The 288,358-nt window shown below is 41.0% G+C and overlaps 2 protein-coding genes and 1 pseudogene across 39 annotated transcripts; 1 reads left to right on the top strand and 2 right to left on the bottom strand.

The window, feature by feature from the left end:
• Positions 1 to 5,095: 5,095 nt before the first annotated feature.
• On the bottom strand, positions 5,096 to 60,967 carry XPNPEP1 (X-prolyl aminopeptidase 1). Of its 16 annotated transcripts, XM_067024720.1 has the most exons (23): positions 60,739 to 60,923; positions 60,507 to 60,599; positions 59,887 to 60,008; positions 52,484 to 52,572; positions 47,722 to 47,846; positions 35,815 to 35,878; positions 34,510 to 34,614; positions 30,760 to 30,852; positions 30,363 to 30,506; positions 28,035 to 28,130; positions 25,846 to 25,927; positions 24,070 to 24,280; positions 20,061 to 20,150; positions 19,403 to 19,453; positions 17,619 to 17,677; positions 17,406 to 17,483; positions 15,461 to 15,532; positions 13,656 to 13,716; positions 12,530 to 12,599; positions 11,501 to 11,674; positions 10,809 to 10,885; positions 9,000 to 9,098; positions 5,096 to 5,659 (listed from the first exon to the last, which is right to left on the bottom strand). In XM_067024720.1, the coding sequence occupies exons 1-23, from the start codon at positions 60,742 to 60,744 to the stop codon at positions 5,531 to 5,533; spliced, it is 2,190 nt and encodes a 729-aa protein (XP_066880821.1). In that variant the 5' UTR covers positions 60,745 to 60,923; the 3' UTR covers positions 5,096 to 5,530. The 16 variants fall into 16 exon arrangements, with proteins under 16 accessions (XP_066880821.1, XP_066880825.1, XP_066880822.1 ...); XM_067024724.1 differs by lacking the exon at positions 59,887 to 60,008 and having other exon boundaries at positions 60,739 to 60,967; XM_067024721.1 differs by lacking the exon at positions 60,739 to 60,923 and having other exon boundaries at positions 52,496 to 52,572.
• Positions 60,968 to 141,748: 80,781 nt separating this feature from the next.
• Positions 141,749 to 268,329, top strand: ADD3 (adducin 3). Of its 23 annotated transcripts, none has more exons than XM_067024716.1 (16): positions 142,895 to 143,241; positions 240,970 to 241,193; positions 245,775 to 245,828; positions 251,810 to 251,948; positions 253,728 to 253,879; positions 254,847 to 254,927; positions 255,783 to 255,932; positions 256,421 to 256,564; positions 256,677 to 256,775; positions 257,914 to 258,096; positions 258,658 to 258,915; positions 260,204 to 260,323; positions 260,708 to 260,794; positions 263,608 to 263,731; positions 265,365 to 265,460; positions 266,065 to 268,329. In XM_067024716.1, the coding sequence occupies exons 4-16, from the start codon at positions 251,849 to 251,851 to the stop codon at positions 266,355 to 266,357; spliced, it is 1,887 nt and encodes a 628-aa protein (XP_066880817.1). In that variant the 5' UTR covers positions 142,895 to 143,241; positions 240,970 to 241,193; positions 245,775 to 245,828; positions 251,810 to 251,848; the 3' UTR covers positions 266,358 to 268,329. The 23 variants fall into 23 exon arrangements, with proteins under 23 accessions (XP_058908549.1, XP_058908544.1, XP_066880815.1 ...); XM_067024717.1 differs by lacking the exon at positions 142,895 to 143,241 and adding an exon at positions 144,153 to 144,216; XM_059052561.2 differs by lacking the exons at positions 142,895 to 143,241; positions 245,775 to 245,828 and adding an exon at positions 141,822 to 142,082.
• LOC131750165 (ATP synthase subunit f, mitochondrial pseudogene) lies at positions 160,764 to 160,988 on the bottom strand (annotated as a pseudogene).
• Positions 268,330 to 288,358: the final 20,029 nt, after the last annotated feature.

Genomic DNA, 288,358 nt, shown 5'->3' with positions numbered 1-288,358 from the left:
GCTCAATGAAAGGGCTGGGTGACACTGTCAAAAAAGACAAAGAGAAAGATAATAAATGATCTCACAAGTCAAATCATCAAAACAGTATGAAGTTCACTGAAAAGAGGCCAAATAAAAGCACCTTAAATCTCCTAGAGTGGATTTGGTTTTAAATAATACAGTAAGTTAACACACTAAAGTGAAAGAATATAAATAACTCCACTTCATGTCCGTCTCATGAGAGATTATGTCTTAGGTATTTAATATTAAAGTCACAGTGAACATTGTGTTTTAATTAGTGACTTGCTTCATAAGGCAGTGAGAGCATTTCTGCCCGTTAGCACCAGGTCTGTCTCTTACACATGTCTTCTAATTCTGCCCTTGCACATTGGGCTAGGGGAGTGGAGAACAATGACCTCCCCTTCTCTTTATGCACGTGGATTTGTACACCCGCTGGTACCTCGTTTTGTCATCTTCCTGCCGAAGGACAGCTGGAACATCTACATCTGTGTCTGCAGATGCTATTCCGTGACCCGTGATCATGGCAAATACAATTTCGTCCATAAGAGAATCACCAAGAGTGTCCCCCCAGCTCCCCGAGCCTTCCCACGACATCCAGCTCATGCAAGGAGTGTGTACAGATCTGCAAATGTCAGCTGCCTACATGAGATCAGCATGGCAGCAGAGGTGAGAGTTGGGAGCACAGGAGACGGCAGGGGGGAGCGCTGAGAGGAGATAGCGCCTCTCAGTTAGGAGCGCAAAAGCTGGATCTCGGGCAGGGAGAATCATTCAGAAGCTGAGGCCCGACCTCAGAAGTGGACACAAAGGAGGAACAGGACTGGCAGAGAAAGGATTTGGAATCACCTCAGTATCCAGCTTGACTGAGGATGGGCCTGGTCCTAGATTCTGGGTGAGCTGGCCCTGGAGGTAGTGGCTAAAGGACCTCATTTTTGAACTGAAGGGATGGGGACGGGGCAGAGAAGCCAGGACACCATGACAGTGGCGACAAGGTTAAAGGTATTGTTTAAGATCATGGAACAAAGGAAATCCACTGGCTCACCTGGGTTCGCAACAAAGGATTTTGATCTTACCGGTCCTGAGCTCCAAACCACTAAACTAACAGACTACCTGAGGCTACAGAGTACGAAGCACAACATCTGGCGAGGGCAGAAAAAGATTCTGGTGTCCGAGTGAACATAAACCTCTAGTGATCTCACAGCACAAAGCCTTTGTTTAAATAAGAAACAGCACTGTAGAAGAGAACCCTTATCCATATATTGATACTTCCTGTTGCAGAGGATGGAATCCACATGGAGTTTCACATTCTAACAACTCAGAAATGAGGATGCATCTTACAGTCACAATGTCTCTGTGTGAAAACCTTCTTTGACACCTTCTGGAGAGATCAAGAAAGCACCAGCACCAACATGTCTCCCTTTCAGTAGGTGAATTGTATGGCATGTGAACTGTATCTCAATAAAACTGCCATTGAAAAAACAAAGTTCGGTTGGAAGACATGGGTGTGTACACGCTGAGTTAACGTTTGGGGACACACTCTGCAGTAGCTTTCTCATTCGGGCCTCACAACCAAATGACAGGGAGATGCCACCACTAACTTTACAGAGAGGGAAGTGGGGGCTCAGAGAGGTTGTGTTCTTGCCTGAGGATGCACAGCGAATACATGGTGCATACAGTAGGCAGTCATCACCTCATTCAGCAGTGGTCACCTGGCCTCAAGGCTGCCGGTAGAGGCTACATGCCTGTCCGCAAGGTGCATTACTTTGGTTATGAATGTTTAAAAACTAGAATATGTCACACACACACACACACTCACACACACACACACACACACACGTTTCAGCTCCTCTTTAAAATCATGTTTTAACACTCCTCCTGAGAGCCTTCATCACATGGCCAATCAGCTGTTAGATGGTACCGCCTCTCCCCTCCCCCACCATCATGGGCCAATCCCACCAGCTCTAACCTTGCCCACCTGGCCACTGTTAGGTTTTTTTAACTTAATTATTATTAAATCTAGCACAGATACAAAACACATGAAAGAAAATCGAGGCTTTGATGAACTATGACAAACATGCTTGTAACCACAGCCACTTGTTATTCCATTTCTTCTGCCCTAAAATGTTGCTGTGAAAACTAATGGCAGTCTTATACTTTTTCTACTATCCTGACTACTAAAGGATTTCTTTCTTTAAAATACAGTAATTTTTTCTGATGGTTATTTTGGGGTTCTCAGGTCCATCACACACCCCATTGCTTCCTTTAGTTTCCTCCTGCACAGCTGCTGACAACAGTCATACCCTGGACCAGCTCACACTAAGAGTTTGTGGGGCCCTATATTTGGTATAAACCTCATCCATGAGTTTTAGTTTGCTATCCTGGCTTCTCTGTGTTTTTATGAAGTGATTTGAAGAGATTCAAAAGCTATGGCACTGCGGCCACCACCTTGCCAGATTTTGCATTTTGTTTTCAAATTCTGATCCTATGTATTTCTCACTCTGTGCACTCCCAACTGCTTTCAGGAACCAGCGACCACGGTACGGGCATTAAAATTGCTAAGCACCCCTCCTGCCCTCTCCCAGCCCTCCCGTTACCTGCTTCTGTCTCCCCCTAGGAGCCAACAGTGCTCAAGCTGTTGCTGGAAAGACATCACTTGAAAGGTGTCACAAAGGGCTGCATGTGAGTCTTCATGTCATTGCTGGTATAAATCCCCACCTGCTGGGAAACACCAAGGGCAAACCCTCCTTCTCGGCTTGTGAGTACAAGGATGGCTCCTTTCACAACCGCCCCTCCTATCTGATAAGAAATGATTGCTACTGCTGGGTGGCTAGATGCCGGGCACAGCCCTCAGGCCAGACAAGGGCTGACAGCGAGGATGGTGGGACGGGGCCCCTCTCATCACAGGACAAGCGACACAGATGGATTTCTTACCAGAGGGTGAACAAGCTTCTGGAAGTCAGCCCCTGGGGTAGTCACAGTAGAGGCTCCACATCCGTACCCTTTTTTGAATCCTATCTTGTACATGAAACTTCAAGAGAGGATAAAGGAAGCAAGACAAAGACACAAGAGCAGCTTCCCTGGAATTCCTCCACAAATTTAGCATAATGCTTGCTTTTGCACCCAAACTGGTTTTTTAATCATTTATTTAAAGAAGAGTGATTCTTTTGATCCACATTTGTATCTCCCCGTCATCCCCCTGAGCTTTTGCACATTACAGTCTTATTTTGGTCCTCGGTCTTTCTGGGGCCATCTCACCTAGTTCAGGGCTCTTGGACCTCATGCCAGGACATGCAAGTCCAGGCAGGAAAAAGCTTCAGCACCAGGAAACTTTGCTTCTCAAGCGTGAGCCAATTAAATCAAACTTTGCTCTGAGGCTGCCTTGGGAAGTGACAGGCTTAACAGCCTGGTGAACACACACTGGAGTTGCCGTCACACTTGAGTTAGTCTGTTTAAACTCCAGATCAGCTGCAATTCACGGCTCCCATTTCCTGAGAAAGGGGAAGCTTCGGGATGTCACAGAGAAGACGGTCTGATTCCTCAAGGGGAGGGCTTCTGCCTTTTAGAGAGCTGATGGATAAGAAACACGATTAGTAAGTTCTACCATCTGAGGAGAAATGTCTCTTTTAAGTCCAATCTTAGGGAACATATTAGAAATATGAGCAAGGGTGAACCAAAGGCATTCAAGGACTGATCTTTGGTGGATCAAAATATATGTGATTGTGAGGCACCACTCCTACGTTTTCCTGGCCTTGTTACAAATATAACCTGAGAACTAGCTGTCTCTCTTGCTTCCTCCCACATAGCAAGCTGGAATCAATGATCCCTGAAAGAAGGCAGGAGGGGTGGTGTAAATGTTGACAAGTCCATTTTTAGGTACTCTGTCAATTTAGGCTCACCCTGCCAGTAAAGTTTTCTTTGCTGCTACCCTGGATCTGAATGGTAAATACAGATTAGTTCATTTCATTTGCTGCTCCCCAGGTGGAGAAAGTAATGAGCATTGGACCTTGCCAACCGTGCTTTGGTGAAAGGCCAAAGTATGCTTCTACTTACCTTTCACAGCCGTCCAAGTCAAAGATGTGGTTTGAGATTTAATGAGACTGGTTTTAAAAAGAAGACAGTCATGCAATAGAATAGTCTACAGTCATTAAAAATAATTGGATCTATAGGTACCAATGTGAAAAAAATAACTTGGATATATTGCCAAGTTAAAAAAGGAAATTGCATATGTACAGAATGGCCCAATGTCTGTGCATATGATGTGTATGTGTGCATAAATATTCTTTTATCCATGCACACATACTTTTTCTATATACTACTGAATGCTAAATACAAAGAAATTGGCAAAAATACATAGCAAATAGTGGTTATACCTATGGGGTATGACTTGGGTTCCTAAAGAAGCAGACCCAAAGACAAGGATTTGCATGTAAGTGGTTTAATGGGAGATGGCTCCAGGAAACACTGGTGGGAGAAAGGGAAAGTAAGACGCAGAAGGGAAGGAAGAAAATAAAGGGTGTGTTATTGAACAAGTTCCCACAGTGGGCAAGGGGGACTCAGTCCCACTGAGAAACCCCAGGAGGCAGTGTAGACCACACCTCGGACATCCCAGCCGAGGGAAGAGGAGCCCGTTTTCCCATGCCCAGCCATCGTGGTCTGAGGCCTCAGAGGCATGAGCTCTGCCGGCCCTTCAGGCCGCCCCACATGTGCAAGTCCAGAGGAAGCCTGAGGATAGGGAGTAGCAGGCACCTGCCAAAGACCACTGTCTGTAAGTAGTGAGACAATGAGATGCCTGCACCATCCACTGTAGGGTAGACCATAGTAGACTGCCATTTTCGACATGATTTTTTGTTGTGTTTTTTTTAATATCAATGACATTTTAAAATCAGGAAAGAAGAACTTATAATAAGAATACTCTACAAAATATTAGGTTTTCTAGAGAAAAGACTAAGAGGCTTGAAATTAAGTCAGAAAATATGCAGGGAGGCCAGGGAATCTCTCCTCAAAGGGGTCCTTCCACCTAGAAAACGTGCCCTGGACTTGAGCCCACCCCACACACAGGGTGGATGGTGCCGGAAGAAGAGAGACGGCGGAGATGAAGCACGTTCTGACATTTTATTCACTGGTCATAAATACAGTCTCGTGCGCATGAAGGGGGTCGTGAACACGGGGCTAGCACCTGGGACGTGACTGTCACGGAGCGCTCAGTGCTTCACCATCACTGGCCAGAGGACTCCCTGCAGCGGCTCGGGGCGCGCACCCCCCGACCAAGCTTTTGGCTTTGTGGCGATCCTCCTTCTGGGGCAGCAATGTATTCTTGGCTCATCCTCAACAATTTTTTAAAAATTCATAAAAGATCAAGTGTTTGCAAGAAAATATCAAAGAGGATAAGAAGACTTTCAGTTCTTCTCAGAGTCTAAAAGTAAAACGGGAAGGTAAGGAAGAAGGAGAGAAAGGGAAAAGATGTCAGGGGTGGGCCAGGCTGCTTCCTTTCCCCAGAGCGTTCAAAAAAAAAAAAAACAAAAACAGGGAGGTATTAATGCCGTTTGGAGATGGGCTGCGTCTCTCTGATGAGCCACTCGAGGGCTTCCTGGCGGCCCTGTTTTTGCAGTTCCTTCCCGATCACGTCCCTGCAGGTCAGGTGGTAGTTGTTGAGCCAGTCGCACTGCAAGAGGGAAGGAATACAGATATGGTCTCACCATCACACCTTCACCAAAGGCTGCGCAGCGAGCAGTGAGGGCCCATGTGCTGAGATCACAGGATGAGAGTAAAGGAGCACAAAGCCCTTTCTCCCTGCTCATGGACAAGCGACCTCCTTGTGTTCTACCTCCCTGGAAACAGATGGGACGAGGCCACATGGCTGATGGTGAAAATGCTCCTGGAACCATCTACTGCATGTGGACTGTGAGGGAACCACGAAGCCTGACGGCAAGCCGTGGCTCTAGGCTTCCCTGAATGCAGAGTAACTTGTAATCGGGTGTCCCCCTCAACAGCACCCCTGGAAGCCATGACGAGAGAGTGGGGGCAGGGGTCTCACAGCTCCTGCACCCACCCTGGTTGCCTCAACTGCTGTGAAGACACACCTGAAGCTGTCCTACCAACGTGCTGAGTTTCCTATCCCGTATCCGCCTACAAAGCTGAATAAACTAGGATCAGTCAAGCCGGTGAGGGTCTTGTGAGTGTGGCCGTCTAGATGCGCCTAAAGCCTTTGGAGGTCAAGGCCTGTGCTGCTGCAGGTTGGGGTTGGGAGTAAGCGTGACTTTCAGAGCCTCAAATGAACAGGGCCACCACACCAGGAGATAAAGAAGAGGTAAAAGTATGGAGCCTGATGGGTGGGTGTGTGGGTGTGTGTGGGGGGTGTGTGTGTGGTGTGGAGCCTGATGGGGTGTGTGTGTGTGTATGTGCATGTGTGGGGTGTGCGTGTGTGTGTGTGTGTGTGTGTGTGTCGGGGCGGGGGGTCCTGATGCGCTGAACCTGATGACAAGGGTTCTGCCCATCTCCTCCGGGTGAGGAGTGAGGGACGATGTGGGCTGGAGGGAAGCAAGTTCTGCCAAGAGGACGACAACCCATGCTCTCCACTGCCCCCAAGGGGGCCTGACCACATCACATCAGACAGACGGGGTGGTGTCGCCAATGACTCTGACCCAACTGGTGCTCCTATGCCCACTGAGAAGAGCCTACTAGTCTTTCTGGGAGGTGGGGAAGAGGGGTGGGATATCAAACGCAAGCAAACGGCTGCATGTCAGCAGCAAGGCCAGGCAGGGCTGTAAGGCAGCCTGCCGTCCAAAGCAGCTCAACAGTGTAGACAGGAGCAAGCCTGGGGCCACAGAGACACTCCCAAGACCCTTTTGGTCGGGGCAAGCTGGGGCACCCGCAGGGGGCTGGAGCAACACGTCACAAAGGCCTTGGCAGCCTGCAGCACCCACATTCATGTCCAACCAAAGTCCTCTGCTGCCACCTGGTGACAAATCGATGGGAATGCAGACCTAACCCAGAAACTCCCTAAAGTTTCTACTGAGACTATTTGGGAGACGGTAAAGGGCAATGACTGATACTTTAAAAGCCCAACAGACAGAATCTTGCTGTGGGGTATTACTATGCCTTAAGACAGAATGAAGCCTTAGATTTACTGAGTGGTATATGGGAAATGAACACTTTTGCTTAAAGAGATAATAACTACACTCTGCTTGGAATGTTAAATACTGCCCTCTACTTGTAATTTGTGGAAACTTGCTAATGATTCCAAGGTAAGAAGACATTATCTGTCCTATAAAAACTAATTGGCTAAAAGAATAGTTCAGTGATTGGGGTATATAAGGTACAGTAATGAACACTGGACCAGGCAGAGAGCACTGGTCTTTGTCCAATGTCACGCGGGAGTCACAGGTTAAAAAGACTCTCTCCCTCAAGGAAAAATGGCCTCGCTTAACCTTCCTCGTGCGCTATTTCCCTGGATAAAGTGGAAGGTCACATGGGAGGAGTGTCTCCTGACTGGTACACTTCATGCGGACAGCAAGGCCTATGTGACCTGGAATCACCTGGCAGAAGCCACAGCCTTGGGCTTCCAAGAGGGCACAGTGACTTACTAGTAGAGGGTCCCTTGCTAAGGCCCTGGAAGCTGTGCTCGAGGGCCACAAGAAGAGACTGGTTCCTTGGGCGGAGGGCTGTAAGCAGGGTGGCTGCATGCTCACTTCTGTGCTGTCAGCCCCTCTCACCTAAGCCAGCCCTGTGGGGACCGGAGAAGGGCCCCACGGCCACAGGAGATACTCTTCCCACTGAAAAGACACACCTGCCACTGTGCTGCTGACAGGCTGCTTCCCCTTCTGTATCCATCTGCAGCCCGAATAAACCAGCATCAGCAGGGCTTGTTCGGGTGCTGTGAGCGGGAACATTTGGCTGAATCGAGGCACTGACGGTCAAGATGAGGTGCCCAAGCACAGAGGCGATCGAAGCAGCAAGTGGATGACCCTCCTCTGTCACCCATCTGTGAGCTGCATGAGGCAGAGAGGGAGCTTCTGGCCGGGAGGAGCCCGTTCCACGGGGGCTCCTCAGCCCTCAGAGGTGCTTTCCTCTAGTGCCAACAAGCACAGGGCCCACGCAGGCTCCACTGAGGGTGCGTTTCTGCCTCAAAAGCCCCTGGGATGAGGCCAGTGGCTGCCTCTGGTAACAAAAACTTCTCATTCCTAGAGTGATGCACCACGCTGGTCCTGCCTTTGGCTTCTGCCAGGCATTTGCTTTCTGCTGGACTTCTGACTGCCTGCCTGGCTCTGGAATTTGTGTCCTTCTGGCTTCTGTCTTCCTGACTTGGGCCTGACCACTTCACAGCAGACAGACAGGGTGGTGGTGGTTCCACCCTGTTTGGACCCTTGTCCCTGCTCTGACCTCGATCACCTGCCTGATCCCTCAAGCCTCACTCCAGGTTCCTGGGCCTGCCGCCTCACCTGGCCTCACGAGCCTGGGGACCCGTGCTGGGATTTGCAGGGGTTCCAAGACCTGTCACCCTCGGAGCCTGACAGGTGAGCACTGCTGTGTGTCTGCTCTGTGACGGGTTTCAGAGCCCAGAGCGACCACCTCTCTCCCTGCCTGTGACAAAACTCGGCATGTGGTAATAGCGTTTGCTTCTCAGTTCCTTAACATTTCACGCAACACAAGAAAACAACATGGTGTGTGCAATGGCCCCACCCACCCACAAAAATGCAGGGAAGACACATGCCCATGTTTGCTAAACACGCCTCAGGGCAGCTATGGCTCTGGTCCTCCTGGAAAGCAACAGCACACTATTCATTCCCCCCTGTGAAGCCCCACCATCCCCAGCAGTGAGGAGAGCAGGGCTATATCTACCTCGAGACCCAAAAATACAGGAAGAGCACCTCCTGTCCTCAGGAGACCTAGGATTTTTCAACTCAGCTGGCCTAGGCTCTAACTTAAAAGTGACAGCGAGGGGAGAACGTAGGGCCGCTCTCCACCCCACACGCTTCTGCCCTCCCCCAAGGCTTCCTCGTTACCTCTTTGTCTGTAAGAGAGTCCACATCTATCATTTTGGTCTGTATCGGAACCAACGTTAGAGGGTCAAAGGTCAGGCTTCCCCGGTTACTGAAGTTATACTGTGGGAGAAGGAAGAAAACAGAAGCTTTTTTACTCCTCTTTACCACAATGACCTGCCACGAGGTCACTCCCACCTGACAGGACCATCCCTCAGAGCCGGGTGTAACTAGGAATTGAGACGTGGTTAGCTGGTCACCATTTTTAATAGACACGGGAGACACGATGAACACAGCGGATGCCACTTTCCAAGAGCTGCTCCACTGTGCAAACAACAGCCTGTGCCACCAGGAAAAGCCAAAGAGTGCTGAGGGGCTCCCAGCAGCAGGTCCACAGACTCCTGCCTGCTGTGATGGAGAAGAGGCACAGAGGGTGTCTGGAAGCAGGGGGATCTCTGGTTTTGGTTCTCGAGCCTCTGCTAACGCGTAAGTCCCCCAGCAGGTCCCCCCGCCCCTTTTTTTTTTTTTTTTTGCGGTACGCGGGCCTCTCACTGTTGTGGCCTCTCCCATTACGGAGCACAGGCTCCGGACGCACAGGCGCAGTGGCCATGGCTCACGGGCCCAGCCGCTCTGCGGCATGTGGGATCTTCCTGGACCGGGGCACGAACCCATATCTCAGCAGGTCCCTTTTTTTGACATCAACCATGCAACCTGCCTTGACCAAGCCAGGCCCATCAGATGACAGGTAACAGGTCTGTCCAGTGCACGTGGCATGGAGTGGCCAGGGCACACAGAGCACGCTGGGTCTCTGTTGCTGGCGGGGCCTCTGGGAGTGAGGGGAGAGGCCACTCTCAAGAAGAGTGACATCAGTGTGCAAGCGGAGAGCAGACCCCTGCAGTCAGCGTCCCTGGAGACTTAGGAAGCCACCTCCCTCCAACGGTTCCATTTCCAAAATCACCCATGGAGGAGGAGCAAGCAGGTCTTCTAGGTCAAGCCCAGCACCTAAAGCCCGCAAACTCTTGGTAATGTGACAGGGAGAGGGTGACACACCTGTGGGGCCCTACCCAGGGGTAACTCGGGCCTCCTCAGCTTTACCTGACAAAAATCATCTGGGGCATTTGTTGAAAATAGTTCCCTGGGGCTTCCCTGGCGGCGCAGTGGTTGACAATCTGCCTGCCAGTGCAGGCGACATGGGTTCGAGACCTGGTCTGGGAAGATCCCACATGCCACGGGGCAACTGGGCGCGTGAGCCACAACTACTGAGCCTGCACGTCTGGAGCCTGTGCTCCGCAAAAAGCTAGGCCGCGATAGTGAGAGGCTCGCGCACCACGATGAAGAGTGGCCCCTGCTCACCACAACTAGAGAAAGCCCACACACAGAAACGAAGACCCAACACAGCCAAAAATAAATAAATTTATAAAAATAAAAGAATGTACAGATTCTCTTTTAAAAAAAGAAAATAGTTCCCGGGCCCCAGCCCTGGAGATTCTGCTTCAGTGTCTGGAAGGGGCCTTTCAGCTAGCACCCCTCCCCCACACCAGAGGAGGCTTCACGACACGAAGCTGCCTCCAGTAAACTCGGAGCCCCAACTAACATCAAGCAGGGGGCTGGCTGCCTGGGGCTCCATGAGGTCCAATTCAGGGTCCCAGTTCACTAAGGATTTTCCTTCTGGCTTTGCAGAGGAGAATGAATTCCAGGAGAGACACCACTATCAGGGGAAGGAGGCTCCATTTTGGCCCCAGAATGACATGCTCTTGGTTCCAAGGACAAAAGTCCTCATCCTCCCCCATTAAGGAATAAGGGAATTTTAAAAACAAAAACCTAATTACTCACCTTGGTCTTCACAGGCACCACCAGGACAACATTCTCAATGCGAATTCCGAAAGCCCCGTCTTCATAATACCCTGGCTCTAAAACAAACCAAACCCCAAAATGAGAAGTAGCCCACGATGAAGATAAGCACAGAGAAGCTTGCACTCCTGGGATGACAGCGCTTCCCCGAGAGGAGAAACAGATGAAGCGCCACTCAATGTGGGTGTAAGAGCCCAGAGACGCCTCCTCCCGCGGGGCACTTTTAATAGGCACTTGAGGTCCAGACGGAGAAAGGCTCAGAAGTTCCTGAGAACTGGCTGCAGGGTAGGGAGTACAATAACAGAGGATCCCCCAAATAACTTAGGGGGCATATCCATAAGACACAATGATGCAGGGAGAAAAATACATTCACAAATATGTGGTAATGATATGGGAAAAGACAAGAAGCTAATATAGCAAAATATTAAGTCATGTTTCCTCTCGGTGTCTGGATTACAAATGATTTTCACTTTCTTCTTTATACCGTTCCATAGTCTCACTTCTTCTACAATGAATATCACTTTTATAATCAAAAAAGGTTGTTGTTTTTGTTTAATTCAGGAAGGGGAAATTATTTCCAATTTACTTTATAATAATTAAAATATAAGAAACAACAAAGAGCTTTCAGAAAGGCCAGAGGACCCACGCACACCCTCTAGGTGAGAGACACCTACCATCAGTGACAATCATGCCGGCCTCCAAGGGCTCATCAGAGAATGTTTTATAACTGATGCCACAAGGACCCTCATGAACATTCAGAAAAGACCCAACACCGTGTCCCGTCCCATGCAGGTAATCCAAGCCAGAATCCCATAAAGCTGAGCGGGCAAAGGAGTCAAGAAGGTGGCCTGAAAGACATATTAAGAACCACTTGGTGATTCTGTACAGTACTTTTCAACTTGCAAAGCACTTTGGAGATTACATTTGTTATGTTTGGCTCCAGAAGGTGAAACAGAAACCAGCGGGTAAAAGTTACTGGAGGATTCAGGTTTCAGCCCAACACAAAGAAGAACTTTCTAACAGTCAGAGCTCCTGAGGAGGGCAGCTCCCCCACCAGTCAGAGCTCAGTCTAAAGCTGGAGGATGCCGGTGAGGAATGGTCGCCTGTAGCAGGTAAGGGCTGCAGTAGATGACATGGAGGTTCCCTTCCCAGTGCTGGGACCCTACAGTTTCAGAATTACAAGATGAGATTCTAACCAGACTGCAAGCATGAGGAAAGTGGTGCCCAGGGAGATGAGTGCTAGCCCAGCCTAAGCAGACTCAAGGCCCAGGTCTTGTCAACTCCCTGTGCAATGGCCCACCCACCCATCCTCATGCAAAAAAGTGTATGTCTCAAGTCAGGTTCTCAGTAAAATAAATCCCAGTGAGGGTCCAAGGGCAGACAGGAGGCTGCACCAACTTCCACTGGGGCCCTGAGGCCTTCATGCCCTGCTGCCCTCTCCTGGCAGCCACCCCACATGGGTCACCCGACACCATAATTGGTCAGGAGTGAGGTTCACACCTGACCCTGGGCCCAATCCTAAGCCTGGCTCCCTGGAGTTCCTCTCAGCTCAGTCCATGCAGCACCCCCATTTGCCCAGGATGGGCCATAAGTAGGCTGGGGGCTGCTATGGTGAGGGAAGGACGTGTTCTTCCACCCAAACTTAGACACGTCTGATGCCTGAACAAGAAAAAGCCTGCCGTATGATTGAAGGAATCACCTACCTTTGGTTCCAGTCGGGAAAACAGCTGCACTCACAGCTATGTGGCCCTTGAGGACACATGTGAAGCATTCCTGCCAAAGAAAACCCAGAGGGCATGTTCAGGACTGGCACAGACATTTTAATCCTATAGTTTTCGGGTAGTTTTGAAAACCTTGCCTCTGAAGGTTTTGTAGCAATACCACAGAGAAAATCAGAGGAAAAAGGAAAAAAAATCTGGTGGTGGAAAAAAACCTTGGCCTTGGTACCAATTTTCCAGAAAATCTTGAAATTCAATTTAATAAAAGAGAACTGACTGAGAGATGACCCCACCAGTCTTTCCCTTGTAATGAACATTCTGCCATACTCTCTGCCATCTGAGCCTCAGAAAGACTGGGGAAAAGTACTAAAAAGTACTGATGACACTAGGTAACACTTACTGAGCTATTCCTCTGTGCCAGGCATGATACGTACAGCACTGTACGTTTAATCCCACACTTCCTGTTGGAGGCACTCTTGCCATCCCCACTTCATAGAGAGATGAATGCCAGGTCATGCAGTTCATAAGTGGCAGCATGTGGCCTTGGAGCCAGGCAGTCCTGCTTCAACCTCTGTGCACCTCACCACCATCTATACTCAGGGTTTAGTCTCTACTGCCTGGACAAGAAAAGTGCTATTTGGAAGGGTAGTGGCTTGCCAGTAAGGTGCAGAGTCAGGACTAAACCCCACAATGTTCAATCTGGCCTGGATTGAACACAGTATAAGAAGAGTCACACCAGGGCTTCCCTGGTGGCGCAGTGGTTGGGAGTCCGCCTGCCGATGCAGGGGATGCGGGTTCGTGCCCTGGTCCGGGGGGATCCCACGTGCCGCGGAGCGGCTGGGCCCGTGAGCCATGGCCGCTGGGCCTGCGCATCCAGATCCTGTGCTCCGCAAGGGGAGAGGCCACAACAGTGAGAGGCCCACGTACCACAAAAAAAAAAAAAAAAATTTCTCCATTAATTAATTAAATGGATGTCATGAAGCAGATAAGCCTGATTCCACAGTAATGAGCTATTTTATTGTCCCACATATAATTTTTACTTATGTATACACTCCTTTTCACAAGAGAGAACTGTCAAAGAGCAGAGAGGGCCTCTTGAGTTTTCTCTTACCTTCTCATAGGCCGTAGGGGTTCCAAAATGCATGGTACGAGTCACATCTGTGGTTCCATCCCTTTCCAAAAGGAAGGACAAATTAGTTTTCACTCAGAATAAGCTTTTGCTCAAATATGAGACAGATGAGGATGTGGAGAAATTAGAACCCTCATGCATTGCTGGTAGACATATAAAATAGTAGAGCCACTTTGGAAGACAATTTACAGTTCCTTAAAAGGTGAAACATGGAGTCACCCTAGGACCCAGCAATTCCACTCCTAGGTAAACCCCCCAAGAGAACCGAAAACATACATCCACACAAAAACTTGTACACGAATGTTCATAGCAGCATTACTCATAATACCCAAAACATAGAAACAACCTAAATGTCCATCAACTAATGAGTAAACAAAATGTAGTATACACATACAATGAAATATTATTCAGCAATAAAAAGGAATGAAGTAGTGATACACACTATAACCTGGATGAACCTGGAAGACATTACACTAAGTGACGGAAGTCAGCCACTGAGGCCATATAATTCCATTTATATGAAATGTCCAGAATAGGCAAATCCATACAGACAGAAAGTATACTAGTGGTTCCCTGGGTAGGGGAAAGTGGGAAGTGACTGCTAACAGGAATGGTGTTTCTTTTTTGAGGTGATGAAAATATTCTACAATTGATTGTGGTGACAGTTGTACAACTCCGTGAATAAACTAAAAACCATCAACTGTACATTTCAAATGAGTAAGCTGAATTATATTTCAATGAAATTGTTAAAAGAAAAAAAATGAGACAAAGTGTGAATGCAAGGATGGCCCAGTGTAGTGGGAGTGAACTCAGTCAGGCCCTGACACACACACTCTTGGTCTACAATGTGAGGACTGTCACGGAAGACACCATCCCTGGTATTATGAATGAAAAGGAGGTGGACAAAGTAAATAGGAACCTGTTTCTAGCAAAAGAAGTTCAAACTCTAATTCCTCCTGTCAGGATGGCAAGTGGTTTACTGGACCCTAAAAATACCCAAATGCATCTTTTAGAACACCCTAATCCACCCCTTGACACAGAAAGAGTAACTTCTAGAATCCTGCTAAAATTTAGAAGTGAACCAAAGTTACACCATTACCCAAGAAATCCAAATACACTTAGCTCTAGGCTTTTATTAACTCCAGCCCACACGTCCCATGGCTAGGTTGTGGCTTCCATCTCCACCAGCCAAAGTCCCAGCTTCGGTGGAGAAAGGAGTAGTGAAAGGCCTTGCTTGTGCTCTCTCAGTGCAGACAACACCTATTCCTGCTCCTCCTTGTGGGCTCCCCATCAAGACCCAACCAGATCTTGGTTTCTCTGAGAAACTATTCTAGATGATGACTGCGAAAGCAGCAAGGCATGAAGAAGGAAATTGAGAAATTCAGGGACAACCCTCGTTTCTCATTCATTCATTCAAAATTAAGCCCTCACTTCACAAGGCCCTGGGGCCACTAAAAGTCTGGGGAGCTGCCAGGTGGTGTTATGGGCTGGAGCAGAGGACTTCCCAAAGGTTCTGAAAGCTGACTTTCAGTTATTTATTTAGTGTTTAACAGCTTCCAGCCAAGGACTAAACCTTTCTATCAAACAGTCTTTTGTGGGAACAGGACCACAACTGGGCTATCTCAACAAGGGGTGAAAAGAAGGACAAGACGTGGAAGCAAGTCCATCAGTGGCTGGCACAGAATGAGATGACCAGCTGAGCACTCTGGGCCAGAGCCTGGCTTGTCCACCTACTCAACTGCCTTGATTCAGTGGAGTCGAGCTCTACGCAGCCCCGATTCACTTACTTGTACTGAGCACCCGAGTCAATGAGGTACACCTCATCCAGAGACAAGGTCCTATTCGTCTCAGGGACCGGCCTAAGAAAGTTAATTAAAAATTAATTCTTCCACAAATGTAAATGCTTCCTGAACCTGGGAGGAAGGAATACAAGAGTTCTTTGTACTGTGTGAACAATTTATGTAAGCCTTAAATTATATCAAACTAAAGTTACCCAATAGGTTAATTATTTCAACTAATATTAACCTTCTACTCTTTAAAGACCCAGTCAACCTATCTCCTCAACAGAGAGAGAGCTCAGAAGGAAATAACATATTTCTTTGTATCTTCCTCCATTTGTGACTGGAAGAAAACAAGTGTTCATCAGATAATTGTAAAAGCTACAAAAATAATAATCAGTAGAAGCAACAGGACCAAGCTGGGAAATGGGAAGAGAGCAGCCGCAGTCATTTCGGGGGGCAGGGGGGCGGTCCAGGCCCCTGCCTCAGCCTCCACTTCCCTCCCTCAGGCCCAATCCCACCAGGTGCCTCCCCACCTGCTTCCTAGACCACCAGACAGGCAGAAGGTCAATGTCTCAGTCTGGAGAAAACCTAACAGGATTTTTGCTGGGGAAAGGAATGGACCATGAACATCTTATGCTAGAGCTCTTTTTTCAAATGAACATCAGGTATTTTTTAAAGTGATCTGATTTCTCCATGCCTTTTTCCAGACAATATGCTGCACTGGGAAAAGCTAAAAGGGACACGAGCATTCCAAGTCTCCGCCCTGCAGCCGAGAGAGGTTCTCAGAGAGGTTCTCCTTCACTTCCAGGCAATAAGGGTGAAAGTGGGCACTCGAGCCCAACTGGCAGAAAAGACAACCAGACATGGGCCCAGTTTCAGCACTCTCTCTGTCAACAGGCTTCCACCAGCCACAACAAAGAGACACCTAAGGAGAAGCAAAATTCTCCCCCCTTGGTCTGAAATTATTTATTGTGTTAATTATATGCAAAATTCTAGAGTAGTATCCCACCAGGAAATTCATCACCTGCATTAAATATAAGACAAAACTGAAGCCCTTTTGCTATTTTAACGTTGGAACAGAGGCATTACTGTGAGAGAACTGTACAGTCACATATCTGTGACTGTCTCCCACACAACAGCTTCAAAATTTGTCCCAAGACTAAAAACTCTAAAAGTGATTAACAAGGCGGGGGGCAGGAATTTGTGCCCACGTACAGCACTGCAGCACAGTGAGACAGCCAAGTGTTCCTTCACTACGCACATCACAGGTGGGGAGCAAAGGACTCAAGATGCCCACATGAGGCAGAACCGTGTAAGCCAGGCGAAGCTGAAGCTGGAGCCCCACTTCCCACCACCTCTACAGGCAGGTCTAGCCGTCCTAAATTCATCAGCGCCCCCTCTGTCTCACAGTGCAGGGATGCGTGGCTCTGTGGGTCCGTGGGCTCTTGTAGGTCATGTGGTACAAACCCCCATAGGCTGGGGAGGAAAGAGAGGTTACAGATTATCACTTCAACCGTAGCAGGGAGCTCTACAACCTACTGATAAGCTTTTTTGGTATGGAGGTGATGGAGCTCACAGGACGTTTGGACTAGTGCATCAAGAAGGGTGCCACTGTCAGAAAAGAAAAACACTAAAATACTAAGATTCAGGGATTACGAATACAGATACTGCAGCCTCAAAGGAAAGAGGGACAACCCGTCTGACATCACGAGAACGTCAATGCAAAACCTCTGTGCCTAGGAGTTGGCTCCCAACAGGCAGAGGCTTGGGGATTTAGAGCGAAGAAGAGAAAATAAGACCTCCAAGGTCCTATTTCCCATATAAGAACAATCTCAACAGACACACGGAGGTGGGCGCCAGGGCCTCTGGTAGAATAATGTCTCTCCCCTGCTCAGGCTCCTGTGCAGAAGCAGCAGCAAAGCCGGGCAGCGTGCTCCTCCGCATGCCTTACGCGTAGTGAATGATGGCGCCGTTGGGTCCCGTACTGGAAATTGTTGGGAAGCTCAGGTCCACAAAGTCAGCCTGCTGCCTGGAACAGAAAGACACACAAGAGCAGAGTGGCTTAAAGGTTTTTACTGTGCCAAGAGTCAGGGCCCTCCCAGCTTCATTTAACTTGCCAAGGAAATGAGCACAAGGTTCGTGGGCCCCCACAGTGATCCCTTACCTGCGGAATTCCTCAGCTTTGTCGGCAGCTGAGATCTCCGTCACGCCACCTTTGGGCACCTATAAGGAAGTTGCTTATAAACCACTGGGGTGTGATAGATTCATCCGTCTCCTACATATTATAGGGGGTACATTAAAAGCTTACTTTTTCCTCAATCCCCATGTCCCAGCTGTCCAATCTATAGGACACAGCATATGTCTCATCTTTATAAGGAGGGAATTTCCAAAGGCTCTTACCAAAGCCATCTAAAAGTAGAAGCGTTTCTATACATTTAATTTTTCACTCAACTATTTCCCTCAGTGTTATATCCTGAAAACTCCCAAAACTTAATACACCTAAATTTAAAAATTAAAAAGCATCCCCACCTAGGATATCATCCTAAGAAAGTGATCCTAAATAAATAAAAAAGATAAATGTAAAGATATTATTACAAGGTGTCTGGTAAGTGCAAAAAAACGTTAAAACAATCTAAACATTTGAAAATAGGAGGAATGGGTAAATAAATCAGTCTAGCTACTAAACACAATCTCTATTTGAATCTTTTGTGTGTGTGTGTGTGTGTGTGTGTGTGTGTGTGGTATGCTGGCCTCTCACTGTTGTGGCCCCTCCCATTGCGGAGCACAGGGTCCAGACCTGCAGGCTCAGAGGCCATGGCTCACAGGCCCAGCCGCTCCGCGGCATGTGGGATCTTCCCGGACCGGGTCACGAACCCGTGTCCCCTGAATCGGCAGGCGGACTCTCAACCACTGCGCCACCAGGGAAGCCCTGAATCATTTCTTTTAAAGACCTCAAAGCACATGGAAAATGCTCACACTATGATAAGTAAATAAAATAAACAAAATACAAAATCATAGCTGTACAGTGAGAGACATGTAAAAATGATTTATGTTGAAAAAACAATGTACACAGATGAACAATTGCCAAAGAGGAAAACACTGTTACACCAGTGGGAATCAGTGTGATATTTTCTTCTTCCAATTTAACCTACTTTAAAAGAGTTGTTTATATAATATTTAAAGGGAATATGATATTGTTTAATAAGAGCACAAAGAAATTACCTTCCTGTCAACTGCAAGGAGTGAAAGGGCAAGAAACTAATGCCCAGGAGTCAGTTTAAAATAAAAAGTTTTATGGCTTAAAGTTCAAAATATACACAAAGATCTTTTTTCTCTTAACACAGTCAGCTTGCCTGTAATAGTAAGAGTCATTTTTTCTTATAATGAAACTCCACTTAGTTATAAGACAATTCCTTAACCAGAAAGGATCCATTCTGTTAAGGAATTTCTTTCTTCATCTTTGTTACTACTATCTATAATTAAAGAATTTTTCAGTACACACACACCAGGCTTCCCTGGTGGCGCAGTGGTTGAGAATCTGCCTGCCAATGCAGGGGACACGGGTTTGAGTCCCGGTCTGGGAAGATCCCACATGCCGCGGAGCAACTAGGCCTGTGAGCCCCAACTACTGAGCCTGCGCATCTGGAGCCTGTGCTCCGCAACAAGAGAGGCGGCGACAGTGAGAGGCCCGCGCACCGCGATGAAGAGTGGCCCCCGCTTGCCACAAGTAGAGAAAGCCCTCGCACAGAAACGAAGACCCAACACAGCCAAAAAAAGAAAGAAAGAAATACACACACACCACATTTCCACAAAGAACTATTAAAAGAGAGTACTAAAATTAGATCAAGATCTTAGACCCTGTGGTCAACCAGAGCCACGGTTCAAATCACATGTAGATAATTTTTGAATAATCTATATTCATGTGTTAAACAAAGACTAAGAACCAACCTCTTTCTCCAGCCAGTTAAAGAGTTCACAGAGGGCAACGGCATCTTTAATCTGTGCAAATAACAGAGACATTTTTTAAAGTTAGTACTGAAAATCAGATGGGCAGATTCAAAGCCCAGCCCTAATGTGATACTGAGAGGGCTGCACTTATAGGGCTACAAACCATCAGTAATCAGGGCTTTACATGCAGGCATTTCCTGTGAACAAGTGTGCAGCAATTTCCACTATGGGGGAAAGGGCTCCCCTGCTGCTGAGTAGTTCAGGCACAATCAGGAAGGGGCCCACCTCAGAGCCCACAGGAGCACCCTCAGAGGGGTAATTCCTGTACTACTGGAGCAGGAAAGACAGGCCACTGTCAAAAGCCGTCTCTGGGCCCCAAATCTTTCTAGATCCACTGCTGGCCTTGAAACACAAATCTAGGCCTCTTCAGAGGCTTCACCTTCACCACCTACACTATCATCATCAATCTCCTTTTGTGTTTTATGTTATATTATGTAAAGATCTAACCCATCCAGTATTTTATTTCATTCTCTCATTAACTCTGGAAAGCTCAGAGAAGTTCCCACCTTGTGCCAGGCTCAAGGCCACACAGCAGGTGAGGGAGCTGGGCCTTCTGACCACCATGCATCCCCTCTTCTGCACAGGCTGCTTTACTCACGTGAGCTCTCCTCATGCCTTCTGATTCAGCAGAATTCTTCACAGCTTTGGTGATGCAGATGGGGGTGTAAGGCATACAGCAGCGATGATCCTGGGGCAAAAGGCAGTCATATGGGAAATCGAGTCTGGCTCCACTCACCCAAGACCAAGTCTATCACCTCTCCACCCAGCACAGCACACTTAAGACCAATCATTGGAAGAGCTCCCACTCAGGACCCACCCAGCTGTCCCCTGGGGCCCGAAGACCTGCCCTTTTTGGTTGGTGACTCTGAGCATGGCGAAAGGTGTTTGAGCTCATCCAAAAAGATAAAGAAAAAACATAAAACAAGTTATTTCTCCTCTATCCCCCACCCCGTAGCTTTTTGAGACTGCTGGCTGCCAGCCATCAGAGAGATACTGCTTTTCAAACCTCCAAGGTCATGGTCAGAGTTCACTAACAGATCAAAGCTTGACCAAACAACCCCTTTCTGGTTGCACAAAGGAGGCTTTTTCCCACTGTCTAGGGACGCACATGACAGATGAGGGGGGAGGGGAGGCTCCTGCTCCTTCCTGCCTCCTGCTCAGAGATCAGCTGTTAAAGGTCTGATCTTAAAGGGCCTTAAAGGGCCGGGCAAGAGCCTTCCCAATTTGAAAACAAGTTAGAATCCAGCCCTGTGTTACAGGGAGTGGGGAGGGATTTTGCACCACCTTGCACTTGCACTAGCACAGAGCTTCTCAAAGGGCTTTCCCTCTCTCCAGTCTCCTTGCTCTCTCTCTCTGAGATACCTACCCATCATGAGACAAAGGCAGGCATGATCCCCAAGGAGGTAAAACTCTGAGTAACTATGTCATGCAGTGTGACAGTGACAGGGGTGCAATGGCAGGCCAGGAATAGAGGGCCAGGCCTCGGCTCCTCCCAGGATAGCCCACTGCTTAGTGGAGGAGAGAGGCCCAGGGCAGGACAGTCAAAAAGCTACAACTCCTTAGGCAGGTTTATTCCTAGATATTTTATTCTTTTTGTTGCAATGGTAAATGGGAGTGTTTTCTTAATTTCACTTTCAGATTTTTCATCATTAGTGTATAAGAATGCCAGAGATTTCTGTGCATTAATTTTGTATCCTGCTACTTCACCAAATTCATTGATTAGCTCTAGAAGTTTACTGGTAGCATCTTTAGGATTCTCTATGTATATTATCATGTCATCGACCTGTATGCAGAAAATAATAAGACACTGATGAAAAAAATTAAAGATGATAAAAATAGATGGAGAGATATACCATGTTCTTGGATTGGAAGAATCAACATTGTGAAAATGACTCTACCACCCAAAGCAATCTACAGATTCAATGCAATCCCTATCAAACTACCACTGGCATTTTTCATAGAACTAGAACAAAAAATTTCACAATTTTTATGGAAACACAAAAGACCCCGAATAGCCAAAGCAATCTTGAGAACGAAAAATGGAGCTGGAGGAATTAGGCTCTCTGACTTCAGACTATACTACAAACCTACAGTAATCAAGACAGTATGATACTGGCACAAAAACAGAAATATAGGTCAATGGAACAGGATAGAAAGCCCAGAGATAAACCCACGCACATATGGTCACCTTATCTTTGATAAAGGAGGCAAGAATATACAGTGGAGAAAAGACAGCCTCTTCAATAAGTGGTGCTGGGAAAACTGGACAGGTACATGTAAAAGTATGAAATTAGAACACACCCTAACACCATCCACAAAAATAAACTCAAAATGGATTAAAGACATAAATGTAAGGCCAGACACTATAAAACTCTTAGAGGAAAACATAGGCAGAACACTCTATGACATAAATCACAGCAAGATCATTTTTGACCCACCTCTTAGAGAAATGGAAATAAAAACAAAAATAAACAAATGGGACCTAATGAAACTTAAAAGCTTTTGCACAGCAAAGGAAACCATAAACAAGACCAAAAAACAACCCTCAGAATGGGAGAAAATATTTGCAAATGAAGCAACTGACAAAGGATTCATCTCCAAAATTTACAAGCAGCTCATGCAGCTCAATAACAAAAAAACAACCCAATCCAAAAATGGGCAGAAGACCTAAATAGACATTTCTCCAAAGAAGATATACAGATTGCCAACAAACACATGAAAGAATGCTCAACACCATTAATCATTAGAGAAATGCAAATCAAAACTACAATGAGATATCATCTCACACCGGTCAGAATGACCATCATCAAAAAATCTAGAAACAATAAATGCTAGAAAGGGTGTGGAGAAAAGGGAACCCTCTTGCACTGCTGGTGGGAATGTAAACTGATACAGCCACTATGGAGAACAGTATGGAGGTTCCTTAAAAAACTACAAATAGAACTACCATATGACCCAGCAATCCCACTACTGGGCATATACCCTGAGAAAACCATAATTCAAAAAGAGTCATGTACCAAAATGTTCACTGCAGCTCTATTTACAATAGCCAGGACATGGAAGCAACCTAAGTGTCCATCAACAGATGAATGGATAAAGAAGATGTGGCCCATATATACAATGGAATATTACTCAGCCATAAAAAGAAACGAAATTGAGTTATTTGTAGTGACGTGGATGGACCTAGAGTCTGTCATACAGAGTGAAGTAAGTCAGAAAGAGAAAAACAAATACCGTATGCTAACACATATATATAGAATCTAAGAAAAAAAAAAAAAAAGGTCATGAAGTACCTAGGGGTAAGACGGGAATAAAGACACAGACCTACTAGAGCATGGACTTGAGGATATGGGGAGGGGGAATGGTAAGCTGTTACAAAGTGAGAGAGTGGCATGGACGTATATATATACACTACCAAATATAAAATAGATAGCTAGTGGGAAGCAGCTGCATAGCACAGGGAGATCAGCTAGGTGGTTTGTGACCACCTAGAGGGGTGGGATAGGGAGGGTGGGAGGGAGGGAGACGCAAGAGGGAAGAGATATGGGAACATATGTATATGTATAACTGATTCACTTTGTTATAAAGCAGAAACTAACACACCATTGTAAAGCAATTATGCTCCAATAAAGATGTTAAAAAAAAAAAGGCTACAACTAAGGTGCCTGGAACTCCTGCACCAGGCCTCAGTTAAAATGAGGGGGAAGGTGTCAGCTGCTTAGCACCACCCAGCAGGGGCTCAGTCAAGGGCAGGGCTATCAATATCATTTGACCTTTGACAAATCCCCAACTCCCAAAGCCTCCCTGGGCCTCAGGTCTCCTTAACTATGAAATGTGGTAGGAGAGGTGGGTGTAGAGTAGTGTCTCCCAAACTTCAGATACTCTCATACCACCTGCACAGGTCTTAACCTAGCTGCTACCCTCTGGACCCTTATAAGACTTTTCTTTAGACTATCTTTCAATCAACATAGGTTACTGAACTCAACTCTCTCTTAAGAAAACAATTTTTATAATATATGGTCTCATATGCTAATCATATTTTTTTCTAGTACACACTAAAACACTTTTTTTATAGTTGATATACAATATTATATAGGTGTGAGGTATACAACATAGTGATTCTTAATTTTTAAAGGTTAAATTCCATTCAAAGTTATTATAAAATACCGGCTGTGTTCCTTGTGCTATACACTATATCCTTGTAGCTTATTTATGTTATACATAGTAGTTTGTACCTCTTAATCCCAGATCCCTATCTTGCCCCTCCCCCCTTCCCTCTCCCCATTGGTAACCACTAGTTCATTCTCTGTAACTGTTAAAACGCTTTTAAAACAGAGACATTTAAATAAACCTAAGTACGAATGTGTACCACCTAAAATCATCTCTCATATGTCACGTTTTGGAAAACACAGAACTCAATGAGTTCTAAAAGCCTCACACTCCAGCCCAAAGGGCTCATCCAGGGAGACGACACCTCTGACCCAACAGCCAGTCCTGGAAATCTGCCTGAACCACCTCTGCTTCAAAGACAAGCTGCACGATGCCAGGACTGGAAAGGGCCTGGCAGCTGGAGTGGCAGGTTTAGATGGGTCTCTGGGGCTACCAACCTTGGGGATGGCCTCGCTCACGGCATAGCTGGCCTTGTCGCTGACCCACACCTTCTCCCTCGGGGAGAGGCTGGCGCACAGAGTCTTGAGCTCGCTCAGGATGGACTTGTAGGGAAGCACCTGGATTCTGTATTCAGCTTCCAGGCCCAAGTCAAGCAGCAGGTGCTCCTTCACACTGGGGGCATCTGTGCGGTCGCCATCAATGAAGAGCCTGCAGAGGGGCCAGAGGTGAGGTGACAGAAAAGGCAGGCATAGGAGTGAGAGGACTAGAACACAGACCCACACACAAGCGACAGGCTCTACCTCCCGGCATCCAAACCAAGCAGTTTCTCTTTCCTCCATGCCTTTCCCAAATCCTGCTCCCCAAACTGTGTTCCCTGCCCTGTGTATGCTGTCACCTTCCACCCCATTCCCCAAGCCAGGACCTGGGCACTGTCCTCCTTGATGCTCCTCCTTCCCTCCTACATTGAGATCTTTGAACCTACAGCCTAAACACCCCTCAAACCTCTCTAGCTTTCACTGTAGCCTGGCCCAGTCGCTGCCCAGGTTCAAGTCACTACCGTCTCTCACTTGGATCAGTGCCACAGCCTCTTAACTGGTCTCGCTGCCTCCAGTCTTCCCTATCCACCCTATTTTTGCAGTAATCATAATTCACCCCGTAATTTCACACCAATCGTAACATTCTTTATGATTTACAAGCCTGACCGTGTCGTTCTGTGTGAAAAACTCATTCAGTAGCTCCACAGCATCCTCAGGACAAGAGCCCCAAGCTCCTGAACCTGGCTCACAAGGCCTTCCTTATGGGGGCCCTGCCCACCTGCCGGCTTCCCACTCCAGGTTCCAACCACACTGGACCACTCTGGGTCTTCCACGCACACTGCGCTCTCTCCTGCCCAGAGCCTCTGAAAATGCTGCTTCCCCTGCTTAGATCACCGTTCCTCTTCCTCCTGGCACCCTACTCACCTAGCTAACCCACATGTACCCTTAATCTCTGACTCAATATTACTTTCCCTAAGAGCGTCCTCTGACCAGGTCAGGCCCCTCCAATAACACCTGTACCCACCCCAATGACAAGATAGTGCCCACTATGTGCCCGAATGCCCTGAGGAAACCTCTCATCTCTGCAACTCTAACCCAAGACCCTGTCTGTCTTGTTCACCCCAACACCTAACAGAGACCCTAGCACATAACAGGCAATAAATATGTTGTCTGAATGCAGAAAGCCATCCAACTAAGAAGAGCAATGGCAGGTTGGCCACAAGCAGCAGTTTAAAAGATAAACTGACAAGGCACAGCTCAGGGGGGGTTTCTGTGTCACTTCTGACCTACCAGATGACTGGGTCTATTTGCATCGTGGACCCAGGATTGTATAACAGAGCCTATATTCCCCTTGGCATTGGCTGCTAGGAAACCTGGAATCAAACGTATGGCCTGAACAAGACTTTGCAGCAGGAATTTTGTGAACTAACCTCACTCTCTCCAGTTTTGTTCTGATGTCCTCGACCACCTATTTTTTTTTTTATCTCCTAGTACTACAGAGACTTTCAGAGATTTCAAATAATTTTCAGGATTAAAAGAGAGGCAGGATATAAATAAATATCTATTGTTAAGGAAGACAAGAAGGGGAAGGAAGAGAGGCAGGAAAGGGAAAGGGCAGGAGAAGAGCAGGGTACTAGCGCACGTCAGGCCGAGACGGGCGGGCCCGGGCCAGCAGGGGGCGACGGGGGCTCCGAGGAGCTGTGGGGAAGGACTTTCAGGCGCGGGGCCAACACTCACATGATGGTCTCTAGTCCTATGATCGCATAGGAGAAAAATACTGGATTGTGCTCCACATCTGATCCTCGGAGATTGAACAGCCCTGAAAAAAAATAAGTTCCTGTCACCTGCCTGAGTGAGAGTTTAAGGGGTAGCTTGTAGAGCAAGGCAAGAGCTTCCACTCGCTAGGGAAAGACTGGGCGGCATCTCTCAGAGAAGCCGGGAGCCTCACTTCCTGGTCCCACCTCTGAGCTGCAGTTGCTCACATCCACCAAATGATGGCACCAGAACTGTTTCTTGTGCTACCGCATCACCATCCCGAGAAGGGAATTTAAGAGTTAGTCAGAAAACCCAACAAATGCCCTCCAGACAAGAGTTGAAATGGTCCACCCGGTGGTGACCTGCCAGGCCTAGCAGGCCTGACTGACGTGCTACAGAAAAACGCTCTGGCACTCCCAAATACAGGGGAGGGAGCCAAGCACTCGCTCCCTTCTGAGGGGAACGACCTAGAGTAGAAAAACTGAGACCCACCCATGAGGGAAGCCAGATGAGGCCCTCTGTGCGAGGGTCAGGAGCCCCAGGAAGGCGGGGCTTCCCGGCAGAGGAACAAAAGCGTGAGTCAGCGGGCCACGAAAGAAACCCGAGCCTGCGGCCCGGCCGGGTGGAGGGCCTGCCCTGGCCAGTGTCGGGGGGTCTAGCGAGGTCACTGCGTGTTAGAGAAACTAGAGGGAACAGCAGAGGGCACAGCTCCCGTCCGAGGGCTTCCAGCTGCCTAATGCTTGCTCTCCTGAGGCTGAGAGTGCAGAGAGGACCCTGGTGTAAAAAGCACTGCCTCTATTTTAAAATCATGCCTTCACAAAGTACAGCAATGAGGCAACATGTTCTACCTATTAGACCAGACTAGCACTCTTTTCAAATGACAGCAGCTGGGGCTGGCAAGGGTGTGGCGAGAGGGGTGTATCCATACACCACTGTGCAACCTTTCTGGCAGGTACATGGCAAAATGGTCAAAAGCCCTGACATGCACACACCCTCTAATCCATAACACCACCTCTAAAGCCAACCAGAAGTTGGAAGAAAATTATCAGAAACTAAGACATGGATTGTGATGCACCAAGACTTTGATGGATGTAACAAAATCACGAGAAAATTGGAAATTACTCAAAGGGCATACGTAGGGGAATGGTTAAGTAAATTATGATACAACCATATGATGAGATATTTAATATTCACTTAAAATTATGCTATGTATGCTCAGAGTATCCCGACACACTGGAAAAAATGTAGCTACAAAATTATATATGTGCAGAATGTTAACTGTGATTCTCTGTAAGAAAATTTAGGTGATTTTTTTCTTCTTTCTACTTCCTCTGCACTTTCCAGGTTTTCCGCAATGGAAATGTGTGTCTTTTTATTAATAAAGGAGAGAAATTAGCTTTATATGTTATTTTCTCTGATGTTAAAGTTATTTAGTTAATTAGGGATATAAATCACTGACATTCTTGACAAAGTTTGGAACTGGGGATTAGAGAGCTAGGACTGTGCAGTAAACTTTCCTTCTCTAGTGAGAAAAATAAAAGGATAAGGCACTGCCTTGTCTCAGGTGCCCTGGGTCAAATCCAGTCAGAAAATAGCAGACAGAATAAGAAGATTCCTTCAGGTTCTAGAAGACACTGAACAATTCCATGGGGATACTTTAAGGTCTAAAGATTAAAAACTGCTATTGTACCAAAAGGTTTGTTGAAGAACTTTCAGTTCCTGAGGTTTCTGAAGTAGAAATATTTCTAGAACATCCTCATTGTGAAGAACTTGGGGGTATACAGGAAAAGGATAAAGAAAAAAATATCTCCTATGATCTTACTTCTATACCCATAGAGACACCCGAATGTTGACAGGCACCAAAAGTTTGTTGGAAATGTCCCTCCTCAGAGATGTCACAGTCCTGAGTAGACTGGCCAGAGGGGGACATCGTTACAGATTTAACATCAGCCCCTGGCTGTAAAACAGCTCCAGACCAAGCTACATTCCCCTCCCCGACTCCCTATAATTACTTCTCCATCCTACTCGGCATATCATATACCCCCACTGGTGACAGTCTTTTGCTTATTCCCTGGCCACTCAGAAAGCTGAACTGCATGAACACACAGAATCCCAGAGAACCAATGCAGAGACTGGGTAACACACACCAACAGTGAAACCAGAGCACTCACATGCAATCTCATCCAGGGCAGTGACCACAAACCACACGACGTTCCTCTCGGCCATTTTCAACCGAAGATCTACAACCTTGTCCTTCCAGGAGATGCCTGCAAGAAACAAACGTACTTGCGACTCCAGCCCGGGTCTGGTCCCAGGGACCTGCAGAAGCCAAGTGAAAGAACCCATTCCAAACATTTTTAACCAGCACCATATCCCAGGGAGCATGTTATCTGAGCAGACAGAAGGCCCAGATTCAAGCCCCATATATGAGAAGTGACTCTAAGCTAGTTGACTGTCAAGAGCCCTGACTGCCCCAAAGAAAAAGTAATTCATTTGTTCATCCAACAAATGTCTATGAAGCATCTACACTTCCCAGGCATAGATATCTGCAGATACCATGCTGGTCACTGTGGTTACAGCTCTGAGCTACATGCAGGCCTTGCGCTCATGGGGCTTACAATCTAGAAGGGAAGACAATTAAACCAGCAATTAGTGGGACTTCCCTGGTGGCACAGTGGTTAAGAATCCACCTGCCAATGCAGGGGACATGGGTTCGATCCCTGGTCTGGGAAGATGCCACATGCCTTGGAGCAACTAAGCCCACAAGCCACAACTACTGAGCCCATGTGCCACACCTAATGAAGCCCGCACACCTAGAGCCCATGCTCTGCAATGAGAAGCCACCGCAATGAAAAGCCTGCACACCGCAATGAAGAGTAGCCCCCACTCGCCGCAACTAGAGAAAGCCTGTGCACGGCAACGAAGACCCAACACAGCCAAAAATAAAATAAATAAAATAAATAAATTTTTTTAAAAAAACAAAAAAACCCCAGCAATTAGTTACACTTCTGTACAGGGAGCTTTGAGAACACACTACCCAGCAGAGAGAACTCACCGAGTCTTAGAGGTCAGGGGAATATCACCTACCACTTTACATTCCCAGAGATACGAGACTTGCCTTTCAGTGCTAAGACCGAGGAATTCTCTACAGTCTGACTCAGTGTGACAACCACTTCCAAATCACACTTGCACTGTCAGACACAGCCACGGCCTCCCTGCTCTCCCCAGGATGAAACTGCGGTCCTAGAGGAGCTCATCCCATCACCACCACCCAGCATGAAACAGCACATGTAATGCAGGGCGCAGCCACCTGTGAACACGGCAGGCATCTGTCTTATTCGCCCAGCACCTAGCAGTGTCCTGTACACAGCAGGCACTCATGTGTCTGCTGAACAGAAGTTTTACCAGCCACACCTGCTCTTCCCCCTTCTATAAGCAATAGGTCAGAGCCTCTGCTTCAGTTGAACAAAACTCAAAACACGCTGATGGAAAATGTTTAGCTGACCCTGGGCCACTCACTGGACCCATCCCCCTAATCTGTAATACCCTCAGGTGAGGGTGTCACAAGGAAAGCAAGCTGGGGGCTGTCCCCACAACTAAACGCTGCTTTGAAGACCAGCTCGGGAATGCTGTTTAAAACTTGACTGAGATTCTGAGCTGTAATGCTTTCTTCCCAGGACCCCTCTGGGCAATGTGCCCACATTCCAGACATCCCCCATCCACCTCTCCTCTGCCATTTCTACAGCAAGGCTCCCTCCCCTGCAGCCCCACCTCCCAGGCCTTTCCCTTTGCACTCCTCACTCTTCCACAAATCACACTTTCATCTCCCACAAAATGTTCACAGAACTTGCTCCTCACTCACCACTATCACACAAGCCAAAGAAACCCACCCACACCCCAAAGTTACTAAAGCAGAGGATAGATAGAAGGAGGGGGCCTGGGAAGGTAAACCTACAAATGCTGACAGAAGAAAAGGAAATGGAATCTAGAAACCTCTAGGCTCACTGTAGTCCAGTAAAAATTTATTTAAAAAACAAAACAAAACAAAAGACAATCTGCTAAGGCTGGGGTGTGTATACAACCCAATCAGCTGTTGACACTGATTGTGGATTAATAAATATGTGAGAAGGAAAAAAAATTTAAGGAAAGAAATAAAACTCTCAGGTGACTAAATCAAAAAAAAGAAAAGAAACCTCTAGTCTGTTTCCAATATTAGACACGTTAGAGGGGTAGTTAGCAACTGAATGGTAAAAAAGCCATCTCAGCAGCACCCACAGGTCTGCCCAGAAGAGCTCTGCAAGAATAAACTATGCCAAAGTAGGTGGCAAGTAGGTGGCAACTGTAGAAACAAACTGAACTCCTGCTGCATCAACTGCCCCATGTGCCAGGGCAGGGCAAAATCCTCCAATCAGCTCAAGCTCGACCTGGATTCAGAGGACTTTCGTTTAGGTGAAGGGGCCGATGGTCGGGGGCCTTCTGGGCACAGCCGTGGTTCTGACCTGTGTAATCCAGGCCCAGTGTGATGAGGGGCTTGCACGGACGCTCAGGACGGTCTGTCCAGATCTTGTCCACAAGGTTCTCCTTGACAGGAATGAGGTGGTGGCCAGCACTTCTCAGAACCTTGGCCATCTTCTTCCAGTAATCTGAGGAGAAACACACGTGGTCTAGCTATGAACTGAACACCCTCTACAGGCAGCAGGGCTTTGAGAGCCTGGCACCTTCTGAAAGGCTATCCCATGGCCCTGTGCTAACTCTTCTCCTCACCTTGACCTTTGTTGTGACATCAAATCATGCTGAGCCCCCAAGTGTTCCACAACCCACAAGCAAACAGGGAGGATGGAGAGGCCTCTAGAACTCACTTCCTCACCCAAGATGAAAGGGCCTATGCTTACTCACCTGTAGGAATGATCAATGGGTCCACACCAACTCTGGATCCTTCAGGAAGTACACTCACCAGCCAGTCTTCCTGAGTTGGTGTGTCCTTCAGACCTACAGAGGGAAGAACTGATGAGAAACAATTCCCAGGGGATCCAAGCTCACTGTCCTATCCAGAAGGAGGCAATTCACCAACATCATGATAGCAGGGTCTTTATTAAGCACCTTCTTCAAAGAGAATTGACAGCACTTGGAAAATCTGAACTTCCCTTAATCCTGGAAGGCTATGAAAAGTGTACGATGCTATAAAAGGAAAACATAAAGTAAGATGGTATATAAGGAATGGGTGAGATAGAAGAAAAAAAGAAACAGGATTTTCATTAGACCCCTGGTAAAAGGCATCCCAGGAATCGCTGCAATACAGGTACATGGTGTCATCGTGAAGATCATCTTGTATCAATCAGCCTTTGGTCACTTTACCACTACTGGTGATGAGAGGGTGGGTGGTGATATGGTGAAGGCTGGAGCTGGAAGCCTCCCTTACATCGCACACCAGGTAAGGGGAACACACACCACAGTGCCCTCCCGATCTGGAGGGCAGCATTGCAGAGTGAAGGCCCCCGCCAGACAACCAGGTCTGACTGGCAGCAGAGAAACGTATCCAAAGACTCTAAGAGGGACACACAGGAACGCAACATCGTGTCTTTAACTGGCTCCCTGGGCTTCCCAACTACCAAGAGCAAACAGTCATAGGACACCAAATAAGCTTCAGAAAAGGAACTAACGTTATTTTTATATCCCCGTTTTTCTTTAATTCGACCCAGTATCTTGTATGTTTCGGATGTATACTTTTTTCATGAAATTTTTGCTAAACAATTAACATTTTGGTAAAGTATTAAGAGCGAGAGTTCACATATTCTGAAATAGTACTGTTTTACTATTCTCCCTAGCGAGTACTGACAACCACATAACCACAGAAGGGAAGTTCAAAGGTTTGTAAAGAAATGAGCTCATGGGATTTCCCTGGTGGTCCAGTGGTTAAGAAAACGCCTTGCAATGCAGGAGACACGGGTTCGATCCTTGGTCGGGGAACTAAGATCCCACATGCCTCAACCACCTTGATGCCAACTAAGCCCAAGCACCACAACCACCGAGCCCACACGCCTCAACTAGAGAGCCTGTGTGCCACAAACTACAGAGCCCACACGCTTTGGAGCCCGAGCGCCACAACTAGAGAAGCCCACACACCACAACGAAGAGCCTGCTGCAACTAAGACCCCGCGTGCTGCAACTAAGACCCAATGCAGCCAAAAAAAAAGCAAACAAATAAATAAATATTAAAAAAAGAAATGAGCTCATGAATCTGTTCTAAAAAACTGCCTAGGGCTTCCCTGGTGGCGCAGTGGTTGAGAGTCCGCCTGCCAATGCAGGGGACGTGCCCCGGTTCGGGAAGTTCCCACATGCCACGGAGCAGCTGGGCCCGTGATCCATGGCCACTGAGCCTGCACGTCCGGAGCCTGTGCTCCACAACGGGAGAGGCCACAGCAGTGAGAGGCCCGTGTACCGAAAAAAAAAAAAAAAAAAAAAACTGCCTAGAAGCTGGCACTGAGTTGTTATTTTGCTATTTGATTCTTTCCTATTTTTTCAAACCGCTAAACAAGCCACTTACTAACAAAGTTTCTTTAATTCCCCTAGTATAACTTTCACAGGATGAAGTCATATCATCTCCTAGCAGACAGATGTTTGGCAAAAACCCCAGGGATGAACCACTCCCCAACTACCTCCACCAGAATCTCCCTACACAGGAGAGACAGTAAGGAGGTGGGCTTAGGGCAGAAACTAGAGAGGGGCTTGGAAGGGAGAAGGACTCATCCGCTGGGGCTGTTCTAGAGGACAGGCAGACAGGATTCACCCCTCTGACACTCTGACCCCCAAAGCACTGACTTATCTAACAGCTGGAGTTTAGGGCCCAAAGAGAGATGCCCACACCCCAGAGGCACACTCAATGATCCACTGGGGTACAAGCAAAAAGTATTAGGACTCCCATTTCTAATTTTTCATAAAAAATAACATATTAATCTTTGCTTGTATTTGAAATACAGATGGACTGGGCGCATATACCGTCAACAGAGGCATGTAATCAAAAAGTTTAAAGGGCTAGTGGCCTATCCATTTATAATAGCCCTACAACCCCAAGTGACTCTGTGTGTGTGTGTGTGTGTGTGTCTGTGTGTGTGTGTGTGTGTGTGTGTGTGTGTGTGTGTGAGAGACAGAGAGAGGGAAGAGGGAGAACAACTGGGGCAACAACCACCTGTAGTTTTGATGTTTCTATATTTTTTAAAAAGACTTTTGAGAAACGGAAATTTAAAATAAATCCACTGCCAGGATAAAAACGTTCCTAATTCCTCCCTCCCTAAGACAAACAACACTTATATATGTGGAGTGTGTGAAACACACACACACACAACCTCAGTAAGCTAACTGCTTGGATCTTGGAGTCAACTCAACTCAACTCAGTGTCAACAGCCCTCTGTTCCGTGAACCATGAGTCTGGTAACAACCTGATTTCCTCATTACTTCCAACTACAAACAAGAAATAATGAGGGATTGGGCCTCATCTTCTCTTCCTCACTCAGCCCTGGTAGCCCCTTTTCCCTCCTTCTATTGTCCAAGTTCAAAATTCAGCAGGCAGAGACCTTTGTACAACCACTAAAATCATGTTTCAAAAGACTATTATAGTGGCAGGGAAAAATACAGCACAAAATTAAATGAAAAAACAAGAGCGCACACACACACACACACACACACACACACACACACACACACAATCATTATCCAATAAACACTGAGCTCTATGCTTCCCATATACTATTTCTTTTATCCTCACCATTTTATGTGGTACTTACTATTACTATTCCACCTCACATATGAGGAAACTGAGCACCGAAGGTGAAGCAACTTGCCCAAGAAAGTTCCAGACCCACGCTCTTGCCCTATGGCTGAGCTGCCAGAAGCAAGCCAGGATCCTCAGAGGGAGAGCTTCCTAGCTTAAGTTGCCAATGGCCCCTTACCTTTATCTCACTTTGACTCACGAGGCAGCAAAGAGCAATGGAAAGGCCCCAGTGCATGAATCAAATGCACAGCAAGCTACGTGAGCTGCAGCAAAGCAACTGTCCTCTCTGGCCCTCAGTTTCTCCTCACTAAAATGAGTATCCTGAACCAGGATCTTCCAAAATTGAACGCGTAATGGTATGTGTATATCAGTATGTCATTTTCTTGGTTTTCCTTGTGCCATGAACTTTACTCTGTCCCCTCAAAATTCATACATTGAAGCCCTCCCCCAAATGTAACTATATTTGGAGACAGGGGGTTTAGGAGGTAATGAAGGTTAAATGAAGTCATAAGGTAGAATTCTAATCCAGGAGGACTGGTGGCCTTCTAAGCAGAGGAACAGAGAGAGACAGCCATGTAAGGATACCGTGAGAAGGAGGCTGTCTGCACGCCAGGAAGAGAGCTCTCACCAGAACCTGACCACAACAGCACCCTGATTTCAGACCTCCAGCCACCAGAAATGAAGAAGTACATTTCTGTTGTTTAAGCCACCCAGGCTATGGTACTTTGGTTTGGTAGCCTGAGCAGACTGAGACACCTTGGATTCTAAAAGGGGCCCGTGACCCCATAAAAGGGGTAGGATCCAGAAGCCCTGAGGAGCCCTAGGGTCCCCTGCCAGAGCTGGCCAACTAAAGTTGAGATGGCTGTGCCTCTACGCACCCATCTTCATGAGCGTCCAGTTGCTGTCCATCTGCTTGGCAGCCTGGAGGAAGTAGCGCCCATCAGTCCACATGGCCGCGTGCTCTTCTGTGACGATGGCTGTGCCTACAGCAGGGGAGCAAAGAGATGAGAAAGGTTTCTGACCACCACCTAGAAGCTGCACAAAACGGCAGCAGGCAGGCAAGAACGGTGAGGGGCACCAGATCCCGTGTGGCCTCACCACCGCTCTGGTGGGGCCTCTGGTGGGGCAGCGGGGCCTTTAACTCCAAGAGAACCTCCAGGCAAGAGAAGATGATACCACTGAAAACGAGCTGTGGGCCAAGCTCTGAAAGAAACAGTCCTGAGTCAGCCTGGGTATTGGTCCCTGCACAGAAAGGACCCCACTGGTACAGCATGAGTCAAGGCCAGTAGAAAGAGGTCTGTGGACCTGTGGCCACAAGGGTCTCGTAATTAACAACAAGATAGTGGTGGATCTGCTCAGTGATCACAGCCATCTGCTCCACCAGACACCCTAAAGGAGGTGTTTCACCTTTCCGAAGAGAGACCACCTGGATGCTGCCAGTGTTCACTGTGATGCAGCCGTTGGTCACCAGCCAGGAGTTTATGCCTCCCACCTCTATCTGCCCTCAGTTCCCACAGGCCCAGCAGAACTCAGGGCTTTCAGCAGAGGTGTCAGCCAAAACCAATCCTAAAGTGCCTTTTACATCAACGGAAGCAGTGTGCTAACTGCGAGGAGAGGGGCTCGCACCAAGTCTAGCAGCTTGAAGGATGGGAATCTGAAGGGGGGAACCCATCCTAAAACTCAAGGGCACAACAGCTTTGGGAAAGTTAGGGCAGGGCAACAACGTAGCTCAACATTCATCTTTGTTATTTAAGCTGAAACTGAAAACAGAGAAACCAAAAGTCAAGCGCTTAGACAATTACACAGGACCAACAGGCTAAGGAGGGGGTTTTAAGGATGCTATTAGTGTCCCACTTCTTATTTGGAGTGCTAGTTACACAGGGGTATTCAGGTTAATTGATACGCTTTTCTGTATGTATGTTACAGTTAATAAAAAGTTCAAAACTATTTTTTAAGTAACATTTTTTAAGATTTGAAAAGCAAAGGCATAGAGAAAAGAGACACTAAAATGTAAGCTTAGGAGCTGGGGATGCCGGGACCACATCCCCTCTGCACAGGCTCAATGGGGACGTCTGGTTTGCATTTTCTTTTTGGTTCTATATCACAGGCTGAAACTGGGTCTAGTTATTTTTGAGAGGCAAACAAAAATACCAAAAGAACAAAGAGAGAATTTAGACACTCACCTGCAGAGCCATCAAATCCAGAGACAAAGGCCCGCCGACAGTCACAGGGAGCAATGTACTCACTCTGGAAAACAAAAAGGACAAGGACTTGGACCTTGATCAGTCACATGCCGACTCCTGCTCAGCCCAGCAGGACTGCAAACGCTGGCAAAAGCTGGGCACTTGCCTTCAAGGAACTGCCAATCTAGCTGAAGAGGCAGGCTGAACTTTTTTTTTTTAATTAGTGCACACTACAGAAGACCCTAATTAATTAAGGGCTAAAGGGCTGTTCCCTTTAACTCAATTTTTTCATCTGGAGAACAAAGCAAGTCAAGAGAAACAGATCAAAACTGCTCTTTCCTCACTGAGACCTTACTCAAAAAACAAACCAATAGCCTTCTCCCTTCCTTGCCACTGACATTTAGGCATCTGTTATTTTTCTCAAAAGCCCGAATTTCTGTTTTATGTGCCAATAATTCTCTAACTTAAGTCTCTTTAAAAGATATCAGCTTATTTCTGAACTTCCTGTTTGTATCCCCCATCCAAGGCAGTGTCACCAATCTCTCCCACGCAGATCCTGTCCCTTCCTGTTAGGGAACGAAGGGAAATGCTTCCTCTAACCCAGGAGGCTTCAGCAAAATAAAACATTATGTTCAAATCCAGGTCCTTCCCAGCCGATAATCCCTTGCCTCTGAATGGAATGGGATTAGGGTTAAGAAGGTAAGAGGTTCCCATTCCTGGGGAAAGGGTATGAGGTCACATTGTGTAACTTCTGGCAATAGCCAGTGAGGCACAGAGAGTCAAGTAACTTGTCCAAAGTCACACAGCTAATAAGTAGCAGAGGTAGGATTTGAACCTGGGCAGTTTCAGAGCCTCAACTCTGAAGCCCTATGCCATGCTGCCCCCATAAAACACATCGTATCCCATCCTCAAAATAACTCTCCAGGATAAGACCAATAGCAAATGAGAAAACTGAGTTTCAACACAGAATCTTTAAGTAACTAACACGTCAATAGCAGGGCCAGGATCTGATCTACCTGAGACCAGAGCCACTGCTCCATCTCCTGTTAGCAGGTTTTTCCTCAGCTAAAGGACTTGGCAGGGTTAAGAATGCTTAGGATAGAGAAGGGGGCTGCTGGCTGGATCCCAAGGTATTCTGGGGCAGTCAACATGATGTCCCAGGTTCTAGTCCTGCCGCGTGGATGAGAGCTGCCCCTTTCACCAAGGCAGCCACAATCGCAGCCGCAGGCCAGTCACAAGACCATGACCCACAGAGGTGCTGGAAGGGTCAGCAGAAAGAATCATGATGGCAGGATGAAGGAGCTCTGAGAGCTCTCGGTCGCACCTGCCCTCTAGCAGGCCCAGCTCCGTGGTCTGCAACGAGTCTCCTCACCTCTCTCAGCCTCAGTTCCTCATTTCTACAACAGGTCATTTCAGATTGCTGAATGCAATGGCAAGCAAATGTTTGATCCCGAAAACACAAGGGAACATTGACCAGATAGCACTAAGGACATAAAAAGAAGTGGCCTCCAGCTACATTTATGAACCATAGAGCCCTCCTTTGTTTATTCACCCAGGAATTAGTGAGAGCAAGACTGAAAAAAAAAAAAAAAAAAAAAAAAAAGGCCAAAACGGGGGAGTCTGTTCCTACCCTTCTCCTAGTTCTGTTGTGAGGAACAGTTAAGTGAATGTTCAAAACAACTCACCAGAAACCTGGGAGTGCTGTGTATATGCAACAGAAGAGATGATATTAATCTCTTCCTCCTGAGTGGTGAAAAAGCAGCTAAGAGGCTGGGAAAACTCAGTTAACAAAAAAAACCTTGTGCTAAAAATCAGAGTACACAACAGGGAAAATACAGAGGGGGCACCCTGGACCACCAAGGAGGTTCCCCTGGCTGGGTGCTCTCCCACCCGACGCACAGTGAGGAGGCAGGTGAGGGGCTCGGCTTGGCTGGGCTCTGGCACGCAGGGACACAGCTCCCGAGGAGTGCCCCACCCTTACCCGGGGAAGCCGGGGCGGAGGCTCACGTCCCCCCATGGGTTACCTGGAGCTGCCTCTCATCAAAGGCAGGAGAAGAGTTTCTCCAAAGGGAGATGGAATTAACAGCAGGTGGATGTGTTTGGTTTGGGATCGAGATGAGGGTGGAGCAAGAACGTCTAGACATGACCTAAGTGGTCAACATGCCAGAAAGACATCACTGACCAAAGCTGTCACCTCCACACCAACAGGCTAAGCAGAGGCCAGACAAGCACTGGGCCCGGGCCTCCCACTCTTCCCCCAGCCATGAAGCTGGCAAAGCCCGGGAACATTCTCCCTAGAGAACAGCAAAAGGCCTAAAATAAGCCAAAGCCTTAGCATACTAGGAAAAAGCCGCAAAGAAACACAGCCGTTGGCTTTTTTTCTCCAAAACTGTCCATTTCTCTCCATCTCTAATATGTCCCTGTCCAAGCCTCCCTCATCTCTACCTGGACCACTGTCCCCTCAATCCACTCTTCACACACACTCAGGGTGAGCTTTTCAAAATGTGTATATATCATGTTAGCATCCTGCTTAAAATCCTCCCGAGACTTCCCATCACACTTAGGATAAAATCCAAACCCCAGCCCAGTGCCCGAGGCAGAGCTTGGTCCGGGCCTGCTCTCCTCCCACAGTCCTCCCACTCAGCGCTCCAGCCGCGCCGCCTGCTTTCTGCTCCTTGCACTTGCCAACCTCATTCCTGCTTCAAGGCCTCTGCACATGCTTTTCCTTATGCCTATAAAAGTCTCCCTCTGGTCATGGCACGACAGGCTCCTTCCCATCATTTTATTTCAGGTCAGATGTTACCTCCCCAGAGAGCCTTGCCTAGACTATCCAGCTACAGTAGCCACTCAGGCTCTTCTAACTCTCTGTACAGTGCATTTTTCTAGATGTTTCTCTTCTTAATGACTCTTTTACACTGTTATTGTCCTGCCCCCCAGAATGTAAGTCCCATGAGATCAGGGTGTTTGTCTGTCTTGTTTGTCACTGTCCCTGTACAGGGCACAGGTGACACACACTAGGCCCGCAACCAATACTTGCAGAATAAAGGAACAAGCAGGAGGAGAGATGAACCTTTCTCCGTAGTTAAGACCTTAGCCACCTCTTTAAAGACAGAGAAAGGGCTACAAGCCACGAAATGCAGGTGCCCTCTAGAAACCGGAAAAGACAAGGAAATGGGTACTCCCCAGAGCCTCCAGAAGTCACTTTAGCCCTGCTGACCACTGCAGACTCCAGCCCTCCAGAACTGTAAGGTAATAAATTTGTGTTGTTGTAAGCCACTAAGTTTGTCACAGCAGCAACAGGAAACTAACACTTTATCCGACAGGAAAAAGGCCAGAAGGGATTATAACTGCGGTTTCAAACTCAAAAGCCCGAGGGTACAGGCAGGTAAACTAAATGAGTAAAGCAGGACAAGAGGCTGTCTCTTCTAGAGAGAGCAGCTCTTCCTCAGCTCTGATTCCTGCCACGCTGGAATGGGAACCACGTGTCACCAACCTTCAATATTTCAGGAAAAGCTTAATATATGTATGTTTGTGAGAGATCCCCCAATTTTTAAACATTGGCATCTAATTCAAACAATTTAAAAAAACACAGCCAAATAAAGCATATCAGTAAACTACAGGAAAAAAAAAAAAAGCCTCAGCCATGTCTCAAAATCCAGCTCAAACATGCCCTCTTCCACAAAGTTTTCTGACCCATCCAGCTTTCAGAGATCTCCCACACCTCTGAATTTTACTGAACCATCCACAATGACATTTATCCATGCTCCCCACCTTGGGTGATGATAACAAATAATACTGGCTAAGACTGACTACTTGCCAATAACTATCTTCATTTCCCCTAATTTTAACCCCAACAGCAGCTCTGGAAGGTAGCATCCTTTCCATTTACAGATTTAAAAAAAAAAAAAGAAGAAGAATCAGCAGCTCAGAGAAGTAAATTACTTACTTACCACCACCACCCCCCAACCAAGACACCACTGCTCTAAGTGGTAGAGGCAAGATCTGATCTCAGGTCTGACTTTCAAAAGCCCATGCCTTTGCCACACTGCCAAGCAACCTCTTTTATTCTGTACAGAGATTGTGCACATCTGGTCTGCACAAGTGGATTATAAACTCTGAGGGAACAAGGAACACAGGTATGCCCCCCATTCACCTCTACCCTCATCAGCCACATAACAGATGTCTCCTACATGCAGGAATCAAACCTATGTTCAAGCCTGGCTCCCCCACTTACTGGCTTTTAAATGAAACCAAGTCAAGGTATGTGGGAAAAACGGATAACTGCCCAAAGATTCACGCCCTTTCCTACTGTAAAGTCAGTGAAGAGCGGTTGGTTTCCCATCCAGAACTTCATTTCCCAGAGCCCCTTGCATCTAGGCGGGATCACATGACTAGTTCTCACCAACGGAAAGTGGGTGGGAAGTGATATCTGAGTCAGGGCAGTTAAAGATGGAGGCACCCTCTCCATACTCCTTCCCTTCCACCAGCTGGAACGGTGGCATCACAGGATGGAAAGTGCCTGGATCCCTGAATCACTCTTCTTCCTTGTGGAAGAAGGTCACCCACCAACCAGGAACACCCACTCTGGACTGCTACATGAACAAGAAATAAGGCTCTGCAATACAGAGCCACTGAAACTTTGAGATGTGCTACCACAGCTAGCGTTACTCTAATTAATACGGTGAATAAAATCACTCCGGGATAAAAATCACTACCTCCACGCCAGGAGAAAGCCTATTTAAGAAATAAAAACAGGAAGCCAGCTCCTGGAGGAATGGGAGTAGAATCAAAAAGAGTTTCGGAAAATCGGAGTCATGTCTTCCAGAAGGAGGAACCATAAACACAGCCAAAAGCTCAAGGTGGTGGAGCCGCCCCCACAAGGATGGGATCTTTGGACTAAGCCGAGCCCAAAAGCAGACCAGGGGCCTCACAGAAGGGGAGGATAAGGAGTTCGGATTTCTCAAAGGTGGGGCCAGTGCAGTTCTGGCCCCAGCCAATGATTCTCCTGGTTTGGGGCCAGTAGTGCCCGCAAATCCCAACATTTGGCTTAGAAGGTACATGAAAACACCCAGATTACAAGAGAGAATGGACACTTCCTCACTGTAAAAGTCCCGCCGGGCCCAAACTCATTAATACTACAACCGTTGTTCTGAGTTTAAAAGAAAAAACCCTTAGAGTCGAAAAGGACAGAGAGGGGCAGACCCCTGGAGTGCCAAGTCCTTGCACAATTACATATTCGGGGTGCATAGTGTCTCCAACATGCAACAGTGGGTGGGTGTGTGTATTTGTGCTTTGGAAAGTACACAAAGGACAGAATTCAAGACTCCTCTTCATTTCTCTAACACCCTCCCTCCCCAACCCGTATAAGAAATTCCATTAACCCTGAATCCAGCCTGAAACAGAACAGGAACAAGAGCCCCAGAGCACAGCAGCCTCTACTACTTCTGAGGAGGCTCCTGTGGCAGGTCACACACAAAGCCAGCACTTCCTCCCTGTCCTCACAGTCCTGGCAAGGACCCAGAGTCCCACTCAACAGTCACCCCAACGAGGGCCCTCCTCTCCACAGGACCTGAAACAAGGAACGTGGGGCTTCTCATTTCTTTCTGCGGATGGCACCACAAACCCTCTCAGCTTCCAAACTTCATCTGCCTGCAAGGTCCTCGCTCAATCTATCTACTGCTTCTCCTCCAAATCCTTCCCTTCTTCTCTGCTCCTAAGACCAGCACCCAAGTCCAGGCCCTCTGTACCCCGACTCTGGGATCCTGCAATGGCCTCGGAACAGGCTTCTCAGTTCCCAGTGTCTCCCTTCTCCAATCCACACTGAACACTGCTCCCGTTGATTGATCATGTCACTCTCTTATTCAAAGACCTTCAGTGGGTCCCTACAGTCTAACAGAAACCTGAACTCCTGACTCTGGTGGCTCCTGAGTGGCCTTGACCAGACCTTATTATTCTTTCTTCTTTAGGGTTATCATTATTCATGTTCTCCTACTTCCACGGATTTTCCCATGGTATTTCTTGCACCTCTCTACCTATATGCACCCAAATTCTACCTGTTCACCTTCCAATTTAAATGCATTTCCATCATGAAGCCTTCCTTGACCCTGCCAGCTTAAAATATTCCCTCTCACCTATGAGTTCAGTCCGCACTTTAAATCTGTGCTTAGCATTAGAGTAGCCACCAGACACATGCAGCTACGAAGCACTTGAAATGTGGCTAATGTGACTGAGAAACTAAATGTCTGATTTTATTCCAACTAATTTAAATATAAATTTTAAAACTGATGCTCAAGGCTCAGTTATTACAAAACTTTTTAAGTATGTTTAGAACAACTTTGATATGTAAGGCCACTTTTTCAACTGAAAATTTTATGAAATTAAATACAGATCAAATATTTCCAATGAACATCCCACATTCAAGTTGAGATGTTTTGTAATGAAATACATACCGGAATTGAAGACTCAGTATAAAAAAAGAAATATAGACTATCTCATTAATGATTTTTTATACTGATGATGTGATGAAATGATAATATTTTGGACATACTGGGGTAAATAAAATGTATTATTAAAAATAATTTCACTGTTTCTTTTTACTTTTTCTTTACTATGGCTATTAGAATAGTTAAAACTACATATGTGCCTCATGTATTTCTACTGGACAGTGCTGACTGAGTTCTTTCCTATGACATTTACTAGTCGCATTTTGTGTTAGATTTGTGACTAGGGCTATCTACTCTTTAACCTCTTTAAGGGAATATTTTCCCTCATTCATTTCTATAATAGTAATAATAACAACAACAGAAATAGCAGCTAATATAATGAGACTTATTAGGTGACAGACATGCTTTAAGCATTTAGATCTATTAACTCATTTGATCCTAATAACAGCCCTAAGAGATAGATATGTCACTGTCCCATTTTTGCTGGTGGGGAAACTGAGACGCAGAGAGTTTACCTGACACTTAGGAGTCTGAGGTAACTTACTTGAGGTCAAGCAGCTAGTTAAGTGGCGAATCTGCCACTTGAACCCAGACAGTTTCTAGAGCCCATACGCTTACCTATATGCTAACTGCTTGCCTTTTACATTTGTCCCAATACTTAGCCCTGATATGGTAGCCAGGAAATATGCACCAGACAAGCAAAACACAACGTCTTGCAAGGCAGATGGCTAAGCTACAGCAACAGAAATGATAACCAAAGATTATAAAAGAAAAATGGAGGGGGGGTAGTGGGGAGGGAAGTGAGAGAGAAGAGGACCGCAAGAGTACAAGAATATAAGTTTGTGAAGCCTAAACAAATAGAGACTTCTGCAATAAAAGTGACAGCTCATATCAAGCAAGCTTAACTTTTTGTGTTTTCAGGATGTTGCTGGAAAACACATTTTTCCAGGATTAGAGCTTCAACTTCCTCATTTAGGGAGGAGCCATCCAATTCTGATATTCCAGACCCATTAGCACGAGGTGAAACACTGAGGGAAAGCCTGGAACATCACTGGGGTTTGGCCAGTGTCGCTGCCATTCCCAAAGCTGAGTAAGAAATTGCTTTGGGTCTATTAGGTCACACCTAGTGTCAAAGACAGAATTTTTAAAAATCAATCAGAGTATTAGACCAAAAACCAGCATTATGATACCAAAAAAAAGTTGGCTCAGGAACAGCACCCAGGACCAAGAACATCAAGATAAACTTGGCATGGCTACAAGAACGTCCCCTACCAGTAAACATACAGATTTTATCCTAACTCTAGGCAAAAGAAAACTGAAACTGAAATACCAACACTACAAAGCTTCCAGAACACCCTTAACTGGAAACCTTCAAAGGTTAATGCAAGTAATACTCACAGGTCAAATCTTTCCATACAAGGAGGCCTCACCTGGAGGTGAAGGTTCATAAAAAAGCAGAACTAGTAGGAGTTTGGCTGCTGCTCCACAACAGCCTGTGAGACCCTTTCAAAGGAGAGACCCAATTTCAGACAACAGTGTGCTAGTGCTATGAGGGTTAATGTTATGTGTCAACTTGACCTGCTAAGGGATTTCCAGATAGCCAGCTGGTAAAACATTATTTCTTGGTGTGTCTGTGAGGTTGTTTCTGGAAAAGATTAACATTTGAATTGGCAGACCCAATAAAGATCACCCTCACCGATAACACGTGGGCTGCATCCAATCAGTTGAAAGGCAGAGAATGAAAAACACCACTGGTGAATCCATCAGAGAATCCATGTGACAGGAAGCCCAAATCCAAAGGCTGAAGCCTGGGCCAGACAGGAGGCAAGGAAGAGCCCACCATCAGAGGTACCCAGGCAGGAGAAGAAAAAAGGAGTTCCTTGAGGACAAGGCCAAGGTCTGCCCTTCTTAAATGGTGGGATGCCCAGTTCCTCTGCTACTTACACCTCCTCAGGCCCAAGCTATGTTGGCTACCCTACCTACTCATCCAGCCCTTAGTCAAGATGAAACTTTGGTTCCTATGAAGTTGGTGAAATCTTGTTCATCTAGAGAACAGAGGTGAATGGAAGAATTCTGTTACCAAAGCCCCACCCTAAACCCCACCAGTCTCTCCTTACCCGCCCTGCCTACCAAATTTAACATTACAGTACTCGGCCACCTCGGCTTTCTCACGTGACAACAGCCCCTTTCCGGCCTGATCTGCGGCTTCTCCTATACTTACACATCGTTCTCCCACCTCCCCCTTCACCCCTTCAACCACTTCTACTTGCCAAACCCTCATCTTCAGGGGCCACTCCTCTTTACACCTCCCCTTCCTCTCACGTCTTCAAGGAGCAAGTTCAAACCCACTGTGGTACAAAAAGTGCTACTGAAGATCAACAGACGAAGGAATTCCATGGAACACAGTCCCCTACCCCACTCCTGAGATGACTGTGGAAATTCCATGGACATTTAAATCTGTAAAGTGCTGAATATTTCATCTGTTCCTTAGAGTTGTACAGTGCACACTCATATATTAGAGGCCCTGAGAAATCCTACAGTTAAGAAACTGTTCAAATGGGCAAAGGACCTGAATAGACACTTCTCCAAAGATACACAAATGGCCAACAAGCATATGAAAAGATGCTCAACATCACTAATCATCAGGGAAATACAAGTCAAAACCACGAGATATCACCTCATATCCATTAGGACACCACCATCAAAAAAAAAGGAAATCACAAGTGTTGGCAAGGATGTAAAGAAATTGGAATGCTTGTGCACTGTTGAGGTAAATGTAAAATGGCATGGCCACCATGGGAAACAGCATGGAGGTTCCTGAAAAAATTAAAAATAGAATTACTATAGGATCCAGCAGTCCCACTTCAGGTATATATCCAAAAGAATTGAACAAGATCTCAAAGAGACATCTACAGATCCATGTTCAGTGCAGCTTTATTCACAAGAGCCAAGAGGTGGAAGCAACCTGAATGTTCATAAACAAATGAATAAAGAAAATGTAGTATATGCATACAATGGATTATTATTTAGCCTTAAAAAAAGAAGGAAATCCCGTCATAAGCTACAACATGGATGAACCTTGAGGACATTACACTAAGTGAAATAAGCCAGTTACCAAAAGACAGTACTGCATGATTCCACTTAGATGAGGCACCTAAGGTGGTCAAATTCTTAGAAAGTAGGATGGCAGTTGGCGCGGACAGGGAGAGGTGTTCAGTGGCCGTAGTTTCAGGTTTGCAAGATGAAAAAGTTCTAGAGATCTGCTGTACAATTATGTGCACACAGTTAACACTGATGCATTGTACAGTGGTGTGAAAAATGGTTAAATGTTAAGTTTTTTTACCACAATAAAAAAAAAAAAAGAAACTGTTCAGCTCATTTCACTATTTTCTTGACCCCTGACTACATTTTTTGCAGAACACCTTACAAAACACAACAGGAATGCTGTAGAATACGGTTTGGGAAACTCTGTTCCAAACATCAAAATATCCTGAATGTCATGCTGTTGCCTCAAATCATCCAGTCCCTTTGGTTATTCATTTCAGCCCTTCATTTGCTCCTGAGGCCAGGAAATCTCCTGTGCCTCCAAGCAGGGGTCCAATCTTGATGCTGTCCCCAGGTTAACACTGGCCTGATATTGTCACGACCATATGGTTTGCCACCGTTGGAGGAGGGGCAGAAAGAAGGTCAGCTAGAGTGGACCTCTTTCGGGAACTTTGCTTCAGCTTACAGTAATACCCTTATCTGCCAGCCCCTCCATCATGGCAGACCCTCATCAGTCATGTCAGTGCCACACGTGATCTCACATGTGAGCATGCACGCGCGCGCGCACACACACATACTTACACACTCACAGTGACTGAGGGTAAACACCAAGCTACTACACCAATCAAGTTCTCACCCAGGACTCCGGATTTGGAATTAAGGTTCTGGCTCAATCCGGTATCTTGAAAGTAATAGATAAAGAGATATATATGCAGAAACTGTGGGACGGCCATCTATTCACTATCTACCTTGTTGCCCAAGACAGAAAGAAACTTATCTGTAGCAAGAGCTGAAACCCCTCCTATTCCAGTCCTCCTAGAGGGCGAGGTGCACGCTGCCCTCAGGTTCCACAGGACATCCTACCTGAGGCACTATTCCAGAGAGTACCATTCACAACCTGGAGTTGTGCCAGTGCAGTGGCCCTGCCCCTAAATCCTTATAAAGCAGCATCTTTATTGCTCAAAGTACTTCAAGGTGGTTTCTATTGCCTGCAACTAAAGAATTCTAGAACACCAGGATTTCTGACTATTGCTTTTTACTTCCTTAGGCTTTTGCCAGAGGAACTTACCACCTTGTTTCTGAAAAGCACTCTAAGCTTCCGGGCTTCTCTGCCTTTGCTCCTATTAATCCTATCTAGAATCCCTTCCCCCTTCTCTATTTACCCAACACCATGCGTCCTTCAAGGTCCAGTTCACATGCCTCCCCTGCCCATGAAGCCTTCCTTCACCCTCCCCGCTCAACCTCAAACATCCACAGCTCTCTGCCCAGATTTTCTTGATGGCACGTCCACATTCCACCTTGCAATATAGACATGTGTATGCATATCTTAACTCCATTACTAAACTGTCTGCTTCTTGAGACCAGGACCATTCTCATCTTTGTGTCACATACCATACCTAAGGCACTGCACATAAACAAAGGCTATAAAAAGTATATGTGTAGATGACTCTATGGAAGAATAGCACTTTGTATACCGTCTCAGGTCTCTACTAAACCGTAAACACGGGGAGGGCAGGAATTCAAACTTAAATTTGTCTTTGTAACCCTGCAGTACCATGACCATGGTGTAGGCATCCAAACACCTGCTGACTAGAATCCTTCATCCTCTGCTTTTCAGCCCCATCACATGCAGTCTCCACCTCTCTAAACCCGACTCTCTCATAATTAAATCACTCGTGTTCTCAGATACAGAGGGCACTTATTGAAATGCTTCCACCAAAGGTGGTGGCTGGGGGCAGGATGGGGGTAATATATAGAATCATCCCTAAAACCTGCTAGAGTGGAGATCCAAGATGAATTTCTGGCTGCCCTTCTGGCTGTGCCAGTGGGACAGGACAGTCTGGATGGGGAGAAGGGAGGCAAGACACACAATCCTGCTGGAGACACGGTGTGGCAAAGGAGATGGGGTAAAGTGCATCAGCAACAGAAAGGTCCAGACTTCTGGCCCTTCCTTTATCTCCTAATTCTTCCACAATTTATTGAAAGCTAGCTATATACATTGGAAATAAGGAAGCCAGGGCCAAATCAATAAGCATTCAGTGAGACTCTACTGGACACAGGTCCCTGTGCCTAGCCCTGGAGAACATGCTTAGATGTGGGTTGACAACTTGAATCCTACAACACATTGGGGCTGAGGGAAAGGAATAAAAAGAAAAGAGGGGCTGATGAGTTCCATCACCAGCCCATCTCCACTCAGTACCTGGTGGGCATCTCCCGACGGGATGATGTAGGCCTGGATTGGTTCTGTCACATACTCCACGTTCCTCATCGCTTGTCTCAGCTGCCGAAGCAGCTCCGAAGTTACCTTTGGAGCCATTCTGCTGTCTGCAACAACAGGAGAGTTTGTACCAAAACCAGACTGCTCCATGCCACTCAATGACTAGTTAAGTACCAGAGTGGTACATCTGTTATAACTGATGATCTCTATTGACACATCATGATCCCCCAAAGTCCACAGTTTACATTAGGGTTCACTGTTGGTGCTGTATACTCTATGGGTTTTGACAAACATATAATGACACGTATCCATCATTATGATTTAATAGTTTAATAGTTTTCATTGCCCTAAAAATCCTCTCTGCTTGGTCTATTCATCCTTCTTTCCCCTCCCCCCAATCCATTGATATGACTAATCTTTTTACTGTCTCCATAGTTTTGCCTTTTCCAAAAAGTCATATTGTTGTAATCATACAGTATATAGCCTTTTCAGATAGGCTTCTTTCACTTAGCAATATGCATTTAAGATTCCTCCATGTCTCTTCATGGATTAATAGTTCATCTCTTTTCACTGCTGAATAATATTCCATTGTCTGGATGTACCACAGTTTGTTTCTTCATTCACAAACTGAAGGACACCTTGGTTGCTCCCAAGTTTTGGTGATTATGAATAAAAATAAAACATCCATGTTGCAGATTTTTCTGTAGATATAAGTTTTCAATTCCTTTGGATAAATACCAAGGCACATGATCGCTGGATCATATGGTAAGAGTATATTTAGTTTTGTAAGAAACTACCAAAATGTCTTCTAAAGTGGCTGTACCATTTTGCATTCCCACCATTAATGAATGCAAGTTCCTGCTGGTCCACATCCTAGCCACCATTTGGTGTTGTCAGACTTTTGGATTTTGCCAACCCAATTTTTAAACAAATAAAAAATACCTGACTTAACCAAAAACATCCTAATGCACAATGCTGTAAGTAATTTACGTTGAGGCTATTGTACTACAGGTTATCTTCAAGAATTTACACCCTGGCTCACTGCGGCTTGTACTCTGCTAGGTATAGATCCTTTTTCTGTTTTTTTCTTTAGCATTTTTATCTGCTGCTTCTCCATCATCACCAGCACCTTAGGCTATAAAAGCCTCAGTCTTTATGGTTATCTCCAATAGATTCCCCTACGAGGTACCATACTACTACTCTTGGGACTCACTGAAAAAGTGCCCCATTTTATTCATAATCTGCAAGGGCAGCTTCAGCTGCTGGCCTCAGGGCTCCCACTCAGATGTCTCCAAAAGACAGAAGTACTCAAAGAGAGAGACAATGGAAATGGTCCTATTCGTGATTCAAACATGTCCATGATCCCTGCATTACAGATGCTTCTGAATACTTTTCAGAGGGACATCCTTTCCTTTTGTCTGACCTACTAAGCCTATAATTTCTCATGTACTTGAAAAAGAGGAATCAGAAGTATCTAATCTGACCTAAATTTATATGTCAATATGTCACTGGGTTCAAAATGAAGCCTATTATGACCTCATAAGTTGCCAGCACCTGAAAACTTTATTATGACATCTTTTAGGAGCTTCAGAATAAATTTGTGTTTCCTAACCATATTTCTGAGCAATTTAACATTTTTATAAGTCAAGCAAAAACGTAGACATCCTTTGGAGCAGTATTCCAACCTTGGCTGCACAGGAGGACTACCTGGGGATCTTATCTAATTAGTCTGGAGTACAGCCTGAGCATCTGCAATTTTAAAAAGCAACTATATGACAGCAGCCAGTATATTTTCTTTCAAGATCATTAATTTCCTTACAGAATTTGCCTTCTATTTGGACACATCCTGACTTACAGATTTTGATGGCACAGACTGGGTGTTTATGGCACTGACTGTAGTATGGATCAATATTATGTTACTGACTTCATCAATAAAGTCAACAGAACCAATGGCAAGCACAAAATCCTCACTTACAAACTGAAAACCATCAAGGGCAAAATGGAGCCGGTCAAAGACATCCTCTGCTTCCTGGTCACCAGAACCGGCCTCCTCAACACCACATTCTGACCTTCATCACCATCTCTTGCCGCATCATTACATTCCTCCTCTTGACTGGACTCCCCAGAATCACCAGCATCCTCAGTTTCACTCCACTACACTGGCATCGTCACAGTTCCCTCCACAATGCCACCTGCCCCCCTCACCACTACTAACATCTCCCTTGCGCCTTCCTTCCTCATCCTTCATGCCCTTCATATTTGGTCGGTGTCCTGAGTCTGATGCAGCCACTTGTCACCTATATCAGACCCAATGAAAGAACTCCCAGTACCACAACTAACAGACAGGATGTGATAAGGGGCAGTGGCTGAGGCAACGAATGGGCTGTGGCAGCAGGGGCACCTATCAAGGAGGAGGACACAATGGGCAAAGGTGGCTGAGGGAGAGGTGGCCACAGGCCAAGAGGCCTTCAAAGTGACTGAATGGGTGAGCAGCTAGAGCTGAGGAGGAGACAAAGCAGGTATAATTATAAGACCCAGCTACTGAGGTGGCAGCAGTTGAAATGAGTCAAGATGGCGGAGGTGAAAATTATGGCTGGTGATCCTTATAGGGTAATTTTTATGAGGATTAAATGGGCTACTATATACAAAGCACTTAGAAACAGTGCCTGGCATATAGTAAATGTTGTGTTTGCAATTACTAGAGGTAGCTACACAATTAACTAACTATGAAAGCAATGTGATAAATGGTGCCTTAGGTGTATATATTGCTTCTCCTTAAGGCAGGGACCATGTCATCTTCATCTCTGAATCCATGTATCTAGCCAAGCACCTAACATATGCATACACTCACTCAAAGATGGCTGAATGAATATCACAACTTTGTGTCTATGATCTTTTCAGACTCAGCATAACAGTAACGAATCGTCAGTGAAAGAAAACTAGGATCCTAGAAGATGCTGTATAATAGCATCTGCTCATTCCATATCCCATTGCTTTTCAGAAATGTTAGAAGCAGCCAAGAGCTAATCAGGGTGTGCAGGGAAGGGGGAGCCAAGAACAACAAACCTAGGCCATGATGTAAAATTAGCCCATACATTGCCAGGTATTTTTAAATCATGCTTTAAAAAGAATGACTCATTTCAAAGTCTCTTGCATATGTGGGTCTGCTTTTAGACATAAGCTCCTAAACCTTGAGCCTTTATCACAAACAAAAGACTTTTCACTGCTTGGAAGTACATGAAGAGCACACCCTATTTACCTCACTGGGTGGCTAGAAGAGTTTAACATGACAGCATGTGTGAAAGCTCCATGCACAGCATCTGATACATTGTAGAAGCTCAAGAAATATTATTTGAATCTGAATCTGAAGCACCAGCTGGGATTCCTACATGCCTTGTTATAAGAATAGAAGGGACTAGTTTACTCCAATTTCAGCATCTTAACATTTGCACAGATGCCAAGCTGCTTTTCCAGCATCCATAGCTTTAGAGATGGTGGTCTGTTTCTCTGTCCCACTGCTGAGCAAGGGCCAAGGGCTTTTCATACATTAGTGGTTAATTCTCACAATAATCCCCCCCAGGGAGATTTCACTATTCACATTTTACAGATAAATAAACAGGAGTTAAATCCTTGCCCAAATCAACTGGGTCATCAGGACCAGGACCCAAGCTCTATCCAATTACCAAGCCCATGCTCTATTAGATCATATTATCTAGGGAACAAAACAGAGGCTCTCTTAAAGCATTCTAAGACCAAAGGAATCGAAACAAGTGGGTTCCAGTTTCCAGCTGGGATTTACAATCTCAGACAACTGAAGCTTCCTGAACCTCTACTTCTTCATATGTAGTAAAAAGAAAGGTAAGTTCTCTTCAAACTCTAAATTCAATTATTCTATCACTTTTCCCTTTCCTACTTCCTCTTTTTCCCATTCCTTCCTCTCCTCCCTCCTAACACGGCCCAAAATGTGTTGGATACATCTACATTTTTAAAGAAAAAGGACCTAAAATTGCATGTAGTTGCAGCATTGACCTTCCAAAGAGAGATCTGTTATGGTTTCTAATGTGCTTCACAGGATTGATTTTTTTTCAGTCAACTAGAAGGAAACACTATAGTTCTCCTGGGTAGCCCACAGAAAAGCACTAGTTTACATGGGACAGAAATACAGAAATACACCACTTTTCAGAATTCAGGTTTCTGGCAACCCAATAATATAACTAACCAGTCCTGGGAAGAGGATATGGTTCCAGAAAATTTTCCCAAAAAGATTTTCCTGAATGCCCATTCAATTTATAAAGCACAATAATACACCATAAACTTTTCCTATTTCATAGTCTTATCATGAAAACTGAAAGCTAATCTCTAAGGTGGTCAATAAAGGATTATATTAGAAATTAGAAAAATCAGAATAGGACTTTTTCAATAACAACCTGTCCCTACCACTACCACCACCATCACCACCATCCCAAGAACAGGAAATGCAAAAACCATAACTCTAACTTTCTACTTAAAACTAGCTATACACATACACACACACACACACACACACACACACACAAACAATAACCAACAACCCAGGAAACCAAAAGACAAAATGGTTTTTAATTTCCAGATATATATCCCTTCATCCCCACTCATGATCAATTATTAATCCCTTACCCTCTCTTCTCTCCCAACTTGGTGTTGGGGTGACAGAACCCAAAATCCTTTTGAGATGTTCCATCTCAGTAACAGACAAAATTATTACCTGTTTCTATACCTGGGTCTCCTGAGTGTGTCGCCTCGTCAGGTTCAATTATTCTTAGATTTTTCAGCTGAAAATCCTGGTACTTTGCCCTAAGGAAGAGAAAGAACAGGATACTGCAGACTTTGACCTTAGTAAACGTGGCAAGGCTTAGTCAGAGAGGAACATCAACCTGACTTAGCCGTTTTCCTTCGTGAGTCAGAAAAACTCTCACCCCAGTATCAGTGATGAAATAAATAAGTTTCAGATAAAACTTGCAGATACAACAACACCATTGGCAGGTAAACCTTCTCAGTCCCAATCTCTAATTCATTAATTCTCTTCAGCTATGTCTAATCTCCTGTTTTAACTAGTCTAAAAATATTTTATTTGCAATGACTATATTTTTCACATGTACAGTTCTATTTGGTTCTTTTTCAAATTTGCCTGTCCTTTCTTCATGGTGTCATATTCCTTCACTATGGTTTCTATTCCGTCTCTTAGCTTTAATTATTTGGGGCCCTTATTTTAAAATTCATTTCAGACCCTCCATTAGAAGGTCTTGGAATAGTAATCCTCAAGTTTGCTCGGTCTGCTGGATCCCTCTTGGTGGGTCATCCTTTTTCTTATAGACTCACAGACTATTTTATCTATGAGAATGAGACATATCCTGGATTGTACAAGCACTGCTGTCACTGTTGTTTGCTTCTGAGATTAATTTTCACTTTAACTTCTTAGCAAGGAGATTTACATACAAGTGTCCTGTCCTCACACAAGGATAGTCTGGTGCCGTGGACCCCAACTACGAAGGCCTACAGCATGTATAATCCCTCAAGGCTCAGTTTACCAGCTGCCATGCAGGCTTTAAGCTCCCCTACATTTCTGGCACTTGAGGATTTCTCTTTCTTTCAAGCCCATTCAGTCAACAAATATTTACTGAATTACTGAAAATCTTCTATAATCCTGGCCCTATTCTACACACAACAGTGAACAGACAACATCGCTGACCTCAAGAGGTTTACATAGTGGGGCAGGGGAAAGCGGGAGGATCCTAGAAGGGGAGGATATAGGAGGAGAGGTAACAGACACAAGAAAATGGTCTACCAGGCAGAGTATGTGTTCTATGAAAAAAGTCAAGCAGGGCAAGGGGAAGACAGTGTCAGAGAGGTAAGAGGAAAGGTTATTTTAGATGGGGTTGCCAGGCAAGGCCTCTTAACGAACAGATGACATTTTAGCAGAGACCTAAAGAAAAGTGAGGGATGGAGCCATGTGTATGTCTAGGGGAAGAACACTCCAGAAAGGGGGAACAGCAAGTGCAAGGGCCCTAAGGCATGGTATACCTGAAGGAAAGCAAGGAGCCCAGTGTGGTATTGATATGTGTGTCGGGGGACAGGGAGGTAAGTGGTTAGGAGACAAGATCAGAGGCAACAAGGAGCCTGTTGTTGGCTATAGAAAGGGTTTTAGATTTTATTCAGCTATGAACTTAAAAATAGTTTTGTTACAATTTTACCACATTTGTATGTGCTTAGTCCACCACACAGCCAGACATTTTCACCAGTCACTCCAGGCCTGCTCTTAGATGGCTGCTACTTTAATTTCCTTGTACAGAATGAGGTGTCCTTTACTGGGGGAACCGTATATTCTTTCATTAAAAAGTAAGGTACCTAAATATTTCTTTCTTTTTTTTTTTTTTTTTTTTTTTTTTTTTTTGCGGTATGCGGGCCTCTCACTGCTGTGGTCTCTCCTGTTGCGGAGCACAGGCTCCAGACGCAAAGGCTCAGCGGCCATGGCTCATGGGTCTAGCCACTCTGTGGCATGTGGGATCCTCCCGGACTGGGGCACAAACCCGTGTCCCCTGCATCAGCAGGCGGACTCTCAACCACTGTGCCACCAGGGAAGCCCCCTAAATATTTCTTATAAATACAAATGCAAATATCCTCAACAAAATATGAGCAAACTGAATCCAGTAAGATATAAAAGGATCATACACCATCACCAAGTGCAATTTATCCCAGGTATGCAGGATTGGTTCAACATATAAAAATTAATGTAATACACAATGTCAACAGAATAAAGAACAAAAACTACATCATCACCTCAATAGACAAAGAAAAAGCATTTGACAAAATCCAACACCCCTTCATGATGAAAGTGATAGGATGCCAACAAATTAGACAGGATTAGATAGGATACTCAACAAATTAGAAAAGGAGAAGTTCCTCAGTCTGATCAAGAATACTACAAAAGCCATGACTAACATCAACCTTAATGTCAAAAGCCTGAATGCTTTCTTCCTAAGATCAGGAACAAAATAGAGATGTCCACTCTTGCTACCTCTAGTCAAGATTGTGCTGGAGGTCCTACCCAGGGCAATAAGGCAAGAAACTAAAATAAAAGGCATCCAGATTAGCAAAAAAGAAATAAAACTATCTCTACTGCAAATGGCATTATCTTCAATATTGAAAATCCTAAAGAATCCACACAAAAAATCAGAACTAGCAAACAAGCTCATCAAGAATGCAGGATACAGGGCATTCCCTGGTGGTCCAGTGGTTAGGACTCCAAGCTTCCAGTGCAGGGGCAAGGGTTCGATCCCTGGTGGGGAACTAAGATCCCGCATGTCATGTAACGTGTTCAAAAAAAAAAAAAAGAAGAATGCAGTATACTAAATCAATATACAAAAATCAATTGTATTTCTACATACTTGCAATGGACAATGCAAAAATGAAATTAAGAAAAGTTCAGGGCTTCCCTGGTGGCGCAGTGGTTGCGAGTCCGCCTGCCGATGCAGGGGACACAGGTTCGTGCCCAGGTCTGGGAAGATCCCACATGCCGTGGAGTGGCTGGGCCCGTGAGCCATGGCCGCTGAGCCTGCGCGCCCGGAGCCTGTGCTCCGCAACGGGAGAGACCACAACAGTTGAGAGGCCTGCGTACCACACACACACAAAAAAAAAGTTCATGTATGACAGCATCAAACCAATAAATACATAGGAATAAATTTAACAAAAGAGGTAAAAAACCTACACTCTGAAAACTACAAAGCATTTTGAAAGAAATTAAAGAAGACCTAAATAAATGGAAAGACTTTCCATGTTCATGGGTTGGAAGACAATATTGTTAAAATGGCAATACTCCCCCAAATAATTTACAGATTCAATGCAATTCCTATCAAATTCCGGCTAGCTTCTATGTAGAAATTTACAAGCAGATCCTAAATTCATACGGAAATGCAAGGAATCCAGAATAACCAAAACAATCATGAAAAAGAACAAAATTGAAGGATTCACCCTTCCTGATTTCAAAACTAATAAAACTACAGTAATCAAGACAGTGTAGTACTGGCAAAAGGATAGACTTATAGATCAATTAAATGGAATTCAGAAATAAACCGTCACATTTACTGTCCATTTTTTACAAGGGTACCATTCAACGGAGAAAACTACAGTCTCTTCAACAAATGATGATGGGACACCTGGATATACACATGTAAAAGAACCAAGTTGAACGTCTACCCTCACACTATATACAAAAATTAACTCGAAATGGATCACACAGACATAAATGTTTTTTTAGAAGAAAACGCAGGCATAAATCTGTCTGACCTTGAATTAGGCAATGATTTCTTAGATATGACATCAAAACCACATGCCCCAAAAGAAAAATAAATAGACTGCACTTCTCTAAATTAAAGACTTTTATACTTCAAAGGATACCATAAAGAAAGTGAAAAGACAACCCATAAAATGAGAGAAAATATTTGCAACTCATATATATGATAAGATTCTAGTATCCAGAGTATATAAAGAACTATTACAACTCAAAAATAAAAAGACAAATATTACAATTTTTAAATGGTCAAAGGTTTTAATAGATATTTCTCCTAAGAAGATATACAAATGGACAATAATCACATGAAAAGATTTTCAACATCATCATTCATTAGAGAAATGCAAATCAAAACCACGAGATACTATTTCACATCCACTAGGAAGGTTATAATTAAAAACAAACAAACAAACCAAGAAACAGGCAGTAACAATTATGGGCAAGGATGTGGAAAAATTGGAACACCCAGACATTGCTGGTGGGAATGTAAAATGGTATAATAGCTTTGGAAAACTGTCTAGCATTCCTGAAAAGATTAAATACAGAGTTATCCTATGACCCAGCAATTCCACTCCTAAGTGCATACCGAAGAAAACTAAGTCCACATAAAAGCTTACACACAACCAGCCTTTATCGCCTTTGTGATTCTGTCTTTATTCCGAATCCCTTCCCTGCCGCTGGATCCTGCTGGAAGGGGCCCGGTCTGTTTCTGAGGCCCGGGTTCCTGTTCCGCTAAACCAACTCTCTAGTCACGTTTGCTTGGCTGTGTAACCAAATAGTTGGGATCATGGAAGAAGTCCCCTTCCCTGCGTGTCAGCACAGAGGCTGTGACTGCCACCCCGGCTCCATGCCAAGTGCCCCGTGCCCGAACCCGTCCCCGGCGTTGTGCTGCGTGAGTTATGAGGTGCCTTTCCCGGAACCCTCCTCTCGCTTGGACCCAAGAGAGGCGACAGCTCTGGCAGGGGCTCTTGGTTTTGAGAGGATCTGGACTGGTTTGGGTGCTTTAAAATAGATTTTTTAGTTCAGTGGTGCTTATGGGGGACACGGGAATAGAACTTCAGTGTGAGACTTGGGTGATGGGAAAGTTAAATATTGTTCGTTTTTATTATTATTTTTTTTGCTTTGCTATTGTTACCACTTTTGCCTCCATGTTAAAATGCCAAAAATGAAAAAAAAAAAAAAAAAAGCTTACACACAAATGTTCATAGCAGCATTATTCATAATGGCCAAAAAGTAGAAACAACCCAAACGGCCATCAATTGATGGATAAATAAAAGTGGTCTAAACACACAATGGAATATTATTTGGCAATAAAAAGGAATAATTACTCATACATGCTACATCACAGTAAACCTGGAAAACATTTTATGCTAAGTGAAAAAAGCCAGTCAAAGAAGACCATATATTGTTTGATTCCATATTCAGTGTCCAGAATGGGCAAATCCATAGACAGAAAGTAGACTAATGGTTGCCTTAGGGCTGTGGAAGAGTTGGGGAAATGAGGAGTGACTGCAACGTGTACAGGGTTTCTTCTGGGGAGGATTAAAATGTTCTAAAAATTGACCACGGTAATGGTTGTACAACTCTGGGAATATTCTCAAAACCACTGAATTGTACTTTTTAATAGGTGAACTGTGTGGTACATGAATTGTATCTCAATAAAACTGTTATATTTTACAAAGTAAGAAACCTCCTTTTCTTGGACAGCGATGCAAGTCACATTCTCACCTGATCTCCCTTGACTTCATATGCACATTTACAAGATGGTGAGCCAAGGAAGTCAATTTCTCTATCGATTCAAATTTAACTGGTGCCAGTGACTGGTTCACACACAGGACAAGAGAGCTGGAGAGAGGTTATTCAGAAGTAGCCCTCTTCATTCACTTCACAAGAGAAGAAACAAAGATAACTTGCCACAGGCCATACCCATCAGGAGCTTCAAAGCCAAGACCAGAAATCAGGTCTGACAGCTGATGCTCACAGAGAACTTGAGTTTAAGCTCTCTCTGTCAGCATCACCATCTCCACCTGCCTGTAAGGATCAAAGGAGCCACAAAGCAGCTAAACATTAAAATGGTCATGCTCCTGTCATACCCTGGTCTCTGTAGAGTCCAAGATCCATCTACCCTTCACTTACTTGGACAGACACATTCTCAGACTCTCAGTCAAAGCAGGGCTACCATTAAATGTGAGAGCTAGAATATACCTCAGGGATGATCCAGCTCAGCTCCCCCCTCTAGAAAGAAACTGAGAAACTGAGATCAAACAATTTGCTCAAGGCCTCAGGGCTATAGGATGACACAACTATAACTGGAGCCCAGGCCTCCCAACTTCCTGCTCAGTGCTCTTCTCCTGCCCAGGACTTCTTCAGCCTACACCTTCTCAGTGTCATGATGTGCCATGAGATGGGTAAGAAGAAAGAAGCATGCAGAGAACTTCCTATTCAATCTTTTTATAAGATGGTTATGGCACATTTTTCTCCCTCTCTCTTTTTAAAGAAATCCCAGCAGTGTTGCTACCCTCCCCCTTCCCCCAGTCCATGATGAGAATCGTACACGTATATCATTCAAGATGGGGCAAAACAAGGACCAAAATGCTCAATCATGCCCTGTGAGGTGAGACAAGGGTAGAATGGAACAAGTTCTAGGATGAAGAAGTGGGCAATGTTATTTTGCCTACCCAGAATCCAACCCTCCTTCTTTTGATCAGAGCACCTAGGTTTTCCTTCTGAGAACGTCTCTTCTCCACTTTCAGTCCACAGAGTTGGAATGAGTCTCACCCACTCACCCACCAAGTACTGGGACCCAGACCCGCTCAATCCATCCCTCCAAATCACAATGATCGGTTCAGGGATGGACATAAGGATCAAATCGGTCCAGTGAGGATCAGATCTGGAATTTCTGCTCCAACCATTGGGTAAAAGGGCCCTATTTCTGCGGGGGCTGTCACACTAAGAACTGTCATAACCTGCCAAAGGAGAAAGTCTGCCTGAGAATGAAGCCAACACTGAAGAAATCAGAGCCAAGAGGTGTAAGGTGTAAGAGAGAAGCCAAGTATGACGCCAGTGTGGTCTCGTGGACTCTGCTGCACTAGAAGCCAGATCACCCCCTTACATAAGTCAATTTGAGTTTAGTTTCCATCACCTAAACTAAGTCATGTTTACACTGAATGGCACTCAAATTCTGCCATTAGGGGAGGTGCCTGGGGCAAATGGCCTCCCTTCTCTCAGCCTCTCAGTTGCCTCTTGTGTGAGGTAAGGAGGCTCTCTCAGCTGATGCTGAAACACCCTTCTACCCTTAAAATGTTGTGATTCTATGAACCCAGCAAAGACCAACTTGGTCCTCAAAGGCTACTTCTCGGCCTAGAAGTTTCTAGAAAAAGAACTCATTATCCACTTGCCTGACCCCACTTCCAGCACTTAACACATAGGCAGCTCCTTCCCCATGCAGGTCAGCCGCACATCAGACACCCTTCCACCAAGCGGGCAGGTCCTCTACTCATCCCCAGCATGCTGTGGCAAGGCCAAGTCCAAGTCAAGGTCAGCTTGGGATCTGTCCACTCACAAACACAAGCACAAGCCATGGTCTATGTTCAGCAAGTGAGCCTGGCCATGCTGTCCAGCCTCTTCATTCAAGTTGCAAATGGTCAGAGGACAGTTGATCCCGTGTGGATTGCCAGGGAGTTTGGCTTCTGGCCTTTGTGACCTCTCAACGTTCTCTCAGTTTCCCATTTTGTAGGCTGCTCTGGTAAGTATACCCTGGTTGTGGCGGAAGCACAAGCTGAAAGCTGTTTAATGTGAAACCAGGGTATTAGCCTTCTCACCTCCCTGAATCCAGGGAGAACCCAGGGCAGGTTACTGGTGGGATTTTCCTGGAGATTATGCCAAAGTATTCCCGTACACAGCCTCTGAAACCATCTGGGTGGGAAGGCCGCGGCTGCCGATCCTAGTGGCGGTGACAGATCAGGAAGACAAACTGCAGGTGTCATATTGTCATACTGTAATTTGAGAATTAGATTCCCAGGGTAGAGGAGCGAGGGCAGGGGCTCGCCCGCCTCCCCGAACCCCGGGAGGGGCCAGGAGGGGTCCACTTCCTGCCACAGCGGGGCCTCTGGCCGGGCCGGGGAGGGGGCGGCGATGGCCACAGCCCCCTCAGGCCGAGCACCGCAGCTCCGCACACACACTCGTCCGGGGACCCGGCTCGGGCTGCCCGGTGGTGCCCGCGACCCCGCCGGAAACGAACCGTAACTTGCCCGGCTACACGGCTCCCTCCCCGTGGCCTCGCTCGCGGGGCTCCGGTCAGCCCCAGCCGGCGCCCGACCGCGGTGGGCAGCCCGCCGCTCCTCACCCGCTCGTCCCTGCCCTGCCGAGTGCAACATGCGCGCTCGGTGCCGGGGGTGGCGCGCGCTGCCCGGACACCGGCTCCGCGGCAGAGTGCCCTCACCTTACTCGCGGTGCCTTTCTGGAGGCTGCCATTCGGCGGTGACGTGAACCGGCCCACGTCACGGCAGCGTAGACCAGCTGATCTCCCATGGACCTGCGGGAGGGAAGGAGGCCGGCCACGCCCCCTCCGTGACGTGCGCCCGCTCCGCGGCCCCGCCCACCTTCAGGCCCCCGCCCGCCCCGCCCCCCAGGCCGCCCCACCTCCCGGGACCCGTCTGAGTTCCCATTCCAACCCGCATGGCGTCTTTCCTTGCGGCGAGCGAGAGCGTGGAGGCTGTGCTGTGCCGCGTCAGTTCTGTTCATTTTTCTCGCCATCCCCCAAGGAGGAAAAAGAAGGGCTTTGTGTGCTGAAGGGGCTGAGGCTCGATGAGCTGCCCTTCAGGGATGTTCTAGCTTTTAGGAGGACGTGGCCGGTTCTGGAAGTACCTCAGCACAACCTCACTTCCTGAAGCTTTAGTATATCCCCCAGATCACTTATACAGGCAAAAGCCAGCTGCTCACTCCACTTGGATAGCCAATAGGCTTCTCAAACTTACAGTGTCCGAACGGCACTCCTGGCCCAATGCACCAAAACAAGACTGTGCTCCACCAGACAATCAGTGGCTAGATCTTGGAGTCATCCCTGCCTCCTCTTTCATACCCCACGTCCAGTCGGTCAGAAAATCGTGTCGGCCATGTCTTCAAAACAGATCCCTAATCCAACCGCTCCTCACTACCCACACCTGTCCCCCCTCGAGGTCTGCGTCACTACCTTCTCACCCTTGTGATTGATACCTCAGGCTTCCCTAATGCCACGGGCACCTGCACAGTCTAGTCTAAACACAGCAGCCAGCTCAGTCCTTTGAACTCTGAGATCTTGTCCCTGCTCTGCTTAGCACTTTCTGATGGTTCCTCATTTCACTCAGGTTAAAATCTCTGCTTGATTTGCCCCTAAGCATTTCCTGTTGTTCTCACACTGATCGCTCTGCTCCAGTGAATCTGACCTCCTTGCTTTCCTTGAAAAAGCCAGGCACATTTATGCCCCAGGGCCCTTGGACTTGCTCTTCCCCCCAAATCCAGGGTCCCTTCCTCACCTTTCCCTCCCCTTGCCTTCTAATCTTTGTTCAAGTATCACCTTCTCAACTCACCCTATTTAAAATTGTAAACCATCCCCAACATTCCTAATCCCCCGTAACCTGCTCAGTTTTTTTCTTATTAGCACTTAGCACTTATTATCATTTAACATGATTTTTTAAATGTATTTATATGTATTGTATTCTGCCCCCTACTTTATACACACACACACACCATAGCCATCAGTGCAGGAATGGTATCTGTGTTGTTTAATGATGAACAATACCTGACATGCAGTAAGTTCTCGTTACATATTTTCTGCATCAGTGAATGTTCCCAGAATGTGCAGTACTCAAGGGTAGGGATGGTTGCTCTCTTGTTCATTGTTATGACCCTGGTGCTTAGAACAGCTCCCAGAACAGAGGCAGCACTTCAGAAATATTTGCTAAATGAAAGTGACCACATTTTTTAAAACTATCTGCACCTCTTGCTTTGACCTTGGTGAACCCCTGATACACCTGTATCACAAGTAGGTTATGCTGCCTGCAAGAGCTTAGAGTTCTAGTTGTTATTCAATCAGCATTTAGACAAGCTAAATTAGACCCTGTAGAAAAAGTATAAAAGAACTAAAAGATGTGGCGCCTTGGAAAGCAGCAGACCGTCTGCTTCATTTCCCCAAATTTATGGAGCCAAAAAAAAAAAAAGAATGTAAATATAATGACTGGTTCCAGCCCACATCTAAAAGATGGTGGGAAAGATCAAGTTGTATGAAAAAAAGGAGATGTCTGAGAGACAGATAAGTGGGACCTAAAGGAAACAGGTATTTCGTAATCACATCGCCTAGGAGGAGGCTGCTCAAGATTTATCGCATCTGGCTTTAGGCGAGAAAGAGAAATACTTTGTGTTCTCTGAACTGGATTTGAATTTCTGTTTGCAGGATAACAAGGCATCCCTCCCCTTCTTGAATTTCTTTCAGGAGAACCTCAGGAAGAAATTATTGAGCCAAATTATCAGCAGAGGGTGAGAACACTGAGGTTATATCAGGCTCTTCTCCTATCTCTGCAGTCCTCACATATTTGAAGAGGTGGAACAGTCACACTAACATTTACTGAGTGCTATGTGCCTAGCCCACAACAACCCAATGAGCAAAGGACTGTAATCCTCATTTTACTGGTTGAGGAGACAGATTTACAGTGGTTGAGTCACTTGCCCAAAGTCCGCAAGCTAGTAAGTGGTTGGAGTGTTGTATACATTCAGGCAGCAGGATGGATTCCTAGCCCTCAAACACTTAATCATCACTAAGTTATATGGAAGGGACCCTAGAGGTCACCTCATCCAACCTCCTAGTCTACACAGTGGAAAGCGGGAGGCAACTGGATTGATTCATCATTCAAACTCAGACTGAATGGGTTTTAAATGGAGCCAGAAACATTGTGTGGAAACATGTTATGGGTTGAATTGTGTCCTCCCAAAATTCATATGTTGAAGCCTCAACCCCCTATACCTCAAAATGTGACGCTATTTGAAAATAGGGTTGTTGTAGATGTAATTAGTAAAGATAAGGTTGTACTGGGGCAGAGTGGACCCCTAATCCAAATTACTGATGTCCTTATAAAAAGAGGGAATTTGGAAAATGCCATGTGAAGATGAAAACAAAAATTAGGGCAATGCATCTGCAAGCCAAAGAACTCCAAAGACTGCCAGCAAACCACCAGAAGCTAGGAGAGAGACATGAAACAGATTTTCCAACCTGGCCCTCAGAAGGAACCAACACTGAGGATACCCTAATCTTGGACTTCCAGCCTCCAGAGCTGTGAGACAATAAATTTCTGTTTAAGCCACCTAGTTTGTGGTGGTTTGTTACAAAAGCCCTAGGAAACAATACAAGATGACTTCTAAATGTCCAAGTGTATGAATTGCAGAACTGTTATTTTGGCCACACAACATTCATCCATTATTCTTCTGGTAACCTTCCTCCTATTTCCCTCTAAGGACCCATCTTTTCTTCCATCCCTCCCTCTCTCATTCTCAGTCTATGTTATTTGGTGAAACACTTGGATTCCAGGCACAAGCCACAGTGATAGGCTCAGAAATTGCTTTGGGACCAGTGCAACAAAATTTCCATGGTGAGTGCTGGAAGAGAGCCTTGTTCACCTTTGCCAGGCAAAAACCTTGATGTATCCACTCTGGAACTGCTGCCTCTATGTGCAGCATGTGGATGGCACCAAAGCAGCAGAAGGCAGAGCAAAGAGAAAGAAAGACAAGCGGAAACCTCATAACATTATTTGATCCCTGAATCCTGCCATGCCTTAAACCAGATCTTCCACTAGACTTTTCAGATGTCAGCCAAAAAATTTCCTTTTGTGTTTAAGTCAGTTTGATATGGATTTTCTGTCACTTGCAATCAAAAGACTCCTCACTAAATCATTTAAGTAAATTATGTTTCATCTATACAACTGGATTTTATGCATGAAGTAGATATAATTATATTAATATTGATAATCTTAAACTAAGAAATGGAACAAGTATTGACAGATTGTAAAACAATGTAATATCCCATTTTTATAATTTTATATAAATATGTCTATACTGATATAGATGTATTTTTTAGAATAAAAGGAAAACGATCCACAAAATATTGATAATGCTTATCTCAAGGTGGCAGAATTTGGGATGATCTTAATTTTGCTCTGCTTCTTTGTTTGTTTTTGGGATTTATTTTTTAATTTAAAAGAAATTCAAAGTACTAATCATTTCTATGAGCCTTTCACCTTTGAAGAGAAAATGGGGAGCCTGTTCCATCCTTCAGATCTGGGCACCACAAGCGACAGTAGTCCTTCAATATTCAACTTGATAACTGGTTAATGCCCAGACCAATGATTGCGGCAAAGGGCAACATCCTTTTTTGTAAACACCCAGATGAGAGGACTGAAAAAAGAGAGATTCCTGTAAGCTATCAAACAAAATTACAAACTTCAGAGGATGGTTTTAACCTTTTCAAACATTTCAATTTGTTCTAATAAAATTGATAGTTATAGGAACAGTGATGAGTGAGGCTCTCATAAATTGTTATAATATGGTCTTATTTTCTGTAAAGTTAACTGAAAGATAGGCTTGTGGTTCCACCCTAGAAAGGAATCAGAGAAGAAAAGCCAACTTTCAGGATTGTAGTCTGCCAAAACAATGTACTGTAAATTAAGGGTGGGAGAATGCATTTGGCTCAGTTCAGAATCCACTCACCCTTTGTATTCAATGAAAACTGAACTCAGACCTTTGATATCTGAGTTCCATTTACTCTTGGCAAAGTTCAGTTCTCTGGTTCAAAAAAAAGAAAAAACCTCAGGAGGCCCAGAGGTTTTCTTGGACATCACAAGTTTCTTGCACAAACAACATATTGATGAGCTAAGTGTAAATGAATCAGAAACATACAGAGTAAGTGAATCTAAAACACACACACCCTCCCATGCTATACAAAAAACTTAGCACTCAGGGAAGCACTATGTTTGTCTCTTCCCTTAAAGAGGATTCCTTTTTACCATATTTTATCCCTTTCTCAGGAAGTCTTTGAGAGACCTTTGTAAAATGTAGCAAAAGAAAGAGAGTATATCCAGCTGTTCCTGATGTTGACTTCTCACAGTCCCTTCCTGGCTATGCCCTGAAACCTAGGCTTTGGGTAGAGGTAGCGTGGCCTAGAGGCCAAGGTCAAGAGACAAGTCCTGGCCCTGGCTCAGCCACTGAAAAGTCATGTGACTTTAGAACTAGCAGAGCACCCTCTTCTCTGGTTTCCTAAGAATTTGGGTTGGACCAGCCCCTTCTGGACCTGCTATGCATTTGATCAAGCCTTAATAAGAGGACTTGAAGTTGGCAGCCTGGACGACAAGTTTTGTGTGGCCCTCACTGTATTCTTTTTTCATAATAGCTTTATGGGTATATAATTCACATACCATACAATTCACCTATTTAAAGTATGCAGTTCTTTAGTATATTCATAGAGTTGTGCATCCATCACCACAATCAATTTTAGAACATTTTCATCACACCAAAAAGAAACCTATACCCTTTAGCATCACTCCCCAATTCCCTTCATCCTCTCCATTCTAGGCAAGCACTAATCTACTTTCTGTCTCTGTAGATTTGCCTCTTCTGGACATGTCATATAAATGGAATCATAATATATGGTCTTCTGTGATTGACCTCTTTCACTTAGCATATTGTTTTCAAGGTTTATCTATGGTGTAGTATGTATCAACTTGATTCCTTTTTATTGCCAAATAATATTCCCTATAATGTTTATCCATTCTTTAGTTGATGCATACATGGATTGTTTCCACTTTGGGGATATTGTGAATAATGCTGCTATGAACATTCATGTGTAAGTTTTTTTGTAGGCATATGTTTTCATTTCTCATGATTATATACCTATGGAAATATTGAGTCATATGATCAGTCTATGGTCAACCTTTTGAGAAACTGCTGAACTGTTTTCCACTGTGGCTATGCATTTTACATTCCCAACAGCAGTGTATGAGGATTTCAGTTTCTCCAAATCCCCACCAACATGTGTTATCATTTTTCTTATTGATTCTGGCCATCTCAGTGGATATGAAATTATATCTGACTGTGGTTTTGATTTGCATTTCCCTGGTAGCTAATGATGTTGCGCTGCATTTTGTGTGCTATTTTGGCCATTTGTATATCTTTGATGGAGAAATATCTATTCAGATACTTTGCCCATTTTGAAATTGGATTATTATTATTGAGTTGTAAGCATTCTTTATATATTCTAGATGGAAGTCCCTCATCAGATATATGACTTGGAAATATTTTCTCCCATTCTGTGGGTCGTTGTTTATTTTATTCTAATGAGACAGCAACATTTAAAAAGGAGATGTTCGCTATTTAAAAATCCACATCTTGGGAATTCCCTGGTGGTCCAGTGGTTAGGACTCCACGCTTTCACTGCCGAGGGCCAGGTTTGATGCCTGGTGGGGGAACTAAGATCCCACAAGCCATGTGGCGCGGCAGCCAAAAAAAAAAAGGATGTAAATTCATTAAAAAATAAATAAAAATAAGAATCCACATCTTCAGCTTATTCTGGAAGATCAGAAGTTTGGTTTTAGCAACACTGGTCCTTCCTTCTTGTTTCTGGTCGTTTCAGCAACACCAGCATGAATGGAGCAGGGGCTACTCCCTTGAGATGGGACAGGGAGCCCTCCATTTGACCACGTTGTCTTTTCTGTTTTACCTGCTAGGCCTCTGTACACATCCCAGCTTGTGATTCCTTCTCCTAGAGAATTTGACAAAGCATGGACTGAATTTCCACTCCACTGAAATTGCCCTGGTAATTGAGTTGAATCAACTACTTCTTGCTAGAATGTTTTCACCTTTGGCACTTAAATACAGACTCCCCCAAACTTAGCACAAACAAGCAAGTCCCCCACTCTTCCTGTTTTGTGATTTGGATTTTGTAAGGTGTGAGGCAACTCACTGGGGCTTGGCAAGGCCTCCAGGGTTTTGGCAGCCCTGTTGGTGCTGATGTTATGAGTGTCCCTTTTGCCATAATGCATCCTCAAACTAACTCAAACAAATGGAGTTGAAAAATATAGTAACAGGCTGCCTCAGCTTCAAAACACTGCCTAAAAATACCAGAAAAACAATTTTGTGCTTAAGACCATAGCCAGGAGTGAAAATCACAATTTCTGACTGTTGACCATCCCTTTCCCTAATCATAATTTGCCTTCCAAAAGCAGCCCCCTCTTAGAATAAAATGAGAATCTCTAAAGAGATATATTAGTAACTTAACCTAGTCATATAACATTCTTTTCCCCTGTTTCTCATCAACCTTTGTTTAACTCTTTACTCATCCATTCCTTCATTTAAAAATGTTTATCCTTACTTTCTTTTTTTAAACAGTTTTATTGAGAAATAATTCACATACCATACAATTCACCTATTTAATGTGTACAAATAAGTGGCTTTTAGTATATTCACAGAGCTGTGCAACCATCAACACTAATTCCAGAACATTTTCATCACCCCAAAAAGAAACCTCTTATCTTTTAGCATCAGTCCTCATTTATCCCATTTTCCCCAGCCCTGGGCGATCACTAATCTGTTTTCTGTCTTAGTAGAGTTGCCTCTGCTGAGCATTTCATATAAATGAAATCACACAATATGACGTCTTTTGTGTCTGGCTTCTTTCATTTAGCATAATGCTTTCAATGTTCATCCATTTTGTAGCACTTATCAGTGATTCATTCCTTTTTATTGCAGAATAATATTCCATTGTGGGGATATGCCACATTTTATTTATCTATTCAAATGGACATTTGGGATATATAAGAAACTCATACAAACCAATAGCAGCAGCAGCAGGAGCATTACCATCATCATCATCATCATCATCATCCAATTAAAAAACGGGCAAAGGGCTTCCCTGGGGGCGCAGTGGTTGAGAGTCCACCTGCCGATGAAGGGGTCACGGGTTTGTCCCCCGGTCTGGGAAGATCCCACAGGCCGCGGAGCGGCTGGGCCCATGAGCCATGGCCGCTGAGCCTGCGCGTCCGCAACCTGTGCTCCACGACGGGAGAGGCCACAACAGTGAGAGGCCCGCGTACCACAAAAAAAAAAAAAAAAAAAAAAAAAAAATTGGCAAGGACCTGAATAGAGATTTTTCCAAAGAAGACATACAAAGAGCCAACAGATATATGAAAAGGTATTCAATATTACTAATCTTCAGGAAAATACAAAACAAAACTACAATGAGATATCACCTCACACCTGTTATGATGGCTATGATTTTAAAAAATTAAAAAGATAACAAATGTTGGCAAGGATGGAGAGAAAAGGGAACTTTTGTACCTTGTTGGTAGGAATGTAAATTGTTACAGCCATTTTGGAAAATAGTGTTGCGGTTCCTCAAAAAGTTAAAAATAGAACTACCATGTGATCCAGCAATCTCACTTCTGGGTGTATAGCCAAAAGAAATAAAATCACAATCTCAAAGAAAAATCTGTACTCCCATGTTTATTATAGCATTGTTCATAATAACCAAGATATGGAAACAACCTAAGCATACACTGATGAATGAATGGATCAAGAAAATGTGGTGTAGACACACAATAGAATATTATTCAGTCTTCAAAAAAGAAGGAAGTGCTCCCACTTGAGACATGGATGAATCTGAAGGACATTATGTTAGGTGAAATAAACCAGACACAGAAAAATAAATATCACATGATCTCACTAATACGTGGAATTTTTTTTTAAGTCAAGTTCATAGTAACAGAGTACAATAGTGGTTACCAGAGGCTGGTGGGTAGGGAAAAGAGGATATATTGATCAAAGGGTATCTTAGTTATAAGATAAATAAGTTCTAGAGGCCTAATATACAGCATGATGAATATAGCTAATAATAATGTATTATACAGTTGAAACTTGCTGAGAAGGTAGATCTCAAGTGTTATTACCACCAAAAAAGGTAACTATGGGCGGTGATCGATATGTTAGTTTGATTGTTGTAATCATTTCACAATGTAAACATATATCAAAACATCACATTGTATGTCTTAAGTATATATAATTTTTGTCAAAGATTAATTAATTAAATTTCTAATCAACATGCAGGTTGTTTCCACTCTGGGGCTATTATGAATAATGCTGCTATGAACATTCATATATAAGTTTTTTTTGGTAGATATAAGTTTTCCTTTCTCTTAGTTATATATCTAGGAGTGGATTACTGGGTCACACGGTAACTCTATGTTTAATATTTTGAGGAACTGCCAAACTGTTTTCTAAAGTGGCAGTGCCATTTTATATGCCCACCTGTGATGAATAAGAGTTGCAATTCCTCTACATCCTTGTCTATTCTTACTATTCTTGATTGATATGTTTGTCCTCCTTCCTCCATCAACTCTCCCCAGATTTCAATGAAATTCTAAATGACTTATGCCACTGGGGAAGTGAAGTGGCACTTCGTTTTAGAGAGAAGCCTTACTTAGCCTCTCTTTTCAGGGAAGCCACTGGAAAAAGTATACTTCAAAGGTCCCCATTACTCTAGTAAATCAGTTTTATTTCTACAGTGTTCCATAAACGTGAGTCTCTAAGCACCTAGTCTACATATTTTAGATACAAACAAAAGAAAGTAATTCAATCACATAAATTACAGCCATAGATTTATGGAATTTCGAAACTGGAAGGAACCCCCCACCAAAGATTTCGTTTTATAAATGAGGATGCTCAAACCAGGAGATTCATGTGAGCAATGCCATAGTCGGGTTCTTGCAGAATAAGACTGGAACCCAGCTCTGACGATTCTCTACTATTGGTCTTGTCAGTGCAACCCAGTCACTCAGTGATCTGAGCAAACCCAGCTCAGCAAACACTGGAGCAGTTGTAATTTCAAGAGCAAGGGCTGCATCCATACACACACCAAGCAAAGTGAAGAGTTAGGTGATTCCCTGGATAATTCCTAGACAAAAGCCACTCAAGTCAAAACCTAGATCGAAGGTTGTGAATCAGGCACTTGAGGGCTGAGCCTAGCCCATAGGTAGATTTAGCTTAGGCTACATGGTATTTTAAGATTAAAAAAAAAAAAAATAGTTGCCAACTCTTTAAAATGAAGAGATTTCACCACCACCCCCCTAAAGATCTATTAACATGGGGCCTGTGGTTCCTGCTTAATTTTTGCAACAAAGAGTCTGGAGCTGGTCAGCACCACCAAGGGTGCACCTAGCGGGCCCCACTCATGATGCTACATGCCATGTTTCTGAATGTATTTGAATTTAGGGCTCTTGGTCCAGATGACTGAGACGTGGGTGAGGCGTTGGTGCGTTTGCTGTCTGCAGGAGTATTCCCACTCTGTATGGCCCTGTTCAAAGAGAGAAGACAGACACCAGACAGACGGCCGAGTACTGGTGGGCAACTGAGATCTCTGCAAGGCTTATCAGGGCAGCAGATGATCAAAACAGGAACACCAGAGTGCTGGGAGAAGCTGTTGGGCCTCTGCGGGGCCTCCTTTCGGCCACAGTTCACAAAATAAGCAGCAGATGCTGCAAGGCCGCCAGAGATTTCAAAGAGAAATCAAGACAGCACGTAGCCTCAGAGCACAAGTCCCCACAAGAGCAAGTCTGAGAACAGCTTGCCGCCTTGTGAGCTGGGGCCCTTCACCTCCCCAGGTACGGGGGAGCTGGGCTTTGATTATTTCCAGGAAGTGCTATAGAGTTTGCTCTGGTGCAGCATGGCAGCTCTTCTAATCAATTGCTAATTGGTGACCCCAGGGAAAAAGAATACCTGAGACCCTAAAGGCGTTTCTGAAGACTAAACAAAAGAACACAAGACAAGAACTTTGCATTGTGTCTGGAGCCCAGAAAGAACACAAGAAATGTTAGTTCTATTATTACTGGTGAACTCCCACAGTGCATTTTAAAAATCTGATACCTATACATCTTCATAAAATCACAACTGTCGAAACCGCAGGAGTTGTAGAGACCATCTAGTTGACTAAACTTATGAGAAATGCAGTCTCCTCCTCCCTCAGATGAGGTGGTGGCCCTGACCAGTGTGTGGTCCCATCAGTCTAGGGTTTTGTCAGTGCCTCTATTGTATAAAGCAAGGCACACCTGTAGACTCCAGGGTCCATTTGCCCATGGGGTAGGCCTCACTGTTATGCTAAAGAGTCACCTTTCCTGGCAGTTTTGGCTCACTACTTAATAGTCAGGACTTAAGAGGCCCTTGGGTGAGGCTCAGAGACAAATGAGCTTGGAACACATGTGGGAGGGCATGATTTACGTCCTTTCCCTCTTTGCTGGAGTTGCCCGAGTGTGTGAGGAGTGGGATGGAGGGCTCTCAGGTTGGAGTTCAGCACAGCTGTAAAAACAGCCAGTCCCCCTGGCCTCCCCGAGCTCTTTGGCACAAAGAAGCCATGGAGTGGCTTCAGGAAGTAGGAGCAAAGGAGGAACTGCTCTTCAACGGAGAGAGTAAAACAAAAAGTTTCTATTGTATGACCTCATCACCCACCAAGTCTTTCTTCCTTTCTTTGAAGTTAGGTGGAATTGGAATCATGTGTGTGTTAAGTAATAAAAAATAAATGTAATAGCTCTCTAAGAAGATTTTGTTGTATGACATGATCACCTGTCAACTGCAAATGGGCTTTAAAAGTCTAAAAACCTTAAGCTGCTATGCTGGGCAAGGCTCTGTCCAACCCTCCACTTCACCAATGCCCCTCTCTCTGGGCTCCAGCCTCACCATCCAGTTCCTCAGAGGGACCTTCCCTTGTGTCTCAGGACCTTTGCACACTATGAATGCCCTAAGAGGCTGCAGGTTCCCTGGAACAGCAACTGTGCTCCCAGGTGTGTATGTGTGATAGGGGGCAGTGGAGACTGGCATGGAGCTTAAAGAAAAGAGGATCCAGCTGATCTCTCAAGAGAAGCAACAGGATGAACTGGAAGGAGAAGAGGTCTTAGGAGACCTGCTTCTGCCAATTGCTGAACTGTGTGACCTCAGGGGTCATTGTTCCCACCGGGCCATAATCCCCTTATCTGTAATATGGAAGAATGGATGCCCTCCAAGCCCTGTCCCTGCTCTAGCATTTGGTGACTCTAATATCAAGTGAAGAATGACCAAGATATTCTTCTCCTATGTCTGCACAGTCAACAGACAGACAGACAGACAGAGGTTCACCAAAAGGCACATACAACTGCAGCACTGTTCATTGCAGCCCCAAATCAGAAACTACCTAAATGTCCATAAACAGTAGAATTGATAAATTGTGGTATATCCATACAACTGAATAGAATAAAACCATGAGAATGAGCAAACTACTGCTCATGCACAACATGAATGAATCTTACAAACAGGACCCAGACACCTAAGAGGTAGATGTTGTATGAATCCATCTTTATAAAGTTCAATAACAGGAAAAACCTATTTGTAACATTCGAAGTCAGGTTAGTGGTTACCCTAGCAGGAGAGTAGTAACTAAGGGAGATGAAATGGGGCTTCCAGGGAACTGATGATGTTCTTTCTTGATCTAGGTTCTGGTTCATGGATATGTTGACTTTGTGAAAATTCATGGAGCTGCACTATTACAACTTACACACTTTCCTATATTATTCTTCAATTAAAATTTTACTTAAAGACACTTTTAGAGTAAAATACAGAAGACTATCTTTACGATTTTGGGGTAGGGAAAATTTTTTAAATAAGACACAAAGAATACAAATCATTAAGGAAAAACTGATTAATCTACTACATAATTTATTTTTAATTAAGAGGGAAACAGAAACAACAGCAGTGAACCTATAAATAGCTTCAGTCTAAGGAATAACATCATGAATAGGTAACATTTATGTTGCCATGAACTATGCCACACCCTTTGCAAACATTATCCATTGAATTCTCATGACTATCCTGTGAGGTCAACGCTATTATCATCCCTATTTTGCAGATGGGTAAACTGAGGCTTGGAGTTAAACTGCTTGGCTACAGGCGCTTGGCTAGTGAGCCAGTACTTGAATTCAGGTGGGCCTGACTTCTAAACTTCCCCACTCCCTACTCAGCAAAGGAGGTTTAGAGGTCAGGTCATCAGATACCCAGGCTGTAGGGAGAGGGAGGTCACAGGTCACAGGTCCAGATTCCCTTCCCAGTCCATTCCCAGCTGTTTTTTCAAAAAGAACAGATGAGTTACGATACCTAGATGCCTCTCTCCGGAGATCAGGAGCTGCAGTCCCCTCAGAACCCTCTCCTCCTGAGGGAGTACAGTGAGTGTGAAGGATGGGATATGGGGTTGAGAATTGAAAGGAGGAGGGCAGCCTCCTCCCTTTCATTCCCTGTGCTGTTATCATCAGTGGTGGTGGCTTCCATGGTTCCTCAAAAGGAAGTCTCTGCTCCAGCTAGCCCTCTTCCCCTGGGTGTTGCCTCAAACTGCCAGGTTCATTCCAATCTCTGAGCACAGTTTCACAGTTTCTCCCACCTGGAAGACCCTACCCTTCCTCTTCTACCTAATTCTGCTATTGTCCAGGCCCAGCCCGAGCCATACCTACTCTGTGAAGTTGACCTCTATTACTCCAGGCCAGCACTGCCCAATAGAACATTCTGGAGAGGAATAATATTCATTTGCTCTGTCCAATAGGGTGGCCACTAGCCACATGTGGTTACAGAGCACCTACTATGGCTAGTATGACTTAGTAACTGAGTTTTTAATTTTATTTAATTTTACTTTACATTTAAATAGCTACACGTGGCTAGTGGCTACCATATTGGATAGTACAGCTCTGACTCCCTGTATTGCCTTGATTTTATTCCTCAAAGAACAGAGTACAAAGTTGATTGGTTCTCTAAATATTTAATTTGCCTAAGTGTTGCCTTTGGAGCTGAACCATTAGCATAAAGAGGGAGTTAAAGGCAGGAAAAATCTACTTTAATGGCCCTATTACGCTCGCTCGTGCTGAGCACAGAGCAGGTTGGTCTCTTGCTAAAATCAACTGTCGCCCAGAACAGGCAGAGGTAGAATGCAAGGCCTGGAGTACTTGGAACCACAAGTAACCTGATGCTCCACTACAGAGGGGAGGTGCGGGGTGGTGGTGACTCCAGGGAAGAAGCAAATGCCCCCCTGTTACAGAAGCAGCGCCCAGTGTCCCAATGAGTGCAGCTTTAGTCCCAGGCAAGTATCTCAACCCCTCTGAGGCCTCCTGCATTTCCTGGAATCCTCTTCTTGCACCTCAGAAGTGGCTCACGCTTCCAGAAACTGCCCAGGTCTGAGGCCCAGTGCAGAGATGATTGCAATGCAGCAGGACAGTGAGTGCAGGAGCGCCTCTGGGCACTAACTAGAGGCGTTGATCTTAGCATTCCTGTGAAGCATTCCTCTGAACTCCCCCTTCCCTTCTCCAAGTCCCAGAAACACCCTGGTTAAGATTTTCTCTCTGAAATGCTGACTGACCAGCACGGGCCCAGTCCCCATAGCTTGAACTTAGGCACCGCCCACTGGCCTAGGGTGTTTTCCATGGGGACAGGCAGCGAAGAAGGGGGTCACAGGGGTACTACCAGCAACAGCTAGAAAGGAGAAGGGCCTGTGAGTCCCTTGAGACAGGAGGATGAAAGACACGCAGGGCCTAAGGCTTATTAACGATGTTCATCAGATGTTGCGTCCCAAGGCCCAGGTGCCCCCACAGCTCAAACAGGGATTTTTGAAACAGATGAAGGTTGAGCGGCGAGATGAAGATAGGCATGAAAGGGAGAGGCCTGGGGAAGCTCGGACATCGTGGGAAGTAGTCTACACACTAGACAATCTGGGAGGTCCTCGTATGGAGTTGGAGGAGCCTCAGTACTTCCTTTAGGGGAAGGTGGGAGTGGAGAGGAGTGCAGATATCTGCTACCACCCAGGATGCCCAAGCTGCCACTCAAAGATGCCCTGGGGCTGGTCTGGGTGGAGAGGAAGAGCAGGAAGTCAGTTGGGCTCCTGGGCGCTTTACGAATAGTCACCCTGGGGCACCACCAGTCCTTACCTAGTCTAGGAGAAGGAGGATTTAGGCTCTGCCAGCTGTAGTAGACCCCAGCCTCCACCTCCTATGCCCACACTTGCCCTCCTTATCCAGAGAGAGCAGCACCGAAAGGTTAAATGGCCTGATACAAAGAGCACTAACCGATTTAAGACCCTGCCAGGAAAAAGATAGTCCTCTCCCTCTTCTCTGAGTTCTGCCCTAGCTCCTCCTGACCTTCAGAGACAGGCTTACAGGGTGAGGATCCCTGTCACTGCCTTCACCACCTCCCTACCCCGTCTCTCCTCACTGACTCTCTTCCACCTGCCGCATCCCTCCACAGACCTCCCAGCTGCCAAACTGAGCACACACCTCTGAGGCCTCATCTAACTTGGCCTCTGAGATGATGCCTCCCTCCTCTGTGAACTGCTCTCCCCCAGGCCTTCTTGATACACTGTTCTCCTCACTTTCTCCAGCCCCCAGGGTCCCCCTTCCTTTTCCCACTTCTGAAGGTATCAGGGTTCCTTCTCACTCACCCTGCACTGCCCCTGGGTACTGGCCCTGCACTGCCCCTAGATGCTCAACCTGAACTTACTCGTCTCCACTGCCATGTCCTTAACCACCTTATCTAAATCTCCAGCCCAAACCTGACTTTCTGAGTAATGAATGGGTCCTTATTCCTAACTCCCTACTCAACAGTATTGCCCAAATAATTCTGCCACCACTTGAAACTCAATATGTCTAAAATTAAAATTATCTTCTCTTTTCTCCTTGAAATTTGATTCTTTTGTTGTAGTTACAAATATTCAATACCATTCCATTCATTAATAAAAAGGCAACCCCTAATGAGATGAATTTTTGCATGTATTCCCCTTCCTTCTGTTGACAGTATGTGGATTTACATTCAGCCAAGACCCTTATCCACCCCTACCCCACAACCCAGCCCATCTTATCTTCCCCAGCGTCTGGGGAAGAGAGTGCCAGCCATGGTCCTTGTTTACGAGCATATCCCATCCTCTGGGCCACAAAGTTTGGTTTAGGAATAGGCAGTACATGTCCCAGTTTGAACTAATGAGATGGGAGGAGATTCTCTGGGGAAAAAAATGCCTCACCCTTATAAATTCCTTGGATAACTGCTTTTCTCCTGGTGGAAGTAAATAAGGAAGCATGTAGCTCTCAGAACATTCTGGCTGTCATCCTGTGATCCTAAGACAGCCAGCCTTAGGGTGAAGCAGACAGCCTGGAAGTCTGAGAAGAAAGAAGAAACTGGGTCTTTGGTGAAGTTCGGGAACAAACCTCACCTGAAAGCCACCTTACCACTGGGCTTATCAGTAAATCTGTATTATATTTTAAGACTGTTGGAAATGGATTTTCTCTCCCTTGCAACCAAAAGCACCCTAAGTGATACAACTAGTAATAAGTCCCCAATAACCATTTGTTGAATTGAACTGACCCCTGAAAAACATTAATTATACATTGGCCTCTAGGCGACGTAATGCCTTGATCCAGTTAAACTACACATGTCTCATTAAGAAAGCACTTCAGTGGCACCAACTACTTGTTCTAGAGGTTTCTAGAAATAGCAGGTCTTGAGAAGTGCCTCAGTCATACTATGGAGGTAGTTAGCCATGCTGCCTACACATAAGCCTGGTTTTCTCTCTCTGTTTCAGTTTCCTTGTCTCTAAATCCAGGTGATAGAACTTGCACTTCCTTCTACTGTTCCTGCATATGAAAAAGTTGGGAAGTCAGAGGTATTAAATTTTGGTAAGGTTTTCTTCACATAGCAAGAAGTACAGATGCAATCTCTATAAAGGAGGCCTTAGCAATCTTCTCACCTTTGGAAGGACAGTTTATTTCTTGGAAAACTTGTGTGAAGAGCCTTTAGGTTGGCTCCTTACGTTGAGAAAACCTTTAATGAGGTGTCAAAATCACAAATAAAACTTCAACTCATTATGCCCCAAAGCAAACTTACCAAGCTACAAGAGTATCTGGAAAAAGAGAGGATCAAACTAGATCAGAGGTTTTCAGTCAGACTGTTCTAATGCCCTGGTAAATCGCAACCCATTTGTAATGTAGGTTTTAAGTAATTTCTTAAAAATATTTGTCTAAGTATCATGTTTACTGTAGAGAACATCTGTTGGTTTTGCCCACCCAGCTTCCATTCTCCTAGTTTCTTATAACAGCCCCTCAATTTTCCTTTAGGGAATACCCCACACCCACTCAGTCTATGTGGTTCAGACAGGACTGACCCCACCTCCATCCCCCATCCCCCCACAGTAGAAAGAGTGGGAGACAATATAGTCCCAGCCAATCAGCACATCCCATTGGCTTGAACCCTGTGGCTGATTCAGGAAGCGGGCAGTGCTTCCAGGTCAACCCAATGAGTCTTAATCCTAGGATTTATGCTAGAATTACAGTATTGAGAAAATAAAGCTCTCTTTTCACAGAGGGTGCTAAGCTTTGAGAATACAAACCTAAGGCTGCCAGCAACCATTTATCACTCATGAAGCGATTCTGCCTGAAAATGTCAACACAAACTAAAGTAGAACCTAAAGATGGATAAATAGTCTAAGTCCCGATAAAACCATTTGTGCCTCTGGATCCAGCCATGACAGAAGCATCTGCCCCTGCGTATTCTTATATGACACAAGTCAGTGCATTTTATCTTTTGCTTAAGTCAGTTTGGGTTGGGGTTCTGTTACTTATAAGAATCCCGAGTTTGCATTTTTGGAAAATAAATTGAGTGAAATCAAGGTCACCCTTATAATAACACCTCACCTCACTTGCCTGCATTCTGATACACTTTCTCGAGTGAAAGAGAATGAAGTGGAGAAAGAGTGAACACAGACAAAGGCGTTTGACCTACAGTTTAGGCACCCCTTGAAGTGAGAGAGCAAAAATCTGAACTGGCAAAAGAAATGTGTTCTGTTCATGACCACCATTCATCTGTTGTCTGTTTTCACAAGAGAAAGATTGAAAACCTCTTTACTGTTTTATTTCTTAAATTCTTTCAAGAGTGTGCAAATGACTTTTATCATCACAGCACATTTCTGTCTGTAAGTACACCTCAGAGATGTTTCAAGTTCGGTTCTAGACCACGGCAATAAAGTGAATATCACAGTAAATCGAGTCACGAGTTTTTAGTTTCCCAGTGCATATAAAAGTTACTTTTACACTGTGCTGTAGTCCATTAAGTGTGCAATACCATTATATCTAAAAAAATGCACACACCTTAATTGAAAAATATTTTATTACTAAAAAAATGCTAACCATTATCTGACAACGTAGTGTTGCCACAAATCTTCAATTTGTCAACAACACAGCATCTGCGAAGTGCAATAAAGTGAAGCACAATAAAATGAGGTATGCCTGCATAGCTTTTTGGATTTCCCAAAGCACTTCCCCACTTTGGGATACACAGGCACATTTGTATGTATCCAACCCTAAGCACCCAATAGCAATTCTGATACCACTTTACAGATGGAGAAACTAAACCTGAGAAGCGACTTGCCGAGACCCAGAGAAGCAGAAACTCAGGTTTGCTCATCCCAAGCAGCTCCCTTTCCTCCTCCTGTGAGGGCAAAATGAGATCATAAATAGGAAAGCACTTGGAAAGAAGGAAAGTCTATCGATGCCAGATGTATCATTATAAAGCCAAACCTAAGTACAGAATGACCTTGTTATCACCCCTGCAGTGGGAATGCTTACAGATCAGGCCTGCTTAATCTCCTGGTACCCTGGGGAGAGCATCTGGGGCCTTCTCCAGCAGGGTTAAGTCTTGCATGTTCCTGACATCACTTGCTCCAGAGGGAACACATCAGGAAGAAAAGAGTGACATCCCCTTCATTCCTTAAAAACATCACCCCCAAATTATGCCCAAGTCAGGCCAATCCAAATGTCAGAGGATAATAACATCCATGTCAGGATTCAAAATTTATAGACACTGTGGACATGTGTGATGTTTTGTTTGGGGAAATGGATTCTTCATGTGCATGATATATGGCACCAGATAAAACATGCTGACAAGATTACACACTTGGGGAAGTGGGGGGATACACAAGCATATTATTTTGAAAGTACACTGTTATGACATTTAAAAATTCCAGAGTGAAGGCTGAGCAGATCCAGAGGTTAATGCGATGCGGGAACATGCAGCTGTGCGGGACTGTGAAGAACCATTCATTTTGCATCACAGCGTGCATGTTTCATTTTCCTCTCTCTCAAATCATAGAGCTCAGTCTATTTTAAGCAAATTTGATTGGGGGTATATTTAAAAGTGTATTATGTGAAGGTAATCATAAAGACATTTTTTTGAAAATTTGAAAATACTCTAAAATTAAAAATCTGTTCAAAATTGCAAAATTTTTCGCCCGAGAGCCCAGTGAATTGGAAATTCTGCTTATTCTCTTGCCAGCTGGCCAACATGACGGCTGCTATCCTTTGCCAGGAAGAGTCTTGCTTCATGAAATTTGTTTGTTTTTTACTTACATGAGGTCTTACAGAGTGCAACCCTCATATAACATGTAACTTCCTTATACTCAGATGCACTAAATGCTTTTAGAGGGCTCATTAAGTACAGGCGTTCACACATCTGCTATTTTAAACTTCACAACAGCCTAAGAGGTAAATAATACCACCCTCACCTTACAGAGGAGAAAATGGAGGCTTAGAGGATTCCAGTAACTTGTCCAAGGTTATATAGATAGGAGGATGCAGAGCCAGAACTCACAGTCAGGACATTTAACTGCTCATACCACAGACACCGCAACCCAAAAGAGATGGAGGACATTCATATGTGCATCCATTGATTGACCTCTAGCTTGACCCAGGTGCTGGGCTAAGTGTTAGGTCAACGGGGACAGGATGATGCCAGGACCAAGATTTCCAAGGGGCAGGCAGAGGCACAAGATACAGGGTCCAAAGTTCCAGGCTGGTTCCAGCAGGCTTCAGTATCTAGAGATTCCCCCTCCAGTAAGAGCTGAGGGGTTGTGGGGTGACTGTTGCTCCTCCTACCAGCTGACTCTCTCACTTTCTCTTATCGAGTCCAAAGCTTTGAGAGAGAACATCTGATTGGTTTACTTAATCACTGTTAATCATCTTGTGCAAAACTTTTGTACCAGGCTACCTTACAGGCTGCTTTGGGGAGTCTGTAGACTAGCTGCCCTTATGACAAGTGTTCATCTGTGATCTAATCAGCTATGTCAGCTATGACTTTGGAGTAGGAGATGTTAGGGATGTTGTCCAGTTCCAAGGATAACTTGGTTTACAAGATCTAGGCACCAGGCAGCACCCCAGCACAGAGAGTACAGCAAAAAGTTTAAGCAAAAGCCCAGTTGTTTCAATTAGGCAAAGGTAGCAATAGGCTGCAGTTCAGGGAATAAGTGAGTCTCTGAGACATACCTAGTGCCATTGGGATATCGGACCCTGATTAGCACAACTAACTTGAAACCCTACTTCTACAGGCTAGAGACTCTGACTTACCATATGCCAAGATAACGGTGGGCTCAGGAACCAAAGAGAAGTGGACAAGAGAGGGCTGGGCTTCAAGACTCTGACTGCTGTCTTTTGTCCAACTTTCCCTTTCTAGGGATGCTGGCAAGTCTAACCAGCCTGGACTCTCCAGAGTTGGAGCTGGGCATGGACCTGAGAGGAAGACAGTCTGAGACATGGGTGACTGGGAAGCAAGAACCAGATACAAAATAAAGGGTCAGCTAAGCAGATCAGGTGAGATGACAGGAGCAGTGGGGGAGACAAGGTCCAGAGACACGCTCTGAGATAAATGTCCCAGGGCACCTGTATCAAACCTGTGTCTTGGCAAGTAAGATTGAGGATCACCATCTGGCTTGGATTTTGGTTTTTTGGGTTTTGAATTTTTTGCACCATAATCCACACTTTATATACTGATCCAGTATACAAATAACTAAAACATAATTTCACAAAACAATGTTTCCATTATTAGAGGTGGCTTCTCTGCTTCTAATGTTTTTAATTTCATTTTTATGTTTTTAAAAGTGTGACTCACTAAATTGATTTCACAGCTCATTAGTGGATCATAGCTCACAGTTTAAAAACATTGGCTTGACTATATTTATATGCCTTTTGGCTATTCATTTTTTCTGTCACTGGCCCTTGGCAATGCCAATGCCAAATTCTTTCAGTAGATGCCATGTTTTGAGACATCTATCCCTCCCATCTAATACCTTCTCTCCCGTATAACCCCAGTGCCCCCACATAGGCTCCCTCAAAGGACTGAAACTCTGGATCCATGTGTCTATAACATGATGTTTCTAACTTGGGCATATCTGATTGGACAGGAATGAACAACTGACACACAGTGGATGACTATTTTGAAATTAGACCATTGAGATGACAGTTGGATGGTGGATGGTCCTTGAGATAGGTCTGTAACATATGGTTGTACAGGTTGTGGACTACACAACTCTAGGGATTACCAAGCACATAGATCATAGTGTAAAAGGTGTCCCCTAGAGTCACTTGGTGTACAACTTGTACAACTGTACGTGACAACCCTTCTGGAGCTCAAAGTTAATTGAGTTCCAGGGCTAAAAGGGCCATATTCCATCACGTCCATGTAAAATAAAGTGAAAAACATTTTTATGCTATTACCAGAATTCATTTTAGGGAAAAAAATTATCTCTGTATGGGAAAGTACCTTGATAAGTTACTTAGGGAATCCTTCAATGACAAACATAAGTTGGTCATAAGACATAAGACAAACATAAGACATCAGAGGAGGAAGAAAACCACACTGCTTGAGACAAAGGGAAATGTTTCTTGGTTTTTCTCCTAAAATGGAGACAGCTGAGCAATGCTGTCTTAGGAGGAAGTTGGTAGGCCACAGCCTGGAATGCCAACCTATAAACAGCAGTGAAGCCGCACTATAAAAATGCCACTGGAAATGTGAAGGAAATGGGAAATTTGAGGTTCCCAAAACTTCTCTCAGATTCAAAAGTGTAAGTTTGTAACAGATACTCTGATAAGCCACATAGGTTGGGATGAGCCACCAGGAATATGATTGTATAAAAACAGAGAATTGGTTTTAAAACAACTTTTTAGGATAGTGGGTCAAGCTAAACACAATACTTTTATTTTACTCAGTGAGCTGTGCAAGTTTGGGGCCAGAGTGGAATTGCTCAGGAAGACAAAGCAGAGGCTGAGTGTGATGCTCCTCTTTTGTTCTCCCCCCATGCACCTCATGCAAGGCATTGCCTCCCCTCCAAAGATTCATTTGAAAAGTCATCCAATTATCAGTCTTCCCAGGATGACAAATTGTTAAACTGTCCACTGTATCCAAGAGCTTTTGTCTGGTTCTTGGTATAAGTAAAGGGGAAAGAGAAAGAGGAAGGGAGAAGAGTAAAAACTAAGCAGATAAGGTGAAGTGAAGGGCTAGTGAAACTCACCAGGAGTGGGTGGTTTAAGAATGGTGACACCTACTGTTTCATTTAACTTTTACAGTTCGTGGTTGTAAGCTCTTCCTCCATTTCTTTCTCACTAATTTCTCTGTACACCCTCTCATGCTCATAAGGAATTTGTGTGAATGAGAGGTTTGTGTGATGTGTACGTGTGTGTATAAGTCAGAAAAGGGTTGAGTTTCTTATCTGGTCACTATGGAACAGAAGAGAGAACTGAGGAACTCAAGAGGGAAAGGAATCCATAAGAACCGAAGCTCCACTGGGAATTCAGAGATATCTTAGAAAAGTCCTTGGATAACCACAGGACAAGGAATTGAGAGTTCATTCCAGTTTCACCTAGAACTCAAGGAGAAGGGAAGCTCCAGCTAACATCTGAGTTACATACAGAGGAGCAACGAAAACCAGTCTTCAGAGAAAGGGTTAAGCAGACACAGAGACGATTTTGTTTCTTGTATTAATTAAGTAGGCTAAGCTGGGGTGACAAAATTTTATAAATGCTCAAAAACAGTAGGAGTTTATTTTTCGCTTACTCAACAATCTGAAGACAGCTCTTTTCCATGTGCTGATTCAGAAACCCAGGCTCCTTCTAGCTTGTGGCTGCCCTATTCTCCAGGGTCTAAGATCTCATCATTATCTATATCCAGCCAACAGAAAGAGAATGAAGCAAGGATGTGACATATGACCTTCTTGGCCTGGAAATGGCTTACATCACTTTCACTCACATTCTTTTGGCTAGAACTCACTCATGTAGCTGCATCCTACTGCATATGTAACCCAGGAAGTGTGGTCTAGCTATGCATTCAAGAAGAAGAAATAGATTTTTAGTAAATACTGCAATCTATCACAGTCCACCCTTCCAGACACTAACTGACCATCTGCACCCTTCTTCCCATGTAAAGAGCCTGCACTCATGTCCTTCTCAAGGAAGACAGCCTAAAGCTCCATTTAATCACTACATTCACCTCAGAGTCTGGGATTCTGGAGGATGCAATGTTTTCTCAACCAGGTCTGTATGTGGCTCCTCACAGCCCAGTGATTTATTAACTAAGAGACCAGTTATCTGGCCTCTAACACACATCTACTCTAACATGATGGAACAGGACTTGATAACTGCAATAAGACTCCAGTTCAGAAAAAGGAAGAATGGGAAACACAGAGTCCTTTGTTAATAGCATGATGGAGCCCTGCTAGGTGGACAGTACGAAGACACTCTGCCTGGTAAGAAAGGGTAAGTTCCATGTTTAGTCCTTTAATCAGCTCTTTGGGAGGATTTCACTGTCTACTTTTCTCTAGACCCCTTTACTCCACCCTCCTGATATCCTTCCTTGCCCACTATTCTTTTTGGACACTTCCCGACATGTCCTCCTTGAAGACTCCACAGCCTTCATAGTCTACTTTCTACTCATGCAAATTTAGGACCAAAGGGTAAGGCTTGACCAATTTAAGATTATTTCACCCAGGTTTGTGACTCCAGTAGTAATACAATCCCCTGAAAAAATTTGGTAAGCTTCTCATTTATTTGCTTCTAGTAAATTCCAAATGCCAATAACCACACCCAAAATTCTTTCCTGGATGTAGTTCTGAGTCTCTGTAGCTTTCTCACAACTTAATGGCAGCTACCTTGAGGCCATCTGAACAATAGACCCAAGTGGAAAGGCTACACCCTTAATCTGATCTTTGCTGCAGGGGTTGAACTGCTATATTTAACTGAGAATTCTTAATAGGCTTTTGTCCTTTCCAAGTCTGGGGTTTTAATGTTTTTCTTCTGGTCTTATTTCTTACTGTTTGAGACCCAGAATCAGGTTTTTCAAATTCAGAGGCTTTCTTCAGTCCCTTTTATTTCTGCTTATAAACTGGCCAATTATTGCCAGGGCTCATATTTTTCTAGTAGTAACTTGTTATAAGTAGCAACTAACTCAACTCTAACACACACTAACTTCAGTCTCTTTTTAATGGCTTCCCCTAGAGCTACAGGTTCATCTTGGTCTGCATTCCAAATGACTGCCGGCAACAGCTGAACAAATATTCTGCCACTGCACGACCTGGGTCACCATTTTTGCAGCCCACTCTATTTTCTTGTCTCTCATTGCACAACTGCTAAATGAGTGCCACATAATGTAGGTGTTTCTTACTTAGCAGTCCCTTTCTAACACCAATTTCTGTATTACTTAAGGTAGGTAAACTGCTGTTAAAAATAGACATGAAGTGTATAATGATTTGAGCAACATAGAAATTTATTTCCCACTCACCTCCTAGTCTAAGGCAGTTGTTCCTGGTCAATTGAGTGACTCCCCTCCACACGGTGATTCAGGAATCAGATTCCTTTATCCTGTGGCTCTGTCACTCCTAGAACTTCCTCATCGCCTGTGTCCAGTCTCAGAGTGAGACAGGCTGGGGTCTGGGATCCTCTACCGGAGTGCTGTGCATCTGAACAAACCTCTCCCTGAGCAATAGGATACAAAGAAACTATAAGAGACTAAAAATAACTGCATGCATGAGCGGTTGGGGCAATTATGAGCAATAAGATACAAAAAGGCCACAAACAAACTGAGGTGCCGGGAGAAAAAGCAGGGTGCTTCGCGTGATCCCTGCACACAGCACCACCAAGAGGGTGGGCAGACCACCTGAGCTACACCTCCTGCCTAACCCATGGATTCACCCTTGTTGTTATCCCATTTAAGGACCCAAGCACCTCCTCTCGGGAAGCGGGCAAGGGTACCTGTTTCTTGCTTTCACTCCCTTGTGCTGTAGCATGAGCCCCATCAAAGCCTTGCCTGAAATTCTCAATTGGTCTCATCAATTTCTGTTGATTAAAGAGTCCAAGGACTAGGATCAGTAACAAGAGGGTAAAGAGAGCGTGAAGGGGCATTGCGGCTTATTAAAAGATTTGACCCAGAAGTGGTCCACATAACTTCCACTTGTGTTGTGTTGGCTAGAACTCAGTCATGTGGCCACACCCAATTATAAGGGAATCTGGGACATTAGCCCCTGGCTGGGCAGCTATTTTTCCAATAGCAACTCTCTAGTTCCAAGGATCTGCAAACTATAGGCCACAGACCAAATCCAGCCCACCGCATGTTTTTTAAATAAAGTTTTATTGGAACACAGCCATACTCATTCAGTTACGTATTATCTATGGCTGCTTTTGCACTTTAAAAGAAGAGCTGGAAGCTGCAACAGAAACTGTGTGGCCCACAATGCCTACAACATTCCCCATCTGTCACCTTTACAGAAACGTTTTGCTGACCCCTGATTTATACTATGGAGGCTAGAACTATTGCAGCCACCTTCCTACCACAAGGGGGAGTCTGCAACTGCTGGGGCCCACCACATGACTGCTGAAAATGAAGCCAGTCAAACAGAAGGCAGAGCCTAGAGATGGAGAGAAACCAAGTCCTGATGACCTCATTCGAGCCATGAAGCCAGCCATCCCAGAAGCCAGCTTAGCCTTGGGCTTTTTAGTTACTTGATCTAATACATTTCCTGTTTCATTTAAACCAGTTTGAATTGGGTCTCTATCTCCACCGAAAGGGCCCTATCTGATAACCTCTCCCACCCTACAGTGGCAGACCATCAGGGAGAGAGTGATGCTTACCTTATAACTAAGAACAGTGGCAAAACTTCAGTCTGACTTAGCACACCAATGGGGCAGACCTGAACTGTGGACAAATGCTATGGAGGTGTAACCAACATGTGACACGTCCCCAATTTAAACACTGCAAGCTGTTGAGACACTGGTCGCTGGGAGCTTCCTTTGAATATTTCATGTCTCTCTGAGTCGATCAAATGTCTCAAAGCAGGTGAAGTGAAAGGCAAGGGTTCAGCGAGGCAGCTGCTTAACTATCCCTCAGCCCTAGGAGACCTTGCGTAAAACCTGGCCAAGAAACAAAGCAGAGATTTTTTTTCCGTCTGGCTTGTCCTGGAAAGGCCCTGTGTCATCTACACAATGAAACATAATAAGCGGCCTCTCTTCCAGGCCGAGCCCTTGGAGTTCTCTGCAGGTGCACTGGCACAGCATGGAGGGCTTGGCAGAGGGCAGGTGGCTTTGTTCCCCCTGCTGCCTCCTCCTCAGAAGTAACTCATTACAGAGTGAGACGGCGGTGTTATATAACGCAAACTCAGCCTAATTCCAGTGCAGTACAAGGGAGAACAAAATGTATAATGTCTTCTAGACACAGCCGACTGAGAGGCCATATACAGGACCCTTTAGATTCCGACAGGCAGTGCGTTGAAGTCAGACTATGCCTTAGTGTATGTATAGCTGATTCACTTCATTATACAACAGAAACTAACACACCATTGTAAAGCAATTATACTCCAATAAAGACGTTAAAAAAAAAAAAAGAATATGCCCTAGACTTCCTGTGAGGTGCCCCTTATGAAGGCAGACACTTGTTGTATGATAAGAGTCTTCTAGAGTAGAGTCAACAATAGCAAAGCCTGTGTTTCTAATAATTCTTGGCATTGGCCAAGCAACCGCCCTTTGTGAATCTCCAGGAGCTCTGCAAACATTTGCTGTCAAATAACTTTTACACACAGGCATACAACTATACTTAAAAATCTCCCTTGCGAATAAGTGAAAACTAATTATACATACTCCCTTTGAATTAATAAATATGTCCTTCTATAACCACATATATCCTGCGACAGGAACAAGGAATACAATACCCAGGAGATGGAAATGAGTCCAGCTGCTTTTTAACCCTTGGTAAAAGTATGGGGACATTGTGTAAAGAATGTGGTTTCTGAGCAGAAGTATGTAGGGCAAGAACACCATAAGCCGCTGAAACACAAAAAGGCAGGAGCCCTGGAGGCTGTCGTGGACAGTTGTGTGTGTACCTAGCTGAGTGCAGTCATACCTGTTCAGGTCTCTTGGGGTCACTCAGTAAGGTCTCAGAGTTGGAGGCAGATCAGAGGAAGTTTTATTCAAGGAAATAAACAGTAGCTGGGCCAAAAAGAAAGTTTAAATCTTGGTCATCTAGGAGAAAAACACAAGGTTGGAACTAGAAATGTAGAGGTGAGAAGTGAAGCAAGTTCATGTGTAGAAAAATAAGCCAGAAACTGAGGTCACATAGGGAGGTCAGGTGCAAGGTGACTCAGGGCAAATGGTCCAGTAGGAAATATATATATCTAGAGAAAGAGGAGAAAGATTTATTTTCAGAAATTGACTCATGCATTTGTAGAGGCTGGCAACTCTGAAATCCATAGGGAAGCCAGCTAGCTGGAAAGCCAAGTAAGAGCTGGTGTTGCAGGCTTGAATACTAAATATATGGGGCAGGCCAACAGGATTTCAATCCAGGCAAGATTTCTATATTATAGTCTTGAGGCAGAATTCCTTCTTGTATCACAAGAAATCTCAGTCTTTGCTCTTAAGCTTTTCAGCTGATTAGATGAGGCCCACTCACATTATAAAGAGTAATCCACTTTACTTAAAGTCAACTGGCTGTAAATGTTAACCATGAGTGCAAAGTACCTTCACAGCAACATCTAGACTAGTGTTGACCAAACACCTGGACACAAAATTAACTGTCATGTGTTGTTTAAAGGTACCCAGCAGAAACAAGTTCCTTACATCATAAAGATTCAGGGCTAGGAGAGACACTATAGAGGAGGAATCTAAGAAGCAGAGAATGGTGAAGAGTGACCCTGGGGCCAAAAAGAGAGTCTAGGATTTATGTCTCCTAAAGCCCAGTCAATGGTTTTTCTCAAACTCTAGAGCTAGGCATCCTAAGCCCTAGTGCCAACTCCCACACATTTTTTTTTTTGATCAAACTTGGTTGGGTATAAAAACAGACATGTGCCTTTAAATTAGTGCCAGTTAGATCACATTCTATTCAACCAAATATCTATTTCTTCAATAACTTGAGGAGGAAGTTAGGGATAGCAGAAGACTAAGGACAACAACAAAATGCAAGAGTTTCCAAGAGTCTGGAAAACATATGTGGACTTGGAGCCTTGCCCTTATGGGTTTTAATTTTGAGTCAAATGCATGTAAGCTGTATTTACTTTGGGAATTCTTATTTGCACTCATGTTCATCTATTTGCAAAAATGAGTTGCCTCAACGTGGGCCTGCTTATCAAGATAAGGTTGTTCACTTTTCCATTTATTAGGGCTATAGTGGAAAAATCAGCTTATTTCTGACTTTTGTCAATGAAATCACAGTGCTTGCTGTGCGGAACCATCTGGCCCATGCAGAGCATGGATTGTTTTGCATCAAACCCTGCCTGGCATCCCTCTGAGTTCAGAACGCTCCTGTGACTGGGGTGCCTCCGGGAAGTGCTTAGAGCAACACAAATTTGGCAAAAATAATCCACAAGAGCATCAAGAATACAAAAACTCTCCCCACAACAGAACAATTACCAGACAAGCCAAGTACTTTTCTGTGGGAACCAGGGTGTACTTGAAGAAATCACCCAGAGACTAAGGCAGAGAGAAACGATCTGTTACCATTCTTCTAATCTGGCCTGCTTTCATTTCTCTAAAATCACAATTTGCAGTGTGTGGGTGTTACCATGCTGTTTTTTCCCCCTAGCAGAAATGACAACCACGAGAACCTCCACCCTGCATTTGAGCAAGTATCTGTCAATTAGAGTGGTGTATATTGAATATAATAATAGCAGTTTCAGTGCTTATTTATGTGTCAAGGAATGGTCTGAGCATTTTAAGTGAACCAACTCACTGAATCCTCACAACAACCCTATGAGGTAGGTACCATTATTATTTTTATCTTTTAAGTGGGAAGGTGAAACAGAGAGGGGTTAAGTTAGAAAGATTAAATTTCCTAAACAAGTGCCATTGTTCATCAATTCTAAGACAAATTTTTGTCATATTTTAACATCACTGAAATTAGGATATTTCTTGCAATTGATGGCATATTAGCATTGTGTCATAATTTGGTTGGCAGCTCTTTTTCTTAGCGAAGCTTAAAATAATGATTGTTTTACAGTCAATGGCATCTTAAATGTGATGAGATACAGAAGGTGAGAGAGCCAGGGTAGAGTCCACACGGTTTGGTTCTGGCGTCTGTGTTCTCAGGCCATACAGTGAGAAGTTCCTGCTGCCCCAGGGAGGGGGTAGGGGAAAAATACACTTTGATTTCAACCAGGAGTTCAGAAAGTGCTGTGAATAGGATTTCCAGGAAGACCCCACCACTTACCTAGTTCTTAAATTGGCCATTAGAAAGCAAAACTGGGCTTCCCTGGTGGCGCAGTGGTTGAGGGTCCACCTGTCGATGCAGGGGACACGGATTCGTGCCCCGGTCCGGGAAGATCCCACGTGCTGCGGAGCGGCTGGGCCCGTGAGCCGTGGCCGCTGAGCCTGCGCGTCCGGAGCCTGTGCTCCGCAACGGGAGAGGCCACGGCAGTGACAGACCCGCGTACCGCAAAAACAAACAAAAATAAAAAAAGCAAAACTTTACTTACTTGGTTTTGAAATGGGAAAAAAAAAAAAAGCCAAGACCGTCTAAGCCAGTTTCTCAGTCTTTTTTATTTTTTTAATCCTCAACACTTTTTGACAAATCTCATACCAGTTCCCTCCCTCTGACACCTCCCAGGAATTCTGATATGCTGACCCTGCCATCACCCCACTCAGAATGAGAGTCTTCCCTGAAGATTACCCCAAAATGTTCTTGTTCTGTGTACAGTTATGCATGGGATTGGATCCCTTTCTCTTTCCCTATCTTCTCGAGCATAGTAATATTCACACAGCACTAAACTTAAATTTTTTTAAAAGAGTGAGGCTGAGTCACAGGGTGTGAGGAGGAGTTAAGTTTATGTGCGTGTGCGCACGTGCGTGTGTGTGCGTGTGTGTGTGCTGTGTGTGTTTACATGGTGTGTGTGTGGTTTGAATTTTTTGTTTGCTTTTTGTTTTGTTTTATATTTTGGGTTGTTGGGCAAGAAATCCCTATTTTAGAAAAAGAAGAAAATCTGTAATGTAAACGAATTTATTGTTCCCAGTTTTTCTATCAACAACACATTGATTTTGTTGCCCAGGAAACTAGAGGGAGTTTCTGGAGAATTAATTACCTCATTCCAAACCAAGGAGTCACGAAACACTCTCTTTTCAACTCTGTTTTCATAGGAAACAAAGGCCATTCCTTGTAGCTCACCTGAGTCTCTCTTGAGTCTGAAACCTGAGCCTCTGCTCATAACTGGGATTTCGCACTTCCTGCTGCAAACCATATGTTAGGTTATAACGGGAAAACCCTATAGTTACAGTTCGGGGGAGGGGGAGGGGGAGGGAAGAAAGGATGAGGTCACAAATCCCTGCAGGAGGCAATCACAGCTCTAACCCAAAGTTGCTAGAAAAACATGTTCCAATAAATTAGATAGATTGTTTTCATAGCCCTTCAACTTCAACATTTGGCTCTTTATGGTTGGAAGTGTCTTCCCCTCTACTCCTTGTCATAACTGGGCTCTTTCTAGACATCTGCAAAAGCAGCTAGCCTGACCTTGGCCTGTAATCAGCCTGGATTTTGTTCCCTTCACCTGGAAAGTTACTTTAATTGGATGCATTTTTATTCCTCTTCTTCCTTTGGTGGAGGCACCATATACAGAGGATCTGGGGGCAGGTGGGGTCTTCGGAGTCACTAAACAAGATGGAGACCTCTTAGGGGGCTTCCGTGGTGCCGAGGACCCCCCAGGACTCTAGAAAAAGATGCTTGAGGGATCCAGATGAAAGCACCATGGAAGAATTTGCCCTCCCAAAGGCACAAGGATGGGAGTGAAGACTCACGGACGTGTCCCACTGTCCAAATGGAAGTCTTGAGTACCCAGGAGTAATCCAGTTACCAACCTGAGCCGAAGACGGCATTCACCAGGAGTGAGAACATAGTCATTGTCACATACGCGGAGGACGACAGACGACAGGAGTGTTTCCTTAAAAATGACTGCCAAAGAACTGACTCACATGCGGATGGTGGAGGAGAAAGGGAACAGGACTGGAAATCTGGCAGACTTAAATCTGCAACCTGGCTCTGCCACTTGCTAGCTGAGTGATGTGCAGTGAAATATCTGAGCTCTCTGAACCTCTGTTTCTTCTTCTATAAAGTGAAGATTACAATAGAAAATAGGATTCTTATGAGAATTGAATTATGCCTTGTATTCCACAGGCACTGAATAAATGCTCTGCCCTATGCAATGCATCATGGGATCTTTAAGCAGAAGGTCCTCACTCTCCCCAGGAGAGGGTTAAGGCAGCACCTTTGCCTATGAGGGAGCATCTTTCCAAGATAGCAGTTATGCTCTCCCCTACCCCCTCACCCCCAACAAAGGTCAGACTGCTCCTACTCTTCAGCGCATCTGAACTCCTCTACTCTGGGGCCTAGTGAGCCTCAGAGGTTAGAGCTGTGCTTATTCCACTTCTAACAAGAGGCCAGGAATGTGGACACCTCTGGCCTTGCAGGAACCGTGCTGTTTGAACACATCTGGATCAATGTCATGGACAACTTACCATCTTGTGCACTTTCAGAAACAACGTAAAGGGACATCTCCCTTTCTTTCAGCTCTGTTCTGTGAACTTATTTCCATAATAAGCACATTTGTGTGTGTGTGTGTGTGTGTGTGTGTGGTACGCAGGCCTCTCACTGTTGTGGCCTCTCCGGTTGCAGAGCACAGGCTCCAGACGCGCAGGCGTAGCGGCCATGGCTCACGGGCCCAGCCGCTCCGCGGCATGTGGGATCTTCCCGGACCGGGGCATGAACCCGCGTCCCCTGCATTGTCAGGCGGACTCTCAACCACTGTGCCACCAGGGAAGCCCAGTAAGTACATTTTAGAAGGCACTTGGTCTATTGCTGCTTAATCCTTTCTTTGGCCTATAAGCCTTTAAAATGCCCATTCTGCCTGCTTTGGGAGCCCCACCTCCTCTGTGAGGCCCTCTCTGGTTGCCCAACACCCAATCTGCCCTCCCTTCTCAGGACTCCTGCAACACTTCTAATAAGCATCATATGGTTGAGCAGGGAACACTCCTCCTCCCCCTCCCCCCTCCTCCTCTTCCTCCCCCTCCCTGCTCCTCCTCCTCCTCCTCCTCCTCCTCCTCCATAGTGCCATGGTCACCTCTTTGACTGATGTTAAGTCTCTCGACTAAGGCCGCCAGATAAAATACAGGATGCCACTTAAATTTGAATTTCCAAGAAGCAACCAATACCTTCCCAGTATAAGTGTGCATCCCATATTTATATCTGCTACATCTGGCAACAATAAGGCCAGACTATGATCCTTCTGCATCTACCACTGCACCCAGCATGGAAGTGAGACTATTCTGCGTCAGGCAAAAATAATTGCTGGTAACAGCAACAATAATAATAGCTAACATTTATAGAGCATCAACCACCTGTATTTGCCAGATACTGCCCTCATTAATTTTATATAGCCTATGTTAAGGAGAGGGCACGTATACATACACATGTTGTTGATACACAGGGAAGGATATGATTTTTTTTTTAAAGGCAATACAGCTTAACGATGGAGGGGAGGTCCTCTAAGCCATGTGACCCAGCTCTGTCACTTACTGTACCTGTGCCCTTGGCTGTTTACCTACTCTTTCCTTATTCCCCTCATCTATAAAGAGATGTATTTTTCTCCTGGAGCTGTTTAATGGAGATAATACACTAAAGATAAGTGAGATAATACACTAAGGATGAAGAACAGTGCCCAGCACATAGTAAGTTTTCAGAAACTGTCAAAGACATCCTGGTAATAGAGATGGTGTCGCTCTTGTTGGAAGTGAGGAGGGAAGCTCTTTGGCCTGAGTAATCAATAGAACCCTCAAGGATAGGTAAGTCTGACAAGTCAGGGGTGATTCCCAAGACAGCAGGAAAGTGGGAAGCAATTTTAGGAAATGTCGATTAGACTTGTTAGCCAGAAATCAGCAACCCTGCTGCTTCAGTTTGCATGATTAAAAATTGATTGATTTGGGCTTCCCTGGTGGCGCAGTGGTTGAGAATCCGCCTGCCAATGCAGGAGACACGGGTTCGTGCCCTGGTCCGGGAAGATCCCACATGCCGCGGAGCGGCTAGGCCCGTGAGCCATGGCCGCTGGGCCTGTGCGTCCGGAGCCTGTGCTCCGCAACGGGAGAGGCCACAACAGTGAGAGGCCCGCATACCGCAAAAAAAAAAAAAAAAATTGATTGATTAAAAATTTTCTTTACCATCTTAAGTGCTCTGTTAAACCTGAAGTCCTCACAGCTAAAAAATTTGCTATCTTGACTAGAGCAGTTTATAGGTCTAAAGATGCAAGTTGAATATTCATTTATATGGTGGATTTTTTTTTTTAAGAGGAACCACCAGGTACAGTTCTACGCTTGATTCCTGAGCTTATCACAATGAGATAATATTCACCAAGGCACTGAGATAGTTAATGACTATAATTCTGTCAACTGATAGTCTTTGGGTAATGAACCTTGGGAATCCTCTCCAAAATATCTTTTTGCCCCCTTCTTTTCTACAGGAAAACTAGGGTACCAAAGCACGGGCCCAGCACTCAGGACCTTTGTAAGATCTGGGCTTCCACTGAGGTTTCTACTCAGAGCTGGAGCTGTGGGAACGAAACCAGAGAGGGTGCCAGATGGCAGAGTGTGGGAAGTCGGGCTGGAAAGGGATGGCCAAGATAAACAAGCGACTGGAGGTCTGAAAAATGAATGGATAAACATCCAGACCAAAGTCAACAGTGCTGGAGAATCCAACCCGGTCCCCGCAGCCGGCGAGGGGCGAGGTTTGGACACATGAATTTAGCCTCAAGTCCTTGAAGGAACTTTTGTGCATCTGATTCTTAAACAGCCTTGCCTTGGGGCATCGGGGGTGAGGGCAATCACACAGTTCCAGTAGCAGTGCAGGAACTGTTAGATTTTCATCAGCATGACTTTCTGTAAGATTTCTGCTTAGAAATCAATAGATGACTGGATACTGGTTGATAGTAAAGAGAGAACGTTAATTTTTATAGTATGATAATGGCATTGCGTTTATGTTTTTAAAAGAACCTTGGCTTCCCTGGTGGCGCAGTGATTGAGAGTCCGCCTGCCGATGCAGGGGACACGGGTTCGTGCCCCTGTCTGGGAGGATCCCACGTGCCGCGGAGCCGCTGGGCCCGTGGGCCATGGCCGCTGGGGCTGCGCGTCCGGAGCCTGTGCTCCGCAATGGGAGGGGCCGTAGCGGTGAGAGGCCCCCGTACCGCAAAAAAAAATAAAAATAAAAATAAAGAATCTTTATCTTTTCCGCCTGCCAATGCAGGAGACACGGGTTCGTGCCCTGGTCCGGGAAGATCCCACATGCCGCGGAGCGGCTGGGCCCGTGAGCCATGGCTACTGAGCCTGCGCGTCCGGAGCCTGTGCTCCGCAATGGGAGAGGCCACAACAGTGAGAGGCCCGCGTACCGAAAAAAAAAAAAAAAAAAAAAAAAAAAAAAAAAAAAAAGAATCTTTATCTTTTAGAACCACATACTGAACATTTACAGATGAATGATATGATATGGATTTGCTTCAAAATAAGCTAGGGGTGGAGGCTGGGCATTGGCCATAAACTTAGAGAGGGTTATATGACTCTCTCTACCTTTATATATGATCCTTGAAATTTTCCATAATACAAAGATTTAAATTAAAGTTATCACAGACATATTTATTTTGTATCATAGAAAAAGATACAAACAAGGATCTAATAGAATATATGTCTGGGTTTTTTAAAATTTATTCATCATAAGGGACGTTGGTTTCAGGTATACATAGAACAAAATGAAATGGCACACTGGCAAAATTATGCCATTTGGAGTTATGGATTAAACCTCTTGTATATCAGAATATTTCATGACAGAATGCCTATGCTTTCCTGTAAATTCACTGATACATTGTTTATAACACTGTTTGTATTCTCACTTTCCGGGATAATTGGATTGTGTAGACTTAATTTGGGGAAACAGTAAATTCAGGCAGTAGGATTTATGGTGTGGACCTAAGAGATGCTTCAGACTAGCAGTTATTCCTTGGTTGGGTGGTGTCCTGTTTGCCATTCAGTGGGGTCTTGACACAGACTGGGGCAAAAAGAGGAAACAACTGCGTGAAAGTAAGAAGTCTAACACACTGACCAAAAAGTCCCTGCTGGAATTCTTCTCTGACTCAACTCATTTCCTCCCAGGCTTCTGGTACGATGGGGTTTTTTTTGTTTATTTGGTTTGTCTTTTCAATCTCCGATAAATTTGAATTATAGTCACTCTATGATGTGTGTTACGGAAAAAAACAAAAAGGCAAACTCTTTAGAATCCTTGTTTAAACTGGAATAACGGATTCAACTTTGAAAGTAATACATGTTCATTTCCTGACCAGCAAAAGACCCCAAATCCTGTGTGACCAGAGTTAGTATTCATGCAACTACAATGCCTCGAGTTTGTTTGCTGTTGTTGGGGGCTGGGTAGAAATGCCCTGCTGTTTCTCTAAAGTATGGTTGGCGCAGTCATTGACTATATAATCTTACTTAGGTTGCAAATGTTGTTAGAAAACCAGCACATGTCATATCACATTGTTTTTAATGCAGTAAAGAGTCAGATGATCCTGCACAGCTTGCGCTGTGCGGGAAAGCCATGTGCAAGCCTGCCTGCTCTGCTCACCGACTCCAAATCAATTATGCCCTAATCAGGACTGTTTCCGGAACTGGTCGGATGGAGGTTCAGAATGAAAAGGAAAAATTGCTATTTCTCTCCAGATCCTGTTTGCATCAGTGGACTCCATCTGAGACACATCCTGTTTGACCTCTAGCATAGAGGGGGAGGGGAACTGTTCTGTTGGACTTTTGACTGTCACTGATCCCAGGGCCTCCACTTTCTGTTGTTGCTTGCTTTTTTCTTTTCTTTCTTTCTTTTTTTTTTTTTTTTTTTTTAGGAAAAGCTTGAATTAGTACTAAAACTCAGTCGTCATCCTCAGTCCATGAGGATACACAGTCTGAGCTATTCGTGCTTCTCAAATAGTGGTGCATCAGAATGCCCAGGATGCTTGTTTAAAATTCAGATTTCCAGGCCTACCTTGAGACACAGTCTCTAAGAGGATGCTAGTCTAACAAACTACCCAGTTGATTCTGAAGTGTGGTCAAGTTCAAGAATTTGCATCAGGATGAGAACTGCTCAAATCCAGGTTCTTAATCTCAGACCACTGACTCCAGCAAGGCCCAACTCCCCTATTTACGTTCTAACGCTGGGAAAATTGTTTTGAATTTTGGGTGCCTAGAAGGGACAACCAAAAGAAATGCCTTCACTTGTGGGTCAGGCAGACTTAAGAACATCACATCTATACATTCCCGGGGAGTGATCAGTGAGAACTACAGGGTCAGCTAGAAGGCTACTGTCAGACCCTACCAAGCTTTCACCAAGCCATGTCAAAAAGAGAAAAATAAGGGTAAAGTTAAATTTATCCAAAGGATTTTGTGATTGTGTTAGCCATATATTTCTGGAAATGTTAAAATACCTGTCTTAGTCTGTTTGGGCTGCTATAACAAAATACTACAGACTGCTTAGCTTATAAACAACAGAAATGTATTGTTCACAGTTCTGAAGGCTGGCAAGTCCAAGATCAAGGTGCCAGCATGGTTGGTTTCAGGTAAGAGCTCCCTTCCTGATTCATAGCCTGCACCTTCTCGCTATGTCCTCACATGGTGAAAGGAGCTAGGGATCTCAGGGGAATCTCTTTTATAAAGCCCTAGTCCCATTCATGAGGGTTCTACTCTCACGACCTAAGCACCTCCCAAAGGCCCCACCTTGTAATCACCTTTGGGGGTTAGGATTTCAACAAACAAATTTTGGGGAGACACAAACATTCAGACCATAGAAATATCTTTTCTTTTAGAGATTTATTTTGCATTTACTTACTTATTTTTGGAGTAGCTAATACATGAGGCCCCTAGCACAAAATTCAAAATGTGAGAAAACCTCTAATATTGATTCTGTAGGCCACCTCCCTCCTACCCCAGAGCTCTAGTTCCCAAACCCAGAAGCAGCCACTGTTACTGATTTCTTATTCTTCAAGAAATGCTTTATGCTTATACAAGCAGATGTGTTTATAGAAACTCATCTTTAATACAGCAGGCAGCATCCTGCATCTTGCTTTTTTCACTTAATAACAGATTGTAAAGATATTTCCATATCAATACATTTGGGAAATCTTTTTTTAATTAAATGAGAGTGATAATATATTGTAACTGAGTATTTTTTAAATGTCCTAATGACTACACACACACACACACACACACACACACACACACACACACACACACACACACACCAGCAGTCGAGACCCAAAAAAGTTGAAAATTTTTTTCTAGTCCATGAAATCTGAAAGCTGAAGCCACTGGCATGATAATAATAAATATGTAATATATATAATACTAATATAATAATTATAGTATTATAACATTTTATAATAAAATATTTTTATAGTAATCGTTTATTAAACTATTAAATAATAATAGTAAACATTTCAGAATCAACTAGTTCTAGGCTTAAGCCTTACTTCTGTCATTTTCTAGCTCTAAGAACTTAGATAAGTTACTAATTTCTCTGAGCCAGTTTCCTTATTTAGCAAAACATTAAATAAGGGTGAGGTGGGAAATAAAACCTCCTTCCTAAAGTTGTGAGGATTAAATAAATAATGAATAGAAAGCACCTGGAGCCTTGAACCTGAGGACTGTCAGTATGTGGGACAGCTATCGAGAGTTGGCAGCAGACAAATGCTGCAGAGAGGTGACATTAAGTAAAAGTGAAAGTATGCATTGACTTCAGCGGTTAGAAGATCAGTTAGAAGATTCAGGCAGAGCTCAGCAGAGTGTTGCGGGCAAAAAAGCAGAGCTGGCAGGAGGGGAGGGGCGGCTGGTGGCGAGAGGAAGAGATTGGTGGTAAGTACATACATTGTTGCTAAAGTTGGATGCTTTGTGGTTCAGGAGAGGTAGGGTCCTGGCCAAAGAAATACTGTCTGAAAAATAAAAAGAAAATTCAGGGATTCCCTGGCTAGCCAGTGGTTAGGACTCCTCGCTTCCACTGCACGGGTTCAATCCCTGGTCAGGGAACTAAGATCCTGCATCCTGCATGCCATGCCGTGCGGCCAAAATATTAAAAAAAAAAAAAAAAAAAAATCAACCTTCTGGTCCTTTACCTGCATGTTCTGAACACCTAAAAGGGAAAAACAGTGTAGAGTAGTATTTCTTTCTTTTTTTTTCCCCACCCAAATCCTATCTGTAAATGGGAAGAAATGGAGAGTTGGTCTCTTCTGCAACTCCACTGGGAAAAGATAAAAGTGGTATAAGTGTTATTGAATAAGTGCTGTTGAAATAAGTTTTAAGAAGTGACTTATACCATCTTGAAAAGTGAGACATCATAAGATTATTTTTTAAGCAGTGATGGCAGAACTGATACATCATGTTCTCCTGTTTTTTCACTTTCTGTTTTGTTGAATTTTTTTTAAGGAGAATTTCAAACATATACTAAAGTAGAAAGACAGCATAATGAACTTCATGAGCATCTTCAACAATTATCACCTCATGGCCAACTTCCCAGTACATTCCCTGCACCTCTTCTCAGTATTATTTGAAGCAAGTACCAGAAACCATATCATTTCATCTCCAAGTATTTCAGGATGTATCTCTAAAAGATAAAGATTCTTTTTAAAACAAAACTGCAATACTACTACCATCCCTAAAAAATTAACAATAATCCCTCAACATCATTAAATGTCCAATAAGTGTTCCAATGCCAATGGTCTCATGAATGTCTACTTTCTTTTTTTTTTTTTTTTTTTCCGGTAAGTGGGCCTCTCACTGCTGTGGCCTCTCCCGTTGCGGGGCACAGGCTCCGGACGCGCAGGCCCAGCGGCCATGGCTCACAGGCCCAGCCGCTCCACGGCATGTGGGATCCTCCCAGACCGGGGCACGAACCTGTGTCCCCTGCATTGGCAGGCAGACTCTCAACCACTGTGCCACCAGGGAAGCCCCCACTTTCTTTTAACAGATTATTTGAATCAGAATACAGATAAGATCCACATTGCAATGGCCTTTTCAAAAAATCAGTAGTGTCTCCTTTCATTTCTCTTCCCCCGTTCCCCCTTGCAACTTATTTATTGAAGAAGTGTCTCTTTCCTTCAGTCTGAATTTTGCTAATTGCCTCCCTGTGACATAGTTAAAATATTCCTCACACTCCTTCCTAACCCCTATACTTCCTAAAAATTGAAAACTACAGATTTTTCCTTTTTTTTTTACAGTTCAGTGGATGTAAAATAGTATTTCAGGTTTTCCGTGGTGGCACAGTGGTTGAGAATCCGCCTGCCAAGGCAGGGGATGTGGGTTAGAGCCCTGGTTCTGGTTAGAGCCCTGGTTCGAGAAGATCCCAAATGGCGCGGAGCAACTAGCCCCAAGCGCCGCAGCTACTGAGCCTGCACTCTAGAGCCCACGAGCCACAACTACTGAACCCATGCGCCACAACTACTGAAGCCCGTGCGCCTAGAGCCCATGCTCCGCAACAAGAGAAGCCACTGCAATGAGAAGGCCATGCACCGCAACGAAGAGCAGCCCCTGCTCGCCGCAACTAGAGAAAGCCCACGCGCATCAACAAAGACCCAACGTAGCCATAAATAAACAAATACATTTTAAAAAATACTACTTCTTTATAGTCTTAATTTGCTTTTTCCTGTTTATTGATAAAGTTGAACATATTGTCATAAAAAAAAATTGAAAATTACATCTGAAGCCTTGATTAGATTCAGGTTTCATTTTTTTAAAAGACTATTTCATAGTGTTTATTTTCATCAGAAGGGACTTAATGTCTAATTCTTTCCTTTCTGTGCTGTTAGCAGCCACTGATGTTTGATGCCAAGTCTCTTAATGTTTTTGGTTTTTCCAGCTTTTTTGTTCACTGTCTTTTGGTAAGCTGCTGCTTCTGGGCAAGGTTGAGTCACAAGTTAAGTTCTCCCAGCTTTGGACCACTAACAATTTTCAGAAACCCATTACCCCAAAGTTATGCTTTTCCGGAATGATTTTTTTTTTCAGTTATATTGAGATATAATTGACATACAACATTGTATTCGTTTAAGGCACAACCCAGTTATTTGATACATGTAAATATTTAAAAATGATCACCACAATAAGTTTAGTTAACATCCATCACCTAGCATAGTTACAATTTTTTTCCTTGTGATGAGAATTTTTAAGATCTACTCTCTTAGCAATTTTCAAATATATAATACAGTATTGTTAACTATAATCACCATGCTGTACACTGCATCCCCAGATCGTATTTATCTTCTAATTGGAAATTTGTACCTTTTGACCACCTTCACCCATTTCCCCCACCGCCCCTCCCTGCCTCTGGCAGCCACCAATCTGTTCTGTTTCTTTTTTTTTTTTAATAAATTTATTTATTTTATTTATTTATTTTTGGCTGCCCTGGGTCTTCATTGCTGCGCGCGGGCTTTCTCTAGTTACGGTGAGCGGGGGCTACTCTTCGCTGTGGTGCGCAGGCTTCTCATTGCGGTGGCTTTTCTTGTTGCGGAGCACGGGCTCTAGGTAACGCAGGCTTTAGTAGCTGTGGCTCACAGGCTCAGTAGTTCTGGCTCATGGGCTCTAGAGCACAGGATCAGTAGTTGTGGTGCAGGGGCTTAGTTGTTCCACGGCATGTGGGATCTTCCCAGACCAAGGCTCAAACCAGTGTTCCCTGCATTGGCAGGTGGATTCTTAACCACTGCACCACCAGGGCAGTCCCTGTTCTGTTTCTCAGTTCAGTTTTTTTTAGTTTCCACATTTAAGTGAGATCATACAGTTTTTGCCTTTCTCTCTTTGACTTATCTCACTCAGCATAATGCCCTAAAGGTCCATCCACATTGTCAAAAATGGCAGGATTTCCTTCCTTTTTTATGGTCAAATAGTATATATAATTATCTATTATATACATAATAGATACATCCCACGTTTTCTTTATTCGTTCATCTGTCGATGGATACTTAGGTTGTTTGTCTTGGCTGTTGTAAATAATGCTGCAATGAACATAGGAGTGCAGATATCTTTTCTAGTGATTTCATTTCCTTCAGATATATACCCAGAAGTAGAATTGCTGGGTCATATGGTAGTTCCGTTTTTAATTTTTTGAGGAACCTCCATACTGTTTTCCATAGTGGCTACACCAATTTACATCCCTATCAACAGTGCACAAGGGTTCCCTTATCTCCAAGGGAACCCTTGGAGATAAGCTGGAGTTTGGCCTGCTTTAATCCAACATTCATTCATTTGTGAGCAGACAAGAATTATTACACAGCAGAGTTCCCACCCTTTCCCCCCTCTTTACAGCCAAAATGATTGTGTAATTGTGAACTGTTCTGCCCTTGGAGAAGGATTCTGTCAAGAGGTAACAAGCATTGGTGAGAAACAACATTTGTTATCTCTTGCCTTTTTAGGACAGGTGTTCTGACAGGTGTGAAGTGATATCTCCTTGTAGTCTTGATTTGCATTTCCCTGATGATTAGTGATGTTGAGCATCTTTTCATGTACCTATTGGCCATTTGTGTGGCATGCAGGATCTTTAGTTGCGCCATGCAGGATCCAGTTACCTAACCAGGGATGGAACCCGGGGCCCCTGCATTGGAAGCACAGAGTCTTAACCACTGGACCACCAGGGAAGTCCCTGTGTGTCTTCTTTGGAAAAATGTCAGGGCTTCCCTGGTGACGCAGTGGTTGAGAGTCCGTCTGCCAATGCAGGGGACACGGGTTCGTGCCCCGGTCCGGGAAGATCCCACATGCCGCGGAGCGGCTGGGCCCGTGAGCGGTGGCCGCTGATCCTGCACGTCCGGAGCCTGTGCTCCGCAACAGGAGAGGCCACGGCGGTGAGAGGCCCACGTACTGTAAAAAAAAAAAAAAAAAAGAAAGAAAAGAAAACTGTCTAGTTTCTCTGCCCTTTATTTTTTTCGGTATGCGGGCCTCTCGCCGCTGTGGCCTCTCCCGCTGCAGAGCACAGGCTCTGGACACACAGGCTCAGCGGCCACGGCTCACGTGCCTAGCCGCTCCGCGGCATGTGGGATCTTCCCAGACCGGGGCACGAACCCGTGTCCCCTGCATTGGCAGGCGGACTCTCAACCACTGCGTCACCAGGGAAGCCCTGCCCATTTTTTAATTAGTTTTTTTTTTGTTGTTTTGCTATTGAGTTGTATGAGTACTTTATGTATTTTGTATATTAACCCCTTATCAGATATATGATTTGCAAATATTTTTCCTCCTATTCTATAAGTTGTCTATTCATTTTGTTGATGGTTTCCTTTATTGTGCAGAAGCTTTTTAAAGTAGTCCCACTTGTTTATTTTTGCTTTTATTGCCTTTTCTTTTGGTGTCAAATCCAAAAAATCGTTGCCAAGATCAATGGAGCTTACCACCTATGTTTTCTTCTAAGAGTTTTATGGTTTCAGGTCTTATATTCAAGTCTTTAATCCATTTAAGACTGGTCCTGGGTCTTCCCCGGGGGTGCAGTGGTTGGGAGTCCGCCTGTCAATGCAGGGGACACGTGTTCAAGCCCTGGTCCAGGAAGATCCCACATGCCGCGGAGCAATTAAGCCCGTGCGCCACAGCTACTGAGCCTGCGCTCTGGAGCCTGTGTGCCACAACTACTGAGCCCACGCACCACAACTACTGAGGCCTGCGTGCCTAGAGCCCGTGCTCTGCAACAAGAGAAGCCACCACACTGAGAAGCCCGCGCACCGCAATGAAGAGTGGCCCCCGCTCGCTGCAGCTGGAGCGAGCCCGTGCACAGCGACGAAGATCCAATGCAGCCAAAAAGCAAAAACAAACAAACAAACAAACAAACAAAAAAAAAACCACTGGCCCTAAATCTGTATTATTCTGAACACCACGAACGGAAAACTAGTATAGAGCGATATTTCTTTAAGCCCCACTTCTTTCTTATGGGCCTTAAAGACTGTTCTTGTGTTTCGTTCCCTAAAACTTCCCCCACTCTGCAATCTTCTTCAAAAACTTTCTTGCTGGTTAATATGCCTCTTCCAACTCTTCCCCTTCCTTTCTGATTCTGTATCTAGAAAGCCCAAAGAACCATTCAGCTGGCAGTGACAGGATCCTTCTCAAAGGGCAGAGCAATTCACAATTACACAATCATCTTTGGCTGTCAAGAGGGGGGAAGGGGTGGGAACTCTGCTGTGTAATAATTTTTGTCCCTTCACAAGTGAATAAATGATGGATTAAAGTGGGCTAAACTCCAGCTGGGATGCGCAGACCCATGGAATGTGTGAAGGGGTGTACCTAAGCAAAATTGTGAGAGGCTGTGAGAAGAATGTGTGCCATGACATATGGTGCGCTGCATTTAACATGAATTAGTTGATCACAGGCACTTTGCTGGACCTGTGGGAGTGATATTGGGGAACAAAGACCATTCTAGGGCCTCTCCAGTAACTGTATTAAGGGAACCAGTTACTCTCTCTCTCTCTCTCTCTCTCTGCATATAGAGCTGCATTCTTGCCCCTAGACCGTGTATCATGCCATGGCATGCTACATTTTTCCATTTCTGAGTAAACAATCCATGGCCAAAGGCCGACTAAAAAGTGCTGGGAGAATCCTGGACATGAAGCCCAGTGTCCCAAGGTGAGCATATGATGGGCGAAAGAAGACAGGAGCCAAGGGGAAAGGGCCAGTTACTTAGCTCTGCAAGCATCCTAAGCTCCTTGGAATAGATGCAGTCTCAGCCCCTCCTCCCAGCCCCCTCCTCCAGAAAAATTAGAGCCCAATTTAACAAAGCAGAAAGGTGGACAACTTGACCGTGTGTTAAGTTTGGTTACTTTCAAAGTGATACTCTGGTTTACTTAAAGATGCAGTGTAAACAATTGGGTTCATGTTTCACCAACTCAAATGAAAGATGGGTGTCAATGTGAATAAGTGATAATTCTCTTTTACTCAGAGAAACTCAAACTAAGAGAGGCAAAACAACGGAGTGGTGGAGTTGCTGAGAGCCCAGGCTTTGGGATTAGATAGAGCTTGTTACATTCTGTCTCCATCAATTTGTATCTGTGTGTCTTTGGGCAAGTTTCTAGAAAATGAAGATAACTAACCACACCTACTTCATAACAGTTCGTGAGCACGTGAGTAAGACATTTTGCAATATGCCAACCAGAGTATGAATTCAATAAACAGTTTCTGTTGTTGCCGCTAGGAGTTCTTGGAGACTCAGACTTCATGAATGTGCAAGATTTTTTTAAATAAACCTAAAATTTTTCGGATAATTTTATATTTATGGAAAAGTTGCAAAGATAGTCTAGAGAATTCCCATATATGCTTCACCCAGATTTTTTTTTTACATTAACATCTTATATTACTGTGTTACATTTGCCAAAACTAAGAAGCCAACCTTGGCACATTACTATTATTACTATTAAACTCGACACTTTATTCAGATTTCACAGTTTTCTATTCCAAGATATAATCTAGGATATCACATAGCATTTAACAGAATGCTTTTAATTGACACAACAATCAACATTATTAATCTATCAATTAGTGATTCCATGATCAAAACCTAAATATGCCTTCCTAAAACACTTGAGAAGTTCAGTAAGTGGTGCTGGGAAAACGGGACAGCTACACGTAAATTGATTAAATTAGAACATTTTCTCACACCATACACAAAAATAAACTCAAAATGGATTAAAGACCTAAATGTAAGACCAGAAACCATGAAACTCCTAGAAGAAAACATAGGCAGAACACTCTTTGACATAAATCGTAGCAATATTTTGGGGGGTTTGTCTCCTAAAGCAAAGGAAATAAAAGTAAAAATAAATAAATGGGACCTAATTAGACTTAAAAGCTTTTGCACAGCAAAGGAAACCATTGACAAAACAAAAGGACAACCTACTGAATGGGAGAAAATATTTGCTAATGATATGATGGATAAGGGGTTAAAATCCAAAATATATAAACAGTTCAACATCAAAAAAGCAAACGACTCAATTAAGAAGTCTTGAAAATCATTTATTCTCTTAAGCAGTATTTTTGCAAACTTATTGACCTATTATTGGCAAAGTAAATCCTTTCACATTGTTAGTTAATCAAATGCAGGTTAGCATCTGCCTGAATTATTACAGTATTCAATTTATTCAAATTTGAAATTAGTAAGATTTTACTGTGTACATAATCATGGCCTGCAAAGCATCTGGCACTTAGTAGGTGTTCAAAAAGTGTGTGTTGCTAAGCTACATGTAAAAGGGACTAAGATCTCCTGAAAGCTTGATTTGCTTACAGGCACAGTTAGGTGTATTTTGCCTTGAGCTGGGTCTTGTTTTGAATAATCTCTTAGAGTGTGACCTTACCTTTGCCCATAGAACTTGTTTGTACAAGACTGTACAGAAACTGAGCAAATAAGAATTACTGTTTGGCAAACTATTAACTTCTTTACCATCTTTCACTCAGCAAGGATTGTCCCTTGGGGGGATCAATTCTGATGTTGAAAATATATATTTTACTTTTATCTGTGAAGAAAAAATATTCATGTGTGTGAATTCAATTTCTTGGAGGTTGGTTGTGGTAGTTTCTATTTTTCATAAACAGTATTAACCAGGGATGATGAGAATCGCCAGGATATAGCTCTGGCAATGAGAAGGACAAAGATAAGGATGTCCAGCCAGCCATGAGCTTCCTGGTGTGACCAGGTGGGTCTGCTGTAACCACACTGGCACCTCAGGGGTAAGTTATTACATGACAGGTGTGGCAAGGGCATGGCTTCCTCCACCAGTGTTAACAAATACAGCATTGCATCTAAGTTGTTCATTTGATCATTCTTTTATTCAACTTAAAATACCTGTTGAATGACAACTATAGACCATCTACTAGATTTCTGCTCCTGAAAGTGTGGCCTGTGGAGCACCCATTTACTTGAGGGCTTGTTAGAGATGCAGAATTTCAAGGTCCACCCCAGTCCTCTGAATAAGAATCTGCACTTTAACATGATCTGTGGGTGATTCTCATGTGAGAAGCACTGGACCAGATGACAGGGTTAAGAGCCAGGATCCTGTCAGGAGACAAATGATGTATTTATTGGAGGGACTATTAATAAAATCTCAGTCAGAAGACTTAAACAGACATTTCTCCAAAGAAGACACACAGATGGCCGACAGACACACGAAAAGATGCTCAATATTGCTAATTATTAGAGAGATGCAAATCAAAACTACAATGAAGTATCATTTAAAAGTCTACAAATAACAAATGCTGGAGGTGGTGTGGAGAAAAAGGAACCCTCCTACATTGTTGGTGGGAATGTAAACTGGTGCTGCCACTATGGAAAACAATACGGAGGTTCCTTAAAAACCTAAATACAGAGTTACCATCTGATTCTGTGGTCCCACTCCTGGGCATACATCTGAAGAAAACTCTAATTCGAAAAGATTCATGCACCCCAATGTTCATTTCAGCACCTATTTACAACAGCCAAGACATGGAAGCAACCTAAATATCCATCAACAGATGAATGGATAAAGAAGATGTAGTATAGGGCTTCCCTGGTGGCACAGTGGTTGAGAATCTGCCTGCTAATGCAGGGGAAACGGGTTCGAGCCCTGGTCTGGGAGGATCCCACGTGCCACGGAGCAACTAGGCCCATGAGCCACAACTACTGAGCCTGCGCGTCTGGAGCCTGTGCTCCGCAACAAGAGAGGCCGTGATAGTGAGAGACCCGTGCACCGCGATGAAGAGTGGCCCCTGCTTGCCACAACTGGAGAAAGCCCTCGCACAGAAAGAAAGACCCAACACAGCCAAAATAATAAATAAATTAATTAATTAACTCCTACCGCCAACATCTAAAAAAAAATGATGTAATATATATATATATATATGGAATATTACTCAGCCATAAAAAGAATGAAATAATGCCATTTGCAGCAACCCAGGTAAACCTAGAGATTATCATATAAAGTGAAGTAAGTCAGACAAAGACAAATATCATATATCACTTATATGTGGAATCTAAAAAAATGATACAAATGAACTTATTTACAAAACAGAAATAGACTCACAGACATAGAAAACAAGCTTATGGTTACCAAAGGGGATAGTTGGGTGGGGAGGCATAGGGGTATAAATTAGGAGTTTGGGATTAACATATACACACTACTATACGTAAAATAAGTAAACAACAAGGACCTACTGTATAGCACAAGGAACTATATTCAATATCTTGTAATGACTTATAATGGAAAAGAATCTGAAAAAGAATATATATATAGGGACTTCCCTGGTGGTCCAGTGGGTAAGACTCCGCGCTCCCAAAGCAGGGGGCCCAGGTTCAATCCCTAGTTGGGGAACTAGATCCCACATGCATGCCACAACAAGAGTCTGCATGCCGCAACTAAGAAGTCTGCATGCCGCAACTAAAACATCCACGTGCCACAACGAAGATCCTGCGTGCTGCAACTAAGACTCGGTGTAGCCAAAATAAATAAATAAATTTTTTTAAAAGAATATAATATACATCTGTATATGTATAACTGAATCACTTTGCTATACACTTGAAACTAACACAGCATTGTAAATGAACTATACTTCAGTTTAAAAAACAAGAAAAAAAACTCCCTCAGTTACAGGACACCACTAAAGAACGGTGAAGCATCGTGGAACTAATACTAGCAGGAAGCTATTACATCCCAGCAAGAACTATAGCTGTGGGAGAGAGCTGCTCAGTAGAACCAATGGTCTTCGTTAGAGGGGAGCAAATATTACCAAACTGTGCCTTGGCAAGGAGCAAGCTATGGAATAAATACCCCAACTTTTCTCTTATTTTCTTTCAGCCAGGTGCAAAGCCAGAGGGCAACAGACCCCGGTTGGTATAGTCTATAAAAGTCCCATGTCCTGGGCAGAGAACACAGGGGGAAAAGGTAGAAAGTTTCTCTGGTGAGGCCAAAAAAAATATCCATCACACAATGAAACACGGGTTCTGTTCTCAGTTGAGTTTGGTCTCTAGAAGGCTATGGGTTGGAGGTGATGATAGCCCCTATTGTTACAACTTAAACTTATTTTCAAAATGGCCTTGAATTTGGTATTCTAGGATTCTCCTAGATCAATCTTTACCAAGCTAACCATATTTCTGAATAACTATTATGTGAAAGGCACTCAACTAGAAACTAAGAAAGACATAGAAGTGTTAGATTCGGTCTCTGCTTTCAAGGAGTCTGTGATTTTAGATAATCGATGTTTCTTACATAAAACTTTGCAAAGAAGCTCAAACAGTCAACCAGAATCCAATGAAGCAGTATACAAAGTTGAGACTCTGGAACCACACTGCTGGGTTTGAACCTCAGTCCTGATACTTACTAGCCATGGGGCTGTGGACATGCTGCCTAACTTCTCTGTGTCTCCATTTCTTACTCTGTGAGGTTAAAATGACAAAAATTGTTGCCTGCCTGAAGAGACTTTCTAAGGGGACAGCTTCCTACAAAGCTTTCTGGTTTAGAGGAAAATAAAATGTAAGTATAAAAATAAGAGTGCTTTTAAGGAATTGAAGTTGGTTTGTACTCAAAATTAATCAAAGGCAAGAGGGAGGGGACATGGGGATATATGTATACATATAGCTGATTCACTTTGTTATACAGCAGAAACTAACACAACATTGTAAAGCAATTATACTCCAATAAAGATGTTAAAAAAACTAATCAAAGGAGTTCTAAATACATATAGGGGGTGCAGCTACTCTGGGTATCAAATGTGTTATGCAGCAGTGCCAATGGAGTCCCATACATTCTAAGGGCAGAAGTCAGTTCTTAAGATTTTGTTTAGTTACCTCTGTGTCAGAATTTCCAAAATTGCAGGCTCTTTTTGTTAGATCCAGCACTGGTTATTCTTTGCTTTTTTGATGAACTTTTGTCCTAAATTGTATTTCCAATCTCCAGTCATTTAGTGGAAGACCATTCATGACTGGTTAAACACACACGTGCCTGCACACACACACACATTCATATATTACATTTCAGGCCAATTGAATTACAAAAGGAACCAATTTGAAAAGTTATTGAATTAAAACCCTAGAAGAGAGAGATGGATTCTATTGTTTGTGGTTGGCATGACAACTTGATATGCTGGAGAGTAATATGTGCTGAGTTCACATCATTGGAGACTATGACAAGTTCAAGGCCAGGACTGTGCCTCTAAATCTTGTTGCCACGGTAATGCTGCATAATGCCAGAGTCCACTGAAATGAATACCTCTGACAGCTCATGCCAGCAGGAGCTATCTGATTAAAAGGGATCTTTAAAAAAAAAACAACAACAACAGTATTTTAACAAGAGCAGTAGCAGAATGCAAAGGCGGGATATTGAAATACGGGCAACAGAAAATGTAAAAGGAAAGCAGCCAATGGATGCCAAGAAGTAACTAATAAAGGATCTGTTTTATTCTCAAGGGGTTGGTGATGTGTGAACGTCTGCAGGCAGGGAGTCCAGCCTGCTAGGCCATTTTGCAAGTGAAATGACACTGCCCCAGTTTGGTGCCCTGGCTCAAGTTCAGCAGAACGATTTCACTTGACTGGTGGCCACCTCCCTTCCCACCCAGACTGACAGATTTTCTTCTCTGATAATGCATGAAAGAAAATGATTTCTGAGGGACTCTATAGGTCACACATATGTCCCAAGATGAAAAAGAAGCCCACAAAAACCTCAGCCCAGAGTAGAGGCCACCAAAATGCCACGGCCTTTAACCACTAGAATGGCCTTTTGGATATTCTCCTGATTCATGTCCCAGTAACTTGTCAGTTGATGATTTACAGGATAATAGTCTTAAGATCATGATCTTAGGGGATCCTCGTTTCCTAACTTTGTGTGCCAGTTTACCTTGGATTTGTCCATGACGAAACTGTAGTCTTAGAGTTTCTTATGCTCTAAGAGTGGAGAAGAAGAAAGGATCCTCAAGTTCATGAGCATATTTCCCAAAGGGATTTGACCCAGACTCCACAGGAACCGATTCTCTTTTACACTTCCAGGGATTTAATGGGGGTAATCAGTAAATGGGGACATGCAGGTAAGAGGGTGAAAGGTGGGATTTAAAAGGAATTCAGAATCCCAGATCAGCAGCTCTAATTTAAAATTCAGATCAGAGTATGATGTCATAAGCAAATAAAAATTTACTATGTTTGTCCCTCCCTATACAAGTGGCTTCTACAGTATAAACTGTAGTGGAGAGAATATTGACCTTAGAACTGCCAACCAAAATCCAACTCCCTCCTCCACAAATAGTTCACTGAGTGACCTTGGCAAAGTAATTAACATGCTTGGTCTTTTTCTTAAGATATAAGATTATAAATAAGATATATATATATATATATATATATGATATAAGATATAGATTATCCTAGCCTTCACTTGTTGTAAGAGTAGTTTGGAATGTACAGCCAAACTACGGAGAGAACTTTTTAGAAATTCAGATTCCCTAGGCTCCACCCCAATTTCTACTAAGTCAAATTTTGTAATTTTCAAGAGCTCTACACATGATTCTGATTTGCATCTCTGTTTAAGAATCACCAAAGGGGCTTCCCTGGTGGCGCAGTGGTTGAGAGTCCGCCTGCCGATGCAGGGGACTCGGGTTCGTGCCCCGGTCCGGGAGGATCCCACATTCCGCGGAGTGGCTGGGCCCGTGAGCCATGGCCGCTGAGCCTGCGCTTTCGGAGCCTGTGCTCCGCAACGGGAGTGGCCACAACAGTGAGAGGCCCGCGTACCACACACACAAAAAAAGAATCACCAAAGATTACGTACAACTTATATTACATATATTATGTAAGCTAATATATGAGTTGTCTTAAGCTATCAATCAAAGAAGGGTACTGCTAAAGTCAGCTTTTTTTTTCAGCTTATATGTTTAATATTTAAAACAGGGCAAAGAAATTAAAAATACAGGAAAGTTGGCATACATAAAGTGGTTATAGTTACTTCTATCATTTGAAGTATTTGGAGATGTCCAAGCTGCCATGGCTCACGGGCCCAGATGCCCTGCGGCATGTGGGACCCTCCCGGACCGGGGCACGAACCCGCGTGCCCTGAATCGGCAGGCGGCCTCTCAACCACTGCGCCACCAGGGAAGCCCTGGAGATCTCCAAGCTCTAAATGAAAAGCTCCTTGAAGTAACTCTCTCTGTTCAATTTGCAGTATTCCCCTCAGTCTTTATTGATCCAGACAGAATGATAATTGATGTTTATCTAATGCTTTCTGGCACTATTCTGAGTGCTTTGCAAGTGTCAGCTTATTTGATCTTACCCCCTATTACACACATGCTGTAGAGAGATTAAGTAAGCTGTCTGAGGCCTCACGGATAAAAATAGGCGGAGGTGGGCTTTGAAGTCAGGAACTCCACTCCAGAGCCCCACTCTTAATCATGGTGCTGTTCAACCACTTTGTTAGGTCATATATTTCCAAAGGAAATTGTTCAACTTTCTGAAGTAAAAACAAAAGCCTAAAAATAAAAGTTTACTTGGCCTATATCATCTCTTAAAGTGTGGTTCTTAGACTTCCTACATCTGAATCATCTGAGGTGCTTATTAAAAATGCAGTTTCTGAAGATGTGGAGTAAAGGGAACACTAGTGTGCTGTTGGTGTGGGATGTAAGTTGGGGCAGCCACTATGGAAAACTGTATGTAGGTTCCTCAGAAAACTAAAAATGGAACTACCATATGATCCAGCAATTCTGCTCCTGAGTATATATCTTAAGAAAACAAAACCACTAATTTAGAAAGACACATGCACCCGTGTTCATAGCAGCACTGTTTACAATAGCCAAGATATGGAAGCAACCTAAGTGTCCACAGACAGATGAATGAATAATGAAAATGTGATTGATACACATGTGCGCGCACACACACACAAACACACACACACACTGGAATATTACTCAGCCATAAACAAGAATGAAATTCTGCCATTTGCAAGAACATGGATAGATCTAAAGGGTAGTATGCTTAGTGAAATAAATCAGACAGAAAAAGACAAATGCTCTGCGCTATCACTTACATGTGGAACCTGAAAAATAGAATGAATGACAATAACAAAACAGAAACAGACTCACAGATATGGAGAACAAATTAGTTGTTACCAGTGGGAAGAAAAAATGAGGGAGGGGAAAGATAGGGGTAGGGGGTTAGGAGATAAAAATTACTTTGTAACACACGAAAGGATGCTCAACATCACTAACCATTAGAGAAATGCAAATCAAAACTACAACGAGGTATCACCTCACACCAGTCAGAATGGCCATCATCAAAAAATCTACAAACCATAAATGCTGGAGAGGGTATGGAGAAAAGGGAAACCTCCTGCACTGTTGGTGGGAATGTAAATTGATACAACTACTATGGAAAACAGTATGGAGGTTCCTTAGAAAACTAAAAATAGAACTACCATATGACCCAGCAATCCCACTATTGGGCATATACCCTGAGAAAACCATAACTCAAAAAGAGTCATGTACCACAATGTTCATTGCAGCTCTGTTTACAATAGCCAGGACATGGAAGCAACCTAAGTGTCCATCGACAGATGAATGGATAAAGAAGATGTGGCACATATATACAATGGAATATTAGTCAGCCATAAAAAGAAACAAAATTGAGTTATTTGTAGTGAGGTAGATGGACCTAGAGTCTGTCATACAAAGTGAAGTAAGTCAGAAAGAGAAAAACAAATACCATATACTAGCACATATATATGGAATCTAAAAAAAAAAAAGAAGAACCTAGGGGCAGGACAGGAATAAAGACGCAGACATAGAGGGTGGACTTAAGGACACTGGGAGGGGGAAGGGTAAGCTGGGACAAAGTGAGAGAGTAGCATAGACATATATACACTACCAAATGTAAAATAGATAGCTAGTGGGAAGCAGCCACATAGCACAGGGAGATCGGCTCGGTGCTTTGTGACCACCTAGAGGGGAGGGATAGGGAGCGTGGGAGGGAGACACAAGAGGGAGGAGATATGGGGATATATGTATACATATAGCTGATTCACTATTTTATACAGCAGAAACGAATACAAAATTGTAAAGCGATTATACTCCAATAAAGTTAAAAAAAATTACTTTGTATAAAATAAATAAGCAACAAGGATATATTATTGTACAGCACAGGGAAATATAGCCCTTATTTCATAATAACTTTAAATGGAGTATAAGCTATAAAAATATTGAATCACTATGTTGTACACCTGAACCTTATATAATATTCAATTTTTAAAAATACATTTTTCAGGGACCACTCCCAGACCTACTGCACTAGAATCTCAGGTATGAGTGGGAACTGTTATTTAGAAAATATACTCCTTAGGTGATTCTTCTTTTTTTTGAGCTTAATTGAGGTATGATGGACAAATAAAAATTGGTTATATTTAGGCTGTGATTTTTAAAAGGTATGCAACATGATTTAATGTAACTGTATACACTGTGAAATGATTACTAATCAAATTACTAATTGATCAAATTACTAACTGATTACTCATCAATATAATTAACACATCCATCGCCTCACATAGTTACATTTGTGTGTGTGGGTGTGGTGAGAGCATATACGATTTAGTGTCTTAGCAAGGTAGGTGATTCTCAAGCCCAGTAACGTTTAAGAACCACTGGCCTGGGTCAACATTTGTGGGTCACCACTGTCGGGGATGAGGGTGGGTAGCCCACTTGGGAGCCACTGAACCAAAGCTGTTTGCTTTAGAATCAAATGTTGGGTGCTGCCTGGGGTGGAATGTTCAGTCTTGTGACTAATGGGTGGTCTGAACAAGGCACAGCTTCTGCCCAGGAACAACTGGCTGTTGTGTGTCAGGGAGGGAAGCCAGCAAACTGACAGTACAAGTTTGCCTTCAGGGCCCAGATCTCAGTTCCCCTCGGTGGGTTCCCGCTTGTTGCTAGCAGCCTGGAACTTTGAAATTTTCCTTTTCAATATCCAAATGCCAGGGAGGCTTCGCGTCACTGCACACGCTGTCTCTGGCACGATGGCAGAGTCAGGGAGCAGACTGCTTGGAATGCAGTCTGGCCCCACTGGGGCTTTGAATTGGACTAGAACTTGCAGACTCATAAGAGTTCATCCTGGTGTCTTTTACAGATGGGCAAAGAAAAGGAGGCCAAGAGGCTAACCCAGAAGCGTTGGGGATTTGTAGATTGGAAGAAGTCCATGGTGATTCTTTAAGGAATTGAAAAAATTTTAGTGAGGCTTACTGAAGTATAATTTATAGGCAGTAAATTTCACTTTTTTTGAGTGTACGGTTCGATGAGTTTTAGAAGCTATATTCACCATCATACCACCAATGCCAGTTGAGTTTTGACTAATGTATACAATCAGGTAACCAACATCAAATAAGATATAGAACATTTCCATCTCCCCCAAAAGTGCCCTTGTACCCCTTTGCAGCCAATCCCACCCCCTTTCCCCCAGCCCCTGACTACCACTGATTTGATATGTCTGTATTACAGAGTATCACATCAATGGAATCTCACAAATATGCATCTTTTGTTGTTGTATATGTCAGTAGTTCTTTCCTATTTATTACTAAGTAGCATCCCATGATATGGGTTACCACAATTTATTTATCCATTCACCAGATGATGGACATTGGCATTATTTTCACTTCGGGGCAGAAACTGAGATTTATTTTGTTTGTTTGTTTTGTTTTTTGTGGGGTTTTTTTTGTGGTACGCGGTCCTCTCACCATTGTGGCCCCTCCCGTTGCGGAGCACAGGCTCCGGACGCACAGGCTCAGCGGCCATGGCTCACGGGCCCAGCCGCTCTGCGGCATGTGGGATCTTCCCAGCCCGGGGCACGAACCCGTGTCCCCTGCATCGGCAGGCGGATTCTCAACCACTGCGCCACCAGGGAAGCCCAGAAACTGAGATTTAAATGAGCACTAATTCAGCAAGTATTTATTGAACATGCATATAAGTAGACTCTGAAAACTGAAATTGTTTATGCTTGCAGCCTCTGGTTAAAAAAAAAAAAAAATCATCACACTGGAAATTCTAACACCTAAAGAAGAAGGAGCTTCATCTGTGGTCCTGGAAACAAATGGGAAGGAAGAGAATGCCGTTAAAGGGTTTTGGCATGACTAGAAGAGCATTTTATGCCCTTTGAAAACCCTGAAATGATACTACCACGCTGAGACACATGAGGGCGCTCTAAACAACAAGCATTACAAACACTTTTTTTTTCATTCTAACAAAGGTTGTTTGTTTTTTAATTTATTGGAACGCTTTGTTGAAAATCCTGGTGAATTCCCACTCCCACCCTTGGTCTCGTTGGCCACTCTTGGGTGATAGAAAAGAATTTGGCATCAAGTGAATCCGTCTTTGACTAGTCCTCAGGGGTTTATTGTACCCAACCACCGTTTTATGGTGAGGCTCCTCCAGTCGGCTTCCCTACTTAAACTCACAAGAAGAGGCTTCCAAAGAAACCCTCGTGTAGAATACCTCGTGAATCACAAAGAGAACCGAGATCGGCCCTAAAGTTCTTTTTTAAACTATTGTTGTTTTCGGACCTTACTGGAACAGAGCACACAAGTGTTAAAGATAATTCCTGGGCAATATTTTAGAGACTTGTGAGGAGCTTCTTTCACCTGGTCAACAGTTTGGCTGGTTGAGAGTTGCTCATTCGTGTCAGAGGAACCATGGTGATCCGTACAGACGAAAGCTATCTCTACAGAAAAGCAGTGGGGAGACAGGACAGGGTTACTGGTTTTGGCTTCTGAGTGGCTGTTCAAAACAAAGACCAAAAAAAAAAAGGTTCTGGATACATTTAAAATTTTTTGAAAATCACTGACTCATTTGTTACAGGGGAACCAAGTACAAAATAAAAGACACTTTATAAAAATTGCATTAGAATGCTCTGATGGGACTCTAAGTGAATTTAGTGCTGGGGATGCATGATTTTCTTGCAAGGTCTGGGAATTCTTAGGGATTACTCTCGTAGGGGAGGAGCTGGATTCCATCATTTGCAAAAAATGTCTCCAGAAGGACTTTCTACTATGAACAGCATAAAATGCTCACTTGAAGAAAGAAGTCTTTTACCCAGTCAAACCTATCCAACATAAAATATGATTGTCTCAAGCACAAAATTACCTCTGGTTGTTATATCCAAATTATATAACAGCATGACCTTAAAACTGGGAAGAAGATAGTAAAGAGAGATGATTCTAAGGACAGGGTGTGGCCCTGGCCTGGATTCATGGATGCTTGGCACCAGTTAGGAGGGTTGCCCCAGGGTCCTCTGTCTCCGCGTACGGGTAAAATCCTGAACCACTCAACCAGACCTGGGCACCTTTATATGGTCTCACTGTAGATCTTCTCAATCACCCCCTTCAAAAGGCATTGTCCCATTCTATCTTTACCTTAAACCTTGGATCCAAAGCTCATCATCATCATTATCATTTAATATTTGTAGTTGGGCTCCTCTCAACTATGATCTGATCTCCCCATCCTGGTAATCCATCTTCAGACTACTGTGGGAAGAATCTTCCTACTCAACAAAGCCCTTAGCCTCTTCTGCCCCTGCATCTCCCCCAGGAACGTCCTCCCCTCCCACGAGGGCTTGCAAAGAAAATGCAGCCTACCCCAACAATCCGGTACCTTCTCATATCAGAGTTGTGTTGAGAATGCCAGGAATGTCAAGTGGCCATCCCATTAGCTAACCATCAATTTGGGGTGGATTTACCTAAAAGGTGACGTGCACTCCATTCTATTATAAATCTCTACACTCTTCATGCAGGGGAGAAAGGTGACTTCAAGAGCATATTCTGTACATCAGCAATTGTCTTCTTGCAAGTAACATGCAGAAAGAGTACAATGTGAGAGGAAAGGTGTTCCGTTTATGGAGAGGAAATGCTATCTTTTAGCATTTCAGTTATGTCCCCAGCAAGCAATAGAGTCAAGGGCCAAGCTGACAATTATAACTCCAAGTTTTTCAAGAGAAATGGAAAGGAGGAAAAGGAAATCCAAAGAGTTGGTGACCTGAGTTGGTGATCAAGTTCTGCAAAAGATTAATGAGGAAAAAGCAAAGTGCCTCAAAATACATCTGTTAACATTTTCTTTGAAAAATGGAAGGGGGAGTTTCCTACACGCAGTTCAGAATAACTTAGAGACAAATTGTATTTTGAACAAGGTTTCTGATTAGATGGTGTAGTGTTTAGAAGTGTAGATTCTGGATCTGTCTACCTGGATGAAATTCTTCCCCTGCCCCTTAATTTCCATAAGCCTTAGTTTCCCCATAGGTAAGATGGGGGTAACACCATTGTCTACCTTATAGCATTGCCATTAGAATTAAATACAGTGGTCTATTTATACCATCAAGCACAGTGCTGGAAATGAGAAGGGGGATAGGAGATGAAGGAGAAGAAAATAATAGAGTAAGATAAACAGAGAAGGGCCTTGTCCAGACTAACGAAGAAAGACGACATGAACCCATGAGTGTGACCAGCACAAACCTGTGCACCTGAGGTCCCGGGAAAGCAATAACGTGAAGGAGCTTTAGTACATGGACTTTGATGTTGTGTTTGTCCATTCAGCATCTTTCGGCTTATTTCTTCATTTTCCACTGTGTCTGATTAAGTGAGTTTGCCTGACAGCCAAGTTCCAGAGAAAGTAAGTAGCGAACAAAAAGCAATTATAAATATGCATAGAAGTAAATCCACAAACTAAAGGGATTTTAGAGGCTCTTTAGGTCAACCCTCTGAGGCTGGAGAGTCTAAGTGGTCTGCTTAATTCACTGGTAGCCACGGAGTAGCCAAGCCAGGACTAGACGCTGAAGGACCTCCCTAGTACATTAGACCGCAAGGGAGATGGAGATAATAATAATAATGTTACCTTATTTCATATCGTTTGTCCAATGAAAAATGAAACAGAAACTTTTGTGCAGACATCTTTTGAAGTTCAGCTCACAATAGGCCTTACACTTTAAATGGGTCACTCTCCATCACCATGGTGATTCTTCCAAGTTTTCCTGGAATCATCAGCTGTTTTCTAACGAGAGCACTCCCCAGAACTTGCAGCTCTACCAAATGGATAAATATTTCCTAGTAGAAAATACTTAGATCCTTAAGCAACTTAGTCAGCAACTGCTTTTTCTTCTCCGGGAAACAGTCTAGAGAATACTCCTACATTTGCTTTAGGTGTCATAGAGTTCTTTAAAAAAAAAAAAAAATGTCTTGATTCTACTGATGGCAAGGCTACTTCCCTGGGTGTTGTATGGTTTATATATTGAAAAACAGCCACCTTCTTGCCTTCTATCTTTCTAACCAAGCAGTAAGTATGTAACAATTTAAAAGCCTTGTGACTGTATGGCAGCTCCTCAAAAAAGGAATTACATGTGATTCAGCAATTCCATTTCTGGGTATATATCCAAAAGAATTGAAAGCAGGATCTTGAAGAGATATTTGTACACCCATGATCACAGTAGTATTTTTTATGATAGCCAAAAACTGGAAGCACCCCAAGTGTCTATCAATGGAGGAATGGATAAATAAAATGTGATATATATAATAGAATATTATTCATCCTTAAAAAGGAAGGAAATTCTGACACAGGCTACAACATGGATAAATCTTTTTTTTTTTTTTTAATTATTATTATTTTTTTCGGTATGCGGGCCTCTCACTGTTGTGGCCTCTCCCGTTGCGGAGCACGGGCTCCGGACGCGCAGGCTCAGCGGCCATGGCTCACGGGCCCAGCCGCTCCGCGGCATGTGGGATCTTCCCGGACCGGAGCACGAACCCGTGTCCCCTGCATCGGCAGGCGGATTCTCAACCACTGCGCCACCAGGGAAGCCCAACATGGGTAAATCTTAAAGACACTATGCTGAGTAAAATAAGCCAGGCACAAAACAACAAATACTGTATGAGTCCACTTATATGAGGTATCTAAAGTAGCCAACTTCATAAAGATGGAAGGTAGCATGGTATTTGCCAGGGGTTGGGGGCACTGGGAAATGGGGAGTTGTTGTTTAATGGGTAGTAGAGAGTTTCAGTTTTGCAAGGTGAAAAAGTTCTGGAGATTGGCTGCAGACAATGTGAAGATACTGAACAACACTGAACTGTACACTTAAAAATTGTTAAGATGGTTATTGTTATGTGTATTTACCACAGTTAAGTTTCTTTTAATTAAAAAAATAATAATACGAGAGAGAGAAAGAGGGAGGGAGGGAGAGAGAGAGAGATGGGAAGTGTCTAAGTCCTGTACAGTTTGTTACAAGCATACATACAGTTATTATAGTCTCATTATACTTCAGTAAAATTGTGAAGGTTCACTGGTAAAATCTCAGAGCATTAGGCAGCGAAAAGCATTAGCCTGCTTTAAAGCAGGGTAAGTAGACAGCAAATGAAAGAAAACCAAAACAAAGTATTTATGTATTGTTCTTCTCAGCATCTCAAGCTTCCACTCAGCTCATATTGATCTCCAATCAACTTGAGATATCTGTTCTTCCAGTTTTTTCAATATTCCCAGAGTTCCTTTGCATAAAATATGATTTTGACCAAAACTTTAAAACTAGTGTGTTGATTATTTCACAGGAAAAAATTGGTTTATCTCTAAAGTGGAGAAATCAAAAATCCTAAAGCTCAAATCTTTGCACATGACACAGATCACAAAAATTTTTATATCTGTTTTTATGGGTTGAATTTTATGTCCTCCTTCCTGGCTAAAATATGTACATGTTGAAGTCCTAATCCTAACTAACCCCCAGTACTTCAGAAAGTGACCTTATTCAGGAATAGGGTCCTTGCAGACATAATTAGTTAAGGTGAGGTCATACTAGAGTAAGGTGGGTGACCAATCCAATATGACTAGTGTTTTTATAAAAAGAGGAAATCTGGAAACGGGCACATACCCAGGGAGAATGCCATGTGAACATGAAGGCAGGGATCTACAAGCCAAGGAATACCAGAGATTGCCAGAAGCTAGGGGAAAGGCAGAGAACAGCTTCTTCCTCCAAGCCCCAAGAAGGAGCTAACCCTGCCAATACCTTGACCTTGGACTTGTAGTTCCCAGAACCATGAGACACTAGATTTCTATTGTTTAAATAGAAACTAATAAGAAGTAAAAAATAAAAATAAAAGCCTTGGCATGAGCTTTCCTAATGCTATCATTTCTCCTTTCCTTGATTCTTTTGCCTCTTAATTCCTTCTGCTTTTTTTCAGCTCTCTTCTCTCCTGTTTCCCTGTCCTTGGGACTTTTACTTACTCCATGCATCATGGAGTGTTAGAAAAAGGCTTTATTCTTACTCAATTTATTAACTTGTTTCCTTTTGTTATGAAAGTAATACATAGTCACGTTTTAAAATTGACTTTCACATAATTTATAAAGAAAATAAAGTGGATAAAAAGAGACCTCTCTCTTCATTCCCACCTGAGCAGAGTTTCATATCACCTCCCTAGAGGTAATCTTTGTTAAAGTTGGGTAGTCCTCCAGAATGTTTGGTGCCTATACATGCATGCATATGTGATTTATGCATTTGTTTTTTAAAATGTAATCAAATAATGTATGCTGTACTACACTTGTTTTTCTTCAACTAACAATATATCCTGAATAGCCTTCCGTATCAGTATATATAACTATGCCTCCTTCTGTATGGATGTTCCTTAAGTTATTCAACCAATTCACCAATAAAGAATATTTAGATCATTTTCAGTTTAGTGTTATTGTAGTCAGCACTGAAATGAACATTCTTGTGTTTGTATCTTTGAGCACCTATTTCAGTATATCTACAGGATTATCGATTCTGCACCCAATTTACAATGTGGAGGCGGGGTGTGGTATTCCCCACACCACCAAGCAATGCTTTGACATCAACTGAGTGTCCTACAATTCAACTCAATTCTGACACCATCTACTCTAGAGATAGCATCAAATTCTCCAAGTTAAGGGCTCAGTCTTCCACTTCAGACACCAATCACAATTCCAGATGCTTCTGACCTGTGCTTCTGACTGACCACTATAGATTCAAAGTTCCAATGACTCCCTCCTTGGGTTCAATTCATTTGCTAAAGCAGCTCACAGAGCTCAAAGAAACATTTTACTTACTAGATTACTGGTTTACTATAAAAGGTACAACTCAGGAACAGCCAGACAGAAGAGATGCACAGGGCAAGGTATGGGGAAAGCGCACAGAGCTTCCATGCTCTCTGAGAGTACCACTCTCCCCAAAACTGCACATATTCACCAAACAGGAAGCCCTCTGAACCCCAACCTTTTTGAGCTTTTAGGGAGGCTTCATTACAGAGGAATGAAGACCATTGTCCATTAGTGATTAGGCTCAAGGTGGAGAAAGGGAAGGGGCTATGACTCAAAGTTCCAACCCTCTAATCACTGGTTTGCTCCTCTGGCAACCAGACTCCATCCTTAGGTGTGATACACAAGTCACCTCATTAACAGAACAAAAGACATCTTTATCTCTCTCATCACTTAGGAAATTCCAAGAGTTTTAGGAGCTGTGTGCCAGAAATGGGACGGAGACCAAATATATGTTTCTTATTATAAATCACAAGATCACGAGGATAAATTCCTACAAGTAGAATTACTGGGTCAAAGGGGATATGCATTTTACACTTCCATAAATGTTCTCCATGGACTTTAGCATCAGACAAAGCTGGGATTGAATCTGTGCTCTGTCACTAACTGCGTTACTTCAAACAAGTTACTTTATTCATTCTCAACCTCAACTTCCACAGCTATAAAATGGATATAATTTAAAGTCTATCTTAGAGTTGTTCATGGATGAAACAATATGTTTGGTTCATATGGTTAGCAGTTAGTTCACGTATACTCCTCCCATTATCTCTCCTTTATTGTCTGTCTCCTAACTCCTCCACAGGTTTTTGCAAAGATCTCATTTCATTTCATGTCAACAAATAGAATGTCTGTTATACGCAAGATTTGACAAATGCTAAGGGGACTCTAAGTTTTGTTTGTTTGTTTTAAGGCACAGTCCTTTTTGGAGCTTACAATATTATACAAGAAAAACAACTCTCAGCTCCTAGTATGTGGTAAGCTCTTACTTAATATTGTTGGAATGAATGAGTAAAGGAAGAGAGGAATGTTAGTGAATGAGTAACAACACCCAATCTGGAACTGAGTTCAGGGGAGGTCCTAGTATCCTGGAGTGCAGCATGGAGTTGGGAGTGATGGAGATAAGCCTTCTTAAAACTTTTCCTCTGAATTCCATGTAATGAATGCGAAGGGGAGCATTGTGTGTGAAGTTCAAAGCATTTTTTTTTTTTTAAGCGGAGGCAATGCTTTATTTAAATTTTTTTTTTCTTTTGGCTGTGTCAGGTCTTAGTTGCAGCGCACTGGCTTCTCTCTAGCTGTGACACGCAGGCTCCAGAGTGTGCAGGCTCTGTAGTTGCGGTAGGCAGGCTCTCTAGTTGTGGCACATGGGCTTGGTTGCCCAGAGGCATGTGGGATCTTAGTTCCCCGACCAGGGATCGAACCGGTGTCCCCTGCATTGCAAGACAGGTTCTCAACCACTGGACCACCAGGGAAGTCCCCGGTCAAAGCATTTTGTCTAGAAAATTATTTGAAGTCTTGTGTTTTATCTTGACACTTCACATCAAATTTGTATTCTACTCCATAACACATTGTTTGCTTTCATATACATGGCATCCTTCTCCTCAACCCTGGAGACATTCCAGCAAGATGTACCATATTTATCAGATGACTCAGGTTCCTCCTGACATGTTGTCAGGGGTGTGCATACCTGAGTTTGAGAAGCATAACAATAAGATAGATGCTCTCCCTTCATGCTTCATCAACTATCGCCCCATCTTTCTACCCTACATACCCATCTCATACCCTCATTAGCCTCATTTCTCTCCAATTTCTGCTAAAATTCTCCCCTATCCCTGCTGTCTCTTCAATCCTGATTTTGTTTTTCTAACTAATCTAAATTTTATGTTGAAACTCCACTACTTAAAAAATATTTAAGAAAAATAGCTCAGCTGCAAAAGTCCTCCAATATCATTTGAGGTCATTAGAGTCTCACTGGACAGGCTTCATTTATCCACATTGCTTTGGCTTTTGGTCTGTCTCATCCTTGACATCTATGACAATAGACTCTTAGAGGAATGTAGCTTGTTTCATTTAAATCTTGACAAACACCCAAACTAATGTTGTGGTCAATTAATGTTGATCTGGTTCTGAGCTCTCTCCTCTGTGTTTGAAGGACACTGTAAATGGCACATATGTTTTGAATTGCTTCTCCAGAGCTCAGGGTGACTCTGATCTGTCTGCCTCTTCTCCATTCCCACTGCCTGAGCCCTAGGTCAAGCCCTCATCATCTCTCACCTCGATTATTGCTCTAGCTCCCTGCATGGAACTTCTTTCTTATCTTTCCACCCCACCCTCCTCCAAGCTGCTAGAGTGATTTTTCTGACACAGAGGTCAGCCCAAGCCATTCTCCTGCTTAAAACTTAGGTGGCAATGATCCATAACTACATACAATGACATCATGTTTCACTTTTCAACATGAGTGAAAGAGCCAGACACAAAAGAGTACATATGTTAAAGAAAGCACAAAACCCAGCAAAACCAGTCTATGGTGTTAGAAGTCACAATAGTGGCCAACAGGTATGTGAAAAGGTGTTCAACACCACTAATCTTGAGGGAAATGCAAATCAAAAGCACAATGAGATATCACCTCACACCTGTTAGGATGGCTATTTCTTTAAAAAGCCCCAAAAGATAAGTATTGGTGAGGATGTGGAGATAAGAGAACCTTAATACACTATTGGTGGGAATGTAAATTGGTGCAGTCACTATGGAAAACAGTATGGTGCTTCCTCAGAACGTTAAAAATAGAATTATTGTATGACACTGCAATCCCACTTTTGGGTATTTATCCAAAGGAATTGAAATCAGGATCTCAAAGAGTTCCTGCACTCCCATGTTCATTTTGTAGCATTATTCTCTATAGCTAAGATAGGGAAACAACCTGTCTGTCGACAGATGAATGGATAAAGAAAGCGTGATACATACATACAATGGAATATTACCAACCTTTAAAAAAAAAAGGAAATCTTGCCTCTTGTGACAACATGGATAGACCTGGAGAACATTAGTTAAACCGAATAAGCCAGACACAGAAAGACAAACACTGCATGATCTCACTTATATGTGGAAGCTAAAATCGTGACGCTCATAGAAGCATAGAGTAGAATGGTGATTGCTAGGGAAAGGTGAAATGGGGAGGTGATAGTCGAAGGGTACAAAGTTTCAGTTCTGCAAGATTAAATAAGTTCTAGAAATCTACTATATAATATAGTTCTTATAGCTAACAATACTGTATTGTACACTTGAAATCTGCTAAGAGAGTATGTCTTATGTTAAACTTTCTTACAACACACAATGATAATTATAATAAAGGGGGTGGGAGGAAGATGTGGGAGGTGATGGATATGCTTATGGCTTTGATGGTGGTGATGGATTCATGGTGTATATTTATCTCCAAACTCATTGAGTTGTATACATTAAATATGTATAGCTTTTTACATGTCATCACACCTCAATAAAGTGAGGAGCAATTGTTGGGATTGGTAGGGATTGTGAAAGGGGCTTTTGGGATGCTGTTAATGTCCCATCTTATGGTTGAGGTGCTAGTAAAATACATGTGTTCAGTTTGTGAAAATCTATCAAGCTGTATACTTATGTTTTAGGCACACTTCTCTATGTCTTTTCCTTCAACAAAAAGTGAAAACAAACAGCCAGCATTGGTTGCTTCCCCTTAGCATGATACGCAGTCTTTCATGTATCACCCACTTGTCCCCCTCCTCCCCCATCCCCAATTATCTTCCCCAGGATCCAGCCACACCAGATGACTCAATGTTCTCCAAACAGCATGCTGCCTATATTTTTCCTGATGCTGCTCCCTCTGACAGGAAGCCCTCTAGTTGAAAGTCGACTTATCCTTTGAGGTTCCACTCAAATATCACCTCCTCCATGAGATTCCTTTCTGACCACCCTTGGCAAAACTAATGGCTCCCTTCTCTGTGTTTTCACAGTACTTTGTAATTCCTTTCCTACAGCTACAGTGACCATACTTTCAATGTACAAATACAGGACTCTTGGTCTCAAAAGTATGAATTATACTTAAGATATCAATAGAATACTGGTATCAGGAAAGGACTAGAACATCTAGGGTGTGTATGAAACCTCTCATTATAGTAATTTCTCTGGATTTGTGTCTCCACCTAGACTAGAGGTTCTTAATCTTTTCTGTGCCATGAATCCCTTTGGTAGACTGGTGAAGCCAATGGACCCCTCTTTTTAAAGTAAATGTTTACCAAAGTATAACAACTATAAATAAGTGCTATAGATAGATAGCTCAATTCATTGGTGTAAAGTGAACACACTGACATTGCTAACATCTGGATCAATAAATAATACAAAAGTCCCATACCCATCCCAGCCACCACCCCTCAAAAGGGTAAACACTATATTGATGTCTAACTCCAGAGACTAGTTAGCCTGTTTTTAAACTTCCTAGGAATTGAATCATAGAGTATGTTCCATTTTACATCTGGCTTCTTTTTCTCAATTTTTGTTTGTGAGATTCACCCATGTTGCTGAATGTAGCAATTGTTCATTCAGTCTCATTGCTGGGTGGTATTTCATTGTATGAATATACCACCACTGATTTATCCATTCTTCTATTGATGAAGATGTAGTTTTGTTCTGTTTTTCATTGTGATTAATAGTGCTTTTATGGACATCCTCATACGTTTACCATGTCCTCATATATGGTAAATGTATATTATGTATGCATTTCAAAACAATGTTTTTAAATGCATAAAATACAATGCATAGGACCACAAAATAAATAAACTAATATATAGCTTTCAAATTATAAAATTTTAGATATAGCTATGTATATGCTTCTTTATTAACACAATCCCAGAGCCAGCAGTGGGTCTAATAACTATTATAACTTTGAAGTAATGATGCACTAAATAAAATTTCAGAATTTCTGCAAAACTACAATGTGCTGTGACAATGTCTGTGATTTCTGTGGGTGACAAAGTCACACATATTGTGAATTCCTCTGTGATTTGTTGTATAAATTCATAATTCAAAGAATGTTGGGCTTCCCTGGTGGTGCAATGGTTGAGAGTCCACCTACCGATGCAGCGGACACGGGTTTGTGCCCTGGTCTGGGAAGATCCCACATGCCGCGGAGCGGCTGGGCCCGTGAGCCATGACCGCTGAGCCTGCGCGTCCAGAGTCTGTGCTCCGCAATGGGAGAGGCCACAACAGTGAGAGGCCCACGTACCACAAAAAAAAAAAAAAAAAAAAAAAAGTTAAATTTCAGTTAAGAGGTTAGTGAAAAATAGATATGTGATTTTTTTTTTCCCATCCAAGTTCAGGAAGTCCCTGAATTCACCTCTGATCTAAACTTTTTTTTTAACCCTCTTAAAAGCAAGGATCATATCCTAATCATATTAAAAATTCAGAATCTGACACAAAACTTGGCACACCATAGGTGCTTAATAAATATTTTTTTAAATGACAGTAATAAATTTTGGTTGTGTGTATAATATGTGCCAGGTACTGTGCTAGGCTCTTTAAATGTTCTTCTAAAAATCCTCACAACAACCTTTTGATAACTACCCCTATTTTATAGATGAGGAATGGAGGCTTGGATAATTACGTAATTTGACAAGATTCTATAACCAGTGTCAGGCCAGGCATTCAAACCCAAGTATTTCTGACTCCAAAGCCTCCAGCTGATTGCTAACTACAATATTTTACTGCTGACAATTGAATGAAGAGATAAATGAATAACTGAATGAAAAATTGATGACTAACCAATCACACACACCCTCTAGTTCCCTAACCTTTACAAATAGTGAAATAGTTTCAAGATGCAACCAGCTGGAGTTAGTGATGAAGTCTGGTTTAGTGAAGAGTATTTTTGTGTGTGTGAGGCAATTTGGTCCCTTGGGAAAAAACTCAAACCCAAGTGCTCATTAACATCGTTCTTTAATCACCTGAACTCTCATCTAGCAAATGGTAGGTGATGGATGTTTCCAGGGCTGAACTTGAGAAGGCGTGCTCCTGGGCCACAGAGCTTTATTCATAGTAACCAGCACTTAACCCCAAGTGCACACATCAGGTTGTGGAAAGTTATCTGATGACCAAATCTCACTTCCTTTCAAGGAAAACACTTGCACTCTCGTTAAAAATTTGGCCTTCTCTGAGGTCCATAGGAAGCAGTGGAAAGGTATGAAGAAACCCTGGGATGTCAGGGGTTCCAGATTCCTCCCTTGACTTGAGGATTTGGATAGGAGGGTATATTTCTAGGGAGTTAAACAATATGATTTTTCACTTCTGAGGTTCTTTTCATCCAAAAGAAACAGATTAACTTTATCCATTTCCCTTGAAAAGGTATTCTCCGAGTTAGGACTTCTGAAACTTAGGAAAAGGTAACTAAGAGCTTAAATATATGCTTCTAAATTTAGCTATTCTCATGTCATTGTTTTTCAAAATGATACAAATAATATTTACACATGTAAAAACATTCAAATCTATAACATTTAAAATAAAAAATCAGTGTCCCTCACCCTCCTAATCCCATTTCTCAGAAGTAAATATATACTGTTAACATTAACCGTTTCATGTACACATTCCAAACCTTTTGCTAAAACATATAACATATATTTATACCTATTTGCACATGCAAATATATTTACATTCACATATGTATGTATGTATATATACAAATATGACATTACTCTCAGCATGTTATTCTACAACCTACTTTTTTTCCTTTAACAATATATCATGGGCACCACGCCAGGTTAGTATATCAAGGTCAACATCATGCTTCATCAGTGCTGCATAGTATTGGTGTTTTTTTTTTTTTTTTTTCGGTACACGGGCTTCTCACTGTTGTGGCCTCTCCCGTTGCGGAGCACAGGCTCTGGACGCGCAGGCTCAGCAGCCATGGCTCACGGGACCAGCCGCTCCGCGGCATGTGGGATCTTCCCGGACCGGGGCACGAACCCGTGTCCCCTGCATCGGCAGGCCGACTCTCAACCACTGCGCCACCAGGGAAGCCCCATAGTATTGTTTTATGGATCCATTAAAATTGTTTTACTGTTCTCCTATTTAAAGATTTAGATTGTTGTTTCTTTTGTTTGCTATTGGAAACCACGTGGCAGTGAATATCCTTGTAATTATCTCATTCAAATGCTCATACAAGGATTTCTGTAGGGTAGTGTCTTTTAAGTGGATTTACTTAATCAAAGAGTCATATGTTTTAATTTTTGACAGTTATGACCAAATTTAAGAGGACACAGGTTGAAGCTTCTGCTCCTAAGGAAACTCTCTATGAGGTTTGGACTGACTGTGGGATCCACAGCTCTGGGTTCACTCACAGAATTCCTTTCACCCCAATAAAGTGAACATGCTCTCTATACTGCCACAGTCCCTCCTCCCGGTGCACATTTTAGCAACTATGCTTCGTTTCGGAAGCAAGTGGTTTCTTTACGGCAAAACTCAGAAGCTGCTCATGTTTCAGAGTGAAGATTAAACTCTAACTCTACAGTGGATTTTTTTCCTAAATGTTTAGCATACACTCATCTACAATTTCATTAAGTCCGCATTCAAGCTCCTTTCTCCTTTTCTAATTGTACAAGGAAGAGAAGATTTATTGGGAAGGGAAATGCATTGAAATATATAGGAAGTGGTTATTTACTTAGGACTGGAACAAGAGGAAAAGCTAACAAATTTCAGAACAAACCACTGTAACAAGGACATGCCATAAACTCCTCAGGCCTCAATAGATATTGATTTTATTATAGTCTAAGAAGAAGAATCCTCTTAATGGTCTTTTTATTAAACACTCTAAATGTGAAGGCATTTTACATAAATTATTTCTAATTGTCCCAACAAATTTGCAGGGTGGGTTGCAATTTCTCCATTAGACAGATAAGGAAACTGAGCCTCATAGAACTGATGCAATGGTCAAGATTTCACAGCTAGGTAAGTGCTTGAGTTGGGATCCAGACTCAGGCTCATCTGATTCTCTTTCCATTGTATTGTATTATCTCTGCTGTCATCCAAGTTGCCAACTCAGAACTTCATAGACAAGAACCATGGTCAATGAATGGAGGTCCTGATGTACCTCCTGAGGTACACAGAACTTAGCTCAGTTTAAGGAGAATAAAGAGATTATGAGTGCCCTTTCATGGGAGGTTGGGTGATTGGTTTTCTGTCAAAAATACTGTAGACAAAATTCTTGCAGTGGATCAGAGGCTGGATCAAATGACCTCTGAGTCTGCTTCCAAGTCTACAAATGTATAATTTGATTCCCACACCCATTTCACAGATCAGAAAACAGAAGTTGAGAATCCTTAAGTAACCTGCTCAAGTTCACAACTAACTAGTGTGGAACCCAAGCATCATGGTGACTCTTCCACTGACCTTTCCATTGAACACGCATACTTCCATGACTGTAGCCTTTCTAGCACTTAGCTACATAATTTTGAATCCCTTTTGCAGACATTTTGTTTTATTGCACTTTGCCAATACTGCATTTTTTTAAAAAAATAAAAGGTTTGTGGCAACCTTGTGTCGAGCAAGCCTATTGATGACATCTTTCCAACAATATTTGTTCATTTATGTCTCTGTGTCACATTTTGGTAATTCTCACAATATTTCAAGCTTTTTCATTATTATTATATGTTATAGTGGCGTGTGATCAGTGATCTTTGATGTCACTATTGCAAAAAGATTACTACTGACTGAAGGCTCAGATGATGGTTGGCACTTTTTTAGCAATAAAGTATTTTTAAATTAAGGTATGTACCCTTTTTTAGACATAATGCTATTGCACACTTAATAGACTGGGGTATAATGTAAACACACTTTTATATGCACTGGGAAACCAAAAAATTCGCATGATTTTCTTTATTGTGATATTAGCTTTATCTTGGTGGTCTGGAACAGAAGTCACAATATCTCCGAGATATTTCTGCACTCCTTTGTTTGTGCCTTTAGCTAACCTAGATTCCACTTTGATACCCCACAACAAATACATGATTAGAGGCAGGGAGTCATGGCTTTGTTTTGCCCTCCCATCTCTTCCTTTTTTTCCCTCCTCCTGTCTCTTCTAAGAGCAAAGCCACCAAGGGCAGGACCATTTGGTGTCACCCTACATTCTCTCTCTCTTTTTTTAACGCCTTGGATTCCTAATCCAGTAAGAAGAGTATTAATGTTGTATGTAAAGAAAGTAATGGCCTGAGAGAAGAGGAGCTGGCAGACTCCCAGAAAAAATGAAAGACAAGCCCAACTAGAGGTACATCCTGTAAAAACTCTGGCTGTCTTTTAGACAGCAGTCAGGATTGGATCAATTCCACAACTCATTTCAAGGAAAAGGAAAAGAAAAAAGACTAAGAAGAGTCTTCAAGAAACTACCCACCTTCTGGGCTGAAGCATGCTGTGCCATGGCCAGACTGCAGGGAGACCGGCTCAGAAAATCTACTCTGTATCTGCAGAGCCTCTGAATGTTCGGGAATAAGTTGTTTAATGTATGTGTCACCCTCACTCTGTACCCAGGTGAGTACAGATGCAAGTCCCAGGCTGGTCTCTCAATTATCTCTCTGGCAAAGAAGTAAAAACCACCTATCAGAAAAAGAACCCACTTTTCTGTGAGAGATCGCCACCCATTCCTCCATCCCAAATCCACTGTAACAACTTATAAACCCTTCAACAGAATCTGAAAATCAAAGGCCTTGCTCATGCATTTGGAGACTTGACTTGGTTTAGATCTTTAAATTCTTACTATTTTACTTACTGTAAAATCTGGGTAAGTAAATTTCTGTCAAGGCTGCTGGAAAGGCTCACCATTTAGTTAACAATTAATAACCAAGTAATTTGGCATCTGGAAAGCCTAATTATTTTGTTTACCTGGTTCACATCGTTTTCAAAATGTAGTTTTAAACATTCAAAGTGAGAGTTAGGAGGGCCTCAAGTACAGGTGGAAGGAAAGACCAGGTGTTATTTCACTAATTGGCTAAGCAGTGTTGGGAGGTGGTAAGAGAAGAGGCTGAGAACCCAGATTTTGTAGTCATTTTACTGCCTGGATTTAAAACCCAACCTCTGCCATTTACCAGCTCTTTGATCTTGGACAAATTACTTAATTTCTCAGTGCTTCAGTTCCCTTGTTTGTAACAGGAATAATAGGATAATACCTCATGGGTCTGTTGTAAAGATTACATGAGATACCTATATGATAAAATACTTTGAATAGTACCTGGAATATAGTAAGTGTTCAGCAAATGCTTGTAATACTATTTTATGCTTTAATAATGAGAGTGGTGATCCACCCCTCTCATCTGAGAGGAAAATAACCATGAAGACTCTGTACAGACTTATAGCCAAATATTGTTATGGCTAGTTTTCACAAATAGCAACCACTGTTAAAAATTAAAATGTTTAAATTAATGAGACTGTTTTTTTACATTTGATCTCCACTTACACTGCGTATAATCTGCGAGTTATTAGATTTCATTTTTATTACTCCTGTTAAACGATAACGTGCTCCTTATCCTCCGTGGATGTGGTTCACACTCAGCACGCTCTTGGCTTTGTTCAGCATCCTGTCTGTTGTGGCTTAATCTCAGCAATCACTAAGAATGAGGGTGTGAGAAACTTGTTCAAAAAAATATTGCTTACAACACATAAATTATTAATTTCTTAAGAGTCTTAAAGAGTTATAGGTCTTTTTTTAAATGGGGGGAGGGGAGAGGTCAACGAATGACTAGGATTTAACAGAAATGATTAAAAGGACAGGATGTTCTTTTTTCCCCCTAGAGGCCACAGAAGGAAATGAGAACTAAATTTAATATTATGAGTTCTCATGTTCATAAATTGATGTGTTAGGTTTATGTGTCCCAGTAATTATGCCCTGCTTTGGAAAGGCTTACTCTGAAAGTTTAGTCTGAAGATAGAAATTCAGAATCTGGGAGAGCTGAGTAGGAACTATGAAATAAAAGTGTGGAGAGTTTCCAGCAAGCGATTTATCTAATGTGTAAATTCAGGGCAAATTTGTAAAGTGGAATTTATGTGTCATGTCCCAGCCATACTTTTCTTTCCTACCTCAGTGGTGGAACCAATATCAAGGCATGGAGCCCTTTCACTCTCCGCTGCCTGTTCAGTCTCTGCCATAAGACGTTTACACTTTAATGAAAACTTAGGCCAATGTATTACTGCTTTCAGGAAGGGTTTGTTTTGGAAGTTTTATCTCGAATGACAGATTGCAAGGTTTTCAATTGCTGTGTCATAGATTATATTGCAAGCAACTGAGACCAGTCTAATTAACTTAGGCAAAAGGAATTTATTGGAAGAATAAGGCTCACGGCTCATAAAATTGAAGGCAAAGCTGAAGAATCAGGTCTTGGAAAGGACAGGAGCCAAGTCAAGCAAGATCTTTGCAGCAGCATCTAATCACATGCTCCTCAGGGACTTCATTCAAAATGAACTCTCATCTCCTTAAATTTTTGTGTCATTCTATTCAATAATTAAATTCTAGGGAGAGAACATCTGTTTGGTCCAGCTTGAGGCCAACCCCTTGCTCAGGGAAAGGGAAGGGTCCCACTGCAAGAATGGGATGAAAAAAGGTTCCACAAAGGAATACTGAGGCACTCTTAGAGGAAAAGGGAACAGATGCTGTGCAGACAAAAACATACGTTTACTATAATCACCAAGTAAAGGCATTTTACATACCTGTCAATGGGTGCGGGACACACTTTGGAGATGTGGAAGAAGAGGTGGATCGTCTCCACACTCAGGTAGCCATTTTTCTTCACATGAAGGAGACTCCTACGAGACCCTTTCCAATGAGACCACATAAGTCAAACGAGATGGGAGGGACCCCAGGATTCTTTCAATGGTTTTCTCTCAAAAGCTTTAAAGTGAAGACCTTATGATTTAACTGCACTTGAGAATACCATTAAGTTCTTTTTTTTTTTTTTTGTGGTATGCGGGCGTCTCACTGCTGTGGCCTCTCCCATTGCTGAGCATAGACTCCGGACGCACAGGCTCAGTGGCCATGGTTCACAGGCCCAGCTGCTCCGCGGCATGTGGGATCCTCCCGGACTGGGGCACGAACCTGCGTCCCCTGCATTGGCAGGCGGACTCCCAACCACCGCGCCACCAGGGAAGCCCTACTGTTGAATTCTTCAAGCCACACTTTTCAGTCTTTTGGGATGGTGCTGAAATGTGGTTTCTAAAGTAAATATTTGGATGAATGCTAATATACCTCAACCACTGGTTTAGATTGTAGACCACTGTCCATCTCCTGTCCTAACTAAATATGCAGTTTCCTGAGTGCAATCCCAGACCCACTAAAGCCAAGTTCTGGTGGGGAGCGCTTCAGGCAGGGGCTGAATAAGCTTCCCAGGTGCTTCTGATGTATGTTTGAGAACCACTGAACGGGACTCAACAAATCCCAATAGCTGTTGAGCACATACTCTGCACGGGTCAGTGTTCTGGCCTCTAGGGATTCAACAATGAACAAGATAACCAAAGTTGCTGCTCTTTCAAAGATTCTTACAGGGAGGAAATTAATGATGAACAAATAGAAAAAATAAACAAGATAATTTTAGAGTGGAACAAGCATTCTGAAGAAAGAGGGTGATCTTAAGCTGAACATGACCATGCAGAAGTGTTCACTTTTACCTGTCACGCTCTTTCGCCTAGAGGTCATTCTGAGTTAATTTCTCTCTTTCCTTCCCTTTCCTTACCCACCACATGAATCCATTCTCAAGTTATGTCAGCTCTACTCCCCAAACGTGCCCCAAGTCCATTCACTTCTCCTCATCTCCACAGCCACCTCTGCAAAGAGACCCCATTTCCTATTGCATGGTTGGCTTTGATAACTTCCTAACTGGCCTCTCAGTCCCTAACCACTTCCCTCTTGAGCCCATTCTCCACACAGCAGCCAGAGCAAAATTTCAAAAATGTAAATGAGACCCTATCCCGCCATAGCTTAAAACTTCCCCAAAGTCAAACTCTCACCCTGATCTCCCAGAACTGCATGATCTAGCCCAGCCACCCCCCTGCCCCCCAGCACTCTGGCCACCTCTGGGGCACTTTGTCCCTTGCACACAGTGTTCAACCACCATTCCCTTCTCTCAGTCTCCCAGACATACCAAGTTTATTCTGCCTCATGAACTTTGAACTTGCTTTTCTCTCCAGCTGACAACTTCAGGTCATTTGGATCTCAGCTCAAATGTCACCTCCTCAAAGAGGCCTTCTTCATCCTTCCTAACTAGTCATTGTCAATGGTATGTTTTCTTTTCTTTATAGTCCTTAGCATCTGAAATAACCTGACTTGTCAACTTGTTTACATGTTAACATCTGTGTTTCCTCAGTACAATAAAACTTCATGGTTACAAGGATTTTTGTCTGCTCTATTCATTGTTCTATCCCTAGCACCTGGTGGCTGGCATATAATAGGAGTTCAAAAAATGCTATTGCCTCACTGAATGAAAAGAAGTGAGTGTATTAATGGAAAGTAACTCGAGATGGGGCTACTTAAACAGGCTATCCATAAATGAAGGTTGCGTTTTCAGGGTCATGTTTGGGGACTACATGTATTCTAACTTTGCCCCACACAAACTTTTCATTCCAGGCAGACAGGTTTACTTGCTGTTCTGCCAACATTCTTTACGCTTTCCTGTCTGCTCAGTGAAGAGACCCATGTCGTGCTTCACCATGAGCATGGCCTGAGCAAAGAGCTGGGGGACCTGTCTCAGGAAACTCACACACATACCTTTGCTCCTGCCACCTCTGTCACCAAAGGCCCTTCTCCTCCATCTTTTCCCTGTCACAGTTCGGCTCTTCATATTCTCTGTTTTCTCCAGCAGGAATTGACCTCTCTCTTCCCTGACTCCTTTTGGATTCTTTGAGTACACTATTTACCTTGACTCTGGAATACGTATCAAATATGTGCCTTGGGCAAGTTATTTAACCTCTCTGAGCCTCAGTTTCCTCATTTAAAAGATATGGTTAGGGCTTCCCTGGTGGCGCAGTGGTTGGGAGTCCGCCTGCCGATGCAGGGGACACGGGTTCGTGCCCCGGTCCGGGAAGATCCCACGTGCCGCGGAGCGGCTGGGCCCGTGAGCCATGGCAGCTGAGCCTGTGCGTCCGGAACCTGTGCTCCGCAATGGGAGAGGCCACAACAGTGAGAGGCCCACGTACTGCAAAATATATATATATATATATTGTTAATGGTACTAATTTAGCAGAATTGATAAGATGATTAAATATATATATATACATATAAAACACCAAGCACAATACTTGGCACATGATCGCTCATTAAATGGTAGCTATAACAATTATTACTTCTTCTTATTTTTAATAAAACTATAATAATTATGACAATGATTATTGAAATAGAAAATAATATGGATAATAACTGATAATAGTATAATATTGGTAATAATATTTTTGATAAAATTTATTGCTTGTTTACTATTTGCTAGGAGCTTCACAGTTATTAGCTCATATGTAGTGATTTTGCAGTCTGGTTGTTTCATGCATTTGTGTTTTATTTTCCAGCTGGGTGTTTAGGGCATAGGCTAGCTATGTCTCAAGGTTTTGTTGCTGTGTTTTTTTAAAATAATCCTCTAAGTGCCAAACTCTACATAGTTCATTGCAAGTGCTCAAGAACTATTTGTTGCAAATGATAAGATTATCCATAGCTGTGAAATTTAGTGACTTGCATTATGTCAGAATATAAGCTGATCTAGAAAATCTGGAAAATTTAAAACTCGGGCTTAGATATGTCACCTGCTTAAATAGTATGCTGGTGAAAGCTCTGCCATACATCTATTCAATACTTTTGAACACCTACTATGTGCCATACTCTGTTATAGGCAACTGGCAAAGGCTTCTAAGATAGGCAAATGATGGCATTCATTTGTCTGTATTTCTGGCAGGTTTATAAACTCCATTTTTGCAGTTGCTTTTTCCTTCTAAGAGACTGGCTCCTATGTTGGAATCTTAGATAATATTCAAAACATACGGCATTATAAACAGTTAGGCTCTGGAGCCAGAATGCCTGGGTTTGAATCCCTGCTCTGCTAATTCTTTGCTCTGAGATTCTGGGCATGTTACTTATCCTCTACAAGCCTCAGTTCCTTTAACCAAAAATAATAATAGTCCCTACGTTTAAGAATTATTCTGGGTGTGAAATGAAATAATGAGTATAAAGTATTTAGCATTGGCATACCATAAGTACTCAGAATATTAGCTCTCATTAAACTACTAGTTTGTATTCCTCTACCAAGCATACTAAAACACTGGATTAGAAGAAACCACCTGGAAACTCATTTTTGAACAAGGAGAGAAAGAATGAACATATACTTAAGTTCCATTACAGGCCAGGCTCTAGAGTAGAAGCTCTCCATATGTTATGATTGACATGTTGTGTGACATAATCCTCACAATAACACGGTTGAACAGGAATTATTTTATGGATGAGGATACTAGGACCTAGAGAGATTGAAATTTTTGCCCAAGTTTACACTATAGAAAGGGTGGAGCCAGTGTTAGTCCTTCTCTGAACCCTTCTCACATAATAAAAAAGGAGCCACCTATGTTTCTCTCATCCTGTCTCTGAGATTCTACACACAGTACATTGTTTCTGTAGGACAGCAGTACTCAAATTTGGTGCACATGAGAATCACCTGGAATGCTTGGAAAAAACCCTCAATCTACGGCCACATCCTAAAAGATTCTAATTCAAGGATAGGGTCCAGGAACCAGAATTTCAGGAAACACTCCAAGTGATTTTGTTGCAGGTAGCTCCTGATCACATTCTAGAAATAGTGTCATAAGGATTAAAACACCCAGTTTTGGGGCTTCCCTGGTGGCGCAGTGGTTGGGAGTCCGCCTGCCGGTGCAGGGGATGCGGGTTCGTGCCCCGGTCCGGGAGGATCCCGCGTGCCGCGGAGCGGCTGGGCCCGTGAGCCATGGCCGCTGAGCCTGTGCTCCGCAACGGGAGAGGCCACAGCGGTGAGAGGCCCGCGTACCACAAAAAAAAAAAAAAAAAAAAAAAAAAAAAAAAAAAAACACCCAGGTATAAGATCATGTAATATACATTAAAGATTAGCAGCTGAAATTTTAAGACATGAGATGATCAGATATATAGGTAAATGATGTATTTTAGGTTTAACATAGCAATTGCATACTTTGTATTCATTTTACGTTTCTCTCCACAGAAACTGGTAAGATGATTTTTTGTGAGTTTTTATCCTACCTATGTGCGGGCCTCTCATTTGGAGTATCTTATTTATAGCAATTGTTTATTAGTTGTTTGTGTATTAGCAGTTATTTATTTAGCCATGATGCTTTTAAAAGACTCACCAAATGGAAAATGAATAAATGACAAGAAATACTTTTAGGGAAAAGAAGGAGGACTCCGAGGGTGATAGTTTATAAACGTTACAGAAATCAGGCCTGATTACTTAAACAGTTGTATAAGGACCTGTCAGGCATTTAACTGAGGTAATTCCTTTAAAATAAACCATATAGGTCACATAGTGCTAATAAAATATGTTGATGAATCCTTGAGTATCGCCCCGATTATATCTCCTCGGGGAGTGGAGAACTCATTAGCGTGAGTTCCATGTCAGTCCTTCCTGCTCTGTTCCCCAACTACTTTCCAGACTCGCTTGACACAAAAGGGTGATCAAAACGTATGTAGCATGGCCAAGTTTCAACATGAATGGTTCATCTAACCCCACTGATTGCATACATGACATTAGGAAGTATTAAAAGGCTGTTGTGCTTCACCGAGTTTACTTTTTGGTCCGAGAGCTTTAAAAAGGTAAATTTGGCGGGAAAGGATGGAAGAAGGATCTCTATATAAATTCTTAGCTCTTCATATTTCAGATGTTATTCCTGACTCAAGGGGAAAGCCTCAAAGCTGAGAAGTTGTTAAACTGGGAGCAGCAGGGTGCATGCGTGTGTGTGCGCGAACTATGCATGCACGCACGCACACAGGGAGATAGATTAACCTGTTTGCTTTCCGAACCAGTAAGTAGTAAAACAGGTTGTTTAGGGTAAAGTCCCTTGAACTAGATAGTTGATTTTAAATACATCTTCCTATAATAATACCTTCTATTTACAAAGTACTTTGAAACGTTCAAAGCATTTTTTCCTTTATTACCATTTGAACTTCATAACCATCCTATGTAGTAGGGACAGCAGGTATTATAAGATACCACGGCCACTTAAAAGATGTCTAAACTGAGGCACAAGCACGTCGAGAAACTTGTTCGAGGTCACATAACCAGCTGGTCTCCCAACTAGAACTAGAGCACCGGAATTTTGAAATTTAATCCAGTGCTTTCTTGGCAGAGAGACTCTCGCTACTGCTTGATATACCCAGAGTTCACGTGGAGATTTGTGGCTACAATTTAATTGGAGAATACAAATCAGGCATGCCTAAAGAGCTCTCCAGAAAGGAATTTGTTTCTCTTAGGTCATGACTGTGTTAGAAAAAGGAAGTAGAGGATCGAGTCAGTTGTTTTAGACAATCCAAATTACAAACAAACAAAAACACTTTGTAATCAGTTTCTGGATATTTTGGGGGCTATTCATTTCATTAATTTGTGTATTCAATTTTTAAAAGTATCTATTAAGGGCCTTTATATAAAAGACTGTGCTCAGTACTTTGGGGAAGATACAAAGAAATGCATTTAATTTTGAGGGGTTGCTTTGAATTATACAAATAACAGCCATTTTATTCATTGTCCATTACCACCTGATAGATGAAATGAAATGCCTTCCTTGCAGAAGAGCAAGACAAAAACAGATGAAGAAACTGGGCGACTAATTTCCTTCAGTTCTCTCTCTATAGGTGGCCTTTATATTTATTTATTTATTTTTTGTCTGCATTGGCTCTTTGCTGCTGCTCGCGGGCTTTCTCTAGTTGCGGCGAGCAGGGGCTACTCTTCGCTGTGGTGCGTGGGTTTCCCGTTGCAGCGGCTTCTCTTGTTGCAGAGCACGGGCTCTAGGCGCACGGGCTTCAGTAGTTGTGGCACATGGGCTCAGTAGTTGTGGCTTGCTGGCTCTAGAGCGCAGGCTCAGTTGTTGTGGTGCACTTCCGCGGCATGTGGGATCTTCCCAGACCAGGGCTCGAACCCGTGTCCCCTGCATTGGCAGGAGGATTCTTAACCACTGTGCAACCAGGGAAGTCCCTAGGAGGCTTTTTTAAAGAAAAAATGTTGGTGACAAATTGCCTTGCCATGTATACAAAACACTAATTTTGCTATGTCATCTAATCTAAGGTAATGCCCCTTTGAAACTAGTGAGAATGGGCTTAGGTTAGTGCCAGGTTCCTTATCAGGAATACCAAATCAGGATTTAAGGAAAAATGTTAGAATCTAGCCCCAAAAGCAACTTCCGAAAAGCACCTCTGAAGGCCAGAATTAAATCTCTACAGTACCTTCCCCTGCCTGGCTCCAAAATGAACTTTTCCTCTTGGCAAGGTGCACTTGAGGATGTAGACTAAAGGGAACAGAGGCACCAATGGGTGCAAGGAAACAAGTGCAAGGCCCTGTCATTTGCGTGGAAGATAAGTATGAGTTTGCAAATAATTGTTGTGAGTTTCCTTAGAGGTAACTTAAAAAAAATTCCCCTGGACAAATTTCTCTACTTTCTAGCATAAACATCTCCAAGCCTGATGGCAAAATTTGTGTTAATATTTACATACATTATAAGCACTTGTTTGATATATCTCTTTAGTTTATACTACATGTACACAAATAGTGTCACTGAGTGAAACTACTTTTTTGTTGCTGTGACAGATCTTGGTCAGCCCCCAGTGTGGGTGTGTGAAACAGTGTATATGGTCATATGTGCTGTTTATCTGACTTGTGTGTATGGGAAGAGTGGAGACTGAGTTAACTTCCCTGTGTCCCCAATTTGCTTCTCTGGGTTTCCATTTTTTCTACTTGTGAAATTACAGGGCTGGAATCGGTGAGCTCTAAATTCTGTTCCAACTCTACCATCCAGTGATGCACCAGTTTTTTTTAACTATGTTCTCATCGCTATTAAACATACATTTTGTGCTCCAGCCTGTCAGTATCCTTAGCAATACTGTAGGGTCCTGTTTCAGGAAAACTTGTCATAGGTGGGTACAAAATCATAAGTCAGATGAAACTGTTTTTTCACTTTACAGAAACGATACTTGATTTGCAAAATAATTTTGGAATGGTGGTAAATAACAAACTCTGGCTGCACATTTAAAATAAAAATTTATTTTTAATCCAAGTTTTCAGGAAAAGTAGTGTAGACTGAAAGATACATGCATTAAATCACACACAAAAAAGTTTAAATCTCATAAAATCATAGTCTATTGGAATGCTAAAGGAAAATTTCAATCCAACATCCTCAATTCACAAAATAGGGAACTATGGAACAAAAGAGTTTACTTACTTGCTCAAGATCACACAGGTAGTTAACAAAGGCTGTGCAAAAAAATCAATTGCAGAATATTTTCCATATTTTTCTCTATTCATATTTTGGGACCACACCTCTTCATTTACCTGTGAAGAAAAAAATCACAGATGTTGAGTGCTTAAATTGAGGAATATTGTCTAAAATAACATTTAAAGTTATAATGCAGGCTCTCAATTTCCTCATATGTGGACACATCACATTCTAATAGTGTAAACAGTAAATTTGCATGCATTTAAAGTTATCTACTTATGAGCGCCTTAATTTTGTTGAACTTTGAATTGCCACTGAAATAGTACCCTGCTATTATTTTCTTAAATTATTTTAGATTTTTTGTTTTTTCTATAAATCATATTGTGATTTTTATAAGTACAAAGTGGTATCCGTCAATAATATATTTTCTTTTTTAAAAAAATTGAAGTATAGTTGATTTACAATAATATATTTTCCACTACTGACATTCATTGAAATTCCAGATATGCTTATAAGTATTAGTAAGACTGGACTCTGTTGTTCCCAATCATGTAAATCAGTTTTATTTTATGTATTATTCTTTTCACATTCTTGTATTAAATACTAAATAACCTCACTTTATATAGTTATCATTGTAGTGCAATGATTGGAAATTAAATATTAACACAAAATACTCTTCAGTTTCAAGGCACATGGCTTTATTTTTGCCATGGACCCCAGTGTTTGAAGTTAGCAGGGCTCTTTAAAACTAATTCTTCTAGCATTTCATTGACTCACACTAAATTGGTCCCTCGATCACCCAGTTAATTTTAACCTTGACCTCCTACAGCTGTACTGTCTTACTCAGTCCCAAAAAACTCCCTGCTTCCACCCTTTCTGCCTTTTATGAAGCAATAGGGGAGAGGAAAAACAAAATCCATTCCTTTAAGAAAGATTCCACCTCCTCTCTCATAAGCAAGTGCTTAATGGTAATCGTGGAGTCTCTACCAAAGTCACTCACTTTACTACTCAGCGTTAGGAGAAGCTGCTGCCGCCGCCGCTGCTGCTGTTGCTGCCGCCGCCACCGCCGGTCTGAGGCTGCAGTGGGTTTCCGTGCAGCACTGCAGAATCCACACCTAGAAGATACACACGTCTACTACCCTGGACACAAGAAAGCCTTGGACCCTCAGTGGGTAAGCAAATCTTTTATCCATTTTGTCCAGAAACTGTGGGAAAGGGAGTGATCATGGAAAGGATTGCTCATCAGACATGCTTAAAATGGACTATGTTAATTTGTCTTCCTTTGAGGGGGGGGCTAGATTTTTGACTGGCAAATGCCCTGTACAGTGGAGAGTATTGTCTGATATGTACCCCTAACACATTTTGGGGGGGATATTCATAAAAAGGCTAACCTTGATGTGTGCCAAGCTTTTTTCATGTTTTGCTTTTTAAATGCAAGAAAACATCTAGCCACTCCCAGTATCTCTCTCAAATACTGCAGATATTTTAAAACGCCACAAAAAATGACAGGCCGAGCGTTTTCTAAATATTTTCTTCCCAAAGCCAGGAAGCCTTACCCACGATCCTTTAGGGGTATTTAAAAACCATAAGGCATGGTTAGATTTTGAGCATATGGGAGATGGTGGCAGACTAAAATTTCTGTAGCTTTAGTCCAGTGGGGAGAGAAAACGAGGATAAATGAATCACAGTTTGTGTCAAGCCTAGATTCATTTCCCACACTTCGTATGTGGGAAGAGGAAACTACATTTTAATTAGCACATTTTTAGGGAGGAGGGAGGGAATGAAGATGAGGGGGATGGCATGAAGTATTTGAGGGGGAAGAAGAGAGTCTGCAGAAGAGGAAGGAAATGAAGGGGACTGTCGCCAGTACCTTGGAAACGCAGGGAGATAAGCGTGGGGAATGAAGTTTGTTGTTGTGTGTTAGGGTGGGGTTGACCCAAGGGACCATGAATAACCGGAATGCCGCTCGGAGGGTGTGCTTGGTAGTGGATTCGTGACTGTGGAGGACGTGTATGCGAGAGGGATGTGCAAGTCGTGGGTGGTGGAGAAAGGTGTGCGTTGCTGGGAGGTCTATTTCTAGAGTAGGTCGTGTCTGGGCGGCCGGGGTGGGCGGCCCAGCGTCACCTGTGGATGGATCCACATCTCTGCCACTGAGTGCAAAGTTTACCCGGCCTCGAATTCATTTTGAAGGCTGTTGGTGCCTTGACTTTTCACCTCCAAGAGATCAGCTCTCATAAGGTCTCAAGGCCAGGGGCCAACATCGGGGTGAAAACCCTCGACGGATGCAAGTGGAACTCATGGAGAGAGCCCTTGCCCGGCCTCTCACTGGAGGTGAGCAGGGGAAAGAGTCGCCCCCAAAGGCAACTGTGCTGAGAATACCCAGGCCCCTGCTACGGGGGGTGTGCGGTGGTGGAACCTTAGCAGTGGCCTCCCGCTGAAGACCCAGCAGCCGGTGTGGGCGGCTGAAGCTAACTCTGAAAGCTGTGTCTCAGCCTCGGGAGCTGAGGTGGGGTGGAGGGGTGGGTGGCTCGCTCAGGTTAGGGAGGGCGGAATCGCCGAGGCTCCCCTCCTCCCGCTTGCAGTCTGGTTTCCGTCGGGGTCGTTTACTCCTCCGACCCTCGGGGGACGCCGCTAATCGAAGCTTCCTAGCGGGGAGGACGTTGAAGAGATGCTAGGCAGCTGCCCCACACCAGGCCCTCCCAGAAGCCAGGCCAGTAGGGACCCGGGGCCGCGGCTTCAGAGACGGCGAGGGAGGTAGGGAGGGGGCCGCAGGGGGCGGGACCAAAGCTTTGGAGGGGCGCGAGGGGCCGCGTGGGGCGGGGCCTTGAGGAGGCGGGGCCAGGAACATCCTGTGATTCCGAAGGGCGGGGCCATGAGCATTCGGGGGCTGCGAGGGGCGGGCCTGTGGGGGTGGAGCCAGCGGAGCCTGGGGGCCTAAGGGCGGGGCCTTAGGGGCGGGGCCAGGGGACGCTCGGTGGGCTCTCGGCCAGTCCCGCCAGAGCTCCAGCCGCCTGCCGGTAACGGTCGCGGGGCCGTTGGGCGGGAGGGGAAAGAAGGGGGTTTAAATTATATTTTTTAAAAGCAGAGAGCGAGAGCTAGAGGCATAGCGACCCAGGTGTCGCCGCTTCCTGCTACACAGGGCTCGGCGCCCAGGTCCCTCCCTTCTCACGCCCCCTCCCCTTCTGCCCTCCCCTCTGGAGCCGTGCGGCGCTTAAGAGGCGGCGGTGGAGGATCGCGCGGCCGCTGCAGCCCCGGCGGCCGCGGAGAAGGAGGGAGGGAAGCACAAAGCCGGCTTCGCGCTGCGAGGTAATCCTGAGGGGAGAGAAGGCGCGGCCTTCCCGCCGCTCCTCCCGGCGGGGACGGCGGGCGCCCGTGCGGGCTGGGCTGCGGGGACCCTTCCAGGGGGTCGCGCGGGGGTGGGGAACGCGAAGGCTCGCGGGGTGGAGGGGACTGCCTATTGGCTGCCCCTGCGGCCTCAGGTGGACCACACTCTTCCTCCGGGACTGGAATGGGAGCCTCGGGCTGGTTCGAAGAGGGTGGACCTGCAGGGGAGGATCTCGGGACGCCGCGGGGTGGGCCCGAGTCTTTCAGGCGTCCTCTGGTTTCTCCCGAAGGACTGGGAGTTGTAAAAATCAAGAGCTGGCTGAAGCGTCAGTGACCCGGGGTACTTTAAGCACTGAAGGTGCGCTCCAGGAAGGTGGTAGGTTCCCGAGGTTGGAAAGGGTGGATGTAAGGAGTGTTGGTTAGTTTTGTTTTCCTCATTTAAACAACTTCTGTTACAAGTTGTAAGTATTCAACCAAACCTTTCTTCTGTAATTTGCGTTCCCATCCCCCCCGACCCACACCCACCCCACCCCTACAAACGTATACATGTTAGGTTGCGCTTCCTGCCTGGGGTGACAGGCCGAGTTGGCAGCAGGTCCGCTTTGCTGGTGTCCAGCCTCTTTGGGGGTATGCTATTATAGCTGAGGCAAGACCACAGAGACAGGTAGAATAAGCTAGGCCTCTATTAGAATGGCAAGAATGGCCTCAGGTAAACTTTTTTGTTGCAGAGATTTAATTGCAAGTAGATGCCCGTTTAAAATGGGAGCGTGAGTAAAACCACTCATTTCTTTGGCACATGTACTGTTGCAATTGACCTGCTAGAGGGGTATGGAGAGAAATGGAATTTAACTCAACCAAGAGGCTTTTTTTTCTTTAATTTATTTATTTTATTCATTTTATTTTTGGCTGCATTGGGTCTTCATTGCTGGGTACAGGCTTTCTCTAGTTGCGGTGAGCGGGGTCTACTCTTGGTTGCAGTGCGCGGGCTTCTCATTGCAGTGGCTTCTCTGGTTGCGGAGCACAGGCTCTAGGCGCGCGAGCTTCAGTAGTTGTGTCGCGCGGGCTCAGTAGTTGTGGCTTGCAGGTTCTAGAGTGCAGGCTTAGTAGTTGTGGCGCACGGGCTTAGCTGCTCCGCGGCATGTGGGATCTTCCCGGACCACTGCTCAAACCCATGTCCCCTGCATTAGCAGGCGGATTCTTAACCACTGTGCCACCAGGGAAGCCCAACCAAGAGGCTTTGAGTGAGGATTATATGCAAGTTTGGTGAAGGAGTTGATAAGGTTTGAGGGGGGTTAGGAATCAGCTACATAAACGTGCAGGCACGTTTATGTTAAATTGTACGACATGTTAGATTTAGCAGTATGAAATGGTTGCTTTTCTTGGAATGGAGTGCAACAGCATCATACTGGGTACATTCTAATTTTGACTTTAGAAGACTTCTAATGAGACTGTTAAGGAGAGTAAACTAAGAATACAGCGTAATTTGTCGTTTTTAAATAAGATGCTTGACTGTTTTTAAAAATGTGTAATTAAGATGTGGGACCTATTCATTTATAGGGTTAAGTTACTTTTTAACTATGTATAAAGTTTTTATATCTGAGTCTCCATTGCATTGTAATTACACTGTAACTCATTCATTTTCCTCTGCTTAAATTGAGCAGATTAACTTTGCAGAGGGAACACCAGAAAAAAAAATGGCCACTTTTGCTATATTAAAGTGTTCATTTTTCCAAAGAGTTCAGTCTGTGCTCTTAAAACTCTTTAAATTGACCGCAAATGTTGGCATGTTGGTAATAGTTGCTTTTAAGGAAAAAAATTGGTGTATCTGTTTCGAATGTTAAACATAATTTAAGAGTTCTTGAGGTAGTTGGGTATGGGGATTCAATATGTTGCAGCTTTTTACAGGTTTGATACAAGGAAATGTTTGTTGGTAAACATTTGACATATGACATAGGTGATCATATGACATCTAGGAACTATTTTGCATAATAGCAGGATTGTATTTTCAGAATATAAGTTTTACATTCCGAAAATGAATGAGAAAATTACACTGTACACTTTGCTATTTCTAACCCCCTTTTTCAATAATGTTACACTGGGATGAATGTGGGTTCTGCTCAATGATGTTTGAAGTGTGGATTTGGTCTTTATAAAACCAGAAGGTCTTTTGAGACTAAGAGGACACAGCATCAGCCGACCTCCTACACACAATCCTAAAACCTAAATACAGGGTGGGGCCCAACCTCTGGGGTTGTGAGGCCTCCTGAAGTAGGTCTATTGTGTCTGAGTGTTTTTGTCACAATCAAGCCTATACAGGTTGTTAGCTGTTTAATCTCTCCTATCTCAAAGTAGTTGGTTAGCAGTACAGGGCAGCACCTACGTATGTCGTCAGAGTATAAGAAACATTTCTGTTGAAGGAAGAAGTCACATAACAGCATAAAAACTCAGCTCTGAACAAATTGGGTTTATAAAATGTTGGGGAATGATAATATCGGAATCTTAACTGAGTTGTTATATGGGAAGTGCTTAGAATATAGTCTGGTACTCAGTGTTTTATGTGTTTATCATCGTCAGTATAAGATTTTTTTTTTTTTTTTTTCCTCGGATGTGGGTCTCTTACTGTTGTGGCCTCTCCCGTTGCGGAGCGCAGGCTCCGGACGTGCAGGCTCAGAGGCCATGGCTCACGGGCCCAGCCGCTCCGCGGCATGTGGGATCCTCCCAAACCGGGGCACGAACCCACGTCGCCTGCATTAGCAGGCGGATTCTCAACTACTGCGCCACCAGGGAAGCCCTAGATGACATTTTTTTTGAAGGTGGCTATATCACGCAACCCAGCAAGTGAAGACTCAGCAGATATTTGTAACAGCCAATATTTATTTGCTCTACCTCTGTGCCAGGCACAGTTTTATATGATTTAATTTACTTAATCCTCATGACAACCCAGTGCCTAAACAGACAGAGAGGTTAAGTATTTCGTACAGCTGCTAGGCACAGACGGGCTGGTTCTGAACCCAGAGCCTGGCTTGAGAATGAGCCTGCATAACTAGTAGCCCCTGCTGCTATTACACTTGTGGTAATTCTAGCAAATCAATGAAGTACCTTCACGGTATCTCCAAGACTACAGGTGTGCATATGCCTTGTTTTGTAACACCCTCCTGTGTTAGTACCACCAAATTGTGTTTAAATGTGAATGGTGGTAATCTGTGTTAAGTAGAATCACCTTTTGACTTTGGAAGAGGATTCTCTTTTCACGCAACATATGTTTAGCTAGGATGCTAGAATTTGGGCTGTAGTATGTTATCTTTTTAATTACTAAAGATTAAAGTCTTTTTTGTTTTTCAAGCTTGCCAGATGTGTAGGGCTCCAGATGGTCCAGCAGGGCCCTTGGAGGGATTCTGGTTCTGCACTAAATCGGTAGGCCTCATCTTCTGATTACCAACACCACCATATTAACCTGAGGTGAATTTTAACTTAAGTTTGTTCGAAATTCCACCTGAGTTGCCTCTTAAAATTAGCCTTACATGGAAAGATGTCACTTGTGGCTTTTACTTTGTCACTCACATTCCTCAAGGAACTGTGTGTTGCTGCTTCACCAGTGTCGTGGATATGTCGAGCAAATTAATTATAACCTAAATTAGTAGCTGTTTTACATAGTGTTTAGAATAACTATTGTAGAGAGCTAATATGTCATTTGTTGGCAATTTAGTGAAAGGTAATATTAGGAAAAAATGTTTAAAAACAGCATACGTTGAATTAAGAAAGCTCAAATGGTACTGAAGACACAGGTTACTAATCTGTTTCTCATACTAAAAATGCTAATATGTTTTTACTATAATTAAAATTCAGTGCTGTTTCAGATTCCTTTGGAAATATTAAACTTGTAGAGTTTGAATAGAAAACATTTTAAATGTTTAATCAAGAGTACTATTCTTTCTTTTAAACATGGACACCCTATTTGAAATTAATTGAGCAGTCATAGACTGTGTCTTGTCATTGAGTTTCAAAATGGGTGCACTGATACTTTATTTCATGTCTTCTATGTTAATGCTTTGTCATTTGATCTTGGGGTCCATGCCCTAGTATTTCTAGATGCGATTGTTATGAGGTCTTTCAGGTCCTGCTAGTGACTAAATTTTCTTGGCTGAAAGCCAAGACAATCTCAAATTTTTACTGCAATGGGTTGTGTATATTAAGAATCTTCTCTAAATTATATGTTATCAGCCTTTCATTGACTATGGCTTGAAAGAAAAAAGTCTGTTATCCCTTGTATATCCCTTATGTATAATAGTTAGATGAATTTATTTTTTTCTTCTAGCAGTAGCTAGTTATGGACACACATGAGTGTAACCATACTGCTTGGGGTATGCTCTTCCTTTCAGGTTAGTTAGAAATGATTCACTTGGCATTCATGCAGTGAATATTTGAATACCAACAGCATGCATAGAACAGCAACTTTAACTGAAAATTAACTGAAAGTGTTGGAGAAAAAAAGGTGTGTGGGTTTTTTGTTTATTTCATGTGTATTTTAATGTTGATCTGTTATATGTGGACTAGTCACAAAATCAAGTTCAAAAGTAGGTTAATTGCACAGCTGAAAACATACTTGAATGTCAAGAAAGTACTGTTTAACCTACCCTAAAGTCTTAGATGATAGCATAGATAATGAGAATCAGTCTGTTTCTTTAAACTACTTTTGTTGGGTATCTTTGAAAAGCTGTGTTAATAATCTCTTTTAGGTTTCTAGGACATGACTTACTACACTGAAGGAACAATTTAATAAAGAGTATCCTAGAAACCTTAAAGAATGAATGTGGCTTTCAGAGTTGTCTAGCATAACTCAAAAAGTAGTTGCATGGTCACCAAAAGGTATAAAATGGATGAAACCCATCCCTGATATTAAAAGGCTTTTTGTTTTTGTAAATTTCCTTCTTAGGAAGATTGTATGGACTAGTTTTTAACTATGCCATAGCTGAAATGTTATTTTGAAAGATGTTTCGGCTTTGACATATAGTTATATCTTTATAATGAGGTTAGATCTAAGTTGAGCTTTTTACCTGATGTCAAGCTGATCTGTTTCACCACCATATATTTTACAATTATTTGTTTTAAAAGTTGGCTTTAGTTAAAGCTTGATTGGAAATGGTAAGGCTCCCTGATATAAGATGAACTTTGAAACCTCTTGTTTTAAATTGCCTGAAACTGGGCCTAAGGATATTGGTGTATAGCAGTACATTAACTAGCATTTAAGATTGCTACCTCCTCAAACAAGACTACAGTTTAAACCTTGGGTTATGCAGCTCACTTTTTCTGTCATAGGCATAACTGACGTACATAAGATTAAAACATTTCCCACAACCAGCCAGCCAGGGGGTAAAAATACTTTTTATAAACTTAAGGGCAATAACAACAACATATGTTCTTAAAACCAATGTCTCAAGAAGCACACCGTATATATTAATAAAATAGTTTTTAAAAATTTGATGCTCACAATGTGCATTAAGGCAAGTAATATGAAAACTTGATTCTAAGTAACATACATGAAATTGTTACTTTATTCTTTTTGCTAGCTCTTATACCCCTTTGAATTTGTTCTTGTAATTTTTCACTCCCCCACCAAGGAAGTGCTTACTTTGGATGGAAGAGGAAAGGACAGTGCATGTGTGAGTTCAGGAACCTGTTTAATTCAGCTCTCATGGCTATTGTTGGTTGCCTGCTAGGGGAGCTGGAATTCCAACAATGTAGAAAGCAGTCAGGTTGGAGAAGTGCTGAGTTTTATCAGTGTCTTGGGGACTTAGTATATGCCTTTAATTTGTCACCATCAGCAATGTTTCTGTGAAGTTCTTCCACAATGGCTCAGCTCATCCTGTGCAAGGACAGCATTTCCTTTTCCCTTTTCCATACAGTATTCTTATCCTGTCATCTTTTGATCTGCTGAAATGACTAAATGCCATAGCAAAAAGATAGGTTTACTCAGTATCCTCATGGAGAAGGTAGTTAAGCTTATTTGGTATGTCTAAAGAAGTATATTTTGGAATCAAGGCCTCCCCAGGGACTCTTCTTTAAGAACTCTCTACTTTTAATCCTACATAAATTAGAGCCAGCAACTGTAAGCTGCATTGTTACTTCTAATCTCATTTGTCTTATTAGTACATAAGAAAAAGATTCTGTAAGGTCAGCCTTTTAATATCTAAGGAAGTGGTTGGGGAAGGGTGATAGAGCTCAAGTGGAGTTGTGAATGGGCTTAAGTGCATAGGGTGAGAGGGTACAGGGGAAAGACATCGGCAATGAAATCGATATATTTTTCTTATTTCTTGTCCATACTCCCAGTGCTTTTTTTTCATTTTTAAATTTTAAAACAGTGTTCCTTTTACCTTGCCTTTCTCCTTTGACTTTTATTTCTAGGACTGAGTTTTATCTCTCCTAGAGAAAGGTGGAATTTTTGAGGTGATTCCTGTGTGACTGCTGAAGAGTTTGGCTTTCACCTGGAGGTTGCACTAAAAAAAATTTCCTTCCATCTCTCTCCACAACTGTCTGCTTTGTAAATTAAAAAAAAAGATCTCTGAAACAGAAGTGTAAGAAACCTTACTTGTCATGTAATAGTTGGGAGCCATTGTATATTAAAGTAAAAGACATATCATTAATGAATCAGAAATCCATATTATTTAAACCCTTTTTTTTGCAAAACTAGATGTACAGTAATTTTATATTAGGATGTTTGGTTCTTTTTAAGTGGGTATCAAAGATTACATGAATTTTTTCAACCAAAAATGTTGAAAGTAATACAAAAGTAATATATCTTTCATTGGTCTTAGTGAATGTTGATAATGACAAAATCATAGTTCTCTAAACACTTTGCTATCATTAAATACCTTAATGAGATATTTGATAGATAAGATTTGGTCACTAGCCACTGAAAGACTGTCGACTCTGTAGCAGAATGTAATAGGAAAGGAAAATTTTATGCCTAAATAAAAAGTGTATCTGCTTGACATAGAAAAAGCTCTGAGAAGCTGATTACTTGGTAATCACTTGAGTTAGGTGATTTTATATTGTATTTGATGTTTTATAATCTGAACTTCCTTGGGCTCTTTAAAAGTGTCTGGTTGGACCATCAGTTTTTGATGAATGGGTTTCTGGAGGGATTGTGACGACCAGTTAAGTGCTTTGAAGAGGGAATCCCTGTTTTGTATCACACCTGAATGTCACAGAACATGCTTCTTGGTGCTTTTGTAATTTGGGCCCAAAGGAAAGAGTGCCATCTACTGAATGGCCAGCATCGAGTTGAGCAGCCCCAAGTTTTTGTTGCAGAACTTTCAGCTGGCTCCGGGAGAAACCAGACTCAACTTCATCGAAGGATTTGACAGGACCTTAGCACCAAGTGGAATTGTTGCTTGCTTAATTTTAATTATGCTTCCTAGCAGGAGGCCTAAACACATGATGAAGAACTAATTCACTGCTTGTTGGAATGCACGGGAAAGGCGAAACTTGAAGAAATTGTTGAGACTTAATATTAAAAACTAGTCTAGCAATGGTTAAATCATTGTTAAATTAAAAGTGTTAAAGAAAGGTATTTTAATGAGGCATGTTTCATTAGTAGTGCTGGTTATTGATGGTCCTGCAGGCAAAATAATGTTTAAAATTTGTTTGGGCTTAAAATCGTCAATCATTTGTTTAACTGGAGGTAAGGGTTTTAAAAGTATTTGAATAATTTGGTTTGTTTTTTTCTTTTGCCTTTTTCTTTGTCTCAGGTTCTAAGGCAGTGATTCCTACTTGAGTGAATTCACTGTTTCAAAGTGGATTTTGTTGTTGTTTTGGCTTGCTCAAGTGGCCTCCCATTTTGTTTTTTGTTATGTTTTCCCTAACTTCCAGAAACTGCTTATGGTAGTAGCCATAGGTAGAATTGGAGGTTGTAGAAAGAGTTATAGGTCAAGGGTGGAGGTTTATGATACCTGGAATAGACCCGTCAGAGCCAGACAAGAAGGAATTGAAAGAAAACTTTGAAATTATTATGATAAGAATATCTTTGTTATATATCTATTATATATAATTACTTAATTAATCAGTAACCACTTTTCTCAACCCTTAAACCTGCCAAGGATCATGTTAAGCACTTTACATAAATTACCTGAAGTTTAGTTAAGTAACTTGCCCACGATCATACAGTTAATAAGTGACAGAGCCAAGACTTGAGCCCAGGGCTAATTCCTTTAAAAGTTGTGCTCTACTGCTATTTATTTAAGCTCATTCTTGTTGGTGACTGCACAAAGGACTTGAACTGAGGTTAGAATGATATTTCTACCTCTGCTGGAAAATATTGGTGGTTTTTGTTTGTTTGTTTTAAGAGGGTGATGAAATGGGTAAATGGGATTGAGATTTCACTAGAATCAGGAAATATATGAGAGATGGGCTTTCAATGTTCTTTTGTTATTGTTCCTTTTTGCTATATTATTTATTAACTTGAAAGCACAGGAAACTTTTATTATTGAAACATTGAATTGTTTCACATTGCTTAAAATCTGCTACTTCTTGGGAGGAAGGGTTAAGTTACGGAAGGATTTTATGCTGGATTTGTGGGGAGGAGCAGGGTTGGGGGTAGGGAGGGATTTGTTAGTATTTCTATATTTTGCTTGCTCCTAAATACTTTTAGGTAGTAGTACTTTTTGATGTGGCAGTAATATTTCATGTCCACAACACAGTAACATTCAACCATGTGCCAGCCTGGTCCTGGAGGAACCTCAACTTCTTGTGCACATCAAGTATGCTCTGTAGACCAAATGAGTACCATATCTGACATTGTGTACTTATACTTTTGAATGCATGTATTCTCAGTTAAAAGAAATTTAACACCTGACTAATATTGAATATGTTTTTGGTTTTTAAAAACATATTTTGATCTTTAAAAGGTTGGGAATCATTATTTTGGTATAACCCAAAGCTTTTAAAATTATAGTTCAGTGATGGTTGTGCTGTGTATTCTAAAACCCAGTTACTCTTTTGGGACTTCTGACTCTTTCCCTTCATATGTAAGAGCATAAAGCGTTATTGTCTAGAAAATCCCCATAGGAATATCAATTATGTAACTTTTGGATTCTGACTCTATCCAGTCAAATGTAAAAAAAGCCAGCAACAACTAAGATGACTATACAGAAGATGTTACTTGCCAGTATGTGATGAATGCTAAATGACAGGTACAGATGACAAATGCCATAGGTCATCTGGTCAAGAAAAGAGCACCATGGATGGAATGGTCAGAAAAAGGTGCCCAGGAAAGAGGAATAAGGGTGGGCCTTTAAAGGCACAGGTGGATTTCACTAGATGCAGACCATGGAAAGGGTTTTGGCAAGAAATTACTGTCCATGAAAATAGTAATCCTTTTTGTGTAGCATGACAGGAGATAGTTTATAGTCGTGGTTCACAATCTCGTCTCACTGTAAGGCACTTGAAGGCTGCAACATACTCGTATAAGAAACAGTGCTGAGGACACACTTCCCTAGGAGGTGTGTCAGAATATTGCAGGGGAAGGGGGAGAGAGTGGTAGGTGTGGTGAAAATCATGTACCTTTTAACAGATGTTCTTTCTGAACCCCATGTGAAAATGATTGATTCATAGAAACATCCTTCTGCTGTTTTGAAGCCAGTAATGCTTAGGAAAGTTGATACTTGAAAAAGACTTTAGAAATCCTCATCATTCCCAACACTGGACAAGGAAAGCCTCCTTTGGGGAAGAGGTGTACATTCTTTTAAAATCCGAATTTATCCATCATTTACTGTTTGCTGAATGCCAAAGTTTCATTGATGGTTCTGTTATGACTTTTAACTTTAATGTGTGGATAGATAGAGTTGTTGATACTATGAGGTATAATTTCGACTTAGCTTTTATAAATAACATTGTCTGGTTTTGGATTTTAGAGAATTGTTCCAAGTGTCTGAATTCTCTTAGATTTACTAGTATTTATCACTTACTATTTGAAAAAATACTTAGTGTAAGCAAGTTATTTTGAGCAAGTCACTATTTCTTTTTCACTGTAGTTTTTTGTGGGTTTTTTTTGCGGTACGCGGGCCTCTCACTGTTGTGGCCTCTCCCGTTGCGGAGCACAGGCTCCGGACGCACAGGCTCAGCGGCCATGGCTCATGGGCCCAGCCACTCCACGGCATGTGGGATCTTCCAGGACCGGGGCACGAACCCGTGTCCCCTGCATTGGCAGGCGGACTCTCAACCACTGTGCCACCAGGGAAGCCCCACTGTAGTTTTTAAAATATAGTAGTTTTTAAAATATATAAAATATGTAAGGGGTTGAGATCATTTTTAAGATCCATTTTAGTTTGAAGATGGTGTGATTGTAGTTCTAAGGAAGGTGAGTTTACCAATAGTGGCTTTAGCTGGAAGTTGGCCAAGAAACCTATGATTGTACTATATGATGGTCCTGGGAATAGATCTAATAGAAAGCCAAGACCATGAAAGTCTTTGGCTCTGTGTATATGTGGCAGTTTAGAAAAGGACATCATCATTCTAGGAACTTGTCAACTCCCAGAGTTTTTTTTTCAGTTCTTCAGAAGCTAAGGGCCCTTGGCAATGGACAATAGATGGACCCTTTTTGAAAACAATGAAATAGTCAAGGATAGCAATTTTTCTTAAAGCCAACTATAGAAACATTGTAGCATATTTTTCTAGAAATGGTGCTTTCCATTCCCATCACAACTTTATTATGTTTAGTATATTAGTTCCTCATAAATATTTCTCTGGCATCTTTTTAGCTCTTCTGAGAAGCGTTATGCTTCCTTTTACTTGTTCATTTATTCAATCAACAAATATTTATTGAGCACTTACTATGTGCCAGGCCCTGTTCTAAGTGCTGGGAATACAGTAGTAAGCAAAACAGACACTCTCCTGCCTTAATGGAGTTTATATGTCCCATGAGACATATTAAGTTTAAAATGTCTATGAGTGTTGTTGGAGTAGATGTTTCTGTGAGTGGAAGATCAGTGCAGTTATTGGCTGACTGTATAAAATTGGGAGTTGTCATTATTTTCTCTTTCATTTAAAAATATTTGCATATTTAATGCCTTTGAGGACTAGAATAAACTTTGCTGTAGTAAGGGTTTGATGTATTACTGTATACATCTTTATTCTTTGGAGGGGTTTAATCTGTCTTGTAAAATCTAGAATTTACTTTGACTTCTAAGGACACTTAGTCCCAAAGGAAATCTTTTCCTCTAGGGACAGAACAATTAACTTTTAAGCAAAATGTGAAAATAAAAAGTGTTGTTACTGCCCTTAAAAATGTGTGTGTGAGGACTTCCCTGGTGGCGCAGTGGTTGAGAATCCACCTGCCGATGCAGGGGACACGGGATCGTGACCCGGTCTGGGAAGATCCCACATGCCGCGGAGCGGCTGGGCCCGTGAGCCATGGCCGCTGAGCCTGAGCGTCTGGAGCCTGTGCTCCGCAACGGGAGAGGCCACAACAGTGAGAGGCCACAACAGTGAGAGGCCCGCGTACCACCAAAAAAAAAAAAAAAAAAAAAAAAATGTGTATGTGAATGTAAAATGAAACAGTTTGGCTGATCCTCCAAAAGTTAATATGGTTTAATGGTTAAAAATAGTAACATATTGATAGTTTCCATTATGACCCAGCAATTCTATTCCTACATTATACACTCAAGAGAAGTGAAAACATGTTCACACAAAAACTTGTACACCACTGTTCATGTCAGCATTACTCATAATAGCCAAAAAGTGGAAACGACCTAAATGTCTATCAGCTGATAAATAAATGTGGTATATCCATGCAATGGAATATTATTCCATCATAAAAAGGAATGAAATGCTGATACATTTTACTACGTGGTTGAACCTTGAAAACATTATGCTAAGTGAAAGAAACAAGACATAAAACGCCACATATTGTATGGTTCCAGTTGTGTGAAATGCACAGAACAGGCATATCCATAGTGACTGAAAGCAGATTGATTAGTGGTTGCCAGGGGCAGGGGATAAGGGAAATAGGGAGTGTCTGCTTAATGTGTACTGGGTTTCCCTTTGGGGTGATGAAAAAGTTCTAGAACTAGATAATGTTGATGGTTGCACAACATTGTGAATATACTAAAAACCACTGAATTCTACAGTTTAAAAGAGTGAATTTTATGGTGTGTGAATTATATCTCAATTTTTAAAGGAAGATACAAGGAAAAAAAGTGTATGTGCACACCCATATGTACACAAGAAGAACTGAAACAACTTACATGGATCTTATTCCTAAAATCAAACTGTTTTCCCAGTAGAAAGTTGATGAAGCAAGAATTACCACACTAAAGTTGGTTTAGCTTGGTTTGCTTAAAGAGGCAGAGTTGGGCTTCCCTGGTGGCGCAGTGGTTGAGAATCCGCCTGCCGATGCAGGGGACACAGGTTCGTGCCCTGGTCCGGGAAGATCCCACATGCCGCGGAGCGGCTGGGCCCGTGAGCCATGGCCGCTGAGCCTGCGCGTCCGGAGCCTATGCTGCGCAACGGGAGAGGCCACAACAGTGAGAGGCCCACGTACCGCAAAAAAAAAAAAAAAAAAAAAAAAAAGAGGCAGAGTTAAGATACTTAGATCATTCAGGTAGAAATCAGGAAGCAGTTTGTGATCCTATTGGTGGCAAGCAAGTCATGGGTGAATCTAAATGTTTTTAAATACCCAATTTCATGGAGGTGACCTAGATAAGCAAAAGAAGGCTCTATTATCATTTGTGTGGGTTTCAGAGAGCAGGGACCAGTTTATAAATAAGTTTATTAGGTCTTAAGTCATTAAAGAGGGCTTAATTTTTTCTCCACGCCTGTAATTAAAAAATATGGAGAACTCAATTCCCAACAATTTTTTTAGACAACCCAAGATGATATTTACCTTCTTAAAAACATTATTACCATCAAAGAGTTGCCTGTTGGGGCTTCCCTGGTGGTGCAGTGGTTGAGAGTCCTCCTGCCGATGCAGGGGACACGGATTCGTGCCCCGGTCCGGGAAGATGCCGCATGCCGTGGAGCGGCTAGGCCCGTGAGCCGTGGCCGCTGAGCCTGCGTGTCCGGAGCCTGTGCTCCGCAACGGGAGAGGCCGCAACAGTGAGAGGCCCGCATACCACACAAAAAAATAATAATAAATTTATATTGCTATAAAATTTACCCATTGTAGGGCTTCCCTGGTGGCACAGTGGTTGAGAGTCCGCCTGCCGATGCAGAGGACACGGATTCATGCCCCGGTCCGGGAAGATCCCGCATGCTGTGGAGCGGCTGGGCCCGTGAGCCGTGGCCGCTGAGCCTGAGTGTCCGGAGCTTGTGCTCCACAACGGGAGAGGCCACAACAGTGAGAGGCCGGTGTACCGCAAAAAAAAAAAACAAACAAAAAAAACAAGTTGCCTGTTGAGGAAGTACAGGAAAGGATTGTCTTTAACTTTAATGTACCACTTACCCTAATGTTATTTTTCTATTGACATAATTCACATACCATAAAATTTACCCCCTAATTTTATTATGAATATACATATATTCATATATTCCTTTATTAGAATAAAAACATCTGGAGAACAGAGGTCCATATTATTTGAGTGGCTTGATATGTTTTCAGCATTTTAAGGGAAGCATATGAGAACCAGACCAGAGCCGTAGTGGGAAAAAGAGACACTTATGTAACTGACTCCAGCACCAACTTGAGAGCAATGCTATAGCAACAATTTAAAGGAAGTGCAGGTGGGCACAGAAAAGGGAAATGTTTATTCCAGTGGGAAGAAATAATTCATGGAGGAGGATGGAATTTGAGTTGAGCTTTAGAGGATCTCTTAAATGTTTAAGAGGAGAGTAAATTACTGACCAAAATAATAGGCTATGCCAAAGCATGTGGATCTGTGGATGGATGTGGTGGGAGAGAAAACAGGAAGGTAGGGTTGAGAGCATCATGAAGGCCTTGGGTGCTATTTTAAGAAATTTAGGTTTTATTCTGTGGCACTTATTTTAGCTAAAGAGAGGCATAATCAGATGTGTCTGAGATTTCTTGTTGGGAAGAATGTGGTGATAGAGAGTGTTGGCAGAGAGACAAGTTAGGAAGCATTTAGAGATAAGCAAATGAACTGAGGCAATGGCTTTGAGGTTAGAAAGGGAGGAATGGCACATTCTGGAGACAGAAATCCATACAACTTGCTGAACAGTTCAGATGTTGAGAGAACATTTGATCACCAGGGATAGAAATTTAAATATTGTGTTTTACTCCATTTCGAATACTCTGATTTATGACAGAGGCAAGATACACCTGTAAAACTGGAAATTAGGTGGATTCGGCAAGTCTTGAATGTATCTTTTCCTTACTATTCATAAAAGACTTTAGAAATGTGACTATTTCGTAATCTTCTTTAATTTTTACTGCTTGTCAGCTATGACTCAGTTTTCCAATCTTTGGATATGTTTTCATTTGTGCATTTGGAAATGGTTGAATAGTCATCATTTTGGCAAAAGAATAGTATTTTTGTTTCCAAATGAAACTGCCTCCCTATGCTGTGCTTTTGTGTTTCGTTTTAAACTTTTGTGTAGTGGAATAATAAAAAAGAACTGAAGGTAGTATTGGGCATTGCAATATTAAGTATTGTATGCTGTCATTACAGGAAGTCATTGTGCCATCTTGAAGTTTCCCCTTTATTACATTTAGTGGTTCATCTTGTAAATTCTAAAGTAACACATGGTAAGCACCTGTAAGAAACAATTAGAAATGTCAAAAGAAGTACGTGCAAAGTCATTTGTTTTTTTCTGTGTAAATTTAGTGGAGAATCCAATCCAATAAGACATTTTTGCACATTTGTTTAATGAAACAACTAATATAAGATTTGGTTCCTCTGATGTTTCTCATCGCTTATTTACAGGCATGATTGGCCATTTTTGTTTGTTTGTAATTCCCTTTAATAAAACGTGTACAAAAAGGGTGTTATATTAGGACACAGTGATTTTATACATGGCTGAACGAAAATACCAGATTTGACAGAACTGACTTCTAAAATATCGCAGTATAAAACTTGCTTTTGTGCTTAAAAATTCTAAGTATTGAGTAATGTTTAAAATAACCTATTCAGGGCTTCCCTGGTGGCGCAGTGGTTGAGAATCCGCCTGCCGATGCAGGAGACACGGGTTCGTGCCCTGGTCCGGGAAGATCCCACATGCCGCGGAGCAACTAAGCCCGTGAGCCATGGCCGCTAGGCCTACGCGTCCGGAGCCTGTGCTCCGCAACGGGAGAGGCCACAACAGTGAGAGGCCCGCATACCGCAAAAAAAAATAAAAATAAAAAAAAAAAAAAAAAAAAAAAAAAAAAAAAAAAAACCTATTCAAAAGCAACTCAATAAAATTAAAAAATATTTTATGGACATTACAATATAATAAAAGTTTAAAAATCAGAAACAAGAGCACTCGCTGATTTTTTTTTTAAAGCAAGAATGATTTTATTAACTTGATTTCTAAGGTAAACTTACTTTTTGAGTCACATTTTTACGAAATCAATTTCATTTTAAAATATTTGAAATCAACTTTTGAGTTTGAAATATGAGGACATGAAACAAAATCCAAAAGGCACAAGAGTATAAAGTGAAAGTAGGTTGTCACTCCATCCCTGAACTACTACACTTTCTTTCTTCCTTGTATATTATTCTAGAGAAATTTTTCATTCTTTATTTTAAAATTCCTGAATCAAGGCTTTGCCTGCCTACACCTGGTGGATGAATTGCTGCAAAAGAAATAATAGCTTTAGGCTCAAAACAGCCTGGCAAAATAGCCAGCCCTGTTCTTCTCCTAAGTGTGGTTTCTAGATTCTTTGTCTCTTTTTATTAAAGAGCGTGCTTTCCTAGCTTCCCCTCCACTTAAGGCAAAGGTATGGAAAGTGGGAGGTGGTAATTGTAATCATCTTTCACTCATATTTTACCCTAGGCAATGACAAGTAACTTTTATGAAATGATACATGCTAACAAAGCAAATTCCAGCTGAGAAGTGCTCCCATGCAAAAACATTCTCTAGTACCTAAGGAAAAGAATGGTCAGCCTTTCCCATCTTTGTGCATCTACCCTGTTATGCCAGCTGGACTGGACTGCTTCTAAAACTTTACTTTTAGCTTTTTAGTACTTGGCATTATTTTGTTGACTCTGCCTTTGGCTGTCCACCAAGTCATAAGATTTTCTCCCAAGCCTTGGGATTACCTGACTCTAAACTTTCTGATACTGGACTTGGTTTCTTTTCGTCTTTAGATGGTATTTAATAGAATGTCATTCCTATGCAGATACTGTAAGTAATAGTTTCATATTTGTGCTATGTGTGGAAGGGTCCTTTTAAAAAGTTTTCCAATGTATTTTTAAATTTTTGTACTGGTTATCTTTTATTGGTCATTGTTCTCAATTAGGATATGAAAAGATTCATCAGTGATCAGGTTCCTCAAGGAGGAGTGTCAGGCAAAGGTCCTGGTCAGGAAAGCACCGTGTGTCCTCTGCACTGGGCCTTCTTCAGTGGTATTTGCAGAGCTGCTCATGTTTGAGTTCCTTCTAAGAAAGGCAGTAGTTGAAAAGCACCTGAGCTGCCAGTACTGTAGAAACCCCAGCAGTGTTTCCTTTCTTCACGTTGACATACCCGTTGTCATACCACTGGTAACCTCTTTGGAACACTCCAGCAATGCCCTTAGGGGCAAAATCCTGCCTCAGTATCCAACTTGGCAGCTCCCCTATTTTAACATCCATGAGTTTCTTCTTCACTGGTGCAACTGATGCCATCTTGGAGTCCTGGGTGTCTGCCAATACTTTTTATTGTGCTAAAATACACATAATATAAAATTTACCATTTTAACCATTTTTAAGTGTACAGTTTAGTGGTATTACATACATTCATAATGTTGGGTAAACATCACCAACATCAATTTCCAGAACTCTTTTCATCTGGTAACACTGAAATTTTTATACCCATTCAACAATAACTTCCCATTCCCCCTCCTATATTCCTGGATCAGAAAAATTAAGATCAAGATTTTGGGTGATACAAAATCTGTTATTCCTGTTCCTAATCAGGATTGTAATTTGAAACCCTCTATACAGGTCTGTATTATGCAACAAAGATTATGATTGATATTCAAACCCAGGAACTGAGACAAGGGGCACAGAACCTATGGCCTTTGATACATATTTCAAAGTGAAGAATTTAGCTGCATTATAATTGGAAGAGACCTCACCCCTCAGCTGTGCAAATTATATGTTGGTGGATGGGAGAGGGGGTGATAATTATGGGAGAGGCAGGGATCAGCAATCTGGTGCTGACTGACCTCTGCCCCCATGACCCGATAAAAAGGAATTTTCCCCAGTAATAGAAATTGGGGTTCCACAGGTTTGCAGGTTTCATTGGATGCTAAAATTCTGCCTTTGTTGAATCATGCAGACTTTCTATTATGAGCAGAAGTGGGAATTCTCTGTAAACTTTATCATTTGGAGAGGCAAAATTTGGGAGAGTAAAGAGGAGGATGAAATCTAGACTCCTAGAATTTTGGAAACCCTCACCTCATTTTTATGGGTGAAGGACTTGGTTTGATTGAGTGAAATGACATGTTCAGAGTGGCTGATCTAGACTCACAACTGTGATTCCTGACTCTGTCTAGTGCTTTTTCTACTTTATCACGTTACCAGCCATCTTAACCCATTCATGCAATTCTGGGGTGAGGGAGTTCACCAGAAGTCCACTTGACCTTCCTTAGAGCAGGGTTTAGGCAGGATGGGAGACCTTTGTCTCTTAGGGATTTGAAGCTGCTTTTCAAGAAATAGTTGGTACCTTTCTTTGTTTTAATCTTTCATTGAATTGGGGAGTGTATTGTAAAGAAGTTTTTCTTCTAAAAATCTGGACCATGTCGTGAACTTTCTTGTTATCTTGACAAAAAGCTACGCTGATCTTCTATATATTGTTCCAGTTTAAGCATGCTCACCATTGAAGCAAGTCATGTACATGGTAAATGTTACTGACATGTTTAGGAACATTATATTGAAAATTCAAACTAGATGTATTTGGCTGCCTTGATTTTGTTTGTTTGTTTGTTTCTGGAAAAGAACATATTTAAATGAGAAACAGTTCCACCCTCTGATGAAAAGAAAAAGTTTTAGGTCATTTGTTTCAGTAAAATAGATGATAGAATTTATGGCCCCAATTTTCCATTATTTTCGACTAAGTGTCCCATTACATAAGGCACAGTGAAGGAAGAAATTGGTCATATTAGAAATGTTAATGTTTTAGTATAATTTTGTGATTAAACTCATTTATCAAATAAGATTTTTAACCATCATATGTTGCATCATACCAAGGACTTTGAATGGAATCTATCAGATTTGTTTTTCAGTGTTTTGCTATAGCATTTGGTTTCATGACAACAGTTTCAGTAGGCAGTGTTCAAGATAACCTGGTCTTTTTAAAATATTTACTATATATGGCCTTATGTAATACATCCTTCTCAGGAACTGAAAAGACTCATTATTATGGTGGGTGTGTAAATAAAATATAATTGCTTTTGATTTTACTATGGGTATAAAAGATGTGTTTTGCTCTGATTTTAAACCAGTGTTAAGGTACAAGGTCAGAATACTTACTGGAGAACTTTGAGTTCAGTGTTTAAGTTGATTTAAACTACTTGGGTGTTAGCTGTGTTTCATGATGACAGTATTTGTATTTAAAATCTTACAGGTCAATTTTATGAAAACCATGTCATATTTCTTTTAAGTTAATTATTGATTTTTTAAAAGCTTCTATTGGTGCTTCTCCTTGAGATTCTGGTCTATAGAGAATAAAATGTCTTTTAAATAGATGCTTCAATTACCTGAAATTCCTTGGGTCCTTTAATGGAAGATAACCAAATGATTAATCACACAAGGGAGTTTCAGGGATGTATTGGAAGCAATGACTTCTAGGTGGCTGCTAAAGTCAGCGCACTTTGACTCCTGTATCTTCTTTGGTCTACTGTACTTACAATCAACATTCAGAGGGAAAACTGTAATATTTTGCACAAGTCTTAAGCAATAAAGATAAATGTGTTCAAGAATGTATATGAAACCAGAAGTTGGAATGATGACTTTTAGATTTTGGAGGAACATAAGTGAGAAGGCCACATGTTTGGCTGGTTACTATAAGAATTGACATTTATTTACCATTTATGATCAGAGTAATTAATTATGGGTTTCTCCAAAGTGTTTTGATAGCCCACTACATTTTCTTTTAAGAGGTTTAGTCATAAGGGTTTGGGCCTTCTGTTCAGGGATGGCTTTTGTACACAGTTTGATTTGAAGTCTCATATGAAGGCCCTAGACTACTGCTGTCCCCTTCCCCAAAATACAAGTGTAATTAAAAATTTTCTAGTAGCCATGTTGAAAAAAAATTAAAAGAAACATGTGAATTTTATTGAACACAATTTAAAAATATCCAACATGTAATCAATATTAATGAAGTGTTGATTCATTGAAATATTGATTCAGTGAAAGATTAATGAAATATTTTGCTCTTTTTTTAATATACCAAGTCTTTGAAATCCTGTACATATTTTAACATTTTAGTACATCTCAGTTCATACTGGCTGCATTTCAAGTACTCAGCGGTCACATGTGGCTGGTGGCTACCAATTTGGACAGCACAGCTCTAGAACATCTTTCTCTTTTGTCCCACATCAGTGTTGAGGATTCTTCCACTAGAAATTTATTTTGGGGGGACTACAGTCTTGCCATCTATCTCTATGTATGCTCTTCTATAATTGAGTGGAAAATGAAAAACTCCATAGAGAAAAAACAATTCTCAATCACATTTGTTTTAACAATTTTCCGCGTTTACAGAAACTAGTACTGCTGAAGAAATGCCAGTATTACTGAATGAGAACTTCAGACGGCAGCTTCAGTTGGTGTGCATAGGTGAAGAGAGCTGGGGTAGAAAAGGAAGAGTCAGCACTGGGTAGTGGAAATAGGACAGATCTGACTTTGAATCCTGCTGGCCTTGAGCAAGTTACTTCACTTCTCTGAGCCTTTTTACTTTATTCATGTGTAAAATTGGGGTAAAATTACCTATCTCTTGAGTTGCTATGCAGATTAAATAAGATGATGTATGTGAAGTATGTCCTGTGTATCTGGTACCTATGAGGTGCTCAATAAGTTTGTGTTGAGTAAATGATTGTTGCTTGCTTATGTCCCCCAATTCTAAATCCTTGCTTGTGAGAGGAATAAGGAAGGAGGTAGGTCTGCCTAAAATAAATGTTGAAATAGAGTAAAGAAACCTATCCCGTTTACTAAACTGATTGGGATTCAATGTTTGTCCAGAACAAACTAGTCCCTAAGCATTGTGGTTAATTGAGATTTTAATTCGGGACCATTATCTGAAAGGTTCACAAAGTAATGATGTGAAATAGTTCATACTCTACATTGTTGAAATAGAAATGAATTTTGCCAATTTTATTTCAGTATACTTATTTCAATAATCAGTAAAAATAGCACCTGCAAATGTTTCTAAAATTTGTTTCAATTATTTAAGAGAAAAATCTCAATTATTAAAGATACCTCTTTATCTTTTTACCACAAGGGATTTTGCAATTTGGAATTTATGTTTTGCATCTACTTCAGAAGGCTTGTCTTCAGAGTAATAGTATACTGATGATTGTAAACTTGTGTAATAATTGGAACTGAGGAAAACTTTTCTAAATGGAAGGAAAGCTGCCACTTGGTGACTAAGCTTTATGTTACAATGCAAGTGACGTTTTGTTCTTGCTCAGGCATTAACATCAATTTGTATTTTTAGATAGAACGGGGACTTTCTGTGTCATTAGCTGTATAGCATGTTCTGAATCTATTTAGGAGGGAGTTTTCAATCATGCATATATTTCTGATTTGCTATGCATTTTGAGAAATTTATAATTCATTGAAATGTAGGAAAGCGTGGAGTGTTCTGAATAGATGATTAGATTAGATATGAACCTTTTGTTTGCTTGTTTGTTTTTTGCCTCTCACTGTTGTGGCCTCTCCCGTTGCGGAGCACAGGCTCCGGACACGCAGGCTCAGCAGCCATGGCTCACGGGCCTAGCCGCTCCGCGGCATGTTTGATCTTTCCGGACCGGGGCGCGAACCGTGTCCCCTGCATCGGCAGGCGGACTCTCAACCACTGCGCCACCAGGGAAGCCCAAGATATGAACTTTTCAAAGCTTTGTGTGCACCCAATGTGTAGCCCACATCTGTGGTTAATGTTCTTGGAAATCGGTCACATTTGAAGATTCAGTTCTTTGCCAATAGCATCTGGTTGCACTTTGCATTACAGACTTTGAAAGTAGTTTTTGAATTGCAAAAGAGCAAGCCACATGACACATTTTCTTACCTGACTGAAAGTTGTTTACAGTTATAGGTGAACGTTAACAAACAACGTAACTAAAGGCATAATTGTCCAAATGCGTGGATTGTTATCACTGGCACCTGAGTTAGAGGATTCTTATAGTTATCAGCTTTTCAAGTTGTCCAGACTTTTTCATTATTCTAGTGACCCCTGACAGAGGTCTTATTTACTAAAAGTTCTTTAAGGTTTGTGGAATTTTGAAGGCACTGACCTGGTTGGAATACATTGTGCTGATTGACAGTCAAGAAATGGTGTTAATTGACTTGATTGGCATTCCTTTACCAATTTCTTACAGCTCCCTACAGGTGTTACTAGTTACATTCTTGTGTAGATCTTTGTCATAACGGATTGTGGGAGCTTTTGATATAATAATAGTAATCTAGGGCTAGGCAACCTAGAGAAGATTTGTGCCATGAATTAAGTGGCATGAATCTAGGCTAACCTGTGAACTAGGCAAAACATGTCCTTGGTTTCCTTAAGATTCCCTTCTCAGCACCCCCTTTTTTTGCTTTCTTCCTCTTGACTTTCCAGGTGGCTAACCTGTATCAGATAATCTCTGTTGAAATGTTAATTAATTAGTTCACTGCTTTTTCCAGAGATGTTCACATTTTAAAAGTGAGATCTTTTAATAACAAGGCTTTCAAGGTCCCTAGTGGGATAGTGAGTAACAAGTATTTGGGTAGATTCTGTGGACTGGGCCCAGGCTTGGTGTCAGGATTGTAGGGCCCCACTGTCCAATACAGCAAGCACTAGCTGCGTGTAGCTACTGACCACCTGAAACATAGCTAGAATTAATTGAGATGTACTGTTAAGTGTAAAATACACACTAGATTTCTAAGACTTAGTACAAGAAAAAGACTGTAAAATAACTCAATTTTTAATATTTATTACGTGTTGAAATGATATTTTGATACATTGGGTTAAATAAAGTATATTATTAAAATTAATCTAACATGTTTCTTTTTACGTTTTTAATGTGACTACTAGAAAATTTAAAAGCAGTTATGGGGACTTCCTTGGTGGTGCAGTGGTTAAGAATCTGCCTGCCAATGCAGGGGACAAGGGTTCGAACCCTGGTCCAGGAAGATCCCACATGCTGCGGAGCAACTAAGTCCGTGTGCCATAACTACTGAGCCCGCTTGCCATAACTACTGAACCCACGTGCCACAACTACTGAAGCCCGCACACCTAGAGCCTGTGCTCCACCACAAGAGAAGCCACCGCAGTGAGAAGCCTGCACACCGCAACAAAGAGTAGCTCCCACTCTCTGCAACTAGAGAAAGCCCACGTGCAGCAATGAAGACCCAATGCAGCCAAAATAAATAAATATATAAATTTATTTTAAAAATAAATAAATAAAAGCAGTTATGGCTCACATTTTATTTCTATTGGACAATGCTATTATAAGGACAAGAGAGTTTATGTTGTGTTCTTACTGTTGGGAGCTTGCAGAGGTTCAGTGAAATAAATGCTCCCTCAGGATGCCTTAGCTACAGCTATTCCAGCTGACTTGGCTGGGCCACTTTGTATTACAGTGCTGTTTTGTTTGTTTGCGGTACATGGGCCTCTCGCTGCTGTGGCCTCTCCCGTTGCGGAGCACAGGCTCCGGACGCGCAGGCTCAGCGCCATGGCTCACGGGCCCAGCCGCTCCGCGGCATGTGGGATCTTCCCGGACCAGGGCACTAACCTGTGTCCCCTGCATCGGCAGGTGGACCCTCAACCACTGTGCCACCAGGGAAGCCCAACAGTGCTGTTTTGAGAGCTGTTGCCTACAAGCAGCCACTGTCTCTCCTTGTTCTCTAACTCTTCCAATTCATGAAGTATGTATGTATGTATTTATGTATTTATTTATTTTCATGAGGAATTTAGAAAAAAATTACTCTGCCCACAACCTCTAATGGTTGTTATCTCCTGACTAGCTTCTTCTTGAAGGTAGGTGATTAAAAAGATTAATTTATAGCTACTATTTATTGGGCATTGGCCATATACCAGATACTGTGCTAGATACTTTACATAAAATCTTGAATCCTAACATCACTTCTTCAAGATTGATAATTATAAATGACAAAAGAGATTCAGATACATTGTGACTTTGCCCTGGGTCAACTAGTGGCAGCTATGTGGCAAAATCAGGATTCCATCCCAAATCTCTCTGATTCCGAAGCCATTGTTCTTTCTGCTTTTTTATGCTCTGCTCATGTTTTCCATTAACTATGTGTGTACTTTAGTCTGAAACAGAGTGCTCTCTATAAAGGGATCTCTTGCCAAATGGTGTTGACTGATCTTTAAGTTGATTTCCTTTGTCTTGGTGAATGACTTCAGTGCTCCTCACTCCAGGTCACTTTCCTCCCCTGTCTAGTACCTAGTGAGTGGCCCAGACATTAATGGAGAGACTTAAGCTTATTGACAGACTGTTGAGCAGGACAGATAATCTAAAAGCCTCCTGTGAAAGAGTATCCCTTCCACCTTTAAAGTCAATCAACAAAGAATGTTTCAGATGCCTTCAGGAAGAGATACAAGAAGAGAACTCTGAATGCCAGGAATATCAAATCTTAGACTTCAGAGACTGGCCATATAAGGAAGGGGCTTTTCATAGACAAAGGGGGTGAAGTAAAATAATGGGATAGAATAAGCATATTGAGCTGGATAAGTCTTGTATAATCCTAGGTCATCGTTTAATGGTTGTGTCCTTGACATTGTTGCATTAAGAATGAGAGCAAGGGGAAATAGTCCATGTGTTGGCATGCTTGTCTATAAATTAGAGTAGATATAGTCATAACTCATGAGTGCTCTGGAAGGCTGGATGCTGCATTTACTCTGCTACTTTCACTTAGGCTCAAGCAAGTGGTAGTGACTGAAAAAAATAAGGGGAGAAAAGGAAGATCAAAGAGGTTCAAGGAGTGAAACTAGACTGTAGGTGGGCCACAGGGAGGTTTGGGCAAATTCAAACATGCAAAGCCCTTTTATACATGTACACACATTATATTGATAATACTAAAAGCTGTGTAAACTGTAAAATACTGTTATTTCAGGAAAGAAACTGTGATATACGAGAAAGAAAATAAAATTTCTAACTAGGTGGTGTAGATTCAATTTTCCCAGCTCTACAACCCCTAACTGTGTAACCCTAGGAAATTATAGAATCTGAGATAATCATTGTCTTTCTACCTCTCTGACTTTCCTTCATGGTTTAATAAGATTGTGATGAGTTTGAAAACACTTTGGGTATGCTCATGTGCTGTATGCATGTTTTTAGTGTTTTTATACTGTTATTTACTCTTCATCTGAAGTGTTACTTACCTGTGAAACTTCATTGAGAGGCAAAATGGGTACCCAAGAACACACATTGATTAAGGGAAGTGAGAGTTAAATGGCCAACAAGTAGGACTAATTTGGCTCACATCCCTAGGCTTTATAAAAGGGACAGTGGCAGCCTTGTGGGTGAAGGGAATGTGGACCTAATTGCTTATTTAATTCATTCATCCTTTTAACCCCTTTTAAAACTTTACTTTTGTAGGTCGATTATATAATGCATGAGTGTGCAAGCACACACGATGTTTCTCTTTAAGTGAAAAGCGCTATTCAATGACTATTTTTAAAAAGATTTTGATATATTCATAGTAATAAACCTGGTTTGCATTTGTTTGAGGCTCACGGTCTTCAACTTCCGACCAAGTTAGTAAAGGGTTGCTATAACTACCAGATGGCAGTCTTTCTTAATCCAGTGTTCGACACCAACAGACTTACACAGAATGAATGTAAGCAGAATTGAAGCACAGAATTTGAAGTATTATTTAAACTGCTCATCTTGTAAATTTAGCATAAAGAGGATAAGTTGAATATATTCATCTTACCATACAATTGTTTGGTTCTCAGGGCAATCCCGGAATGTATCTTTAGTTTGTATTCCATGTAAAATGCTGGCTACAGGGATATTTTGCCAAATGCCAGTTTGAAATTTACTTGGGATCCATCCAGCTGGCAGATCAGTTGTGCTAATCAGATGAGCCCATTTCTGGGGAATGGAATTTCATAGCAGGAGCAGTATTCTTGAAGTATAGTTATTTTTAAAATAAATTAAATTTTAATTTTAAAATCCTCATGTGCTATATTGTAATATAGCGTGTAATTAGCACGTAATACTAATGTATAAACATTGTAATATATGTAGTGCAGATACTTCATGCATTTTTATAAATAATAAACAGCAGGAACAGTAGGTTCATTGTATTGTATTCAGTTGTTTTTCATTTCTATTTTGAATTCCTGGGATCATAACTTGCTTCGCCTTAATCTCTATGAACAAGAAAGATACTGAAGTGCATATGGGTTAAACCTAGTAAAGGTAGGCAACTCACTTTCTGAATAGAATTAGCTTTAAACTAATACTCTGTTTAAGGTGAGGTGGTAGATAGGCTTAGTGAAAGGCAATTTGGCACAAATGAAAAAGAATTCAAACAACATACATGGGGATTAGACCTGAAGAACTAATATGACTCCTTTTTATCCTCAAAGTTAACCTGTATAAGTGTTAATATACACTTTCATGTTCACATTAGAAACCTCATGCCCCAGAGTAGCATTTCCCACAGTATGTTCTGTAGATCATTAGTTCTAAAAGATTTCCCAGGAAAAATAGTTTCAAATATGTTTGGGAAACTATTTTCTGCACGCTTTCTCTTAAAGGCTTATAATGAATATTAGCATAGCAAAGACTGAGAAGTATTGCTAAGTACTGGGTTGACCTTAAAAAAAGAAAAAAAACACCTCAGTTTATCGCAAATTAAATATGTCACATAGACCAGGGAAATCAATCAGTCTCTCTAATAAAATGTTTTAATAACCCATGGAACTCTTGTTTCTTAGAATATACTGGGGGGAAATAACGCCCATAAGTAATGTGTTAGCAGATCTCAGAGCTTATTTTTGTGATTACTCTTTTTTTAAAAAAATCACAATTAAAATTATATTTGGCAGTTATAGATATCTTAGCCTGGGGGATAGAATGCTTGCGTTTAAAACTTTTGTTTTAAAATTATAAGACAACTTTACATAGCATTTTATAATTTTACATAGAAGTGTTCATTCCTATGAGGTATGTCTTTATATTGATATTCATATTATCTTTGGGGGGTATTTTGATGTTTTTTGTAAATGTAATTTTTCTTATGCTTTAAAATTTAAATTTACTTTTGATAGGCCAGATAATTTCTTTTTTTGTGTGTGTGGTACGCGGGCCTCTCACTGTTGTGGCCTCTCCCGTTGCGGAGCACAGGGTCCGGACGCGCAGGCTCAGCGGCCATGGCTCACGGGCCTCGCCGCTCCGTGGCATGTTTGATCTTCCCGGACCGGGGCACGAACCCATCCATGTCCCCTGCATCGGCAGGTGGACTCTCAACCACTGTGCCACCAGGGAAGCCCCAGATAATTTCTTTAGCAAGCTATTTTCTAATTATATATTTTTTCAAGAATAAAATAAAATGTAATTGTTTTAAATTCAACTATTAGGTGAAGAGACATTTTAGTAGCAATTAAACTAGTCTGTAATTGTTTTTACCTGAACTGGAAGGAAAATAAAAGATTTCAGTAACCCAAGATACTGCTATGAAATTTGTTCTATGAAATGAGGTTTTGAGACTGTCAACTTAGACAATGACACTCTACAGATAAACAAATTACTTATCTATATCAAAGCCTACTATTTATATTCTCTAACTTGAATATACATCATGGATTTTAAGCATTTCTTGCTTTTCATGAATTCCTTAAAAATGACATCTGAGAATTTTTTAAAATGTTACAGCTAAATGTGGATCTTGAATCATCCCCAGGTTGGAAAACTGGAAAGTTGTGTGGTATTGTGAGTAATAAAAAATACTAAATATATTCAAGCTTAGTGTGAGCCAGTGCATACATTAAATTAAACCAAAAAACCTTAACCAGCCACGTTTCAGGTTTTGGGATATGTAATGTATAAATATAACCTCCTACAAGAAAAGAAATAGCTGTCTTACCCATTAACCACCAAACTAAACCATGAGACAATATTTTATTTTCAGTTGTATTTGGAAGACCATGTTTCTGTTGGCTTTGGCTTGCCATTTGCTGAATAACTAAAAATGGCATGTTTAAAACTAAGTATTTAATGACTAGACCATCAAACCCCAAATGGAATTGAGGGAGAGATTCTTTTACTGAAATACAAAAATTTTTTTCCCTTTAGTATTATGTTAGACAGTACAAGATCCTTAAACTTGCTCTCTTATGGAACATAAGGTAAATATCTTATCCACACGGTTTCCTTTCATCCATAGGATTGCTTAGTGAGGAAGCCTAAAGATTATAGTGATAACTAACTCCACCAGAAAGGAGCTGCTCAGCAACAGAAACAGGATCAAAAATTTTACAGCCAAGGTAGACGAGCTGACGAAAGAGAAACTGCACGTGTGGAGCTAACTTTCCCAGTTACCTGTAGAGGGACCGGCTCTCTTACTTACAGTGATAGTGTGAAGCCTTTTAGACTGGTGGTTCTCAGACATCAGCCTGCATTGGAAGCAGCCGGTGGGATTGTTAAGCCATAGATTGCTGGGCTGCACCCCACACTTCCTGGTTCAACAATTTGGAGTAAGGCCCAATAATTTGAATTTCTAATAAATTTTCAGGTGATGCTGCTGTTCAGAGACCAAATTTGAGAAGCACTGTTTTTTTCCTAGACTAAGAAATCTTTCTGAATCTTCTCTTTTCCTTTCGTTCCTTTTCTTCCCTCATGCCACCCACTGTCCCCAACAAAGCTAGCTGTCTTCTGTTATGGAACTGTTCCGGAAGCCCTCTTTTCTTATTGGTTTCTCTCTTTTCTTACATTGGTTTCCTTTATTTTTTTAACCATCTACAGTGAGACAGCATTGTACAGTGGAGTCAATTTATAACTGTACAATATTTTTACCAGTCTTGGAATTCTTTATACTTTCTCCAAGCCCTGATATTTCTCATGTAAACATCCCCTATCATAGTTTAGAAAATACATCTTCCTTTTAAAGTTTAAAGTCTTGTTTCATTTTTTGGGGGAGGTGATGGATGTGTTTATTACCTGGACAGTGGTGCTGGTAAAACGAGTATATACATACATCCAAATTTATCTAATTGTACTCATTAATTACATCGTGTTTTTTTTTCCACATCTTTATTGGAGTACCTATCTTTCTTTGAGGGGGAAAAAATATCACCATTGGAAGCCACATTTTTTTTTCACATCTTTATTGGAGTATAATTGCTTTACAATACTGTGTTAGTTTCTGCTTTATAACAAAGTGAGTCAGCTATACATATATATATATCCCCATATCTCCTCCCGCTTGCGTCTCCCTCCCACCCTCCCTATCCCACCCCTCTAGGTGGTCACAAAGCACCAAGCTGATCTCCCTGTGCTATGCGGCTGATTCCCACTGTCTATTTTACATTTGGTAGTGTATTTATGTCCATGCCACTCTCTCACTTCGTCCCAGCTTACCCTTCCCCCTCCCCATGTCCTCAAGTCCATTCTCTATGTCTGCATCTTTATTCCTGTCCTGCCCCTAGGTTCTTCAGAACCATTTATTTTTCTTGTTTTTTTTTAAGATTCCATATATATGTGTTGGCATACAGTATTTGTTTTTCTCTTTCTGACTTACTTCACTCTGTATGACAGACTCTGGGTCCATCCACCTCACTACAAATAATTCAGTTTCGTTCCTTTTTATGGCTGAGTAATATTCCATTGTATATATGTGCCACATCTTCTTTATCTATTCATCTGTTGATGGACATTTAGGTTGATTCCACGTCCTGGCAATTGTAAATAGTTGCTGCAGTGAATATTGTAGTACATGTCTCTTTCTGAATTATGGTTTTCTCAGGATATATGCCCAGTAGTGGGATTGTTGGATCATATGGTAGTTCTGTTTTTAGTTTTTTAAGGAACCTCCATACTCTTCTCCTTAGTGGCTGTATCAGTTTACATTCCCACCAACAGTGCAGGAGCATTCCCTTTTCTCCACACCCTCTCCAGCATTTATTGTTTCTAGATTTTTTGATGATGGCCATTCTGACTGGTGTGAGGTGTTACCTCATTGTGGTTTTGATTAGCATTTCTCTAATGATTAGTGATGTTGAGCATCTTTTCATGTATTTTTTGGCCATCTCTGTGTCTTCTTTAGAGAAATGTCTATTTAGGTCTTTCTCCCATTTTTTGATTGGGTTGTTTGTTTTTGTGCTACTGCACTGCATGAGCTGCTTTTATATTTTGGAGATTGATCCTTTGTCAGTTGCTTCATTTGCAAATATTTTCTCCCATTCTGAGGTTTGTCTTTTCGTCTTGTTTATGGTTTCCTTTGCTGTGCAAAAGCTTTTACGTTTCATTAGGTCCCATTTGTTTATTTTTGTTTTTATTTTCCTTACTCTAGGAGGTGGGTCAAAAAAGATCTTGCTGTAATTTATATCATAGAGTGTTCTGCCTAGGTTTTCCTCCAAGAGTTTTATAGTATCTGACCTTACATTTAGGTCTTAATCCATTTTGAGTTTATTTTTGTGTATGGTGTTAGGAAGTGTTCTAATTTCATTCTTCTACATGTATCTATCCATTTTTCCCAGCACCACTTATAGAAGAGGCTGCCTTTTCTCCATTTTATAATCCTGCCTCCTTTGTCACAGATAAAGTGACCATATGTGTGTGGGTTTATCTCTGGGCTTTCTATCCTGCTCCATTGATCTATATTTCTGTTTTTGTGCCAGTAACATATTGTCTTGATTACTGTAGCTTTGTAGTATAGAATGAAGTCAGAGAGCCTGGTTCCTCCAGCTCCATTTTTCTTTCTCAAGATTGCTTTGGCTATTTGGCGTCTTTTGTGTTAACATACAAGTTATAAAATTTCTTGTTCTAGTTCTGTGAAAAATGCCATTGGTAATTTGATAGGGATTGCATTGAACCTGTAGATTGCTTGGGGTAGTATAGTCATTTTCACAATATTGATTCTTCCAATCCAGGAGCATGATATATATCTTCATCTGTTTATGTTATCTTTGATTTCTTTCATCAGTGTTTTATAGTTAGTTTTCAGAGTACAGGTCTTTTGCCTCCTTAGGTAGGTTTGTTCCTAGGTATTTTATTATTTTTGTTGAGATGGTAAATGGGATTGTTTCCTTAATTTCTCTTTCTGATCTTTCGCTGTTAGTGTATAAGAATGCAAGAGATTTCTGTGCATTAATTATGTATCCTGCAACCTTACCAAATTCATTGATTAGTTCTAGTAGTTTTCTGGTGGCATCTTTAGGATTTTCTACGTATAGTATCATGTCATCAGCAAACAATGACAGTTCTGTTTCTTCTTTTCCAATTTGTATTCTATTTATTTCTTTTTCTTTTCTGGTGGCTGTGGCTGGGACTTCCAGTACTGTGTTGAATAATAGTGGCGAAAGTGGACATCCTTGTTTTGTTCCTGATCTTAGAGGAAATGCTTTCAGTTTTTTACCATTGAGAATGATGTTTGCTGTGGGTCTGTCATATATGGCTTTTATTATGTTGAGGTAGGTTCCGTCTATGCCCACTTTCTGGAGAGTTTTTATCATAAATGGGTGTTGAATTTTGTCAAAAGCTTTTCCTGCATCTATTGAGATGATCATGTGGTTTTTATTCTTCAATTTGTTAATATGGTGTATCACATTGATTGATTTGTGTATATTGAAGAATCCTTGTATCCCTGGGATAAATCCCACTTGATCATGGTGTATGATCCTTTTAATGTGTTATTGGATTCTGGTTGCTAGTATTTTGTTGAGGATTTTTGCATCTATGTTCATCAGTGATATTGGTCTATGATTTTCTTTTTTTGTGATATCTTTGTCTGGTTTTGGTATCAGGGTGATGGTGGCCTCGTAGAACCAGTTTGGGAGTGTTCCTCCCTCCGCAATTTTTTGGAAGACTTTGAGAAGGATAGGTGTTAACTCTTCTGTAAATGTTTGATAGAGTTCACCTGTGAAACCATCTGGTCCTGGACTTTTGTTTGTTGGAAGATTTTTGATTATAGTTTCAATTTCATTACCTGTGAGTGGTCTGTTTATATTTTCTAATTCTTCCTGGTTCAGTCTTGCAAAGTTGTACTTTTCCAAGAATTTGCCCATTTCTTCCAGATTGTACATTTTATTGGCGTCTAGTTGCTTGTAGTAGTCTCTTAGGATCTTTTGTATTTCTGTGGTGTCAGTTTTAATCTCTCCTTTTTCGCTTCTAATTTTATTGATTTGAGTCCTCTCCCTTTTTTTCTTGATGAGTCTGGCTAAATGTTTATCAATTTTGTTTATCTTCTCAAAGAACCAACTTTTAGTTTTATTGATCTTTGCTATTGTTTTGTCCATTTCTATTTCATTTATCTCTGCTCTGATCTTTATGATTTCTTTCCTTCTGCTAACTGTGGGTTTTCTTTGTTCTTTTTATAGTTGCTTTAGGTGTAAGGTTAGATTGTTTATTTGAGATTTTTCTTGTTTCTTGAGGTGAGCTTGAATTGCTATGAACTTCCCTCTTAGAACTGCTTTTGCTGCGTCCCATAGATTTTGGATCATCGTATTTTCGTTGTCATTTGTTGCTAGGTATTTTTTTATTTCTTCTTTGATTTCTTCAGTGATCTCTTGGTTATTTAGCAGTGCACTGTTTAGCCTCCATGTATTTGTGTTTTTTACTGTTTTTTTTCTTGTAATTGATTTCTAATCTCATAGTGTTGTGGTCAGAAAAGAAGCTTGATATGATTTCAGTTTTCTTAAGTTTTCCAAGGCTTGATTTGTGACCCAAGATGTGATCTATTCTAGAGAACGTTTCATGAGAAAAAAGTGTATTCTTCCACTTTCAGGTGGAATGTCCTAAAAATATCAGTTAAGTCTATCTGTCCTATTGTGTCATTTAAAGCTTGTGTTTCCTTATTTCTTTTCTGTCTAGTTGATCTGTCTGTTGGTGTAAGTGGGGTGTTAAAGTCCCCCAGTCTTATTGTGTTACTGTCGATTTCTCCTTTTATGGCTATTAGCATTTGCCTTATGTATTGAGGTGCTCCTATTTTCGGGGTATAAATATTTGTAATTGTTATGTTTTCTCCTTGGATTGATTGATCCCTTGATCATTATGTAGTGTCCTTCCTTATCTCTTGTAACTGTCTTTATTTTAAAGTCTATTTTATCCGATATGAGTATTGCTACTCCAGCTTTCTTGTGATTTTCTTTTGCATGGAATATCTTTTTCCGTCCCTTCACTTTCAGTCTGTATGTGTCCCTGGGTCTGAAGTGGGTTTCTTGTAGACAGCATATATAAGGTTCTTGTTTTTGTATCAGCCAGTCTGTGTCTTTTGGTTGGAGCATTTAATCTATTTACATTCAATGTGATTATCGGTATGTATGTTCCTCTTACCATTTTCTTAATTGATTTGGGTTTGTTTTTGTGGGTCTTTTTCTTCTCTGTGTTTCCTGCTCAGAGAAGTTCCTTTAGCATTTGTTGTAAAGCTGGTGCTGAATTCTCATAGCTTTTGCTTCTCTGTAAAGCTTTTGATTTCTCAGTCGAATCTGAACAAGATCCTTGCCAGGTAGAGTAATCTTGGTTGTAGGTTTTTCCCATTCATCACTTTGAATATGTTCTGCCACTCCCTTCTGGCTTGCAGAGTTTCTGCTGAAAGATCAGCTGTTAACATTATGGGAATTCCCTTGTATGTTATTTGTTGCTTTTCCCTTGCTGCTTTTAATAACTTTTCTTTGTATTTAATTTTTGATAGTTTGATTAATATGTGTCTCGGCATGTTTCTCTTTGGGTTTATCCTGTATGGGACTCTCTGCACTTCCTAGACTTGATTGGCTATTTCCTTTCCCATGTTAGGGAAGTTTTTGACTATGATCTCTTCAAATATTTTCTCAGATCCTTTCTTTTTCTCTTCTTCTGGGACCCCTTATAATTCGAATGTTGGTGCGTCTAATGTTGTCCCAGAGGTCTCTAAGACTGTTCTCAGTCCTTTTTATTCTTTCTTTATTCTTCTCTCCGGCACTTATTTCCACCATTTTATCTTCCAGCTCACTTATCCGTTCTTCTGCCTCAGTTATTCTGCTATTGATTCCTTCTAGAGTATTTTAAATTTCAGTTATTGTTTTGTTTATCACTGTTTCTTTGTTTGTTAGTTCTTCTAGATCCTTGTTAAACGTTTCTTGTATTTTCTCCATTCTGTTTCCGAGATTTTGGATCATCTTTACTATCATTACTCTGAATTCTTTTTCAGGTAGGTTGCCTATTTCATCTTCATGTATTTGGTCTTGTAGGTTTTTACCTTGCTCCTTCGTCTGTAACATACTTTTTGTCATTTTTTTTTTTTTTTTTTGTAGGTGGGGCTGTATTCCTGTCTTACTGGTTGTTTGGCCTGAGGCGTCCAGCACTGGAGTTTGCAGGCAGTTGGGTAGAGCCGGGTCTTGGTGCTGAGATGAGGACCTCCAGGAGGCCTCACTCTGATTAATATTCCCTGGGGTCTGAGGTTCTCTGTTAGTCCAGCAATTTGGACTTGATGCTCCCACCACAGGAGCTCGGGCCTGAACTCCAGCCTGGGAACCAAGATCCTGCAAGCTGCATGGCACAGCAAAAAAAAAAAAAAAAAAAAAAAAAGGAGCAGTACAATAACAAAGAATAAAAAATAAAAAATAAAATAAAATTAGAGAGATAAAAAAATATATTAGGAAAAATAAAAATATAATTGAAACAACTGCAACAAGATAAAACAAAACCACAACAGAAAAAAGAAGAAAAAGGGGGATCAGGAACAAGTCAAAAGGAGCAGACCAATAACAAAGTATAAAGAATAAATAAACTTAGAAAAATAAAAGATTTATTAGAAAAAAATAAAAATATAGGGGGTGGTGTTGGTGGGATGAATTGGGAGATTGGGATTGACATATACACTAATATGTATAAAATAGATAATAAGAACCTGCTGTATAAAAAAAATAAAATACAAAAATATAAATTAATCAACAACAGCAAGGTAAAACAGAACCCCAACCTAAAAGAAGGAAAAAGGAAAAATGAAAAACAAAGGCCTTGGCTATGGGGAAAATGAGTATATACATCCACCCACATTCATCTAATTGTATTCATTAATTATGTGCAGGTTTTTGGTTTTTTTTTTTTTTTGGTGGTACGCGGGCCTGTCACTGTTGTGGCCTCTCCCGTTGCGGAGCACAGAGTCCGGATGTGCAGGCTTAGCAGCCATGGCTCACGGGCCCAGCCGCTCCGCGGCATGTGGGATCCTCCCGGACAGGGGCACAAACCCGTGTCCCCTGCATCAGCAGGCGGACTCTCAACCACTGTGCCACCAGGGAAGCCCTGCAGTTTTTTAAAAATAAGAATTATACCTCAATAAAACTGGGAGGAAAAATTAGTCAAACATCAAAAACGGGGTCAGACTCTTTATTTCAGGGGAACGTTAAAACCCCCCAGTCAGATAAGGCTGACCCCAGAGAAGGCTCCACCCATAGAAGGCTCGGACTGCTCCCCAGCGTAGGCTCTACCAGAAAGTCTTTAGGCAGAAGTCATGTAAGTAGCCTTCCTGAGTCATGTATATGCAGCATCAATAGGGTCCTTTATGGTTTAGAGAGATTAATAAGAAAGGTGCTTTGCCCCTGCTTGAGAAAAGGCAAAAAAGTTAGTTGTTAAGAGGTGGAGTTGAGCTTCTGGGTCTAGCTGGCTGCCGGGAGTAGATGATGCTCAGCCTCCAGGGTTGGGCCATGCTGGGAAGTGTGACTGTGTGCAACAAAAGGTAATTCCATAGAGCTGTAGTAATAGCTGTAGGAATGACTTGTTAGGCACTTGCCACTGGGTGTGTCCAAGGAGATTGGTGTTACTTTCACTGCTAGGGAAGGGCTCTGTAGCACTGGCACAGGGGCCTCAGCTTGCACTGCCATGTCCAGGCTTCAAGCTTCAGGGACGGCCTTGTCATTCTTAACTTCTACCATAGACTTCATGAAATTCGTGACCATCTTCAGATCACCTGTGCTGCTTCAACTCCATACTCCTTGTCCTTTCGAGAAAGACCTATATTTCTTTTTTTATATGTTTCAGGTGTACAGCATTATAATTTGACATCTGAATATACTGCAAGGTGATCACCTTAAGTGTAGCTACCATTCATTTCATCTTTTTTAAATAGATGATTCCCACTCTCTGTGGTACTGTCATATATGTGATCTTCTAAATTCATTTTGGCATTTTAAGGCAGGAGGATAGTGTTTCATAGAGGGGTGTGCAGGTCATTGTCCAGCAATCAAAAGTAGTGTCACGACTAGCCTGCTGGAGTGAGAATTTTTGGTAAGGAGAATCAGACTATCCCTCTTCAAGCAACTGTTGCTTTAGCCGCAAACAATACAGATTCTTTTGTTATCTCACTCCCTTCCTGGCCCGTGGTTAATGGGACTTGTGCTTTTTTGCTTTTCAGAAATGGCCAGGTACTGAGTTCTGAGAACGAGCAGGTGGGTTTCTGGGGGACGGAGAGTTATGGGAGCACTAGGTGCATCATAAGAAAGTAAGAAAATGCTACGTGCAAGGAACTGTTCATAGATGTTAAAGGTCATCTGGTTCAGCTTTTTCACTTGACATGATAGAAAGTGGAATGTTTCCCAGACTTGCCCAAGGTCATAGTCATATAGCCAGCCATTTACAAATCACTTGACCACTGTTTCCGTCTTGCTGCAGGGCTTCTGCTGCTCTTTGACACTGGCATGAAGGGAAATTTTGTGGCATACTGAAACAGTAACTAGCCACATAGTTCAGCTTCTTAAGAAATTAATGGCATATACTATTTATTTTTTAAATCATCATGTTTTTGGTGATTTAAAAATTATGTAAATCCAAAGAAATTTTTGCCATATCATAGCATATATTGTGTGCATGTGTGTATTTTATTTTTTTTAATAATGTTTGTTTCTGACTGTAAAAATAATACAAGCCCCTTGTAAAATGTTTAGGAAAAACAGATACAATTTAGTAAATAAAAACCAGGAATAAATCATCCCACAGAAAGAGCCTAATATATTACAGTAGGCTATCAGTGCTTATAAACATCTCCAAAATTCAGTGACTTAATGCAGTGGTTTACGTTTCACTATGTGTAGTTCAGTGTAAATGGGGAGAGGGCTGGTTCTGAGATCCAGGCCCATCCAAACAGTGGCTGCATCCCTCAGGACCTTTGGATCCCGCACTGGATCTTGGATCTTTTGCAACTGACCGGTAAGTGAGGGAAGAGAGAGACAATGAAGGAACCCATAGTAGCTTTTAAGAACTAGTGTTCAGGGCTTCCCTGGTGGCTCAGTGGTTGAGAGTCCGCCTGCCGATGCAGGGGACACGGGTTTGTGCCCCAGTCTGAGAGGATCCCACATGCCGCAGAGTGCCTGAGCCCGTGAGCCATGGCTGCTGAGCCTACGCGTCCGGAACCTGTGCTCCGCAATGGGAGAGGCAACAACAGTGAGAGGCCCGCATACCGCAAAAAAAAAAAAAAAGAAGAACTAGTGTTCAAACGTGGGACAGCAGTGTAAAAACAATTTTGTATCTTGTTTATTAAAACATTTGCTTATCATTTGCCCCTAGTCATTAAGTACTACTGGAATATTATGCAGCCCTTACAAACTATCCCATTATTAAGTGTTGTTTTTAAACAGATGTGAAAGATAGCTGCTGTACTCTAGATGCTCTTTAAAAGCACATCGTCTTGATGCACACTTTCTGAAGGTTTGCGTGTGTGTTAAAATGTTTTATGCTCTTTGACTAAATCCTACTCCAAAGAATTCAGGAGCAGAGCAAACATGTAAAAAGTTGTATGCATAAGGATGAAAATTATATCTGTAAAATAGTGAAAAACTAGGAAAAAAACCTGAATTTGTTTGTAAAGAACTGATCAAATAACTTTTGATAAGTACGTATGACATTGGAATACAGTGCTGCTGTTAACAATGATGATCTTTATTTGCTTAGAAAGATGTCACAACAAATGAGACTGCTAGGTTTCAGAGTAGCATATATAGTATATAAAACTGAATATATGAATGTGTATTGTATAAGAAGAGATAGATGTCCTTATGTGTGCTTGAAGGATGTTTACCAAAATGTTAACAGTAATTTATCTGAGTTGTTAGATTTGTGATTTTTATCAACTTTTCAGAAATGTTTTAGTAGTTTTTAATTTTAACATTGTGCATTAATCATTTTAATAAAATCAATAAAATTAGTAAAGTTATTATTAGAAGATAAAATATGGCCAGGGTTATTTATATATTGATTTACTCAACGTTCCCTATTGTATGTTTTGAGGCTGAAAGTTATACATTCTTCTAATCATTATGGGACAAAATCATAAAGTCACATGTTTGGTTCTGTTTTTTAGTGTTTGGGTTTTTTCCTTTAAAAGTTGGTGTATTATTCAAGTTTGACAAATGCTGCTTTAAGGAATTTCTGGTAAAATATTAGAGATGGGTAAAGAATTTGTGTGCCTCATTGCTTCCAAGAGGAAAGCATACATGAGCACTCTCTGATGTTAAAATAAGCAAAACCCAAAATACTGTATATTAGTTACCTACTGCCATGTAACAAATCGCCTCAAAACTTAGCAGTTCAAGACATTTATTATTGCATGGTTTCTGTGGGTCAGTAATTCAAGAACAGCTTAGCTGGGTGGTTCTGTCTCAGGCTCTTTCTTGAGGTTGCGGTCAGGCTGCTGGCTGGGACTTCAGTCATCTCAAGGCTTGTCTGGGGCTGGAGAATCTCCTTCCAGCCTCATGCACTTGGTTGTTGGCACACCTGAGTTCCTCAAGGCTGGAGGCTCAGTTCCTTGCCACATGAGCCTTGCCACAGGGCTGTCTGAGTGTCCTTAAGACATGGCAGCTGGCTTCCCCCAGAATGAATGGGTGGGGTGTGGGTGGGGGGCAGGGAGGATCTAAGATGGAAGCCACAGTCTTTTTATAACCTAATCTTGCAGGCATACCATCACTTGTCATATGGTATTATTGCTTTCTCAGGCCAATTGTAATACAGTGTGAGAGTGGACTACACAAGAGTGCACACCAGGAGGGTGGACTACACAAGAGTGCACACCAGGAGGGTGAACTCATTGGGGGCCATCTTAGAGGCTGCCCACCACAAATACTAATGGTGTTTTTAGGTAAATCACTAGGGAAGTTAATATTTTCACAGATTTCCAACCTTCATCTTATAAAGAGATGTTAGACCTTGCCAGCAATGCTTGTTTGAGTGAGCTTTGGATGAGAATACACTCAGTGGGAAAATGTGATACAGCTTTTTTCTCTACATAGTGAAGATAGATCATGTAACACTTTTGCCAAGATTGAGAGGTGATTAATGGGCCAGCTTACCTGAAACATGATTAAACAAATTCACACTGGCAGCATTATATAGCACACATCTACAACCAATTAATATATGTACCGGTTGATATATGTATACTTCTACAGTAATTTTTTAATGGTTATCCATAATTGGGAGTTAATTGCAAATTTAAGTACTCATTATTTCATTGCAGTATAAAGCAGATAGTAGTTTATAGCAGAGATTATATCATGGAGAAATTTACTTACCATGTTAAGGAATTTGGACTTTATTCTTTGGAAAATGGGGAGCCATTGAAGAATTTATGGGAAAAGGAGTGATGTGGTCAGATTGGTTTAAAAAATCTCATTTTGGCAGCAATATTGAAAGTAGATTGAGGAATGAAAGTTTGAAGGCAAAGAAATTATTACAGTATTCCAGGAGAGAGAGAATGAGTGCCTGAAATAAATCAGCAGTCTCAGGGATAGAGAGGGAGAGAGAGGAAAAGCCCTGAGAGGAAAAATGGTAAAATCAGAAGGAGTTGGTTATTACCCAGATGTAGGAAGTAAAGGTCCAGTTAAAGAAACTCAGGGGTTTCTGGCATAGAGAAAGAAAACTGTGGCAAAGATCTCTTCTGTCTCTGTAGAAGGATGTGTGGGAAACAGGAGTTTGATTTTTCAGCATGTGAAGGTTGAGAGTTGGACAGCAGTCGGAGATATAAAGTGAGCAGTTGGACCTATAGATCTGGAGCGCAAGCAAGGAGTGTGACAGGACTCGGAATGGAGATTTGTGAGTGAGAGAGGAGAGTGATAGTTGAAGTCGTGGGAGGCAGATGAGGTTGTCCAAGGTGAAGGTGAGTGTGAAAGAAGTATGCCCAGGATGGAACTTTGTCAGATACCAAGGTCTAAAGTCATTCTTTTTATAGCTACAATCCAGACTAAAAAGTACCATTGTAGGGATCCGTTCTAATCCCAGCCCTCCCTACTTGAGGTTACATAGGGAGAAGTACCAGGACTCCTCTGTGACTTTGAACAAATCACTTAAAATCTCTGAGCCTAAGTTTCTTCATCTATAAAATGAGGAATTGCTTCAAATCAGATATTCTCAAGCTTTTTTCTGCAGGATTACGTGTAACGTAGGATGTTCACATGCACAGCACATGTCTACAAGTGTGCTCAGAATTATGGTTAAATTCATTGCTCTGAGTCTCTCTGTCATATAAGAAATGCAAGTAAATGAGAGTTATGTTAATATAAAGATAATTTTAGGTCTGCTCCATTATATATTTCAAAAAGCAAATATTTCACAAACTTGAGTACTTAAATCAGCAAGAAGTTACTCGTGATAGATAACCTCACAGTTGATAGGCATGTACCAAAGAAACCATACTTAAAACTCCCAATCACTTAGATCACTTCCTAAACTCTTCTGAGGTCACAGGCCACTTTGAGAATCTGATGAAAGCTATGGACTCTCCCCAGAAAAGTACACATATAATTTTGTATTTAATTTGAGAGAATCCAAATTAATTTTTCTGGAGTTTATCCATGGAAGCTCTTGGGATCCATGAGCCCTGTATTAAATTCCTTATCTTAGAAAAATCTTCTCCTCGAAGATTTTATGACATTATATGTTGCAAAAGGAGGTCTCATTCTTTTTGAAAATATACTTTGTGATCAGATAATTGTAGGTAAGGAATTCTGTCGTAGTTTTCCAACAATGTTGTTTCTTAAAGGCATTATTATTATTTGTGTGTGTGTGTGTGTGGTACGCGGGCCTCTCACTGTTGTGGCCTCTCCCATTGCGGAGCACAGGCTCCGGACGCACAGGCTCAGAGGCCATGGCTCACGGGCCCAGCCGTTGCGCGGCATGTGGGATCTTCCCGTATCGGGGCATGAACCCGTGTCCCCTGCATCGGCAGGCGGATTCTCAACCACTGCGCCACCAGGGAAGCCCAAAGGCATTATTATTGTTTATATCAGAGCTTGTTATAATTAGAAAACAGTTGCCTATGCTGTGGGCAAGCTAGAAACCACATTAACATTAAGTAGAATAAGGTGATTTAAAACACAAGTATATTAAAATAGCTATTAGTTAGTTTATACAAACATTCTATATTATCATCTCAGGAGGGAGGCAGAGCCAGAAGGTTACAAAGAGCCCAGGCATTCAGAAGATTTGACTAGTACAAAAGTGTTTTGCTTGTTCATGGCAACGTGTTTGTCAAATTTGGTCTTGCCCAAGTGACTTGGAGGTGTTTAGGAATATATATTAGGTGAACTAGAAAAAAATCCTATAAACAAAATAATCCTATAAGAGAAATCCTATGTGAGAAATAATCCTACAAATCTTTTTACAGAAAAACCTCATGTTTTAAAAGGAGAAAAAATAATTCATTTCAATTAAAATAATGCTATTATTAGTCAGGGAATATTCTGGAATTACATGTAATGTGGATTTTCATTTAGATTTAGCACAGTAATACAATATTAGTAATAATCTTACTCATAACTTATTTTGTCTGGTAATTTTTTCCATCAGTTTTTCACATCTTAAACTCAGGTACCAAATCTAATTATCCTGGTAATTACAAATAAGTACTTCTTTAACAATTTCCATCATCCAGTTATTTCATAAGAAGGTTTCCACTAATGGTAAAACAACTTGATTTTGTTCTTTGTCTAAAATTATATACCTACCAAAGAAAATTTAAATTAATTTTGATCTAAACTAGTTATTAAAACTGAGAAAAAAAGTAGAATGCATGTTTTTTTACTTCAGAGTTTTAATGGGTCACTTTTTATTTTGTTTTTCATGAATTATTATGTATTTAATCTTTTCGGCAAATTACATGCACTGGGCCAGTAATGATTAATCCTGGTTCAGTGGTCAAGAATGTTGATTTTAAAAACTTATTTCTAGGCTGTGGAATAGCCTAGGGAGGACATAGTAATTTTGTTTGCACTTCAGCGGTGTGCTGGAGACGTTGATCTGTATGATTGTTGGGCCAGTTTTGTTTTTAGTCAATCTACTTGCTCTTTACAGGAGGACATCACTTTCTGCTCTTGTAGTAACTGTAACTTTACTTAAGGTTGTCTTAGCCTTTAAATCCAGATGAATTTTTTTTTTCCTGAAATAACTTTAAGCACTAAAAAAATAAGATTCATATATTCATCAAGTTTTTTGATATTTTAAAATCATGCAATAGAAACTTTTCAAATCTGTACATATATATTTTTGAAAGAAAGAGGATTTACTTTCACCTGTATCTGAATTAATGTTTTCAGAGAAAGCTATAACATTATCATGTAAAGAAGTTGATCTCCCACCTTAGTATTTTCTAACAACCCTATTTTTAAAGTATAGCTAGTCTTTCCTTATGACTTTCTACCTTTACTGTGTAAGTTATATTTGAGTGTGTTTAGATATTTTACTTACTCATTTGCTGTTGCTCTATTTTTATGGTTAAATTAGTCCGATTTTTTTTTTTTTTTTTTTTTTTTTTTTTTTTTTTTTTGCGGTACGTGGGCCTCTCACTGTCGTGGCCTCTCCCGCCGCGGAGCACAGGCTCCGGACGCGCAGGCCCAGCGGCCATGGCTCACGGGCCCAGCCGCTCCACGGCACGTGGGATCCTCCCGGACCGGGGCACGAACCCGCGTCCCCTGCATCGGCAGGCGGACTCTCAACCACTGCGCCACCAGGGAAGCCCAGTCCGATTTTTTATTTTTATGTTTCAAAGGATGAATAGCCTGGGAAGAATGACATGGTGAAAAGAACCTCTTTCTTTGAGGGGGAGAAAAATATCACCGTTGGAAGCCACATTTTTCCTCTGAATAAGTTCTCTCAAGAGTAGACTAGGAAATTTTTAAAGCTACATTAATCCCTTGAAACTAAGATATTTTTTCAAATTATTTCATGGGGTTCTGAATTCTTCATTCAATAAATACTTTAATTATTTAAAATATTTTAAACAGGATACAAAGATAAATCAGAAATAGATCCTTTCCTCAAGGAATATCAAGTCGCTTGGAGAGGACATGCTGTATACTTAAGTAATTATGGTATAAAGTACAAAGTGGTAAGAAGGTACAGCTCAACAGCTGTGGTGGTTCAAAGGAAGGATTGATGTTTCTGGTTTGGAAGGAATGAGAATTAGAGAAGATATTCTTATGTATCTTTTATAAGAAAATTTGCTAAATACTTAGTAGAAAAAGGAAACTTATGGTTATAGAAATTAGACTTCATAGTTTGAGTATATCCTATGGGAGACCGTATGTGGGAATTTATCATTTTGTATTATTGTGTCTTCTGGCCTATTAGACCATTGGCTTCTTGACAGTAAGAATCATATATTTTTATGTTTGTGCTTCCGGAACTTCATACATATAATGCTTGATGAAGTATTATAAAATACTGGTTTGAGAGCTTCCCTGGTGGCGCGATGGTTGAGAATCTGCCTGCTAATGCAGGGGATATGGGTTTGAGCCCTGGTCTGGGAGGATCCCACAATGCCGCAGAGCAACTAGGCCCGTGAGCCACAACTACTGAGTCTGTACGTCTGGAGCCTGTGCTCTGAAACAAGAGAGGCCGCGACAGTGAGAGGCCCGTGCACCGCGATGAAGAGTGGCCCCCGCTTGCCACAACTAGAGAAAGCCCTCACACAGAAACAAAGACCCAACACAGCAAAAATTAATTAATTAATTAATAAACTCCTACCGCCAACATCTTTAAAAAAAAAAAAAATACTGGTTTGAAAATATTGGTTTAAAATTGGAAGAGTAAAACCTGAAATACTGTCATAATCTAGGATAATGTGGCCCGTTTTTTGTTTGTTTTATGGAGTTTGTATCCAAGCACTGCTGAGATCTGGTATGATTCTGAAGTAATATTTACCATATGCCATAGGACTTGTCCATAGGTCACAAATTATGACTACTGAGAAGAAGTATTTGTCATCCTAAACAGTGGAATCCTGGGTCTTTACCCAAAGAAAATGAAAACACTAATTCCAAAATATATATACAGCCCTATGTTCATTGCAGCATTATTTACAATAGCCAATATGGAAGAAGCCTAAATGCCTATCAATAAATGAATGGATAAAGAAGATGTGATTGGTATATTGATATATATATATATATACACACACACACATATATATAATGTTATACATATTATATATAATGTTTATATAATGGAATATTACTCAGCCATAAAAATGAATGAAATCTTGCCTTTGTAGCAACATGGATGGACCTATAGGGTATTAGGCTAACTGAAATAAGTCAAACAGAGAAAGACAAATACCAATGATTTCACTTATATGTGGACTCTAAAAAACAAAACAAATGAACAAAGATAAAACAGAAACAGAGTCATAAATACAGAGAACAGACAGGGGTGTTGGGGAATGGAATTTCATGGCAGGAGCAGTGTTCTTGAAGTATAGGTATTTTAAAAATAAGTTAATTTTTTAATTTAAAAATTCTCAGGGTAGCCCATGCTGTAAATCTCAGTCTGAGAGCAGGAGGTGAGATGAGATGTCCCAGCTCAAACAGTAAGGCAGAAAGAAAAGCGAGTTCCTCCTTCCTCCACCTTTTGTTCTTTTCAGGCCTTCACAGGATTGGATGATGCCCATCCACATTGGGGAGGGCAGTCTACTAAATCCACCGATTAACATACTAATCTCATCCAGAAACACCCTCACAGGCACACCCAGAAATAACATTTAATCTGGACATCTGTGGCCAGTCAAGCTGACACATAAAATTAACTATCACAGGCACTAAGGCCCTTACAGTGACAGGGTTGCTGGAGAAGTTTGAGTAGGACAGAGGAATTTACTTACAGCTTAGAGAAACTGTTGTTCAACTGTAGTGCAGAAACAACAATATTGTAAGGAAGTATAGCATATTCTGTTGCGTTAATAAATAATCATGAGGCCTTAAAGAATCCATTCTGAGGTGGGCAGAATACCTGGCCTGGCACATGGGAATAACTGTGCAAACACAATAAGAAAGATAGAGCTTTTACTTTTGTTAGTGAGCAAATATAGCTTCCCAATAGGACAGTAAATACAATCCAGATGGCTGAGAGCATAAGGTCATAGCAGAAGGGGGAAAACTAAACTCAACAATTTACCATTAGTCGTCTTTCTACATTTTCCCATTTAGTTCAATAGTAATAAAAAGGATGCTTTTAGATTCACTTTAAGGTAGGTGAATTTAAATAATGCCAGTTTCTGTTTGGACTTAATGTGAATATTTCTTTTTTATGGCAAATAATATGAAATATGAAAGCTTTTCACTTTTCAGTGAGCACTCCTCAATATATTATCTTTTTGGTTATTACTATTAGAAACTGTCTATCTGGATTCTATAAGGTCACTGTTGGGTATTTAGATGTATTTTATGTCAGCATTTCTAGTAATACTCTATTAGAATCAAGTGCTATGCTCTAATACCAAGACTATTCTTTTTCTATAAATTTAAAGTAGCAAAGTTTATATCACAGAATGTACTTGAATTATTTGGTTTTCTAGCTTGATTTTTTTTTTTTTTTTTTTACTTACAAACAGTAAATGGAACCTTCACTGATAATTAGTCGTCTAATCTTGCAGGAAAGTTAATAGAACCACTGATTCCTTTTCCTTGAGCATTAATGTTTTCACGGAGTAAGGAAATGGGTAAGAGTCCCCTGGTACAGAAATTATAAGTGAAACTTTAATTCTAATGTATACAGTGGTGATGAGACTGTTAATAAGTCCAAATTTCTTGGAATGTTATTTGTCAATATTTATCAGAGGTTAAATGTCCCTAACCCTTGACCCATCAATGACATTTCTAGGAATTTACCTTACATTTTACATCTAAAACATGTGCAAAGTTATATGTACAAGGATGTCTGTTACTGCAGAGTTGGTTATGATTTTAAAAAAAACAGAAAACTTGAAAATAGGGGATGACAATGGCATAATTGTTCACTGTGACTATTAAAGAATGACATCATTCTGTTTATACTGATTTAGAATATAATGTCCATTACATAATTATTAATTTAAAAATTAAGTTGTAGAACAGAATATATAATATAAATGAGGTTTTCTGAAAAAAAAGTGTGAACAAGAATGTTTCTGTTTCTATATTCTGAGAAAATGTATGAAAGGAAACCTCAGAAACTGTGATTAAATTTATTTCTGGGGAATGGTATATAAATATGAGTATGGTTTTTATAATTATACATTTTCAGAACTCAAGAATGTAGTATAAAATGTAAGAGCTGTAACTCTTAGTCACAAAATATTTTAGTACTATCAGATAATGCTAATATTATTTGTGTGTAATGGTTAGAGTACTGGATTTAGAGGTCCTAGATTCATATTCTGGAACTACCACCCAACTTGTGACAAAACTTTGAAGAAAGCCGGTCTTTAGGAGCTAATTTTCTCATTCTTTAATGAAATCCAAGTAAAGTGCTTAGCATCTTGTGAGTTCCCAATAGTATTAATTGTTATAATGCTGCTGAAGTCTTCCTTGATTGACATGATGTCAAACTGGAAAAAATACCAGAAAGACAAGAAACAGGAGAAAGCTGTAGTGATAAAAACATCCAGGCGGATGTATTCACAGTATTTGATTGAACTGTTGAACTTCTTGCCCAAGTGTTCTGAATTATTTTGGCATTGTGTGGATGTAAAAAATAGTGGTAAATCAGTGTCTTTACATAGACCACTCAGCTGCTTATCACTCGTGCCCTTAATTTCAGAGATACTACATGTGGTACTTCCTGAACATTACTTTGCTTTAAAATATGTGTATTTGGGGCTAAGTGCTGAGTACAGTGTTCCATATTTGGCAGAGTCGATCAAAAATCTGGTTTGCCCCTAAGTGTCCATCAGCGGATGAATGGATAAACATAATATGGCATATTCTTACAATAGAATATTATTCACCCTTTAAAAGGAAGAAAATTCTGACATATGCTGTAACATGGATGAACCTTAAGGACATTATGCTAAGTGAAATAAGCCAGTCAAAAAAAGGCCAATACTCTATGATGCCACTTATATGAGATTCTACAATTTTCACTTGAAGTGACAGAAAGTAGAATAGTGGTTACCAGGGGCTGGGGAGGGGAAATGAGAAGTTATTTCTTAATTGGGATAGAGTTTCAGTTTTATAAGACAAAAAGAGCTATGGAGATGGATGGTAGTGATGGTTGCATAACATTTGGAATGTATTTAATACCAGTGAACTGTACACTTAAAAATGGTTAGGAAGGGGCTTCCCTGGTGGCGCAGTGGTTGAGAATCCGCCTGCCGATGCAGGGGACACGGGTTCGTGCCCCGGTCCGGGAAGATCCCACATGCCGCGGAGCGGCTAGGCCCGTGAGCCATGGCCGCTGGGCCTGTGCGTCCGGAGCCTGTGCGTCCGGAGCCTGTGCTCCGCAACGGGAGAGGCCACAACAGTGAGAGGCCCGCGTACCGCAAAAAAAAAAAAAAAGGTTAGGAGGGTGAATTATATGTTACGTGTATTTTATCATAATAAAACAAAACTGAAAAAATTTCACAATATAAATTATTGGGGTGATGGGATTATCTAAGCTTCAAGTCTTTATAAATATTTACAATGTTAATAACTTATTATTTTTTCTTGATTTTTCATATTGTAAGTCTAAGGAAACCTTAATTTAAAAAACAGATATGCTGAAAGTTTGTTTCTAAAGTATGCCTAAGAATAAAGAGCTAGGCATCAGAAGACTTGGATTCCAGTCCTAATCATGCTATTTGTTAACTCTGTGTCCTTGACAGATTTTCATCTGTGTAATGGAGGTATAATTTTAGAGTTGTTTTTGTTTTGTTTTGTTTTGTTTTGTTTTGGCGATGCGCGGGTCTCTCACTGTTGTGGCCTCTCTCCGTTGCGGAGCACAGGCTCCGGACGCACAGGCTCAGCGGCCATGGCTCACGGGCCCAACCGTTCCGCGGCATGTGGGATCTTCCTGGACCGGGGCACGAACCCGTGTCCCCTGCATCGACAGGCGGACTCCCAACCACTGTGCCACCAGGGAAGCCCCTAGAGTTATTTTGAGCATAAAATGAAACAACAGATATGAAAGTGTATTGTAAACTAGAAGGCACTGTACATAAAAGGGGCTATGTAATCTTTTTGCAATCTAGACTTTCTTTGCACGGTATGTTTTATTAGATGACATAAAAGCTCATTATACCAATTTTCTTAATGGAATTAGACAGTAATGGTAAAATGGAACACATTGTAAATCCAAGCTAACCACTATGAAATCTTTTGGCCTAGCTAAACATGCAGACTATTATAGTACTTGTGGTAGTATACGAGCTTATGACCTGAAGGCTGTTGAATTGCAAACAGGTTTTTATACATCAACAAAGACATTAATCCAAAAATCACATCACAATCCCAAGTGTTCTTAATGAGATGACTAGCTGCATAACTGTCACCCTCCCTCTGTTCCAAGGCTTAGACCTGGAGGGAAAGCCTTAATCCTTGAGCTGACATAATTCAAAAGGGTTCTGATGAGCCTCAAATAATTAGTTCCATGAATAAATTGCATACCAGAGTAACTTCCATTTTGCATTTGCAAACTTTCTGTTCCTGGATTGAATGGTATGTTTTCTAATCAGCTGGTTCCTTTAATGATCAATTTCAGGCACCAACAGTAATACTTATAAAAAGCAGGAAAGTACAGGTGAGACCTAGAAAGGTTTAAAAAAAATTAGTCTTGACCTCCTTTTATATTGGGAATTAAAATTATTATGAAGGTTATGGCCCAGCTGAAGTTGAGGATTTTTCCCCACTTCACAAACAATAGTAGATACAATTTTTAGAAGTAGGAGAATACCTTTCCTTATGCTTTGGGAAGAAATAGAATTTTTTTGCAAAATAATTCCAGATCTTGGTATAGAAAGTGAAAAATGCACTTTGTGGTTTAGGGTGTTAATTTGTTCTGACTAAGAGTTAACAGAGGCAGTGGGAAATGGACAAATCAGATTTTTCATCCAGTCAACACTGAATAGATTCACAAAAGTATTGAATTTAAAACCACTGGCATAAATTTAAAATCCAACCCTCCAACCCCTCCCAAGTGAAACTTGATGAAGTTAGTTTATAGCTCACCTTCCTCAGAGGTACCCTCATCATGTATCTAGAACAAATGGAGAATTTCTTTTGATTGGTTTTCTTCAGCTTCCAAAAGGACTGTTTGGACAGTGGCGATAGTAATGGGAAGATAGAATTATAATTAGATTATTTTGGTTCTTTCCAGACCCATGTCTTTATTAGAAAGTTGTTTGGATTCCTGTGGTCATTGTTATAAGGAAACACTAGGTTATTAACAGTGGTTAATAGGTTATTTCCAATGATTTCCTCAAGAGTTCCTTTGGTTGCAAAATCCTTTGATGCCTTTGTTGATAAGAGGTGGGGTGAGGGTAGACACTCAGTGACACAGACTCTTAAGAAATCTGTGAGACTTGCATTTTCTTCCCTCACACCCCTAGCTCTCCCCTTCACCACCCCATCCCACCCATCACTTTTCTAATTGGTTATTATGTGACAACTAACTTTTCTCTGTGTATTACATTGTTGTTATGTATCCAAAAATAATTGCCAGTAATTTTCCCTAATAGCTTGCTCTGGAAACTTCTCCTTCCTTTGAAAAGATGTGGGAAAGCATTTTTACTTAACCAAGAGGTGTCTTTGTTTTTTGCGCTAGATTTCTTTATCTCTCTACTCATAGATGAAAGAAAGATGTCTTCAACTTGGAATGTATTCTTTGTAACATGGGTTGAACTTTGTACATAAACATGTCAGAAGAGATTAAATGTATTGTTTGGTTAACAGGCAATATACTATAATTAATGGTTTTACCATCTTAAAAATGGTGATTTTTGTGGTGTCTGTATGATGTTACTTTTCCAATAGTTATTTTTAAATCATGGACTATTACCAAGTACATTCTTGGGACATACTAATGGGACATGCTTAAAGCATTTAGAATATTACTTCGAAGAGAAAAGATGTATACTAAAAACTGAGTATGGTGGATATTACAGCACACGGTATAAATATTGAGAAATGCTTGTGACTCACATGTGAAATGAAAACAACCAGGAAGGGATCAGTGACATGCCTGAAGGATTTGGCTGTAAAGTCTGATGGATATAGTGGACTGGAGGAGCACAAGGGCTTGTAAACTAGGTAATGACAGACTTTCTAGATGCAACTTTTAAGATATCATCAAGTATATTCTCTAGAAAGATCTGTGCAGGTCTAGAATGGGAACTCTTTAGAATTTTATAAATCAGCTTTTATGAAATATTTAAGTGCAGGGAATGACCTTTCATGGTGAAAAATTTAGTTCCATTTTGCTCTTACTAGTTAATTTAAATTGCTTTTTAAATAAACTTATATAGAAATATGAAAATTAAAGGGACTATATTTTGCTTTATAAAGGACTTTAATTTTGTCTGTCTTTTGGCTTTTGTTCCCTTTAGTTCCACAACATTATTAATAATACCTACCTTTGGATTTGGGCATTTCCTAATGATTTTACCTGTATTCTTCCCATTGAGAACCAAAACATCTTGATTTTGGATTATTTTGTTTTTTCAAACATATACTTGAGTTAATGGTGCCTAACCCCTTCTTTCTAATTTGAACCTCAGTGTGACTTTTTGATCCTAAGATTTAAGAAAGTTATCCAATAAGCAGAATTTTTTAAACAATTAAATTCTTATGCTATGATTATCATACTATAGAAGCACCCCTATATGCTTCATGTGTGTCAGCATATTCCAAGATGACTCTTTTGTCCCCGCTTATCCCAGATGTCCTAGCAGAAGGCAGAAACGGCAAGCTTGGTAGCCCCCCCTGCAGGAATTATATTTTGACTAGGGTGAGGGGTGGGGGAGTTGCTGATGTGGATAGCAAGTAGATCTCACCTCCCCACTAAGAAAACTGTCCTGTACGCCCAATGAATCTTCTTACTTTGGGTTGGTAGGATTGGGAGAAGAACACAGAGGAATCTATTTCTAGGGATTCTTTATTTTTATCTTCACTTCTTCAGTGAGAACCAATGTGCTAATTCACCGGTACGCAAATATGAGTATTCTTTGAAGTCATCTAGGAAGCTTAAATAAATACTGATGTTTGGGTCTCACCCCCAAGATTCTGATTTAAATGGAATGGGATGCAGCCTGGGATTTTTAAAAACTCCTCATGTGATTCTGTTTGGCAGTAAAGTTTTAAAATCACTGCTACTATTCAGTACAATTTTAAAATAAAATTGTAAAATATATCCTTCACAGTTGTGAGTAGTTCAAGTTCAGAGAGGGCAGGAAGCTTGTACTCCACTGTGTCTCAAATATGTAAACTGGTATGTAGTGCAGGGTAGGCACTCAGAGAATACTTTTTGCTGAATGAAAGAATGTGCTTAAGAATTAGTGTAATTTATTTAAAGAACAAATCATTCAAGCATCAATTCTTTGAAATAATCTGAAATATAAGAAGTTGTGATAAGTTAGTGATGAAACATGGATCCATTTTGTGTGTGTGGAAGAAAAACTGAAACTAGACATTTATTTTTTTTAATATATATAAAAATCCCTGCATGAATATAAAGTGCAAATATGTTCTTATCATTCCCCTTAAGCCTGTTTGCACTTGAGATAACCCACTGGGGCAAATGATTATCCCACTAAGGCTAACTCCTACCATGTGAAACATTTCCTTGGTTTAGTTGTTTTCTCCTTTATCTCTTGAAAAAGATTTTTTTCTGCTTGCTGTATTCGTGTATTTTGCTTTTTGTGTGTGTGTGCATGTGTGTGTTTTAATAACTCTGTCTCCTTTCTTCAGGAAACACCTTTTTTTCCGTGTGATACAGTCAGTTTTTGTCATTTCCACTTTAATGTGAACTAAGAAGTCATCCTTTTCCTGTGAAAAGGAAATTTCCCAGCTGTTCATAAATTGTGGAGCCTGTGGTGGCAGAGAGCAAAATCTCAGAAAGAGTTCCTTCTCTCCATTCCACATGTTTTTTTTTATTGCTTTTTCCATACAGCTGATCTTTTCATTTCTAATGTGTACCATCTAATTGACAAGATGGTGACTTCCTGTTTGAGAGTGAGCTCTATTTTTGTGTGTCAGACCCATGGTGATAACACTTTGTAAGGATTGTGGCAACACTGGTGTGCTCTCCTCCTATTGATTTAAAAGGTAAGCTGGGAAAATCAAGCAAGTAAAGGGGGTATTCTTTTGAAAGTAATTTTATAGTGTTTTCTTGGTTAAAATGCTCACCGCTTCCTCCCTTCTCTAAGCACACGCATTTGAGCATATCTCTATTTCCTTTGTTTGGAGCCTCTCTTATTTATGTATGCAGAATTACCATTTGGAATATGATCTCCTGTTGATTCACCTGAGCACCTCTAATCAGCATCCAAGTATCCAGCTAACTGACTTTTTCAGTATCAAACCCATTCTAAAGTGCAGCTATGTATAAAATAGATAACTAATGAGAACAGACTGTATAGCACAGGGAACTCTACTTAATGGCACTGTGGTGACCTGAATGGGGAGGAAGTCCAAAAGGGAGGGGATATATGTATATGTATGGCTAATTCATTTTGCTGTACGGTAGAAACTAACAACATTGTAAAGCAACTATACGCCAATAAAAATTAATTAAAAAAACATGAATTGGAGCTATAGGAAGGATCTGCTGTACTACTGCTAAATTATCATTGGTCCCAGATACACCGATGCTTTTGCTCATGCTGCTGCTAGTGCCTAGAACACTCTCTCACTGCTTCTTTGCTTGGCTAACTCTTATCCTTTTAAATTATAATTTATAAATCAAATATATATAATTTACAAGTCTCATAAAAATTTTATATTTTATAATCACATGTTAGCTCCACTATGAAACGCTCCCTTTCCACCTCTGTTGCCCTGGGCCTGGGTTAGGTGTCTTGTTTGTGAGCTTTCATAGTGTCCTGCAAAGGATATGAAAGGAAATTCTATTTTTTTTAGTTATATTTTGATGCCATGGAAACAACTTTCAGAAATGGGAAACTAAAGATCATTCATACAAATATGAATTTCTTAAGAGCCAAGGCTGGTTTTGTCATTCTTACTACAACCTCTTTCCTCAGAAGAGTACAACCAACATAGGTTTTTTATTTGGGGACGTCATAGTTAAAGGTTATTCTTGTGGACTCTCAAAAATACTTGTCATCCATAGACTACTGGCACTTCATCAAGGCTATTTGAATGGGTGTGTTCAACACAGGCCTGGTCAAAGGGTGAGTGTGTGCTGAATATGTGAAGGGAAGGGAATAGAATTGGGGCTTGGGAACATTTATACTTTGTAGATTGCTACTTCCTGTTCAGCTAAGGAGAGTCCTATACCTTTGCTGTTAGCTAAGGAGATAGTCCCATAAGCTTGACAGATCACAGCTGTATCCTGTACTTTGTGTGAAAATATATTTGCTTTCCCTCCTGTTCATTTTTCTGATTTCCTAATATATTAAAGTTTATTCCAGTGTTGCATGGAGCAAGGGGTTGGATATATGCCCAGATTAGAATGTGAACATTAGTAAAATACTGGGTTAGAGGCAGAGAGTGAATTAAATATGGAATATGTGTGCTGCAAAGACTGAATGATAAGGAGAAACCCCTTCTGAATAAATTTTTTAAAGAAGGTCCCAAGAACATTTGGAAGTTTTCCTGCTATTATTGAAGCAGTTCTATTTCTTTTATAAACCAGACAATTCCTTTACAAAGAACTAAGTACTTGCTCCGTATTGTAACCATTCTACCACTTTATTCTCTCTTAAAGCTTCAGAACAACCTCAGGATATTACACCTTTCATCTTACCATCCTAAAAATCTTTGATTGCCACTGGAACAATACTAATTACCCAGAGCTCCTTCCTTCTTTGGGATTTATATTCTAATGTCTGTTACACTGATAAATTGCTCTCAACAGTGCAAATTCATTTTTTGACATTAAACAGATAGCTTGGAAATGTTTTTCAGTATCTCATCTCATTGGGGATGGAATGGTTCATTGATGATTCAGCAGAATGACAATCAACAAGTTGCATAAGAAAGAGGATTCCAATTTGAGCATTCTTTCCTTAATAGCAACTTTAACTTTTGTGGTAAGAGTGGAAAGAGTACTGGCCTGAAGTCAGGAGATGAGTACTCTGTGTGACCTTAGGTAGCAGCCTTAGGGCCCTGAATTCCCTCAGGTGAAAAGAGAGAATTGGACTAGATGACCTTAAAGGTCCCTTCAGCTGTATTTTACATTTTTGGAGCATGAGTTCTCTGCTAGAACAAAATGCAGCTGTCTCTCTCTTTATGTTAATGGCTATTTCTCCAAACACCCACTATATCATATGAAAGATGAAAAGAAGCCAGTTGAGCTTTTTGATTTAGAAGGATGAAGCCACAGTGTTCCAGATGGTTAGGCTCATCCAGCAGAGCCCCAAACTACAGCCAAAGTAGACACAGGTAAGGCTGATGGCCTCCTGACAGTGTAGGTAGTGGACTGGTGGTAGGGGCTAATGGATTGACTTATTCAGTGACACTCACTTTTATTGGAGTAGGACATGGCAGAAAAGGATTGTCTTCTTTTTCTCTTACTGCTAGTTGGCCTTGGAGAAGTCTACGTGAGAGAATTGACTGGAGTTAAGCCTTCCTTTGGGAACACAGAATGAGAGCATCTTCAAGAAGTATTTTTTTAAGGAGTGAAGCAAATTGGTGCTATACTTCACACAGAGTAAACTTCCTGTAGTGCACATAGTTGCTGTAATACACAGATGAAATCCAGGTGCTTGTAGAGAAATAAGGAATACCCATTTGTATGGAGATCTACCATAACAAATAGACTGGATTAATGAAGGATTAACTGTTTGCTTTTTTAAAATATATATATATATTTATTTTATTGAGGTATAATTGACATACAACAGTATGTTAGTTTTATGTGTACAGCATAATGATTCAATATTTGTACATGCTTTTTTTGCTACAGAGAGGAGGCTTTTCTCTCTTTTAAATTGTTTTAATTTTTTCAGGTATAAGTTAAACATAACATAGAAAAATGCAGAAATCATAAGGTACTACAGCTTGGTGAATATACACAGAGTGAACCCTGTGTAACCTCACCTAGATCAAGAAACGGAACACCAGGAACACCCTGATATGCCTTCTCAGGCGTTTTCTCCTCCCTGCAAGGTAGCTGTAATCCTGACGTACCATAGCTTAGCGTTGCTTGCTTCTGCGTTTTGTATAAGTGGAATCACTCACTGTCTACTCTTTTGTATCTGGCTTCTTTTGCTCAACATTTTTTCCCCCATGTTGTTGCATGTAACAATAGTTCATTCTCATTGTGTGTATTCCATTACATGAACATATAATAATCTACCCATTTTGTTGATGGCCATTCAGATTGCTTCCAGTTTTTAGCTATTAAAAACAATTCTGCCATGAACATTTTTGTGTTGTTTTTGGTGTTCATATGTATGTTTTTCTGTTGAATCTGTTCCTGGGAGAGGAGTGGCTGGATTACAGGGCAGGTGTGTGTGCAGCTTTTGTAGATAATGCCAAACAATTTTCTAAAATATTTGCACTAATTGCACAAGGACTTGTAGTGTTCAGGAGTCCCAGATGCTCCACATCCTTGCCAATACTTGGTATTAACAGCCTGTTGTGTTTGTTTTCATTTTAACCTTATTGGTAGATAGCAGTATCTCATTATGATTCTAATTTGTATTTCCCTGATGACTAATGATGTTGGGCACTTCTTTATGTATTTATTGGTCATTCAGATACTCTCTTTTGTGACGTGCCTGTTCAGATCTTTTACTAATAGGCAGAATTAGGGTGTCATGTTCTATTAGTACTGATTTTAGTGGTTTTGAAAATATTCTAGACAAAGGTAATAGCTCCCTCTTCCCTTCTGACCAATATAAGGATCTTAAAAAACAGTTTAACTCTTATTCTCCATTCCAATCTTATGTGATGGAGTTTTAGTTCTTTCTTGTTTTTAACCCCCAACATTTGTTGTGGGAATTGTTTTATATAACATTTTTGAAATTACTCACTTGCTTACCAGTTTCTTCCCTCACTCCTTCTTCCATCTCAGCTCTTCCTTCCAGTTTTAATTTCTTTCTGAGATTAATCCTTTGAAAGTTCCTTTAATGAGCTTATCTCACACTTTAGTGTGACAGTGTTCTATTTTATTACTCTTGATAGTTTTGTTCAATATGCAGCTCTAGACTGACAAGTTATCTTCTCTCAGCGCTTTGTAAATATTATTTCTGTCTCACGACATATATTTATTTTTTCTTTTGACGTCTACAGCAAATCTAATTGTCAGTCCTTTACAGACGATTTGTCTCTGGATAGCTGTGGAAAACTTCCAGGTATGATCTCCTCGAACATGACCTCTGTCCTATTTCCTCTTTAGGAATTCCAGTACGTTGGACTTCTTTATTTTCTGTTTCTTAGCCTCTCTTTTACATATTCTGTCTCTCTGTGCTTCAGTCTGGCTAGTTTTTTCAAATCTGTATTCCAGCTTATTCTCTTTCCACTTGGATCTAGTCTACTGTTTATTCCATTCATTATGTTTTTTTCAATTATTCAGTGGTTTTTCAAATCTACTGGTCTTTATAACATCTTGTTTCTTTCTCATGCTTCTAATTCCATCTTTAAGGATTTTGAACATGGTAAAAATACTCGTTTTACAGTCTATATCTCAGTATTCTATTGTCTGCAGTTCTGGGCATGGGGGAGGTGTCAAATTCTATTCTGTTGTTTCTGCTGACTTTTGTTTAATGTGGTTTGTTTACGCATGTGCTTTGTAATTCTGAATTTTGAACTTGGCAGGATTTTATCTGTGGGAATCCTTAGGTGGCCCACTTTTGAGAGCACCTTTCTCCAAATATGTCTGTTTCCTTTTCGCCAGGTGTCTGGTGAGGGTGTAAGACCACTTCAGGTTATTCTCTTGGTGTGGGGCTTTGTGGACCATGATGGTGTGTAAATTCAAATCCCGAGTTCTTGGGATGATAGACCTGTTGTTACAGATTCTCAAGAGAGGTTTTTCTTCTCTCACTCAGTGCTCTGGAGAAGACAGATAAGGCTTTTTGGTGGTTGTGTGTGTGTGTGTGTGTGTGTGTGTGTGTGTGTGTGTGTGTGTGTGTTAAATTCCCTCTGTTTGTGGACAGATTTTTTTTTTTTTTTTTTTGTCTACCTTTTAACTGAGGATATTACCCTTCAGGATTCTGACTTTTGAGGGGAAGGTGGTGGCAGGGAGGTCTAATAACAACTCCCTACTTTCTGGAAAGAACTCTCTTTCTGTCTACCCCTGTAAGTTGTGACTTGAAGAAAACCTGATTTCTAATTTAGCAGTTTTTTCTTCATAACACCATTTTCAGAAGACTAGGCAACTTCTACTTTTTCCTTTTGATCCAATTTACCCTGGTAAATTGATTGACTACGATTAGGAATTCTTTCATAAGTTTTAAGCTGTTTATATTGCTTTGTGATATAATTAAATGTCTAGTTTTTTTGAAATTACTGAAATAAAAGAGTATTTCCATGAGTATTTCTTAAGAGTGGTATGATCTATGTAATGAGTTTATATTGAGAGAGGTTTGCTTCTTTGAGCCCTATCTACAAATTTTTGTTGTTAAACCAATGAGTCAGAATGCTAAAGCTGCAGCTTGTTGCTCTGTTCTGACTGTACTAAAAACACTGGTCTAGGTGCACTGATGGCTTAATTGGTTTATCAGGTACATCTTTTGTGTCCTGACAAAGGCAAACACTTGACTATACAGTATCCCTTTTCCAATTCCTGTAGGAAGGTATTCATTAATGCCTAGATGAATGAAGAGGTGTGATTAATGTAGTAAATCATCTGCAAAAAGCTTGAACTATCTCTTATGGGGGGGTTGTTTTCAGCTTTCATTTCTGAAAGTGTAGCAAGTGTAATAAATAGCTGTAAAACTTTAAATTGCAGAAAGTAATTTGCTTCTTGTAGAAGGCCTATCCAAAATCCCTTCTGTAATTTCTAGCCACATGATTGAAAAATATAGTAGTAAATGTGTATTATCTTATTGCTTCCCACTTCCAGTGTTTTTTTTGTTTGTTTTTTGTTTTTTTTTTTAACTTAACAGCAACTCCAAAGGTACTGTTTGGACCTTCTTTTTCCCCTCCCTCTCCCCTTTTTATTTAAAACATCATGTCATTTATTATATTGGACCAGCAGGAATCAGTTTAAAGGACTCGAGAGCTGTTTTAGATTAATGACTTGGCAACTTGGAAATAGCCCACTGGAGTCACAGTCCTGCTGATCTTGGAGTAAGTTTTTAAAACTCAGCCATTGAGAATTGTTTCTATAAGCTGCCAAATCAAAAGTTGGATTGAAGAAAAACTACACTGATCCACAGCCCCCCAAATTCTTGTCAGAATACTTTGCCGGTATCCTGTTTGAAGGATGGTGTAGTCCACAGGATAAAAAGCTTTATCATGACAGTCAATAAATGACATGGCCCTGGATTTACATGGACTTTATAGTGTTTTTCCTCAAAGGTCTCAATTTTTCATTTTCATATATAAGGTATTTACTTCTCTTTTTCGTTTAATAGTTTTAAAAATGATAGCCATTTATTATAGCCTAACTTTTTCTATATTAGAAAAACACCCCTTTTTCCTTCTCCCATTTGTAGGATTGCTCAACCTTTCAGTTAAACAAAACCAAAATCGTTCACTTGCTCAGTGTTCCACCCCCTTGAAATAAGGCGCATAACTCCATGTGGGTGTGCCGGCCTCAGACTGCTGCGCCAGTTACATGATCCTCCTTATCTCTTGGCTCCTTAGTTGTCTCTTCATCTACTGTCTTAGCTCCTCCTATTTCCTCTTCCACCCAGTTTTTATACTGCTCTGGTCACCTCCCTTCTCGAAGGCTCAAGAGCAGTTCTCATAAGGTTTTTTTTTTTCCCCTTTTCTCTAAATATTTTGAGGAAGTTAACTTACACACTGTCCAAAGATACATGTTTCATTGAGAAATTCCTACACTAGGATTAAACCTCTCAGTTCAAACATTTTGCAGGAGGTCTTTTTTTTTCTTTTTAGTCAGAGCTTAGGTATTATATGTGTGAATTCATGAATATAAAGTACAGATAGTGCTTGCTTTATGTAAAATATGTGCTCTAAAAAATTGGCTGTATCCTAATATAATATATTAAATGCAGGGGAGATTACTATTTAAAAGAACCTGGCAAAGGAATCTTTAGAATAAGGAAGTCACATAATATAAGTCATTCTACTTTAATTTTTCTGTTTTAGATTTTTTTCACTCAGGTTGTCATATAGTGTGCGTTGTAAATGATCTTCATAATATTCTCCATAAAAATGGGAGATTTGTTACTTATGTGTACTTTGATATGGAAACATATTTTAAATTTTAACTTTACGGCATTTTCACGTCAATAGTAACTTGACCAAAATGGGTGGTCTGTTCTGAGCCATTTAACATGACATTCTTTTCACCTTTCATCAGATTAGCCAAATTTTCCAATCCACGAAAGTAATCTTTCTCGTATGTATGTATCAGCATCTTTCTGGGCCAGTGAACTTGAGCATTTAGGTGCCTTACAAACACAATGCTTGTGATCAGTTGTGTTTTTCTTTTTTTTTTCCTAGCCCCTCCCATTGAATCAACCATGCTTTATGCTTGATACCATTAAGGCTTTGAGCTCATAGGGTGTGGTATATCTGTGTCAGGTTGACCAAGTCTTTGTTTACTGACCTTTGTGTTAACCTGGGGCATTCTTAAGCCTCCTTTCATGATGGCAGATTGCAGTTGGACTGGCTTCAAGATAATTGGTCTTAATTATTTCTAAGTCATTGGTTAGTGCAGTGGAAGAACAAGCATTGTTCCAAGGAAAGATATAAATGGCTTTTGAGTTTCTCTTCTTAGCACGCAAGTCAGAAGATTAGAGTGAAAGCAAAAGCACATGGTACAAAACTGTATGGTTTGCTAGTAGATTGTAGGGTTCCCCTAGCTTAAATTATACGAACCACTGTTAAGCTGTTAACTGGTGACAATTTTGATTTCCTTTTCGTATTAATGGCAATCTGTAATACTTTTATTTAAAGTAAAACCATGTGATAAAGGACAGGTTTATTAAGTATGCTGCTTTGCATATGTGTCTGCCCCCCACCCCTCATACCCACTCATCCTTTTAAGACCAGACTCCAGTGTAACTTCTCAGGAATCTTTCATATTGGCTCCTTTCTGAGTTTGTAATACATCTATAATAATACAGTGTACTATATAAATTTGTAAGAAACTGTCTCTCCCTTCTTCCTCCCCGAACCCACTAAGTTGCTAGTATTTTAGAATCAGGGATCATGTCTCATTCATGTCTTGCATTCTCCAACTGTACCACCTCCTCAGTTGTAGCACATGATAGGTGTTGAATGAGTTGTTGTTCAAAGAATAAATGAATTTAAGCAGAAAAGTAGAGAAATTAGTTGATGAATTGACTAACCAAATTAGAATTTAAAGATAATTTTTTAAAATCTAAAATCAGAGTAGATTAAAATCAGTATAGTATAGATTTGGCACAGAACAAGTTGATATTCTCCAACTTTAGTAATATTTGGGGGCAGGAAGTATGATGCAGTAAACTGAAGTGTCTCCAGATGCAAAGAAGAGATGTGTTTATAGGCTACTTTTGTTTTTGTGTTTGTTTTTATTTTAATTAGACCTCCTATCATGCTGTCAGTTTGCCTGAGGAAATAGAAAGTTGGCAAATCTACCAACCATCCATGTATACTTTCACTGAGGCATTGAGGAATTGGAGTGAAGATGGGGAGAAAATTCCTAAACCTGTCTCTTGCCCTGTCTTGGAAAGAGCTTATAATAGGATTTGGGGACTCAAAGCTGTTTTAGTTTTAGAGGATGGGATGTGGTTCTTGTCATGGATGGGCAGCACGTGCTCTAGAGCAGCAGTCCCCAACATTTTTGGCACCAGGGACTGGTTTCCTGGAAGACAGTTTTCCCACAGACCGCGGGGTTGGGGGAGGGGGATGCTTCAGGCAGTAATGCCAGAGATGGGGAACAGCAGATGAAGTTTTGCTCACTCGCCCACCGCTCACCCCCTGCTGTGCGGCCGGGTTCCCAACAGGCCACGGACCCTACACCCCTGCTCCAGAGCTTGATCTTGGAGAAGTAAGATTATTGGTCTTGTATATCCTGTGATTTGTCAGCTTGGCCTCCTACCTATCTTATCAGCAGTCTTTGAAGCTAAGTACTTGAATCTGGAAGGAAGAGAATACTTAAATTCCCCAAGATTTAAAAAAAAAAATTTGGTATGTTTTTTTTTTTTACTGGGTAAGTCATTTGAAATATGACACATTTTTCCAACTACAGAGTTTTTTCCTCATATTTAGAAAAAGCAACAATTAAAAAATGGCTGCATAGTCCCATATCCTTAGATGGTGCAGATCAAAACAAAAGTAATACTTTTAACAAGAAATTGCATGTGTCATGAATGTTTCATATGTTGCATGGCCATATTACATTTTATTTTTGCATGTTTTCTGTTCTGTTTTTGGACTTTTTCTCAAAGCAAAAATTATTTGTGAATAATTTTAAATAACACATAAATATTTATTCTTCACTTTTTTCTGTGGTTTGTTTTTTTTTTTCTTTTCGTGTAGTCTTTGCCATCTTTTAAGAGGTGGTTAATGAAATGCATTGTTTTTGGAAGTATTATGCCATAGTTGAGTCAAAGTCAAATTTTTTTCCACTTGGAGTTTGGCAACCTTCAGATACAGTATAAGTTCACTAGTTCGGTTAATTTTTGTTTTAAATTGGGATCATGCCTAATCTTTAGACCTAATGTTTTACTGAATTTCAGCCTCAGCTCCATTAGACTTAACTCGCCAATCATTTTATGTTATGTTGAATACATTTCTTTTCAATCCAGAAAAAAAGACCTGTTTTGAACATTAACCAAGTCTCAGTTATCCCCAACCTTTTCTATAATGTGACTTTTTTATAATTGCTTCCTCTTTAAATCCTGTATTACCTCTTTTGACAGATAACCATCTATCAAATATTAAATAGGCAAAGGACATTATTCATTTACCATTCATAATATTTTGTGAACTTGCCCTGTGCTAGGTCCTAAGGGACCCTGCCTTGCAGGTTCTCACAGCACGTGTGAGAACTATATCCGTGAACCGCCAGTTGTGAGCCAGTGTAATGAGTGCTATGTTGGAGGTAAGCCAGAGGGCTGTGGGACTTGAGGCTTTAAACTTCAAGGTGGAGGCTTCTAGGAAGCTTTCCTTCATAAATCCATCTTTGCAAGGGAGGCAAAACCAGGTATTCCTAAAGGAGAAACTACAGAATGTAGCCAGAGATGCCTGCAGACAAGAGTTCATTTCATCAACTTGGCGAGGCTCTCATTATCTTCTGAAGCATGAACACCATGGTCAGCATTTTTATCAAGGAGTTACCCATGTTGTATTATCACTTCTGAGAACAATTAATTTGGGGAAAAAAAACCATGCCGAGAGTAAGAGCTACTCTTTCGCACTCCTACATGTTCCTGGGCCATCTCTGGCTTATGTTTCATAACTCCGGGCGGCGAACTGTTCTGTGAAGATAACTCCTACGTAGAAGTCACACACCTCTTATCACCTCAGCTTTGGTTTGTTTTTTGGCTAGGCCTTTTTTTCTGCCATTGACTTTTGCTCCCTCTGTCGAATCTCTTGTACTGTTTGGTTGCCCCTCAGCTGTTTGGGTCTTCTTTAATGCAGAGCCTCCCCACGCGATGTGTGAAATAGGCCTAATATGAAAATGACTTGTAATGAAACATCGCTGCTCTGCTTTTTATCTCCATTGCCACTAGTTGTGTGACATTATTTGCTTAACCTCCTGAGTCTCAGTATTCTCGTCTATAAAAGGAGCGTAATAGTACTGCCTGATAGGGTTGTCGTGGGTGGTGCATGGGATAAGTATAGAAAGCACACAGCACACTGAATTATTCCCGTGGCACTTCAGCTGCTTAGTGGCAGTCACTTCTTTGAGAACACGAAAGTTTACACACAGTTGGCTTTTAATCTTATCTAAATTTCATGCCTTTTAATGTGCCCTGTGATCATCTCCCTGCCCCCCATTTTTCTGGCACTTTGCTTTCCTTTTTTGGTGAGTGTTCAGACTTAGTTTTTTGCTACTTTGACCATAACCGAATACCAATTTACCCAGGCATATCCATTCAGCTGATACTTACGGATGGTTTCAGTGTGCTAAGCTCTGTGCTAGGCTTTGGGATATAGAGGCGCTCCCATTCAAGTAGGGGAAACACATGGAAGCAGCCAGCTGGGATGAGGAGTTCTGTAATGCTGTTATTTAAAGCATTATGGAAACACAGATGAAGGAGCTTTAAATTTGTTCTGAGTAGATCAGGAAAGTACGTTAGATTTTAACTGGACCTTCTCATTTGATGGATAAAAGGAAGATCAGTCCAGGCAAAGGGAGCTGTTTAAACAAAGACAGGTAAGGATATAAGGTACATATAGTCACTATGAAGTCAAAAGTCTGTGCTTCTCTCCCCCCACCACTCCAGTTCTGTCATAAAGGCAAACAGAAAAGGAGTAGCCTTTGTTTTTTTTTTTTAGATGTGAAAAATGTCTTGCCTCAGTGCTGTTATTTTCTTTGCATATATATGCAAAATGAGAGCAAATGTCGAGGTAGCACAAGGACTTAGAAGCAATATGTGAAAGTGCATATTCTTGAGCTGTGCTTCGTACTGTCAATTTTCCCTCCACTTCCTGTGTTTCCTTCCTTTGATCACTTACAATATGCCGGGCACTTTACAAATGTTATCTCTTTTAATCCATAAAACTTTATAAATTAAGATTTTCCTTGTTTTGCAGATGAGAAAACTGAGACTCAAAGGAGTTTAAAAAAAACAAAACAAAAACTTGTTTAAGATGTATAGCCTGTAAGTGGTTGAGCTCTTCCTCTGAACCAGCATTATCTTCAAAGTTTGGTCTCTTCACCCTAAAATGAAGTGTAGAGCTGCTGCCTAAGAGCCTTAGACTAGGCCCACCCAATAAATTACTGAGTAGTTGGATGACTGGTACAGGCAGCCAAAACTTTCTAAGTTTTGTTTTCTTCACCTAAGAAATTGAGTAATTGGAGCAGATGAGTCAACACTTCCTTTTAACTTTATGATTTCTTCTTTGGCTCCTTCCATCTGTTTGGTTCATATCTGATCATTTTGTTCAGCCAAGTATAAGTTATGTGATGTAGTAGAGAATGTTCTGATGCACAGGTTGCGAAGGCATTACTACTTGGAGTTGTTTAAAATCACTTTTAAAATCAAAATAGTGATTGCCTCTGGGAATGTGGGAGAAGGGGATTGCCTGGGAAGAGGCATGAGAGAACTTTTCTGGGGAGAAGGTAATGTTCTATATCTTGACAGGAGTTGGGGTTCTACAAGTGTACACTTACCTTTCTGTATTTCATTGTGTGTATGTTTTACATAAAAGAAAAAAGCGATAAGCAAATACTGAACTCTAGGTAATGATATGTATGCTGAAGTATTTGGGGGAAGTATACTAATGCTTGTAATTTACTTTAAATGCACAAAAGGTGAGATAGATTAACGGATGGAAAGAGGAATGGGTAGTTGAAGAGATATGTGATAAAATAAGTATAGTACAGTGTTAATGATAGAATCTAGCTAGTGCATACATGGTGCTTACTGTAAAATTCTTTCAAATTTGCTGTATATGTAAATTTTTAAAGAATAAAATAGTAAATCCATATATATTAGTATTAAATATTATCATAATAAATTGTTGAGGGAAAAAAATCACTTTAAATATGAGCTGACAATTTCGTATCTCCAGCCTCCTCTCCTGAATGGTCTTTGTTAATGCTACCCAAGGCTCTAGTTAGACTATCATGGGTTTAAGTGACCTGATTTCAACAGCTCAGAGAGACCTTTTCTTTGCTCAGCTAACCTTGTATGTGGGGAGGTTCCCTTAGACATTTCAAACTAGTCTGTGTCCCACAGAGCTGAAGTTTGCCAAGCAAAGCTCGTCTCTGTGGCTGTTTGAGTCACTAATAGTTATACCATATTTCTATAAGTTAGTGTCACCATCAGCCAAAGGTTAAACTTTTCTTCTCCTCCCCTTTCCTACCCCAGATATATCCTCAATCAGATGGTGTCTGTTAAGGAAAAAACCCTTTTTTGGTTTTGTGCTTTGTTTTCAGTCTACCACTTGTTTGAGATGCCTTCTATTTCTTTAACAAATCACACTTCGTGCTTTCACAGCACTTTAGTTGGAGACAGCTTCTCATTGTGCTGGTTTGAGTTCTGGCACTTGAGAGCATCTTCATTCTGAAGATTACAGAATGTCTCTCTCATACTTGGAGCAGAGAGCTCTTCTTCTTTTCACTGTTTAAGCCCTATCCCCTGGTGGTGCCCAAATAGAGTGTGCCATCCAAGTTGTGCTTGAAAATATACTGGCATTAGGAGTACATGAACTCTTGTGCAGCAAAAGGGGAGAGGGGAGGTGCTTAGAACAATGAATTCAATCATGGGATACCTAGTTTCATATTTTAAAAAAAACAGTAAAATAGCTTAAATATATTTTGAATTATTTTGTTCTAAAAATGGCATCTTTTTCTTTTCTCTAACTTTTCATGACAATAATTAACCACAAGTCATTTTACATACTGAAAACACAAGTTATTTGACTCACTGTATATTTGAAGGTACAATGTAACAGAATGACATTTTACAAGACTTAAGTGAAACAGACATTTTGAGATAAAATTGGAGTTGGAGTGCAGGGAGAGAAGGGGTTAGAATATTTCTTGAGTTGCACATGAGTCTCTGGCACTCAGTAGAGAGTATTTTTATTTAAAACCCACAAAACTGAATGGGAGAGGAAAGGAGAAATTTGATTACTTGACTGTTACACTAGAAGATTGGATCTGTAAATTTACCTGAATCCCTGAAACGGGCAGGTATTTGTAGGTGCCAAATAATGTCTGAACTAACCAAGAAAAACTTGCTTTTCTGCATGACTGGTGAAAGCATTGGTTCCCAACAACTTTCACGTTTATAAGGATTTTGTTTTGAGGACTAACTACACATTGGGCAAGCAGCTGTGTAGTCCAGAAAGTATTGGCTGGATTTAGTGTACTAGGGGCATGTGGATTCCGAGCAATGTCACACCTTGTCTATGCCAATAAATCAGAGTGTCTGTTCTTGATACTAAATCTGATGTCATTGGTAGATTTTCCTCCTTATTGGTAGGGTGATATTCAGACAGGATAATTTTTTTGTGTGTATTTTCCTCTCTCTGTGATTGAGGTGTTTTTATGGTTTCTTTTTCTTTTCTTTCTTAGCTGTGAAATAATACTGGCAAGTCCCAAGAAAACTAGATCTGGATTTCATTTTGTCTCTTCAACTCTGTGTGATCTTGTGCACATTCCTGACATGTTACAAACAGCTTGTGTCTCTGAATATGCAGTATCAATTTTCAGTGGTGAAAGCCCCAAAAGGAAACAGACTGATTCTTCCATGCACAAACAGCTGGGCAGTTGTGGATGGAATTAATTGCTGATATGTATTGGCTGTGTTTTTCTTCTCTTGTCATTTCCTTTGCAGCTGTGAAAGTGAAGTTTGACTTGAAAACAGACATTTCCAGCAGTGCAAATCCAGAAAGTATCAAGATGGGAGTCTTCAAATGTAATATCCAACTGCTACCTTTGAGTTGTTCAGTTTGGGGGTTAGGTGGGGAAGAGCAAGGGATGGCAGCAGGCAATTCATAATTATATATATGGATGAAAAAATTTTTTATATCAGGCACTTGGGCTATGAAAGGATTTTGGAATGGGTTAACTTACCATGGCAAGAGTGACCTCATAATCCAACAACAGACGAAATCAGTCAGCACCTACCTGCAGGATCCTGAAAGAGGGTGTTCTAGGCCATCTCTCAAAATATTGAAATATTCAATACTCCAGACTTATTTATTGTTCCAGTGTGAGGGAGTAGCAGTTGGAGAGGGTAATGTGACAACATGTATCATTAAAAATATTTTCCTGGTCTTCTCCCAAAGCTATTTTCATTGTTTGTTTTCAATTCTATGTAAATGATTATATAGCTCATTTTTTACATGCTTGGGTATTCTACTGAGAAACCTATTTTTTTATTTCATGGGTTATAGGAGTTCAGTTAAAAGTAACTGTTGGTGCGTCTCTGAACGTGCATACAGAAAGTAGTATTGATTAAAATCATTTTGAACAATAATAGGATGTTTAATAATAGTTTCAATAACTGAAATTTTAAACGCTATTAAAGATTTTTAGCCAGTACGTATACATCCTCCTGAATATCTTATTTGGAAATAAATCAGAAAAAAATTAAAAATCAAAACTTATGGAATTATTTGCAAAAGTGGGTGATTGCAAATTTTTTAAAGCATAGTATTCATATTGATGATTTTCATCAAAATAATTTCCCCTTTTATGTGTTTACTTCAATATTAAAGCATCAGTCAAATCCCTTATTTTTGAAGGCAATTCTTGCTAATTAGTTGATAAGAAAATGCTTTTATTGTTTCTGTATTGCCAGGAGAACTAGAGCATTGGTAGAGAAGGATAGGCAATGCTTGATAATGTTCAGGTCCCCTGTCTTGGCCACCTAGGCCAAAGTCAAGTTCTAGAGCAGTGTTGCTGACACCTTGAAATATGCAGAAGCTGCTGTTGCTAAACTTAGCAGTTGGCATGGTTGGACTTCCTTTACAGTAGTCCACTTCCACCTAACATTCTGTTGGCTGAGCTGCGTGATCTACCTTGCATTTTATCTTTACTTTCCTCACGAAAAAGAACTCTATATTTCATTCCATGGCAGGAAAGCTGAACTTTCCCGGCATTTCTATGAAGAGGGTTTAACCCAATTAATTTTGACTCTGAGGCACTGAGAAACGTTGTGGCAACATTAACGTGCCGTTTGCACTCACTGAAGTCGGCCTGGGTGTGTTGTTTCCCCTAGAGTGGGCTCCACCCTTGCTCTAACCGCACTGTGTGGATATCTCACTGTTTAAAACAAAGTTCATTTTTAGGGCAGCATTGCATCAGAATTGCCACACAAAAACCAGCTTAAGATATGTGCGGCAGCTTCCATTCTTTTTAATAAGTAAGTACAAAGTTGTCTATTGTAATACCGATAGCTCACAGCTTAGGGGGAAGCATAGAAAAGATAAATGGTTAATTTTGTGCCAGCCGCTAGCAATGTGCAATATTCTTCTTGGGGAGGAGCCTGTGGCTTTATCACTCAATTAGATTTTTTCCTGTTAGTTTGCTTTTTACCCCCCTTGAACTGTTTACTGAATTGTTCTTACTTGTTTGGGGGATGACATTGACTGTTTAAGGAAAATACTGGTAGTCTCTCAAATGTGCTAATTATTTAAGATAAAAATGCTTAAAAATATTGCACTGAATTTACTGGACTCATTAATAGCGTAATCTGGCAATACTGTATTTCGAGACATCGTGGCATGAACTCTGTGTGTAAGAGTGGGTTCATTGAATTAAAAAAAGGCAGCATCTAAAGAGCCTTTATTTCTGTCATAATGATGCTTTGTCCTCCTGCTGTTGGGTATTTGTCAGAGGAGTTGGGGAAGGCTGCAGCCCAAAGTTCTGCTCTGTGCCTTGTCTGTGCCTCTGTGTTCTTTCTAGAGTTTGTGACATGAACGGTAAGTTGAACTATAGGAGATTGATTGTTATTCAGTGAGGTCCACATTCAGCAATATTTCTTTGCAAATGGGGTCTAACCTTTCTTCTCGCATATTGGAGTTCTCTTTGTAGCTGGGTTTTAAATGCCTGTGAAGTGTTTAATTATGCACTGACCAAAGTGGACACGTTGGGAGAGAAGTTGTGCTTTGTGATGTCTGTACTGTTGTCTTCCTCTCTTGCATGTTCCTTGTGTCCCCTTGTGGGGCAAACACATCCATTCAGTACAAGCAAGTTGAATCATTTGCCTTAGTTGAAATCTAAAGCTGCGGGTTGAAAACGGCAGATTTCTGTAAAGCTTGCAGGGGTGGCATTGTGTCATCCTTTCTGGACTTAAACTTCCTAGCATTTCCTTGCTTCAGCTTCCTCTGGATGAATTACTACTCTTTGGTAGTAGTAATGTGTTTAGCTATTTTCTAACATCACAAGGACATAAGAATAAAAGTAAAAGCCTGATATCATAGAAAAAAGCACTAGCCTGGAAATTAAGAGGATTTTACTTTGGACACTAGTTTCTTCATCTGTAAAATTAGGAATTTGGGTTAGCTCTCTAAGACCTTTTCCAGCTTAGAATACCCTAATTTTCTTGGTAAAAGACTCATGCCTATTCCAGAGATGCTAAAGGGAATGTATTAGATTTGAGAAAAAATGTTTAGATGTTAACCCGGAATCATTCTTACAAATGACATGAAAACTAAAGCTTTGCTTCAAATAAATTGTGTATATCAGAAATTTTGGAAATTTACTGTTTAATATCTGAGCAGTAGAGTTAGAATATAAGTGCTGTCCCCAACAAGAAAATAAATTTTCAAACAGGAACTAGGTGAAGCTCTTGCCACAGGTGTTGTGTAGACATTTATTAAACATTGCCTATTATACTTAGTGTACAATTATTAGTTGAATAGCCTTGGGTAAGTGGCTTTCAATCTTTTTTTTTTTAATATATTTTGCATCACGACCCAATACATGTACCACATACACACTACTTAATCTCTAAAATAAATTTCTCTTAACAGTGCAAAAAACACTGCTATATTTTCTGTTCTGATTTATTTTTAAAAAATGTGTTTCAATCCACTGAGCTAGATGACCTCTACTGTCCCTTTGAACTCTAGGAGAATATAGTTACTCCTAGACATTTATAGTTGCTCCAGAGCAAAGCTTGCCAACTAGTTTGCTGTTAAATACTGAAATTAGAAGATTTTCTAGATAGATTTTTATTTGGAAATTTTGTAGAAAGTCAATAGCTAATATCTAATAATACTCTATCTTATTTTTTTCTTGTAATAATTATGTAATATATAGAAATTGGAGTGGGTTTTTTTTACTTAGCCCTATTATATAGCTGCCCCCAAACCCCCTCCTCTTTACTTCAGTATGCTATACAAATTTTATTTATGCACACTGTATTAGTGAAAACTAATGTGACATGAAAAGGGTAAGGATGTCTTTTCTAGAGAAATAAACTGTGTGTCACATAGATTAGATACAGAGTATCAAATTACCCTTGATAGACCTCATCTTTTTCTTCCTCAGAGTTTTCCCAAGGCTCTAGAGAAGTTCCCTTCTCTGCTCTAATGTACTTCTAAAAAGTATTAATTTTATAACTTAAAAAATGCACATGGTAAAAAGATGAAACAATCTAAAGGGCATATGACAAAACGTCTCTTTCTTACCCTAATCTTTGAACACTGTGCCCCAGTGGGGAGTTTCTTTATTTTTCTGGAAAATTTCTGTGGATATGAGTGGACATCTTTTTTAGAAATACAAATAAAATTATACTACACACACCATTATGTATCTGCCTCATTCTTTTTAATGGTTGTATGGTACTTCAGTGTATGGATGGGTATACTATAATTTATTTAATCATTCATCTTTTGATAGGTATCTGGATTATTTCCAAGTTGTTCCCTTTCTCCCCATCAGATATACTTAGGCTATCAGCCTTCTCTCCTACCTCCATTTTAGGACAGAACCCAGAACCTAGGTGCTATTGGAAAGGGGTGATAGTGCTGTGTGGAAAAACCCCTGACCAGCTTCTCTTCCTCTGGCTAGAACACCAAAAGTAGGCCCCACTGTCCCAGCCATTCATGAGTGGGTAAGACTGCCCTAGGAGTCATTTTTTCAGCAGATTAATGAAATAACATTGGGTTCAAAGTCTGGTAACTGAAGTATGAGATTGTGAGCCTGTCACTTAACCCCCTTGATCCTCAGTTTTACCATCTATTGAGTATAAAATGAAAGATTGGAATAGATGAGTTTTAAGGTCCCTTCCAGCTGTAATAGTTACATAGTATTTTTTTAATATTGACTTAAGCTATATAACCCAAATTGTATGAAGTTTCTGTTATTTAAATTAAAAACATCTTTTGTGTATATTGTGTGGTCTGTAATTTGTTTGACCTGCCATATGGCCTAAGCTATTTGAAAGTTTAAGAATGTGAAAAAAAAAAAGAGAGAGGGAGAGAGAGAAGTTGAATATTATACTATATTTTACATAAACTCTCCTTTTCTAAAAAAATCACTTTCAAAAGTATAAAATCCATTCCAGAAGTAAAAGCAAATCTTTTTATCAAGCTTGAATACTTGAGGAGAAGATTCTGAAGTGATGTTTGTTTTTAAAATGGATCTTTGTAATTTTCAGTGAATCCAGCCATTCAGAGTTAATCCTGAGGGCTTTGAAACTTGGCTTCAGTCCCCTTGTTTAAATTGTTTTCACATTCTAGCCCTCTAATCCATCTCTCTGTTTCACTGAATGCTAAAATTGATGTTCCTTGACATAGCTAAAGTTTTCTGACTTGGTGCTGAGGAAGCAGCCTTAGAGGTGAACTGTGCGCTACCATCCTGCCAGCAAAGTCATCAAGTTACACAGCAAAGTTATAAAGTAACTGAAGCAGGAATTTTTGCTGCATCACATGTAGGATGTTTAACATTACCTGCTTCACAATTTTATTCTTATCATTCCATCAAATGACAGCTGTCCTGAAAGCAAAATGGAATAAGAATTCATCGTTTGATTTATATAATTACAACAGGGAGATAAAAAGACATTTTCTTGGCCTGGAGGTAGGGGAGTCCGTGTGTTTTCATGCTGGTGACCCTAGCTTCTTAGCAGAAGGCTTGACATACCTTGAATAAGTACACTTCCCTAAAACCCCAGAGATTATTTGTTATCCAAATAATGCTAGAATTCTGTGTTAATTTTCATATCAATTGTTTGACATAGTTCAGTTTAGCAAAATGTATTGAGGACCTTCTAAGAGGCAAGCACTGCATTAAAAGGTGGGAGTACCTAGATGACAGAGACTGTCTCACTGGAATGTAGCAAAATGACAACTGTTCTTCTTCTATTGTTGGAGTTTCCAATACCCACTGGTAAGTGGAACTGGGCAGAGAAATTCTCCAAGTTTGAGTCTGTGAAAATAGATGGAAAAAAAGTACATTTTCAGTATTTTAAAAGGGGGGTACTAATGTCTTGTTAGGGCAGTGTCAGTTACTCTTCTGTGTGTGGATCTGCCAGTGACATCAGTTTCTCACTAACCAAGTTCTAAATGAAATAAACACATTTGTGATGTGTGGGTTACTTGAGCCCCAATTTTTGCCTACCATTGCAGTTATTGTACCTCGTATATTATAACGGCTTAAACAATTGCTTGTATGACACTAACCTTGAAAATGGTCACACTGTGTCTTTATGACACATCCCAATATCTTCTTTGTCATGTTACCTTATCCATTGTGCCATTTACGACTAAGGAAATTCTCTAGAGTCAGAAATATGCAGGATACTGCTGCCTACAGGATGTTGAACAAACTTTGTCTAAAATATTTGAAACCATTTTAGAGTTTCAGCTCAAACTACAGTCTACTTGACTGATTTTGCTATCATAGGACGGTTTTTCGAGCTGAAGCAGAAAGCCTTTTTAAACAAGAGGGAAGAAAAAGTCTAATCATTACTCTGGTCTGTTATGTATGCAATCTCAGAAGGGACTGTTTTTTCTCCTTTAGAGCCCAGCTTTTGGCTAGGGTCCTGTGACACACAGTGGGAATTCACTTCCTGTCAGGAAACGCTGTTTTTCAATGTATTATCTTGTTGAGACAACCACAGTAGACAATAGGCTATTAATGTATTAGAACAACAAGTGTCATAACTAAGCCAATATTTGCTTTGTTGTGAGTGTTGCCCTAAAAAAAAAAGAAAGGAAAAAAAAAACTTTGGCCGAGCTTCAGAATACATTTGATCATCAGTAACTGCTGGGTACAAAAGCCATGACAGTCAAAAAGAACAAAGAAAAAAGTGCTTTAATAGTGGTGATGAACTTTTGCAGGTTAACTATTCACTTCCTATCCACAGAGAGACAAGAATAATTTAAATGATTTCAAATACAACTTTTGGGTATGAAAAAGTGTGCACTTAAAAGCCTGTTTTGAATTTTGGAAGCCACACCAAGAAACTGGTATAAAGAAAAAAAGCCTCCAACTCAAGTTCTCTTACAAAATACCAAACCTTCTTGTGAGATATATCACATTCAGTTTTGGATATTTATATTTTAAATGATTTGATAATACTGCTTACTTGAGGACTGACAGCTTTTTAAAAGCTGTTACTTTCATAATGATTAAGAAGAAAACTCTATTCAGGGGGTGGTTAGTTAATATCAAGTCACTATTATTGATATAATTATGTGATGAGACTACAATAAAATTTCAGATTTGGAAGGTAAGCCCAGACAGAGGTCATCTATTTCAAACCACCTCATTTTATACATCGTGAAACTCAGACCTTACCTCTTCATTGAAATCTTCCCTTACTATGTTAATCCATAATTCTGTTTATCAGCAACCCTCAACAACTCTTGGATATCTTATATTTATCTTTCATTTGGCATTTGTCATAAACTGGTTTTTTTAAAAAATTTTATTTATTTATTTATTTATGGCTGTGTTGGGTCTTGGTTGCTGTTCACGGGCTTTCCCTAGTTGCGGCAGGGAAAGAGAACGGGGGCTACTCTTCGTTGGGGTACGTGGGTTTCTCATTGCGGTGGCTTCTCTTGTTGAGGAGCATGGGCCCTAGGTGCGCGGGCTTCAGTAGTTGTGGCATGTGGGCTCAGAAGTTGTGGTTCGCGGACTCTAGAGTGCAGACTCAATAGTTGTGGCGCACGGGCTTAGTTGCTCCACAGCATGTGGGATCCTCCCGGACCGGGGCACGAACCCGTGTCCCCTGCATCGGCACGTGGACTCTCAACCACTGCGCCACCAGGGATGCCCCGCAGGCAGATTCTTAACCACTGTGCCACCAGGGAAGTCCCATAAACTGGTTTTTATTATCAGTTTTCTTTCCATGAGGTTAATCGAGAATTTTAGTAGAGAATTTTAGTTCTCAGCAGTTAAAACTGGGAAGTCGTTAAGGGCAGAACCTAGATCCATGCTTTATATCTCTTTATATTCTTTACCTAACAACTGTATTAGTATTTACTGATTGACTGGATAAGTAGTTTTTTGGTTATTTTAAGATGACATTTTGTAGCACCATTTGTTTCTGGTCTCAGAACACAGCAGTAGGTATAGATTTTTTTTTAATTGCTCTTTTTATACCTTCATACTTTTTTGTGATTACTTTTTCATTACCTCAACCATCTTGGATAGCTGGCCATTCTGATCAAACCATGATTAGCCCACTTTTCAAGAGTTGCTGTAGATTCTCTACCCTAGTTTACTCTAAGACTAGAGAATGGGATATTATGAGTCAATAGCCCTACTCACCTCACTCAGTTTAATAAACCCTTATTGAGTATAACTGTTAGTAGACAGTAAAGAAAGGAAAAAGATGTTGGCCCAGTTACTGGGGCAGAAAGACATACTCAAATAATTCAAAAGCAACACCGACTATGACAAAGTACTTTGGGAACGCTAAGCGGGGGGCGGGGGGGATAATTCTGATAGAGGAGATCGGGAAGCCGTCATGGAAGGAGTTGGTTTTTGAACACACCACAAAGTGTGGAAGATTTGAATGGATGGAGGTGAGCAGGGAAGACAGTCCAAGTGTGTAAGAAATAAGGTGAGCAAAGCATTAGTTAGAGAAATGGCTTTTGTTTAGGAGGGTCATTTTCCTCTCAGTCTGTGGGGTATACTTAAAAGCCTTTTCCATGCTATTTTCAGAGCCTGAATTTTAAAAAACCCCAGCCTGATTAAGATGGAACTCCAGGATGCTTAAAAAACAAACAAACAAACAAACAAACCTGGGAATGACTAAGAAAATTGTGTGTTTGGAAAATTATGGTAGGTGGCTTTGTGCTTCTCAGTTGTAACCATGAACCTGAAGGATTGTAGTATCCATAGTACCTCTTAGATGTGTAAAATAATACTTCACCACTCTATAGAACCCTTCCTTGACAATAGAGATAAAAAGTAGACACAAAATATTTACCAAACTCTGGAAAGCTACTTAAGTTACTAAGCTCCATGAAGATTGCTTTTTATTTTGACAGTAAACTACTTGATGTAGGCTTTAAGTCCAGCTAAACAGGCACTGTAGAACTAAGCTGTGAGTCTAGTCTTTGTGAGCCTCAGAGAAACAAGAATCCTACTCCAGGCCTGAATTTAAAATATAACAAGCAATTTCAGTGGACCATTCAGGCATGTGAGTGAGCACAAAAAGCTGAGTCATAAAATTTACTCTCTCTGGTGAATTACCATGAAAGCTTAACAGAGAAGTGTCTCATTATTTTAAAATGGTATAAATGACTCTAAATTCTTATGAAAGCACACATCAAGAAAATTTGTTTTGTGTGTTTTTAACCCTGAATGCATACCTACAAACGCCTTAAAATCAAGAAACCGGTACTTGAGGCATTAGGTGATTTTCCTTTTTCATGAAAGTTAACATTTTATTTAATGTACAGTAGCTTTTGAAATTAGTTTATGGCCAAAACCTTTAGTTAAAGGAATTTCTTAAATGTAGTTCATATTTAAATCTTTTCTTACATTGATAGATCATATGATCTACATTCTATGTATCATACGCTGCTCTAGATAATATGAAAAATCTTGAGTAAGATAAATTGAGGGACTTGGGCAAGTCAGATTCTCTCCTGGGACCTGTTTCTTCATATGGAGAAATGAGGGGGTAGTACTAGATGTAATAATACCTTATATCCTATTAAGCTCTAACACCTTTAAATTCTAGAGATGCTATTCCTCTTTTGGCTGTAATTAGATAATATTAAGGAAGGCAGTATTTATTTCTTGTAAGAGTTGTTATATGGACTTATAAATGTTTTGTTTCTCTGTCATTCTTACAAAGGTATTTTTCAGCCTGCTGTTTTTGATAAACTTTCCTCCATAAATTAAACGATGAGTTATTTTAATGCTTTCTCTTTTCCCGTGAATTGGACAGTTAGCCTTTTTAGGTCTTCTTTCAGATATTTTTTTACTTTTTATTAAAACCAGTTTCCAGCTATGGATTAGAGGCTTGGGTGGTTGTCTCTTTATCTTCCCATCATCTTCAATCTCCTCACTATTCATGTCAGAAAAGAATCTCGATCTCGTTTCTCTTATGTGAATTGTCATAAAATATCGAAATGTCTGCACACATTTTCAGGATTCTTATTCATATTGACTAGGCCTCCTTTGCAAGGCTAAATCTTATTTTATACCAGGTCAGAGCCTAGACCTCTTTAAATGAATCGACAAACCTATACGGCAGTAAATGTCCAACACAGTGTTCTAGATGAAATAATGGGGCATATATAATCTAGATAGTAGGGTCCAGAGGACTCCCCTCACCTCTTTCTAAAGCTCACAATTATAGTTATAATTTAGATTACACTTTGTAGAAAATGAAATGTGTTGAATGACCAGGGGATTTTACTTATTTATTATTGATTTAATCATCAAATTCCTGAGTGTCACACCCTGTACTTCATGCTTTTACATTCAGGTAAACTTCATCATAAGAAAATACAGCCTATGAAAACATATATCTTGTCAAAGAGTTCACATTAGAGGTGGGGACTTAGATTTGGCGCTGGGTACGGGAGGAGTTGGAAACATTTACTGGAGGATCTTAACAGGTATAAATTTGAAATGACTTAAAATTTGAAACCATCATTGGAGTTTAGGGATGGGGATAGGGTAGTAGAAGGCAGAGATGCAATATAGTGTAGTGGTTAAGAACACAGGTTCTGGAGCCCATCTACTTGAATTTATATCATAGCTGCACACATATTGGTATGTGACCTTGTACACGTAACTTCTGTATGCTGTTTCTTTGTCTGTAAAATGAGTATGGTAATAGCACCTACCTGTCTAAGGTTATTATGAGGATTAAATGAGTTAAAACATGCTGCCTTCTTAAAACAATGTTAGGTAATAGTAGATGCTCAGGAAATGTTGACTACTGGCCATTAACCCTCTCTCCCCATCTCTCTTTCATCAAAAATTGTGTTTTTAAAAATTCTGATGTAATTTGTTTAATAGAAAAACACGAAAGCTAAATTACTAAGAAGGATGGTGTCAGTAACAGAGTCGGAGTGGCTGAATGCCTGACAAAGATTTAGAATCCAGGCAGACCCTTGAGGACAGGGCAGATTCCTAGCAACAGGCAGTAGGAAAAAGCCCAGGTGTATGGACTGTCAGGGAGGTTGGACAGTAGGTTTCAAACCCTGGCCTGTAGGCAGTGCATAGGAACAGGGTGTTTTGGCAAAGGGTGGCAATTGGTAGAAGCCTAGATGGGGAATTAATACCAGGGAAGTTTGCATGGCATCAGAAATCCCCTACTGTAAGCCAGGGTGTGAGCCATCAGGTTACCTTAGGGAATGGTAGAAACTGATAGAAGGGTCTAAGACTGAGACCTGGGAAAGAGGGTTCAGGCATAGATCTTCAATTTTGAAAGTATTTGGAGTTACCTGATAGAAAAACAAGAAAGGAATTTAGGCTGCTTTAGAGTGAGTGGAGTGGCTAAGAGATTAACAGAGTTTGATTATTAACATTCAGATAAAAGTATTGCTGAAGTGCAAGTCAGACATCAGAATGGGAGCAGCAGGGCTTCCCTGGTGGCGCAGTGGTTGGGAGTCCGCCTGCCGATGCAGGAGACACGGGTTCATGCCCTGGTCCGGGAGGATCCCACATGCCACGGAGCAGCTGGGGCCCGTGAGCCATGGCTGCTGAGCCTGCGCGTCCGGAGCCTGTGCTCCACAACCGGAGAGGCCACAACAGTGAGACGCCCGCATACCGCAAAACAAAAAAAAAGAATGGGAGCAGCAGCAGCGAGACTAACTTGATGCTGAGCTGCTAAACTAGTTTCTTAAGGTTTCTCGTAATCCTGGGGCCCAGAGCCTGGCATGATGCTGAATCTGCAGGTTAGGGTTTAGTGGTCTCTAATGTGGGGAGAAGGGCAGAAATGCAGCTTGTATGTACACATGGCAAGAAACCTGATAAACGGAGTGAGTGACTTTTTAAATCCACTCTTGCTTAGTGAAAAGACCTTCCATCAGACTGGAATATTTTAAAATGTGATAACTGCTTTAAGTGTTTCAGCTATGATAGAACCAGTAGAGCCCACTGCATCTTTAATTTGTGGTTGATGTTCACTGTGAATCTTCATCGAGTTTTACAAAGAAATTTCTCTTCAGAATCTGATATGACAAGAACATTCATATCATCTTGCTTCAGATTTTCTTGGAAACAACGTTGTTTCTTGATCTAACATGGTAATAGTTTGCAAAAGTCATACCATTGTGCAAGATATCTATGTTGCGTTGCCCTTACGTCTATCAAATGGTATATCAAATGTCATTCGGGAGTCTTCCCTGGTGGTGCAGTGGTTAAGAATCTGCTTGCCAATGCAGGGGACACAGGTTCAAGCCCTGGTCCGGGAGGATCCCACATGCTGCAGAGCAACTAAGCCCGTGCGCCACAGCTACTGAGCCTGTGCTCTAGAGCCCGCGAGCCACAACTACTGAAGTCCGCCGGCTTAGAGCCTGTGCTTGGGAACAAGATAAGCCACTGCAATGAGAAGCCCGTGCACCGCAACAAAGAGTAGCCCCTGCTCACTGCAACTAGAGAAAGCCCGCACACAGCAAAGAAGACCCAATGCAGCCAAAAATAAATAAATTTATTTTTTTTTAATGTCATTCGGGTTGCTATTTTGATTTCTGTTATTCCTAAAGAGCTGATTTTGATTTTGCAAAGGTGTGCTATCTATCTGCACTGTTGTGATGGTGAAATGCCTCCTAAAATAGGTATTATTAAGATGGAAATTCCATTGGAATAATATGTATATTAGTTTTCTAGGGCTACCATAACAAAGTACCACAAAATGAGTGACTGAAGACAACAGAAATTTATTCTCGTACAGTTCTTGAGTCGAGAAGTCCAAAATTAGGGTGTCAGCAGGGTTGGTTTCTTTTGGCTGCTCTTAGGAAAATCTGTTTTGTGTCTCTTTCCCAGCTTCTGGTAGTTGCTAGCAATCCTTGGTGTTCCTAGGCTTGTGGCTGCATCAGGTCAGTCTGTGCCTCTGTCCATTATCACATGGCTTTTTCCTTTGTGTGTCTCTGTATCCACATCTCTCTTACTTTTCTCTTATAAAGACACTGGCCATCAGATTTAGGGCCTACCGTAATCCAATATGACCTCATCTTAATTTAATTACAAATTAAGACACTATTTTCTTTTTTTTAATATACTTATTTATTTTTTTTTTTGGCTGCGTTGGGTCTTCGTTGCTGCATGCAGGCTTTACTCTAGTTGTGGTGAGCTGGGGCTACTCTTCGTTGCAGTGCATGGGCTTCTCATTGCAGAGGCTTCTCTTGTTGCAGAGCACAGACCCCAGGCACGTGGGCTTCAGTAGTTGTGGAGTGTGGGCTCAGTAGTTGTGGCTCACGGGCTCTAGAGCGCAGTCTCAGTAGTTGTGGCACATGGGTTTAGTTGCTCCGCGGCATGTGGGATCTTCCCAGACCAGGGCTCGAACCCGTGTCCCCTGCATTGGCAGGCAGGTTCTTAACCGCTGCGCCTCCAGGGAAGTCCCAAGACCCTATTTTCAAATAAGGTCATATTCTGAGGTAATGATATGAATTTTAGGGGACACTATTCAACCCCAGTACAGGATGTAATATCAAACTTTAGATTTAAAGGATAATTCATTTGAAAAAGCTAGTTTCACAAAAATAGTTTTTTATTATAAAAGCAGATTTTGAAGGTTGATAAACACCTCTTTGCATGGACTTCCACTTAAAACTGTTATCAGAGTTCTAAATGGTGGGTTATGACCAGTATTTTTGGAAATAATTTTCAAGTACTATTACCTATGCTTAATAAATTGCATTTTCATGACTCAGTATTAGACTTTCCATAGAAAGAAAACAGATGAGGTTGTGATGATCTTGAAATCCTCCTTACCAGCCAAATCTAGAGGTAGGAACTCCTTCAAATGACTTCTTTGCAGTAACGATGTACTGAGTTACCTACAGCTTTTGGATTGACTTTTGCAGCTGTATTTTATAAGTTATAAGCATGAAAGCCAGAAATCTTTAGTTGGGATACCTGATAGTAGATCAAAATGAACTCTTGGAACTTACTCATACCTTGTGTTCATTAAGGTTTTTTTGTATATTTTCCTCCAATTTTAAAAATAAGGAACTTTGCCTCATATTTTTTGTGCCAGCCTCCCTTCTGTCCCTCACTGGTCACAACAATCACGTTAGCAATGGCCCATTAGAAGTACCATCCACTATAGCAAATCAGTTTTCTAGACCAGCCTTTTGGGTGAATGTTTTGTTTTGCAAACTCAACTCTTTTTTTGTGTGTGTGTGTGTGTTACGCAGGCCTCTCACTGTTGTGGCCTCTCCCGTTGCGGAGCCCAGGCTCCGGACGCGAAGGCTCAGCGGCCATGGCTCATGGGCCCAGCCGCTCCGCGGCATGTGGAATCTTCCCCGACCGGGGCACGAACCCGTGTCCCCTGCATCGGCAGGTGGACTCTCAACCACTGTGCCACCAGGGAAGCCGTCAACTCATTTTTAATAATGAGCTTTTGTAGGCTCATTTGCATTTCTTCAGAATGAGGAACTAGAATTTCTTGAGTTCAGAAATTTTGAAAAATAGGTATATGTAAGATTGGAATTTGAGGGAGTTAAGTTTTCTATATTACTTGTATTCTGATACTCACTTTGGAAAAAGTTTCCTGAGGTTTCAGAGTAGATATGCAGTAATAGGTTAAGAGTGATTTTTCCTCAAACATTGCTCTCAAGAAAATGTCAAAAGCAATGGCGTTAAATTTTTCAAGCTCAGTGCTGCACATGCAATTTTTTTTTTTAAAAAAGCTTTTTTCCAGGACTACTAAATAGTAAAGAGCCAAAGATTTAAGGTATCTCCAAAAATTGAGAGCAATGAATCTTTCTTTAAAAATCGTCATCTCCACTGATTCCACTTTTTTAAACCTCTCATTTATCATAAGCTGTCAAGTTCTGGATAGTTTCCTGGATCTCAATTTAAAATTTTTCACTGATACCAGGGGACATAATAACAGAAACTAAATGTCTTAGAGGCACATCTGAGTAATCAATCCACTACTCTCTGTCAACTTTCTCTTAGGGAAAAAAAGAAAAAAAAAAAAAACCACCTTTTGGTTTTTTCCCAACCATTTACAATACACTCCATGTTGAAGACAAATGATGACTGAGGGACTATATACAAGAGCGTTCATCATGTTTTGTAGAAAGGAAGGTAAAGGCACTGAGGCCATGTGTTTTTGGATTCTGCAAGATACTCGAGAGATTGCCTCTCTCTGTGGTTGATTGTTTTATTCATCATTTTATAAGATATATATATATATATATATATATATAAAATCAGTCTTATATTTGCTTTTCCAAATGATTCACGTTGGGAACAATTTGAGCTAAGTCTAAAAAGTGATTGAGTTTATTTAGGCTTCAAGAAAATACACTTCTTCTAAACTTTTTGTACCTGTTTTCAAGTTTATAACTCTGTCCCTCGCATGGCCATTACAACTGGTAAATTTGACCTATTTATAATGAAAGTTTTCTTCAAGTTACCGGTGAACATTATTTCCAGTCCTACCGATGTCTAAGAAAGTGACTGACTCTCTTCTCCCCAACCCCTACTCTTCATGTACAGAAGTCCAGCTCTCTGCTCCTTGCAACAGGTAATGTTGATCAATAAAATATTCTTCATCAACTACTGATACCTTAGTGAGAAGGAAGTTGGATTCATTTTCTGCTTTATCCAGCAGTGAATGCCTTTGGTCTTTGGATCACCCTGCTCAGTGTGACCTAGCAAGCACCTACTTAAACAACGTGTATTATGGTTATACAGAACTACTACTATGTTCCAATTATACCAGCACAGGATGTATTTTTCATGTTTGCTAAAGTAGTTTGTGTTAATTAGCAGTATTGCTTTTATTATTAAAACAGTTTGAGACCAAAATACTCTCATAGCTGTGCCCTCCAGTTGATACTTTTCTTATATCTGTTTTTTAAATAAATGCTGAGCCAGCTATCAACTTCCATTAAAAGTACAAGACCCTTAGAAACATAAAGGGTTTCTGTTACTGTTATTAGTTTGTTTTATTATTGTTGGCATTTTTTCCATGACTTTGTCAGATTTTTTTTAATTGAAGTATAGTTGATTTACAATATTATATTAATTTCAGGTGTAGAACATAGTGATTCCCTATTTTTACAGATTATACTCCATTAAAAGTTATTACAAGATAATGCCTATAATTCCCTGTGCTGTACAATATATCCTTGCTGTTTATTTTATACATAGCAGTTTATATCTCTTAATCCCATTCCCCTAATTTGCTCCTCTCTTCTTCCCTCTCCCCTTTGGTAAACACTAGTTTGTTTTCTATATCAGAGTCTGTTTCTGTTTTGCATATGCATTTGTATTTTTTTAGATTCCACATATAAGTGATATCACACAGTATTTGTCTTTCTGTGTCTGACTTATTTCACTAAGCATAATATTCTCTATGTCCATCCACATTGCTGCAAATGGCAGAATTTCATTTTTTCTTATGGCTGAGTAATATTTCATTGTGTGTGTATATATATATATATATATATACCACATCTTCTTTATTAATCTGTTGCTGGGCACTTGGGTTGCTTCCATATCATGGCTATTATAAATAGTGCTGCTATGAACATTGGGGTGCATGTGTCTTTTCAAGTTAGTGTTTTCATTTTTCTGGATATATACCCAGGAGTGGAATTGCTGGATCACATGGTATTCTACTTTTTTTTTTTGGCTGCATTGGGTCTTCATTGCTGCACGCAGCTTTCTCTAGTTGCGGCAAGCAGGGGCTACTCTTCGTTGCATTGTGTGGGCTTCTCAATGTGGTGGCTTCTCTTGTTGCAGAGTACAGCTCGTGGGCTTCAGTAGTTGTGACACATGGGCTCAGTAGTTGTGGCTCGCCGGCTTTAGAGCACAGGCTCAGTAGTTGTGGCACCCAGGCTTAGTTGCTCCGCGACATGAGGGATCCTCCCAGACCAGGGCTCAAACCCATGTCCCCTGCATTGGCAGGCGGACTCTCAACCACTGCGCCACCAGGAAAGCCCTGTTATTCTACTTTTAGTTTTTTGAGTTAAGTTGCATTTTTGACTCAGGCCCAGATTAATCGTATCTTTTGCTAATCAACTATAGATTCATTTTTTCCAAGACTTTTGTATTGAAGCTTAGAGTTTATAGTTTTATTTTAAAGGTATACTCAACAGAAGTCATTTCAGAAGAGCAAAAAAAGTATTCAGAAATTTAAGGAACATTTGGATCAATTTTAGGATTCTGGCAATAGACCACAGAGAGTTAAATTTTCACATTTATACCAGTTTGGTAGCCATACAAGATTTCTTTATTTTACTACTTTGATAATATTTACCATTTCTGTTTTGGTGCTGAATATTTTGATCCTATAATATATTTTCAGGTGCCCCAGTAAAGAAAGACAGTAATTAAATTTGTAATAGCTGTGTATACTTCTAGGAAATAACAGTCCTTTGAGCCGTTCCATCTTTTTTGGTCAACTCTTCCACACCTGATTAAGATCTATAACCATGAATAATTCCTTGTTTGGTGAAGAATATTTGGTAGTCTGAGGCAAATTATTAAATCTCAGTTTTTTTAATCTATACAGTGGAATTATTGCCAACATAATCTTTTTCCGAGGATTGATTTGTTTCATTATAAATAGTTAAAGGCCCTCAACCCTTTCAAAATGATGCTAAATTAACTTTAGAGATAAACATGTAAACTTGAACATAATTTATTGTTACCCAGGGCACAGTCAATGTCATTCTGTTAACTTCTAATTAAGGCATAGCAGTTATCTGCTAGGTTAACAGCTACAACTTCCAACATACTGATCATTGCCCATGTGGTGGTGTTTTCAGATGGACTTGAACCAGTTTAAGGGCCTTACCCTGCATGTATTTAGTTCCTCTTTGTTTGGAACTCAAAATTTTATGGAATGTTCCATGATATTTTATGATACTACTCATCTTTGCCTACTTCATTAAGCTTCTTGGTCTGCCCATGTCCTAATACTCCTTGTCCTTATGTATCTTATCTGGTTTGCTAAGTACTGATAGAAAAGAAGGCCAATTATGAGGAGGCAATATTGTGTTGCATAAAGAGCTAGGAGAACTTAAATCACCCTGATGATGTTAGGTGTACGATATTGGGCATGTCTCTGTATGAAGACCTCTTTCATTAGTTATCTAATCTAGAAAACAAGAGATTTGGACTGGTTGTTCTCTTAATTTTTGCTTCAAAGCCTTCAAAGAATTTAAGTGAAAGGACAGATCCTTAAGTTACTGGCAATATGTTAGTAGCTACTTCTTAATCTTTAAAATCTAGTTACTTAAAGAAAGTATATTCCTTAGGTATTTAACTCATGCAAACCACCACTATACAACTACCTCATTTGTACATCTACTTTTCTGTGCATGCTAGACCGACAGACAATCATAACATTAAGTCCATTTAGAAGCACTAGGATTTTTAGGCTTTCCTTATAGCCTCTTCTTCTCAGTCAATGCTATTTATAAATTACCTGCATAAACTGTGTGTGGTGGGCCTTGTTTTTATCTTATATTTCATTTGAGGGTAAATTATGGCCATGGGGAAGTCTGTGAATGATATGGTAATACTAATAAATGTCATTATTATGATTTTATAGCAATATCTGATACTTGGCCTTTAGAAAATTGTAGCTTTAGAAAAATTACTCAACACCTCTGATTATAGTTTCCTCTCATCAGTAAAATGTGTTCCTTGAATCTAGTCTGCAAAATTCCAGGAGAGCTCTCATAGAATCAGTAGCCATTATAGCAATGAGATCCTAGTGCTTTGTGGGATAATTAAATCTTCTTCCATTTGGGCACTTAGAAAGTGCCATCTGTATTACTCAGTGCCACTCAATGCCTTTTTTTCTTTTTTCATTTTTCTTGACTTTTATCTACTTCTGTTCAGTTTTCCATATCTATCAATTTCTATGTCAGCTGTATATAAAATTTTGGCTAGCAGTTGAAAGTAGTTCATGTATTTTGCAGTTTAAAATGAATAAAATTTCAGTGGTCTATCTGATGTGGCTTGTCATAGTTTATGTAGAGTCCAAGTTGTTTTCTAGAACTTTAAATACCTTCACAATTTTATAGTAACTTTCATCAAGAAAAACTAAATAAACTAGCATTTGTTGTTGTTGTTTTTAACCAAATATGCTGCTTTGAAGTCTCGGCATATCTTTGATTATTGTTTTAAATACCAAACAATGGGCCTAGTACTTGAAAGTACAGCCATCTTTTTGCTTATGTTCTAGAGAAAGCTGTTAAAACTGCCAAGGATTTCAAGTTTGGAAAGACTTTTTATAAGTAATAACTTTTCATAGGATTGTTTTTACCATTCCCAGTCTAGAAGTAACACAAACAAGGTTGTTTTGGAAGGAGTTGTGATATAGTAAAATAATTCAATTCAGCCGCTGCTGTGGAGTATTCTGCTGTTGTGGGGACTACAAACATAAGCAAAGAGGTCTTGAAAATTGAACTAGAAGTAGATATGAGTCAAGAAAAATGAAGGAAAAAAGAAACAAACCTGACATTGGGTAGTACAGATGGTACTTTCTAAGTGCCCAGATGGAGGAAAATCTAGTTATCCCACAAAGCACTAGGATCTTATTGCTATAATCTGCCATATATATAAAAAAAAAAAATCAAGGAATCATTTCTTATTCCCTTCCATCTCTTTAGCACATGTTCATTCCCCCATCTCTCTCTCTTACACACACGCACACACACACATGTACACGCACATGCACACACACATTCTTCTTTTCCTTTCTATTTCCCATCTAATCATGACTTAGAGTTCCTAGGGCAGTGTTTTTCAAACTGTAGATTACAACAGCTTATTAATAGATCATAAATCTATTTGGCGAGCATTTTTTTTTAAAAAGGAAGAGATTGAAATAGAAAATCAGAACATACTACATAGTAAAGGAAAGTATCATGTCCTGAATTTGTTTCAGTTATACATCTCATGTATTTGTATGTGATTACAATATATTTGTATTTGTATTTCTTATTGTGGATTACCATTTTTAAAAAGTTCAAAAGCCATCATTCTAAAGTGTTTTATCTAGTTTTGTCTTGAACCTAATGTCCTTTAAAAATACATATTGTATAGTTACTGCATAAATATTTGGATAATGTTTTTAAAGCTGGAATTTTGTTTATGCTTGATATCTTGTTTCAAATCTGCATGGCCAGAGGAAAACCCATAGTATTAACAAGTTTTATAACATTATTATTTTTAAGAATCTGTCTTCTGCATCATTTTCAATTCAGAGAACACTGTTGAAAGACTAATTTTTTTCCCCTAATGTAGTTCGTACTGGTTTGCACTGGTGGTTATATTGTTCTGAAGTAGTAGAAAGCATGACTGTGTATATGTGATATTAAAAAATAGGCTTGGTTAATTTTAAGGAGAAGGAGCCCTGGAACTGAGTTGTTCCAAATATCACTTGGAAGCAGGAATATTTATGCTTAGAATTAGTTGTTCAGGGTTAAGAGGAACTAGGATCTACCACTTACTTCCCTTAAAACATCCTTCCTTAGGGGGCAGTAGTGAAGATGCCTAACTCCCTTCTAAGCCATGGCAATTCTGGTACTTTTTCTTCTGGGGCCTGAGTAAAACTTTTCAACCCCTCAGTGCCACCGAATAGCTGGAATTGGCATTTGAAAAGAAACTACTAGTTACCCCTGCCTGAGTCTGAGTTATGATTAAGTCCATGAGCTTTTAGAGATCAAGAGACTAGATTTAAATCCCTGGTCCACCACTTGCTAGCTCTTGGACCTGAAACAAGTTACTTCTCAGTGACTTTGTTTCCTCGTCAGTAAAATGGAGGTAATAATACCTACCTCATAGGGTTATGAGGAGCAAATGAGCTAATGCATTTAAATTCCAGTGGCTAGCACATAGTAAGAGCTCAGTAACTGACAGTTGTTTTTAAACGCTGTGATGACCCGTCACTAAAGTAAGGAATACCTAGTTATTCTTGGAAAGTCTCTAGCTGTTATGAATACCAAGCTATATCAAGGTTCCTTATCTGCCTCATTATGGGACTAGATCAGGGGACACCGGTAGGACCATAGGATGTTAGAACTAGGAACATCTGAAGGGTCTTTTGTGATAGCCCTTTTATTTTACAGTTAATCTTGGGAACTTTATGATGTAATTGCTTACTTACTTCTTGGTATTCCTCACTAGACTGCAAACCTCGGGAAGAACTGTGTCTTATTTGCCATTTTAATCTCCACATAGTAGGACCTTGGCACGTAGTAGATGCTCAGACACTTACTGATTGAATGTGCCACGGCTACTCTAAAGTCACACAGTACTTGGTGGACGTGCAAAGACTTGAGTCCTGGTCTCTTTGTCCTCAGTCCAGTACTCTGCACCATTCTGCTTTCTTCTTGACAGGATTACATACAAGGAAATTTTTAGAATATAATTAGAAGTTTTTTAGTCTGATAATCAGCTAAGGCTCCTAGAACATTTTAAATATTTTCAACTAAGTGAAAATTTCTGATAGAAAACAATCATATTTAAATTGATCTGACCACAGCAAGATTATTTAAAGTTCCTTTACAAAGCCAACAGTTGAGTTAATGTTTCCCCTTGCTGTGTCCCCTGGCTTATAAAGCCTAGTACTGAAATCTGAACAGTATCCGTTAAATGCTTTTTTACAGTATTTTATTTTGTCTCCTGGGGGCTTCATATTCTAACTGTCCTTAACTTGAGTAAACTGCTATGTAAGCAGATGTTAAGTTCCAAAGTTGCTCTAGACTAATCATCATGAGAAGTATTTTGCAGTGACCAGTTGATGCTAATAGAATGTATGCATTTTTATTCAGATGCAATTTAGTTGTATTGACGGAACTGCTTTAAAAATACATTCTGGTACAAAAGATATCTAAAAATAACTACAATATAAGCTTTATTCTGCTCTAGAGTTGATCACATTCTTATGGAATGGGCTTTTTTAAAATTAAACTTTTAAAGTTTGAGATAATTGTAGATTTGCATGCAATTATAAGAATTACTACAGAGAGATCCTGTACCCTTCATCCACTTTCCCCCAATGGTAACATCTTGTAAAACCATAGTGTAATGTCACAGTCAGGATATTGACATTGTGTTAATCCACTGGTCTTATTCAGATTTTCCCAGTTTTGCTTGTAAGTCACTTGTATGGATGTATGTTTGTGTGTTTAGTTCTGTGCAATTTTATCACATGTGTATGTTCATGTATCCACTACCATAGTCAAGACAGAAGAAATCCATCACCACAAGGATAACCATACCTCCTTTTATAACCATACCTGCCTCCCTCCTTCCCTCCCCCCCCTCCCTGAAAAGCATACTCCTTCCCAACCCCTGGTAACCACTAATCTATTCCTCACTTCTATAATTTTGTCATTTGAAGAATATTATATAAATGGAATCATGCTGTATATAATCTTTTGGTATTGGCTTTTTTACTCAGTGTAATTCACTGGAGATTTATTCAGGCTGTTGCGTATCAGTAATTCATTCCACTTTATTACATTTATAATGTTCCATAGGATGGGTATACCACAGTTTGTTTCATCATTCATCTGTTGAAGGACATCTAGATTATTTCCAGTGTTTGTTACAAATGTCCATAGTAGCTTTATTTGTATACAGATTGTGTGAACATATGTTTTCTTTTTTCTGGATTAAATGACCAGGAGAGCAATTGTTGGGTCATTTCATAGTTGCATATTTCATTTTATAAAATGCCAACCAAACTGTTTGCTGGAGTTGCTGTACCATTTTACATTCCCAGTAGCAAGGTATGAGGGATCCAGTTTCTCTGCATCCTCTCCAGCGTCTGAGATTATCATTATTTTTTGTTTGTTTTAGCCATCCTGGGACCTGTGTAGTAGTATCTCGTGATTTTAATTTGTGTTTCCCTAATGACTAATGATGTTAAACATCTTTTCATATGCTTTTCTACCATGTATCCTTTTCAGTGAAATGGCTGTTCATGTCTTTTGCCCATTTTCTAATTGAATTGTTTGGTTTCTTTTTACTGTTGAGTTTTGAGAGTTTGTTATATATTATACATACTAGTCCTTTGTCAGATGTATGGTTTGCAAATATTTTCTCATGGTCTATGGCTTGTCTTTTCATCCTCTTAACAAGGTCTTTTGCAGATAAACATTTAAAATTTAGGGGAAGTTCAATTGATCAGTTTTCCTTTTATGGACCATGTTTTGGTGTCAAATCTATAAACACTGCCTGGGGCTTAATCCTGAAGATTTTCTATTTTTTTCTGAAAGCTTTATAGTTTCTATTTTGAGTTAATTTGATCTAGTTTGAGTTAATTTTTTTATCATGGTAAAATACATATTACATAAAATTTACCATTTTGAAGTATATGATTCAGTGGCGTTAAGTACATTCACAATGCTGTATAGCCATCACCACTATCTAGATCCAGAATTTTTTCATCATCTCAGACAGAAACCCAGTACCCATTAAGCAGTCACTCCCCATTTCTGCCCCCCACACAACCCAGCCCCTGGCAACCATCAATCTGCTTTCTGTACCATGGATTTGCCTGTTCTGGATATTTCATATAAATGAAATCGTATAATATGTGTGGCCTTTTGTGTCTGGCTTCTTTCACTTAGCTAATGTTTTTGAGGTTCATTCATGTTGTAGATGTATCCGTGCTTCATTTCTTTTATGGATATATATTCCATTATGTGGCAACACCATATTTATTGTTTATCCATTCATCAGTTGATGGACACTTTGGTTGTTTCCACCTTTTGGCTCTTGTGAATAGTGCAACTATGAACATTTCACTTACAAGTTTTTGTTTGAATACCTGTCTTCAGTTCTTTTGGGTTAATATTTAGAAGTGAGTTAATTTTTTAATAAGGTATAAGACTTAGGTTGAGGTTCTGTTTCTCTTTTTTTTTTTTTTCTTTGCCTATGGATGTACACTTTCTTCACCATTTTTTTGAGAGGGCTCTCTAGCAAGGGCCATTTTAAAGAATATTGTAAAGCTTTTGGAGAATCACTAGAATTTCTGTATGTATACAGTAATTTTGAAGAAAAGCAAAAGAATTTGTAATGGAGCATTGTAAAGATAGTTTGGTGGGTTTTACTGGGATTTTCTTTATATTTGTGAAAGTGTAGGCTTGGATGTTTCTATTACAGACAAAGCAATTGTATTTTCTATGTATTGAGGTGATGAGGGAAAGAGAAAACAAATGAGCCACGAATAGTTTTATCCCATGGATGACAGGAAGCCATTTAAGGTTATAAGAAAGACAGACATAATCAGATCAAATGAAAAGATGGAATTTAAGAATGACAACTCTTGGTAGGATGGAATAAGGGCTCTGGTCAGGCAAGACTGACACAAATGTGTAGAAAGGTTTTTACACCCGGTTTAAGTGAACTCACATGCATTTTCTGTGGCATTTCTGACTTAGAAGCTTGAAAAACACCTTGAGAAAAATCAGCCTCAGACTAATAAAACTGGCACCATTTTACATATACTGCTTATGACTTGTTAGTTTTTGTTGAATTTTTTCAAACTCAGGGACCTAAAATCTTACTCCTGAAACTAACTTGAGGAGAAAACTTCTATTTAAAGAAGTCTACTTAGCTGCTATCTTTAGGGGGCTATTAATATTGTTATTTCCCTTAGACTACTTTATTCCCCTGCTCCCAGAAAAGAATATTTTCACATTAGTGGGTGAAATAGGCTTGATTTCCTACTCTTAGTAAAACCACTGAACTTTATTACAAAATACTATGAAAAAACTTCTGGGTCAACTTTTTAGTGAAGGAGAATAGAGTGTATGCATTAATAAGTAGTGATTACTAGAGTAATCATTAAGTTTAAAGTTTTCACTTTGGAAACCCAATTTTTCACTTGATATTGTACAAATTCTGAGAAATGGTAGGAAATTACTACTTGACTTGCCTTATCAGTCTGTTAGTAAGTTTGCAATGCCCTTCTAAACAAGTGTGAAATTCACCTGTTTCTTTAAAACTCATGTAACTTTTTATTATAACAATAATGTATTTAAATGCTTTAAGTTACCTGTAGGACTGATTTTTAACCAAATCTTTAAGCAATTGCTTCTGTAAGATGTGCTGTTTATCCCATTGCTAACTTTATTCCCTGGCACATTGCTGTTTCCCTGGGCCTGTACATTCCTTAGTGTAAGAAAATGTTATGTTCTCTAGGAAGTTTCCCCTTGTGATGGGTAGAATCCTTTTCACTGGGTTATAGAAACCTCTGAACTACTCTAGGAGCTCCCAGAAGGATTTGATTCGACATTCCATCCATACCTTTAGTACAAGGCCTGGCACATAGTGGATGCTCAATAAATATTTTTGAAGGAAGGAAGGAGGACCTCTGACATATATTTATATATAGCATGTTATTTAACTGTGGCCCATTTATCAGTATTTCAGACTAATTTAGGAGTTCTCTCTAAGCATAGAAACCACTTATTTTTATATTGTATAAGCAAATTTATTAGGGTGAGTAAAAATTCTTTAGTCTTTTCCTTTTGGTATCCTAATCTTCCAGAATGGTATTTGGTGATATGTGTCTTATGGGTAACTATATAATTGAGATATAATTGACATAACATTGTATATGCTTAAGGTATACAATGTGATGATTTGATACATGTATAGTGAAATACAATAATAAGGTTAGTTAACACAGCCTTACATCACATACTTATTTTGTTGTTGTTATGGTGAGAACATTAAAGTTCTACTTTCATAACAGCTTTCAAATATATAATACAGTATTGTTACTATAGTCATCCTGCTGTACCTTAGATCCCTGGAACTTATAACTGAAAGTTTGTACCCTTTGACCTACATCTCCCTATTTCCCCCACCCCTCAGCGCTTGACAACCACCATTCTACTCTCTGTTTCTATAAGTCTGATGTTTTAAAATTCTACGTATAAGTGAGATCATATGGTATTTCTCTTTGTTTTGTATGACTTACTTGACTTAGCATAATGCCATCAAGGTCCATCCATGTTGTTGCAAGTGTCAGAATTGTCTTCTTTTTTATGGCTGAGTAATATTTCTTATTCTTATTCTTATTCCAAGTACATAAAACTTTGAAACTTCTTGTGTTAAAAAGCCATACTAAATAATGAGCTTTTTTAAAAAAAGTTATTGAAGTATAGTTGATTTACAATGTTGTTAATTTCTACTGTACAGCAAAGTGATTCAGTTATACATATATATACATTCTTTCTCATATTCTTTTCTATTATGGTTTATCACAGGACATTGAATAGAGTTCCCTGTGCTATACAGTAGGACCTTGTTGTTTATCCATTCTATATATAATAGTTTGCATCTGCTAATCCCAAACTCCTAATCCATCCCTCCCCACCCGTCTCCCCCTTGGCAACCACGAGTCTGTTCAATAATGAGTTTTTGAAGTTTTAAAAAGGTCTGAGTGTTTTGAGTCATTTCTAATCCTATTTCCCCTTTTTGGTGTCATTTCCTCAATTTTGACAGATTCTATAAACTCTGAATTGTTTAATGTTTAGGACAGAATGTAGACTAAAAGTCTCAAAATTTCATAGCCCTCTTATGTTTTATGATATGTTTCATTGTAAAGTGGACTAGGAGACAGAAATTGTGGCTTTGAATATTCCTTGACATAAACAGTGTGATTTTTGGCAGGATGTTTAGTCCCCCAAACCTCCAGATTATTAACCTCTATCTCATTGTGTAGTTGCAAAGGTAAAATAAGATAGAAAGGTGTAAGAGCATGGTATAAAACATATAAAGTGTTACACGTATATAATACATTCTTTTATTATTAAAATGGGTGGTTAGGTATATTTTCCTCTTTACCTTACTCATCTAAAAATGCAGTCATCAAGAGTTCTTTAAACTCTAAGCTTTTACTTATCAATGTTTCTATTATCAGTTTTTGTGTGTGTGTGTGGTACACGGGCCTCTCACTGTTGTGGCCTCTCCCGTTGTGGAGCACAGGCTCCGGACGCACAGGCTTAGCGGCCGTGGCCCGGATCTTCCCGGACCAGGGCACGAACCCGTGTCCCCTGCATCGGTAGGCAGACTCTCAACCACTGCGCCACCAGGGAAGCCCTTTCAGTTTCTTAAACCAGTGCTGGGACAACAAAATGAATCTACTACAACAGTTCCTTGCTTTTTGCTGTGTTTTAATAAAATTAGTTTATAAGAATCAGCAAATTCAGTTACACATAAGTTTATTATCTAACTCTGTTCCTCCATTAGGCTAAACAGAGCTTTTTGGGGTTGAGGAATAGGTTAAAATCCAGCTGAAGGCAATATTTGTGGGATTTCTTTTTTTAAAATGACTTATTCATAGCCAGTGACCTAGTGTGGTAAACTAAACAATTGATTTCTTTATTAATTGATGTCCCATTTATTGAGTACCCACTTAGTCTGTACTTGGCCAGAGCAGCATGACATTTACTAATATATGTGAGTTTGTTTGTTTGCTTTTTTAAAAACTTTCATTCTCCTTGAAATTTTTATCTGCTAGCAGTAAACTATTTTAAGGAGTTCAAATGACCTTATTATAAAAAGCTTCTAAGAAAACTACGTTCCAAATATTGGTTAGACCTTTAGACTGCTTATAACCCAGCTGGATATGAAAAAACGTTTCTTACAGTTGGTGCTCTGTGCACCACATTTTGGGATAATAGCAAAATGATGATAAATACCATAGGCTAGGGCTTCCTTGGTGGCGCAGCGGTTAAGAATCCACTTGCCAATGCAGGAGACACGGGTTCGAGCCCTGGTCCAGGAAGATCCCACATGCCTCTGAGCAACTAAGCCCGTGCACCACAACTACTGAGCCTGCGCTCTAGAGCCTTTGAGCCACAGCTACTGAAACCCCTGCACCTAGAGCCCGCGCTCCGCAACAAGAGAAGCCACCGCAATGAGAAGCCCGCGCACAAGAGTAGCAACGAAGAGTAGCCCCCGCTCGCCGCAACTAGAGAAAGCCCGCACACAGCAACAAAGACCCAAGGCAGCCATAAACAAATAAATAAATACATACATAAATACATACAGACATACATACATACATAACATAGGCTAGTGCCAGTCTAATAACAGTGTAGCAAAACCTAATTTTTGGAAGAATATAATATGGCCAGGATCATTCCATTAATAGTGGATGTTATACTAAAAAGAAGAAAAAATGGCCGTTTACCCTGTGGAGAACACATATAATGATCAGATATTCATTCTTTAGTTGAGTGTTTTCTCCCAGTTTTTAAATTAATGAATTAGGATGTGGAAGACTCAGTTATAGAAAAGCTCATTTTTCACATTTCCTTCACTGATTAGTTGCTTTCTAGTCATAAAATCAGAATTTCATTAAAGCCATATGATATAAAGTGTTTTTAACCATATTTCATGAATTTTTTGGGTAGTACACTAAAATAATTTAGGTAGCGTTTAGAATGTTCTGCATGAGATTGATATTGGCAAGTAAAAGAAAACAGTTTTAATATTGTTTTGCAAAAATTATTTAACAGAATAAGTTTACATTTCCAGGACCAGAATTAATGCAAGAATGTTTAATGTCTTGCAGTGAGTTTGCTTGGGCTAAGTTGAGTCAAGGCAGCTTTAGAAATGAATTCTGTCAGAGAAGACTATTATTAGAGGTAAATACAGTAATCTCACTGGTTGTTATTGTGTTTAAAAGATGAGATCAGGTATCTCTGGTCTTTATCAGGGATTCAGATCCCTAAGAAAAAAGGTGGCTCTTGCCTTTTCCCTTCTGGATCTACCTAGACACTATTCTGCTGAGAGGGAATCCAAGGCTGTGAAGAATCTTCAGAGTTTCAGGTCCACAGATATTTCTCTCCCCTTAGTTTTCTACATAAATAGAAAAAGAATACTTGGAATTTTTCACATTTAATTTCCCTTATTATGAAGTGATTCTTCTTACTAGGCAAATAATCAGTTGAATAAATACCATTTTGTAGTGAGAATTTTTTTTTCTGTTACCCAGTCATTTATATTGAACAGGTTGCATTTGTTACCACCTGTAGAGAAAATTGTGTTAAGCAAAACCGTCTTTACAATTTCTTCTTGAAAATTTGTTTCCTTTTATTCTTCTTTGTTGCACATTTTTTGCACTTTCTACATTCAGTTCAAAAGAACAACTATGTAAAGGGATACACTAATCAGTGTCCTGTTCTCTTGATTTAGGCTTTTGCCAAGTCACATCTAAAAGTTAGAGGAAGTATTCCTTCAGTGTGCAGTGACTGTTACTGTCTGCTAGGTCAGTGATACTCTTAAGTGTGGTCCAGGATCTGGTGCCAGTCTGCAGACTGCAATCCGTGACAAGTCCAGAATATAATAGTAAGCATTTAGAAACTTCATGCAGTTTGACATTGCCATGACATCTAAATGCATTATTTTGTATTTTACAAAAATACTGGTTTACAGCAAATTGGAGAAAGTCCTTCACCACAGACAATCTGAGAAGCACTGGGTTAGATGACTTCATCAACTTCTAGCACAAGCCATCACAGCCTGGGGCTGGGGATGGATGTTAAATAACTGTCCTGTTGATCTAGCTACAGTTGGTTGATTAGGTGCTCAGCTGTAGCAAAGCCCAAATGAATTTGTTTCCCTGGCATAAAGTCAAGGATTATCCTAAGTGTCAGTAATAATTAAATGAATCAGCTGTTCCTGTGGTTTCTGAATGACTTTTTATTTTTTCTTACTTGGATTTGAAGCACTATCTGCTAAAGTTATATAGTCTGGCAACCTTAATAATTCCTACATTTTCCCTGGAATTTATTGAATCATTTGAAAAGCTTACAAATGTGTTTCTCTCATGTGTTAATAAACTAAAACTACATTCACTGTAAAATAGTGATCATTAAATATGGCCAGAGTTTGGTCTAATGTAAAAGCATGAGTAAGAGAGGAAAGAGAATCTCCACTAACAATAATCACTAATTGTGAAAATTTTCTGTCTTAGGTGTGGCATTTTACTTTCAGACATTTTGATCATTGCTCCTTTAAAAAATTCATATAGCAGTTGATGACATTACTATAATTGAACCACAAATTTTCACTAGCTCTGAAAATATCAATTTCCAATTTAACATTGTAATCTAAGATATTTTTACCTTAATAAAAAATTGTTCTAATAATTTTTGAAAAGCTACATTTTAAAGAAAGTTACCACTGTTACTCTGAGGGCAAAAAAAAAAGTGCTGCATGACCTGTGTAAACTTTGAATTTTATAATGAATTTAGGGCTTCGCTGGTGGAGCAGTGGTTGAGAGTCCGCCTGCCGATGCAGGGGACACGGGTTCGTGCCCCGGTCTGAGAAGATCCCACATGCCGCGGAGCGGCTGGGCCCGTGAGCCAGGCCGCTGAGCCTGCGCGTCCGGAGCCTGTGCTCCGCAACGGGAGAGGCCACAGCAGTGAGAGGCCCGTGAACCACAAAAATAAATAAATAAATAATAATGAATTTATTATGAATGTCCTACTTTGTGTTTATTAATGCAGATAGCAGGGAGAATTGGCAGACTTGAAGCATGAGTTCAGATGCTAGCCAAGGCGTGGTCACTACTCCTCCTCCTCCCAGCGTGCCTCACAAAGAGAGGTATTTTGACCGCATCAATGAAAATGACCCAGAATACATAAGGGAGAGAAACATGTCTCCTGATCTACGGCAAGACTTCAATATGATGGAGCAGAGGAAACGAGTTACTCAGATCTTGCAAAGTCCGGTGAGTCAAAATAATTTGAAGGCTAAATTTTTCTTCCTTTTGGAAACCTTGATGCAATGATACTCTCAGGTTAGAAGAGGGGTGGAGGAAGAGTGACTAGTTGTCCCCAATCTTTCAGAGGCAAAATAAGCACCTAATTTATAAATTTAATTTGCAAGGCTTTAATAATAAACTGGTATCGTCCTGGTGGGATAAATTTTCTTGAGTGATTTCTGAGTGTAATGTTTCATTAAAGGAGGACAAAAGATGCTACTGAACTCAAGGATCCCCATTACAGACTGAATATCTGTGAAGAAAATAAAGGTATGAGTGAAGTATTAGGAACCAAGAAATAGATACACCCCATGACCATACTTTCTTCTTCCTTTGGGTATCTTGACACTCAGAGCAGCATAGGAAGACTTAAGGTTCATGAGGATGTCTGTGATTTGGCAGCCTAATGTAGGCACACATATATGCATACGCACCAAACTAACTAGATTAAACATGGATTCTAACCTTAACTCAAGCTGAAAATTCTGTCTGCACAGTAATATCCAGACTTTGTAAATCATAATGAAGTGATTTGTTAGGTTTCTTACAAACCTTTAGTGGAATTGTAACGGTCACATATAAGTTTTAGAAAATGAGTGAACAGCTTGATTTAACATGCAAAATGGATTCATAGCTTTATGTATAATGAAGACCATGGGCCCCTTAAGACAGAATTCAGCATACAAAGACACACGATGCCCAGGTTGGGGTTCTATTAGATTTCCAACTTAGGTACTAAAATAAACACCAAGACATAGAACTGCCTGAGGTGGCCCTGGTGAAGCATTTTTGTTGTGCCCTTGTGGATTTAATCACAGAGGCTGAGTCCAAAGCCAAAGAGGAATTCCACTCCTGAGTAATTCTTGTATATCAATGGCTTAGATAAAAGCAAGTACAAGTTATAAAAGCAAGGCAAGCTTTGAGGAATTTAAGTATAGCTTAAATGTAAAGCTATCCTTTAAATAAACCCTTAAAGAAACCTTTTCCCAATGAAAGGGAGACTAACCAGAAAATTCATCATGAGGGACTAAATGTTCAGTGCCTTCTTTTATGCAGACTAGTTTCTATGTTTTTAAATACTTGAAGAGCATGCTAATTATATAGATATATTTCCTTCCATAAAGAATCTCCACTTCGAAGAACAAACTCATTAGCCAAAGGATTATGGTAATATATAGAATGAAGTAACTGAAAGAACGATATGAAGTTCAGATTTTGTTCAAGATTATTAAATATTGAGATTTCTTTGGGAAGTGCTCCAAAGAGGATCATTCAGTTCTAACTAAAGTTTAAAAGGAAAAAGTACCAAACTGCATTTCTATGCCAGGGTTTTAAAAAAATAATTTCTCCACTAAACTAACGACAATATAACAGTGAGGAGATTACCTAATGTTTTTACTTCTGTATTGCTACCTGTAGATGGGCTTAAAAGTATCAATTTTACTTATGCCCAGGGGAACTTAATGAAAGAATGGGAAAGGGCAGGTATATAGATTGTCATTTCCATGTTCATATAGCAAGAGTGATGATAATTTTTAGCTCAGAGAGAAACAAAGAAAATTTAAAAGAATTGTAGATTGATCATTTTTTTCCTAGATCATTGCTAGTGAATTTAAAACCTTGTTTGTGAAAGACTTGGAAAAGTGTATACATTTTGTCTTTCTGCCATGTTTTAGGACAATGGCTTTCAAATTTCTTTTAATACAACAAACTTTTCACCACAGGAAATGATACATGGTGGCCTGTATTGCTAAATAACAAAACCTAGCAGCTTAAAACAAGCTTTTATTAGCTTGTCATTTCTGTGGGTCAGGAATTCAGGAGCAGCTTAGCTGAGTGGATCTGGCTTAAGGTCTCACATAAAGTTGCAGTCAAGACATCAGTCAAGGATGCTGCATCTGAAGGCTTGACTGGGGTGGAAGTTTCTGATCTTAAGATGGGTCACTCACGTGACTGTCAGCAAAAGGCTGCAGTTCCTTGCCACATGGACCTTAACCTGAGGCTGTTTGAGTGTTCTCCCCCAGAGGGAAGTATCTGAGAGCAAAAAGGAGCCTGCAGTGCCTTTTATGACCTAGTCTCAGACATTAAACAACATCATTTCCACCATATTTATTAGTTAGAAGTGAGTCACTAAGTTCAGCCCATACTCAAGGGGAGAGGAATTAAGCTCCACCTTTTGAGGGGAGGATTGTCCACTCTCTGATCACGATTTATTTTAAAAGTATCACAGTCTGCCACAGTTTATTTACCCTCCTTCCACATGCAAAACACACTCACCATCTCCTAACACCCCTGCAGAAGTTTCATCCCATTACAACATTAGCCTGAATCCAGAATATCATCATCTAAATATGGTCCAGGTATAGAGGATACTCCTCAAGTGTAATTTCTTAAGTACAGTTCCTCTCAATCTATAGACCGGAGAACTAAAGAGACAAATTATCTGCCCCCCACACACCCAGTGGTGGGACAGGCAAAGATAACTGCTATAGACATTCCTGTTCAAAAAGGGAGAAAATTGGGAGTACAAAGAAGTCACTGGTCCATAGCAATTCTGAAATTCACCTGGGCAAATGTTCGGCAGTCCTTTGATGAAGACTCAGTCCTTCTACTTAGTAGGTATGAGTCTCCCTAGTTCTTGGCTCTGCCCTCTGAGCTTTTGGTTCCACTTGTAGAGGTTTTAGAGTTCAAAGAACTCTTTCCTTTTTGTACTCTCTTTGTTTCTTTAAGTTCAAGCTGATAATGTTTCTGTGAATATAATTTTCTTAAAACCTTTGTGTCTCCTGTGAATATTGGGGTTCACTCTGTTGGACAAACCCATAACCAATAAAGATCAAAATCAAAGGTATTACTAATTCATGTCTGTAAGAAACAAATTTGTAATCCTTCTATTTTAATTGCTGAGTTCATTTGGGAAGAAAGGAAATCAGGAGAAAAACTAATAAAAGCAAAGTATAATACTTTTTTTTAAAGCACTTACTATGTACCACACACCTATTATGTATCAAATCCTATTTAATCCTCAAAACAACTCAATCAAAGAAGTATTACTGGGCTTCCCTGGTGGCGCAGTGGTTGAGAGTCCGCCTGCCGATGCAGGGGACACAGGTTTGTGCCCTGGTCCGGGAGGATCCCACATGCCGCGGAGCGGCTGGGCCCGTGAGCCATGGCCATTGGGCCTGTGCGTCCGGAGCCTGTGCTCCGCAACGGGAGAGGCCACAGCAGTGAGAGGCCCGCGTACCACACACAAAAAAAAGAAGAAGTATTACTATCCCTAGTTTACAGTGGAATAAACTGAAACTTAGAGGCATTAAATAACTTGCAGAAGTTTTTACAAGCTTAGTTAAGTGGTGGGGTCTGGATGTAAACTCCAAAGCTCACACCCTTACCCACTAGGCTGTACCACTTAAAGAATTCAATAACTATGAAAAAATTCCACTCATATATTATTGTTTCATTCTTCTTCAGATTCTCTTGCTCAAGTTAATTCAACCCAACTCAGGAAGAGTTTCGAATCATAAGACATTTTGGTGTCTGTAAATTTGGATAACAAACTTGACACCTTATATCCTTGAGCTGAGAAAATAAGAGCAATTTGTCTCATCCTAACTCCAAGTTATTACTTCTTTCTAGGAATTTAACAGCCTTTTGTCATTTTTTTTTAATTTAAGAAAGTATTTGTCTTAGAAATTAAGAGCTGGTGAGTAAACTTGTTTAGCTAGAGATTTTGTTAATGCACTTGGGAGAATCCATAAGTTTTCTTTGACCAATATATTCCTCATATATATGTCTCTGATGACATATATATGATTGCCCTTATCTCGGAATGAAGTGTCCAGGGCAAACTGTTAGAATTAAATGATGGACCTCATCAAAGTTAAAGAATCATGTAAGTTGAAAACTAATAGCGCATTGTGCATAGTAGATATTTAGTAAATTCTGAATACATGGATGGATGGATATATGAATAGCTGAGTGGGCTTTGAGTCATTAACAACACTTGAATGTTGTCCAACAAGCTCCTACTGAACTTTACTGCTTAAATGACAATCAGTTGGTGGGTTTCAGAAAAAGAATGAACGTTCTTAAGCCATATCACTATAAGAAGCAATTTAGACTTGTTAACGGAAGTGTGCAACGTTACTCTGAAAGATAGGACAACAGGAGTGTAGGTGGTGATCGCTCAGGCACATGACACACTAACATTTCTTAATAAAAGGGCAGTGTGTAATGCTTCAAACTTATTTAAAGATAGGAGAAACTTCAAAGCCATATACATGTTAGAATATCATTGTAATCAAGGCCTAAAATGTTAACAGATCACCTCAGTTAGAATAGTTGGTCAAAATTACCATGATTTATCTGGTCACTTCGGAAGTTTCAGATGCAAGTATTCTTTATTAACTTTGTTTGCATTTTTATTTTATACCAGCTTTAAGAAAAGATATTATTCTAACCTTTAGGTTTATATTAATTAAGACACATAGATACAGGAGAAAGATCATCCAGAAGAAAATTTGGTTTATTTGTGTTTTCTCCTTTCAACAGGACCAGTGGTAATCTATTTCCAAATGAATACATTTCTTAATGGAGAAATTCTAAGTAAGTCTGTTATGCTCCTAATCCCACTTTAGGAGAGATCGAATAGCATAATTGCAGGGTGCCTTGGGAGCAGCAAGTCTGTAATCTGTTTTTCTTTTTGTTCCAGTTTTTCTTTCTAGTAATTATTATGAGGTAGAACATCCAGATGTGGATATTTAAAATCCAGTTCTGATACTTATCAGTATTCTGTTAACTGATTTTTGTAAGTTAGACATTACTTATAGGTCAGTCTGTGTAATTTTTTTTAGCCTTAACTAAAATAATCGCATCAAGTCAGTTTCTTTTATCAAATTGGTTCTCTTTTCTGTGATTTAAAAATAAAAAATCTTTCATCTATTGCCACTTTCTCCTGAAAGTTCTGATCTTAGATACAGAAGCCTTAAGATCTGATGTTTCAAATTACTCCTACTTTTGGTGTATAGTGTACATGAATATGTATATACTTAAAGCATATACTTTAAGAGTATACTTAAAGTATACTCTGACCTTACATGAATCTCAACTCTCTGACTCTTTTGTGTTTTTACAAGTTCATTTTTATCCATACCTTTATGAATTCAAAGTTTACAGGATCACTCCTTCAACATTGACAGGAGAAGTATCAAATGAAACGGGTGAGATTCAGAGAAGGCTTTAAAGGCAGGCACCCTCTCTCTAACTTAAACATTTTGTTTTCACCTAGTGATTTTTTTTTTTTTTAACCACACTTTTTTGGACATGTGTTTGATGAGAGAGCTGTCCAAACTATAATGTTCTGGGGACAAACCAAGTTTTCAAGTAGGATTTTGTTTGAGTTGAAGAATTAAATGACTTTTCAAAAATGTATAACCTTCTGTGAAGATTCATTTCTTATTTTAAAAAACTGAATTTCTCCCATTAGATGATGGACAAGCCTTATTACACAGGAGGAATTTCTCATTCAAGTGACAGACTGATAAGACTGTTTTCTAGAACTTCAGATTCTAGTGCTAATAACCTATGAAATGGATCTTTGCTATCATTAACTCAAGAGGACATCAGATTCTTTGCATTCTTTCCTTATATCTAGGAAAATATAGAAAAGAAGCTCTAACTTACGATTATAATAATTGAGCACTGAATAATTGTGTCCAGGAGACTCTAGAAGTGTGAAAGACACAGTCCCAGCCATCAGATATTACTGTATAGTAGAGTATGAAAAATAAATCACAATCATGGTAGCTACCCTAAATGTAGTATAGGCAAATGTTAAAATAATTCAAAGTGGGGTGAGAAGAGAAGAAATATGGAGATTCCTCCTAACTGTGGTGATTAAAGGAGAGACTTCAAGGAGAAGGTGACATTTTAAGATGAGTGTTGAGTAAAGGGTAAGAATTCATCTGGTAGAGGAACAGTAGAAGCCAGCATTTCCATTTGACGAATACAGTGAGCAAGGATAGAAAAGTACAAGTTGTGATTAGAGAATGTTCAGCAAACCTCATACACTACCAGAGCATGAGGTAGTAATGGGAGATAGAGCCAAAAATTGACCTAACAGATAGTAGAGATCCTGGAGTACCAGACTATTGTGACCTAAGTTAGAGGTCAGCCCATTTTCTCATCATTTCCAGTTTTAATCTGTTTATATAAATGTTTTATACATGCATACATGCATATAGTGTTTGTTTTGGATCTTGGCTCACCACCACTTAATAGCTATGTGACATTAGGAAACTCACTTAATTTGAGCTTCACTTTTCCTTGTTGGTAAAAATGGACCTCACATGGTGGTTGTGACAGTTTAATGAAATAACATAAAAGCATGTAGTGCAGTGCCTAGCACATAGTAGACAACTGTTTCTGTGGCAATGTATACATAGGGTTAAATACAATATCGCTAACTTAAAACATTTTTATGCTTTTGTGACAACACTTTGAAGATTATAATCATAATTCGTTAGACTGTATTTTGGTTTGTGAAGGCCTTAAAGAATCTATCACCCCGATGGCACTCTGCCTTATTCATGTTCATGTATTCATGTATTCAGGGACCGCCTTCTCTTCTCTTTTCTTCTCTGAGAAGGAAGATGGTTTATGCTGTAAAACCACATATGTATATGTGTTGTTTGATATTTTAACCTGACTCTCCTCTAGTAGAGACCCTAGGGAATTGTTGGTTTAATCTGACTTCAGAAGCCCCAGCATGTTATCTTGCTGCCCTGCTTATAACTGAGTTTCTCATTCTGCTTTGGTGGGAGAATTCCTAGCTATAAGAGGGCAAGTTTTGGTACTCCAAGATCTGCTGTATAATTTTTTTTGCTTTATCTATCATTATAACTTAATGCTCTAATTTAGCCTAAGAGGTTTACTCATATTTCTGATCACAGTACACCTGCTGCCTTATTAGTTGTACAGGCATACCTAAGAGATATTTCAGGTTCAGTTGCAGACCACTGTAATAAGACAAACGTTGCAATAAAGTGAGTCACACGAATTTTTTGGTTTCCCAGTGCATGTTAAAGTTATATTTACACTATACTGTAGTCTATTAAGTGTGCAGTAGCATTGTATCTAAAAAAACAATGTACATACCTTAATTTTAAAATAATGCTGTTGGAAAAATGGCCCTGATAGACTTGCTTGGCAGAGTTGCCACAAACCTTCAATTTTTAAAAAACACAATATCTGCAAAGTGCAATAAAACAAGGTATGCCTGTGTTTGGTTTCAGTGATACAACCCATCTCTGACAAAATTAGGCAAATATCTGTACCCAACTGAGAGTTCGAGATTTGAATCTTTATTCCGTTTACGTGTTAGCTGTGTAACCGTGAGCAAGTCATTGCCTATTTCAGGACTTTGTTGTGAGATTCAAATGAATCAACTGTAAAGGATTATTTTATTAACATTGAATTTTAGTAGGAATATGATTAACTATCCACCATAAAGACAAACAAAATTTTTATTATTTTAATGAAAGCTTAAGTTTACTGATAAATTTTTAAAACCAGCTGAAACAATTTTATATCATTAGTAAATTTTATACTGACTTTTATGGCTTAGGTAATTATCTGAACAATATTTCAGAAATATTTGGAACATAATAACTGAGTTATAAATGTTCATGACAAAAAATATTAAATCTTTTGGAATAGAAGAATTCGTATCTGTTGAAGCACTGTCAAGTATATAAAAAGGCTGGGGACATTTCATTTACTCTGAAAATTATTTTCTTCTCCTATACTGCATAGAAGCAATTCACTAGCCTTAAAGGGAAAATTCATATTTTTTTCTTAATTAATTTCAGAAGGGCTTATACATTCCTCTGTGACACCATGGATCATCTCAAAGCTTTAGGATGGTACTCACCATACTATGGGATAAATGGAAGTAAAAAAAAGCATTTTCACTGATAAAAAAAGCATTTGACCAGAGTCCTTGCCTCTGACATTTACCAGCTCTGTGACCTCTGTGAACAAATTTTTCAACCTTTCTTATTTAGCTTTCTCAATCCACCCAGCAAAAATTTCTCATCAGGGTCATAAATAGTTGTGATTCTCTTGAGCAACTAGTTGGGTTTTTTTTTTTTTTTCTTAAAACCCTTGTAAACCAGCATATTGAGTGATTGTGTTGATTCATGTTGTCTCCTGGAGACTTTAGATAAAAGTTGGCCCATCTCTGGGAAATGATACAATTTTATAGTATGCTCTTTGTATCTTAACCTCATTCCTGGCTCTACCTTACCTTCATATGCCTATTTTCTCATTAGCTTGATTTTTCTTACCTACATTTAATTTATTTTCATGTCATGTTAATCTATGGAACCTGCCTTAAATTCTTCCTGGAATAACATAAGGTGTATTCAATAAAATAAATTATGCCTACTTCTCAGAGCTATTGTGATACACACAGTAGGTGTAAATTTTGTTTTTACACTGAATCAAAGAATATTGGTTATAGCTGCTTTGAACTGTGGAAGGTTTAAACAGAGTTTGGTTTTGAAGGGAAGATAAAGTTTCAGAAGAGCATTTTGGCCCATTGCCAGGTATCTAGAAGTTTTCTGTAGTTTATGTAAAGATAAATGAGTATATCTGGAAGATTCTTTTCCTTTCAGCCTTAAACATGGTAAAACGCTCGTGTTACTCATCAGTATGAATGCGTCCATCCATCTTATATGCAGCTCACAACCATTTTATGTTCACAAGGTCTTAGAAATGTACTAATGGAGTTTTCTGATAAATGTAATGTGTCTTTGTAGAGAATATTTTATACGATAGTTTCTCCGGTTTAAATCATGCATTTAAATGAACTAGATAAAAGTCAATGGAATTAGATGTTTAGAATTTTTTTGTAATTATGGTAAGGATTTACATTTAATAAGTCTTGAATTTATAAAAGGAAAACCATGTTTAACTGGTATAAACTTCTCTATGAACTCAGAATTCAAATATGGTCACAACTAGTATTTTTAAAATTAATCATTCAAACATCTATTTGCTGTATGAGCAGAAAGTTTTCTAAAAGCAACACAAGCATGAGTCAGTACTGGTTCTAATATGTACTGCCACCTCATAGCCTCACAACCACATTTCCACTTTCACCATGGGCTTCTCTGCCATTATTTAAATTTTTTTAAAAAGTTCTTCCTGGGCTTTCCTGGTGGCGCAGTGGTTGGGAGTCCGCCTGCCGATGCAGGGGATGCGGGTTCGTGCCCCCGGTCCGAGAAGATCCCACATGCTGCGGAGCGGCTGGGCCTGCGAGCCATGGCCGCTGCGCCTGCGCGTCCGGAGCCTGTGCTCCGCAAAAAAAGTTCTTGCTTCTGAAAACCTCAGAGGTATTCAGCCATCCTCTAAGCAAAGCTACATCTAAGCAACTGCTCCAGGAGATCTTGTTCCCAGCCTTAGGAGGAGGGCTACTCTCAGCAACTTGAAGGAGAGTCGCTCTTCTACGGAGGATTTCCCAGTGATCTCCATGCTGTAAATATCTACCCCTCTTGGAGGTAATGTTTCCAAAGCAGTTTTCTGCCTTCTCCCTCTTAGGTGAAGTGGGAACAAACTGAATTTAATTTCCAGCAGGGCATTCTGCTATACATGTAACCAATCTCAAATGGAAGAGCAAGGTCTAGATGGTTTATATTGCAAGAGCCTTCATGTTTAAGATGAATGAATATAAACATGAGCAAGAGAATAAATGATGAATTTAATAAAATAAGTGTTGGTTGCGTGTGATAGAAATGCAAAACCAGCTATTTCAACTAATGTGAAGGATTGGTAGATGTTTCAAATGATGAATCATATTAGTAACTCAAGGGTTACTGGAATAGAAAATTTTCTCTTAATGTTCAGTATCTTTATTTATATAAATACTGCTTCTGCCACACATACCCCCCCACACACACACACAAAAAAAAAAGAACAGGAACATACATTACCCAAAGTTGGGGGGGAAAGTTCTTTCTTTAGCACAGTGTTGCATAAGGGGAATAATCAGCTCTCAGCTTTTATACGTTTGCTTGCAGAGTTTATAGAGTTACAGAATTGCCATGGAAATCGTAAAATGGAAGCCATGATTTTACTATGTCTTAGTGAAAACTTTTGCTGGGAGTTGCTATAGTCAGAGTCATGCCCCATTCAGATAAGAACTCTATCCTAACCTAGATAATGAGCTGCTAGGCAAGGAATGGGTCTCTTTTTACATCAGTCTGTACTTGGTGCTCTAGTTGCATATTATTAACAAAGTTGCTTTTACCTATACCTGTCTATTATAGATGTTGTAATAGCTCATTTGCTTTGAGATTAAGAATGCCTAATGATTTTCCCTCCCCTGAAAGCAAGCTTCTTGCTTCTTCTTCCAGTGTTTTAATTTTATTATTTTGTGTTTTATATTTGTTTTAAAATAATGTACATGAAAGCTATTCAAGAGAGGGATGGGGGAAGAAGACTGATTACATCAGAGCAAGTTATGTTTGGGTCGTTCTGCTCCAAGCCAGATGCATGTGCTCAGTGATTATTTTTGTGTGTTACAGGCCTTTCGGGAAGACCTGGAATGCCTTATTCAAGAACAGATGAAGAAAGGCCACAATCCAACTGGATTACTAGCATTACAACAGATTGCAGATTACATCATGGCCAATTCTTTCTCGGGCTTTACTTCACCTCCCCTCAGTACGTCAGTTTCGTAAAGTTTAAAAGACCGTAATTTCATCTCTACTTTGTACACTGCACATTTCTAGCAGCATATTCTGATCTGGTTCAGTCCTTAAGTTTATAACATCTAACAGTTAGAGTAACACAGTGTTAGGAGCTCTTACTTTTTCATACCAACCAGACATTTATTAGACTTTGTGAGGATTACAAAATAGTTATAAAATGTGGTCCCTGCCCCCAGATAAATGCATATTTGAATTGAGGAGACATACAGTGAATGCACAAAAGATTGAAACTGCAAGGTAACTGTAGAAGAAAAAATTACAGAGCAGCTCGTAAGAAATTGTCTAATGACCTTTTCTAAGTCATCTTGCTATGAACTCAGAGTTGGAATTGATTATTGGCTGAGGTGGACTGAGAGAACTTTGTGAAAGAAGAGAGGCCTCAACTAACCAGACTTTAAAGGATGGAGCAGTTAGAACTTGGTGTAAAAGCGTTTAGGACATTTTATTCATTCAACAGTTCTTTAGTGAGAACACCAGTTTGGTGGACTGAACACTAAGGATACCAAAAATCGTAAGGCGTTGAGTCCAAGCACTTTACATCTCAGAGAGACATGCACAGAACTCACTGCTGTACCAGGGCAGGTACACAGAATCCCAGACCGTCAGGGACTTTTCTTTTCCTTCTCTTTCTTCTTTTGTTACTTCCGTTTTTTTCTTTTTGGTTAAAGATTTACAAACAGGAGTTCAACGAATTCAACTACTTCCCAAATAGAGGAATGGTATGAAAAGAGACATGATGGTGGGAACGTGCAAGGTGAGGGTAGAACTCCTAAGTGGATCAGTATGTTGGGACATACATACTGGTTAAAGAATCTTTGAAAGAGTCCCAAAGTGAATTATAAGTGCTTGAACTAAAGTAGTGGTTGCAGGTAAAAGAAGGAAGAGATCAGTGAGAAAGGCATAGCCAAGGAAGAGGAGAGAAGACTTACCAACAGGTTTGAATGTGGTGATGGTGGGGGTGGCAGATGGATGGTGAGAAGAACGATGAGTTCCAAAATCACTCACTCTTCCAGTTTGGGAGAATCATTCTATCAGAATCAACAGGAAAGTTAAAATGTTGAGCTAGTTTTGTTCACTTTTTCTATAACATTGATTATGTCATGTGCCATGCATCCTAACAAGAGTCCATAGGGCTAAGGGATAAGAGGTCCATGATAGTACTACACAGGCCTGGAAAAGACGTCTAGGAAAGAGGTGGGAAATGGTGTCCAGGAGAATGAAGACTGAGCGAAAATTGAATTCAGCAGTTGGGTCATTAGAGATTAAGACTCGTTTTTGTTGCTTGGAGAGGGCAGAAACCAGACTGCTGTTTGACTGCATTCTTAAATATTTTTTGTCTAAATAAAAGTCAAAAGAGGTACTAGAAAGGTACAATAGCTTTCTGTTGAGATCTTTTCATCATAAAATTAGCAGTAACCTCAGAGTTAATAACACTTTTACCATTGGGATCCTGTGACCATTTTTCCCCAGTGGTGTGAGCCTGACTCCCTAACATCACTCTCGAACAAGTACTAGATGAAACAGCAAGGCGATAGCTGATACATATTTTTACTCTCAGTGTACTTCTCTGAAGGAAGATAAGCTAATGCAACATTGTGTGGGCTGATAAGTAAGTTTCAGATTATCATTTACAGGCTGGGACACTCTTGGACTCAGGCTGCTTCCTGGCAACTAATTTTCAGGTAAGGAATTATTTGACCTGAATCTTTCTCCACAATTTTTCCTCTTTTAGGTCTCGGCATGGTCACACCTATCAATGACCTTCCTGGGACAGATACATCCTCATACATGAAGGGAGAAAAGCTTACTCGTTGTAAACTTGCCAGCCTATACAGACTTGCTGATTTGTTTGGATGGGCCCACCTGGCAAATACATATATCTCAGTGAGTCCTTCGTCTTTCAGTTTCTTTTTTTAAAATCCCAACTTAAAGGCAACCAAACTCTCCTCACCTTTACTCAGAAGTCTGGTTTTCAGGCCTTATTCTCTGAACCTAGCACGCTGGACCACAACCTCATCCTGATATAAACCTTATGTTTAAGGGAGAGGCTGCAGTTACCCCAACGTTCTTCTCCATTTGTTATCTGTGTTGTTTCCTTAATTCAGACCAGTCGCAGAACCTATCCAGGAAGAAATCCTCCTGGCAGAATTTTCTCTCTCTGTGTTAATTATATCTGAGAGTCAGTGATATTAAAAAAATGCTTTAAAAAGCACTTGGGGCAGGGAAAATAGAGGGGGCCAGGGAAGTTTCCTCTCTCGTCTTTATTTTTTTTCATATATTTTTCCCATTCATCATCATCTTGTTTTCATGTTGCCACACTTGGACACAAGACAATATTTGGAAGCAAAAAGTATGAAAATATTGTGTGATGAAAATGGCACAGATGTGAGGTGCACTTCCTACAACTTTTCATCACTTCCTCCAGCTATTCCTTGGTTTCCCCTTCCATTTCTACCTTAATTCATTCCTAGGAAGAGAATCTAGTCTCTTTCCTTTGCCCATTTCCCCTTAATTTCCATATTGTATTGGGTTGAACAATACTGGCATTCGTTTCTCCTGCATGTAGCTGACCCCAAATAACCTTAGAACCCCCAAAATAACACTTTTAGGTAAGTCCAGTAAATGAGAAACTAATGTCAGAATTTTTTAGCAAGTATTTGAGGGCTTGAGGGAAGAAAACTTTTCAAGGGAAGTTTCATGTTGCACAGCTTTAATTTCTGCTTTGTTTTTCCCCCAGATATCTTACAGTTATTCATGGTAAATATATTCCTAGTCATGTTTACACTGCAAAATATGAACACCTCATAGTGAATCTGTATTGTTGTTGTTGTTTTTTTTTTCTTTCTCCCAGGTAAGAATAAGTAAGGAGCAAGACCACATAATAATAATTCCCAGAGGCCTGTCTTTTTCTGAAGCCACAGCCTCCAATTTGGTACAATTTTCATTCCTGTTACTTTTTCTGTGCTTCCTTGTACTTTTCTGACAGATTTTAGCTTTTAATACAGGACAGAACAAGAAAAGGTATGGATGGAAGAACAATTACTAGTGAACAGGGAAGAATTTGGAAAGCTAATGTTGATTTTTAAGAAAAGCTTTAGCATTCAAGAAAAACAGGGTAGTTGAAGAGCCTAATAAATGAATTGGTCTAATCAGTTAACCTATTCATGTTTTGAAGAGAATCTTGATTTTTTTTTCACCCTGTACTCTCTGTAATTTGTTTTTTTTAAAAAAAAAACAAAAAAAAAACCCCACACAAGAAGTCTGTATATTTTATAGCTAGATTTAAACAAAGTTCAGTTGGTGTGAGTACAGGGTCTGACTTTTTAGCATTTTATTTTTCCATGATTGTACCCCTAGCCACTGTCATTGGCCTCTAGAAGAGTAGGAACCACGTTGGTTCTGGTGCTATAGTGTTAATTAGCAAATGAACATTTTCCAGCCAGTTCAGTAAATGCCAAACTTATCCAGACCTTCAGTGAAGAGCTTAAGTTATTCAGTTTCTTGGAAACTGTGCTTCTTGCTAAATGCTAAATTTTGTTGCAGACTACCTGTTTTTGTAAATAAAATTTTATGGGAACAAAGCCACACCCATTCTTTTATAGTAGTTTGTGGCTGCTTTTATACTACAGTGGCAGAGTTGAGTAGTTGCAACAGAGGCCCACAAAAATCTAAAATATTTGCTATCTGGCTTTTGACAAAAAGTTTGCCACCCCCTGGGTTAGCTCATGAAACACAGGAAACTTTGATGCATGTGTGCCAGTTAACTGTGTCTTTCTGATTTTTCCAGGTGAAAGTCAATATAATAGGAGAAGTGGTTGATCAGGGAAGTACTAATTTGAGAATTGACCACACAGGCTTCAGTCCCCATGCCGCAATCTATTCAACACGTCCTGATGTTAAGTGTGTGATACACGTCCATACCCTTGCAACGGCAGCTGTAAGTCACTGAAGGGCCAAAATCAACAATGACCCTGGGAAGTGTATTTTTTCATGGCTTTCCTTACATGATACTTTATAATCTTCATTCTTTCAGACCCCACCATTTGAAGTTATTTTCAAAGTATTAATCCTCTGCATATCCAGAAAGCAAAAGGCCCTTTGGAGTGAATGCTACTGTTCTAGGAAACAACTGGAGAGATAGCATTTGCATTTTTGAACTCATCAGTTTAATAATGGGGTCATTGAGTTCTTTAGAGCAAGGCTTCTTTTCTAATATCTGACACAGCATGTAAATTGAGTAGTATCCCCAAAAGGTCTTTTTTTTTTTTTCCTCTTGAAGAAGTGAAGAACTAAAGTGGGAGGTGGGCTGGAATGGTGAACACAGTGAATAGGCCAGCGCTTCCTGAGCTGACTGAAGAATCCAGTTCCTACGAAGGTGTAGTTAGTAACTAAGTGTGTTATCTTGGCATGAACCCAACCAAATAGGTATCCTCCATGAAGTGCGGGATCCTTCCAATTTCTCAAGAGTCCCTGATCCTGGGAGATGTCGCCTATTATGACTACCAAGGGTCACTTGATGAACAGGAGGAGAGAATTCAACTGCAGAAAGTTCTGGGGCCAAGTTGTAAGGTATGTAGTAGAGTTTCTGTCTAAGGAGCTATTTTTGTTGCTGTTACTGTTGATGAAAGCAGTGTGAGCTATGCCAGTTATTTAAAGTGATTGCTTTGGGATTCTATTTTAGGTTCTGGTACTCAGAAATCATGGTGTGGTAGCACTTGGAGAAACAGTTGAGGAGGCTTTTCATTACATTTTTAATGTGCAGATAGCCTGTGAGATTCAGGTAAGAAAAATTGTTTACCCCTTCTCTTCCTTTTTTTTTTTTTTTTTTTGCTTTGTTATTTGTTGTGTTGGGTATTGTGTTTACTTATTTCCAGAGTTCTATCAGTTGGTGGCTTTTTGTTTTGTGTTTTAAGAGAAGTTCTGCTTCACTTGAGTAAAAAAGGGTCAACTGAGGTATCTCTTGAATTGAGAACAGGAGGAAAGAAAATTAAAATTCATATACAGACACACACACCAAATCTAAGTGCTTCATAAACATCATTTTCCTCATAATCCTACTTTTTAAGATGGTATAGTTGCACATTTCTCCATTTTCACCCTCTAGTGATGTGGTGCTTATTGAGAAACAAAGGTGACTACCAGTTATCAAAGATCAGCTGTGTTGTGGCCGCTTTTATAAAAAGTGTAAGAGCAGTGCCAGAAGTTTTATGAACTCATGCAGTTTCCAGCGATGCCACAGGCTCAGCCTCATTATTATAATGGATTACTTATTAACCACTTTTTCCTCAGAGAAGCTGAATGCATTTAATGGCCCTAATTTCCCCCTTTAAGAAAAATCAAGCAGATTCTCTTGAAGCAAATGGTAATAATATGAATTTATTGGAAAGGCCGCAAGAAAGGGGGAAAAAACTTTTTCTACGAACTTGTCTTAACAACCACCTTTTTTTTTTTTTTTTTTTTGCTTGAATGGTCGCTCTTCTTCTCAAATGAGGGTATGAAAAGCTTACTTATGTTGAGATAATGAGCTGACTTCTGCCTAAATATTCTTAAATTCACAGTGTAGTGTTTATATTCCTTTAAAATTATAACTGTCAACAAAAGTATTAACTGGATTGCCATGGGAAAACTGCAAGGAAAGAACTTTAAAATTTGGCAGGAGAATTCAGTTTCTTGAAATATATTAAAAGGTAGGGCTCTAAATGTGTTTTCCAGCAGGGAGAGTCAGTCCGAGTCCTGGAAGGTATAGATAGATGGAAAAGATACTTCAGCTGCCTGCTTTCACAATTGTATTTCTTTGTTGGCAGCCTGGAGCAAAGTGTTACAGATATCTGCTGAATCAACCTTATGCCTCTTTAAAAGTGAAATACTCATTCTAGTCTTTTCAGTCCTGTGCCTCTATATTTTGCCATTGATTACAGGTGCGGGCATTAGCAGGGGCAGGTGGAGTCGACAATCTGCTTGTACTGGATCTTCAGAAGTATAAAGCTTCCACCCACACTGTGGCAGCATCTGGAGGAGGAGGAGTGAACATGGGTGCCCATCAAAAATGGAAGGTTGGCGAGATTGAGTTTGAAGGGCTGATGAGGACTCTGGACAATTTGGTAGGTGAAAAATTGAACATAACCTTGATTTCATGTTTCCAGATTCAAGAGCAGATGCTTCCATCTCCCTTTGGTTTTGGAACATGCTCCTTACTCCAGAGTGTGTGACCCTAGGAAGGAATTCAGTGTATTTTAAGAATCAGTGAAACATGCAACTGTCTTCCTATCTTTGTTAGCCTCTTGCACTAAGAAGTCAGAAGGCAGATTGCCTTCAGACCCAGGAACAAATACTTAAATGAGCACTGAGATTTGGCCTCCAGAAAACCAGTTTATATCTAGAAAAATGTTTCTGGTGAGAAGTTTTGAAATTACCTTTGTCAGGAACAGTTGTGTGCGTGGAAATTTCTTTGTCAGCTGAAATCAGTTTTAACCAGATCTTGAAAGTTGCTTAATTTTCAACTCTAGTGTTATGTGGAGGTTATACGGAGTTTGGAAGGATCTTCCCTTTATTTGTTTTTCGGTAAAAGGGTGTTATTGAATAATTTGCTTAAAGAATTAGGCTCTGAATGCTGTTTTTGGTACACGTTTGATAGCTTCAAGTGTGGTTTTTCCCTCCCCTAGGGATATAGAACAGGCTATGCTTACAGGCATCCTCTCATTCGAGAAAAACCTAGGCACAAGAGTGATGTGGAGATCCCAGCAACTGTGACCGCCTTTTCCTTTGAAGATGATACAGTGCCACTCTCTCCTCTCAAATACATGGCACAGAGGCAGCAGCGTGAAAAAACAAGATGGCTGAACTCACCAAATACCTACATGAAAGTGAATGTGCCTGAGGAGTCTCGGAATGGGGAGACCAGTCCCAGGACCAAAATCACAGTACGCCCCTACTTTACGTGGTTTGCCTTTACTAAATGTTTTGCCTAGTTTACTGATGAATTGACTGGTCTACGTTGAAAATATTGGGGAAGTAGAATATAACATTAACAATAATATCACCATAACTTATCAGGTAACCTTTGTGCAAGGCACTGTTTCTAAGTGCCGTACATGAATTATCTCATTTACTTCTAATATGGAAGGGATGCTGTTTTTCTCCTCCATTTTCTAGATGAGAAAACTGAGGCACAGAGGAATTAACTAATCATTTGTGCATTAATGGTAGAATCAGGGTTTGAATGCAGGTAGTCTGACTCTGGAGCCCAGTTGTTACCCATTGCATGATACTGCTTTGTAGTTTATATTGTACTTGTGAATCAGAACTATAAAACTTATCAACACCTAACGGTGCCAGATTTTGTGAATTACTGCACATAGGCAAGATCTTGTAGATAAAGAAACAGGTTATCTTAAATTTTTCAGCATTTTGTCTCAGATTTGGTTTACTTTTGGAGTGCTTATCCCTAAATTTTATAGATACTCAAAATTGTTTCATCCTATCGTATAAATCAGTAGTATTCAATATGGAAATACCTAGGCATCAATGTTTTTTTTTCCCCTAGTCTATATTTATCTCTTATCTCCTAGTAAAAGAACATAAGTTTCCCAGAATTAATTTTATTGACAGAAACTAATGGCCAGTCATCATTAATCTTAATGAATATTAGCTTTCTTTAAGGGATATAACGGGTAAATGAGAAGAATTATTTAAGGCTCTTCCACCCCTGTGGTGCCATTATACTATAGATTACTACAAGATTATCCCCTTTGTAAAATGCTGGTCAGGGGCTTGGCCCATTCTGTCAGCCAAAAATAAAAATGAAATCTGGAAAACTGAATCTTAAGAGATTTCTTGAGTCCTTTTTGATGACTTCTTAGCCATCATCACTTAAAACTTGAATGCAGGTGGCAACTCTGAATGTGAGTTAATGTGAGATCAAGCTCTGTATGCTTGAAATATTTTCACCAACATATTTAAAATGCCAAAAGGAAAAAATTTAAATAGGCATAATTTAGTATTCATGTGAATAGTAATGACATTTGTTTGTTGTTAAGTGAATGCTGATTCTAACTAGTATGGGAGATATACTAATTGACCACTGAAAACTACTCAGTGAAATTCTTTAAAATATTAGCAGTGTATGCACCCACCCACTGGAGTCAATGTCAAGAACCTACCATATTTCCTTAACACAAAGCTTCATTCTAGAAATTTTTGATTCTTTAGTGGATGAAAGCAGAGGACTCTTCAAAAGTTAGTAGTGGAACACCTATCAAAATTGAAGATCCAAATCAGTTTGTTCCTTTGAACACAAACCCGAATGAGGTACTAGAAAAGAGAAATAAGGTAAGACATGTTCGATCTTCTCTGACTAGAGGAGGCCTTTTTATGCTGTTTTATGTTTAAATCACTGGTGACTGAATCTGATTAATGCTAAGCTTAGAGATTTAAATACAGAAGAATTTGAAATTTAATTCTGTATAATTTTAGCTTGTATTGAATACCTCCAGCTCTGTTCTAGTTTCTGGTGAGTGTGCTATACGGGGAAGAAGTATTAGACATATTTCTGCGGTATTAGTGAAAAATGTAGTCCTCTAACAATGTAAGACAATAGGAAATCACACATCAAGAAGAGTGGAGATTAATGTGAGTTGTTATGATGGTCAAATAGTAAGCCAAAGGTCACCTGCAGAGTTACCCCCAAGAAATTGTTACTGTGTTTCAATTCAGATTCGAGAACAAAATCGATATGACTTGAAAACAGCAGGACCACAGTCTCAATTGCTTGCTGGAATTGTTGTGGATAAGCCTCCTTCTGTAAGTCCATAAAGCAATATGATCTTTGTTTTCACATTAATATATTTGCTTTTTAAATATGAATATGTCTTTACTAAAGTTCATATAAACACAAGTTAAAAAGTCAAATAATCCACAAGACTTAAAATGTCATCTTCAATTCCCAATTTCTAAGGGCAAGGACTTTATTCTAGCATATACCTTTGTTTCTAAAGAGCAACTTTATTCTGCTTTATCTTGGTTTATCAGTTTTAGACGTCAACTGTTTTTCATCAAATCTATTTCATCAACTATGAGAAGTACCATTATTTTATGTATCACTAAAAGAGAAAAAAACCTAATTATAAGATGAATGCCAATTTCAGGATCAGAAAATGTGGGAGAAAAGTACATCTTACAATTAATAAAAGACAGTAGTGACTTCTTTTATGGACTGTGAGCGTTTAGCCTGTTTACACAAGGCTTCCCTTTTTCACTCTCCCAGTAAGGTTGTACCACAATGTTTTGTCTAGTCAACTCTCAGTGTTTATATTTTTAAACGCTTAGTGCTGAGCCAGGTAGTATCCCATGATGACATTTCCTTTCTTATACAACTTTTCTCCCCTTGGAGAAAAAGTTGCCTCCTTTTTTCATTGGCTTAGTACTTAGGATACATTGGGCTTAGTTCTTCCCAAACTTTTCTTAATATTATTTTCCATAGGGTCAGAGGTAACAGGTAATCTCTCTGTTCTAGCCCTTTGTCATTGTCATTCTGGTCCAGATCTGGACTAGGCGCTCTTCAGGCCAGATGTACAGGCCCGTCCTGAGGATTCCTGTGCTTCTCACCATGTAGTCCTGTTTCCTGCATTGTATGTCTCCTACTTAAGAAAGGAGACTCCTTTCTTACTCCTTTATCATTGAGCGCATCCTCTAATAGCTTTCTGGGAAAGGATACATAGGAGGTAACAGTCTGAAAACCTGTATTCTACCTTCAAATGTGCATGTAATGGATACAGAATTCTAGTTTACAAATAAAATGAAAAACATCACCATATTATCCCCTAACTCCATATCATTGTTAAGAAGTAGGAGAGTATTGTGATCCGTGTACCTTTGTGTAGGCTTTTTGTTTAAAGACCTTTTCTACATTCCTGCTATTCTGAAATTTTATGATGGTGTGCTTTATAGTAATTTCTATTTAGTCTCCACTTTTAGCATGTAGTAACCCTTTTCAATCTGCAAAGTCATGTCCTGGGAATTTTTTAAAGTATTTCTTCAGTAAGTAGGCCTTTTCCTTTCAATTTCTTTTTCTGTCAGGATATATGTACTGTTAGTTGGATCTCTTTGACTAAGCCTCTGATTTTTTTCTTTCCTATTTTATATCTCTTTGTCTCTTAATCCTATTTCTGGGAGATTTGCTTGACTTTATTTTCTAAGCCTTCTGTTTAATTTTCTATTTTGATTTTTTTTTTAATTTTTTAAGACTTCTTATTCCCTGAATGTTCCTTTTTTTTTTTTTCTTTTAAAATAACATCCTGGTCTTTCTGGATACAGTATTTTCTCTTTGCTCTTAAGGGAATCAATTTTAAATTTTCTTCGGCTGCCTTTATTGTCTGTTTCTTCTGAGTTCCCTTTTTCTTTTTAATTCTGGTTTCCTCCATGTTGGAAACTTTCCTGAAGTGTCTGGAAATCTGTGGTAGTCTGTCTGTATTTAAGAATGAGACCCTGAAAGCCAGTCAGAAGCTTCAGGTGTGTGCAGAGCTTGGGAACTGGCGAGCTCCATTGTAGGGTAACTAGATGTGGACCAGGTTGATTCTTTCAGGAACGCCCAAATGTTAGTATCTGTAGTTGTTTTATCTGGGGTCATTTAATTTATCCAGAGAATTCTCTAGTCTCTTGCCAGTCTCCCACCATCATCCTGGGAACCCTCAGCTATGTTTTGTGTCCCCTAATCAGTTGTTCTGAAGAGTAAGCCTCTGATCTTCTGCAGAGATGAGAAAGAAGTAAATGCTCAGCTGTGTGGAACAGGAAAGGGGACCTGAGAATCTATCTGTTCCTTATTTACACTTCTAACTTGTCCCCGCTTTTCAGCTTTTCTTCACCGCACCTTCTGTGATACCTGAGCCTTACCAGGCCTCCAACAGGGCAAGTGAGCAGGTTCCTCCTTTGCAAGGCTAAGGCTTCAACTTCCTCGGCTCTTCCACCCATTCTGCCACCTGCTTTCCGTCTTCCAACAATGTGTTACGACTTCTCATCCTCTGTTGTCTCATCTTCCATTCTTTTGTCCTTAAAAGTTTATACATTTTTGTTGTTGTTCCTTTACTATCATTTTAGTGGGGTTTGGGGAGGAATTTTTTTAAATGCATGGGTTCAATCTGCCAGGTTTAGCTGTAAGTCTCATTAATTTCTTTTCTAGAGCAAATAGGTACAAGTTTATTTTCATAGCAAATTTAAAGTTCTTTTGGTACAGTTTCATTTTTCTAAGACTCTTTTCAAAGGCTTTTTGAAAATCTTGGTTTTTAAGATATTTCTTAGTTATATGAAGCTTTCTAGAACTTGGCCTCGTTTTTTTTTCCAGAGTTATTAAAATTGACCTATGCAGGCTTATTGAGGAAAGTTCACTGGCAATTTTAGTCTATTGGATCAGTAGTCTAAAAGCATTAATCTGATATAAATATTTTAAACAAAGCACGTTACTTTATCATTTCTTATGATTGTTGTGAGGTGGGGTGTCACAAACATCATATATACATTTAAGTGTGTGTATGAAGTTGCGTATATATGTAAATATATATAAATAAATATATAGATATAAGTAAAGCTCTTGGTAACGAGTCAGTGTTTCTCTTTGCAAGACCATGCGGTTTGAAGATGACGCTCATGCCCCACCGGCTCCTCCGAACCCCTTCAGTCATCTCACAGAAGGCGAGCTTGAAGAGTATAAGAAGGCAATTGAACGTAAACAGCAAGGACTGGAAGGTTAGTTCGTTTTGAGCTTAAGCCCAGGATAACCACACTGCTAACAGAGCCTCTTGAGTCGGATGATAGAGGGCAGTCAGGTTTTTTTTTTTTTAATGTTCCTTTTACAATCAATTGTTCATATCCTCTCTCCCAGTCCTTACTTGGGTATAAGTAGGACTGAAATGCAAATAGCTACCACACACCATCTATGTTAACATGTAGAGAAGACTGTTTTCCTCAGAAAGCAATCTGATTTGCTAGCAAAAAGTCTTTTATAGTAAAGTGAAATCCCCGGATGAGTAAAAAATCACTAGCTACAGTAAATGTAGATACATTAATAGATTTAAACATTCAGAATATGTGGCTTTTTAAAAAAACTTTCTACTTTGACATAATTATGGATTAACAAGTATGTGGCTTTAATGCTTTGTAAAATCTCTATTGTTACTGGATGTCTCAAGATGTCAATATTTAATTTCAAAATCAAAATATAAAACAAACTGCTAGAATTTTTATGTGACTTTCCTTAAGTACATGGGCACTCTAGTGAGGTTGCTATTATCTGACTTCAGAACCCTAAGCAACGGTTATATTTAAGAATTGTTCATGAAAATGCCAATTGAATATTAGCTCCCTTTTTCTCAAGAATAAGAGATTCTTTATAGCAAGAGTTCTCAATCTTGGCTCTTTGGATAAGCTTTAGACAGTCCATGAGCCATCTGAAAAATATATGCTTAATTTTGTACAATACAGATTTGAGGAAGGCAAGGGTGCAAGGTGGAGGGCAAGACGTCTGTAACCCCAAAAGAGGGTAGGACCCTCTGCTTTAGAGCATCTTCAACATACAGTTGAAATTTTAATGCAAAACCGAACCAATAGTTAAATAATCTTTGTCCCAGTTAGATATCATGTAGAAAGAACTAATGACATCTGGATCATCCAGGGAACAGTTTTTATAAGTGTGTTAGTGTCTTTGTCACAAAAGGAAGACATCCTGACTCATTAATGTAATTACACTAAATGTTAGGTGATACTATTCAACTTGTTTATTCTAACATAAGGTTGTAAACTTTCTCTGTTTTTGTATTTTGTAAAATGTCCCCTTTAATCTCTTATTTTTTGAAAGCCTAAAGATGCCAGGTAACAAATATTGCACAATAGAACCATCAGCTTTTATATATAACTTTATAGTTTCTTCCACATTCATTATGACCTGAATTAGCTCACTAATATTGCTGACAGGAATCACTAATTGGATATTGATCAAAAATTCAGTGAGGCATTCTGCCTTATTAATATGGCATCATTGGTGAAGCTTTCACATTTCTTTTCATTTGGCTGCTCAATGTATTTTGATTTTCTAACACTGTAGCAAAAGTTAAATGCATACATATTATTTGCCTGGGCTTCCAGTAGCCATGTTTCCTTAAAGCATGTGTATAGAATTACCAGTAGCAGCCGGAAATGTTAACACATTAACCTCCTCTTAACTGCATAATTATGACTATGTGGGATAACTGTTAGCATGCTCAGCTCATTGCTGAAGAGTTTATCCTCCCTGTGTACGCAGGTATTTGATGTATGCACTAACCTCCCTGAATCTTATGCTTCTTTGTTTTGCATGGCTTTTAACTAAACTCTTATCCAACAGATGCTGAGCAGGAATTACTCTCAGATGACGCTTCATCTGTTTCACAAATTCAGTCTCAAACTCAGTCACCGCAAAATATCCCTGAAAAATTAGAAGGTATTCAATGTAATTTCCCATAGCCTTCACCGACTTAATCTTTAGAGTCTGTCCCTCTGTCATTTGTCTTCATATAAAGAAATTGAACACCTGATACAGTAAGTTTACCATGGATTTTACTTAAAGCTCCCAATAATTTTATATTTTTTATTAAATGGAGTGCTACTTTTGTCCAACATTTATATTGACTTACCTTAATCTGGATATTAGCAACCTATAGTTCTTAAGAATTTGTGAAATTAAAATTGGTTTGTCATATGTCTTCCAATCAGAAGCATGAAATCTTTTTCAATTTTGATTGCCCAGTGACCCCAAAATTAAAGAAAAATATACGTATGTTGTCTTCCTCATTTATAGTGACTTGCTTTACAATGAAACTATCAAGTCATCAAACTGGACTTACCCAGCCTTCATTCTTTGGTCTAACAACTCTGTCCTCTTTATACCACTTAAGAGCATTAGCTTTATGCTAATAGGCCCATAGTCTATTAAAATAATGATCTATCTTTATTGGAATTAAAGTACATTGCCTAAACATTTCAGTTTTGTAAAATAAAGCAAGGATGTTGACTATATAAAATTAAAAATTCCTCCCCTTTTGTAGAAAACCATGAGCTGTTTTCCAAGAGCTTCATCTCCATGGACATGCCTGTCCTGATAGTGAACGGCAAGGACGACGTGCATGGTGCTGCAGACGAGCTTGCTGAGCGAGTGAGCAGGTTAACTACAAGCACCACCATGGAAAACATCGAGATTACCATTAAGTCTCCAGAAAAAATGGAAGAAGTCCTGTCACCTGAAGGCTCACCTTCAAAATCACCATCCAAGAAAAAGAAGAAATTCCGCACTCCTTCTTTTCTGAAAAAGAACAAAAAAAAGGAGAAGGTTGAAGCCTAAATAAAGTCTTTTTGTAATTATTATTATTACAATGTGACGTTGCACATTTAAAAACCACATTTAAGTTGATCATTAATATGCAGTGGTAGCTCAGATTGGGGGTATGTAGCAAACTGGACTTTAAGAACTGGAAAGAGGTTTTACTAAAAGAAAAACATATTATGAAAAACACTTTCAAATTCATCTCTCATTTTGTATGTCCAAAAAAGCTTTTGAATTTTTAAACAATTGCTAGTTTTGATTAGCTGCCCTCATGAAGTATTATTATAATCACCACAAACAGATATCTGTCTGAATTACTTCAGGCCTTCTACCTAATATCTGTTGGAAAGAAATTACCAGTGAACAAGCGAGAGAATTTTTGTTTCTCAAAACCTGCTTCACTTGGTAAGCAGATTATAGTTTTTTATCATGATTATTGACTGTCCCTTTTGGGTTCCCATTGTTAAAATGGGCATTAACAGAATGCTTTAAAAGCTTCTAAGACAAGAATCTATAGCATTAGTATACACTGGCACATAATTGTTTTTTTAAATTTAAGAAAAGATTCATTTGGAATTTTATTCATAGTATAAAATTTCCTCACCTGATGTAACTTTGCAAAAAAACACGTCATTTTAGTAAACTATAATTTTTGAAAAATTCCTTTTTTATTAGTTTAGAAAGCCCCTTATTTTTCAACAAAGGGGATTTTATACACATAACATGGGTTATTTAGTTTAACTCTGGCAAAAACGATTTTTGTATGTTGAGATGTTTGTATACCATTCAGTATAAAAGTGTCTGAGCATATTAGCCAATCATTTAACAGTAGAACACAATTTGAGGCTGCTTGGTACTAAGTATACTTAAATATAATTAAAGAATCCAGGGACTTGGTATCAAAAGGGGATTAGAGCATTTCAAGGCATAACAGGATTCATGTTTGAACCTTATAATGTATTTTTCTCTTAGTATCACTAATGAATGAAGAAGCCCTCATAAGGTAACCAAATGGAAAGGAAAAGAATGAGAGAGAAAGTGAAAAATGAAGGGAACAAGAGAGGTGTCGTGAGAAGAAGAATTCTAGTTTGATAAATGATTCATAGTCATGATAGGATTTGAAGTGTCATTTATTTGACGCATGTCCCAAATTTCTAAAATTCTGCTTCTCTGCCAAAATCTTCGTATTTCTTAGTTGATATTTGAGTTTTAAAAGGGTCAGATCCTCCTTTTAACTTGCGTATCTTCAGAAGGCAGCACAAGAGGAAATCAGTGGGTCTAATCCCACACCCACCGTGAGAAAACTACCACTTCTTAATTTTTACCAATTTTTCTTATCTGTTCAGTTAACTTTCTTTCTAATGTAAATACAAATTTAAACCTAGGCTTAATATAGTTTTTTTTTTCCCTTTCACCCAAGTCATGTCACAAATCAATGTAAAATCAATGATCCAAAATAGTCAGTGGGTAAAAATAATCCAAAGTATTTCTGAAGGGTGAGTTGGCGTGTAAAAAATTACACTGATGATAGTATGCTCTGGGGCTGGTTCTGTTTGACTGTGAGTGTATGATGATGCAAAGTTGAAATGGAGCCTGGAAAGTTCATTCTAGATCTCACTAACTACTGGAATCAGTGTTTTAGTCTTAGTGGAAACTTTCAGTTGCTTAATTCTGTATTTGAGGATTCTTTTATGTTCTACATCATTTATGTTGTATTACAATGTATGTAGAAACAGTAACCTGTGAACTATGCTTTTCCATAACTTTTTAAAAATATATATAAAATGAATGCAGTGTGCATAAATATTTTTTCAATGCAACAGTGAACTATTTGCACCTTTTGCTAATGCCTCTATTTACTTGCTTTGGCATAAAGAATGAGCCAGTGAACCTCTGTGTCATGTGGAAAATGTATAAATGTTATCTGATATTGCTCTTAGATGTAATGCTAATTAATGTAAAATCACAAATAAACAGTATTTTAAATAGATGGACTTGGTATCAAGAGCTTTCAGTTCAAGGGTGGTTACTTATCCTGAATTACTCTGTGGACTGTTGAGTTTTGTACTGCAGTGAGATTTTGAGTAAGACTGACACTTCTGAATAAGGAATGTCCTAATACATTTATTTTCAAATTAGTTGAAAATCAACTATATAAAACCCTTCTTGTTTCAGCTCATTTTGGAGGAAGTATTCCCCAAGTGACCTACTTTTTTTCCTTGATAGGATATGGCAACCTTAACTATTTCTCTGACATCCAGAGATCTTTGAAGGACTTAGGATTCTGATTCTCAGTCTCAGAATCTATGGATGTAGAATAGAAAATGTTGCAGAATATGTGTTGAGTTTATAGATTACTTCTCTTTTATTTTTATTTATGTAACAATAAAGAAGATAGTAGAGAGAATAGAAAGGTTACAATTCCACCACATTAACATGCAACAAAATATTTTACTCCCTTCTAGCTCTTGTTCAGCTATGTATGTATTTCCTGTGTATTGGTTATCATGGGGTGAGTGTAATTTCATTCAAGATTTTTTTTCTACTTAAACATAGCATAATCTGTCCTAGAAGATTTTCAAACCAAATCCCTCACGAGTGATTTCTTGTGATTTTTTTCTACCACTTTGTCCTAAAAATAGAGTGCAAGAGGGGAAATCATGTTAATTGAGGGTTCTGGTTAATTGAAGTTTTTACTATAATTACCCATTATAAAAATGAAGGGTTTGGGCAGAGGATAGATTCATAGTCTTGGGCATATTTAATTATTACCTTTGCAACTCCAGGGTGAAGTATATACATCAAAGTTGCAATCTTGACCAAACTAGGATTTTTAAAAGAACAATCTTTATGGCCACTAGAGGGTGCAATAGACCTAACAATCCTGTATGTTTCTAGTCCTTGAACTTAACTTCCCTTTTCTTAATTGCTAGGTACCACCATGTTTGTTGTGAAATACCCAGAACTTAGAAGATTTTGTTGCTTATCATTCTCCTCTCTAGACTGTTCTCAACCTAGTTGTCTCAGCAGGTCCCATTTCACCAATACCAATACCACCAGCAGGGACTCAGTGCCTCTGGAGAACACGCTGAAAATGGTTGAGGAGTGATCTCAGAAAGAAACCAAGGTAGAATATAACTCCTCAGAGGAGTTTTCGTGCCTGTGAGTGGTAATATAATGCCTGCTTCAATAACTGACATTTTGGGGGGAGATAACTGATAATATCTGTCATTTTTTGATGCCTTGTTTATCGAAGATTATGCTGAATGCTTTTCATGTATTACCTCATTTGGCCTTCCCAACATCCTAAGAAAGTAGATGATATTATCCTCATTTTGTAGATAGAGACTAAGGCTTGCACAAAACAAAAAGGGGGTGCTAGTATGTCATTCAGAGATTCAGATTTCTACAATTGCTACTGCCAGACCCTATGTGCCTCCAGTGTGCGTTTTCTGGGGGGAGAGGCAGTTTACTTAATGTTGACTATAAGTCCAGTCATGGTGAATTCATGTTTTGATATAAGATGGGATATAGATTTGGGATAAAACATTAACTTTTGATTTGGAAGAATTTTTTTAAACAAATTACCCCAAGAATGAAGAAATTGATGAATACCTGGAACGTGGGAACAACCTGCGGTAACATCATCCTTTAGGACGAAGGACCAGCTCTTGAACCTTCACCATAACACCTGGAAGATAAGATATCTGTACTTTTGCTTAAGATGCAAAAAAGGCTTAGGTAGACGCTCTTTATCTTTGCTTTTTTTAAAATTTCCAATGTTGGGGGCAAGGAGAGACATTCTAAGGAAAGTTATTTTAAAAACCTGAAAAGGCTGCTTAATCTAGTTACAGAAGCAGTTTTAAAGATAAGAAATATACTGTACCTACTTACAATTTTATTTAAATGAACATACTTGGAGATGATCTTTCTTGGAGAAAAATCTACATGCTGGAGATCAGAACAAGGATAAGCAAGCCTTTGGGAGAAATCTGGATAGAAAAAACAATTTGCAAATTCAGTAGTTTTCAAAGAGATTTCATTTCTAAGAGATGACCATTAGGGGGCAATCCTGGGTCTATATTTAGTTTTAGTTAATTGAGGGAAATTCCTTCAAAATATCTATGAGCTTGGATTTGCAACTTTTTTCTGATGATGCATTACTAGATGCAGAATAAGGTTGAGGAAAGTTTATAAATACAAAATTACTTCATTCATGCCTTACAGCCCAGTTATCTTGTTCTGACTTAGGAAGAATCAGTCCTCCAGAGAAGCTGTGCTGGCCTGACGCACAGTTCAGAGATGGCTTAGCCAGGATTCAAGCAAAAGTCTTCAAGTCTGTGTCTCACACTTGTCTGCTATGCTACAGTCTCCCTTGGAAGCCCATTGGATCGTAACCTAGGAACAGATACACAGTTATCTAAAATTCCCTGCAAATTAATGCTTAGAACTTTATTATGGGAATAGTTAAGAGAGACATTGCAGAACGGAGCCTGTGTATTATTTATCAATAATTGTTTTTCCTAAAATTTCAAGTCTGTTAGATGCTCTGTTACAGTCTTCTATGTTTCCCCTCAAGATGATGGTTTCTTTAGTGCTACAGCCTGTAATATTTTAAATACCATTTATACCTTAAATGACAAACTGATACCTTTAGATATTCCTTCTATAGCAAAAAATGTTATATGTCTTATCTAGCAGGTAGATGGATATGTCTCCAGTCAACAATTATTTTTAAGGCCTATATAATCTCTGGTTGGTTAAGTCTTGATATTGAAGCAATGGTGAAGGTTATTGATTAAGCTAGCTTTGGTTTTACTCCTACACAAACTACTTTAGGTTTTGTCATTCTCAGGCCAGCATTGACCTCGCTTATAATAGTAAAAAAAAAAAAAAAAATTCCTTCTTTTCAGTCCCAGGTAACTTCTGTCACTAGACAAAATACTAGTTCCTCACTAAACTCTATACCTTAAAATGAATAGCATTGATTTTATTAGTCCAATTTGGATGTTCACTGAAGAATATCAAATTTCTAAGAAATCATTCAGTCTCTTGCCTTCTGAGATGGACCGCATTCTGCCTGTGGAATGTGTATCTATCTCTCTAAATAAACTTGGTTTCACACACACACACACACACACACACACACACACAAAATAATAATAAATTTCTAAGAAATGATTCTAAATTTTTAAATATGCTTTTGAAATAACAATATGTAGCACAAAATCTTATAGACAAGATTTTTCCTCATTATTTGTCTACTTATATTAGACTGTCCCTCGAAAGGCCAGTAAGTATGTGAGCCCTATGGAAGGACCAATTTGTTGTGTTAATTACTGGGCTTCTTAGACCAAAGAATATCCTATCAGGTTGATATTCAGACTTGAGATTTTTCGAGAAAAAACTTGGATTTCCCAAAGCAGTAACATCCGAACCGATGGGGATGGAAATGAGGAAGTGGTTTGGTTATAAGAGGTAGACTGTTCCGTGGATTTCCCACTGGTCCTCTTGACTTAAATGATATTTTCTGGGTTTAAAAAAAAAAGTGGTAGTGACAGTCCCAGCCTGGACCTGGAGCTGCAGTGCTGCTAGATGCCTTTCAACGATTTGCCAGACTAGCCTGTGTCCTTCCTTAATGTAAGGGCACTTTCTTTCATAAGCAGGATCTAAACTAATTGTTTTTTCCAGAAGCAATAGCTTCTGAAGAGTCTTACTGAGCGGGAGCTATGGAGGAAGTCGTTGCTGCACTCTATAACTCAGCCCTTTCCTGTTGAGTAATGCTCTAGGGGCTGAATTTCAGTGGTGACTGGTTTGGTAGACTTTGACTTCAGAGTAGGACCTCCTCGGTTTTATGAGACAACATGGAGATACAGCCAACTTGCTGGCAGGCAAAGGCCTACTCTTCCAAAGGTGTTTACTGGACTAACAAGTTAAGGTTTAACATTACTTCCTACCTGAGTTCTATTTTGGAAATGTTGGCTTCAATTGTTTCAACTGAAATAAAGGTCATTTGAGGCTATTCAGACAACCAAAAATGTATTCCAAATATTATCTACGGGGCCTCGGTGCTGAGAGGAAGAGGGGGAGAGGGAGGGGTGAGGTTCCCACTCTGCATCTGGATGTTTGGCTGATAAAAGCCCTTTAAAATATACTGTGTGGTAATTGAGATGTTTCATTTTTTAAATACCTTTTAAGTAATTTTATATTGTAGAACCATGTATGGGAAGTGATTTTGTATAAGTATGGTCTCATGTCTCCATTTTGACCTTTAGGTGGATATTGAGCAAGAGTATATGCACAGGGCTTCCCTGGTGGCGCAGTGGTTGAGAGTCCGCCTGCCGATGCAGGGGACGCGGGTTCGTGCCCCGGTGCGGGAGGATCCCACATGCCGCGGGGCGGCTGGGCCCGTGAGCCGTGGCCGCTGAGCCTGCGCGTCCGGAGCCTGTGCTCCACAACGGGAGGGGCCACAACCGTGAGAGGCCCGCGTACCGCAAAAAAAAAAAAAAAAAAAAAAAAAAAAAGAGTACATGCACATATACTTGCTACATTCAAGCTGAGCATGGCTCAGTTAACTGCAGAAGAACAGGGCAGACTGGGTGGGGCAAGCTCTGGAATTGTACCCAGTCACCGAGCCAAGTCAGGCGTTGGGGCAACAGCTTAAGCTGAAGCAGCTAGTAGGAAATCCAGCCCAGCAGGTGAAGCATGGAATCTGGAGACTTGGCAGTCAACCAAGAGCACCATCCGGTAAAGTGGTCTGCATCTGGGAAATGTAAGTCCCCGTCAGACACCGGAGCAGGAGAGCAGGACTGCAGAAGTCTTGTAGCACGTGTAGGAGCCCCAGCCCCAGGCTCAGCTTCAAGAGCAACGCTTCCTCCACTTCCTGTGGGGCAAGGGCAAGATCAAGGCAGGACCTCGGGCTTACGGGGCCTGAGTACAGTTCAGGCTTCAGGACAGAAACTCAGATGGAAGGAGAGTGACAGATGGGGATCCTGTTATCAGAGCTGAGGTACGTGATACTGCTCAGGATCCCAGGAGCAAAGCAGGGTTCGGAGCCAAGACACAAGGTCATGAGGGGCCTGGAGACAGGTGTGGCTTCTTGCTGAATGAGTCCCAGAGCCTGGAACTAGAGCCACCTTAGTTCCTCCTGCCTCATCCGGACTCATCCTGGAGCCCACACCCACGTGAGGGGGTCAAGGGGCTCCAGCCGATGCGGGGAGGGGAGTGCTGCAGAGACAGGCAGGGGCCTGGCCTCGCAATGGAGGCAGTCCCATGTGACAGCAAGACTCAGCAGGGCAGCCAGAATGGGTTATTAATATTTCACACCAGAACCTACCTGGGAGGACAAGGGCCAAGCGCGACTGAAACACTAGCTGTGAAAATGGCCCTGTGTTCCTTGGGAACTCATTTTCTCTTATCTGAAGGCACAGCTTCACCCCAGAAAGAGGAGCTCTAGTGACGAGTCTAGCCCTTCTTCTGGGGGTCCCTAGGAGGTGCCCCTCAAGAGTACTACCCGGATAGAAGAGGACCAGCGCATGGTCTGCGTTTCCTCCTCCTGCTGCTGGAATAAGTGAGCCTCTGATCTTAGGCTGGCGAAACAGCTTTGATCCCACATGGCACGTCCTCCAGACCCTCCGGCTGTGGTAACAGCCTTTTGGCCCCTGAGTCAGAAGGCCTCACGGATTTGTCCTGCCACACTTGCCCACATAATGACCCCTCAGTCCACTCCTCCAGCCTGCTGCTAGAGAGGATAGCTTCCTCCGGCCCTTACCTGTCAAAGCTCAGGTTGGCCATCATCCTCTCTTTGAATCATTCTGTCCTCTACTCCAGTAGTTGTCCACAGAGCACCCGTTCCCACTCCCTGACAAACAGAACCTCTTTACACCCATCTCCCTTAACCTGCTTACCCCGCAGAGGGCTTGCAGCCTCTCAGGTAGCTTCCCAGCTCTCCAGGCATCCTCCACCTGGCCCCGCTGATGAAAGATGTTACTCTCACCCAAATGACTTCCTTCTTTACCAAACTCCAATGGCACTTTAGGGCCAAACTTATCTCAGCCTGTCTTAAATTACCATTGTTGATTATCTGTCTCCCCTACAAGACTGTGAACTCTGGGAAGGCAAAGATTACACCTTGTTCATCCTTTCGTCTTCCACCATGCTTGGTCAAACATAGAGGCTGCACTTTTTTGCTTATGATATGGACACTACTGTACATGTTGATGCCAAGTTAACGATATGTACGTAGCAAAGAGACGTTCTCATGTACGTTAAATGGCCAAAGTCAGGAAGTGGCTTGAGGGGAAAATCCTGATTGGAGTTCGTAGTTTGATCTGCACAGCAAATAATAATAATAATTGCTACAGCTTATCAAGTGCCTACCACTCGTAGGCATTGTCCTACATGTTTGAATTACATGATCTCATTTAACCCCCATTCCCGCAGTGATAGGAACCTGAGCTTAAGGGAGAAGCTAATAAATTGTCTCATATCACTACATAGTAAGCGGTAAATCCAGGATTCAAACTCCAAGTCTGTTTCTTACTGCTTGCCAGGTTATTCACCAAATGCAACCCTCTTGCCAGTCGGGAGAAAAATCAAGCGTTAGAACTTGCAGCAATGTCAGAGGAGCCTTCCCCAACCTGTCTCTCTCATGGCTAGAGTGGCTTCTAAGTGACAAAGAGTTTACCCAAGGCAGACTGCCTGGGCAGCGCCACTGCAGTCACTGATCTACAGTGGGGGAGGGCTTCCCGTGCACGTACACAATGTAGTTTTGGTTAGGACCCCAAGGACAACTTAGAGGATCTATAAAGAATAGAAGACTGGTGTTGGTCTTTTCTCAGCAAACACCACTACAGGTGTGCTATTAAGTTAACAGTGATACAGCCACTGCATCCTGATCTGCAGCATGTTTTTTTTAAATTCCTGTATTGCCCATTGGATCTTCACTAATTGTTTATTTAATTGAAGACTGCTGTCATTGATAGAAGTTGTTGGCACATTATAACTCCGTGGGTGAAGTGTAATAGCTAGGATTTACTGAGCACCATGTGTTTTAAATGGATGCATTAATTTAATACAACAAACCTCCAAGATAGATAGTATTATCCCCCATTTTACAGATGAGAATACTGAAGTTTTAGAGAAGGTGCCTAAGGTGGCAAAAGCTGGGGTTGAAACCTACGTAATCAAACTTGAGAGCTCATACTTCTACTGTCTTTGATTCCCAAGGATAACTGCTATCTTATTCATCTTCTTCATTTACATGACTTTCTGGGGACAACAGACATCAGTTAAAGAAACTGTCACATTATACAGGGTTCATGTTTTCTTTCCCTCTCAGTCACTTTGGTGCTAGAATACTCTACCTATGGCACATGATATGGTACCTATTATCTAATTAAACAATTGTACCAATAACACCCTGAAATTTCCACATTTGAAATTGTTGTAGCATTTTTTTCTTTGTCCAGTAATAGAACATGATTGTCTAATGATTAAGAGCTTATGCTCTGGAGTCATAGAGACCTGAGTTTGATTCCTGGCTCTTTACTTTTCTCTAAATTGGATATAATAATTGTACTCACTTCTTAGGACGATTATAAGAATTAAGTGAAATTGTAATATACACACAACTTAGCATGGAGCTCAGTATCAGTAAGCCCTCAATTAATGTTGGTATTGTTCGTATTATCACTTTCTTTGGTCTCCTTTATCTGCCAGAAGAGAATACATATGAGAAAAAAAGTTGAAACTATAGATGGTTTATCCCTTTCACTGTTACCCATTTGAAATGTTGTAATTCCTGTTGTTTTCAGAATTCTTTGTACAACTATGACCAGATTTCCAGTCTTTGAAAAAGAAGGGCAGAAGATGACAAGGAATGAATACATAACCATATGTAACTTGCTCTTTTCCAGTGAGAAACTTTGTTGTTGGAAGGTGTGGTTTGTGCCCTGGGAAGGTGATGGTTGAAGGAACTGTTACATTGATTCCTCCCAGACAAGGCTACTCCAGAGCAGCAACTTCAAGATCAGTGGGGGCTTTCCTGGTGGCGCAGTGGTTGCGAATCCGTCTGCCGATGCAAGGGACACGGGTTCGTGCCCCGGTCCGGGAGGATCCCACATGCCGCGGAGCGGCTGGGCCCGTGAGCCATGGCCGCTGAGCCTGTGCGTCCGGAGCCTGTGCTCCGCAACGGGAGAGGCCACAGCAGTGAGAGAGGGCTGCGTACCACAAAAAAAAAAAAAAGATCAGTGGGAATGCCTAGACCTAAGGCAGCTTCCTGGAGAATCCTGTAGGTTCTAAGGTGTATTCGTGGAAGCAACTAACTTTGGGGCTCTTGCTGGAAAGGATTACATTTCCTAGCTCTCTTTGTCCCTTGAAAGCTGAGTGCCATCACATAGGGGGTTGGTCATCTGCAGCCTTTGTGGCCCTAACTGTCTGATCTTGGAAATCTAAGAAAGTCCTTTATGGGGCTTCCCTGGTGGCGCAGTGGTTGAGAGTCCACCTGCCGATACAGGGGACATGGGTTCGTGCCCCAGTCCGGGAAGATCCCACATGCTGCGGAGCGGCTGGGCCCGTGAGCCATGGCCGCTGAGCCTGCGTGTCCGGAGCCTGTGCTCCGCAATGACAGAGGCCACAACAGTGAGAGGCCCGCGTACCGCAAAAAAAAAAAAAAAAAAAAAAAAAAAAGTCCTTTATGAACAAGCTTAAATGATGCTTCACAATTTTCAGTTTTCAGCATCTTGGGGATCCGCTGGTGACAGAGATTAGTCTGAACTGTTCTCAGAGCACCATGGAGAAGTCCCAGAAAAGGCAGGTTCGTATCAATCCTGGGCTGGGCAAAACATTCGTAAGAAAATAAAGATGCTTCATGAGAAGAACCTGCATATGCTCACAATATAATTGTTAACAGTGGGGGAGAGAGAAAGGGGTTATGTAAAAGTAAATGGGAAGGGAGCCCAGAATGCAAAATTCTTTCTACAGTTTGAATAATAAAACACATTATACACTTTCATATTCATAGGGGAAAGACAGGAAAGAATACACCCAAACAGAATATATTTAACAGTGGTGTTATCTTTTTTTAAAAATTTATCTTATTGAAGTATAGTTGATTTACAATGTTGTGTTAATTTTTGTTGGACAGCAAAGTGATTCAGTTATACATCTATATAATTCTTTTTCATATTCTTTTCCATTATGGTTTGTCACAGGATATTGAATATAGTTCCCTATGCTGTACAGTAGGACCTTGTTGTTTATCCTTTCTATATATAATGGTTTGTATCTGCTAATCCCAAACTCCCAATCCTTCCCTCCCCCACTCCCACTCCCCCTTTGGCAACCACAAATCTGTTCTCTATGTCTGTGAGTCTAACAGTGGTAATATCTTGGTACTGGGATTAAATGTGCTCTTTATTTTATTTTTGACTCTTTTATATTTCCAAATTTTGAATAAAATGTTAAAAACTCAGAAAATAAAAAATTATGATAATTAGGGTAAATGTTATTTTTAAGTCATATATCAATATTGAATGATAAGCGCACAGCAGAACAGTGCCTATTGTATGCTACCATTCATGTAATAAAGGAAGCAAACAATATATATTATTTGTATGTATATAAAATATCCCAGGAAAAATTAAGCCAGAAATCAGTCACAGAGGACTGACCATGGAAAGGCAAACTGCCCTGTAGGAGATAGGGATGGGAGACTTTTCACTATAAATCCTCTTATATATATTATTTTTTTGTAAAAAGTTTTTAAAATACAGTATATTTTCCCCTATTTTTGTAATGTCAAGAGTTCGTGAAAACTGTCAGAAAACACATCATTATAAGTGAACTATATGCTCACCATTTCAAACGTGCTCTGTGTGATCTACAGTAGGTAGCATGTCTGCAAGTTACCACGATACCATCCACCACACTGCGTGACGCTGTTTATCTAAAGGCCCACATGTCAAATGCGGATCCTCATTTAGAGCCAAAAGAAAAAAAAATTAGTCTTAATATGACCCATCAAATTTCCACTTTTGCCTTGGCTTCCAAGAAGCCTTGAGCTATATTTTGTCTTCAACCAGATTGTCTGGTTAAAGGAGACAGTCAGACTTGTAACTAAACCCACCCCATTTATTACTCCACTCTCATCTTTCAAATCTTGTTCTAATAGCTTTCCATTTAGTTATAGCTATGCCTTGCCCTAGATGCAATTTCAAAAGCTCTTTGGAAGGCAATGAATATGTATTAGTTAGCTATTGCTAGGTAACAAGTTACTCTAAAATGTAGAGGCTTAAAACAACAATATACATTTATTTTATCTCACAGATTATATTTCTTTGGGTCAGAAATTCAGCAGCATTCTGGCTTGAGATCTTTCAAGAGTTTGCAGCTAAGATGTCAGCCAGAGCTGCCGTCTTCTGAGGGCTCGACTGGGACTGGAGACCCTGCTTCCGGGAGGGTCAGCAAGCTGGTGCTGGCTATTGGTGGAAGGCCTTCGATCCTCCCCACATGGGCCTCTCCACAGGCTGCCTCAGGACAGGGTGGCCCATGGAGCAGACAATCCAAGAAAGAACAAGGCAGAAGACACAATGCCTTTTATGACTTTGTCCGGGAAGTCATACACCTTCACTTCTGCCATAGCCTCTTCATTAGAAGGGAGTCACCAAGTCCAGCCAGTCTTCAGGAGGAGGGCTATTCAGCCTCACCTTTTGAAGAGAGGGGCGTCAAAGAATTTGTAGTCATATTTAAAAACCACCACAGGGTATAATAAATAATCAGAATTAGTCAATTAATATCAAATTAGTTAAATGAGATGGTAAAGACAATGAGAAATAAGGGAAGGTCGCTTTTAGAAGAAGGACACACCCATTCAGCACCTGCTATGTCCTAGGTTCTGTCCTTCACATAAATGATTGTGTTTAACTTCATCAAAACTTATTCTCCGTCTTACAGATGAGCAAAGTGAGACCCAAGGAGGATGTATAACTTGTCCAAGGTCACGTAGTAGCTAGTAAGTGTCAGAGGTGCATGTCAAGCACATGTCAGCCTGAGGTCACACACAGCTGTGCCATCTCCATGGAAAATGGAAAGCTTTCTCAACTATTTGCTACCTTGACTTTTCTAAGCCATGGCTATTTTGCCACCAGGGAGAAATGTGATTAACACTCCAAGTTGAATGAATTCTTACAGAGCTGTTTAACTCGCTTTTAAATCCCCTGGAATCAAATGTGTTCATTCTCCTTCAGAAGCACCTCCCCTGCCTTCTGCCATTGCCAGTAAGCGCCCAGTCCGGGCAGGGCCATATGCCTCTGCTCACCCCTGACTTGGAAAGCCAGCCAACTTCTCTCCCCATTGCAGCTGGCTGTGATACGGAGACCCGTGGGGTCAATGGAGTAGGATGACACAGCACAGGGGTGTGTGAGGACAAGGCCCTCCTTCTTCTGGGGACTGAATCAAACCCAACAGGGTGGAGATCGGACAGCCCATCTGCCCTGGTGCCATGCTGAACTGTGGGGGCCTGATAAGCCAGGGAGTCACCCACCCAGTTCAGGGTCCTCTTCCAAATATAGATTTCTCCCGATGCTGCCCTCCTAGCCGTTGATTGTCACGTGAGTACTTTTCTCCGAAGGTAGCTGGTGGCCTCCTCACTGCTTCGAGATGGGACCTGATCCAGGGCAGGAACAGCTCTTTGGCATGCCAGGTTTACCGGCTGGGGTTAGAGGAGAAAGCACTGAAACCCTCACTCTCCTACCCCACTTGACTTTTCAGCCTTGGCCACTCCATTCCCCTTAGGAAACAAACTTCTGATGGATTCTCTGGTCAACCCTGTCCTTTCTGCTGAGAATTCATGCCTGGAACTCTGCTCCACGGGTATCTTGTCTCCTAAGGCACATTTCCTTGTACAGAGAATTCTCCTTGGTTTGGAAGCTAAGGAACCAGTGCTGTCCTCAGAGGCAGAGCTGGAGTGAGATGTAGGTCAGCTGGGCCGTTAACCGGGGCTCCAGTCCATAGGGGCACTCAAAACCATCCTTTCAGGTAAAAAGGAAGAAGAATGTCAACTTCTTAGGAAGTATCTTCCAACCATTTGTGACTGAAAGAATACTGTGAGGAAATACTTCGAGGTAGGGGAAGGCATTGAGACCTCTCGCATCAATTTATTGCCAAAGGTGAAGATCTGGTGAACAGCGGGACTTTCTCGCTGGGTGCGGCCTGTGCATTTGAAGCTCGTTGCTTCTCCCACCCCACCCCTTCTCTCTGTGCTCAGCCTCCTCTCCAAGAAAAGGAGCAACAAATCCTGAGAGCTTAACGCCAGGGAACCGTCACCAAGCTGTCAGCTCATGGACAAGGACCCAGGGCTTGCCTGCCCTGGTTGGAGCCGTGTGTGCATGGGACACAGAGCAGGGCCCCTGCAGAGGACCAGAGCTGCCCTCGCTGGGATAGAGGGAGACCCTGGGAGGGACCAAACCCATAAACTAGCTGCTGGCTGTCCACCTTGGTCAGCAATTAGGTCAAAGTTTCCCTTTCTTTATAGCTAAGGCTGATCCCTCACATGGAAGCCCCCAGGACACCTGACACTGCTGAATGAAGCAGGTGAGCCCACAACCCTGCCAGGAGGGCAGCTTCAGGTCAGTGCCAGACCATGTTGTGTGCAGGTGAACAAAACTCTGCCATGTGGTCCTGAGAGCCCACGAGTGTGTGGTGTGGCCCCGGGAGAGGTCAGTCTGGGGGTAGAAAGTACGGGAATGATAACCTCTGCTAGTGTGCGTGGTGCCCCTGCCACGTCCAAGGCAGCGCTCTGGGTGCTTTATAAAGACGGTTGTGTTCCCAACAGTGCCCCTGGGGACAGGCTGCAATATTACTCACCCTGTTCTGAGTGAGGAAACTCAGACCCATGGAGGCTAAACTACTTGCCCAAGACAGTGGTAAGTGGGGGTCAGGATTCAAAGGCTGGTGTCTCTGACTCCCGACCCTTTCGAGCTCCTAGGTCTCTCCTGAGAGCAGTCGCCTCTTCCATGCGTGGGACCCCCAAGTCTTGCCTCCCTGAAGCCATCTGTTCTGCTCTAGCTTCCTCCGAGGACGGAGGCCGGGCCCTGTCACTCTGGGAAGCTCCCGTGATCCCTGCTGTGAGGCAGGCCTTTCCAGAACACATCTGGGGCCTGAAACCGGGCCAAGTGCGTCCCTGGAGAAGGCAGGGCCCAGCCTGGTGAGGAGGCGCTGGGTCGTGGGCGTGCAGGGCCGTGATCGTGGACTCCACTCTGGGGGAGGGAACAAGGCGAGGCAGAGGCTGAGCGGTCCAGAAGGAAGCAAACATGTGAACTCTGGAGCCGGAAGCTCTGCCGAGGACCAGCTGAGTGACCTTGGGCAGATTTCTTCTCGAAGCTCAGTTTTCTCAGCTCTAACGTGAACGTGAGCATGTTTGCCTTGCAGGGTCGATGCCGGGGATTAAGCAAGTGTGAGCCCAGCGCCTGCACTGGCGCTGGCCCGCTCCGGGCATCCGCGTGTCACTGAAGGGCTTGTGAGGCTCCTCCTGGGACCCCCGGCCCACCCTGACTGTACCTCTCCTACTCCTGTCTCCTTCCTCTTCCTCCTTCTTCACTCTTTGCCTCCCCCTCCCTTCTCTGTGGCCGGGGGCCTCCGTGTGGCCAGAGAGATGTGGCTGAGTGTCCAGTGACACTCTGGGAGGGGTCACTGGACACAGCTGTTGGGGACCTAGAACACTTCCAAGCGGAAGGGTTAACTGAGCCAGGCCCGGAGTCAATCAGAGAACACGTGTCCCATGACAGCCATAGCCCGGGGCCCCCGACCCACCACCCGCCCCTCACTCACAGGCACCTGCTTGCCACCGACCGCCACCCCTGGAGTTCCAGCTGTGGTCCAGCGGAAACAGCTGACTGCCAGGAGACCACGGCCATGGTCACTTTTAGCTGGAGGGGAGACTGCAGACTGCCTTTCTCCCTCCCCCAGCCGCCCCAGTCCCTGAACCCAGAGGAAAAGAGAGGCAGGAGAGGGGGCCTTGGGATCCCCACGCTTGGCTGGCTGGCTTTCTGTGTGCAGGGCATTGAGGCCGCCTAGTTGAAAGATAGTAAACAGGGATAAAGACCCTGGGGCAGAGAAGCAGGGGGTGGTTGGGATAAGGCAGGCAAGGCACTGGGGGTGGGGACTGAGGGTCTTGGGAGAAGACCAGATGGCCCCCTGCCATGTCCCCATCTGGGCCTCCGCTAACTTTAGGCTGAGTGAGCAGGGCCTCGTGGACAAAGGCTGATGCACACACGAAGGGGTCCATGGGGAGCAGGGCCTGGGGGACAGTGGAAGCCAAGGGCTCCCCATTCTGTGTGAGGCCTGACAGCTTGGGACCCCCCTCCAGGTGTCCCTCCCTCATTCCCGACTCAGTGGGCAGGGCGTCTTGTGCCATGTCCACACCGCCCCTCAGCTCACCTGCTCCTATGAGGCGGGCCTGGGACAGCTGCACACGCTGGAAGTGTTCATTTTTTCCTGCAGGGGGATGGGGTCTCTGCCCCCCTGCTGCTGGCTGCATTCAGGAAGAGGCCCCAGGCTATCTGGGAGAGCCTGGTCTCAGCCACCAGCCCTGTGACTTCCCAGCATGGCCCCAAGCCCGGAGGATCTAGGTCTCACTCCAGGATGGGCTTCTAAACGAGGGAGGAAGTGGGGGCTGCCTGCCCTCCTCCTGGGCCCACAGGTCATCACCCTTACTCCAGACGTGGGCAAGATGGGTCGTGGCCTACCTTGAATGCACTTCGTTTCCAAGGCTTCATCCTGTGCCCAGCCCCCAGGGGAAGAGAGAGGGTCAGAAACATCTCAGTTCCTTTGGGGCAAATCCTCTTATTTCCCCCTCTGCCTTGCTCCTGGGAGAGGCCTTCCAGCCCTCAGCCTGCCTCTCCTGAGTTCTGAGCTGCCAATCAAGCCAAGCCCCTCAAGGAGAAGAACTGTCCTCCCCGCTGTTCTCCCAACCCTTCCAATGTGCCCCAGGCTTTACCGTACAGCTAAGTCCTGCCCAGAGAGACACCAAGACAAAGAGAGCAGGCAGACCTGGGTTCCGATTTTATACCTGTGCTACGACTTTGAGCAAGTCAGTTACTTCCTTCAAGCCCCAGTTTCCTTATCTGTAACTGGGAAAGTGGGTACCTCCTTGCAGACTTGTGAGGATTTAGTAAGGTGAGATCTGCAGAACGCTCTGCCATAACAGAGGCCACACGGCCATCGTATCCATTGGTGCTACCTCCTAAATCTCTCTCCCTTTTGGCCTCTCTTTCTATTCCCATTGTCATAGCCTTAGTCTAGGCTCTTCATTTTTCACCTAAATTCATTTAAACAGTGCCCTTACTGGTTTCTCTGCTCCAGCCTCACACTCCTGGAGAGGGAGCTCCTTAAAATGCAAATCGTGGTCCTGTCACACGCTGCCCAGAATCTATGACTTATGGCAAAGATGAAATCCAACTTCCTTTGCGTTCCAGGAGCCCACTGGGGAGCCAGCCTGGCTTTATTTCCACACTTCAGCTGCTCACCTGGCTCCAGACACTTGCTTTCACACACGTGTCATTGCAAGTGCTCTTTCCTCAGAGTGGCGTGTCCTTCCCCAGCTCATCGGATAACCAATTCCTCATCCTCCCAGGCACCGTGCTGAGCATTTGAGTTGCATCATCTCATGAGGTAGGTGCTATTATCATCCGCCACTTAACAGGTGATAGAACTAAAGCCTCAAGCGGTTGGTCCTGCTCCCAGATCCACGCTCTTTGTTACAATTGTCTTCCAGATTAAACTCTTCCTCCTCCACAAAGCCTTCCCCATCTCCAAGGATGGAGGCTGGATCTGGCTTAGTGTTTGGGGGACAAAGTGTGTAGATGAGTTTCAAAGAAGCAAAAATTGGTTCAGGAAAAGCACATGATCAGCCAAGCAAACATGGATTCAGCAGTTCCTATATTCAGGGGACAGGTCTGGGTGCTGTGTGGGGTTAAAAACCAACTGGTTAAAAAAAAATCGGTAAACAAAAACAAGTGGTGGCAAGGATGTGGAGAAATCTGAGTCTCCATACATTGCTAATGGGAATGTAAAACGGTGCAACCACTTTGGAAAACAGTCTGGAGTTTTTCATAAAGTTAAACATAGAGTGAACCTATGAGCCAGCAATTCCACTCCTCAGTATATCCCCCAGATAACTGAAAAATATTTTCCAATAAAAACTTGTACACAGGGCTTCCCTGGTGGTGCGGTGGTGGGGAGTCCGCCTGCCGATGCAGGGGACACGGGTTCGGGCCCCGGTCTGGGAGGATCCCACACGCCACGGAGCGGCCGCCCGTGAGCCATGGCCGCTGAGCCTGCGCGTCCGGAGCCTGTGCTCCGCGATGGGAGGGGCCACAGCGGTGAGAGGCCCGCGTACCGCAAAAAAAAAAAAAAAAAAAAAAAAACAAAAAAAAAACCTTGTACACAAATGTTCAGAGCAGCATTATTCATAATAGCCAAAAAGTATAACAACTCAAATGTCCATCAACTGATGAATGTATAAACAAAATGTGGTATTATATGTACAATGGGATATTATTCGGCAGCAGCAGAAATGCAGTACTGATACACGACACAATACGGATGAAGCTTGGTAACACCATGCTAAATGAAGGAAGCCACATATCGTATGATTCCATTTATATGCAATGTCGAGAATAGTCAAATCCATAAAGACAGAATGTAAATTAGAGGTTTCTAGGGTCTAGGGGTCTAGTGACTGCTAATGGCTATGGAGTTGCTTTTGGGGGTGATGAGAATGTTCAAAATTAGTTAGTGGTAATAGTTGCAGAACCCTGTAAGTGTACTAAAAACCACCGAATTGTTCACCTTACACGGATGAATTTTATGCCATGTGGATTATATCTTAATAAATCTGCTAAAAAAAAAACCTAGATACAACTTAAATGTCCAGCAATATAAGACTGGACATTTAAGACTGGAATATAAGACGGGACATAAGACTGGAGAAAACTGTTACAACTGTCGGGTAGAACACTCTGCAGTGATTTCCAATAATATAAAATGTTGATATGAAAATGTCTTAAGATTACTGAGCGGGCATAAACGGAGTTACAGAATTCAAAATAGAATATATGATTCCACTCGAAGCTCTAAGTAAATGTGAGGGGTGTGTGTGTGTGTGTGTGTGTGTGTGTGTGTGTGTGTGTGTGTGTGTCTGCATAGGAAAATGGAAAGATCACCAAAATGTTACAAGCCTTTGTGGATAAATTTTGTCTTTTTTTTTTTTTTGGAGATGAAGTCTCTCTGGATTTTCTGATATTTCCCCACAATAAACATTTACTAGTTGTGTAATTTCTAAAAACAGTGATTAAGAGGTCACGCATGCCCTTGCAAGTGTTCACGATTCAGCAAGGGAGACAGATATGAACGTTGCTAAGGGGAGGCTAAGAGATTGGGAGATGGTGGAGTTATTCTTACTGAGGGGCCTCAGGGAGATGTCCTGGAGGGGACGGACTTTGAAATCATGGCTGGAAGAAGCATTTGCGGGGGGCAAATCAGAAAACTCGGCCAATGGTCCGTGGTTTTCTAGGGGACAAGTGGAGAGGGGCAAAGGGCATTTTTCATCAACTGTCCCCCAAATCCTATGTCTTGTAACGTAGTCCTCCCCTAAGCTCGGGGAATAATTTCACCTAGAGTTCATGCCTTCCATATCTCCACAACCACTCGTGGGACAGTGGGGACATTTGTCAAACCAGTAACCAAGATTCGTCCAGGTTGGCCCTGGCAGCCTTCGAGCTGGGTCTGGACCAGGGTCCCCGGGGGCAGCCACACTGGCAGGTCGGAGGGGGATTGCCACTTTGCCAGCAAAGTGGATGAACAGAGACAGGACATCGACACTCATTACCCTGCTGTTTCCCACCTTTCACCGTCTCTCGGACTTTTTTTTTTTTTAATGCTGTTTCTTCTCAAGCTGGGGGAGTGCCCAGTGGGCTGTGAACAGAAGTCAGAGGCTGTGAAATAAAACAACCTTCAAGATCAACAGGAAGCAAGGAGATAAATCACAGGGAGAATGACTTGGGGAGGGCGTGTGTAAGGTTTAGTCTTATTTTTAGTGGTCATGGTGGTAACGATGGTGAGAAATTGAGGCCAGAGGCAGGAAGCCGGATTTCCCAGCCTCAGCTTTTGATGGTTTCCGGGTCTCCTTGGGTCTGTGAAGAAGGGACTCAGCTCTGTGATGAACCAGCTCTTTTAAGTTGTCTTTGTCTTTGAGAGGCGTTAATATGTTCTTGTGAAACTGCTGCTCCTGGGAGGGGGTCCCTCAAAGCATGAGCAAAGCAGAGCATGTTAACGAGGGTCTGGGTATTGTCCTAGAACTGAAGCATTGTGAATGAGCCCCCAGTACACACACTCATGCGGGACGATCACTCACAACATTGGGAACATAAGCTTTCATCAGACTCAACAAGGGACCCACAATCTGCCCCAAATTAAGAACCACTGCATGGTGACTATAGTTAATAATACCGTACTGCATATTTGAAAGTTGTTAAGAGAGTAGATCTTAAAAGTTCTCATCACAAGAAAAAAGCAATTGTTTTGTAACTATATATGGTGACAGATGTTAACTAGACTTATTGTGGTGATCATTTTGCAGTGTGTACAAATATGGAATCATTATCCTGTACACCTGAAACTAATATAATGTAATACATCAACTATAACTCAATTAAAAAAAAGAAAAGAGCATGAACTGGGAGTCGAAAACAAAGCCTGAACCTCTGCTTTGCAAACGTACTTACTGTGTGAGTTTAGGCAAATGATTTAATGTTTCTGAGCCTTGGTTTCCTCATCTAGAAATGATGTCTAAGTGAGCTATAGCATTTGAAAGCATCTGCTACTGATTCTTAGACGCTAAGGAGTATTTGCTGTATCCGAGTCTCTCTGGAGAGGTGGGAGGGCGTTCTGGGGCAAGCATGTAATGCTGCAGGAAGGAATGGGGTCGGTGGCAGGGCTCATAAACTGTACAGAGTCACTGCCACACAGAACCACTTCTTCTTCCTGTTTGTTACCCGCCTGCCCTTCCTCACACCGACATGTCACCCAGAACCACTCCATACACTCCCCCCAAGCATCTCGCTCCTTTCTTTGTTGGCCTGTCTAGCTACCGCGTGTTTGAATTTGTGTCCTGACTCCGCCAGAATGCTGGAGTGCATCCAGGGTAGAGAAATGGCCTGGGAGGGAAGCTGGCAGAGTGGAGTCAAACAGACCTTGCTGGAGGCCTGGCTCTACTGAGCTGTGAGACCTCAGGAGACTCAATATCCCTCTGAGGCTCAGTTTGTTCAACTATAACGGAGGAATAATTAAGAGCACCTTCCTCCTAAGATCTTGGTTGGAAGATTAAATGAGGTGTTCCACATCAAGGCTTAGGCAGAACGAGGTAAGCTTTCAATGAGCCTTCGTTATTGTCTTTCTTTCTTCATCGGGCATATGCGACACAACCCCGAGCAGGGCCTCAGCTCCCAAACCTCAGCCAGGTCGATTACTGCCCTTCCCACAACCTTGCCTTTCTGAAAGGCACTCCAGGGACTGGCTTATTGCAAATGTAAACCCTATACTCTAAATGGCCTCTTAGCTTACTGGGTCCCACCCAAACCTGGTTGCATTCAGAATCACCTGCAGAAGCTTTTTAAAAATACACATTCCCAGGGCCCTCATCTTACCTACCAAATCAATCTGTGGGAATGGGGCCTGGGAATCGGCACATTTAAAACTCTCTTCGGGTGACTCAGATATAACCAGGAGATCACTATTTTAGAGGAAAACACTCGTCTCTTCTGTTAAAGCTCCTTTTTAGTAAGCTTTGAGCCATTTGTTCTATTATTCAGAACACATAATTGACAAGGACAAGATGTGTTTATTTCTTCATTCATTCAAAAAATATTCATTGACTTTCTCCTGCGTAGAATAATCATTAAGAGTTTAGGCATTGGGCCACTTCACACCCATTAGGATGATTAGAAACAAAAAGATAATAA

This window comes from Kogia breviceps, chromosome 2 (assembly GCF_026419965.1).
Source record: "Kogia breviceps isolate mKogBre1 chromosome 2, mKogBre1 haplotype 1, whole genome shotgun sequence".
Taxonomy (NCBI): domain Eukaryota; kingdom Metazoa; phylum Chordata; class Mammalia; order Artiodactyla; family Physeteridae; genus Kogia; species Kogia breviceps.
The sequence above is the reverse complement of the archived record's forward strand: the minus strand, read 5'-3'. Positions and strand labels throughout refer to the sequence as shown.

Excerpts from the sequence above, each read along its gene's own strand:
- XPNPEP1 (XM_067024720.1), bottom strand. Across the intron at positions 28,131-30,362 it reads ACTGGGCCTGGATTACACAG|GCATCTCCTGGAAGGACAAG; the intron begins GTCAGAACCACG and ends TGTTTCTTGCAG. Across the intron at positions 15,533-17,405 it reads GGCGCCATCATTCACTACGC|GCCGGTCCCTGAGACGAATA; the intron begins GTAAGGCATGCG and ends TAACTTTCTTAG.
- ADD3 (XM_059052561.2), top strand. The coding sequence starts at position 240,999 with ATGAGTTCAGATGCTAGCCAAGGCGTGGTCACTACTCCTCCTCCTCCC. Across the intron at positions 251,949-253,727 it reads CTTTACTTCACCTCCCCTCA|GTCTCGGCATGGTCACACCT; the intron begins GTACGTCAGTTT and ends TTCCTCTTTTAG. Across the intron at positions 258,916-260,203 it reads GTCCCAGGACCAAAATCACA|TGGATGAAAGCAGAGGACTC; the intron begins GTACGCCCCTAC and ends TTGATTCTTTAG.